Consider the following 288,358-nt stretch of genomic DNA (forward strand, 5'->3'; position numbering starts at 1 on the left):
CAACATGTAAATCACAAATCTTGATCTCCCTACTATTTGGCTCCCTCATATGTGAAAGAGAATGCATTTAATTGGAATGGGGAGAGTTGATTAAAGGTACATAATATCAGTTAAGGAAAACAGTAAGTTCACAAAATCTATTCTTCAATCTGATAACTGTAATTAATAAAGCCATTTGATGTCCTTGATATTGCTCACCCATGTTCATGACTGCTGTCTTTGCAGTAGATAAGAAAAGGAAATAGCCCAGATATCAATCATCTGTTGGCTGAATAATGAAAATGTGGTACATGCACAGAGTGGAGTTTTATCCAGTTGTAAAGAAAAACATAATTATGAAATTTTCAAGCAAGTACACACCAACACATATAAATTTGAGAGAGAATGTGTTTACTTCAATGGTGTTAAGCTATATATGGAACTGGGGTAGATAATGCCTCTCTCTGAAATGCCATAAGTTACAAAAACAAGAATCTTGTGCCAGGTATGGATTACGGATTATCCCTTTGAGTTGTTAGTCAGGGGCTTACTGCAGACCCCCCAATATGCAGGCTATTACTATTCTCTTGACTACACAATTAACCAGAAGGCAAAAACCTATTACTGAAGCCCCCACATACTTGAGTCACAGGATACAGAGCAATCAACCTGGTTCTAACCAGAAAGATTCATCCCTATTGACTAGCTTTCATTGAACTGGAAGACACTATGCAGGTTTCAAGGAGAAAAAAAATTGTCAATAGTATTTTCCATCTGTCGAACTTGCAAGCTAAAATAATGACAGGCCTATACAAGTGCATCTATTGGTGAAAAGTGGCATAAATGCTATATTAGTATAACAAACTGCTTTCTGATAGAATTTATGATATTTTTCACACAAAAATTTATACGTAGTACTTCTAATTGCATAAAAATAGCAAGGCAAGGTAGGTCATGGACCCTAATGGAGAACCTACTATTAATTGCTTTGTAAATGGACATAGTATCAAGCTGCCCTCTGAATACTTTCCTTTCTATCCACAGAGAAATATAGCTCTCAACAGAGAAAATTCTTCTTGCCATAGATGGTGATTGACACAGAAACTCACATCTGGTCAGAGCGTGGAGAATATGAGACTTTGAAGTGCTCAGTCCTAAATGAAACCTCTGTATCACACTCCCTCCTATCAAGGCTCAAGGCCCATCATAGAAGAGGGTTGAAAATTGCAAAAGCCAAAGATTGATGAGTACCGACACAAGATGGTGGTTGCCAGAAATAACAGAACCATTTCACATAGAAACTCTTAGTGTCTGTGGCATAATGCACAATACCTGCACAAAAACAAACCGCCCAGAATCCCAACATGAATAGAGGAGAAGCCAATGAAGTCCCACTCAAAGATGAGGAGTTATTGTCCTAATGGCTACTAGAGGGTGGTAGTTCCTTCCTTCCTTCCTTCCTTCCTTCCTTCCTTCCTTCCTTCCTTCCTCCCTCCCTCCCTCCCTCCCTCCCTCCTTTCTTTCTTTCTTTCTTTCTTTCTTTCTTTCTTTCTTTCTTTCTATCTTTCTTTCTTTCTTCGTTACTTGCTTCTTGTTTTCTTTCTTTCTTGCCTGCTTGCTTTTTTCAGGGATGTAGATCATGAAAGGTTGCCCATGCTTCAGTAGATGACCCAACATCCACACATACTGAAGTAGGCCTTCTACATATATGTGACAGTTGTGCAGCTTGGCCTACCTGTGGCACCCCTAGAGTAGGAGCAGCAGCTGTCTCTATTGTTTTGGATGGCTTTTAGAAGCCAAGTCCTCATTCTGGGTTGCCTTGTCCAGCCTTAATACAAGGGGAGGAGTTTTGATTTACTGTGACTTGATATGCCATGCTTTACTGATACTGACAAGAGGCCTGCCTATTTCTGAATAGAAAAGTGGGAGGAATGGGGGATGGAGGGTAGGTTCCTAGAGGAAATGAGAAGAGAGGAGAAGGATGAAACTGTAGTTGGTATGTAAAATAAATAAATTTCATTTAAAAAAGAGTCCAGCCCTGGAGTGTATGATAGTGACAATATAGTAAATATTTAAGGAATGAATGGATGGGCATAAGCAATCTTGTATGGTGGCAATACTGAGGATTTAAATATTTTAATATGCTCTATACATATTTTATGATATATTTGGTATTTGAATATGTGCATTTTAGAATTATAACATTAATTACAATTAAGATAAATGCAACAATAGTAGCCTTTTGTTTTTTGGAATCAATGCTCCTCCAAAAGATGGGCTTCATGAGGTCACAGGATCTTTTCTTCAGAGAAATATATTTCTGGAACAAATGGCACGTCTTTGTTGAAATATGAATCTTTGCACATTTTAAAGATGAGAAAAATGTTGATAACTTCCTAGCTTGCCTAGGTCAGAATGGTCCAGACAGATTACAGGCTACACTTAGAGAAGCATTGATTTACAAGGTGTGTTTCATCCGAAACACAATTTTAAGAAGCAGAGATGGTTCCAACAGAGATGCAGACATCCTAGAGTCCTGAGAAGGATTTTCTAGGAAACTCAGGTATCTGAAAAAGTAGCTAAAATACAGTCCTGGGTTGCATTTCAGATCGATGTTAAATGTCTTTCTATCTTATAGCAGATACAAAAGGTAGTCCACTTTCTAAAGAGAAGTTTGATACTGCATCATGGTTTAAGACACCCCAGTCCATATTGATGGACCTGTTGCTGTGGAGTCTTTGTTGTTAATGCATTATGGCACAAAATAAAAGCTGTTAACCTAGTGAAGAAACACAAAAGTAAGCAGAGGCCACTGTTATAACTTTCCTCTAACAGATCCTATCTTTTGAAATTTCGTCCCCATCCCAAGAGTGTTATTCTAAAAGAATAACCTCCAATATATAGATTTAAGGTAAATTCCAGTCTGTATTTATAGTTCCAGTTGAGTGCGAATTCTTGGGACAAGATTTCCTATTTAAAACGTTTCCTAGATAATTCTCAAGTCCATGATCTTCCCTGTTTTTCCAATCTGTGGGCATACAGTCATGAATATTGTTGCAGGCTGTTCTCAGGGTTCCTGCATTGAAGGTGGGGAAAGAAAGAGGAAATAGCCATTAATCAGTGTGTGTAAAGATCATAGGTGATTTAATTAGATAAGAGATAAGTTCATTAGGGCTTCAAGATTTAGCTCATTAATTATAAGAAAATAATCACTATCATGTGAGCTTCTAAATTCTGGGGCTTAGATTTCCTTTTCTTTGTTCTCTCAGCATGTGGTAGAGTGTCTGACACAGCAAACAACAACTACTGGGTGTCCAGCAGATATAAAACAATATTTGAGTTTGTCATTTCTTATAAATGCAGACTAAATGTGCTTGCATTCCATGGTAGAAAAGCAATTATCAATAAGGCAGTCCTTAATAGCCCCAGAAAACACGAAATTCCATGGAGTTTCAAGATGATGTTGAAGTCAATTCAACATGTAACAAAAATCTAATGGAGCACTCACTGGAAGCTAATAGGTAATTTCAAAGTTACTACTAATCTACACATTAATAATAACCATGTACTGAATACCTACTATGTACCCTGATAGTTTTCTGTGCACTTAGAATAAATTGTTGCAGAAAACAAATGTGCCCACATGCATCTAATTTTCTTTGTAGGGGTAGAACTACAGCATAAACATAAAGGGAAAAAGCTTTAGAAGGTGTGCCAGAATGAGATAATTTTTTAGTAGAAAGAGAAAGTTAAATACAGTGAACAGAATGAAGTGTAGAGCAGAGTGCCTTAATTTCCACTCCCAAAATGCTTTGGTGTTATCAGTTTTGTTCTGCATTTTCAGATGGATGGACTGGACTTAATAGTTGTACAAGATCAGCTAGTAAGAAAAGAAGATGCATCAGACCCTGGGAACCTGAAGAGGTTCAGAGCCTTGCATTTCTGGAATTCCTAGTAATGTATTATGCGTCATTGGCAAATGATACTATAGCATTTAAGAAAATAGAGAGCCCACAGTGCTAGGTCAGATGCTGTGGCTTTTCAAGAGATCCAGGGCAGGAGTAAGCAATTCCATCGACCATAATCCTAGGCTTAATTACCCAAAGGGCAGCTGGAGACTTCAGTCACCCGCAGAGTCTGTCATTGGAACAAGACTCATGATTCTAATAAAGAATCAATAACATGGGGGCCACTGAATAGCATTTTATTTGATGAAGTGAGGGAGGGGCTCATTGGGGATACAGCATCAGGGCAAAAGGGAAAGTGAACACAAAGAGGGTTATACATTTATTTTTAGTTTCAATTAATATATTTTGCTGAGCTATCAGGTTTGGGGAGACTTTTCAAAAACTTGCAACATAATTACTTTCTAATTGCTAGAAATGAGTAGACATCTGAGTACAATATTCCTATATTTTCTTAATTGTAAAATTACTGAATATCACTTTGCATCCTCTAACACCTTTATTATTACTTGAGAGGAATAAAATGGTGTTAGGATCGTAACTAGTCCACATGGAAGGAGGCCTTGGAGATAGCTTTGCCTGAATTCTGCACTTTGGAGATGATGAAGTTTACAAGTTGAGAGAAGGCAGGCACCACACTTGAGAGCCCTGCCTGTGTCACAAAAGAGACAGAGGTGGTGTTTGGAAAACCAGAGGCTGTTAGCATCTTTGCTCCCATTCTCTAAATAGGAACATAATCCTAACACAAGCTAATTGGTTTCTTACTACAATCTTGCTTCCTCCATCGCACACTTACCATTGATTTTCTTAATGAAAATACTTGCCTGGTCACTGAAAACACTTCAAAGATTCTCTGCTGTTACTGTGGTTGAGATAACTGTCCTCCTAAGGTCTGTGTGAGATTCCTGAGAGGTGGTGAAATGTTTATCTGTGGGGCTTACTGAAAGTAAACTAGGATGTAGCTTTTTTTTTAATCTTTGGCAACCCACCACCCAGCTCCCCAAAAATACACTGAGTCTTACTCTTACTTAGGAATGTTCAGCCTTGGCTTACTTGTTTCTACCCAGCTTCTCTAGCTTAGCTTATCCCATTTCTCTTTGAATACATTTTGCCTCCTTGCTTTTTACCTGTCTTTTTCTTTTAATTTTTTATTTAAATTAGAAACAAGCTTGCTTTATATGCCAATCCCAGCTCCTTCTCCCTCCCCTCCTCCCCTGCCCCCCCAACACACCTCCTCAACCTCTCACCCAGTCACAAGTCAGGTCCCCAGGGAGAGTGAGGACCTCCATGGGGGATCTCCAGTGTCTGTCATTTCCTTCAGGGCAGAGCCTAGGTCCTCCCCCAAGAGTCCAGGCTGAGAGAGCCTCCCTCATTGTGGGATGGCCACCCAAAGTCCATTTGTACACCAGGGATATATACTGATCTACTTCCCAAGGCCCCATAGATTGCCTAGGCCTCCTCACCCACATTCAGGTAGTCTGTATCAGTCCCATGCTGGTCTCCCAGTCATCAGTCTGGGGTCCATGAGCTCCCCTATCAGCTGTCTCTGTGGGTTTCACCAGCCCAGTCTTGATCCCTTTGCTCATCACTCCTCCCTCTCTGTCACTGGGTTTCAGGAGTTCAGTTCAGTGTTTAGCTTTATTACATATATCTTTCTTTCCTTCTTACTCTATGGCTGGTTGTGTTGCTCGGGTGGTTGGCCCCTGACATACTCCTCTCCTTCCCCATTTCTCCATCCTTGCTCTTCTTCCTCAAGCCTTTTTTTTTCTCCTCCTATTTATTCTCTCTTCCTGGAAACCCTACCTAGCCCTCTCCTGCCTAGATACTGACCATTTATCTCTTTATTAGACCAATCAGGTGTTTTAGGCAGGCAAAGTAATAGAGTTTTACAGAGTTAAACAAGTGTAACATGAAAGAATGCTACACATCTTTACATAATTCAGAAAATTTCCAAAATGTAAACAAATGTAACACATCTTTAACTAATATTCCACAACATTGGGATATGGGGGCTGCCCTTGCTATGATATGCTGCCTTGACACAGGAACAAAGCAACGAATCTAATAGACTCAACTCCTGCAGTGTGAAGCCAAATGAAACTTTTGTCTCCATAAGTGGACCTGTCTCAGATGATTGCTACATGACTGAAATTAACCAACACAAACATCTTTATAGTAAAGTGAATTTTGTTACTGTGAAGAGAACATTTTCCACTCTTGTATTCTGTAGGTTTTCAAGGATATGGCTTTTGTTCCCCCATTGCATTTATTCGTGTCTGGCACTTTCAGCTCTTTTCTACGCCTACCCTACCTAGATCTTGTTTTTATTCTCCCGGAGGTTTCTCTCTCCATTTTTCTAAGTCATTGATGTATTTCAAGTATGATGATGCTTCATATTTTCTCTATATTTGTCTTTTCTATAACATGGAGCCCACGTATAAAATGAACTATGATTTTTCTCAGTTCTCTTTGTATCTCTATCCTTTAGCAGAAGAAAATTAATTGAAAGTAAAAAAAAACAAAAGTTTACTCTTTCATTCACGTCTCTTAAATAAAATGCATTCCCATAGATTTGCATAGATGTGAAATTATGAATGTGATTGTAAATGTATGATTAGAATTCCTTTGTATCGCTCATCCCCCTATCTTCGTCCCTCGCTTCCTCTATCTTGGCTTCCAGAATTCCTTATAGCACAATATGATCTTTAGCTCACAACATAGTTAGGTTGACCTTGATTTTCTAATCCTCTAGTTTTCACCACCTGGGGACTGGGATTGTAAGCACATCCAATGCACTTGGTTTATGAGTTACTGGGGATTGACTGCCCTTTATAAACAAAGCTATATCTTAAACTGTGATACTCTCAAAGTCTAAATTTCTCATTTGTTAGTATTATTAACACCCTATCATATTATCTAATTGCAAAAAATTACAAAATTGTGCAAAATGTAATCTCAATTCTCTATTTATTGAACATAGTAAAAACCTTGTGCTAAATTTGACAATATGCCCCCAAAGAGGCTGAAGGTATACATAAAGTTAAAGGATTTTATACTCTAAGTTGATTAATAAGAAGCACAAAATATTATGTCTAAATGTCTAAGCAGATATGCAAAGAGATGAGGAAATTTAGAAAAAAAGTAATGGATGGTTTCTGTTTTAAAGGACTTGTAAACCTCTATAAAAAGGACCAACCATTTGAGTAAAAACAGATAAAGGACACATGAAAAGAAATCATAAATAATACTAATATTAGGAAATCTCAAAGATTCCCTGGGTGTGAGATCTCTTGAAACTACTCTTATTAGTATTGAAATATCTGTATTTCATGCTCTCAGGAATACAAAGATAAATTTGTTTGTCCCCCAACAAATTAGTTTAGAGTAATGCTGGTCACCCTATTCCAATATGGTATACCTAGAATTGAAAAAATCTAAAGGTAACATATTGTTAATTAAAGCCTGGAATAATGCCTTTCACCTAATAAGTACTTACAAGAGACTTGTTCTGGCTCCTGCTTATACAATTTCCTGAAGCTAGAGATATGACAGTTTTTAAACCTTTTCTCATAAATTCTTGGTATTGGGTCACCCACAGAAATGAAAACAGTAGTAAGGTCAGAGCATAGCTTTTGAAAGTGTGCATGGGTGAATTTTACGGGATAATCTTCAGAGAAGGTGTTAATTAAGGTGGTCTTTGAAGGTAAGTAGGCATTTGCCAGATACCCCGGAGTGGAAAAAGTTGAGGAAATTACATACTATTAGAAGAAATGAGAAGAACATAATGTTGTTGGGTTGTGTGTCTATTTACTGAGTAAATTACCTCTTTTGTTTCCTTATTGGCAATATCATTTTGCACTTTTTTATTTTTATTTTTATGTTTATATGTTTTTATTTAAATTAGAAACATGCATGCTTCAAATGTCTATCGCGGTTCCCCCCTTCTCCCTCCTCGAGCTCCCCCACCCCCCCAACCCCAGCCCAATCCCCATCTAGGATGTCACATAAGGTAGTCACCAACCTTATCATCAGGTAGGGGCCATTAATATAGTCTCTCCACTATTATTTAGTGTTCCAGTTAGGGTTATCCTTGTACATCTCTAGGAATCTCACACGTTTCAGCTCTCTCCTCAAAGCTATAATGACTCCAACTATTATGTTATCTCTTATCCTGGTTTCCTCTATTCTTACCCCAACTCAGCCTTCCTGCTCCCCCATGTCTTCTTCTACCCTCCCCTTATCCCCCTCTCTTTTTCCTGGTTCCCTCTCTTCTCCCCCCATGTTCCCAATCTGCTCAGGAGATTTTGCCTCTTTCCACTTCTCTGGGATATAATGCATGTCTCTTGGGAACCTCCCTGTTTTCCAGACTCACTGGCTCTTAGTGGCTGAATTTGTATTTATAATAGTTACCATTTTTAAATGAATTCTTGGAAAATTTTACACATATATACTGTATTTATATAATTTTCATCCTTCCTTTCCCCTTTCTAATTCTTCTTGTGTTTATTTCATTCACTCACGAATTCATAACCTCTTCTAAAATTACTTACACACACACACACACATTTATCCACACCTGAGTCCATTGTTCTCAGGTATGTGTGTTTGGGATTGACCCCTTCGAATTGGATAATCTATCAAGAAGCTAGTCTTTGTAGAAAACTGATTCTCCCTCTCCTATGGATTGTCTTTAGCTCTTCATCTAGGGATGGAGTCTTATAAAATATCTCCAATACATGTTGGCTTTGCAGGCTACTTACTATTGTTATTATCCAGTTCTTATTTCGGCAACTATCCTGTTCAGATTTCATGGGTACAGCATCCTTGTCATGTATAACAGGCACTATATAACAGCAGGCATCCTTGTCGTCTGACACTTAGAGTCTTTTGGCTCACTTCTTCTTTGATGTTTTCTGTGCCTTGGGTGGGACAGAGAATTCAGAGGTCCTAGGTGATAATCTGCCATTGCCATTTTCCTAAACCAGTATAATTCCTAAATGTACTCTAAATGTTTATCCTTATAAAACAGGTAAGTGCAACTCTCACCCTTCATCAAAGAAGCCTCCATTTGCTGCACAGGGAGACTACTTCAGAGATATACAGCTGGTCAGATTGAAGACATTAGGTGATCACAGGCACGCAAGGCCCCAGTTTGTATAGTAGTCACCATTTCCCTTACAAAGTATTTTTCCACCTTTCCTACTGCATTTGTGTCTTTTTCATATATTTCAGTTTTTCACCTTTATAAGCCACACATAGTTTTTACTTTCAAAATAAAGTGCCAGTTTCTTGGACTCTTTAATCCTTTAATTTATTCCAATTCCTGCTTGCTACCATGCTCTTTTTGTTTCAAAACTATTTCTTTCAAATGCTGTGTTGTGCAGACTTACTCTGGATGAATTATTTAAGATATATTTCAAATTTGAGATTAACTTTATTTTTGTAATTTAAATTAGAAACAAGGTTGTTTCTCATGTCAATCCCAGCTCCCTCACTCTCCCCTTCTCACCTCTCCCCACCAAATCCCCCAACTCCTCACCCAATCCCCACTCCATTTCCCAGGGAGGGTAAGGCCCTCCATGGGGGATATCCAAAGTCTGCCATATCACCTGGGCAGGGCCTAGTCCCTCCCTCATGTGTTCAGGCTGAGACAGGATCCCTGCATGTGGAATGGGCTCCCAAAGTCCATTCAGATGTCAGGGATAAATACTGGTCTACTACCTGAGGACCAATATATTTCAGAGGCCTCCTCACCGATGCCCAAATTTACGGGGTCTGGATCAGTCCCATGCTGGCCTCTCAGCAATTAGTCTGGGGTTCATGAGCTCCCTCTTGTTCAGGTCAGCTGTTTCAGTGGGCTTCACCAGCCCAGTCTTGACTCCTTTGCTCATCACTCCTCCCTCTTTACCACTGGGTTCCAGGAATTCAGTTCATTGTTTAGCTGTGGATGTCATATATATTTTCCTCTCTAAATTTTTCCCTTCAGTTTCAAAAGACGCATTCATTGCCTATAATCTTATGGTTGCTACCACTGCTCAAACAGACAGTGAGCACTGTGTCCTCAAAGTCTTGCAACCATTTGAGCTCTGGTTAGCAGCTCTAATGCTAACCCTTGTTTTTTTTCTCTCATATGCTTCCCCTTTTAAATACCTTTTGCCCAATGTCTGAAGACTAATGTTTCATATATTTCCTGTCTTAAGGATAGTTGGAAGTAGATCTCATCTTTGATGTGCTGTTGGAATTTGTGTAGTGTAGGATATTTTGGGTTTTTTGTTTTGTTTTGTTTTGCTTTGGGATTTTTTAAAATTAAAATAAAATGGGTAAAAGAGAAAGAAGCAAAATATAGATATCTGAGTGGTATGCATGAAGCAAATAATTTTAATAATGGTGATAATTAAAACACTTTGATGAATTATGAGCAGTCTGATCATGAAAGAAATGGAATCATGTCATAGTGGAGTTTACATTGAGCATTCGAGAATAGATCAGAACTCTGAAAAGTGAGTTTTGAAACTGTCTGGATGAGACAGCAATATATTAGTCTGGGCCATGATAGTGACTACAGAGTTGAAGGAAGAATCTAAGAGAAGTAGTATTATCTCAGACTGCATTTATCTGTGAAGGCATCATTGTGGGGGAAAAGGAAATATTTTAAGAAAAAATTATCCTTAAGCTCTAGATTTACCTTCAGAAGAATACCAGAGACCCAAGGGAAAAGCAAAAACAGAAGTGAAGACAAGTATTGAGGAGATGATCATGCAACATGGGGCTTCTTTGGTTCAAGTACCCATCATGCTACAAGATGGATGATCAGTACAGAGAGTTGCTAGGAACAGAGAGATCAAATGACAAGCCTTGGCTGCTGTTGAAATTAAAGTGATGCTAAGGATGCACATATCCAATCAAGTTGGGGTCCCAGCACTGAGAGTGTAACTGGACATGAGGTCCCATCCCTAACTCGGGAGCTATCCTTGGTTTACAGGGTCTTGAAAAGGAAAAAAAAATCAGGATCAGATTTATCCCATGAAGTTTCACTGGGTATACAAACAAATAAAGGCAGGCCCCATGCCCAGCAGAGGAAAGCAAACACAGAATGTTCTCAGTGGTGTTTTGTAGATCTCATAATGCTTTGTCTGGGCATGTTTTGCCTTATAGGTCTTTGGCTTCTATATTATGGTTTTTGATGTATGGGTTTTTTGTGTGTAGATATATGTGTCTACATGTATATGCATTTCTCGTGCTTTCTTCTCTGTTTATTTTGTTTTCCTCTGCATTGATTGCTATTTATTTGTCTGGTTGAGTTGGAGGAAGAATAGAGGAGAGCAGGATGAGAGATGCCATAAGAGAGGGAGTCATTCTAGGTTTGAGGGGAGATCTGGCACTAGTGAGATCTCCAGAGATCTACAAGAATTATACCAACTGGCAAACTAAGCAGTAGTGGAGAGACTACTTTAAATGCCTCTCCCTAATAATGATTTTGATGACTATCTTACATACTATCCTAGAACCTCAATCCAGTGACAGATGGAAGCAGAGACAGACACCCACAGCTAAACACTGAACTGAACTCCTGGAACCCAGTGACATAGAGGGAGGAATGATGAGCAAAGGGGTCAAGACTGGGCTGGTGAAACCCAGAGAAACAGCTGACCTGAACAAGGAGGAGATCTTGGATCCCAGACTGATGGCTGAGAGGCCAGCATGGGACTGATCCATACCCTCTGAATGTGGGTGTCAGTGAGGAGACTCAGGCAATCTATGGGGTTTTTGGGTAGTAGATCAGTATTTATTCCTGGCACACAAATGGACTTTGGGGACCCATCCCACAATGAGGGATGCTTTCCCGATCTGTGCACTTTGGGGAGGGCCCAGGCCCTCCCCACAATGAAGTGACAGACTCTAGAGAACCTCCCCAAGGGCCTTACCCTCCCTGGGGAGTGGAGTGGGGATTGGGTGGGGGGATGAGAGGGCTAGCTGGGGGGGAGAGGGCATGGAGGAGAAGGAGAAGGAGCTGGGACTGACATGGGAAGCAAGCCTGTTTCTAATTTAAATATATAATAAAAAATTCCAGACTAAAAAAAAAAAGAGAGCAAGAAAGAGAAAAAGAAGGCATGGAGTTTTACTGTTACAGAGCTTGGGGGGATCTGTGAGGAGATAAGAGAGGGGAAATGGTGATCAGAATATATTGAATGGAAAAAAATGTATTCTCAAAAAAAGTAATGATAAGCTATACCCTATCTTCTCATCCTTTCACACCCACACTTTATTTTATTACTCATTTTTGGTGGCATATTGACTTTATCCAATAACCATTCCTCTACCTCTGACCTTCTTCACTGGAAGAATTCCATTTGTTTGGGAGGGCAAATTCTTTAAGCATGTGCTCTGAGGGGTAGAAAATACCTCTAAACTTGTCATCTCATGTAGAATGTAGAAACATTTTATGGAGATCTGTCAGTGATGGGTTTAATCAGAGTCAATGAACTAAAGCAGAATAGGATGCAAATCCAGCTCTCATCTTCAAGATCATGTGACATCTGAACAAATTAATTAACTGCACTAATTAAGAGGTGATAAATTTACGCAAAGGAGTAATTGTTGTTCTTTTGTAAAAGTTGAAAAATTAGAAAAATTAGGAAGTCCAAGGGATGGAAACCAGGGCTGGCGTGACAGAACACAATCCATGGAGAGCACGAGTCAAAAGAGTACAAGGGAGCGCACCTATGCACAGAGAGAGAGAGAGAGAGAGAGAGAGAGAGAGAGAGAGAGAGAGAGAGAGAGAGAGAGAGAGAGAGAGAGAACTGGCTCTCTGGTTCATGTTCCCTGCCTGTTGTCAGTGGACAGGGTCAACATATTGCCAGTGTTCCAATAATCTCACCTCTAATTATTATTAAAAAGTTGGGGTATTACACATGGCAAGTTAGGGAATAAGGGTGTCAGTTTCTCAAGACTGCCTCCTGCTGACCTGGGAGCACTGGCCATCTTGGGGGATCTGAGGAATCTGGGGTGTTGCCACTTCCTGGGGTACCTAGTTGCTCCATCGCAGTCCTGGCTGTATGGAACTCTCTGGTACCTCTTAGAACTGGCAAGATGTTAGCATGGTGCAGAACAATGTTAAGTTCAGAAAAATTTTTTTCTTAGGTCCTGGTATTTGAGGGGAAGATTCTAAGTTAAGGGAGGAGTTCCTGAGGGGTCCCAAAAAGAGGGAAGGGAGTCTGGGGACCAGGGAGAGGCTGAATAAAAACTAGAGTGAATCTGACCTGTTTGGATGGGTCTAATTCGGCTCCCTGATGCCATCGTGCCATCGTTCTTCTCTCTCTCTCTCACTCTCTCTCTCTCTCTCTCTCTCTCTCTCTCTCTCTCTCTCTCTCTCTCTCTCTCTCTTTGACTCCACTCTCTTACACTCTCCCCCGTTTCTTCTTCCTCTTATTACCCCCTCTCATGTCTGTTTTCCCTCTCTTGCTTTACCACCACTGAAATAAACTATGACTTGTACTCTCTATGGCTTGTCCTCCATTGCTCTGGTCCCGGCTCCATCTTGCTTCTTTTTCTAATTTCTAATTTTTACAAGAGAACAATGTTAATAACAAAATTATAATTCATATACAACCTGGAATGATGATCTAGAATGATGATATACACACAGTCATCAACTTTAGTAAATATTTTACCTTCCATTTAGGTCAATGACTCTAAAGCAAGGCATGTATTTAAGTATCTGAGCACAAGTATCTACTAGAATTAGAGTTTGTTTCAAAGAATCAAAAATCTACCCAGATAAAATGTGGATACTCACTGCAAAGAAATTGTTCGATAAATTAAAAAAATTTGCACTTGGAGAAAGTAGTAAATGTGTAGAAGTGTAATTGAAGAGGTAAAGTTTATTAGTAAAATTACAAATGTCAAATTTTATAGCAACAGAAAGTAAGATGTTTAGGAAGGACAGCAATTAACAAATGTGATTAGAGCATAATGGTCTGTGTATGTATTAGGAAGTAGTTTTGCAAACTTACAATAGAATTTAGCATTTGACCATGGAGATCTTCAAAAAACAAAGAATGCTTCAACAAAAGAATCATATAAATACATGTATACACTCACATATATACATACACAGACATATTAATGTGTGTATATCAATACACACACATGTAAAATATGGTATATAGAAAATTTGTATTTGTAGACACACTTTTTCCTTGCTTGATAACTTTCACGGAGACACTTTGATCAATCTCTAACCAGAAGTGTCACTGGTGAAAAATGCCACGAGAGTTGTATTAAACATATCCTGCAACAGTATATCCGGAGAAAAGATAAAGTGCTGACAGGATGATTGAGCTTAGCCTGCAAAATTGATTATTTTACTTCCCAACTTGCTAGCCTTTAATTGAAATGGATAGATTTGACGGAGCACCCTTGGCCTTGGCCACAGTGTCTGGCAGAGCCTGAAAACTGACACCCTGACTTTTTAGGGCTCAGAGCCAGAAATTTCCATAGGTCAATTCTCTCTCTCCATCTGGTACTGTTGAAGATGAGGGATCAATGGGAAAATTCCCAAATTTCCACTTTGCTACAGTCCCTTATCCTCACAGCAGAGAAATGGAGCTTAGGTTACCCCAACAATCATGAATAAAACTAGACTTCAGTACTCACCAAATGGTGACCTCAAATGCAAAAAGTACCCTTCCTAAAAACAAACACCTGAGGTTGTCCTTCCATGATGATTAGCTGATGCTCCAGCTAAATTGGAAAGGCAATGTTGGAGAAGTAATTCTGAACCAGTTTGCCTGTCTCTTGCCACATTTCCCACAATGGCTTTGAACAGTTCCCTATTGATGATGCCCCATAGCCCAAGCAACTGTGTAATGAACTTTTTTTTAATACAGAGGATGAAAGGACATTGCCTCCATGATAAGACAGACTATTCTCACAACAAAGGAGCCAACTGGGCGAGCTGCACATGTCTGAAAAATGAACTTGATCATCTACTTCAGTGAAGGTTTACCAAAGGCAACTTTCTAATGTGCTTCCTTGGCTTGCTGCTTCAGGACTGTCAACTTACTATGGTTCGATCCTCGAGACAAGCTTATATCATGGTTGAGGTTAACACAATTAATAAGATTATAAAGTGAACAAAGGAAATTCTGTTCTGTCATTATGAAAGCCCTACTAGAGGTTTGTTGAGGAAAAATAAAATTTAGAAGTGGACAGACCCCCACCTCTCAGAAAAGCAGGTAGGCTTCCCACAGACTTTCGCCTCTCCCTCCCTTCCTCAGACCCAGTCCCCAAGTCTTATTCCTAGTTCTGTGGCACAAGACCCATGCCAGCCTTTCCTGCCCTCTGCTACCATCTTTGGCGGATTTGACAGATCTTCCTCTTCTAATCTTCCTCCATTTTACTTTTTTCTTTGTCAAAGACCTCAACTCCAGCAAGCACTTCCTACTAACCCAAGAGCTGCTCCTCCAGAGCAACAAGTAGACTGAAGGCAGACCTACTCCTCTCCTACCAATACTGGAATCTAATAACCCCAATCTCAACCCCAGCTCTTTAGCTAGAAGCATGCTATTGATTCCTTTTCTCTCTAACCCCATCCTCAATAGATCACAAAGTTCTCTCCCAACTTTTTCCCCCCATCTCATCCTAGTATTCTGACTTCCATCATCATTATTCCTTATGAACACACCAGTTGAACAGAAAAGAAAAACAGATAGATATCACACTCCCTTAAAACACAGAGAGGAAACAGAAACCAAGGAGCAAAGCATCCACCCAACAAGGACAAATCCTGAAATCAACACCTAGACATATACTCATCCAAAACCAAGATGTCAAGGCACCAGTGTAAAAACATAACAGCCAGAACAGTATGTCTCCACTGGAGTCCAGCTATCCTACCATAGCAAGCCCTTATAATTGTCCAACATGTCTGAAGTACAAGAAAAGGACCTTAAAAGAAAATTCATGAGTATCATAGAAGGTCTTAAAGAAGAAATGACTAAATCTCTGAAAGAAAACAAAAACAGTGTAAGGAAATAAATAAAACTGTTCAAGACCTGAAATTTGAAATAGATTCAATAAAGAAAACCCAAATTTAGGAAATTTTGTGAATGAAAAATTTACAAATTTGAACAGGAACTACAGAGACAAGTGTCACCAACAGAATACAAGATATGGAAGAGAGAAAGTCAGGCATTGAAGAAACCATAGAAGAAATAGATACATTAAGCAAAGAAAATGTTTAAAATTTCCTGACACAAAACATCTAGTATATATTGGACACTATCAAAAGACCAAACCTGCAAAAAATAGGTATAAAGGAATCCAAAGAAAGCCAGCACAAGGGACAAGAAAATGCCTATTATCAAAATCATAGTAGAAAAATTTCCTAAACCAAAGAAGGTGATGCCTGCCTATAAGGAATCAAGAAGCATACAAAACACCAAATAAAGTCAACCAGACAAAAAAGTCCCTTCACCACATAATAATCAAAGCATTAAATATGCAGAACAAAGAAATATTAAAAGCTGCCAGGGCAAAAGACCAATCAACATAAAGACAGACCTATTATAATTACACTTGACTTCTTAACAGAGACCCTAAAAGCCAGAAGGCCCTGGACATATGTGCAAAAGGACACCCAAATTTGTAAAAGAAACACTATTACATCTTAAATCACATATTAATCATCACACACTGATAGTGGCAGACTTCAATACCCAATTCTCAGAATGGGCAAAAACTAAACAAATACTGGAGCTAGAAGACATTATAAACCAAAAGTCCTTAATAAACCTTTACAGAACATTTCCCTCATACAAATAAAAATGTACCTTGTTCTAAGCATCTCATGTAGCTTTCTTCAAAATTGACTACATACTTGGGCACAAAGCAATTATCAAAAGATACAAAAGACCACAAGGATTAAAACTGGGTATCAACAACAACTGAAAGTTTGCAAAACCACAGAAAATAACCAACTCTCTACCTTATGAAGTTAAAGACTGAAAGAAGACTTTCTAGAATTCAATTAAAATGAATACACAGTATACCCAATTTATGGGATACAATGAAAGCAGTACTAAGAGGAAGGTTTATAATGCTAATGCCTATAGAAAAATATTGGAAAAATCTCATACTGGAAACTTTATAGCATATTTGAAAGCTCTAGAACAAAAAGAGGTAAACACACTCAACAGGAAGAAATGGCAAGAAATATCTAATCCAAAGGCTGAAATAAATAAAATAGAAAAAAGAACAATAAAGAATCAGTAAGAAAAAAATAATTGGTACTTTGAGAAAATCAGCAAGATAGACAAACTCCTATCCAAACTAGCTACACAATTGAGAGAAAATATCCAAAATAACAAAATCAGAAACAAAAAGGGTACATAACAACAGACACCAAGGAAATCCAGATAAGCATAAGGACATTCCTTAAAAACCTATATTCCACCAAAATGGAAAATTTGAAGGAAATAGGTACATCTTACCAGAAATATATCAAACCACATAAACTGTTTAAATAGACCTATAACCTCTGAAGAAATAGAACTGGTCATCAATGTCCAGAATAATAATAAGTCCAGAGCCAGACGGTTTCTGTGAAAAATTCTATGAGATTTGCCAAAGAGAGTTAGAGCCAATCCCCCTCATTTTTTTCACAAAATAGAAAAAGAAGGAACATTGCCTAACTCATTTTATGAGGTCACCGTCATCTGAATACCAAAATTACACAATGACTCAACAAAGAGAATTATAGACCAATTTTCCTTAAGGGCATAGATATAAAATACTCAATAAATTGCTTGCAAAGTGAATTAAAAAACATCATAAATATTATATACCATGATCAAGTAGACTTCATCTCAGAAATGGGGAAATGGTTCAATATACTAAAAAATCAGCTAATATAAGCCAATGTTAAATCAGATACACTGAACCCAGCAGAAGATATAGTGGGGAACAGCACTGGCACTAAGCGAACAATTGATAAATGGGTCCTCATCAGATGGAAAAGTTTCTGTAAGGCAAAGGACACTGTCATTTGGACAAAGTAACACCCTACAGAATAGGAAAATAATTATACCAACTCTACATGAGATAGAGGACTAACATCCAAAATATATAAAGAACTCAATATATATATATATATTCTTGTCATATTGTTATATATTGACATATAAACAATACATTTGCAAATCTGGTACATATCTAATCACAGAATTCTCAATAATGGAATCACAAATGGCTGAAAAGCACTTAAAGAATTGTTCAACATCCTTACCCATCAGGGAAATGCAAATCTAAAACCACTTGGAGATTCTATCTCACACCTGTCAAAATGGCTAAATCAGTAAGAAGTGACAGCTCATGCTGGCAAGGACATGGTGCAACTGGAACACTCCTCCATTGCTGGTGGACATGCAGATGTTCAGAGCCACTATGGAAACCAATATGGTGATTCCTCAAAAAGTTGGAAATTGACATAACTCAAGATCCACCTGTATCATTCTTCTTTTTTTCTTCCTCTTTTAAAATTTAAGTTAGAAACAAACATGCCTCACATGTCAATCCCAGCTCCCTCTCCCTCCCCTCCTCACCTGTCCAGTCCCCCACACAATCTCCACTCTGATCCCCAGGAAGGGTAAGGCCCTCTATGGAAGATCTCCAGAGTCTGTCATTTCAGTCAGGACAGGGCCTAGGCCCTCCCCCAAGAGTCCAGGCTGAGAGAGTATCCCTCATTGAGGGATGAGCAGCCAAAGTCCATTTGCATGCCAGGGATAAATACTACCCAAGGCCCCATTGATTACCTAGGCCTCCTCACTGACACCCACTTTCAGGGGGTCTGGATCAGTCCCATAATTTCCATACCCAGCTGTATCATTCTTGGGTATATATTTAAAGGACAATCCATCCTACCATGTGGATACTTGCTGAACCACATTTATTGTGACTTTATTCATAATAGCCAGAAACTGGAAACAGCCTAGCTGTCACTCAGCAAGAGAACAGATATGTGTTACATTGACATAATGGAATATTACTCAGCATTTAAAAACATGACACCATGAAATTTGCAGCCAAATGGATGGAACCAGAAAAAAATCATCCTGAGTGAGTTAACCCAGTCCTAGAAAGACATATGTGGTATATATCCACTTATAAGTAGCTATTACTCATTAAGTAAATGATAACTTAGCTACAATCTGTAGAGCCAGAGAGGATAGTTAAAGAGGAAGTTCTAGAGGGACAAATGTATCTCCTTTGGAGGGGGAAGTAGAATAAATTTTACAGGCATTCAAGAATGGGAAAGAGAACTGAGAGTTCACATGTAAAGGGAAATGGGACAGAGGGACAAATTATGTCTGGAATTGGGGGACATCTGATTGACAATACTAAAATATAATGCAGTGGAAACTTCCTGGAATGTATGGACTCTTAGCAATAAGGAACACAGATACTCAACTGACCAGCTCTTGGAGCCAGATGAGGCTTCCAGTGCCTGTACTAAGTTGTATTCAATTGAGTTGTTGGCTAAGGTGGTCCCATGGAGACTCCCCAAACAACACAGACTGTTGCTATGAAAAAGGATTTCTCTATGCAAACTTGCAGCAAGGCCCCATTGCTGAGGACAACACACACACAACTCATTGAACATGGAGAAGTTGAGCTAGTGTCTTCATGGAGCCTTCACCACTCCATTCTAATCTCTCCAGTATGGGAACATACTCTGAAGCCCACTGTAAGAGAAACATGGACACCAACCAACACAAAGACTTTCATCTATAATTTGTCCTGCAGGCAAAATATGCTAGGTTAATGGTGGTACAGAATTTGTGGGAGTATCCAACCAATGTCTAGTTTGACTTAAGGCCCAATGTATGAGAAGGAACCCATATTGCTTGGGTATGCAAGAACCAAACACTAATTAATTATTAATTTGTTGATAATTACTTATTACTTAGTATAATAAGTATTAATTTATTAGACATTAATAAAATTACTCATCATGGTATTCTCCTATACTCATAGATCAGGGCCTTCTCGCATCACTCTCAGAGAAGCTTCCTCAGCCAGTAGATGGGAACAGATGTAGAGACCCAGAGTCACACTTGATGGATAAATAAATATCTTGTTAATTACTGAATAAACATATAGAAATGTGTGTTTATAAACCCAATGTACAGAATTAACCCCTCTGTATTTTTACATAAACAACCACATGGAAAACAATCACATAAGGTGAACTCTGTACTGACAAGTTACCAGCTGTCATTTACTAGTGGTTGCATTGTTTTAATCATATTTTAGAATACTTTAAATTGGTATGCATTGTAATTCAAACGAAATAAAAACTAAAATCACTAAGGAGGAAAAACTCGTCTGAAGGAAAAAATGTTATGAGGTGCCTTAGTTGTCAAAAATCACTAACCTTTTCCACTGAAACCTCAGGAGTTTGTCACAATTATCCCATTACCCAGGGAGAGGGATCCTAGAGCTCCTGGAGGGTGAGATAAGTCACCAGAGTGAGAGGATGCCTTGATAATGAGGTCAGTTCTGGACTTTACCCATGAACACTGACAACTGCTGTGAATAGTTTGGGGTCTTCTGCTTCTGGCTCTCAGCCAGCTGTTTTAGAATTTGTGACCTGTGCTTCCTCTGCAATTGTAAATATCTGCTTCTCTCTCCAGGAGAGGCTTTTATTGGGAGCATTAAGCTCCCTACTGGTACAGCTTACTTCATGACATTTTCCAAAGTCACAAGGAATACGACATGACATTTTACAGGGTTGTGATTTTGCAAACATTTCTATAAAACAGGCCAGTTTCTCATTAAAGTATACTAATTTGACCAGGACAACTTGTGGTTTGGAAGATTTCTTTCTGCATCTCAAACCAGGTCCTCCCCCATTTGATTCTGTGTTAATCCTTAGTGTAGCCTATGCTAACTCTGAGGTGAGAGGGCCGCTCTCCCTTAGCAACTCATTTCTTTCAAGTTTCCATATATTCTAAGAAATATACTTACTTGTCCAAAATCTAGATTTACTAATGCTGAGTATAAACTATGCATTAATGAAATTATGAGTCTATAGAGGTGTGAATGAATGCTCTTTTCACTGTTAATGGTGTTACACATACAAAAAAATTTCATCAGATACATGAGAAAGTGCGAGAGTAAGTAAGGTCACACATCTGTCTACCACAGAATCCCACTAGGTTCTTACCATAAAATGCTTGGTACCCCATGAGTGCCACATGGTAGAATTTTATGGTATCTGCCCAGTTTTTCCACTTTGACAGTGATGGCAAAGAACCTGATTCTACTGCATGCCAGGCAAGTACTTTACCACTAAGCTCTCCCAGCCCTCTTTGCAAATTCATTTTCGCAAAACCTGTCTTGCCTCTTGATAACAAAAGAAATCATGTGACCATACCTCACCCATCACAGAGTCCATACTAAGTCTTCAACAGAAGTTGGTCAAAATAAGAGACACACAGGCAAATAAGAGCCTTCACTGAGATATAGAAATGATGACAATACCTTCATCTTTTCCCATCATCTGTAACATTTTTCTTTCCCTGTTTCTCTCCTTAGCATGTATCATGGCCCTGCATCTTATGTACTTATTTATTTTGTTTATTGTCTGTCTCACCTTAGTAACATATGTCCTATATGAACATAATTATGTCTATCCTGTCCTGTGTCATCTGGCATATCACTTTAAGTGCCTCAAATACACGTGTGGTTGAATCTTGACCATATTAAGAAGTTCAGGGTGTATCACAATTCTTAATATATTTTTAAAATGTATCACATTGTCTTCTAGCATTTGGTGACATTCGTGCTATTTGAAAAATACTTTGAAAAGTGTTGCACTTATAAGATTATGACTTAAAACTGGTTCTTTAAAAACTGAAGGCAAGACCCAGAGAGATGAAATATCTGATCAAAATGGCAGTAACCCAGCTGCAGTTTGCTGATGGAGAGCTTTCAGATCCTCCACATGTGTCCATATCTCTGAATGGAGAATACCCACCATGTGGCAAGACAATGCTAAGTGTATGTACTACAGCACATGGCATGCCAGGTCTTGTTCTGAGTGTTTCGCTATGAGATATCAGTCCATTGTGACATCAGTCTGATGAGAGGCACCTGAATGGGATCTTAACAAACATGAAAATGTAACCTGTCCAAGGCTGCACAGTCATATGCTTCAGTGGGAGACAGAGTTTTCACAGTTTGCCCTTTAATGGAAAAGGCATGTTCACCTTGAAAACTGCAAATTTTCTCTCTAAATTATAGATTATATATGTGTGGTAAAGTCTTGCTTCAGTTGTACCAAAATTTTTCCCTTTATTGGTTGCACTCTCATCATCCAGGGAACCAATATTTATTGAGTGACTGCTAGTTTCCATGTGCTACGTTAGGCCGAAAGAATGCAGAGTAGATCTGATATCTACCATGAGAAATTCAAATTATAAGAAGAGGCAGAGAACAATACATCACATAAAATAAATACAAAGTAGGCTTTCATGGTTGCAACAAATGTTATAAAGATAAAAACAAAGGAGGTTTCTTCACAGACACAATTTCTCATTGGCCTTTGAGGAACTGTGCTCTTCAAAGACTGGTTGCTCAGAGTATCATGTTCTCAAGTGAAAGAGAAATTCCAGGCTACTCCTGCTCCTTTGGCCTTTTAGAAACAAATACTGAAATTGATCACAGGGTTGAAGCATCTCCTTTTATCCATTGAATAATAAGGAGGTATCGAAGAGCTTTTCAGAAAGACTTGGCCTTACCACCAAACAGATTTTATGCTGAACTGGACCTCAGATTAGATGTAAAGTGCTGCCTTGGAGGTGAATGCCAAGTGCTTTATGTATGTAATGGCAGTGTTCTTCATTATCCATTATTTATCAGCTTAGGGAGATAGGAGGGAGCAAGATCCTTTAGTTTAATGCAATATTTTTCCTTTCAGCTCTTTGAGCACAAGCATGTCAAAGGAAGCTAGTTCCTGGTGTCAGTGAGCACATGCATCATGGTTCTACCAGTTCACAGCCTGAAATGTGCAGGAATTCAGAAGTGAAACCACGTGAAAATTCCATCAGCCTCTTTGGGAAATTGCAATGGGCAGAGAATTAAATTACAAATCCACAAGGAAGGAGAGTTTCATCGGTTATAATATGTGTGTATTTTCCCTCTATAATATAGCTTTTTCTTAATAAAATAATTTCTAAAGCAGGAGGTAAATAAAATAAGGTGATCCCTGAGAGCTCAATTCACAGATCTGAAGAAAGGCTTAGGACATTTCAAAGTCACCAGACGCCTCCTGATGGCATCTACCATGGATGTGGATATAATAGTGATGACCAATTTATGTATGAGGATATAGGCAAACTGTTTTAGGACAGTTTCAATCTTGCCTATCTTGCTAGTATTTATGAGAAAAACAATGAATTCAGCCTGTCAAATAGGCAGACTCTACTTAAACTGGTTGTATTTGCCATCTTATCATAGTATATGCAACAGTCATTTGACAGTAGTTAAATCACAGAAATGCTAATGTTTCAAGTCATTCACATCATAGGTACTTATTCACTGTTCTGAGAGGCAACATGACTAACCTACTTCACAATGCAGATAATGTGGCTAATGTCTAACATGGGCAGTATGGGAAGAAGAGATGGGTATCCTGGGGAAAATGAAAGAAGCAAAAGAATATTAATGGGGGTTGGAGAAATGACTCAGCAGTTAAGAGTACTAGCTATTCTTCCTGAGGACCTGCCTTCAATTACCAGCACCCAAGTGGTAGCTCACATCTGCCGTAACTCCAAGATGTGACAAACTCACTGAGATGTATACATGTATGTAAAATACCAATGCAAATGAAATAAAATAAGTTATTTTTAAAAGTATGTTAATGCTTTAAAAAGACAAAAAAAGACAAATACAGTAGCTCATAGTTTCTGACCAGAATCTTTTTCAACTACCTTCCCTATACATGTGATGTTAGGAAACTTCTTTTGAAACAAAAGCACAACTGAAAGGTGAAAAGAAGCCAGTCATAAGACCTCTCATCTGCTAAGTACAGTTCATCTTAATAGGATGAAATCACTAATTTTATCCCAATTTCAAATAGAGAACCTCAGCTTGGAATATATCATCAGCAGTTGTTAATGTAAGTATATAACTGAAGACATGCTTTTTGAAAATTAGAAAGTTAATGTCAGACTCAAGAATTTGTCCCAACTTCCCAGAGGATCTAGGCCCTAAGGAAGAGAGAAGAGAGTCAGCAAATATTAATCAGCTGTAATGGACCAGACACTTTGCTGAAAGATAGATATCACCGTCTTTATTTGTAGATCAGGAAAGTTGGGCTCTGAGACATCAAATGATTGGCTCATAGTTCCCCAGTCAGAAAAAGGAGCTGGGATTCAAATTGAGTCCTCCATCTTCCTAGGCTGTTTCTGTTATCCTTGCTAAGCCCTGTGGGAACTTCTGAATTTAGACTTTCATCAGGGAGAGACTACTTCTTAGCCCCAAAGGGATCCACTTTTATTGGGTCTCTGAGATTTCCTCCATCTGTCTTCTAGAATGATAGACTCAGCTAATGGCCCCAATTAGAAAGCTCCTATGGCTCCCACCCGGGATGCATTAGAGTATGTTGATCAGGGGAGGAGCATTGGCTGAAAATATTGTAGAACTTAATATTGTTCCATCTCTTGCCAGTAGTTCAACCTGAAGGATCTCTCTAATCTTTCTAAGCTATGGATAGTTCCACTTTCTATAAAGGGTGATAATGACTGTACTTATTACATAAGACTTTTGTGAGTATTAGGAGTTAGTTATTTGTACACGTAACATAGAACATAGTAGTACTCAATATATGTTTTTATTATTATTGCAGTCTCTGCCAACTATGGACTCTGTCCACATTTCCCCTTCTCCTAGGATACCTAGAAGCAAGGCATTGGCTTCTCTAATCTTCCTTTGATTCTAGGACTCAGCAATTCAGTCTCAACAGAATGCTTCAGCAATCATTGCTTCAGCTCCTTCCTCCCTTCTGATTTCATGTTGATTTCATCTCCTTATATCCATAGTCACCATTTGTATGGAACTAAAGCAACTGTTTATTTCTTAAGTTGAAATAAAGACACTGACTCCTCCTCTTTAAAAACAGGTAAAAGTTCCCTAACTCTATATAGTGGTGATCAGGCCTGAAAGAAATGAAGGAAACCAGTAGCCAGGCTGGAAATCAGCTATAAAAAAACTCTTAGAAGATTCATAGAGAGCTTCATGAAATGCCTTTTTGGCTTTATCCATTCCTGTGCTGGAGATAGTAAAGTAGCGTTAGTGACCCTTGCTCTGACACCAATTGTCTCTGACTGATAATTCAAATAGACAGGTGGCTCATAGACCAGGTAATAGAAGTCCGTATCATGTCCATCAAAATGGCTTCCCTAGAGTCTACACCTACATACATCCATGGGTTCATGGCTTGAATATCCTGAGATTACAAATAACAGACACCATGATGAAAAATTCTGGTTAAGATACTGAATAGTCAACTTAAGGTCATAAACATCTACTCTTTGAGTTGAAGTTTTTATGTAACAAAAATGTATACCTTCTCAATTTGTAAAGCACATCCATATAAGTTATTTCATAACAGAAACAGCAGTACTAAAAGGCAGAATTCCTTCCTTTCATAACTGTCATCTAGTTAGTCTCATTTAATTTGATTTCTAAAATTGAGTCCTTTGTAAGGACTGAATGGAGACACTCCTAAAATATAGTCATTGTTCAATAATAAGCTCAATGGAATCCAAGATTTATGAAAGTTTCACATTCTTATAGAAACAAAACTCAGATTTGAACTGAAGTCATTACAGTTCTACTTACGTTGATCAGAGAATAAAGCTCTTATTGGGATTTTTCAGAACCAGTTTGTGTCTTCTTCTAAAAATACATCAGGGACAAGAGGGGAAAAATGCTGCCTTACAGAATGCCAAGCAAAAGAAGTAGTCTCACTAGTCAACAAATCTGGGCCATGTGACTATATTTGGTTCTGGTTGTGTGACCTTGAATGATTTGATATTATCTAAGCCTCAATTTTCAAATATACATGCCATAGAAATATGTATATTTCAGGATTTTTGTACAAGGATTAAACATAAAGGTATACTCAGTACTTGGAATAAGAAGCACAATGTTGTATCCAACCAAACAGTTGGGAGAACTCATGGAAATTGTAAAGTATAGTGGAAATGGAAAAATACATGTGTTGCCTGCCTTTGAACAGAGAAAACCGCTGGCCTAATGTCACACAGCTTAGTAAAGCTGAGTCTAGGTCTCATCTGCTGCACATATTAATCCCCATTCTCAACTAGTTATCAAGAGAATGAATCTGTAGTTGATTTAGTCGTGCAGCTGAAAGGCAAATCAGGCAGTATTCTGACCTCTGTGACAAACACTGCTTTAGAGGTTAGGATTGTGTTCTGAATTTCAGTCTCATAGTGTCCAAGGTAAAGGCAGTTTTCTCACTTGCTGTAAAAATTGGAGGCTATATTGTGGATGTAGGATACACCCGCTGTCTGCAGTACTATCACAGCATGTTATCAATCTGTATATATTATGCTTTGGGTAGGAACATGCTGAAGCCTCCTTTCCTGGGGTGTAGATTCAATGTTGGAAGGTTATTAGGCCAATAAAGGTGCATATAATTAGACAGAATTATTAGGATGCAGTGGGAGAAAAGGCCTGATTAGAGGATATAGAACAATAGAAGAATGACTTTATACAGTAACTTGTCCTCTGCTCCACCTCCACCACACTACTTGGGTACCACAAGGTGAAGAACTTTGCTCTCATACTCGCACAATTCTCTTGTGTTCATGATGTCCTGGCTCATAACATTCTTGCAAACATAGAGCAAACTCCTTCCCTTAAGTTGTTAACTCAAGTATTCTGTCAGAGTAACAGAAAATCTAACTCAGCATATTTTTGTATAAACATGGTAGGGTTTGTTCTTGCTGGCCACATTTCTCTGGTAGGCTTGGCCTGGTGTAAACACATCTTAAGTCATTGCTTTTTCTTTCCTTTTTGCAGATGTTAAAGTCTTGTAAAGGTCATGCATGTCCCCTAAAGTCTTAGATTTCTCAATTTTACAGTAGGATTAATAATAACACAGATATTGTGGAGACTACTGAGAGTCTTAGGAGATACACCAAATCATTTGCCAATTAAGAAATAGCAGCATTTGTAATACTAACTGTGCCTAAACACTGCCTCATCCCCAATATTTCAAATATGAGCGTACTTACTATGCTATAATTAAGAGCAAAGCTTCAGGAACGCAGTGGTTGATGACTTTCTTTCTTGGTAAAGATTGAGTAAAGCTTTAAAGTGCCCATCGTTCACCAGAGTGGGTTAGGCTGCATAGAAGACACAAAAGGCTACAGTAAGAGGAACAGAGGCAGAGGGGGTCCTTGAGGCATTTGAGAAGAGGATGAGGCAGATATCAAAGAGAACTGTTAGGGCCCCCAAGATTTGTGATGCTTAAACTTTCATTATCAAGAAATTATAACCATCTCAAGGATGAGAGTCAAAATAATCTTTTCAGCAATCATATCTACATATAGATATTTAACGGAAATGAGAGTGTAACAGTTACTTTCTGAGAATTACAAGATCCCTTTTAGCTGGAGTATATGGAATGAAGCATACACTGGAACCCAGAAAATTCAAAGTTAAGGTCCCTCTAAACTCACTTGGGAAGTCTAGAAAGGTCTTTCCACTCATGATCTCTGAGGTTAAACTTATTTAGTTGGCTCCATTCATATCCACAGAGATAAGAATTAGCCATCTTGATTTAGTTGTGGCTGAATGCCAGTGAACGTTTAGTCTATTACACTGTGCAGATCCACTGCATATACAATATATCATCTATTCCTGTTATGAAACCAGAATGGCAAATATCAGTCAGAGAGAAGTGAGACTTGGATACTGGTACTGATGGAGACATCTCCCGTCTATGCCTCAGTTTCCACATCAGTACCATACACACCTGGTGTCAGAGGAGATTTAAAGGATATGACTTCCTCTTACAAAAATCTCAAAGTCTACTGAGGGCAGAGGAGTCATAAATAAGTAAGCAAATGCATAAATATATAATTATAAATTGGCAAAGTGCTAAAGCGATAATAAACGGAATGCTGTGATGGAGATTAAAGAGGGAAGCAATCTATTCTGTTAGGCTCTCTCGGCATGAGAGGGAATATTAAAACTGAGATTTGATGGAGGGCACAGCACCTGTCAGGAAAGATGCTCTACAATGTAAGATGGGGTAGGGCAGGCCTACAGAGTTCCATCAGAGCATCTCTCCTCATGCCCAGATGCTGCTCAGTAAAAGAACTGGATTCTGTAACTTATTTTAAAACTAACCAAACTGGATACTTAGGATTCATGCAGAGATTTAGTTGCTTAGACTTAATGACTTAGAAAGGGAGTCAAAGGAAGGCTCTTTTACAAACTCTTGAGGATCCAGTCCTAACCTCTTTGGCCGCCAATACCAGCTGCCTGGTAGAGTGTATCAGAAGGACTGATTAAGATAGAGCTGAACCTGGTCCCACACAGGGTATCCCGGCTTCAGTGGCATTTCTCTAGCTGCCAGGGATGGTCTCTTACTGGCAGCTCAACTTCTTGGAGCAGATCTTTGTGCCACATTGTACTGAATGTAAGACTTGATACTTTTCTTTAACTCCTTCATCCTGGCTTTACTCAGCCCTACCTTTTCTGAAACCCTCTGAGCTGAGTTTCAATGAGAACCCATGGAGCAGCATCTGGGACAGTAAATAGATCCAGTGCACAGAGGGTTCCTTCAGTGTGTTGAGCCTGGGAGCCTTGGAAATGGGTGTGGCACTGACAGGGCACAACTATGTGGAAGGCACGAGAGTATAAAGTGTTACAGCAGATAAACCAGAGGATTCCTGCTAGAATAAGTTATGTGTCTGTGATTTCACCAAGTACCATAAACCAAACAAACACATTTAACTTTATAGCCTATTCTGTGGAGAAGTGTTAGAGGTCAGGACACAGTGAAGGAAAGTGCGCATGCATGGATACAAGTGCCTGTGCATGTGCTCTCTCTCTCTCTCTCTCTCTCTCTCTCTCTCTCTCTCTCTCTCTCTCTCTCTCTCTCTCTCTGTGTGTGTGTGTGTGTGATCAAAAAAAGAATCTACAGGGAGATGTGGAAAAGCTTCTAGAAATATAAATAACCAGAGATATTTCAAATGCAACAGGGAGATAAACTAGTGAGCAAGGGAAAGGACATAGATAAAGGTTGGAAAGACAGAGGAGTCTACCTCAAAGACAAAAACAAATTCAAGACAGAAGGAGGGAGTTGGGATGAAGGAACAAGACAGTGAATGGAGACAGAATGGGGAAGGTAAGATATTGAAATAGAGGAAAAGGTCTAGTGGCCTAGAGAAAAACACAGAGAGGTGAAAAACAAGGGAAGAACATAGTTGGAGGAAAGGAAAACACGACTCAAGGAGAATGTAAAAACTATCTCACAGAGAGATAGTGGAACCTTTAATAACAGAGAAGAAAAGCCACAGTCAGAAATGCAGACCGTGTTAGAGACAAAATAAAATAAAGCCAGGGAAGAAGAAAAGAGAAGCTCCAGATACCTATGTGTAAGAAAAAAGCAAGTGGATAAAAGTAGAGAGAGAAAAACACAAGGGACACAGACAAGGAGGGGAGAGACACAGATGGGTGCAGACAAGTATATGCAGCAAGAGATGAACAAAGGTAGTCACCCACACCATCCCAGCAGCCAGAGTAACAGGTGATGCTCAACAGGTCTTCTGGGCCAGCAACCCTGAGACATGATCTGGGTCTGATTGAGCTTGCAATGGCTTCTGTGGGTTTGCAGTAACAGGATATCCTTAATGAAAAATCTGCAGCTCATAAATGACAGTAGTTAACAGGGCCTCTTTTGCTTTCTTGGAAATGGAAGTGTGAGTTACTTGATATTGCTTTTTTTTTAGAAACAGGTATATATGTCAAAAATGACTCTTTCTGTTCTCTAACAGAAAACTACATTTTCTCTCTCATATGGTGTTTTTTTATTATTATTATAACTCACTGCTTGCTGAGTGGACATGTTCTGAATGTCTGTAGCAATTCTTTTCCTATTAGATTTCTGGATAACACTTTACCACAAGGGAAATACAATTTGTTTGGATCTGGATCTGTGAATTGTTCATGTGCTCATCAAATATATATCTTTAATGATACCCTAGGAGTAGATTTTTCACAGAACTTTCTGTTGTGTAGACTTTTAAAATATTCCCTCTTAAACTTTGTGATATCTGTAGAGGAGGGTGTGAGCATTGACTCTGGAGATTTATTCCAAGGCATTTTGTACTTTATTTAATACTTACAAAAAGATTTACTCTTTATTGAACTCTACTCTGTACAGCCCAGAGAATGATCTATGTTAGCCATACTTCCAGTTTTGAATGAATTTATTAAGTATATATCAAACCAAAGTGAAAGAACATGCAACAAACTATAGATAGGTAAATGATAGATGATGGATGGATGGATGGACGGATGGACAGACAGACAGATATACATGAGTAGATAGATGATACAGAGACAGAGAGACAGACAGACAGACAGACAGATAGAGGCAGACAGGCAGGCAGGCAGACAATCATTGTCAACAACTAGAAACCTAACTGGAGGAACAACATGAAGGAGACATCTGGAATTCCTGATGGAGAGCACCCTGGAGAGAGCACAGTGCCCCCCCTTAGAGGGCCAGGCTTTCAAGTAGGAGATCAAATGGAAACAGGGCATACAGTTGGGTACTCACAATATCCAAAATGACTGGCTGGACACAGTGAGGCAATCAACTGAAGGTCTTGATTAAGCTTTCTTTCCATGGATGAGTTTTGCTGGGGTGAAGTTCCAGTTTCTCTTTCCCATCATAAGAATTTTTATATCATGGGATAAACTATGGTGACCTCTGTTGGGAATGGTTCACCCAACCACTCTCAAGGACACCATGTATTTACTCTTGGGCTATTTTGCAGTTCTTTTCTCTCCCTATTACAGAGTTATAAAGCTATCATATCCTCAGACACAGGGTCTTAGAGAACACTTAACAACCATTATTGAGTCTGAAGGAGGAGTCAACCTCACTTCTACAAGAAGCTTCTTTGTGAGCTCAAACAGGACATGGTGGTATACCAATAAAATGTACACAGAAAGCTCTTGTGTTTGGTTATTATTATATATTCAGTCCTTACAACCATTCTGATGAACAGTGCACAATGGAGTACTGCTCAGTGGGGAGAAAAATGGAATCTTTAAAATTTCAGGGAAATAGTTGGAACTAGAAGAAACCATTCTGAGTTATGTAATCCAGTCACAAAAAGACAACCATGGTGTGTACTCACTCATATATGGATATTAGACATAGACCAAAGGATTATCAGCCTACTATCCACACCACCAGAGAAACTAGGAGGACCCTAAGAGAGAAATATATGGTTACCTGGAGAAGGGGAAAGGGACAAGAACTTCTGAAAAAATTGGGAGTATTGGGGAAAGGGAGATGGAGTTAGGAGAAGGAGAAGGGGAGAAGAGAAGAGGAGAAGAAGAGGGGAGAGAAGAACATGAGATTAAGAAGATTAAGGCAGATGAAGAATAGAAGAGAGCAAGAAAAGAGGAAGCCATTATAGGTTTAAAGAGAAATCTGGCACTAGAGAAATGTCCAAAAATCTACAAGGATGACCCCAACTGACAACCTAAGCAATAGCTGAGAGGCTACCTTGAATGCCCTCCCCTGATACTGAGATGATGACTACCTTATATGCCATCCTATAGCCTTCATCCAGTAGCTGATGGAAGCAGAAGCAGAGATTCACAACCAAGCACTGGGCCAAACTCCTGGAATCCACTTGTAAAGAGGGAGGAGTGATGTGCAAAGGTATCAAGAAGATGCTGGGGAAACTTACAGAAACAGCTGACCTGAGCAAGGGGGAGCTCATGGACTTCAGACTGTTAGTTGGGAAACCAGCATAGGACCGACCCAGAACCCCTGAACGTGGGTGTCAGTTAGGAGGCCTGGGCTTCCTATGGGTCCTATGGCAGTGGATCACTATGTATCCTTAATACATAAATGGACTTTGGGAGCCAATTCCATATAGAGGGATACTCTCTCAGTCTAGACACACAGGGGAGGGCCTAGGCTCAGCTCCAAACGATGTGGCAGACTTTGAAAATCCCCCATTGAAGGCCTCACCCTCCCCGAGGAAGCATAAAAGGAATGGGATAGGGAGTTGGGGAGGGGCAGGGGAGGGAAGGGTGGAAGAGGGAACTGGGATTGACAAGTAAAATAAGATTGTTTCTAATTTAAATTTTAAAAAAGTAGTAGTAGTAGTAGTAGTAGTAGTAGTAGTAGTGAGACACAGAGAGAGAGAGAGAGAGAGAGAGAGAGAGAGAGAGAGAGAGAGAGAGAGAGAGCAGGAGCCTGTGCCCCAGGGCAAGTAACAATACTAACTGACTTTTTGAAAGGTTTAATAAATACTGCTGATAAAATGAACCTCTGTGCCAGGCACCTGTGTCTGATTGGCACGTGGTTGGGTAATATCTATTTAGCCTCCTGTTTTTCAGGAGATCCCACTACTTTGCAGCTCCTTGGACCACACTCTGCTGATTTTTGAAGGATTCTATACTGATCAAGGACATTACACAACGGAGCACATTGACTCTGAAGATGGAAATCAAACATTTCCCATGAATAACTGCTAAACAGATGTTCTTATTAAAACCCTGAATGGAGAAATTTGAGATTTGGAAACAATCAAACAAGCACTGAGTTCTTCCTTGTGTATTCCTTTAGCCTGCTTGAACTTCAAGATCATTATTACATTTCTAATTGAAAATGAGGATTTGGATCCCTTATGGGGTTAGCAAGACCCCTGGCGCTAGGGAAATTTCCAGTAATCCACATGGATGACTGCAACTAAGAATCTAAGCAATAGTGGAAATACTTTCAGATTGATGACTACCTTACTTGTCATCATAGACGCTTCATCCAGTAACAGGTGGAAGCAGATACAGACATCCACAGCTAAGCACCAGGCTGAGATCCCAGAGTCCAGTCATAGAGAGAGAGGAGCAATTTTATGAGCAATTGGGTCAAGATCACAAGGGTCAAATTCCACTGAAACAGCTAACCTAAGCAAGTGGGAGCTCACTGACTCTAGACTGACAACCAAACTAGGCCTTCTGATTGTGGATGACAGTTGTGGGGCTTAGGCAGTTTGTAGGACCACTATCAATAGAACCAATATTTATCCCTAATACCTGATCTGGTTTTATGGGCCCATTACCTATGAAGGGATAACTTTCTCACTCTAGATACGGGGTGAGGGGCCCAGTCCTGTCCTAAATGATGTGACAGATTCTGATGATCCCCCTGGGAGGTCTCACTCTCTCTGAGGAATGGATGGGCGTGGGATGGGGAGATCGTTGGGAGAGTGAGAGGGCAAGAGGGAGAGGAAACTGGGATTGGTATGTAAGATAAGATTGTTTTAAAAAATGAAGATGGGGATTTGAATTCAGAAGTCAGAGATATAATTGCTGTTTCTATTATGGAGTTACTCTGATCAGACTTTGATCTATCTCCACTTACATGCTGGCCTTGTTCTGCCTTAAATTTGCAGGGCAAAAGAAAAATTAATTTAATACTATGGGGGACTTTGTAGCCTGGTACCTGAAAATTTCTTGGTGAATTTCATTTCCTGCCAAATAAGAACCAAGAGTCCATAGGCTGCATGAACAAAGAAAATGCAATGAAGTAAGTTCTATGACTCATGGGTATTTTCTCCCTAGTGATTAATTCTGAGAGCAGTTTCTTCTGTGGATGGATGCCAGATTCTAATTGTTCTCTATTTATAACAAAATTTAAGTTCATTTAGGGATAGGATTATTGATTAACATTTCTGCAAAATGATAGTCCTTGGATATATGCCCTTATAGACAAGTCTCTACGGACAGGGTGCTATTGTTCTCCCTCCAAACATTTTAGTGTTTTGGTTAATGGAAACACCAGCCAGCAACTTGATCCAACCAATAACTCATCAGTTGTCCTAAAATCTACTTCCAATACATAACCCGATGCAGACCATGGAACTTTTCTGCTTTCTGTCTAAGATTCCTTGAGTGTCATCCTTATCCTTTTCTTTCATTTCTTATTACTTTGCTCTCCTGTGTCTCTCAAGGAAATATTACATAGTCTCCTCATGAACCACCTCCTGCATCCCACCTTCCAACATGAGACCCAGAGAACATCTTCTCTTCGTGGATATTCCAGATATCTTGGCAATGTAGTTGAATTCATAAAATCTGCCAGCTATGAGGTATTTTCCTTGTGTGAAGTCCCTGTTTTAGAGTACTGTATATATTGCCATATTTAATAATCAGAAAATTCTGCAGGGTAGATGCTTTCATTATCTCTATTTTATAGAAGAGAGAACTAAGCAATGGGAAAGATGAAATAAATTGCTCAACATTAATGAACTGGTATGTGGTAGCAACAAGAAGCCACTGGGTTGGTCATTTAATGTCCTTGTTCATACCTCTCTCTTCTGCCCTACCAAGGACATGAGTTAAATAAGATCTGTTCAGAAGCCCAGATCTGTCTGAAACTTGGTTTTCTTCTTTCTACAGTGGATATTATAATATTTGCTTTGAAGATTCTCCCTTAGAATTGAATACACTAATTGTTAAAAAAATTCTCAGAGCTGGGTAGTGCATGTCAATTAGTTGACTGAAAACCCCACAACACTCCTCCTGATGCTTTTCCTCTTCCCTGTGAGTGGCATCTGTTACTCGCTTCCCAGACACAAGAATGATCATTTCTTTAGTGTGAGTATGGCATTAAAATTATAATTAAAAATAATATTTTTAAACATTCTTTCTTCCACAATATAGGATCTTTATACCTTAAAAAGTAAAATTGAAACAAAAAGTCTGTGAAAAATCACTCCTTCTCTCATCTCTCCAACCATGTCATTTGCACTAATGCCTTTACACAGATTTCCCTGCCCACAACCTGGATTGCAAAGCAACCAGCCTCTTTGTTATAACAGCACATCTAGAGGTTGGGTTTTCTTAGGAGCAATTTGAAGATGGAAAATGATGATGGAATGTTCACTCACAACTGAACTGCCCTCCTGAAGGGAAATGCACGGTACAACATGTAACTGTTTCCCTTCTGATGCTCGCTGGGAAAGTGTGACCTTGGGTACACAGCAGACAACAGAAGGTAAGCTGAAAAGGATAGTGTTTCCTTCTTGCCCCCTGGAGTAATGAGATCAGTTTACCTTTTAATGGTTTGTTTTGTGCATCAATTATCAGGGTCACTGTAAACCCCTTCAACACATAGTAATCAGTCAGCTGTTGCAGTGGAAAGGAAGGTAAAACAATGCCAGCTTCCAGCTCATCTGGACATAATCCAGTGGTGCCTTCGGCAAACTGGAAATGAGTGCTGAAGGAAAAGAAGAGGGTGGCTCACACTTGTGCCCTTTTATTTTGCAGAAGCTGTGTGCCAGAGGAATAGAGTTGCAGCTTCCCCAGATACCACCAGTAGCCAAGAGGTTTTAACCCTCTTACTTCTGATCTTGTTTGGCCTTTCATCTTTTATTCCCAAATGTCCCACCTGCTCTCTCATGAAACCTTCAATATGTTATTCCTCCCCAAAGTATGACCTTCAGGTGTGCCCCTGAGACATCACTGAAACTATGAGAGATATTGTAACATATTCAGTACTCATTCAACCACTTGTGACTCATTTATTTTTTCATTATTTCAGCTTAATAGCTAAATTCTAATTTTGCAATATGTTACTCTTGCTATGGAAGGAATGGGGGAAATGTTCTCGATAGAGATCCTAATCCCATTGTAGACCGCCAAGGAGTAGTTAAGTAATAAAAAAGGAACAAATATTTATTTAACCTTCTTAAGACTTAAAAATTAACTTATCAGGTCAGCTGGTGTGATAGTCATTCGTCCCCTAAGAGATTAGTGGGACCAGGAAACAATAGGGATCCTTATGCATATTGGGCACTGTCTTAGTACTGGGGACACAAATTCAAATACATAAATGACTCTGTCCTCAAGCAAGTTCAATTCCGGTATAAGTCACTCTACTCTATTAACAATGTGCACACAGAGATGACAACACGGGTAAAGAAAAGACTAGATTCTCTAAGACACCCAACACAATCAATATAATCATTTGAAAGGAAAATGCCTAGAAAGATAGAACCTTCAAGGTACTCTGATGAAAATGTCACCCTAGGGAAGTGCTTCCACACTTACAGTTATGAAGAGCTACATGTTGAAGCTTTGGTCCAAATCAGACAGGCTACATCTCAACTTGAGTTGGAAGTAGAATTTGTTATGTTTTGTTTTGTCAGTCATGCAAAGTGCAAGGGTTACAGATAAAGGAAACCTATGCCAAGATTCACATAGGGCAGGCCAGGGAATGTACAGTGGGATCAGATTCTCCAGATGGACCTACTGAGTGGGGATGGGGTGATGCACATTAAACACTGAAATGAACAACACCCTGCAGTAGAGAATCCTGGTTCTTGAATCAAAGATGAATGGTGGTACTGATAACAATAGTGATGAATTTACCACTTGGAACTGTATTAGTTTCTTTTATAAAGAATCAGGCACCTTTCTCATTGCCTGAGTAAAACATATGGGTTTTCCCATTAACGAAATAAATTTCCTTAGTCATTGTGGCTACTTTATTCCCACTTATGCTTTCCTTAGCTTTATCGAGGCTCAAGTCCCTTCCCTTACCAAACTGCACCTTTCTGTCTACAAACTTTAACCAGCTACACCCATAAAACAACATATTTTTCATATCTTACCTGTGCTGTTTTGTTATAAATCTGGACAAATTTAGTGAGTGATAACCATGGCAAATCCTGAACATTATACCGATGTCTTGAAATTTCCTCTGCCAGATAATTAAACTGTTACTTATGAATTTAGTTCCTCTCCTACTTTCAGGATATGAATGGAACACAGGCAAAATCGGCATAATGCAGCATCAATGACCTGATATTCCTGATAAAGTCTCGGTGCTCCTCTGAAGCATCCTGCCCAGGCTCTCACGGCATTTGTATAAGCATCCTGGCCTATTGAGCTCCCACCAGAATGGACTGTTGAGCTCTGCTTATATTATTCTAGTCTCCTGCCTGACCCTCCCAGGTTTTCTACATTCTTTTCACAAACACATTCCACGAACCTGAGACCCACATGGTTGAGGATCTTAGGGAAATGGCAAAGACCCCATTCCATTTTCTACCAAAAATTTTATAGTTGTTACTTTGTCATTCTAACTGAATGCTAGTGGGAAGAAGTGTTCATTTTGGCTCATGGACTGAGATTTAAGTCCATTACAGTATAAGAAACATGATGACACCTGGATTCTGGTGATAGGAGCTGTTGACAGTTGATCCTGGTAGCAAGAGCTGTTGGTATCTGTTTGTTTATATCTGTGTGGATCAGGAGGCAGAAGCAGGGCAAGATACCCAGGCAGGCTATAGATGACCCCACCCCTCCAAGGTCCTCTTCTTCCAACTAGGCATTCCTCTTAAAAGGTTCAATTACCACCCATAACAGCACCACCACCTGACCCAATTGTTCAAACACAGGAGTCTGAGGCTGGCATTTGAAAATCACCTCAGAAGAACTTGTATATGGATAAGAAAAGTGAATGAAATTCCCAGAAAGAAGTCTGAAAGACTGTTCACTGACTAGACTTTAGTGATTGTGAGGGGGGGGATGGAATTTTGCAGGTCTGAAGTCTTATAAAAGTGTCTCTTGGTATATCTTCAGCATTCTTAATAGCTTTTCTTTGAGGCTGGTGATGTTGCTTTGCTGTTTAGGCCACACGCTGTTCTTGTAGAAGATGGAGGTTCTGTTCCCAGCACCCACATTCAGCAGTTCGCAACCATCTCTAACTTCAGCTGCAGAGCATTCAACACGCCCTTCTGGCTTCCATGAGCACCTGCAAACATGTGTACATACAAACACACAAACACACACGCACAAACACACACACACACAAACTCACACAGAGGGGGATGGGAGAAAGAGAGAGATATAGGGAGGGAGAGAGAAATAAAACTTTAAAAACCAGGCATTTCTTTCCTATTGCTGTGTGTGATCTAGATCTTTGTGGCTAACTGATGAAACCCTTTGACATGTACTAACTCAGCAGACTAAGTGTCGCCAACCAAATGGACGACATGTACTTTACTTTAACCTACCCGACTAATGTTTCTACCAGTAAATACAAAAAGTGCTTTTTTTTGTTTTTTTTACGAGACAAGGTTTCTCTGTATTGTTTTGGAGGCCTGCCTCTGCCTCCCAAGTGCTGGGATTAAAGGCGTGCGCCACCACAACCCGGCACAAAAGTGCTTTAATATATGTTAATAATTTTTCTTGTTCTTTTACCATATAAAACTTTATCAAACTGCTGTCAAATTGGACTATGGTATTTAGGATAACCTGAATCTATGGTATTGGCCATGGGCATTCACAATTTGCTCCAGATAAACTTTCTCTTATCTCTTTTGAGGTGAGAATTATATTTTGAAGTTGACAGTAAAATAATAATCAAGAAATGTTCTGATTATAGTAAGAAATTATATAATTCAGGGTATGTTTCTAAGACTAAGGCTTAGAGTCTTCTCTCTATTGCTCTCTCTCTCTCTCTCTCTCTCTCTCTCTCTCTCTCTCCCTCTCTCTCTCTCTGGACATGAGCATGTTCCTGCTCATTCATATATGTGAATTTATGTGCATGCATGCTAAGACACATTTCATATATCTAGGTACAAACTCAAGGCAACTTCCCTTGGGCCTTCTACCTTATTCAAAGTCTTGTCGCTAAGGCTGTTTGCTGGTTGAAAGAATGTACACCAGGCTAACTGCTCTGAGAACTTCTAGGGATACTTCTGTCCATTTCCCAGCCCTTGGTAGAAGAAGCATTGCCATTGCAAATGCTTTTGCTGAACATTTCAATGTGATGTTTGTGTATTCCAACTCAGGTTTTCCCACTAGCATGGCCAGAGTTGTTGAGCAGAAAGCCATCTTCCTAGGCTCTGCCTTGCTACGTGACAGCTCTTTCCCAGTCCTTCAGTTTGACACTCTGCCTTCCTTCAGAAATCCAACAAACACCATTATCACAACCGTAACAACACAAAACCATCGCTACCAGTTGTAATTAGTCTATGTTAGTCATTCTAACATTTTAGAAGAGCTCATTAAATTTTCAAAATCAATCCTATCAGATAAAATGGTACTGCTATTTCTGTTTTACAGGCTTAAGCATAGAAAGTATAGAGAAACACAGTGATTTGTCCGAAGCCGCAGATCCAGACAATGTCAATTCCCAAGACTTGCTTTGAGAATGGTGTTGTCTGGCCCATCCTGTGTTTACCCATGCCGTCTTCAGATATGTGGCCCAGTGATCTGTGGCGCCCAGCGTGAGGGCTCTGCCTTCGGGAAGGAAGGAGGAACACTGGTAAGTTATGAGACATAAATCTCAGCCTTATAACCCAGGAGCCTCCACTCTAAAACCATAACTCCACATCCATCAGTCTGAGGCCTGGGAGTGTTATTAGGGAAAGCACTGGGGATAATTCCTTCCAGGAAGGAGCTCTTTGCTCTGTGATTCATTAAAGACGCCCCCCTCTCAGGCTGCCTCTTGCTGAGGTGCCAGAGGCTCATTTTCACAGCAGTGAGGGAACATTGCTTTGTCCTACAACAACAGGGGTTCCAATGAAGACTTTTGATTTCCATTTTCCTCTCTAAGAGGAAGGCCCAGAAGCAAAATTCTCATTAAATATTTATTGCCTTCTCCCACCCTTCTCCCAGTGTGTTAGGCCCCAACAAACCTCCTTAATCACAGGGCAATCAAAGCCTTAAGAGCTGGAAGTGCTGACTGAGAAGGGAGGGGATACCAGACTTGCAGGGGAGAAGGGTGGAAGGCAAAGGGATTTTGTCTGGACTGGAGAAGAATCACACAATGGCCAAGTGGCCTGGAACATAATCTCAAAACCAACTAAACTGAGAATGGAAAAATGCATCCTGCAGTAGCTGACACTTGCCAGCCAGCATTGATGAGCATGCTATCTTCCCATCCCTCACAAATCAGGCTCTTCAAGCCAGCTAAAACAGATTTTTTTCCCTCTACCTCTGATTGACACTTATTTCAAGGAGCTTTTTCGAGGGGTTGGTCTAACAGTCCTATCGTATGCTGAGTAGTTAAGAGTATTTCTTCCTCTTAGGCTTTGGAAACTCAATGACCTACCAGCACCTGCCACATTATGATGATGACAGAAAAATGTCTGTTACCCATGTGGAGTGTGCCCATCAGAACTGAGTCCTAGTTTCTTCTTCTCTGGCAGGTACACAGAACTTCCTCTACCCCTATATGATTCAGAATCACTCATCATGTTTGTATCTGGAGAGATATGGCGAATAAATCACAGTGTGAGGCTTAATGTTTCTTTTCAGCCGCCCTGGATTTAGAATCACATAGAAGATGTAAGAGGTACATACAACTCTACATGCATCGGAAAAGACATTTCTAGGGAAAATTAACTATGAAGAAAGATCCTCTGTATACGGGAAGTATCACAGCCTAGATTCGAGTTCATGAAACATCTAAAAGGGGGCACAGATATAGGTCTTGTCCTCCTGGGCCAGTCAGGAATAAGCTTATTCTTCCTTTTTTGACACAGGTTTTTTTTGTGTGTGTGCTCCCCTAGCTGTCCTGAAACTTTCTGTGTAGAGTAGGGTAGACTCAAACTTACAGAAATCCACCTGTCTCTGCATCCTGAGTGTTGGAATTAAGGGCATGTGCTACCAATGCCTGGCTGTGATTCTCATTTTATTTGGACAATTTCATTTGATGTTACTTAAGACCACACTTTCTTGCAGTTTTGGTAAGTGAAATATGAGATTAACACCTTGATGTGGTTTAGTTTGGTATAGTGGGATTCAATTTCCTTTTCAGCTGTAAAATCAGCAAAAACATCAACTACTCATTGTAGGTGCTAGAGAAACACCACAGTGGTTAAGAGCAATGGTAGCTCTTCCAGAGTACTGAAATTTGATTGCATGAACCCACATAGGAGCTTCCAACAGTCTGTAACTCTAGTTCCAGATCATCTGACATCATCTCATGGCTTCCATAGGCACTAGAACACAGACATACATGTGAGCAAAACACCCATACCCATACTTAGCCTTTGAAGCTGCCAGTAAACACCTGCTTGTGAGTGTATTCAAACCTTTAAGGTGCCTGCAAAAACTTTAAAGTTCATTCTATTTGAGGTTAACATCCACAACCATGCACTGGCATCTTAACAACACTCCTGAAAAAAATAGCTGGAAGTAGCTGCTGACATTTGTGAGCAACCCTTATCACTGATTACACAGGAATAGAAGGAGTCCACAAAAATGAAGGAGTTCAGGCATTATTTATTCTCCTAAAACCTAGGCTTACTACCAAACTGGAGTATGGAGAATCAGTTTCCCCAGAAGGAAATGCCTAAGCAAAGCTACTTTAGTGTTAAATAAATAAAATTTGCATGTTCAAATTATCACCTGCAACTGCTGTCATTGTGTGCATAGGATTTAAGCAATCTCAAACATAAGTAGGCAAATAATGGAAGACCTGTAGTCATAGCACTTATGGTACAAGGCTCAAATTTGCAACCCCGCAGTTTAACAGTAGAAGAGAAAGGAGGACTTTAGTTAGGGAAGCAGGGAGCATCCTAAAAGAGCCTTTATAGCGTGAGTAAACAAAGCAGAACGACCATATTTGGTTAGCTCACAACATATCAAGTACACCTGTGGAGATTGGGTGGTAAGAATCCTGATGATGACTGTGATTGCCCTATTCCAACAGGTTTCCTATTGTCTCAGTAACATGGGGTTGAAAAGCTTGTTTTTTGTTTTAACAGATGAATCTTGGTCCAAGACCTTGTGATGAACAGAATAGTAAAGCAATACCTCGAGATTCTGTGGCAGCTAAATGCACAGGAACATTTTCAGAAACAGAAGACAATCCTTTCTATGTCAAACTCATACAGTCACAGACGGCATCCAGACCCACAGAATACCATTAGATTTGGGTAGCAACACCCCAAGGAGTGTCTCTCTATCCATTCTTATGAGTCTCGATGTGCTATTTTAGAATACACATTTCTTCTTCTGAAAAAAATGAGTTGCTTATATTCTATGAGTTCTCCCAGGTCTTGTAATTCTAAACAGCTGCCAGTTTGTAAAGACGTAGACTACTCTGTGTTGAAAACTGCAGTCAGTCTGTAATTCGAGCAGGGAGAAGAGAAGAAGGTAGAGGAAGGAGAGAGTTGAAATACATTATGTGCTTGTATAACAATGTCCTCTAAAATTCAACCTTATGTATAATAAGTGCACACCAACAAAAAGAAAGATAACTGCTGTCAAGTTTCAGATCCTTGAATGTTCTTACATCAATTCATCCTGAATTATAGAACTGATTAGGTTTTCCGTTCACAGTAGAATTGAAGTCCTCATACCAAGCACGAAGTCATGGCATCCCAAACTAAGAAATGTTTCTGGCTTATGGCCTTGGTTTAAGGTTGTTCCAAAGAGCCATATTGAGACTCTGAGGAACCCAGGGGCTAAGATTCATCTCAGAGTCAATCTGGTTCCCTAAAAATGCCTCTTTAGAAGACACAGAAAACTATGAATTTCCCTTAAACATTTTTGACTCTAAATTAAAGACATGTGTATGCTTGACACCCATAAAGGGTAAAAGAGGGCGTCAGGTCCCAAGGAGATGGAGTTGGAGATGGTTGTGAGACATCACGTAGATGCTGGGAACCTATCCAGTCCTCTGTTAGAGAAACGAGAGACCTTAACCACTGAGTCATCACTTCATTCCCTAATTCTTTTCAGTGTGCATTGTGTGTATGTGTGTGCACAAATATGCATGTGGGTGTGTCTGTGTATGTATATACACATGTATATGAAATCATATATTAACATCAAGTGCCATTCTCAACAACCTATCAGTCTTATTTTTTTGAGACAGAGTCTCTTATTTGGCGTAGAACTGTACTGGTTTGGCAGGCCAACCAGCAAGCTCCTGGGATCCTTCAGTATGGCCTGCCTACCTCTAGAATTGTATCCATTTGATGCTGAGCCCAGCTTTCACATGCATTCTGGAGGACTGAAGTTGGGTCTTCATGCTTGCGCAGCAAATACATTGTCTTTCTCAGCGGTGCATCCTTTCCAGCACCCACCCACGCACTCTCTTGAGAAAAAGTTAATATATGTCATGTATATGTGTATAATATCATTTCTAGATTCAGAGACTCTTCGACAATGACCACATTGCATTGTATATAATAGAAAATTTTATTTTTCCAGAGAACTATCAATCTTCCTAGGGAATGAAGGAGACATTCTGTCCTGCTTCCTTCACTCTCTGGGCCGAAGTATCACCAGATATTAAATGATGAATTTTAAATTAGGAACCTCTTAACTTTATCTTTATGCATCTTAGATAAATTGCATTCCAATATTAGTGATTGAAAGGATTTCCTACTCAAGTTTATGTGAAGCACACAATAATCAGTTCAATGAACTCAGAAGTCCAGATAAAGAATTACCCAGTAGTTTCAGACATGGCTGATCCAGAGACCAAAGTTGATGCTACTAGATATCAGTGTCTCATAATTACCTATCATGTCATTTTAAAGTTGACAATACCCTATGTTAAGTCCTGTATATTGGCCAAATGAACACCAGAGGCACAAATATTTCATGGAAGATATTTTAAAAGCCTTTTCTCCATCTATAATTTATACATGAATTTCACTGGTTTGAATTGGGTCATCTGGCCATCTTGTCTAGTCAGTAAGTCTCAGAAAATGGAAAGGACCAATTGCCTTAAACCAACCACTGTCTCCTTTCCAGGAGATTTTTAGCTTCATTGGTACCAATGGAATAAGTGTGTAGAATGACTTTAACAAAGAAAATTCTTAACATTTAATTATCAGGAAAACCAGACTTAACAAAAACAGTACAGAATATTCTACAGATACTCTTAAGAATCTGATGATAGACAGACTCTGGAGATCCCCCATGGAGGGCCTCACCTTCCCTAGGGATCATTTGGGGATTGGGTGGGGGGTTGTCAGGGCTGGTGGAGGGGCAAGGAAGGAGGGGTGGGAGTGGAAGCTGGAGTTGACATATGAAACAAGAATGTTTCTAATTAAAATAAAAAACACATTGGGAAAAAAGAATCTGATGATAGTCTGTATACTTTGAAAGAAAACATATAAATACCAAAAAAACTTTAAATGATACACAAGGAATCAAAAGATTCAAATGAGTCATGTTGATAATCCCAATTACCGCCAGAACTATCTCTTCAGGAATTATTCTCAAATAATGCTTACATGGCAAGAGCTGATGCTCTGAACCAACTCAAGGGAGGAGTCCCTCCAATAATCCCATTTAATCCTGATACCCTCTAGTCTAGATTTTCACGCAATGCAAATGTACTCCTTCACATTCTCCACAGAATGAGCTACAGCTCTTTGGAAGTAAATTTAATAATATAAAATTCAGGAGTGTTAAAATGTCATTAACCTTTGACCTAGATAAACCCACTTCTGAAAACCCAGCCTAAGGAATTCAACAAAACCACAAAATAACTCTATGAACAAATATATTAATTGTCTCACTTGTAAAATAAATACAAAAGTGTGAATGATCATCAATGGCCAATAGTTGTATAAATTGTGTAACACATTTTCTGCGTTGTCAAATAATGATTAAAAGCTCTATTAGAAAAAAATTGGCACAATACAGGAAATACTAGTGCTGTAATGTTGAAAGAGACAAACCCAGATATTAGACTGAATAAAAATATACCAATATTGCTTGTGCATAAGGCTGTGGTGTATACTGATTTATGCAAATGTATGAAAATTTTTATTAAAAAGAATGGAACTAATCTACCCTTAAGTTTAAGGAGGGAGCTCATGCTTTCTCATCTCTGACTTTCTCATTATTTTGTGACTACAATCCACTTCATAATTAAAACAGTTTCTGAAATTAACAAATCAATGATATTAACACACTAGTGAAGTTCCTTGAATCCTGGAAGTGATAGGGGAAAAGAGTGGTCATGTAAATAAAGTTGTTGAAAATAATAATAGAATTTGAGCATAGACTAAATTAAAAGATGGCGTTACATTAGTGGTGAATGTCACTGTTTTGCTTTAGGGAGAAGGAAGACTGAGATCTTGCCCTTAAAAATCTCAGAACAATATATCTACATCTGAAATAGATGAAACAAATGTCTCTCATAATACTAGTTAGTAATTGGGTTGATATAGATAATGGTGAAGTTGATAAAATTAAGTATGGTTCATACACGGATGGAGGACCTGTGAGTGTTGAGGATCCTAGCTTGAAGATGCAGACATTGGTACATGTTCTAGAGAAGGAGAAGGAAAAGAAGGAGAAGGAGAATGAAAAGAAGGAGGAGGAGGAGAAAAAGAACAACAATAACAACAACAACAACAGCAACAACTGCATCACAAGAAGATGAGTTGAAACATTTAGTACAACATTTTGTCCAACATTGTGGCTACTACCCAAACTGTGAGCTAATCATACATGCTTTTTTAGTGTGACAAGTAGCTTAGCAAATGATGGAGCTATGTAATGATACATATGTATGCAGAAACTTCTAACTCATCATGATGACTCCTCCACAGTTAACTAGTAGTAAATTTTCTACAACTGAGAAGTTCCCGTAGGATCTGGTAATTCATTGTTGATGGTCACCCTACCTGTCAAACACATCTACTGTCTCATCCACTAGTTTACATCTTTCTTCTTATGGCTTAATGACAGTGTTTATTTTGAAGAGCGTATCAGACCATGCTACCCTATGAAAGACTTCACATTACTTGTAGAATAAAGGTATACATGACATGACTCTAGAGACCCTTGTGGTCACATATTTGCCTATGATACATCTCTCCCCTCACTCTCTTCTGAGTCATCCCCACAGCCATCTTGTGGCCTTTATGTGTTCTGTTATGATCAAGTCTGTATATCAATCTGGCTAATTCATAACATCCAGGTATTTGCTCAAACACCAGTCCCAATGTTGTTTTAAAAATATCTTTTAGGTGAGATTGACATTTAAATCAATAGATCCATGATGTACTGGGCCTCATATAGTCAGTCAGAAACAACTTAAGAGAAAAAAACTGAAAAACAAAAATGTAGGTACTCTAAAGAAAAAGGAATTCTACTCTAGACTGCATTTGAACTTGACTTGCTTTTCTCTGTCCAGACTGCCAATTTACCTGCTGATTTTAGTCTTGCCTTCTCCTATAACTGCATGATTAATTCCATGAAATAATTTCCTCCTTTATACACACCATTGGTTCTGTGTCTCTAGAGAATCCTATTTAATTTAAGCCCGTAGTTGAAGAAGTTTTTCCACTTTACAAGATACTTCTGACTCCACCTCTGACCTTCTCAAATTTACATACTATACTCTGTCAAGGTACCACAACTCACCAGGCACAGAAATCCTTTACACATTTCCTTGGTCACTGAAAATATCCACCTATTTTCTAAAAGGGAGTTTTAACTCCTCTTGTAAATATTCTTCAAATTTTTAGCATCAGTAAATAGTCCTGGATGAGGTCTGATGTGTTCTCAGGGGAACACATCCTGAGGAAGTCTAATCTATTCTACCGCCTTTATTTGATGGATGGAGAAACTGGGGTTCATAAACAGAAAAAAATGTGTTGTGACCATATCAACTGGTTTTGCAATTATATCCACTTATTTCTTTTGTGTTGTGAATTATTTTTAAAGACACACAGTGCCTCAGATAATTAGTAGTTGTCAATCCTAACTGCTAAGCAATGTGGAAAATATAATTATCCAAGCATATCCAGAGCACTCTCTTATCTTCATTTTCTCTCATGGTGAGAAGAGGATATTGGAGTGTGGTATTTAAATTAAAAAATAAAAGAACATTGATCAGTATTTATTTTTCATGCACTAAATCCTTGGAATACATATGAGCTGAGAAATCTGTGTGACTGTCCTTTTGTGTTTGATAAATGAACACAGAAGTCTTTTGCCCACTCATCTGTGATTTGTACTCATTTATTAACATAAGGATCCAAATATTAATTACAAGTTACCCGTTTACCCGAAGGCTCTGTGCTAGGCACAGTGAGGGAACAGATAGATACAAATTAGGCTGGTCCCAACCTCAACTTTCTCCCATCTACTCTCTTGAAATCAAAAGTGAATTGCAATTAAAATTCAAGGAATAAAAGAGGTGTTATGTTTAGTAAAATTCAGGAATAAGGCTTTGAAAGGTAAAAGAGCTTGAAACATGCCAGTCTACAGGAAAGGCCATCCAGTGTTCACACACAGAATACAATAGGAGAATCAAAATCTGGATGCTAGAAAAAGAACAGCAAATAAGTTTGGATTTGGCTTTGTTTGGTGAATTCTTGTGTCTATTCATCTATTCACTTATCAGTACATTCATTCATCTGCTATATAATTCAATATTTGCATGTTGAATGGTTCCTAAGTGCCATTCACTGAGTTATGGATTAAGGTAAAAACAAATCACAAATTTCTTGGTCCTTGCTCCTGGCAATTCCCAGTGTAGTAGGTGAGAAGAATTTTAGCTACGTACAAATATTCCTGCTTGTAAAATTATAGACTGAGACAAAAGCTGCACAGAAAGGAAGCACGTTCTGTGAAGGAAGCACGTCCTGTGGGTACAGATGGCAAAAGGAGACTGACTTGGTGCCCTCTCTAGGGAGAAGGGAATGTAAGATAAGAAGGAGCAATTAATTAAAGGATGGACATTGAGGAAGATGATCCACGGTATCCATAAAAGAGAAGCAGGCAAGTAATAGCCACTGCCTTAGGTGTCTCTATTGCTTCGTTGCTGATATTGAATGCCAACCCACATCACAGCGATTATCTATTCTGACTGCCAAGAAAGAAATGTATACAGTTTCTAGAGCCACTAACATTGACTCCTTCACTCATGGCTCAAAGTGGCTTGATCCAAACTGGGCTTGGACAGTAGCATTTTTACCCCCCCCCCCAGAAGTTCCCACTGTCACCTGGGTTTGAGACCACCTGCCCCCCCCCAACAAAGTCAAATCAAAATTTCTGTGCCCTTCTTTTTCTGACCTCCAGATTTTGATTCTCCTATTGTATTCTGTGTATGAACACTGGACGACCTTTTCTGTAGACCTCTATATACGTTTCAAGCCCTTCTACCTTCCAAAGCCTTATTCCTGGATTTTACTAAACATCACACCTCTTTTATTCCTTAAATCCTAGTTTCAATTCACTTTCAATTTCAAGAGAGTAGATGGAAGAAACTTGATGTTAGAACCAGTCTAATTTGTGTCTGTCTATTTCCTCACTGTGTTTGGTACAAGACTTCCTAGGTACAAAGTGGCAAATTCGCCCAACTCTATGAAATTGTCCATGTAGAGGGCAGAAAGCTTTGAAAATATAGAGGTGGAAATGTCTTAGTCTTTTAAAACTCACCCTGCATCCAAGTTGTACTATGCTCACTCAGGGGAATTAACCCTTAATCTGTATTAAATATCTAAAACTTAGCTATTGATAAATGAATATCATGATAGAATTCACTTTCCTGACCTCAATAGGAAAAATGAGTTACTTCCTGCTGTTTCCCACAATGCTTTGGAGCATATCTCATGACATTCCTACTTTAATTTCTTGATATTTCTGACCAGCCTCTCCCTTTCCCTCTCTTCTTCTCTCCATTTCTGTAATTTGAGATCTTCTATTTGCCCTCCCCAATTTTTTTTTTAGTTTTTCTAGACAGGTTTCACTGTGTAGCTTTGGAGCCTGTCTAGGAACTAGCTCTTGTAGACCTAGCTAATTTCATACTCGTAGAGATCAACCTGCCTCTGCCTCCCTAGTACTGTGATTAAAGGTGTACACCACTACCACCAGGCTTGCTGAACCAAACTCTTTGAAGTTCATTATCAATGTCTCCACATGTACCTTCTGTAACTTCTGGAAAAACAGAGATTTCATAACGATCATGGGGATAGTGTATTTCATCACCTCTACCTCTGAGACAGATTAAAAACAGGTTGTGGAAGCTTATACTGGGAAAAGTTAAAGAATACAGGACTTAATCCCTTTCAAATTTGGTTCCTTTATTGTTACTGTTATTATTATTTATTAGTCTTTGGTTAGGGCCTCAGTCTTCTCATGTGTCAGGTGGGAATGTTGAAAATTATGCAAATTATATTTAACACTACAACAAGTCTATTATGAGCAGATCAGAAAAAAATGGGTAAACAAATTTAACAACAAAAGAGGCAACCATTGCTAAATCTAGTCAGGATCATATTAATCAAAAGTAAGTCTCCTCTGAAGTCTAGCCTGAACTACTGGAAGAGTGGCCCTTTGGCATTCACTCTGCACTCTGCTAACTCATCCCTCTTGCCTCCCACCCAGACTGTAAATACTAGGGAGCAAAGCTGTCTTGTATTACACAGACCAAGCACAGATCCTGATCATGCTGGATAGATTTCTCTCAACTTGACACAAACTAAAGTCGTTTGAGATGAGGGAGCCTCAATTAAGAAAATGTCTCTATAAGATCCAGCTGCAGGCAAGCCTGCAGAGCGTTTTCTAGATTAGTGAAAAATGGGGTTGGACCCAGACCATTGTGCAAGGTTCCATCCCTGGGCTGGTGGCCCTAGGTTCTATAAGAAAGCAGGCTGAGCAAGTCATGATGAGTAAGCCATTAAGCAGTACTTTTCTATGGCCTCTGCATCAACTCCTGCCTACAGGTCCCTGCCTTGTTTGAGTTCTTGTCCTGAATTCCTTCAATGATGAACAGCAATGTATAATTATAAATCAAACAACCCTTCCTTGTGTCATGGTGTTTCATCATAGCAATGGTAACACTATCAAAGACACTGACCCATCAAAAATGTTCAGCAAATATCTAGAGAACAAATTGTTGCTTTATTTAAAAAATAATGGAAACATATTTCCTTGAAAAACAGAAATGGGCTGAATCTGAAGCCTACCTGAAGGTCTTGTAGGTCTGAAATTAAGGGTGACTAGATAGTCACCTCATTTCTCAAAACCTCAGAGTTTCAGTGTATAAAATAAAGGGGAGCTGTTAAACCTTCATGTGCCTCCCTGTAGAAACTCCCTCTTTTATAAATTCGTCTATGCCTAACCCATGGAAGCAGTTAAGATGAATTCTTTATGAACCTCTCTGTTGAGTGAGGACTCCTTTCAGAAGTTAATTGGGGTCCATTAGTTTGTTTACTTTAAACTTATATAAGCATTCATCCACTAGTATTGAAAATCTGCAGTATCATGTTTATGCCACTACACCTTGTAAAGACAAAGAACACTGCAGCAGAATCCCTTGCTTTCCAAAAGATAGCAATCCTCTGAGGGAAACAAAAACAATTTTAATATAATATGGAGAGTATGTGAATAGATGTATTCCCAAGGTGAAATGATTGCCCCAGGAAATGAACTAAAGATTTTCAGCTGAATGCCTGGGGAGGTAAGAATTATGAATTATGGAAATCTTCTAAGTAAAATGCCATATTTAGTCAGTCTTAGGAGTGATAGACAATTTTGAGAAGAAAAGGAAGAAGGAGAAAGAGAAGGAGGAGGAGGAGAAGAAGAAGAAGAAGAAGAAGAAGAAGAAGAAGAAGAAGAAGAAGAAGGAAAAGGAGAAGAAGAAGGAGAAGAAGAGAAAGTATTTAGAAAGTGAAAGGAAATATCTGCATTTGCCTAGCATTAAGAAATAAGACTGAGCTCTCTAAGATCTGTAAGTGTAGTTGTCCTAGTCTATAAAATATCAAGAAGATTTCAGAGAGGCAGAATTCAAGGGTGTCATTTTGTGGGTGGCATATCCAGGAGAACCCTAGCCTCTTTTACATCCAAGTAGCTAACTTCCCAAGCTTTATACAGATTTCAGTGACCCTTTGCACCCTGGAATCTATTCCTGCCTTTCTGAAATGTTAGATTTCCAGGGCAGATGCTGGTCTATGTCTACTTTCTGAATTGGGTGTATCCTTCAAAAGAGATTTTCCCAGCTACTTATCATAGCTTTCATTCTTTGTTATGGCAACACTTAGAGTCCCCAGTGGGATAGGTATTGCCCTTAGATTAGATATCTCTGCTTTTTTTCTCTGGTTTGTTTCAGTTGGAAGTAGGACATTCCTGTCACTAGAGGAAGAGGGAGGGAAGGCAGAGCACCAGCTTCCTTCTCCCCTCACCAGGTATCCATGGACAGACATTGGCCTCCAGTGAGGTAAGATATCAGAATTCTGATCTTGATGTTGAGAACCAATCAGTAATTAATCAGAGTAGACTAGCTGGATATGAGGTTCAAGCCTTCATTTTGGCTTTTCTACAAGCTCCGGTTCATATACCCCTTCTGGCTTAGTGTGTTTATAAAGTAGTTAATTTCTTTGTCATTGGTTTTGTAAATAAAGACAGTAGTGAGCTTTGAAGCTTATTTTGGGATTCATTGGGATGAGCTGCTAAATTAATAACAGCATGAAACTAAAGTAACCTGTATTAAAATAATTATATGTGTTATCATGTAAGTCAGATAGGACAAGCTCATGAATCCATATATATATATATATATATATATATATATGTGTAAAGAGAGAGAGAGAGAGAGAGAGAGAGAGAGAGAGAGAGAGAGAGAGAGAGAGAGAGAGAGAGAACAAGAAGGAGAACCCAGAGCCTGACAACTTTGGATCAGGTACTGAACCTTTTCTTATCTTAACTGCCCTCTCTGATGCATGAAAAAAGATTACATAACTTGTCTATGCTATACATAAGATGAGTAAGCAAAAGTAGGAAATGAACAAGAACTGAAGTTTCCTGGAAAAAGACTGATTCCAACATGCACTAATCTTGATCTGAATAACAGCCATGTTATGGGGTAGTTGATCACACTTGAACCCTGAGTTTGCATTAATTAAATAAAACCCTGGGAAGTAGTCGTAGAGAGTTGAAGGGAGTCTGTTAAATGGATAGAAAAACCCATAGGGAGTAGTAGGGAGGAACTTTGGTTGTGGACATCCTTTTTGTTTTGGGGCAGTGGAAGGGACTCCTTCTTAATGGGTGGCTGAATAAGGAAGGTTAGCTGGCTGCTTCTTGGTGTCTCTAAGCTAGCAGGTTTCACCCCCGTATATGACTCCAGTGTCTTTAATTGGTAAAACAGAATGATATAGATTTAGTTAAAAACTACATTTGGCTGTAGCAGCAGAAGCGGTTCCAGTAGGACACCGAAGTCCTGCCTCACCAGACCTTAGCCCAAGCAATGGGATGGTGATTGAGTAGCCTCAGTAGTGAATTCAGCTGTAGCTACAGTGCTAACAATAAGACAACAATTACCTTTTCAATGTTTTGGACAAAAAACAAAGTTCTAGTGAGTTTCCTTACATAACTTGACAAACTTATATTACATATACCTTCCTATTCTTATACATTAAAAAACTTTATATTAGCAACTCCCCCCTTAATCTAGTAGAGTGTATGAATGTGGTTTTTCACACATTTGAGTGCTAATTAAATATCACCATCAAGTATTCCCATGAATCAATACAGGAAGGAGACCATGTAAATGTTTCCACAGTAAGTTTTATGCTCCCTATTCATTGAATAAATAAAAGGATGACTGAATAAGTAAATGAACAAAAGCATACCTCTAATCTTCTCTAATTGTTACCAGATTTACCTAGTTTCAAATAGTATAAAGGGAGGATAGAGAAAGGGAGGGAGGGAGAGAGGGAGAAGAGGAGGGAGGGAGGGATAGATAAAGACAGAGACAGAGACACGATAAGATTTCAGAGACAGAAGGATTTTAAAATCCATTCCTTAGGATGCATGGAATCATTGTATAATATTGTAACAATGGATGCCTATAGAGATCCCAAAAACCTCCCATGTAGCACATTTCATCTCTAGGTAATGTCTACAATAAGGAGGCTTTCTTTCTGCTATTAAACTTGAATTACATACAGATCTATAATATAAGACAACTTCATGGAGGTGGAGGACTTCTTGTTCAGAAGTGATGGATTAAACCAGTGTGTGTGTGTGTGTGTGTGTGTGTGTGTGTGTGTGTGTGTGTGTATGAGAGAGAGAGTATACACATTTATGCATATGAGAAAATGACCATCTGATGAAGCATCAAGGTTCAAAGATCCAATATTGACTTTGAGATGAATCTAGGTTGATCAACCATGTTTATTTAATACTATGATATAAAACCTAAAATAATTCAATCATTTCAGTAGTAGAGCCTCATGTTACTTGAGAAGCATGCATTATCTGGTTTCCCTGACATGTGGGATCTTACTTGAACTTTAGCTGGTGTCAGGGTAAGACAGAGACTCTCAGACAATCCTTGGTCACACCAGAAGATACTGTTCAGAGACTGGACTAGGTGAGTCGTGCAGGTCTGTTCCATGTCCATAGAAAAGATTCACTGTATACACTACCTGCATATCCCCTTTCTGTATGGGTGTAAATTACTTCTTGCCTGTTCCAGGAGATGAGAATCTATTATATTCAGTCCAACATGGAAAAAACAAATGTCAATTTTTCCCGACCTTTCTTAATGTTACTGACTGACTTAGGAATCCATTTCTAGTGATGGATCATCTGTAACATTCATTCCTCTTTGGGATGTGCCAACACAATTATGTCAATGTTGGATATACCCAGGTCATTCTGAAAACATATAGCTTCCCACCATCCCTTTGTCTTCTGACTCTTGGTTTTCCTTTCTCTCCAAGTTGTTTATGCATGGGTGGTGTCTCTCACTACTGCAGGATCTTATCAAGGCATCTGCTAATGAGAAGAGCAGGAGATAAAGGTTGTTTCTTTCAAAACTACCTCAAAATTTCCTATCCATTATTGACTTCATATATATCATGGACTTACTCACCTTCTTCCCTTTGAACTAGGTGGAGATGGCCATATAACATAATTACGTACATGTACATTAAATGTACATTCCTTCTCCTCGAGCATATTGGAATGACATAGTCATCATTTAAATTAGGCCTACAATAGTTAGATCCATGTTGGGGCATTTCAGGATCTCTCTTCCTGGCTTCTTCCTTCCCTGTCTTAGTGGAGATAATTCAGCCAGCCTCTTGAAGGCCTGACCTTAGTTCTCTTTAGCAGCTGTAGTTGTCAGCCTATGTGACCTGACTTCACCACTAAGGACTAGCTTGTTCAGAGCTTTTGTTGCATAGTTACAAATGGGAGATGCAGATATGAAAGAAAATCATAAATCATAAAACATGATGACCTGGAAATTTAGCAAAAGCAACATTAACAGTTAATGCAATACCCACAAAAATAGTATGCAACTGGTTTATTTATCTGTAGGATATCAACTCATATGTACAATGGGTTACTCCCTTGTAATTGTACATAACAACTGTGATTGAGATGGTTATCTGTGGTAAGCTTGGTGGATATGAGTGTGACAGGCTGGTATTTCTTTCTTATACATCTGGAAGGGCGCTGTGTCAACCTGGCACAGCGTTTGGGTAATGAGACTGGGTAATGAGGCCGAGGGCAGATTCTCGCATATACTTCCAGTGCCTATACCCAGAGCAGCCTTTTTGATTCATTGTGATGCTCCTACACTGATCATAGACGGAAGACGGATGCTGGAAAGGTCCTTAAGGATCACATTATCACATTGTTTCAGATGGGTGAACTAACACCCCAAGAGAAGACATAAGGAACATATAATGTATATATGACCACTCAAATGATTATTTTCAAATAGATTTTCTGTTACTTACTTAGTGCTTCACTAGTGATGCCACTAATGTCCATCATCAAATAAAAACACCTCTTGTCTAAAGTGGAGAATGATTCATTTTGAACCTTAATCTTTTGGGTGGGAAACACATAATGATAGAAGAACTTGGTTGCCTGTGTAAAAGATGATATTTGTGTTTTCCCCCATGTGAATCCTTTTTACTGAGGGAAAGTAGCCTGCCATAAGGAGAAAAACCCATGAAAGCCACAAGTGCGACTTATCTATACTCTAAAGTTAGAGATGTCAACCAGACTTTTAAATATTGCCCGATATTAGACAGAAATATCAGAGTAATGATGCAGTCATTGAAAAAAGATAGGCCAGGAATTAATTATTTCTTCCTAGCTATGTGACCTTAATAGTATTATCTAATGTTCCTGAGTTTTATGAAAACAAATGAGTATTTTAGATGAATTTAAATTTAAATTTATAGTTTTAGAATTTGATAGTAATTTTCAGAAAGGGCTTTTTGAACCATCACCATTTTGAAAGATTTCAAAGAAAGGTCTTGCTTACAGAAAGGGAAGGGATCTGGCTCCCTCTGTTTAAACATCCTGGCCACAGGCTAATGGGTGGGAAGAGGCGTGTCTGAAGTCTGGTTTCTGTCCTTGTATCCTGTTGTTCCTGGAGAAAATTCAACTCTTATTTTTGTCCACCTTTGAGGAAGCATGGAGAAAACCCAGAGGGTGGGAAAAACCCCAAGTGTATGTAATCACTGGTTTCTAAGACAATGCACGTACACATTCCATCTTCAGCCTCAGTGTTTATCCCACATTGTCCATGACATGACTAAGTTCTCTTCTTAAGACATGGAATTTTGTTTCTTCCCAACATGTCTAAGCAATTTTAAATTTTCCTTATGACACATGAGAACTTCACAAGAGATCTTTCCCCCTAGCTGTGAAAATTTACAAGTGAGGGACCCATGATAGAAAGACCTGGCTTGTCTTCAAATCAGTGGTTAAGGGACTGTGAGATAGTGCAATGGGTCAAAGTGCTTGTGGCCAAGCTGGATGGCCTGAGTTTGATCTTTGCATTGCCCATAGTGAAAGGAAAAGTTATATACCTATAGGTTGTATATACAGATTAACACACACACACACACACACACACACACACACATACACACACACACACAGTGAGAGAGAGAGAGAGAGAGAGAGAGAGAGAGAGATACCAATAGAACCATAATAATGTTAAAAAAATATCTATTGTTGATGCAGCACAGCCTCTGGGAGGTCTTCTTAGACCACACAGCTGAAGGACATGAATTCTTGGTATCACATCCTATCACACAATAATAGTGAGACAGATAAACAAAACACAAACAAATAAACAAACAAACAAAAAACATGTAGATTTGCACCTGAAGTTATGACTGAGGTGGCAGCTTAGGAAATTAGCAAAGTTCTTTGCCCATCACCTGCATGGGCATGAACCATAGCTAAAGTGGGGAGCCAATAAGATCCCGGAGGTCTATTGCTTGACCTCCATATCCTGGAGTCTAGAGACAGTCCACAAAGAGTTTTCAAGGGAATTAAGCTGAGTATTTGATACAGATCAATGGTTCTCTACCTTCCTAATGCTGTGGCCCTGTAGCACAGTTCCTCCTGTTGTAGTAATCTTCAATCATAATATTATTTTGTTGCTATTCCATAACTGTAGTTTTTATACTGTTAAAAATCATAATATTCTTTGGTGATAGAAGTTTGTCAAGTAGGTCAAAACTCACAGGTTGAGAACCTCTGGTCTAGAGTGATAAGCTCTTTAAAGCAGTTATGGAGAGCCAAAAGAGACATGATACTAACCCAGGTAAAACTGAAGATCTGACCAGCAACCCTGAAGGACACAGAGGAGCCTAGTTAGGAATAGAGGAAGAAAGATGGCAACTGAAGACTTCCTCTAATGATGATCTCATTAGATTTTTCTCAGACTCACTTTTAAGGAATGAATTAAAATCTTAGAGTAATCTTTGATTCTCCTCATAATTACCTTGAAAGTTTTCTAGTCTATGGATTCTATCTCTCCAAATTAATAATTTACCATGGGTGTCTGTTCATTTGTGAAGATGAAGTCAAATCATCAATATCCTACAGCAATTTCAAAGTAAGGGATAGACAGTTATCTTTTAAAATATGAGAGGAGATCTTATGTGAAGGGTCCTCAAACAGTGAGGATTCTTAAGCGGGGAAAAGGGGGTGTTGGATGACAAACACGGCATGGTGAATGGACCTTAAGTTGGATATATCATTATCAGCTTTTTCAAGGGAGATTTCAAACAAGCACTGAGAGAACCTAATGTGAAATAGAGATAGTGAACACCTTTAAACCCAGCACTCAGGAGGCAGAAAAGGTGATTTTCTAAGTTAGAGGCCAGCCTGGTCTACAGAACATGTTCCAGGATAGCAAAGGCTACACAGAGAAACACTGACTCAAAAAATTGAAACAAATTAAAATATAAAAACACAATAATAATAATAATAATAGAACATACTTTGGATACTTACTGAGCTAGAATGAGTTGCTTAATCTTTTTCAAATCCAGCATATATATATATATATATATATATATATATATATATATATGCTTTTGCTAATCTTAGGTCTGCATTGTATTAAAATGGTTTTATAGCAGTGTTTCTAGCATGACTAGAACCTGTAAGAGATAAGTAATTGGTAGCTACTATGTTAGACTGATCCTTCTGCTTTTGAAGATTTGGGGCCTTAACTCAAAATGTTTTCGCATTTCTGAAGGTCAGGAATGTAAGACTAAAGTTTTGGAAGATCTGATTTCTTCTGAGGCTTCTTTACTTCATTTGCACTTAGACAACTTCGTCCTGTGTCCTTAAATATTCATTTCTTGTTTGTGTATATACTTATTGTGTATATATTAACACTTGTTGGGTAGTGATGTCTAGTCTAATGAGAGTCCATACACAGTGATTTTATTTTAGTATAATTATCTCTTAAAAGACCCTACCTCCAAAGGCAGTCATAACTAAGGTAGTGATGAGTAGGACTTTCAATCTATTAATTTGGAAGTATATATAGTTTACTCCATAGAAGCTACTATTTCATTATTTAAATTTTACTAAGTTACAATTAGATGGATATATGTTTATTTTGTCAGCTTCCTCTACATAATCAGTAAGGAAGTTTTTAAAATGTCATAATATGTGGTCAGAATAATAAGGCATTGAATTCAGAATCAAGGAGATAGCAGTGAGGAAATTTTGCATCTTACATGTTTATTTTCCTTGTGTTCTACTGTGTCTCATTTAGCATAAGGTGAAATGAATTCATCAATTGAACTTGATGTACCAGAATAAAATTAATCTCCTCCTAGTACAAGAAGATAGCAAATTCATTCTCAAAACCCACAATTCACACCATCCTTTGTTGTTTGCTGTAGATGATTGCTTGAGTTCTCTGAGATGATTCTAATTCCTTCATGTAATGAAAATTAAATGCCTACTTGATGTAGCTTGTTTTCAAAGGAAAAAGTTAGAATATGATTGTCTGTCTTTTCTCATTGTGATGCTAGTGGGCAACAGAGTTCAGGGTGCCAATGTTGAGTTAATATTCACAGGGTCTGGAGAAGAACAAAGCTTTGTGTGCTCTAATACTTGCATTGAGAAATTGCATTCACCCATTCCTCTGGCCTTTTCCTGTCCCTCTACTTTAGGTTATGAAGACATTTCAATTCACAGAAAAACAATCCCAACCACAGATTCTCTAATCTGGGCTCATCACTACTTTCATAAGCAGCCAAGTTTCACATTGCAATGACAAGGAGCAACTTCTAAAATGATTCCTATCAGATCTGGCAAACTCCTGAGCATGTAGACCCATTCTAAACAATAGTGACCCCACATTTTGAGATTATAATCATTTATTTATTCATATGCACATAAAAATGCATTGGCAAAAAAATCTGCTGATGGGGAGTAAAGTCTCCAGGTTGTAGAGAATTAGAAAGAGCTAGAAAGAAGAAAACAAAGCATGTATGTTTTCATTTAAAATTTCCCAGAAATCCTCCAGGATCTGCCTTTCCTTATATGTATGACAAGTAAGAAAAATTAAGGTCTCCTCTGTATGACTGACCTTGAAGTTGGAGGTGGCTGCTTGAATGCATAGCCTCTGCCTGTTTTCAAAGCTTGCATGGCTGTCTCACCTAAACCTTACATTAGCCTTTGGAAGTCACCTGTTTTCAGAGCCTGCCGTTTTCTAATTTTCCTGCTCTGTTCTCTTCAGGAGAAGGTATGCCTCTTTTATTTCATTTTTAGTTCATCGGATTTGTGTGGTGCCCACACTATTACAGTGACTTTTAGGAGCACAGGTGTGGGTCAAGCATGACTCAAAACAGAAAGCATCTTTCCAGAGTCAATGTTGTACTTAAGCTTTCACCTATAATTCAGTGTTTCGCTGAAACCATTAGAGAACAGGTGCTAGCCTCTTAGAGGATAGTTAAATATAGATATTCTATGCTAGTTATTGTACACAGTCCAGCTAGAGTCAGCATTGACAAAGGAGCTTTCAGAACCAAAATATGAGTAAGAGATGATGTTAAATGGTTGAATCTATCTATGTATCATACTGTATGATGCTCTTTCATTTCCAGGGAATGGGAGTAAATAATTTTAGGGTCCAAAGTTGGTGATTCTTGGTGACAGTCACTTACAGTTAAAACATAAAAGACCTTAGAAATAAATGTAACTTGTAGTCATTGATTTGTGTAAGATTATTGAGATACAGATCTTAGCATGAGATAGTAAAAGGGCGAGCTGTGCTCTAATCTAAATTTGTTTGGCACAAAGAGATAAGCCCTTTAATATAATTTTAAAGTGAAGAACAGTTGTTAGTGGCTCTGCATGTGAATTATTAAAGTTATAGTTCTCCAATGGAAAGCTCTTATTATGGTTGCACAAAGACAATGTTTTGTTCATGTTTGTGGCCATGTAACCCCACCTCTCAAAGATCTTAGGAATCCATAACATACAGGGCACATTGGTTAACACTATCACAGACTCATCTAAGATACCTTTGCACTCCAGGTCTGACTTAGGCTGCGGGCTTCTCCACAGCTACAAGAAGTTGTCTTTGTAGATTCCACCTGCTAAAGTTTTTGGTGGTCTGGAATTCTCCATCGATCCTTCTGCGAGTTGCTTGGAAAGTCTGCCCTTGGTTTCCTTGCTTAGTGGTTACTAGCTTCTGAGCACTCTTATAGCATTGGTAGCAGTCTGATTTTATACTCTGCATCAAGAGTGAAAGTACTCAACTTTTTAAAAACTATATGCATTTATGTATTTATCCACTTGGCTACTTATTGTGTGTTTGATGTGCATAAATGCATGTGTTTGTGTGGAAAGTATAAATGCCACAGCATATTATGTAGAAGTCAGAGGATAGTATGTAGGTGCCTATTCTCTTTTTCTATTTTGTGGGTTCCAGGGATTTAACTTGGGTGTCAGAACTGGTTTCAAGCACATTTACCTACTGAACTACCTCATGAGCCCTGATGTAGTCAATGTGGTAGGTGACTCAGGAAGTATAAGTGGCCAAGAATGTATATCAATCAGAGAACAAAGAAATATAATAAAGAACAAATTGTCCTCCAGAGTTTATTATTGAAGGAAATGAGGGATCATTCATTTAAGATAGTTCTAGATGTGGAGGATGGTCTTCTATGCTATCAACCTAAGTAGAAAGTATGCTTTCTTATAAACCATGCTCTGAAGAATGTTTACTTGAGATTCCTTCAGCAATTCTGACTTGCTTAATAAAACATAGAGGCTGGAACATAAAACAACACTGGAGCCAAGGTTTGTAAGCACTTACAGTTGGAGCCCATTTATTTTGGAGGTGTGAACATCATCAGTGTTGAACAGTGACAGTGGGCTCAAGGTGGGCAGACTTGAAGAGTTATGATTAGAATAGAGGGTGATGTATAGATAGTAAAAATGTGACTGGTTTTACTCTATGTGGACTTGATTGGTGGCAGCAGTTTTACTTATCTTGTAACAGTCCCAAGTTAGGACACTGACTAAAACTCAAAACACAATTGTGTTTAGATCCAAACACTTCCACATCAAAATCAGGATTATTATCTACATCATGTCAGGAAAACTTTTATTTTGCCAGTAGTCCAAAGAAAAACTCAAGCTGGACCTGCAACTCCAGTACAAACCATGCCATGTTGTACTATAACCTTATTGTATAGATTGGATGCTCTCTGAAGATAATGATAAAAAAGCGTGCCAGTAACCACAGAATCTACCTCAATATCCATTACATAGTTTTACAAGAGTACTTAAAGATTAAATAATTAAAACTATATCAAATCATCAAGTCATTCCAAGATGCAAATTTAAATCTTGTGAAATTACTACTTCATTTGCATTTACTATAATTATATAAGGGCAGAATATTTTTGTCATAGTTTCTGTTTTGTACTCAGGTTCTCCATTTGTGTCTGCCAGGGAATAATCAATTCTTTATTATTATTTAAATCTTATTACACAGTTTGGGCACAGTGTATCATTAACTCTGTTTTGCTTTAAATTTCTTCCTGTCTCAACTTCCCAAGGGATGGGATTCTAAGTGTGTGCCACCATATCTGGCTTCACACTTTTTATTGCCCTTAATTGCCCTATTGATTTTAAAATGTTCATTTGTTTCTCTGTGGTTGCTTTAAAAACAATGGACATCTTTTATTCTCTCGTGCTCATGAATAATTAATATTTTATTACTTTATATGAGTTAAAAGAAATCCCTGATTGTGAAATTTATTTCTCACCTCACAGTTTGTCCCACTGTTGTTCAACATTCGTGAATACCTGTTACACATCCTTCAAATTGCTGTTGCCATTTGTGTATGGAATCATTGTCCTTTAAAAATTAAAGGAAGCACTACAAGATAATGCTGTATTTATCCACATGTTTGCCATTTGTAGTGTGGTAAAACAATCTCTTAAGCTCCATTGCTAGAATTTTTGCTCATCCTTAAGTACTTTCTTGATCAGCGTGAAGCAGGTCAACCTAGGACGAAAGTGCTCACCATTTGTCTGTCTGAATCCTCATTTCTGAAGCACACCTTTGTGGACATAGTAACATACACTGACAGTTTTGTTAATCACATTTTAATGATATGGATCCATTGTTTCCTCGTTTCTTTTTTTTCTGATGAACAGTCACTAGTGCACAGATCTCTGTAATGTACTCTGTTTTTCTTCTCTGGCCATTTTAAGACATCCCTCTTCATCTTTAGCATTCCATCATACAATGCTCCTAAGTGTTGCTCTCTTTGTATAAAAGCTGCTGAGATTCACTGAACTTTTAAATGTATAAGTTAATTTTTATGAAATTTGAGAAATATTTACCATTTTCTTTAATTTTTATACATATATATATGTTAAAACATTTGGCAGTCATAGTTCATTAAAGCTCTCCTGCTTTTGTTTATGTGAACTATTTACTCCATTATGGTTTACATAATACAGTGTATTTTGTTGAAGCACATGTTTCAATACTTTGTAGTTTTTTTCACATACTTGAAACTAAAAGCACTAATTTTAGTAAATGCTTTCTTCAACAAAATCATTCCCTTTCCTTCAGTTTCTACATCCCTAGAACTAAATTACTTTTAATCTGCCTTCCTATTTTTTATATAATATGTTTCTCAAGATTTAAATTACATGATGGTTTCTTATCTCTTCTGGACAGTTCTTATGAAAAGCTCTTCCATGATGCTTCACCAAGTAAGTGCACTATTTTGTGTTCCCAAAAACACTACGCAAAGTTTCAGATTTCACTGCATCTCATGGCTGTATTAGAGGATGTGAGGGTGCTATCATTGGAATTTTGACTTGTTCTTCCTGGTGAAAAAGAGGTCTATCATTTTTCAAATGTTTATAAATCATTTGGACATTTTCTTCAGAGAAGCATATTTCAAGTAGATATTCATTTTAAAAACTTGTGATTTTTGCTGTTGCTGTTGAGTTATAGAAACTGTAGAACTTTCAAATAGTCATTTTTTAAAATTCCAGTTCCAATAATAACACAATAAGTTTTAAGATGTTGGATGTATACAGTTTTCAGAGCCCATGCATAACTTTGAGTTCAAGATCTCTGTTATGTCACATGGAAATACTGAATGATTGCACCTGTTCGATATGCAGCACCAGTTTTCTGGGGTCACACAACTCATAATTGTTAGACCTGATGTTTGAGCCCTGGTCTCTGAGATTCCCTATCCTCTTGTGTACACATTCTGCCTTATGTGTCTGCCATGTGCACTTGTGGGGATTGCATAAAGCCACACTGAAGACTGTGCCTTTCCTTATGTGAATCAATCCAGGGATTTCCCTTCCTTTGTTCATGCCTTTCACTTAGAGTTTAAGATAAAAATAAACCCCAAACTGAAGCTATATGCATGAGTCTCACTAATGAATCCAACGTTCAGATGATAGCTTTTGGATCTCGATTGCTTTCTCTAATAATGTCTAATTTATACATTTCTCACAGGTCCTGTAGGTTAATTTACCAGGAGGGTAAAAGTGAATAAAAACCTATTAGTCTTTTTTTTCTTGGATGTTTCTATGAGGCGACATTAATAATGCATTTATCATTTCCAGCCTTTAACCTCTTATGTTCTTCAAACAGAATTAAAAGAATCCTGAACTACTAAATAATTGCATTAGGTAGCTGGATGGAGAAAGTGAGAACCTATAAATTGGCACTAATCCATTTATTCTCCTCAAAATCTTAATTTTCAGAATGGGGTGGACACTGTCATTAGAATTTGCCTTGTAACTTCTTTGGAAACTTCACTGGTGATTCTTCCAAGGACCTTCTCTAGATTACTGTCTAGTTCCCACCACTGCCTGGGGCTGCACAGATAAAGTAAACACACAGCTGACTGCATGGCTGTTCTTTACAAATACATTGTTCCAGGTTGTGCTTGTTTTTCCTGTTTTATTTTTCTCTTATCTGGTAGTTTTCCTGGGCATCCATAGAGTCATAATTCAAGGTATGCTTAATTTTGCCAATGACCTTATGGCCCTACAACCATGGCTTGGTTTCAGCATAGAAGACTTTTATTTCAGGCTATTTTCTATTCTCCTTTTTTTTGACTAAAACTAAATAATTGTTAGATTATTCTTTGATATTTGTGGCCATCTTCAAATGGAGTTTGTGATTAGTATTTCTACCCTAAGATATCTACCCAGGGAAAGGTCAGCACTTTTTAAATAAGTACCAGGACTATCATACCCCCTGCTGTCCCCATGAAGGAGTCCATACAATTTTCTCATCTCACCTTCCTTCTGATCAGCTACAGTATATAGTACAACAATTGAGAAGGGCATGTGTCTTCTTATTTGACTTTATAGAGCTAGAGTCTCTCTACAGCTAAACCATTCATCTAGAGTGCCAAAAGATTTGTGTCATTTCAGTACACTGAAATGTATAAGGGTCTTTGGTGTGTATGGTTGATTTATTTTCTTAGGAAAACTCTGCTTCAAGTGTACAACCCGATATTATTTTTCTAAGTACTTTCTAAGTACTTTCCCTTTACAGGCATAGATGTGTACACAATAAACAACAAAATAACACACACACACATTCTTTACTATTTCTGAATGTAAGCATGTTTTATGGTTCTCTGATTAGAGTGAAGTTTGACCTACTGGTGCTAATGCTGGACTTATTTTGTTTTTTTTCTGTTTTGATTTTCAAGACAGGATTTCTTCATGTAGCCCAGGTTGTCCTGGAAGTATCTCTGTAGATCAGGCTTGCCTCGAACACATAGAGATCTGCCAGGATCTGCCTTTCAAGTTCTGGGATTAAAGTTGTGTGCCACCCTGCCCTGTGCTAATGCTAATTCTTAAATAATAGCCTAGCCTGTTAAAAGGCAAATGTTCAGATCCCAAAGATGTTATGTTAAAGTTATTTCCACTTTAATTAAAACTTAACTTGTCCTGTGTTTCTCCAGTTCAGCTGTAGAATACTGAAGGCAGTTTTTATTCCTCAGGAATTTGCTAGCAGTTATTCATGTTTACAGTGCTACTCGTTCAAATTTTCAATTGTTCCCTATGAAAACACTGAGAATCTTCATTTGACACAGGAGTTCACAAAGGTTTGAATAAGTTTATTAAGGAGTTCAAAGATGTGTGGCTAATAACAAGTCAGGAACATAGAATCCCTGGCTGTCAAACAAATAAGCTTGAGTCAACTTTCTTAGGAATTAGGGTTTTAGTTTTCTCATAATACTGTTTTCATGATCTACCTCAATTTGATTTCTTATTTTGCTCAATAAAGAAAATAGAGAAATGGGGAAATAGAGATACAGACACTGAAATGCATGCTGAATAAAAGGAGCAGGGGAGATTGATTCTCATTGTCTCCATTTTCAAAGCAAAACACATTATTGGTGCTAGGATAAATTATAGCTGCCTGGTCAGGGCTAAGTGAGAGCACTTCCATTAGAAACCCAAGAACAGTGATTACAGGTGTCTGGAGAAAATGTTCATTGGCTGCTATGTTTGCATTGCTCTTCTGTCTTAATCATAAAAGATCTGACCATGGAGTGGTGAAATTCTACTCCTAACATGGGCCAAGTGCCTTTCAAATCAGTGTATCTTGTGAACCAAATTAGGCATCGAATAGCTCACAGGATGACATGGAAAGAATCAAATGTAGTGTAGATTTCCTGGGAGGCTTCAGAGTAGATCAAGTAAAAGGAACATAACATTGTCATAGAGAATGACTCTCCTCAGAATATTTTTCACTCCTATAAATAAATATCTCAGTTTAAGAACTATTACAGGCCATGGGAGGCATAGTACAATATGGTTTCTCAAATTGTTAGTGTTTTCTCCAGTTGCCCACAGCATCAAACCCATTATTTGAAGACAGGAAATCTGCTGAAGCATGAGAGATCTCTTCAATTCATAGTTAATGTTCTTTCCCTTTAAGAAAGACAAAAAAATAGTAATAATAAAACTGCCCCTGCATCCTTACAATCCTGGAACTTGGAAAATGTTTAAGTGACTCGTCTTGAAACTTGCCATTCATTGCCTGTGTGGTCAGGGATTCTGTCATAAAGACACAGAAAAGCAGGTATTTTTGTAATTATTAACAAAAGCTACTCTGTTCTCACTGAAGTAATTTTTGTAAAGTATTCAGAGCCATATGAAGTTAGACTGTGTGTCATCAGGCAAGCCATTTTATGGGGGAAGCTAGTGTATGTAAATTTTACTTTTATTTTTAAAATCACTGATATGATTTAAAGGCAGCCAATGTTATGTGCTCACCCTTTTTTAGGCACAATGCTATGTACTTAACACACACCATCTCATTTTATCTTCACACACAAAAAAAATTCTTAAAGCATCTTTATCCATTTTGTTTTTTAGAGAGGAAAAAAACTCCTGAAAATTACCGATATTAAAGCTTTTACTGAAGGAAGTGCCACTGTAACTGGGAGGAGACAGGATTCACATTTTCAGATTCTTTTTCTACAACTCTTATTTTAAACCATGAAGAGGCTGGGGTGTGGGGTGTGGCTCACACAGTGGGAAAGCACTTAGCCTAGTATGCACGAGGGCCCTGAATTCAGTCCACACTGCAAAACCAACCAACCACGACCAAGAGATAGAATTGAATACTTTTAGGGATTAGGGATGGAACTCACTTCGTGCAGTGACTACACAGCCTACAAAAAGCCTAGGCTTTATTCCAGCATTATATCAACTGAGAGTAATGGTCAATCTTGCAGTCCTAGCACTCAGGAACTGGAGACAGAATCGGGAGTTCAATATCGCCTTAGGCTCCAGAGAATGACAAATCTTGGTGGTGCACACCTTAATTCTAGCACTGAATGGCAGAGGCAAGTGGATCTATGTGAGGTTGAGGCCAACATGGTCTACATATTGAGTTCCAGTACAGCCAGGGATAAGTAATTGACCCTGTATACAAACAATCAAACAAACAAAACGAAGATTATCATTGGCTACTAGAAAGTTATTTAAGATTAGTTTGGGGTACAGGAAATGCTCTCAAAAAATAAGCAACAAAGCCCCCAATATACAGTAAAGTTAATTCAACATCATTGCATTACAAACAAAGAAAATTGCAGGCTGCATAAATGCTAATGTAGCTTGTGTGTGACAATCTTGACTTCTGTGAAGGCTGAGCACAGCTAGGGTGTCTGACCTTTGAAGACCCTCAAGATTAACTTGCTTCTCTTTTTAGTGTCTTAAATAATTGCATACTCTAATGACAGACAGGAGTAGGGTGGCATTAATTGGGATGCTGAGCTTTCCAGTTTGTAGGAGAGGATCTGCAACACTGAGTTTCCTATGGCAGTCCGACCATCTGGTCTAAATGCATGTTGACATCACAAGGCATAAAACCTGAAACACAACAGAAATTATTCCCTTTGCAAAAACAAATACTAGAGGGAGAAATCACAGAGCAATTTTGCCAGATTTCTCAGCATTTCTCACAAGATTGTGCATGTTAATTGTGCTTGTAGCTGGAGGTTAGCACAGCCAGTACCACATGGCAGCTAGGTACTGAATATCAGCCCCTTCAACCTTGCCATGTCTGCCAGGATATGCTGCCTATTCTCTGACTGCATAAGCTGCCCAAGGCTTCTCCTCAAGTCTTTTTGGCTAGTTGAGTCTAAAGTGACTTAGTAAATCCCTTTTCAACCAGCATCTTAGCCACATTGTACATTTCACTGTAGGATAATGTTTCATTTGGTTCAAACTATTGTGTTATTTGCACAGTTCTACTCACTAATTACATTTCCTGATCTCTAATCACATGTGTCAAGTCTGTGGTTTGCATCCAAGTCCACTATGGATTCTAGGAGTGGCCAGAGGAAGCTGTTTGTCCTCTTCTTCAGGTTCCCTGTCAGCAAAATGCACTGATTGAAAGGAATGACACCTAAAAAGCCATGTTTTTGCTGTTATTGTTTCCTGTCTTTACTTGTGCTCTGTAATCATCCTTTCTCCATTCTTGGCTTCCTCCGTAACTGTCTCCACACGGTCCATCCCTAGTATTATGATACCTTGTTCTATGGAGGCTGTCCCCAACTAGATTGGAAGAACCAGTAGTGAACATTTCTTTTTGGTTCAGTGTTCAGTTTTCTAGGTAGCTTGAAATCAGCTTTCAAGGGAGGATTTAAACTATAGAATCTGGCACATGTGACAACTTGGAGCTATTATCTCTCATCTCACCCTGCAGGGCCAACTTATAAGCATTTACAAGCTCACTGTCAACATGTTCGGGATAGATTATTTGCCTGACTACCAAGTTTGTATAACCACAGGCAAACTAAACTAACACACACACACACACATAACACATCAATCAGCTTTGAAAGAGTTCATCTAAGCTAGTACTTGGGGAAAACACTCAAGAAAAGAATGTAGGTAAATTAGGGAATATGCTACATGCAGGAATACATTTTACTTTCCAATCACCATTTTGTATATAAGAAAATGGAGACTCAGCAAAACTAAGCAATTTGAGTAATTTTGCAGAAAAAATAAGTGGCAGAAGCTCATTACTTAATATTACTCTATAAACTCAGCATCATTTATGTTTTTGACCCTTTCAACAGATGAGGGAAGTATAGAACAAGTCCTCAAGAGTTCACAGAACTTACTTGAAAACACTTAGTTCTCAAGTCAAAACAGGTCAAAACAGCATAGACACAGAGGACTGGATTCTTGAAGGACTTGAAATGGGTTCCATAGAATTTGGAAAAAGTCACTGCATGGGTGAAATGGAATATGAGAAGGAAGGATGGTATATTTTCTTTCCATAAATAAATGGTAACTGTTTGTAGGCATTGAGACAATTCACAAATTCACAGTATATACTTGAATTTAAATGTCTTATGATGTCCCTTTCTGCCAACTTTTGTTTTTACTTGTCCATTAAAATAAATTTGTATTTCTTTATTTTTAGTTTAAATTAGAAACAAGGTTGCTTCACATGTAAATCCCAGCTCCCTTTCCCTCCACTCCTCCCCTGGCCCCAACCAACTCTCCAGGCCCCCACCGCATCCTCCTCTGCTCCCCATGAAGGGTGAGGTTCTCCATGGGAGAACTTCAAAGTCTGTCATATGATCTTGGACAGGGCCTAGCCCCCCCCCATTTGTCCAGGCTGAGAGAGCATCCTCCACGTGGAATGGGCTCCCAACGTCCATTCATACGTCAGGGATAAATACTAGTCTACTAACTGATGCCTCATAGGTTTCCTGAGGCCTCCTCACTGACACCCATATTCAGGGGGTCTGTATCAGTCCCATGCTGGCGTCTCAGTCACCAGTCTAGGGTCCATGAGCACCCCCTTGTTCAAATCAGCTGTTTCTGTGGCTTTCACCAGCCTCGTCTTGACCCCTTTGCTCATCACTCCTCCCTCTCTGCAACTGGGTTCCAGGAGTTCAGATCAGTGTTCAGGTGTGGGTGTCTGCCTCTACTTCTATCAGGCACTGGATGAAGGCTCTTGGATGGCATATAAGGTAGTCATCAATCTCATTATCAGGGAAGGGCATGGTAGCGTCTCCACTATTGCTTAGATTTCCAGTTGGTGTCATCCATGTAGATCTCTGGAAATCTCACTAGTGCCAAATCTCTCCTCAAACCTATAATGACCCCCTCTATTATTCTATTATGGCATCTCTCATCTTGCTCTCCTCTATTCTTCCCCCAACTCAAACTTCCTGCTTCCCCATGCCCTCTTCTCCCCTCATCTTCTCCCCCTCTCTTTCTCCCAGCTCCCTATACCCTTTCTTCATGTTCCCAATCTGCTCATGAGATCCTGTCCTATTCACCTTCCCCAGGGTTTCATAGTAAAACCTACAAAAGGAAATAACTGTGTATACTTCGTTGTTTAATGTTGAAGCATATAGGTCTATAAGGGTCTGTTGGTTTTTAAATATTAATACAAACTGGTTAAGATTAACCTTGACCTTTTGTTCTTAAAAAAGTAAATTTAGAGTTGTGGTATTACTCAAACTTCTCTGTAGACTCTACCCTGAAGTTCAATGTTACTAAGGGTTATCAACCGAGAACTTAAATTTAAGCCCTGTGTTGACTCTAAAACAATTGCTTTAACATCTGCCACCTACCAAACTTTGCAGTTTTGGGAGGAAAATGTACATCGCATTGGATGTGAACACAGTATTAACTGTGCCCAAGACGCTCTACTACATCCTTGACACTGGTGTGTTTCAGCACATCCTAGGAAGGTTGTTAATACACTTCCTCCTTTTAGCGTTTCAGTACTCTCCCCAAATGCTAATATGTAACAGAGGGGCTGGCCACAATGGGAGACCTCCAGGCAGAACATGGATGGCCTCTTCAAAGGCGCAGAGAAAGGGGGCCTCCGGAACCCAGCTGCCTCACAGATGGGGCTCGTTATCCACACCACCCTCCTACATTGAATGAAGGCCAAGAAAGAGCCACAGAAAATTAGAGGCTTGTGCTGGAGTGGCCAGATGTCGAGACAACAGGGACATCCTGTCTCCACCGGCCTTGCCAGTGGTTTGAGTCTTTTTCCCTGTGGTGGACAATGTGGAGGCTTCCTGCACAGAGGAGCTGCTGCAAAAGTTCTGCTGAGTAAAACATCAGAGAACACAGATGTAAAACAAAATCATAACATTTTTGCTCCTTGATCCCCATGTAGATTTATAGAGAGGTTGAAGCTGTCATATGCATACAATTATTCTTTGACATTCTCTATTTTATCTGCTTTCAGGTATAACATTTGATCAAGACTATTTCAATATTTTACATGAATTCTCAGCAATAGCAATAGTCTGTAACTCCAAATAGAGAAGTTCTTTGCCTCAGGCTCCATGAATATCATGAACAAAGGTAAGACAAACTCTATTAACTTTGACCCTGAACTATATTCCTCCTTTACAATGGTAAGTCTTGCTATGATCCACATGTCAGGTGTCTCAGTGTCTCCCCTAGAACTTTTTATTTCTGCAAATCCTCAGGCTTCCCTACAGGATCTCTAAAGACTTGGTACTTCATACTTACCCAAACCCACCATGTGATGGGATGCATGCTAACGTCTGGAAGTCCAACACTCCTCTCACTTCAGCTAGCTCCTGACATGACTCTCCTGGACTTTTCTAGTCTCCTCTACTTCCCTTTCACTAAAGCTATAGGTTTTAAGAAAAGAGAAACAAAATCTCCTGCACAAAGCATTGCAAGATTTGACTCTTCCCAGTGAAAACAAATCCCAGTGAAATGATTTTGCACACGCCTCAACTTGGTCTTAACTGGTTCAGTGGCTACAGGTGTTGAGATGCAAAAAAGCAAAACTGCAGAACATTGCAAAACGTATTATGGCAACCAAATTTCTGCCTTGACTTCCTGGGTTCATGAACCTTGAGCAGAATTCATGTTCTACCATCCATGCAGTCACCTGGTGAGTGATGATATGCCTTGAACTTCCAGATTTTATACTAGGTGAAAAACTATTTCTACCATCTTCATCAAACTTAATAAACAAACATTGATGAAATGATGTCAATAAATACATTAGCCAACTATATATATTCATGGACCAGTGTATAACACTGTACCCCATAAATTGCATAATTAATAGTTTTTAAACAAAGAAATTTCAAATAAAGAAACAAGGAGGATAGAGAGATGGCTCAGAGGTTAAGGGCACTTATAGTATAATCATGATGATGGCATGTTAGCTCCCAGAAATAATAGCCTAAGGGAACAGACAAGATGGAGAAAGGAAATTGCTGAGGCCTGTCAATTTCAATCTTAAACAAGAGATATGATCCTAAGTCTAGGGAGAGACCTTACCTCAAAGGAATACGTTGAAGGAAGATATTTTACTCCCTTTTCTACATGTGTACACAAGTGTGCACACTTAAACACATAAATGTATGTACACTAAACAGTTAAATGCACATGCATAACTCAATAGATAGACAGACAGATAAGATGTTTTTAAGAAAAGGACAAATTTTTCATGCATCTTTCCCAATGGAAACGCATGTTCCCTTTTGGACCATGATAAGTGAAAAATGCAGACTCATCAATAATGTGGTTCTTCCGTGTTACTGTGATTTAACACATCTTCTGATCCGGAACTGTTTCCTATACTTGTTTGAGGCCTTCATTAAAATGCCAAGTGTACAACCTGGAGGAGATCAGTTTTAATAATCATAGCAAAATCATTGTTTCAAATGCTAAAATTCATTCTAAAATATTGGTGGAAATAAGCATCATTAAGGAGCTTGAAATGTGAGTTAAAATAATTTCAGATATTTTTTTATTCTAGCTTGTGTCTGAGCAATGGAAAATACCCAATTCTGTGGTAGAATGAAAGCCACAGGACTATTGAAGAATCTGAGATGCAGAAAGATCATTGAAGAAAAATGACCAGGAGGCCCAGTGGGCATCATATCAAGAGGTCTGTTTATAGTAGTGCAGCAGGCACAGGTTTCCTGGTGTGGTTGTTAAGATAAAGGCTTTCTTTGTTGACATGTTTTTGTTTAGATACAGATAGAAGCTGGTGGAAGCACAGAATGAAGGATTTTCTTGAGAGAACTTCACCCTCCGATGGTCCTCTGGGCATGTGAAAGTACAGTAGGCAAATAAATGAAGGTGACAATCATGATGAAATCACTGTTAACAACCGTATTTATGCTGAGTATTTATGCTGAAGGAAAAAATTCTGTCTCATGAGAAGGAATGCAAGGATTTGGAGATGTTTCCAGTGGTAGCTGAGTAGAATAAAGGAAAGTGGACTTCCCTAGTTCCAAATATATCCATCTTAAAGCATCTATATCTTTAAGAATTAGAAGGGAAGGTTGGGCCAAATGTATGAACACCAAAAGTAGATAGCAATGTTTTTATGACTTTCATCATTGGCGTATAAGGCCAATTTACATAATTTGTATATTTGCTTTTAGTATTTCTAATATGTAACTTTTTAAACCTTCAGAGCTTAATTCATTGACCCATAGTGAATCTTGCAGGTAAATCATATGTATAACATTAGAGGAAAAAAGAAAAAAATCAAAATTTAAAAATCCATGTAAATCACACTGTAACTAAGAGGCTCCTACACAATGAAGGTGAGGTAATGTGTCAGACACCATGCTGGGGATGTGCCTTTTTCAACCGGTTATCCATCAGGAACATCAAAGGTATCCATCAGTAAGGTTGATGGAGGACTCTGGTACTTACCTATGTTAGCTGTCACATACTCTTTGCTCATAGGTTTGGATAATTCTGTCATTCTAACATGACTGGCATGCCTCCTTTCCTGAAAACAGGGTCTGAATCATTATTTCAAAAATAATACCTATTTTTATGGTAACTGTGTGTTTACTATGTCTGTCCTTTTACCTTACTTTCCTACTTATGACAAACTGGGGTTAATTACTTTTTGCATTACAGGTGAACTAACTTAGGACATATTTGGTCCCAAAAGATTGAATTACATGAGTCTAAATGACAAGAAATTCCAAGATTTCCTACAGAAACCCTTACTCCTGTCTTCTGTCCATAAGACTCATCTAACAATACTGAATATAGAGCCTCAGTTACATTTGTCAGAGACAGATCTGATCGGTTGAGTTTCTCCTGGGCCACAGGAAGTTTTTGATAAGGTCCAAAGGGCTTAGTTGAAGAATGTGAAAATTGCTTGATATGGGGTTTCTAGGCCTGCAGCATGGTCAGGCTATGTGGGGAAGGGGACAAGGTTTAACATGGTTTAAGCAGACATGAAGAAAATGAAATCTTGATGAAATGTCACAGTACCTAGGATTCTAAAGTTATCAATTTCAATTTCAAAGTCAGAATAAGATGTGTCTGAACATTCACTGATCGCGTTCACATACGTAGCAACAACAGGGTAGCATTGACTTAAAGGAGGACTCAAGGCCACTAGTACATGCTCAATAGCATTGAGAATTCTGTGCCCAGAAATGGAACACAGGGTTCAAGAACTTACCAGATATTCAATTCAATTAGTTGTATTAACAGAACAAGCTGGCAAAAAATCAGTTTCATGGTTGTATTTACAAATTTCACTCCAGAATCTAACTGGTGCCAATAATGAGGTTTAAGGAAGTTTATGAATGAAAGGAAAGGGTACTGGCACTGTGATGTTAAACCTCAAATTCTGAGAGCCTCAATAAATCCATAAATGAAAATATCAATGTCTACTCTCAATCATGGCCCCTCTACAGATCAGATTTTGATGATGACATTGAACAGGAATTGGAAAGCCAAATCCTATCAGTAAAGTCCCCCTATTTTGGTAGAGACTTGGTAGAAGACAGCCACACTTTCTCATGCACATGTTGTCCGCATTTACCTTTGTGCTTCAATTCCAAGGTTGAATGGATTATGAAACAGAGTACATGCAAATCAGAGCATTAACTCTTTACTACATGGCACTTGACAGCAAGAGTCAACTCTGACCCACAGGAGATTAACTGTTCTTTCTACCTCTAGTCTCTAGGTTCTCTCTGCCATTCTTATTGTCCCTTCATTTCTTTCCCTTTTGACTCCTTTTATGAGGACTTAGAGACCAATCTGCAAACATTGCTGTCTGGAGTCTCATCCTGCTCTATTACTTCCTTAGGGTGTAAGCTCAGGCAATTTCCATGTATTATCCAAGATTTAGTTCTCACTGGAAAAGGAGACCAAATAAGCCTACTTGACAGTGTTCTCCTGGTGTGGCACGGGACTTCATGGAAACTGGTAGAAAGTTCCCATTGGAAGTTACTGTTACAATGGCTGATCTTTTCTCCATTCATCCTTCTGGAAAAATGTCCACCTCCATGCTCATTAGTTTTAATGGCCTTTATTAGATCATAGGGCAATAAATGGCAAACCCCTACTGAAAAGTTATTGGACAGGAAGTTGTCTGGAGAGTGAGAAATTTGGCTAAATAGAATCTAGCCCACCCTATTTTCCCAGTGCAAAAACCAGTGATGTGCTACACCATTTGGGGGCAGGTTCTACTGGCTAGAAGCCCCAGGGTAAACTTGGGGTGCTTCCCATGGTTCCTTCATCAGGAAAATGAATCCCAGATAGCACACACATTCTTGATCCAGCCAGACCAGGCAAGCTCTCAGTCACTGGCTGTCCTCTTTGTGTTAATCAGAAGCAGGCATGCTCCACTGAACAGGCTGCTCAGGAGCAAACACAAATGTCATAGCCTAAGGGATAGGTTATAGCTCCCCACCCACACCACAGATCACTCTCCTCTTCCATTCTCCAACCCAGTAAGTTTCAGGCTTCGGGCCCATAAGTCTGCAATGCATCCATTCCCCAGGCTTGCTCTCCTCCCTAGTTGTGGGGGTGTAAATTTCATTACACTTCCCAGGAGGCATTTTAATTTTTTTCAGTGGACATCTGGCCCAAGAGACCACTTAATTAAAACAACAGCATAGTTATTGTCACCTAAGTTTTCCAATCATTGTTTATGATTGCTATGAGCAGTATACTCCCCAATATACACACTTAGTCTCCCATATCTGTGATTTCCTTTCAGAATGGCTAGTTTGTCTGAGTTTTCCTTCCTCTTTGATGAATCTTATGTCCCAAGTATGTTTCTCAGTGGAGTTGGAGGTCTGGAACCCTGATTACTACTAGGGTTTCCAATTGCTTATTCTCCCCCTGGCCTTTCTGAAAGGATCCATTGAGAAAGAGGTCATGATTAAAGCCTCAGAACAAGCAAAGTGTAATTGAAGCAGTGCCTGGCGCCTCTCAGCTTAACCTCCCTCCTCATAAACCTCAGTCAGACACAGCAGGCTGCAGACCCCTTTCTACACCTCTGCAAGGGAAATGAGAAGTGTGAGGTGGGGGAGGAGGCTCTTGGAGTCCAGACAAGGCAAGACTACAGACTGCTAAGAGGACATATGCCTGGCATGTGATGGAAAACCTTGAGAAAAGCAGAATCACATCAAACTCCTCATAGAAGGTAGAGATATATATTACATAGCACGTCACGTCCTCCAGTGTATTGAAGTTGTAAACATGCAATTTCAAATAGTACACTTTTGTTGGGAATGGGTTTCTCAGTGGAATGGTAAGAGGAAAGAGGGCTGCTGAATTCAAGCCTCGAATCCCTATGTCTATCTCTTCATTCTCTGGCTGCATAATCTTGGAGAAGTCCCTATGGGGACTCCATTTATTTTCAAAAGGATTCCTTTGCAAGTCCTGGAGAGGGGTCAAGAAGCTGATGTATCCAGGATGCATTCCAGATTCTGTGAGAAAACGAGGCTCCTTTACTGTAAATGGCTGTCTTTCCTGTTCAAATCCCAGGTAAAGAAGAATGAAGAGCTGGGTGGTCCCTGTTGTATTACTTGTGTCACATAATTATTACAGCAGATGTAGTTGTATATACAGCTGTGTTTTGTGACAGCACACACAGATGCAAATAAATTAACATATGTAAACATTAATATATGTTTATATGCACGTACACATGTGCATTGGTAGCCCAAAATAATCAAATGTATAAGTCAAATATTTCACCACTTAGCAAGGAAGAACTTGCTAAGATGTCTATCTTACTAAGAAGTAAAGAAAACCTTCCTTTTTTTGAAAGTCACTTCCCACTGTTACTATTGTAAATTGCACAGTGTTGTTGTGATGGTTTAAATGTAAACTGTCCCTGCTATGACTGTTTCCCAGGTGGTGATGTTGTCTGGGGTGTGATGGAACACTTTGGGGGCAGAGCCTCCTTACTGGAGAAAGTGGGTCACCAGGGGTAATGGCCTTATGAATTAACAATGAAGTCCAATTTCTCCCAGAGTCTCTTTCTGCTTCCTGATTCACAGAGAGCTGAGGAAGCCATAACCCATGTTCCTGCTGCATCTGACAGGAACCAAGCTGGTCTCAGCTAACATGCCTTCCCTGCTATGACAGGTTATATAGGTGGCTACAAGAATTCTTCCTTCCTTAAGCAGTTTATGTCATGCATTTTGTCACAGCAATAAGAAATGTAACACACAACTGAATATCAAAAGACAGTCATGGAAGCATCATTCACTGTCCAACATAACACAGAACAATCACTATACAATCACATAACCCAAATTCATAGGTGTGAGCTATGACATATATATGCATGTCAAAAACAATGCTATTCAGACAAGTAAATCATTTATAGTTGTAATACCAACAGTTCATGATGCCAGTGTATTAAACTAGTACATTATAAAGCAAAATGTGAAGTTATATGCCAATGTATAAATGAACAGATATCAACTACACAAAACAGACTAAAAATAATTACATCATTATATTGTTTAATCTCCAGATAATATTTTTAAATATTTCATTATAAACTGGTATTTCCACTCAGCCTTAAACATGGCCTGAGCCTTGAGAGTGAATCACGGCTCTGTTACATACCAGGCTGGGATGTTAAGAATATGGATTGAAGTTCCAGAAGAAAAGACATTGCTATGTTGAAGATTCTATAAGGCTGATAGACCAACAGGGCTTCCTTGTAGTAAAAGTTGGAGCACGACAGGTCTAGTGCCAAGCCATTCCAGCTATCTTTAGCTATCTTAATAGCCTTTCATTTCTGACCTCAGTATATGACCAAATGTCCTTAGACTATCAGAAGAGCCTTTTGAAATGCATTAACAGAACACTAGCTTCAACCAACCCCCAAATTCAGAATATTATCAGATAGTCGGAAAACCAACCGCATGAATTTCTCCACTTTATTGTAATTTGCCTGCCTGATGTTCCCACAAATATATTTGAAATGCTAGTCAATGCATGATTTTGTTTTGTTCTATAACTATCAAAATGCCATGAAATTGTTACCACATTGGAACCTGGTATTTGGGAAACCTGGTACATGGTCACTCATATTTAGTTATAGAATACAATACTTTCTCTTTCTAAGGCAAGAATGATTTGTGTTTGTAGTTTCCCAACTCTGAAATTCCTCCCATGTAAAATAGGCATACTGATAATGTCTCCAATCTAGGAATGCAGCAAAGGTTGAAACAAACAATGTTTAGGGAGAATATATAATGGTATAATTTATTGTATCTTTCTGGGGAAAAAGAAAGTGGGAATGGGGATGTGGGGAGCAGAAGCTGGGCAGAGACATCAGAAGTTGGTTGACTGAGAGACTGGGACCCAGCCTTGTCATCTGCTGCTGGACTCCTGGAAGCCCTGAGCCTTCCCTTATCTTTGTTCACAAACAAACAATGGGCCCCACAGTGAAGCTCCCCAGGGACCATCTGTCATCATTCACCACCCATGTCTGCTGTTTTTCTGGCTCGGGTTCCATTGTCAGCCCTGTCTCTCTGGTATAGGTGGAAATCAGGCTAAGGTAGCCACAGGCTTTTCTGTGGTGAGATTTAGAATCCAGAATCCCATATGCATTGGAAAATCATCTGCCAGACTGGGGCGGGGGAGGGGAGCAGAGTGAGTGCAGCAACACCTGGAATAGGTATGTAGACATTCTGGCCTGTGTTGAGCAAATGGCTCAGTAGCCTGGGCCATGGCCAGGAATTTTGCATTGGAAATAATGGGTTGTGTTCTGGCTTCAGAGAAATGGACATCCAAAGGGAGGGCTACAGGTTCCCTCTTCTCTCGGCTCATTCTCACTCTCCCTAGTTGTTTGCCTATATGCTCAGAGACATTTTCAGGAATTCTCCACTCCCAGGACCTCCTGTTGCCACCATGCTCTTCTGTAGTACAGAGGTGAAAATTATTTTAAAAAGACTCCTACAAACACTGACTTTCTCAACTTGCCAGGGACTTTATCTAACTGATGTGGCACTGTATTCCCAGCATGATATGTAGGATCACAGCATTTGATATTCCCCACAAATGTAATTAGTGAGTGGCCTGCTCCAGAAGAGTCATCTGCAGCTAAAGACCTGAGTTGGAGGAATCAGTTGTATTTGGTGGTGAAGGTGATAACATTAGAAGGGACAGGCGCTGTTGGGAAGTTCCAAGGGCTCTAGCTCCACCTAGTCTTTCCAGCTTTCTAAGAAGTGTGCAAATCCAAGTCTCCAACTGTAGAAAACAATGTCAAAGGCTCCTTGCTAAATTACGAAGCACAGAAATTGCCCATTTGAACTATTCAGTTGCTTCCGGGGAAACACATTCACAGGATTGTGAAGCCATCTACACTTTCAAATTTAGAACATTTCCTAATCTGAGACAAGGTATTGTGATCACATACACCCACATTGCTCTCTTATCTGCCCCCCCCACTCCTGCTGTTCACTTTTTCCAACTAGCTCTCCTTCTACTATCCCACTTGTGTATGTCCCTGTTTGTGTGTCTCTGTGTTTGAGTGCATATGTGTTTGTCTGTGAATGCATGTGTGTATTGTGGTTGTGTGTCTGTGTTTTGGGACATGTGCATGTATGTGTCTGTGTGTGCATGAGTGTGTGTGTGTGTGTGTGTGTGTGTGTGTGCTTGCCAATGTATGTTTGTGAAGATCTTATGCAGGTAGACACAGCTGCTGTGTGTTCATAGTCACAGTAGATACCGCATATCCAGAAATCAGACTTTTACAGCACTCCTTCCAAACCTCCTGCTTTGCAAATTTTCCTCCACCCCTCCCCTTCCTCTGTGTTCCCTGGGCTTGGAAAACATGACACAGAAGTTCTATTTAGGCAGGGACACTCAATAGTCACTTATTTGCAGCACTTTGATCAATCCAAAGTTTTTGCATTAACCCTCATCCACTGCAAAGAAGAGTTTCTCTAACTCAGGCTGGGTGCAGCAGAATCTACATCTATGGCTATACACATAAATATTTAAAGGCCCCTGGATAACATTTCCATTTAGCAAAACAACTGTAGTAGTTCCCCTAGGGCCTGTGACCTCCTAGCCATGGGCTTCTCTCTTTCTCTTCTCTCTCCGTACTCTCCCCAACCAGTGTATGTGCATGTGTGTGTATATACATGCAGACAGAGACCTATGAACTTAATAACTATGACCAGAGCTATAATGATGCTCCTGCTGAAGTCACCTTTCTAACTAACCTGTGGTGTGCACTTTTGAATCTGCAGTGTTCTGCACAATATGCATCATCTAATACGGACTCAGTTAATGTGAGCAACATCTTACAATATTAGAGTTTATAACGATGATTTGGAGGCTACCGTCCATAAGAATGACAAATTAGTTCAACCTTAAAAAGAAAACTAAACTCTTTGTCCTCATATAATTCATACCCAGAGAAGTTGTACAGTTTGCACATTAGGAACCAGATGGAGAGACGGTGTTCTAAAAGGATTCCATTCACCTGTGTTGGACTCCTTAGGTATATCTCTGGCTTTCATTATAGAGATCAGCCTTCCCTGTATCCCAAGACTTAGCCATTGCTATGAAACCAGTCACCATGCCCAGATGTCATCTCATGTCCTTTATACAGAGCTCGGCACTCCAGATACAGACGCAAATGAATCTTTTCTGCAACTCTTTGCGCTCTTCTTTCATGCTTAGTTAATGAATGTTTTTGGTGGTGCTAACTCTTGGTTTTACGATGACGTCTGCAGTGATTCCTTGGGGACCCTTTGGTCACATTTCTAATGAAAGCTACACAATTAGGACAAAGCATCAAAAAGGCTGTGGTTGTTTTGCACAAAGAGCAATGGGAGATACTATCTATGTTTGTGAAATGACATTGAACTCTCAGAGAGGGTAGAGGTTCCTCTGCAGGCTCATCTTCCTTTGCTGTGTTCCTCCCAAGCTTCCCACAGAGTCAATCACTATTATTTGCAACTCCCCTTAGAATTTCTGTCCCCACTATCAGACATCCAGCTTGCATTCTGCGCCCCACCCCCACCCCAGGTCACCTTGAAGACAGTGTTCATGACGGATTTGTACAATTTCACTTCTGACTGCTAAATACGTTTTAACTACGTGACTCCATGGGAGTAGTGAGCCAGCAATGATTTGAATCCATCTAACTCACGCCTGTCTTCTTTAAGCAGCTCCTTGCTGGTTTCACAGGTGAACTTTATGTACAGGAGAGAAGAATAAGTTCAGAAATGCCTGTGGTTCTACCACCCTGTATCTCCCTTTCTTTATTTTTCTTCCTAGTTCTGATTCCCCTTCTCTGTTATTTTATATTGTTGTAGGGTACTTAAAATTCTTCTGAAATTCCATAGAGAATAAAAGATATATGTAGAAAAACTAAGTGGTTAAGAATACTTGACAAATTAACATGGATGGTTAAAAGAAAATTCAAGGGAAAGAATCATACAAATGGAAAAATTTAATGAGAATAACTGAGCATTCAGACCATTAATTAGAGGTGTTTAATAATCAGTTAGACAGACAGACAGACAGACAGACACACACACACACACACACACACACATATGCAGGATGGACAAAGGTCTGATAAGAAAATTTTTTTGAGACAGGGTTTCTCTGCAGCGTTGGAGGCTGTTCTGGAACTCTGTAGTTCAGGCTGGCCTCAAACTCACAGGGATCCACTAACCTCCGCCTCCCAAGTTCTGGGATTAAAGTCATGTACCACCACCACCTGGCAAGGAAATATTTTAATGCTCAGAAGGAAAATAAATTCTTGTAAAATATAATTGGGCAACAAGTATCAAAATCTATAAAATGTCTATATATTTTGTTTAATTAATTTTTGGGGGATTCACCTAAGGAATGAATTGCACACAGAGCCCCATCTACAAGAGAGTTGTTTCAAAATGTGTCTACTTGCCGCAGAAAATTTTTTGATAATAACCTAGATCTTTGTTAACAACGGTGATTCCAATAAATATTTCAATAAAGAACACTACCATTAGTTAACAATATTATATTCTAAGACTATTTCATGTCAGGAGAAAATGCCCTCAATATACTGTCAAATGGGAATAAACAAGGTGATAAACTATAAAAAAAACTATAGACATGTATAAACTATAAATATGTGCTTCCTGGTTATTCCAAGCCAAGTTTATCCATAATGCCTATATCAAAGTTTATACATAAAGAAGTAAAATTTTATTGACTCATAATAAAAAACAAGCATATTTTCACATTTAATATATGTGGGTATAGTTATACATGTAATTTATTTTCTAACAGTGCTTTTTGGTGTTGTCATATTGTTCTTAATAATAATACATTAACTTTGAAACAGTGTATAATTATATTTTAAACTTAAACTCTATTTTCCAATGTTCATATTATGTTTCTATGTATACTAGATGTATTATTAAGAAACCTGAAAAGGTAAGTGCAGACCTTTTTTTTATTGACAAAATCAACTCTCAACTGATGGATGGCCTAAAATTGTTAGCGCAGGGAGATCAGAAAGTAGTCCATGGAGGCAGGCTAACCTTCAAATTCTCCTAATCACATTCTCCACTCATCTCCATGCCCACAATTTTAAGACTATTCATTCCTTAGTGTTCATTAGTAATACTAATAATTTTTATTCTCTCCATCCCAGCCTCTCCCCTCTTTTCTCCCTACATCCCTTCTTCTTTCTAGTTGAAGGAGGTAGAATTAGGGAGTCCTAAGATTATTTGGAAGTGTCCTACCAGTCCTAACTTCTGATCTCCCTTCTATGTTCTCCTTTGACTGCATCCTCTCCTAGAACTATCACTGGAGACCATCTTTCATACTCCTAGAGCTGGAGTCATAAAATTTGATCCCCATCCCCACTGCCACTGTCTGTCATCTCAGGCTAATTCCAAGGCACTAACTGAGACATTTCCTTCTATCCTCTGAAAACCTATTTTACAGGATTTAGCTCAGTGTCAATTTTACTTTTACATATATATTTAATTAGTATCTGTCTCTTTCACTAGATCAAGGATATTTATTTTTTATCCCTGTATGTTAGAATTGTGTGTGGTACATAAAAGATGCTCATCCACTATTTGAAGGGCTGAGTCATCCACTCTGATGTGAGTGTCTATGCTGGTGTCTTTTCTTTTCCCCTTGGGTGTGTTGACCAGCTCAGGATCTCACCAATATTTTCTAGTCTCTCAGTATTTCCAAGATCAACTCAATGGATGAGACTTACTTGAGTCTTCACCTGCACTTGGGGTCAGTCTCCTCACTCTTACTTTTGTTCAGTAGCTGCAGATCAATGGCCAATCTCAAAAACAAATCCAGGTGAAATGAAAAGAAATACTGCACAAGCCTAAGTACCTATCAAGACATAAACAGGAAGAATCTGAAGAATAAGAAGAGGAGTAGGAAGAGAAGGAAGAAGAAAGGGAAAAGAAAGAAGAGAGGGAGGAGGAGGAGAGAGAAAAGGCAAGGAGACCTAACATAAGGTGGAAGTATTCAGGGTCTTTAATTACTATAGCTTGAATATTTGTGTCCCTTCCACAGTCATACCCACAGTTAGACCCTAAATCCACAAATGGCAATGTGATGTTATTTGAATGTGAGTCTATTGAGTGTGCTTAAGTTTGGATCTAGCAATAAGAATGGGGAGTCCTGAAGATATCAGTGTCTTCAAAGGGGATGGAGAAAACCTGAGCTCTTTTTCTATAATTAGAAGACATTTTAAGAAGCCAGCTGCCACAAGGTAGAGTCATGTATGCCTTTAACCCTAACACTATGGAGACAGAGGGAGTTAGATTTTTGTCTGTTCAAGGTCAGCCTGGTCCAGTCACAGGTACATAGTAAAATCCATGTGTAAACAAAAGAGTTAAATTCAGGTAACTGTTTAACAATAAAGAAGAAAAACCTCAACAATAACCTATGTACTCACTCATATAATGATTTTAGACATAAAATTACCAGTTTACAATCCACACTGCCAGAGATGCTAGGAAACAAGGAGGACCCTAAGAGAGATATACGTGGTCCCCTCAGAAGGAGAAAGGCATAAGATCTCCTGAGCTAATTGGGAGCATGGGGGGAGGAAAGAAGGAGTTAGGAGAAAAAGAAGGGAGAAGGAAGAGAGAGGAGGACATGAGAGATCAGGAAGATTGAGTCAGGGAAAGAATAGAGGAGAGAAAGAAAAGAGATACCATAATAGAAGGAGCCATTATAGGTTTAAAGAGAAATCTGGCACTAGGGAAATGTCCAGAGATCTACAAGAATGACACCAACTGGAATCTAAGCAGTAGTGGAGAGGTTACCTTAAATGCCCTTCCCTGATAATGAGATGATGACTATCTTATATGCCATTCTAGAGCCTGCATCCAGTAGCTGATGAAAGCAGATGCAGACATCCACAGCTAAACACTGAGCTGAACTCCTGGAATCCAGTTGCAAAGATGGGGGGAGTGATGAGCAAAGGTGTCAAGACCAGGCTAGGGAGACCCACAGAAACAGCTGACCTGAACAAGGGGTTCCTCATGAACCCCAGACTGATAGCTGGGAGACCAGCATAGAACTGTTCCAGACCCCCTGAACAAGGATGTATGTCAGTTTGAAGTTCTGGGCAATCTATGGGGCTCCTGTTAGTTGATCAATATTCATCCCTAGTACACAAAAGAACTTTGGGAGCCCACTCCACATAGAGGGATACTCTCTCAGCCTAGATACAAGGGGGAGGGTCTAGGCCCTGCTCCAAATTATATGACAGACTTTGAAGATCCCCTATGAATAGCCCCACCCTCATTGGGGAGCAGGAAAGGGGTGGGATAGGGGATCAGTGGGGGGACATGGGAGGAGGGGAGGGAGAGTGAACTGGGATTGACATGTATAACCAGCTTGTTTCTAATTTAAATAAACAAAGAACCTAACTGTGCTGCCCTCCAGATGTCAACTTCCAAATTTCAGAAGTAGGAAACTTCTGTGTCCTCTCACATTCTGTTACAGTAATATGAACTGATGTCATAGGTATGAATCACTGTGCCCAGTACAGAGATCCTTTCACTTGTATTCCTTTATCCACTTTCCCAGCAATGTCAATGCATAATAGTTTACAAGTGCTGTGAATTCAAAGACAGAAGTGCTCAACTAAGAGCCAACGGAGAATGCTACAAATAAATCTCATGTTCCTGAAATTTCCATTGTTCATTCCAGTAGGTTAATTATGGGTGTTTCATGTGTGAGGCCTCACATTTAAGGTAGAAAACTAAATAGAAAAGGTAGGATCTGCATTATTTTTCCCTCTTTAAGAATTAAGTGGGCATTTATTTTCCTCTTACACAGCTACTAAAATGCTTTTAAATTGATGTTGTTTTGCTCTTGATGACACGCATAGGAAGAAGTTTAAAGAGAGTATGTGGTCCACCAGACAAGTGTCTGTTTCACTTTGATTATAGGGAACATGGTTGATTATTACAGGCTTGGACATTTAGGGTCTCAGAGCTGCAAGGTAATTAGTACACTTGTAAATGTATATTTAACAAATTTTTCTGATGCTATTTCTCAAATTCCTTCACAGAGTTTTTTGTTGTTGTTTTTGTTTTTGTTTTTTTTTTTGGTTGCTTGTTTCAAACCCTAGTCCCTGAGCTTTCTCTCTTTTTTACTTTTTTCCCTCCTATGAAGAAGTAAAATTCTATGCATTAGCTAGTTTGCTAAATGAGGAAATTGTTTACTAAGGGCAAACTCAGATACCACAAACCTTCATAATGGGGTCCCCACTGTTGTAGAGTAATTGTAAGCCAATCATTAATCATGTTAAAAGGGAATATTAAAATGAAAACTTCCCTGAAGAGTCAAGATATTGCAGAGTTAGGAAATTGTGGTTAAATGACCCCATCATACATAAAGTCATGGGAATTAAAGGAGGCCAGTTTGGGATAAAAGTTAATAGTGTATTGTGAGTCTACTGAACTGTCTAAGAAGGGAATATAGAGAATTTTTTTCATGCAAGTGTGGGAACTTTGGTAGAATTTTTTCGGAAATTTATTATAAACCTTTTAAAATCTTGGTTACATAGTATTAAGGATTATAACAACCCTCTCCAAAGATACAATAAAATCTACAAGAGAAAGGCAGTCTGAAAGGGACTACTTACTAGTAGAACAAGAGGGGAACTGTAAGTTGCTTGGCTCAAGCTCTTAGAACTGTCTCTGAAGATGCTTCATATACTTAGGCTCATGATCTCAGCTACTTGGGAAGGGGAGGCATGAAGATTATAAGTTCAATGCCTGCCCAAACTACTAATCTAACTCTTTCTCAAAATATAAAGAAGGATACTGAGGTGCTACCTCTGTATTAGAGGGTTTTCCTAGTGTATGTGAGTCTGAAAATAATACTGAAGAAAGAAGGAATTAAGACAGAAAGAAAGAGTTGTTTTTGAACACTTATAATACTGAAGAAAGACCTAGAATAAATCAGAGTTGGTTTCTGCCTGGAGTTGCTGGGAATGCTGAGCAGAAAGTCAGCAATTTGGGGCTAGAGAAAAAATCTGTTTCTAACTAAAACAGAGACACAGTCCATCTGGCCAAGGATCAGTAGGGCGAGTGAGTTTCCGGTAAGATATTCCATTACATACCTAGAAGATACCAGTCAGTAACAACTTTGTAATGTGCTTTTTCTTACCCTATCCCAGTTAACAAATTAAGGAGGCCCTACGAAAGAAGACATTTTGTTACATGATTTTCTGAAACTTAAAAATATTTTAACTAGCCCAAGAAAAAAGATATTTCAAACTTAGTAGATAATTGAAACTGGTCTGTTACATTTATCCTCTAAAGGAAGACTGAGATTTTTGACATGACCTCAAAATTAGTCACATTTATCTCATGGCAAGGCAAGTGTTTGAATTGTGGGCACAAATGAAAGACCATAGACAGATGTGATCATAATCTGTGTTTTTATTCAGTGTAATAATTTCTTGTGGGATTATAAGTGAATAGATGGGGAAAGAACTACCCTCACACAACCTAAGGGGAGAAAGAAAGTATTTTACAGATGTTGTGATGAGTCTAGAGCTCTGCATCAGAGCTAAAAGATTGTGAGTGCAATCTGTGAAGTGTCAAAGAAATCTACCCTGATCTCTATGCTTGGAAAGAAGAAAGTTCATGCTTCCAAGTTGGGTCATAAGCAGGTAAATTAGATATTAATTTTATGCTGCACAATTATATCAATTGTCCTTCAAAGACACCTAATGTGGAGAAAAAGGTGGGTTTGTATTTTCACAGCCATGTATGTTTCCAATGAAAGCTGATTAAATATTGGGGGCAGGGTGGTGGAGGCTGGGCTTTAGTGTCTAATGAGACATTAATCAATGTCATACCTAAAAAAACTAATCAATAACTACCTTTTGTGCTTTTCCATATTTCTTTCTCAATTAACATATTAAGGAAAAACTGCCCATTCCCAGAGCAAGAAGGACTTTGCCAAGTGGAAGCAATATTTTCCACCTTCTCTGTGTCACAGATAGAGGGTAGACATTTCTTCAACTACAGCCTCCCCTTGTTTGGTCTGGCTTGCTCATATTCAGAACTAAGAAATGTAGCTTACCAACTTTTCCTTCTCTTCCTTATTCTTTTCCCTCCAGCTCTTTCTTCTTCCCTTCCTCCATCTTAATCCCTCTGTTCATTTCTTTAGTATTCCTTTCTTCTCTTTCTGGGCTATAGAACTGGACTACAGGGTTGGTATGTGCATGGACTTTGGCCTGTAACCTTAGAATTGAAGTGTACATATAGGAAGTGGAGACTTGACTGAATTATTTCATATTCAGGAGCATTGATTCTGTTTACAAAAATAACAACAAATTAATGGGGCTCTGTCAGTCTGATTAACTCCCATTCCTCCTCTTCCTCTTCATTTCCTTTCCTTTTATAGTCTGTAAAAGTAAATGAGCAAAACCCACTCCAGACACCATTACTCTGGCCCACAACTGGTCACATTAAATCCCCATGACGTGTCTCTAGAGCACCCTGGAGCTTACCTAGTGTAAAGCCTTACACCTTGTAACTGGAAAACTTGATAAAGAAACAAGTTCTTTCCTTCATCAAAACGTTGGTGCTAAGCACCCGTTAATGTACTAAGCCTTAAACTAAGAGAGGCTATCAGAGGTAAAAACCAGTAAAGAACTCTATGTTGGGAGTCACTTTCTGCCTGGTAAATGAGTGGGTTAAACATAGTCTTGAGGGGCTCTAATATTGCATGAGTCTAATAGTTCAAAGGGAGGTAGGCCAGAGTGTCCATTTTCTGGGGTCAAGGTCCCTTTATAAAGGCTAAATCAAAAGATTTCTTTAATAGAATGTGCAGTTGCTGCAGAAGCACCTAACTTTGTCAGTGTTAGAGTTAGACATATTTCTTTCTCTCTAATTTATGTAACTGCAGAATTTGAGTTTTTCTCAATTATAACCTTATTAGATAGGTAAATGTACATTGTACTGCTTTAATGTGGGTCCAGTAAAAAAGATGCACAATTCTGTAATGCTTCTTACAATGTTCTTCTTTTGTATTAATATGTAGAGTATATTGTGCTGAGAAATGATAATCTCCACTACTCTCCAATTTTTGGTAAAATTCAATGTCCAATTAATTCATACTAGTGGACACAAAACAACTTGGAATATGGCAACACAAAGAAATATGCTGATGTTGGGATTTAGGAGTCTTTGCAAGGGCACACATTTTTATCAGATTAGCATAAATGGGCAGGATGCATATTGATGTATATGTTGCTGTATATTGAAGACTGCCCTGTTCACTATGATCCTGGGCATATGAATTCACACATCTGAGCCTGAGTTTCCTAAACAACAAAGGAGAGAAAATTTGTACTATCTTTGTGCTTCATGAGGTCATAACTAATCAAAATATTTAATAAAGTTAGGCTACAGTACATACTGACAATTGTCATAGTGGTGGTGTTAGTGACAATAGTGATGTTATGTTAGCAAGAGTGATGATTGTAATAGTGATGATGATGATAATGATGATGACATGGCAATGTGATGCTTCAAATAAAAATGGCCCCTAGAGGTTCACACATTTGAATGCTTAGTCATCAGGGAGTGATACTACTTAAAGGGATAGGAGTGAGGCCTCCTTAAAGGAAATGTGTCACTGGGGGTTGGCCAAACTAGGCCCGGTGTCTCTCTTTTCATACTTCTTACAGATCCCGATGTAGAACTGCCAGCTACTTCCCCAGCACCATGTCTGCTTGTATGCCACCATGCTTCTTGCCATGATAAGGGACTACCCCTTTGAAACAGTAAGCAAATCCCAATTACGTGTTCTCTTCTATAAGAGTTGCATGGTGTCTTTTCACAGCAATAGTATACTACGACAGGTAGTAATGATGACAATGAGGTAGTAACTATGGCAATAATAATTTTGGCAGTGGTGATGATAATGATGATGAAAACAAAGATGTTGACTGTGAGGATAATGATAATAAAGGTGATAGTGTTGGTATTATGAAGATGATGATTGTGATTATAATAAGTAGCATAAGAAAATGGTTTTGGCAGTAGTGGTGATAAAGATAATCTTTAATGAGCATTGCATAGTAACCTTTGACATTTCATCAATAACCTTTATAATCTTAATATGTTTATACATAGCCAACTCTTATAGAAATTAAGTACACTGATTATAATGGCAAATTGTCCAAGAAATTATCCAGAGCTCAAAGGATGGATTAGAATCACCAAAATTGCAAGAATATTATATACCAGTCCTGCTGGAGAAAGAGCCACCTAAATACCCACAGGGGGTAAAAAATTTTACAAAATGGGCTGGATATCCAACACAAGATTCTTACCTGTTTTTCAACAGAAAGTTTGTTTTCAATGTGAAAGAATTGATGGATGTTTCTTATTTCTTTGTTTTCTGTAGAAGGCAGTAAACAACACATTCCATTTCATTCTTTTCTATGTCTTATCAATAACAAGATTGCCTCTCTCTGCTTTCTTGTAAGTACCTGAGATCAGGACCTGTTTACAGCTACTACAGTCAGGGGATTCCTTTCTGTCTCAAGAAAAATAGCAAAAGGTTTGAAAGAGAGATTTCTGAAGTTTAAGTGTTGGCTTCCCTACAAATTTGCAGTGAGGCCTTTGGCAATTTTCTTTAATCATCTATGTTCAACAACACCCATTTTGGGACATATACCCCTATCCTCTGCCTCCACTTCTTTCTTTTTTGGTCCAGCATTTCTTGTGCATTAAAATATACATATATACATACATGCATGCATACATACGTACACACACATACAAATAAATAAATGATTATTCCTTTTGAAAGCTAGTAGATTATAAAATAAAAACTTTTCAGATCCATCAAAAAATTTGAGGTCACATGGAAAAGCATGACCTCTAAACTTAAAGAGACAGGTAGAAATACACATCAGAGCAAAAATTTAATAGCAGAATTCTCTGGAAAACCAATGTCAGTAGACAACATCCTAAACTGCAACTGGTGAGTTACTGGAGGCTTAGAGTCAATCTTGCTAGTGTAATGAAGTTATAGGAAGGCCCCATTCTTTTGTGAGTTTTATTTCCTGGATCTCTACTAAGTCCTTATGGTGAACACAGAAAAATGATTCTTTCATGCTATCAGCATCAACAAGAGAAAGCAACTAATTTGAAACATGTCAGATCTTTTGCTCTTTTTAACAAAGTCTGTGCTTAGGAGAAACCGTTAAAGCAGTTTAAGCATCCCTGATGCTGTCTTATCAGAGATGAGTGATCTAGGTGAGGGGGTACCAACTTCAGTCCTCTCTAACCATACTGAAGCACTCAAGGAAGAGAGAAGTAAAAGTGGAGATGCACTGGTGAAGTCCATAGTCCAAAGACACAGGGAAGGACAAAGAAGGATTATCAGATGACAGAGTCCTCCTCTCCCACGTCAACTCTCCTACTTACACCACCTACTTAAGCATTTCCTCTGACAGAGTTTGTCATGTACAATGGAAATGAAAATATTTAAGATAAATTACAAGGCAAAGATCACAGTTTGAAGAGACTGAATCAGCATCAGAAGTAAATTCAAATGTGATGAGGATTTGGATTATCTTAACTAGAATTTTAAATAACTGATTAATATGCTAAGGACTCTAATGGAAGAAGTAAACCTCATGCAAAAACATATGAGCAGTGCAAGTGGGAGTGATAACCGTTCTAAGAAAATTCACAGAAATATACAAAAGAGTAAAAAACAACTTTGAAAGGGTAATATTGTTAGAAGTAACTGAGCAAAGAATCAGAGAAGTTGAGATTATAACAACAGAAACTTCCTAACTTAACAGCAAAGAGGAAAGAAGTTGAATAATACCACTGTGTAGCAATTTCGAAAGAGCAATATATATATATATAACAGGAACCCAGGAAAGAGAGAAAAGTTTTAAAGGTATTGGTGAAACACTTATGACCAAATTGTCAGAAAACTAGGACACCACCAAGCAGAAAAAAAATGCCAAAACAAATCCACTTAGGCACATCATATTAAAATTATAAAAATCAAAGATAAATAAGAATATTGAAAAAAGGAAAAGAATACACTGCACATATAAGAAATTAACAAAAAGACACCCATTTCCTTTAAGACACAAGATTCCTTCCTGTATATGTGCATAACTATGTAGTGTCAAAATAAATCAGGCAGATCCTAATAGCACTTTAAGATCAAGTAGATGGATTTAGTGTTAAAATCAGATACTTTAATTCTCCTCTATCAAAAATAGAACAGATCTAGTGGGTATAAAACCATAAGGACATAGTCAAACTCAGCAGCATCAATCATGCATAATTGATGTCTATAGACCACCCCATTCAAAAGGCAAAGTTCCTCATTCTTTGAAGCTCATTTGGAACATTCAATACAAACCATATTTTGTGCTGTAAAAACTCTTTAATGAATCCAAAAGAATAATAACTGTGTAATACCCACACTCATATCACAAAGGAATTTAATTAGAAATAGAAAAAAGACAGTTGAAAAATTCCAAAACATTTAAAAATTAAACAATGCATTTCTGTTAACACACGTATCAACAAAGAAGTCTCAAGAGAAATAAAAATATTTAAATGAAAGTAAAATGAAATATAATATCAGAACTTATCTCTACAACAATGATTGTTCAAAGTGAAATGTGCACATTAATTACTTTCAGAAAATAAGAAAGATTGAAAAATCAATCATATAAAATTCTATCTTTAAAGACTATAAAAATAAAAATAAAAAGACTAGAAAAATAAAAGCAAATTAAAATCCAAAGAAAAGATGTATTAAGGAATATAGGAGGAACCAATGAATGTAAGATGCAAAAATTAATAGAACTAAAAACTTAAATGAACAGCAAAATTGAAAAGTCCGTATCTAAGTTAAGCTAAAAGAAACAAAACAAATGGCAAGAAGATACAACACCAACAGTGAAATCTAGTTTAAGTTATGGACTTCAGTGATGTTGTCAATATGGGTTTGTCAGCTGTTACAAATTCATAACCTTGTAGAACACAAGTAGTTGTGGTCAGGGCGGGGGGTTTATTGTGCATGTGTTGGGTCAAAAGCTATGTAAGAACTGTGTACTTAATAGCAAGTTATTTTATGAGCCTAGCACTGCTCTAAAAATAATAATTTTTAATTAACAATATTTACAGAGGAACAAGGTGGAATGTGATAGAAGAAAACACCCAATACTTCCCTCTGGCCTCAGTAAGCACGCACAGTGCATTCACCAGTGTATACCCACTCACACATAAGCATAGAACATACATATGCAAGAATAATAATCATGTGATGGGGGAATATTTGCTTTGCATCTCAGGCCCCACAAACATTTACAGAAGGACGGTCTGAGTCTCTGAAGGAGAAGCTGCTCTGCAAAGATGCAGGAATTATACATTCAGCATTCAGCTTCTCTACCTGGTGCCTTATCCCCAAATGCTATGTCATGTTTGTCTGTTTCCCGGACCTTGGCTTGAATGCTGTTCCACAGAAGTGTCTGGGACTGCAGCATGCAGAACAACACTCAAATTCTTCAGTGGAAAATGGGGTGTTCTGCACTGCTGGCACTGTAAGCCAGATGATTTTGTGCTGAGGAGAGATTTCTGCACACACTGGGAGGCTTTACAGAATACCAGTCATACTTCCTATATGTCAACAGCACTCTCACCTCTGCAAAGTGATGCTCAAAATCTCCCCAGACCTTGCTAACTGTCCCCCTGGAGACAAAAATCACCTTATCAAGGCACCATGACTTGTATGCACTCTGTCACGGCAGACCCTGATTTCAATTGTGTGGCTAAAGTTAACCTTCAGTTAGCTACTTCACTTTTCTGTCACTGCATACTTTTCAATCTGACCTTTGCTAGATGTCAGTGATCACTCTATGTCACAGCTAGATCAACAACAAAACAAAGGTGATGCTTCACAGAGCTAATGTGATGTTTTAAAACATGATTGACTCATACACAACAGCCCCAAGTAAGATGGACTAAGAGACCCAGAACATGTTGACATTCAAGAAATTCCAGTCTGTCTCTCTTTGTCCATCACTAGACTAAGATGATCCAAACTGAATTATTTCTTGATTTTGCCTAGAGGAATAAGGTTATCCTGGTCCTCTGTACATATTTCTCACACATACTGATTAAAAACATAAAGGAATCTGTAGCATTAAGTAGACATTTGGGACAACCGAACCAAGAATTGTGCTCCTTTATTTTTGTCCATATGGTTTCTGCACCTCTGAAACAACCTAAACATGATTTTGTTGACTGTGACAGTTTGAATAGGCTCTGTGTGGACTGACTCCATCAATTCTTTTGTTATAAACAAGATGGTGATGTCACAGATTTGCATAATAATGCCTCAGAATTTGATGTGGACTAGAATTCATTTTACATTCCTGAAATAGATTTTCCATTTTTATTTTTTAAAATGAATATGTGGGCACATATATTTGCAAGTGTATGTTTCTACTTGGAAGTATGCATACATATCTAGTATCAGTATTTACATGTGTACATACATATGTACATATATCTGTGCACATAATTATATGGATCATCGAGAAATGTATGACTGACCTGCAGCCATATACAGCAGAGGAAGAAGCAAAATAGCCAGTTTAACATTTTTGTACAATCTGCAGAGAGCATACATACACAATTGCAGCCCATCTTGGAAGGAAAAAAATGTACTTTCTTGCCTCTAATGGCTCGATAATAGCCATTATCAGCACAATGTAAATGAAAAGAAAATAAAAGGAGACATTTTTATGTATTGCCCATTAAAAGCAGTATGCATATAAACTCATGAACTTGGAAAATAAATAAACAGATTGGTTGCTAGACAAAGCTTGATTTTGTTTCTGGTCCTATGGATGGATAGTTTGTCATAAAAAAGATAGAACTGTTTAAGCTGTCCCAAGGGAAATACTTAGAGTAGGATAAAAAAGAGTCCACTGGAGTATGCAAACCTGAGCCGATTTTAAATAATTGCTATTCTATCCCGAACACAAAGAGATTGTGTTGAGTCATGGACCATCAGTCACAAGAAGCAGGGTGGTGCTACAGAATGGCCATGTTCCTCAGAGGCCCGTGGGATGGAAGAGAGAGGCTGAAAGAGTTCTTGCTTTCACTGTGTGATCACATGGCTTTTAATGCCCTGTATATTTTCTTTGCTGGTTTGCCTTTTGCCCTTGTTTATCTTTAGAATTGTTTCTGTGAGTGCAATGAAATTCCAAGGTCATTTAGTCCAGTTTGCCTCTGAAAGTAGGCAAAGTTCCATAAGACCCTTTCATATGAATCTGTAGAAAAGACACTGAGGTTAAATCTTCACACAAGAACCTGGAAGGAGTTTTGCCTCCACAGTGCCCACTACAGTGGAAGCACTTAGTAGATGCTCACTATATAGTTTCTGTCACTCCTTTATAAAACAAAGATAGGGATAGTACTTGATTTTCATGACTGGTGGGGATTATATGAGAAAATCCACAAGCAAGGAAGGAGCATAGTAAGGTTTCAGTGACACTAGCTATTACTCTCAGCACTGCTGCTATTACCATTTGGATCTCAACAGATGGCAATTGTTTCTGTTATTGAAGCTGCCAGCATCACTGGGGTGGAAAAGAAGCAATACCCTTTCCATGGTGTACGCCTTGGGGTGATGTCATGTACTGAGGAATGTTAACTGGGAGCTGACAGCAGAGTTTGGAGAGAAGTAGACAGGAAAGATGATGAAGAGGAAGAAGGTGGAGATAAATATTCAGATCCGGACTTTGTGTGAGAAAGCAACTTTGAATAGCATTCATTCTCATGGAAAAGATGACCCAGGAGGGCTAGGACTTCACCTTCTTGTAATCATTGGTCTATGCTGTAGATAAAGTGAAACTATAAGCAAACTTTAGCTGGTAACTGCATAGGGACATCAAGGACTAAACAAGGAGAAAAGCATGAAACGGACCCTTTCAATTCATGGAACCAGGACTAGTTAGATAGGGCAGAAGCTCAGACATAGTGGAATTTAGCCCTACCATGAGACAACAGGAGTGTTTCATGGTACTAAACTTGTCTTTTGGGTTCTCAAAGAGCATGAGAGACTTAGAAATAGACAGCAGTGGCTAGCGATCATGAACTGTGGTTTATATTGTTTAAATGTTCTGAGCTTTGGTTGTTCTTTCTGGAACATGGAGAAAATGGAGCATGTGATGTGCTGATATGTAGGATTTATAGTACATGGGTGGAACTCCCTATTTGTAGACTGTATGTGCATGAATTTAGGCAACTGCAAATTGAAAACATTCAAAATATTTGCTTTCTGAATCAGTGCGGTGGCTCAGCAAACCTGGCAACCTAAGTTCGATTCTCAGAATCCACATACAGGTGACTTGGTAGAGCTGGCTCTGCAAGGTTGTCCTCTGACCTCCACACATGCACTGTGGTATGTTCCCCCTTCTCCCAACACAAATGAACATACGAAAACCAGTAATAAATTAAAAACGCATCTATATTGAACTTGCCAGAAGTTTTTCTTTTCATCACTCCCCAAAATAACACAGTCCAAGAGTTATTATGATAGCATCATCCTGTCCAGTGTTATAAGCAATCTAGAAATGATTTAAAGAACTTTACAGGAGGACCACATATGATATATGCAACTACTGTTACTTTCTGTGAGTGACTTGAGTATTTCTGGGTTTTGATATCTAAGGATGATCCTGGAATGAGTGCCCTCGGGATACCAAGGGACAACTGTGCTTATGAAATATAAAGATGCTTCATCAAAGTTTATCGCTCATTACCTTTTTCAGCCGATGCCAGGTTTTATTGCCAAGCAGTTATTGCCAGTTCCTCATCAGCTCTGGTCTTTGCATTGCAATCTGTTACTCTCTAAAATCACATTCTCTTGCCCTACAACTTGATGAGCAGGGCAAGGCTTCTCTGGCACTGTTCTCTCGCTTTCCTGCTTCCCTATCACCCCTGTCTTGCTGTCTATGTCTGTGGCTTGAAAAGGCCAGAAGTCCTGCTGAGGATAAGAAGCCATGTTTAATGCTGGGCGCACACCCATCAGGGACCACTTCCCAGGCCTCAGCTTCTCCCTTCATAATTGAAGTGGAGTCTTTGAAATATTCGCGGGGCTCCCTCTGAAGTTGAAGCAAGCCAGTTTCTCCTGCTGCCTCCCAAACCATTAATTTGTCAGTAAAATGGTTCAGTTTACTTATGACTACTCGGGTTTTTCATTCTCCCGCGGCTGTTGAAACGGAGCCTGGTGAGCGATGCCTATTTTTATGAAACTCCCTTGTACAAAATTCAGGCTATCTCTGGGAGCTGCTTCAAGGGGAAATGGATGAGTGATTTTCTTCAAGGACACCTCTGCGTACCTGGGGATTTGAGTTTTAGCTTTTATTTCATTTAGGGATGAGGAGATATATATGCTACTTTATCTTAAACATCTACAGCTAAGTCCCACTGTTACTTTTTCTCATGACCAATTGTCAAATGCTCTCAGTTGTATAACTTGGGACGTTACCTGCTTATTATATAATGGGGCTAAATTATAAGCATAAGGATAATCTCAAAATAATAATAATAATAATAATAGTAATAATAATAATAACCCAAACTATCATGCTAAAGGCATATGTGATAGCAGACATAATTTTCAACATCAGAGAAAATTTCAGTTTTATACATATATACATATTGTAAACATTATACATAATGGAAAAGATAGCCATCTGTGAATCTGAGCATTCTCACTGCCTTTAAGGGGGTAGAAGCCTGTGATCATAGCTAAAGACAGAAGTAAATTTTTGTATGCACAAATCCACCTCCCAATACCTTGCATTCTGGAATTCTAAACCTATGAAATTGTAGCAATAATAGTAGAGACGTTGTAATATCATTTATAGTATTGGCTCAGGGTCCCTTATGTAACCGCTAGTCAAGAATTTCTTAGGCAGAGACACCAGATTTCTTTTGGCTCTTTCATCATTACCCATAGCGTCCCTGAGAGTTGAATCTGTGATATGGATACTGGGTGCTTCCTCAGGTCCAGGACACGGATAATTTGTCACATCACCCCCAATTCTAAACAGTGGACTAATATTCTTTATTTTTAGCATGGTGTCGTCCACTGACATGCTAGCAACTCCTCTGTTTGCACTCAAAGTTGTAGATACCATGATAAGAAAGGAGGAAGGGACCTCTGAGGGTTAAAAATATTGATTTCCTTTTTCTTCCCATCACTTATTTTCAAGGCTAAAACGCACCCTTGCCAGACCAGGTAGAAGAGACATACAGATCAATACAGACAAGTGTGAGAGCACCTTGCTCAGTTGTGTAATCAAGGGTGAGAAAGGGCACTTTTTAAACCACTCAATCACAGATGCTCTATGTGATCTGAGAAACAGGAAGAAAAACAATGAAGCAGCCTTAGAAATAAACCAGCTGTCAGTGAGATTGCATGCACTCAGGAGACTTATATCCCTGCTCCTGTGCAGGAATCTGTTCACATGGCAGCCCTGTAGGTATTTTCCCAAGATCATGTCTCAAATATTCCCCTGGGATGTGTGCCCTGATATCTCCAGTATCCAGCACTATGCTAAGTGTAACTGGAAATAAATGGAGGAATCCATACACCCCAGCTGACACATGTTACATAAGGTAGGGAAATGTCTTTGCAGAAAGACTGCTAGAAGGTGGGTTAATTTGTCCCTGCCCCTTAAAAACTGAGCATCTCTTGAAAAGCCATTTCTGCCTTAGTTTCTCAGTTTACAAAATGGTAACAAAATGGTCCTTCTCTTAGGGCTGTTGACTTCCTATAATCAACTGACACAAAGAATCTGCTCAGTAAATACTAGTACCCTCCTACACCACTCACAGGAGACCTCAGGCACTGGGTATCCCTCTAAGAGAAAAGGAAAATGGGAAATGGGGGGATAATAAATTCCAACATCTGCTTCCTGGACCTTCTATCTGTACTTAGAGACAAGGTGTTTATTGAGACAAGGTAGATCTGCAGTGATGCATTATTAATAGTTTGTGATACATTCTCAGTGATGGATATCTAGCCCCCAGTTATTTAGCAACAGCTGCACTCTCTCTCAGGGAAAACAACCACATCAAGCCAATTGTGAAAAAGTCCACAGGATTAAAGAACCAAAAAAAATACTAGATACCAGTTTTCTAGTCCACAGTGTTTTGTTTGGGATTATTAAAAGGATTTCTCCTGCTCTTCCACCCCACCAGCATCATGGATCTCTTGCTTTGTTTTTAAGCATTCTCTTGTTAATTTTTGCTAGCATTGAGGCCACTGTGGCTATTTTCTGAAGATCTCTGTCTTCTTGGCTACTTTATGATGGTTTAGATACTAGCAGCACACCAGTAATGCCCAAGCATTCTGTGTAATGTGGTAAAATCTTGTTCTGAGTAAAGACTGGTTGTTTCTGAAGCAGTTCAGGCAGAGATGATCACAGAAGATGGAAATGTGGAGTTGGACTGGGGAGTCACAGCACTGGAGTAACTAAGAGATTAAAGAGATCTTTGATTCCCACTAGTCCTATTTTACAGAAATGAAAAGGTGAAGGGGCATACTATAGGTGACTCCATCAATTAAAAATAGGAAAAAATAAGAGCTTTGGGGTTTGCTGCCATGTGTTCATATTTATTAGGGCTAGACCAAGACTTCAGTTGATGAATATGCAATGTGAGATATTGAAAGAATGATCTAAGCCACAGCTCCCAATCCACAATAACTCTTCTGTACTTGATATCCTGGTTTACATCAATCACAGGCTGACACATTCCTTTGCCTATAACTGAACCAGCTGATGTGGTAGAAATAACACTGCACTTGCAACCTAGCTAGTTGCTCCTTCGCTGTCATCAAGGAGAATGCAGCTATGCGTTCTATGCCTTCACAGGATAAAGATGTCATAACAGTAGATTTTCCAGAATCAGAGTTAATTTTGCTACTATGATTAATTTAACTATAGGGAACCAAATAAAAACATAGATGTATTTTTGCTGTAACCTATATAAAGTGGGATAAAAACTTGTATTCTAAGGAATCAGATTCTAATGGATCTGATCTGATCATTTTCTAGGACCCTAGATTTTTTTTGTTATTTTCAATGACCTGAGATTACATAAGTGTGGTAAAGAAGACATCATCAGCTTCAGAGATGGTCTTAGTAAGGCTAGAAAGCAATATGATACACTCTTACATCATGATACAACCTATATCAAGATAACCTTATACCATGATATACTCCTACATTATGATATACTTCTATTCTATCATACACGCTCATACAATGCTACATACTACACCATGGCACACTTCCATACCATGGTGCCATGATGCACCTCTACACTATGACACACCTCCATACTATGATACATCATGATACACCTCCACTAGTTATAGGATACCATAACACATCCCTACATCATGATACAACTCTATACTTTATAGCATTTGATGATCACTACAGCCATGAGATAATTCTGTAGGAGATCCTAACAGAAGTGAGTTAATTAGATAGAACAATTTGGGTATAATTTTTCAGCTATTAGCATTAAAAAATACCTCTAACTATTCTCTTTCCTATTCTACCATCTTTGCTTCCTGTCTACTCCTAAACAATAAGTAGATTGCTTCAGTCCCAACATTTCAATAGCTTCCGATATGAATCAGTCTTTAAGTTAATTATCTATAAGGAGAAAAACAGGTTCTACCCCAACATGCTGAGAAAGGAAGTGACATGCAAAGACTTATCTGAAACGTTGACAACTTCAGTAGCATATTAGGAGGACATGACCTTTGTGATTCAACTCTCTGAGATAGGAACTTGTAGCTAACCAGGTTTTAATGGCTCAGTATGTTTGTTATCAATTGGTAATTTTATGAGTGAAATTCTCTTGCTCAAATCCTTTAGGAAAAAAGAACAGACAAGATCTAGATTCTCCTAAGAATCACTTTCTGCACATGTGTGTGTACACTGACATGGAGAAGTACTCGTTTGTGTAGTGGAGATGCAGATTTATGCACCATTAGGATTCTTTCTGGGACACACTTCTAAGAACTCCACCTATTGTGGTACCCTGCCAACCACAGTTTGCATTCTCTTGTAAGGTAACACATTAAGTATTTTTTTCTGGGCTTTGAATACTTGTCTCATCCAAGAATACTATTATGAAAGTTAATCATTACCTCAATAACATTAAGAGATGTGCTTTTAAGAAATTATTGGGTTTTGAGAACTCTACCCTTACAGAAAAAATAGCCACCAAATTTTTCCAGCCCCTTTTATGTGTCTGAACATTGATATAAGACTATCTGTTGTCTACAATGATAAGCCAATAAAATTCTGTTCAGCTAGTCTCAGGTAGAGTGTCCTGTTACAGAAATACAAAACAAATTAACATTATTATTTGTGGCAAGTAATTGCTGAATAAACTGACAGTGGATTTCATGCAGTTTGGCTAATGTCCTAGCAATCTTAAGAGATACCCAGTATCTCTGAGGAATTTCTACCATGGCAGAGGAACAGAAGGGTCTATTTCATGCGCCCGCGCCCAACTTCCTTAGTGTTAAGAATCTCTCCTCTGGCTCAGGAGGTTTTCACATCTTCTTTCTGAACACAGGTTGTATAGATCCATAAAACCAGCCTTCAGTCTCCTGTGCTCATGCATATTCACTCTCCATTTTCCCAGATGTTCAAGGCCAAATTTGCTGCCATCTGCTTCTGGCCTCCATTCTCCTGATCAAGGCAACGAGGTAAACCAAGCTTTCTTTTGTTCTATTTCAAACTTGTAAACCTAGGGGAAAGGAACATTAACTATTACTAATTTGTCTTAATCTTTTTTCAAAACATGACTTCAAAACACTCACTGCTAAGTTTTTTTATAAACTGTTTGACAAAATGTTACTAAGCACTATACAAGTAAACAATATTTTATTCCAATTATAGATACAGTTGTGAAGATATAGAACAATTAAATGGTTTACATTTTAGGCAGCTAACAAGAAGTTTAGCTCTTATAGACTTCATTGTTGAGTGTGGAAAATGAAGGGAAAAGGATTTTAAAAATATGGGGGGAACCCTAGTTATTATAAAAGTCATAGACTTTTAGAGTTTGGACTTAATAGCACTGGAAATTATGCTAAGCAATATAAGTCAGAGCCACACTCAAAATACTACATATTTTCTTCTATATGTATATTATAGACTGTGAATTATATGTGTGAATGCATAAGGACATATGCCTCTGTGTGTGGTGTCTGCACATGTGTTCATGTGTGTGATGAAATTAGAAAGGAGACCATAACAGGGTAACAAAGAAATATTAAGCATGGCAGAAAGAGTGAAAGAAACCTAGAAGATAAAAGAATAGATGTAACAGGAAGTGTTCAAAGGCACTGCTGCGGGGCGGGAGACCTGTGGGAAGAGAGAACGGAGCATGGGAGGACTGAAGTAGGACAAATAAAAACATAGAATGCATGATAAAAATGTCTTAATGCAACATGAAGATTTATATAATAATTTCATGAAATAAATAAAATGTAAAAGAATTTGCACTTAAAAGAAATGGAGCCTTTTGTTTGCTACTTTGGTATAAAGTTTTCATTCCTTTCCTTCTTCACAGTTATCTTTCCAACTCCATCTTTTATTCAAGGTCAAGTTACATCATTCTTTGAGGGGAAAAAAAGCTATGTTACTATAGTTTGATTTCAAATGCCTGATATAGCTAACGTCTCAAAATAGTTCAAAGTTTTGATAATGAATCATGTTTCACACAGGCATCAACAGCAAGCCAATTTTTCCTGGCATTAAATGGTTTCCTAGATATCGAATTCATCAGATGATTTCACTTTGTTCCATCAGTTATCCCTGACAGCATTTTAGAATCAGAAAGGCACTAAGCATTTTTTGAGAAATTAATAATACTAACCACCATGGTTGTTATTTATCAAGCTGTTCTATGTGCTGGGTACCTTGTTAAGCAATCCATACAGTCTCCTTTGACCATTGCTGCAGCTCTATCAGATGGAGATCACTACCTCAGGATCTCCTAATGAGGATAATCATACCTCAGCAAGGTTAAATAATGTTCCTAAGACTACAAAGCCAATAATGATCAGAGCTGGGGAAGGTGTGTCCACGCTTATACAGCCACACCCAGGCAGTATTCCATTTCATGATTTGATCTTTCTGGATAGAGCAGGAAAATATTACAAGATCCAAAGAGAAAGAGCGCCTCTGATGATCCCAAGTATAGTGTAGACATATGCCCTCAAATATAAATGTCCTAAAGGAAGACTTTGCTTTTAAAGTTCTAGTACAGAGTCAACTATGCCAAATGGATAAATTTCCCATCACTCTGCAATAAAATGATGAAATTCAATCAACACAATTACTTCTCTGTCCACATCACTCTGACATCCTGAATGATACCCATGGGTCAGGTTCAAAGGACATTAACAGGAGTATCTTACACTTCACATTGTGGGAGGCAGACTAGAAAACCACCTCATTTTGCCAGAAGAATATCTGCATTTTTGAAAATATTCACAATTTTTGTCTCTGACGTAGGCAAAATGCTCTCCTTTATCTTGTCACTTCCCTGTCTTTTCTATAAAAAAGCCATGTGATCTGAGGCCCTGGGTGTGTGGATAGTTGCAGAGGATCATTTTGTATTTTTAATATAATGCAAAAGTTGTTTGCTCTCTACAATATTTAAATGTAAAATTCATCTTTTAAAAATTATGTATATGGCGTTAAATTAAGAATAATGAAAGTAATGTCAGCTGTCACATTTCCAAAGTTGAAATATTTATAGTCAGAGTATTTATAATCTTTTATGGAAGGTTTGCTATATGCTACGTATATTGTATTTCTTATTTCTAAAATAATATATGATAGAATAAGTTGCCCACTTTCTAGATAGGCAAACTGAGGATTGTGGATCTGAACAACTTTCTAAAGTCAGACTTTTGTTTAAGTCCAATTAATCTAATGCCAAATCGTGTTTCATAGGTTGAGCAGAACTGTCTCACCTCTCCACACCCTGCCCCCTGCTCCACGCATATCTAGTGCCAGCCCGCATTAAAGTTCATCAAGAGGAGGCAATGCATTCTAGCATCAGTTATGTAATCTATAATACTCTCAAGGAGACAGACAGAACCTGAATTGCAGGATCAATTGCAGTTCTAGAAAATAGGAAACTGATTAGAGGAAAGATGCTTGCTAGTCCAGATCTTTTGGTTTGTTTGTTTTGGTTTTTGGAGTTTTTTGTAAAGACCTGGAGACCCTGAGTGTAAGAATTCAGGCACTATGCTGGTCTTCCCCTGCCACCTGCCAGAATGCACTCAGGCAGTACTCTGGTCAGTCCAGGGTTCCATGACTACTAGTCTTCGCACAGGTTCAAAGGACCCCTTTAAAAGAAAGACTCCTGCCTACTTACACTCCCTTTCCTGCTGTTCCCCTAGAGCAGAGAGGACATTTCCTGTCTCCCTCATCTCTCCTGTCCTCTCTGTCTCTGTGTCTCTTTATCTCTTTTCTCTTTCCTTCCCCCATCCCCTTCCCTTCCTAATTAAACTTCTCACTTATGCACCATCTGCTTAGCATGTTTGTCCCTCCACCTGGGTCACCCTTGCCTGCCATGGTATCAGCCAAAGTTCCCCTTGCACTTTGTCACAACACTGAGCCTACTTCAGAAGATGAACCAATAAGTCTACCCTAGCCTATAATCTGAAATCTGAACCCATGGTTGGTGTAGCAGTGTAGATCCACGCATCCACACACTCATGTGGAAGCTGTAGGTCATCTTCAAGTGTCCTTCCTTAAGCGTTGTTCACCCTGTCTTTTGAAACAGTGCTCCTCACTGGAAACTGGGCCTTAGCAATTTGTCTATTCTTGCTGGCCAAGGAACCTCATTGATTATAAACACATACACTATGTCCAAATTTACCCATAGGTTCTGGAATCAAATTCAAGTTCTTGTGCCTGAATAACAAGCCCTTAACCAACTAATCCATTCCCTATCCACAATTTTTTAAAATATACATTTCCTACCATTCTTTGAATGGCCCTTTACTTACCTTTATTGTTCTTGATTTGTTTGCTTGTTTTTCGAGAGAGGGTTTCTCTGTGGCTTTGGAAGCTGTCCTGGGACTAGTTCTTGTAGACCAGGTTGGTCTCGAACTCACAGAGTTCTGCCTGCCTCTGCCTCCCAAATGTTGGGATTAAAGGAATGTGCTACCACCACCCAGCTACTTACATTTTTGTGCTGATGACTCTGATCAAACAGCAGCTTCCCTGGGTATTTAAATATTTTGGCTCTGGGTATCCTCTGTGTTCCTCTTAGTGGTCAGCATTTGCATTGAGTGAAGGACAGCTTCACTTCTGTACTCAAACCAGTGCAGGGGGAGGGATATTTCTGGAAATTACTAGCTCTACATGTGTAAGATAAGATAAGATACAACTCAGAGTAACCTAATGAAGCAAATGGCTTCCTGGCTTTACAGATGAGCAAAGTGAGAATTAGAGGAAGGAATACTCAATCCCAAGTGTTCCAAGTTAAATCTACTCCCTCTGGCTCTGAGTAAATTCACATGTCTCCAAAGCTTTATCATTACAGCGTTGGTCATTCTTCACTATGACTTTGAAGAACTTGCGGACCTGTTAGGTAGCTGCAAAATGACCATCACTTGAAAGATGAGCTAAAGCCTGAAGAGCTCTCTAGTCCTCAGGGAGAAATGCTATCTGTGCTTTGCATTCCTTTGCAAAGCTAGATCTGAATGCATAGGCAATGGCACTGCCTGGGAGTAGCGGGAAGTTTACTGGTGAGATGCCAGCTGGCACATGGGACTATCTCTCCTCCCATTTCTGGAGCAAGCCATGTTACTTCTGGCCGTGTTCCACTGCTTTGGTGCCCAGTTTCAGACCATTTCCAGTCTTTTCTCCCAACAGCATGAGCATTTACAATCCCAGGGATCACCCCCTCTATATTTCTAAGCATGGCTCTCACTCAGCAATTGCACCCAGAGCAGCATTTTGCTATTTTCAGTTATAGTCCCCAATTTGCTGTCAAATTTGTCAATGTCTAAGGAACATATCTTTGTGCAGAGGACTCACTGGACACCCCAATGAAACTGAATAAGGAAAAAGAATTCTATTGAACAATTTGCAAATATTGTTGCTCTTTGCCAAGCCTTTTCAACAAAATCAGCTACAGTGACTGGAAAGCTTTCCAGACAGAAATTTGTGCTACCTTATGCGTTTCATGCTACATTTTTCTGACACAACAACTTCTGTTAATCTCATGTAAATTCCAAACAATGGAAGTGTCACTCAGGAAAATATTTGCATTAGTTTATCAGAAAACATTATTCAGCATTTTTCCTTCACAGAGACTAAATGAGCCTTATTTTAGAGACCAAAGAATCATTTGTCATAGAGAGTTCTGTACTGAATATCCTTTGTGTTTGTAGGTAGTGTGTGTGTTTGTGTGTGTGTGTGTGTCTGTCTGTCTTGTCTGTCTGTGTTGTGCAAAAAAGGTAATATTGGTGTCATATGTCTTGAAGAAAATAATGAGAGACATTCTTTTATTCTTTTCCATAGAGATTGAGAATATAGAAAAGATCTGCCATGGAGACAGTGTCCTGGTTTCTAGTCTAAATGTAACAAAGAGCTGTTAGAATACGCTAAAGTATATATCTCCACACACATAATAAGAAATATTAAGCTAAAATTTATTAACATTGGAAAATTGTAAAGCAAATGAAATAGACAGAATCAGCTTGTATGGACCTTTCCTTCTGTGTTACTTTTCTCACTGCTATGAACAAATTCCTGTCAAAAGCATCTTGAAGGAAAGGGGGTTTATTTTGCTATGTTTGAGGAGACACTGTTATTCCTGGTGAGGAAGACATAATATCTGAAGCATAAAGAAGCTCGTCACATTGCATCTATCATTGGGGAGCAGAGGTAAGTGAATTCTGCTGCTCAGTTATCATCCTAGTTTTTATTCAGCTAGTACCCCAGGGTGGAGTCTTCCCGTATCAGTAAACACAATCTAGAGAAATCTGCCACAGACAGGTCTGGATGTTTGTGTCTGGGTGATTCTAGATCCTGTCAAGTCTAAAATGAATATTAATCATAACATATTCTTCCTCTAGAAATATACCACATAACTTTTATAAACCTTGAACTTTTCTTCTATAAAACTGACTTAAAGGAAACAGAATTACCCAGTGATTCATTTATAATATGCTATCAACTTGAGAGTTTTCACAGGACAAAAATCATAGCTCCTTCATTTTGTTGGGTTTTGAGACCTATTTTAGTTGTTCTTTCTGAAGGAAGGTGCCATAGAAATAGAAGTATCCTTTTCTTATCCTCTGTTGGTGCTAACACTCCATGACTGAGCACACAGTTCTAGTGGGCTGTCCAAGGGAATCCAGATCCGCAGTACCAAGCCTTGTCCAGGAAAGTTCCAGCTGATTGACAGTCTGTTAGTCGATGGTATCTATTAAAGAAAAATATGTTAATGTGCATGGCCAATCATGTTATTATGCTACCTATGATTCACAGGCAGACTGATAGAACTTAAAACCAGGTCATTTTCAACATTTCTATGTAGAACCAGAGTTTTATCAACAATTTAAGCCCATTGGCACCTTAAAATGTTAGTATTATAACCATTTTCTGGCCCATAAATTTGGTACAGGACATATGGTTCAGAACATCCCAAAGGCTCATATGAGAGAATGCAGTCAGAAAAACCAGTTAACACAGGTGTCCTGAAAGAGGAGTTAGCACAAGAAATGACACCTAGCTCAAGAGGAATAAACAGGTAATCAGAAAACTTTCTGGGACCCTGTACTCATTACCCTCTATCTTCCTAAATCCATGAGAATGATTGATCCTAAAGGGGTGTGAATATGTATAAAGGAAGGAATGGGAAGCTGGCATCACAAAGCATGCTAGACTCCAACATGGTGGAGCCAGTGTTTCAAAGGTGTAAGTTAAGAGAGAAAGGAGTAAACTCGAGTCCAATGAATCCACAAGTTGCCTATTGTTAAATTTTCATTGTTTAAACTTACTTCTAAATTCTTATCCTTTTTACACTTTATAAAAACACAGGGGAAGGCTTTGATAGTACAATGTGTGGAAAGATGTAACTATATAAATATATCACACATTTGAAAGCCCTAATTCTACGGTGATCAGAAAAGCCTAATTAAACTCCCTGAGATATGCCCTTTGAGATGATATTTATGTCAGAGTGTGATTTCCTTGCTACTGGAAAAAGATCAAACAACTCTTAAGATCAGTTATTCTGATTTACTCCTCATTTGTTTAAATCCACTTGATCATGTTTGTAGATTAGTTAAACATGATGGCAACCATCTTGAGTCATAAATGCCATGATTTCCTTGTTAGGCCCTCCAGTTGGCTTTTCCAACAGTCTCCTAGCAAATCATACTTAGATAAAAACACAATGTTACATGTGTTTTTACAACCTAATCCTAGCTACCCAGACTTGCCTGATTTCTTTGATACTGTCTTAGGATAAACCAGGAACATTTCAAAGAAGATGGAATAGCTTTTTCTTTATAATTATGTTCTGCTTCCTCAAGCAAACTAGGGTGTGGGGAGTGTCTAACTTGTATTGAGCCATCCAGAACCATGCTTCAGCTTGTAAGATCCTCTTAGTTGAATTCTTCTTTCAGGATGTCTCCTTTTTAGCATTCCCACTGAGTCTTGGGGCTTGTCTTCATAACCTAGAACTGACTATCTTGGAAGAGACCTGCTTCTCAGTTTAATAGTAAGATTCCTTGTGAATTCTTCACAGGTGACAGAGGGCAGAGGGGAAAGATTCCTTCTCATCAACATCTCTCAACTATCTCTACACATTTTTTTTACTGATGTCATAAATTATACCATTGAGTCAGTCTGTGTTGATGGGTGGGTGGGTAGGTCAACAAATAAATGGGCCAGAGGCCTAAGAAAGGCTCTTATGAGGACCTAGTCACAACCTGACCTTCAACAGTCAGAGGTGTGATACTAGAGAAAAGTCTCACACCCCTTCTGTTTCCCTGGAAGGAAGTAGTACAGAAAGACGAGAAACTCCCTGGGCAAGGTCAGCTGAAGAGAATGAACAAGTCTTGGGAACACATGCTTGGAACCCCAGAAGAGGAAAACCCAACTGGTTATAGAGGAGACATAGCTAGAGTATATATGCAGAGATCTCCCTAATTGAGTTCCTAATGTCAGGGAAAGACTGGGCAGATATACCATGATGGAAGTTGAAAGAGAAGACTTACCTGTTCCTCCCATATTACACATCACAAGGTCTCAAAAATTTTACTAATGAGCTGAGAGGCCCTGTGGTTCCAGATCAACCAGTTCTAGTGTGAGAGGATAAGCCATGAGCTTTATGAGTCTGACGGAAGAGGGACAGATTGCAGAATACTCCATTTAGGCTTCCATTCTCAGCTATACAAAGATAGATAGATAGATAGATAGATAGATAGATAGATAGATAGATAGATATACAGATACATAGATACATACACAGATATACAGATTAACTAATTAATTAACACAAAGAAATTTCACTCTGCCAAAAATATGTACCTGTAGAATGAAATTATCCTTAATGTTAAAATTGTTATGATACTAGTATTGCTATTCATTCATTCATTCATTCACGCATTCATTCATTTCTTGAATTGTCTATAACTTTGAGCACCTGGTGAGGGTCAGGTACTCCTGGCAGGCTGGCTATGATGCTCAGCACCACAGACATTGTATTGCTGCTGTGGAGCTGACAGCCCGGCAGTGGAAAGGGACTTTTAAACACAGAGATAATTGCATAATTAAAACTTGTTACAAGTGCTAAGCATAAAGGAGGAAAATAACAGTGTTCTCTGAGAGTGCATAACAGCACAGGAAGTAAATTAGACTGCAGGTCAGCCCCACTCCTTGACACACTGATATTTAAGGGAAATCTGCAGAATGAGTAGATATAGCAGTCTAAGAGACAAGGAAAAGCCTTTTAGTGGGGTGGCAATATGAATAAATCTCAGACCCAGGAAACAGAGGGCTCATAGGCTAGCAGGAAGCCTGTTCTTGGCTGTTAGGCACAGTATAGCAATTGGAAGGGTTTTCAAGGGTAAAAAGCCCTGCAGGATCCCTGTTTGAGATGCTGGACTTTCAATGAAGTTCTCTGTTTAAAATGTGACATTTCCACATTTTCTCTTGTGTTCATTTTCTAGGTGGCTCTGAGGAGAATATTTGTTCAACATTCCTTTGTACTTTTTCCTTGCTGTTGTTTTATTAGCAAGGTAAGAAAATAGATGCTCATTTACAAAACGGGGGAGGGGACAGAATTTGGGTGTGATCTTTTTGAGGATGATTTGGACTCCACTGAATCTTTCTGATATTCTGGAAAGACAGTCCACACTCAGCAAGGCCAAAGCTGTGCTCTTCCCTGAGTGTCTGAATAACAAACAGCTCATGATTTTGAGCTCATACTTGTTAGGAATTTTATTAAAAATTCCTGTCCATGTTTTGTCCCACTATGAAAATAAAATCCGTATATCAGTGAGTTCCAGGCAACTCTGGCAACCTAACAAGACTCTGAAAATAAAAAGGGAAAGAAAAACAGGTAAATGGCTGTTTCTATTTGACAGGAGTCAGAACAGATTTATTTAATCCCTCCAAAAATACTGAAATTGGATCCTTTGTGGGCAAAAGTGATGACTCAGCCCTTAAAATACTCTTTCAGAGGATGCTGGTTTGATTCTCAGCACCCATGTGGAGAACAACAGCTGTCTATAACTCCAGTTCCAGGGGATCTCTTCTGGACTCTGAGGGCACCAGTCAAGCATATAGTGAAGTCATACAGGCAGGCCAAACACTCATACACGTAATATTTTTTAAATGGATAAATGGTTTTAAAATCTTTTGATCATTTTCCTGGCTGCTCTGTTTTATAAATGGCCTCAGACCTCTGTTCCAAAGGACCCACTGGCCCCAACTCATCCCCATCTATCCAAATGGTTTAAATATGGTCTCTACTCATCATGACTATAACAGACTGTGTGCTTTAAAAGAGCTTGTGTTTCTGGTTAGTAAAGTATTTCATCATGTGAGCAGAAGCCCTGGGTGTCAAGAAAACCTCATTAGAAATGGAGGAAGCTTTATCAGCTTCTACTGTCTGCTGTTGCCTTGGTTCTTCTGGTGAGGACCAATGTCTTAAAGAAGGATAACAGTCCTTGGTTGGTGAGTCTCACTGACAGCATCAAGATTGGCAGTCAGTTGCAGCCATTCTGTGGGAAGGCCCTGTCTTCACAGAGCATTGAGTCCAGCCCTTTGCTTTCAGACTGGGCAAGATCTGATCAATCAAACCACTCATCATGGTAAGGGCCCTTGCTAAGATATTCAGGATCTATTTGTGAGGTCATATTTAGTTTCAAGAAACATCTGCATGTGCTACAGCATCTAGCAGATGACAAGCCAGTTGAATAGTATTTTCAAAGGAAATAAGTCAGTGGATAATGTTAATTTTCATAAGGAGTGTTTAGATGGTTTAAATTATACTGTTCTTACTACGCTCTAAATAATGAGATTGTTATAGGTACATGGAAATACATATTGATTAAAGTCCTCCCAGTGAGATGGAGCAGGTTTTTACTGTTATGTGGTATTGAAATTTCTTCTTAACTTTTTAAACGTTAAATGGGGGGAAGTGGGTTGTTGTTCAAACAAAAATGAAAGAAAACAACCAGAAGTTGTTCCTGTTCAAACTACATGATTGGTTTGTGTATTGAGGTCTGGAAAGAAGATTAACAACGAAAGTGCCAACTATATAAAGATGCAAATAAGGCTGTATACATCATCATCATCAACCTGATTTAATGGGAGGAAAGGGCCTTTGCTTTGAAGCTGACAGACCTAGGCTTGAAAATCGCTATTATAGATTATTGCACTAATGACCTTCAATAAATCATGTTTCCTAAAACTCATGTTTTACCAAGATTGTTCTCCATACATCTATGCCTTACAGATTGACACTCAGCTGACAATGTGGTTTCTTTTGGTCAATGACACAGAAAGACTTGAAGATAAACTTGAACTCTTAGAATTCTGTTACTTAATGCTAGGAAACAAAGAACCTCACGCTACCACCCCAGCCTAATAGACATGAAAAAGCAAGTTCCTTTGCGGTAACCTTCCTTGGACCCTCTGGTAACTGAAAATATGGAGATACCCAGGTGGGTCTAAAATAAGTTAGCTAAACTTAGTTCAAAACTCAACACAATGATTAAATTAATTATAATCCAGTATAAGTTTAGGTAGTTCATCATGTCACGAAAGATATAATAAATAAAAGTCTTGTCCTACAACTGGATAGCAAAAACTAGATTTTGAAATTTCAGTTTATTATTTTAACTCATTGAACTTCAGTTATCTCTGCTGTAAGAGAATGATAATCCTATTCTTGAATCAAGTTGGACAGTAAACCAAATGAACTCTCATTTATTAACTATTCCACTTAATTCTATGTTGCAGAGGCACCTCCCCTTCTAAAATTTTTCTTTGCCTGAGTCATTATAAAAACAAACCCATGAGAAAATTCCTTTCCATTTTAAGCATGCTAGTAGATTAACCAGCATTCCTTTGCAAGGAAGAATTGTGTTAGTTAGGATTGTTCAACACATCAAAACTAATTATCAATCAGTCTCAACCATAAAGATGAAATCTCCAGGATTACTGCTGGAGTGTTAGTGGCATAGGTCTGACATGACCTTTTAATGCCCTTACTAGATCTACTTAGAACAAAGTATTTCATTTCTTGGGACATGATTTAGACCTGATTTTCCTCCCCACAGCAGGTAGGAAGACTTCTAAATGCTAGTCTGTACTCTGTAAGTTTAACATGGGAATGTAAGAATACAAACATCTTTACAAGATATCTATGAATATATCACGGAAGTTCAGATATTGCAAAAAAAGAACATTAGAGTAAACATCTGGATGGAGTCATCCACAGCCCTCTACTGTTTATGGAGATGCTGAGTTCATTAGATTTAGGAAAAAGCTTGTAAACCCGAAGACATTATTGTATTAAATGTATTACAATTGGTTATGTGTTAAAATACATTGTCAGAAATGGTATTCAATTTTTTACATACTAACAACTGTTTAAATTACCCCAAATCTTAGTGTTTTCTCAATAACCAAGTAAGTTTTAAACATTTCAATTTCTTAAATACTACTTAGAGTTTTACATAAATACAGTACTCATAGAAAGAAACACCAACACACTTGTATAACAACAACACACACTCAGGTATTCATATAAATACATACTTACAAATAAGCAAGTATCATGATCTGTACCAATATTGTCACCACTATCTTGTGTGTAACTTAGTGCCTTGTTTACAGCAGAACTTGAACCCTAGATAAGATGAGCTGTTGTAGCTCTTCCTAAGATACAGTGAATACCTGGTTATATGCATGCACTGGTTACTTAGAGGAAGATTTAGTATTCTTTGAGATCCATAAATCCTTCTGTCTTCTCAAAAGAGACCAGATAGTCTATATTCTGCTCCTGTGGTGTTTCTTGGTTTTTGTTAACTTCACTCACACCTAGGCATGTCTGGGATAAAGAAATTTAATTGAGAAAATGGCTATGTAAGATGGACCCATATGCAAGTTCACAGTGCTTTTACTCGATTGGTGATTGATGTGGATTGTCCCACTACATGGGGACAAGCCACACTTGGAAAAGTTGGTCCTGAGCTGTATGAAAAAACAGTTGGGAAAGCTGTGAGAAGCATTCCTCCATGGCCTCTACATCAATTCCTGCCCTGCTTTGAGCTCCTGCTCTGACTTCCTTGGATGATGGACAAATCTAAATTTGTTTTTGCCTATGGTGTTTTACCAAAGCTAGAGAATTCTTGAGATATGTGTCTGCTGCTATGTTACATTCTGGTCTTGTATAAATGTCTGCTCTATCTGAAATATCATCATCTATATTTGATGGGGGAAGTCCTGTGTATTTGTCAATAAAGCACTGTTGGCCAATAGGGAAGTAAGATAGGTGCGACTAGGAGTCGATGAGGACTCTGGGTAGGAGAAACACAGAGAGTTAAGATGTAACGCCATGGGGTAGGAAGCCCGGAAACCTCTCCGGTAAGAGAAATACATAAATTAGCAATTATGGGATAAATACTTAAGTCAGAGCTAGCCAGTAAGAAACAAGCAAGGCCAACAGCTTCATAATTAATACAGTGTCTTGTGTGTTATTGGGGACTACAGCGCGGCAGAGCCCAGGCAACTGGTGGGGGATAAACCAAAGCGGCTAGCAAGGAAAGGCTTCTCTTTACATATGTTAATCAGTTTTTCATTGTGGTGTCCAAATAACATAAACAATGTAAAGGAGGTTAAATTTGGCACACAGTTTAAGGTTTCATTCCATGGTTATCCTGGTTGCTTTGAAAATGAGGGTAAGTAAGGACATTGCTGGGACAAGAGCATGTGGTCCAGGATGCTGCTGGCACAATAGCAGCCGAAAAGCCAAGACAGAGATTCATAAACAAGCCATACCCACTACAACTATTAAGCTCTGGACATATATGAATGAGTTATTTACAGATAAGGTTTGAGCCTTTATGAGTTGATGACTCTGCAAAGACTTTTACTTGTAAATACTGTTGCATTGAGGACTAATCCTTCAACATTGAGCTTCTGGGAAACACTTAAGGCTCAGAATATAATAGGTTCTCATTAATTTATAGGAGAAGTCAAAGTCTATTCACTCCAACCAGAATGCAGTCACTTCCCTATACCATCTCTCCTAATGACTATAAGGAAAATCTATGGACAGAATGCAAAAAGGAATTCCGAGACCCATTAACAGTTAAACTTCAAAGGTTGATTTGTAAGAGGAGTCAGAAGTTAAGGGATGACCAATATCATAGGGGTTTATTTTTCTCCTGTAACTCCCAGTTTTGTGCCAAGAACAAAGTTACAAAAAAGAAAAAGATAGCAGAAATTTCTATACAAGTTCTCTCACCAGGGAGACTCATGAACCAGAAAGCCAGTTTTTGTTCTCTCTCTCTCTCTCTCTCTCTCTCTCTCTCTCTCTCTCTCTCTCTCTCTCTCTCTCTCTCTCTCTGTCTCTCCTCTCTGTCTTTCAATTTGTGACTCTAGCCAAGGCAATATTATAATACTTCTATGATGGCAGCAGGTAGTAATGTGAGCAACAAAAGACTGGAAGGAAAACTGCTCTCTGTGTTCAAATCCTATGTGTTGAAGAGGGTGAGAGGAAAGTCACATTGTTCGTCTCTCCATTTTTAACTTTTCTTTCACCACTTTGGCCCAAGGTCATCCCCAGGTGTATAGAAATAGCCAAAAGTTTATCTCATAATTTTAAAATTGTGTGTCCATCAGTGTACACCAGTGCATGCTCTAGGAGTTCAGAGACATCAGATGCCCTGGAACTAGAGTTATATGCAGTCCTGGGCTGCCCATGATAGGAATTGAACTTTTGTTCTTGGCAGGAAGCACAGGAGTTATTAACTACTGAGCCATTTCTCCAGCCCGTTGAAAACATTTTTATTAGCCACACTAGCATGGGTAGCTATGTAAATCTGGTCCATGGGCCATAATGTGTCAGTATGGAGTTCATCTTTGTAAATTGCTCATGATCTCCCATTAGGTCAATTTAGGAATTTTGCTATGCACTAACCAATGCTCTGTTGTAAGTCTCCAGCACCTGCTTAATACACAGCACAATCCAGAAATAAGAATGTCAAAAATAATGATATAAAGTTTCAAAGTAATTCTTTAATTTTATAAATGGTTGGAAAACTAAGAGGAGTACTCGGGAAATGTGAAAGCTTCATGTCACTCAAGTTACAGTGTCAATGAATAAAGTGTTACTGGGCCATCACCCCGTTCCCTGTGTAGTCTCTGCAGCAAGAACAGAGGTGAGGAGCTACAACAAGGACCGAGTGATCTGCAAAATCTGTAAAAAAATACATTGACAGAAAACCTATGCTGACTTCAGATAATGGAAAACAGATACAATAAATACCAATCTTGAAGACCTAATGAGGGAGTTAGAAAAGACTTGATGGAGATACTGCAACCATCTTCAGTGAGATGGGGATTACTACTCTTGCTCAGCTTATGAGTTATTTGATACATGTTTCTGTTTCATATGTAATGGCACAACAGATTCAAGAGCTTCACTCATGTGAGGTCAGTTCTCTACAATTGAGCTACATTGTCAAAACCAGTATTAACGATTGAAATAAATGGAAAGGGAAGCTAAAAATATACAATGGAAAAAAGCAAGCATCTTATACAATTGGTGCTGGCATAACTAGATGCTGGCATGTAGAAGAATGTGACTAGATCTATGTCTATTGCCATGCACAAAACTTAAGTCCAAATGGATCAAAGACCTAAACATAAATTCAGCTACATTGAACCTGTTAGAAGAGAAAGTGGGTGGCACCCTTGAACAAACTGGTACAGGACACAGCTTCTTGAACATAACACCAGTAGGACAGACAGTGAGGACAACAATTAATAAACGGGACCTCCTGAAACTGAGAAGCTTCTGTAAGGCAAAGGACACAATCAGCAAGTCAAAAAGGCAACCCACAGATTGGGAAAAGATACTCACTAACCCCACATCTGACAGAGGTCTGATCTCCAAAATTTACGGAGAATTCAAGAAGCAAATCTCCAAATCACCTAAGGATCCAATCAAAGAATGGGGTACAGAACTAAATAGAGAATTCTCAATAGAGGAGACTAAAATGTCTGAGAGACACTTGAGAAAGACCTCAACATCCCTAGCCATCCAGGAAATGCAAATCAAAACAACTCTGAGATACTATCTCACTCCTCTCAGAATGGCTAAAATCAAAAACTCCAACAACAGTTTATGCTGGAGAGGATGTGGAGAAAGGGGAATACTCCTACACTGCTGATAGGAGGGCCAACTTGTACAGCCACTTTGGAAATCAGTACGGAGATTCCTCAGGAAAATGGGAATCAGTCTACCACAAGACCCAGCAATTCCACTCTTAGGCATATATCCAAAAGATGTGCATTCAACATCAAGGATGTGTGTTCTACTACGTTCATAGCAGAATTATTTGTAATAGCCAGAACCTGGAAGCAACCTAGATGCCCCTCATATGAAGAGAGGATAGAGAAAATGTGGTACATTTACACAATGGAGTACTATTCAGTAGAAAAAACCGATAGAATCTTGAAATTTGCAGGCAAATGGATAGCATTAGAAAAAACCATCCTGAGTGAGGTAACCCAGTCACAAAAAGAGAAACATGGTATGTACTCACTCATTTATGGATTTTAGACAAGAATCGGGGGAGTGCCAGCATACAATCCCACTGCCGGAGAGTCTAGGAAACAGAACCTTCATCCAGTGACTGATGAATGCAGAGGCAGACACCCACAGATAATCACTGAACTGCACTCCTGGAATCCAGTGTCAGAAAGAGAGAACTGATGGGCAAAGGAGTTAAGAGTGGGCTGCTTTAACCCACAGAAACTGTTGACCTGAACAAGTGGGAGATATTGGACTCCAGATTGATGTCTGTGTGCAAAGCATAGACTGACCCAGACCCCCTGAATGTGGGTGTCAGTGAGGAGGCCTAGGTAATCTATGGGGCCTTGGGTAGTATTTATCCCTGATGTACAAATACACTTTGAGTGCCCATGCCACAATATGGGAGGCTCTCTCAGCCAGGAATATTGGAGGAGGGCCTAGGCCCTGCCCTGGATGAAATGACAGTTACTGGAGATCCACCATGGAGTGCCTCACTCTCCTTGGGGATTGGAGTGGAGATTGTGTGGGGGACTGGGGGACCTGGTGGGGAGGACAGGGGAGGAGGGAAGGGAGAGAGTGCTGGGATTAACTTGTGAAACAAGATTGTTTCTAACCTAAATTTAATAAAATAACTAACATAAAAGAGAGAGAGAGAAACCAGCAGATCCTCAGAGCTTGAAAAAAAAGCGGAAAGGGAAAATGCCTCAAATGAAACAAATAATTGTTAGAATAATTTTACATTTTATACATTAATTTAAATATACTTACATCGCTTACCATCTCCCCTTTCCTCCCTGCAGCACCCTCCTAAGTTTTCTCCCTTCAACTCCTTCCATGCTCCTCCACTCTCCAATTGATGGCCTCTTTTTCCTTGTTATTGTTATTTATCCAACACAAATTGGTTAGTGCCAACCATAAGCACACAATCAACAAACATGGATTCAGCAGGTTATAGTTATATGTTTGTTTATAGCTATACAAACAATATTTTTATTTATAACAAAATACAACATGTCAAATTAAAATGTCATTGAATGGACTGAATAGCTGAGGCCAGAAAAAAGGTCAGTTAACATAAAGATAAATCAGTAACATTATTTAAACTAAACAATGGTCTGGCAAAGGTAATATGGGGATGAGAATAGAAGTTTAGAAACCTAAGAGAAAGAATTAGAGGGAAAGAGAAAGAATTTAGAGCAGACTAAGAGTGGGAAATGATGATTACCCTTTCAGGTTTGGTTAAAATCACAGGTGTAAAGAACAATTTTCACCAGGATAGACTCAACTAGAATTATGCACAGATACACCAAAATGACACTCATGAGAACCAAAGGAGACGGAAATGGTGAGAAGTGAAACTAGATAGCAAGGAAAACCCCCACATTATATACTAAAATGATGCAGAGATTCATTGCAGGTATGGAAATCAGAAATAAACACAAGAGTGTATTTTTTTGAAGAAAAAATATTTTGGTTCTCTGAATCGTCGTCGTCACTCATGATGTTCTTATCTGAGAAAAATGAAACTTTCCAAGGTTAAATGACTTACCTAAAACAACTCTCAGATAGTAAGGAAGGAGGGAAGAAGGAAGGAGGAGGGAGTGGAGATCGGAAAGGTGGGAAGGAGAGTAGTAGGAATGAAAAAAAAGGGAGAGGGACCAAGAGAGACGGAGAAGAAGCAGTAATCTCTTGGGGGGGGGTAGAAAGGAGTTAGCAGAGATCTTAATACTGTTCTTATCACTATGTTTCTTGTTCAGCATGAGAAGATACTGATGTTTTCCACAACAGGAAATAGTTTAAGGGAAGGTAATTCTCCCTGGGAACCCCAGGTTCTCTCTGAGTAGCAGTTAGAAACTGAGACATGGGGAATGCTAGAAATGGAAAACAGCCGACGAAATATTTTCGCTGTTAGAAGAGTTATGCTGAAGCCATGTTTAAAGGGGCAGAGGTTGTGAACAGCATCCGTTTTTCACAGGGAGAAAACAATTGGGAAATCTAGTAATAAAATATAGCACTAATTTCAGCGCCAAGAAAAATTATATGAATTACTTATTGACTTTATGTAGCCAAAAAAGGAGAAGTGCGAAACTAGATTATTGGCTTAACTCACATATTCTTTGGCAAAGTGCAGCTTGTCCTTTGTTTATACACTTTCTACTTTCTTCTCACCCTTCGTTAACTTTTCCTGTTTCTAACCCTTCCTCCTCCTTCTTTTCTTCATCCTTCTCTTCCAACTCGTTCTTTCTCTCTCTTAATTTTTCTCTGTGTCTCTGAGTCTTCCAAGAACACAAACAAGACAGAGAGAGAGAAAGAGACAGAGACAGAGACAGAGACAGAGAGAAAGAACAGTAATGATGATTTCATCTGTGAGCTTCAGTCTTTATACTGATGTAGACAACTTTGTTGAAGGGTAAACCAAAAGAACACTAGGCATCAATTAGATATAGAAGATGTTTTAAAGATAATGCTCATAAAGTTCTAAAAATTAGTATTTGAAACCTAAAACTTAAGGATTAATTAATAAATTAAAAAGAAGGAGAAGAGAGATTTTGTTTTGAAGCACTATTCTGCGATTCCTTCTATGTCAGTAACTAGCAATTGCTTCAAGGTCCCTAGCTACCTGCCTTATAAAGGCACTAAACTAACTTCCAGTAGAGATCCATATGAATTTGTCTATATTTTGTTGGAGAGATCAACAAATAATCGGGATAAGAACTACAATTTGTTCAGGTGTCTAAATTCAAAGGCACTGAGGAAAATCAGTCTTCAAACACAGCCAAGGATGGTACTAAGCATTTTGGTGGTATCATGATGACCTTAGTACCCATCTGTGTTACTACTTGAGTGAGCAGATACCCATTACTACTCACAGTGTGAACAACAATGGAGTAGGAAAATTATATGGGAACAGTTGAAAAGCAGTCAAATAAAATGCTTCGTGGTGTCAGACTTCTTCCAGGATAAGAGACAAGTCCCGAGGTCTCTGAACTTGCGATAGCTTGCCTTTGAGAAAAGGTACAGATAACCATCTGTAGTCTTGCTCTTCAAAGTATACCTTTAATGCTATGGTGTATAGGAAGAAAAAGTATGGTATCAGTGCCATTGCTGCCTGTGTCCAGTAATGAATTCAGGCTACCTAAAGGATGTAAAGATCTTGGACAAGATCACTACTTCAGAAAGAACCACTGTTGTCGTTTCTCTGCTTCCCCATGCTTAGCTTGATCTGACCTAATCTTTCTGCATCTGACATTTTCCTTTGTTCTGTCTTTTTTTTTGCCCTAGACTCAATATAAAATTAACATTGATTTATAAAAGGACATTGAAGGGATAGACCCCAGGTTTTTTTTTTTTGGCAAAGGAAGACAGAGGTCCAATGATTGTTTTGAAAACTCTGTGGCTCTGACCTTTCTGGATGAAAATTAGGAGAATATGAAGTAAGGAGGTGATTTAAAACTGATTAGATTTTGGCAGGAGGGGAAAATTCTTGGAAAATCACCAAGTACACTCTATTTGTTGCTATTTGTGTAGACCTGGCTGGAAAGTGACTTTTCCCACTTTTTTCAGTTAATGTAATATTATCGTTTTATTACTGTGTTTATTATTATTATTATTACTTTGTTACAGAAACTTGAACTGGAAGGAACTGAGTGATGTTTACAAGAATATTCGAGGACTTTCCTTTAGGTCCAGTCTAGTTTGAGAAGCCCTATTAGGGTTCTATTGATAGTGCTTTTCAAGAGATATACGACTCTAAAGAACAAATCTAAGAGTTATGAGGTGTAATTGTTTGGCCATTAGATGTTAAGTCATTCTATATGGATGAAGAACTTCAAAGGCAGCTTGCTGGTTCCCTTTGACATTTCCTTGGTTTTAGTGCTTCCTGTTGATTAAGGAGGATTGGCTCAACAGTCTCTGGGGAAAGAGAGATTCAGAGTCTCAGCAATAGCCGTTGAGAATGCAGAGACCCCAGCTCATCTTAAGAAATAGAAAAGGAGGTTCTAGAAAAACAAAACAAATAAAAAAATTATTGAGTATGAATTAAGAAAATGTCCACAAGGTGTAAGAATGGTGTCAGACAGAGTAGAAAGGAAAATATATTTTCAGTTGTAACTCATCAGACAACGTGCATCAGCACTCTTTAATATGTGACAACTGAGGTGTCAGGACTCATATATGACAATGAATTACAGCATCCTTCCTCTTTCTTCCTCTGCTAACTTTCTTCTCCTATCTTCTTTATTTCTGAGGACGAGTGTATATGATGTTTATGCCAGAGGCATCCACAGAGATGGGGTGCTCCTTTCTTTCAGGCTACATAAACCAGTGAGCACTGCTTGAAAGGTGCTAGTGAGCTGCATGTGTATGCACAATGCCAGTGACTTTCTAAGGCACCGGCAGTAGAAAGCGTCATCTGTTGTCTTTTTAAAATGAGTACAGAGTCACAAACTCCTTGTTTCTTTCTTTTGTATTTAAATCAGTTTACAACATATTAATTAGCTGTTACTTCATGTCAAGTAGTGGAAACTGCCATAATAGAAGGAAATAAACCTATGAGAGTGTTCCATCAAAAAGTAGAGTATGGGAATAGAAGAAAGAAAGATAGCAAAGATACAATCATGCAGAGCATTAAATCGAATTCTAAAGAAGTGTGTGGGGGCAGAAGCAAGAAAACCCAACTGTGAATGTTAGAAAGATTGTTCAGGGAAGGCTCTTTTAGATATTTGAAATCTGAGTCACTTTGGATGAAAGGAATAGAATGAATTTGAACTTTGGAAAGGGAGATGATATTGAATCCCAGGAAGCAGGAAACACACTTGCATGCTGTGCAAATAGAAAATGTTTGACATACTATAAAACTCCTAGCAGTTTTGGAGTTAGTAAAAACTATGGCTTGAGTGTGTTCCCCAAAGGAAATGCAATCTTCCTGCTTAAATGTGGTTGGTGTTCAGACAACTCCATGAAGGGATACAGCTGAGGTTCCCATGATATCAATAACTACAATAAGGTCTAGGGAGCTGCTATGATTGCCAGTGATGGTGATGTGCTCTGCCATGTTGTTGTACAGCAAGACAGCTCTCAATAGGCACGAAGCAGATGAAAGAATAATGCTTTTTTACACACGTCTGCTTCAGAATTTAAATTTCTATTGTGTACAAATTGCCTAGTACTAGCAATGAAAACAGATTAAGACAGGAAACACAAACCTGTGTGCAAGGAAGTAATGAAGCCCGTGTTTGTATGAGATTAGAAACTAGCAGGATCATCCAAAAGGAGAAAGGAGCCACTGGGGTTCAGGGAACCTTGTCTTCAGCTATTGGAGAAGAAAGGAGATCAGTGCAGTTTCCAGTGGCATATCTGAGGTAATCTAAGCATGGGAGGAAGTTATTAAAATCTAAAGCATCCCATGTTGCTCTCTCATGCAGATTAATCCTCTCTTGTTTTGACAAAATGGCCACCACTGGTGATCTGTTTAAAGGATAAGACTTTGGAATTTATCTCTTCAAGAGAAGTAAGAAATAGAATAACTGTATGATCCCTCCAAGTGTGAGATTAAATACTTGCTTAGGTGCAGATAAAAGAAGAAGTAGAGATAATTATCTGAGTAGTGATTGGTAGTAAAATTCTATTAGAGGGAGAGAATGGGATATATGTGTGAAATATGCTTCAGTGAAGGAAGGGCCCAGGGTTTTGTGGTCTGATAGTTTTCAGGTAAGGAGTTGTTTTTTCTCTTCCACTTATAGCTCTTTACAAACTGTTCCTTTTTCATTGTGAAGAAGCATCCTTCCCCCCAGCTTATGTGAGTTAGAAACCCATGCTGAGTCCCAAGGCCTAGAATCATTGGTAGGCATGTGATTTTTCTGTGTTTGTTGACAATGACTTAAGAATGATGTCTAATAATGGTGTATTCTATTCATCTTGATAGCCAGGAGAGTAAGTCATTTTGAAAGGAGACAAAAATATGTAAGTCAATGTTTAGATGCAAAATAGAAAAATCTCTCAGAATATAAAGTAAAGAAGGAGACAAAAAGCAAAAATATACTCAGAGTAAATGAATCCCAGAGAAAAATGCAATATAGAGATAGGACTCTAAACATTACTCAAGAAACAGAATATTCTCCACATCTCCTTTTTGAGTATGGTGGCTGCGTATACAGTATGGATTTTTTCCTACAAATAGAATGGCAGTGCTGGTCATCACATCTGCTTCCTGAAAGTGTTAAAACTTAAGTTTCTTAGGTCTAGCAAGCTCTGTGTCAACATCCTTTAAGAAGCAGCTGAAAAAGCACAGTGCTCATGTGCTTCGTTTGAGCATTGAGGAGAACAAATGTATGGAATTACTCCTTACTTATTTAAACTCATTGTTAGAATTAATCATTTGATTTTGGCAAGATGTTCTGGAGTTATGGGGTTATTACATATGTGTTAAATAAAAAACACAGACTAGAGTTAATGCAAGTAATTCATTTTGGGGATTATACAATATATTCATTTCATCCTTGATGAGATGTATGGTGACCATTAGGATCAGAGTTATGAAACAGAGATTGAATGACTTGTATAAGTTCCACCACTACTAAAGTAGGAGGAAAAGCCAATAACAGAATTTTCTCATGGGTAGCAAGAGATCTTGAGAAAACTGGTTATCTAACAAAGAATTAGTTCTTTATAATCTTATGACATTGACTTACACAAGAACTTGTTAGGCATGACATTAAAAGCACAAGTTGAAAATGAATAAAAATGACATCAAAACTAAAAATTTCTGTGCTACAAAAGATATTGTCAACAGTCATGAAAATGGTAAGGGACAGTTTAGTCGGGTGTAGTAGACAACTTCTGGGAGGAGTATTTATCATATAGACAGTGCAGTTGCACAATTAAACTGACTGCCAGTGTGACTGCTTACACAATTTCTCATGCACAAGATCAAGCCAGCCAAACTCCAAGCATGAATGAGGGAGGAGCTTAAGAGGTCTCACCTTTAGCTGAGGAGCTTTGGTAACTGATGGCTGCTAGGGGAGCAAGAGTCAGTTTCTTCAGTGATGTATTCCCCAGGAGACAACCCATAGTTCAGTAGACCAACAGTAGAGTAGACCAGTACCTTTACATGTACACACAGGCAGTACTAAGTAGACTTAGTGTGTCTAAAAACAGAACACATAATGTTGGTGAAGGGACTGAACCCTCACCCAGTCCCCTGCTTTAGCAACCATGACAGGCTACAGAAAAGACCCAGTATGATAAAGGACCCTGGCTCAGCAACATGTGCTTGCCCGACTATGCCAACCTTCTAGTCACTAGGAAGCCAGATACCCTCTATGTGGCAAGGAACCAATCAGAAGTCAGCTGACAGTCTCTGCATGTACTTAAGGTAACAATGGGATGCAGAACATAGCAACTGCCCTGGGAGGGCCCATAGGCCACAGCAACTAATTGAACAATCAACACAGGACAGGTCACCCAAGCCCAAAAATGCACCAATCCTGAGACTGTTTCAGACTCCAGACACTCCCCTTGCTCTACCCCAATAAATTCTCTACCCTGCCCTCCCGCCGGATACTTCTAGCTCCACTCTCTGTGTCAGATGGACAGAGGACATGAGTTAATATAGTTAACTCATTAATTATTACAGACTCTTGGCTTTTGCATCAGATTGGGTCACTTGGCGATTTGGGGGTTCAGAATTTGGGCACAACAGTTGGGAGGGCAGGTGAGGAATTGGAGGGAAGGAATTGGGAGATATATTTGATCAAAATACATTATATGTATGTATGAAATTCTCATAATAAAATAAAACTAATTTTAAAATGCAGAATAATAGCAGTTAATAATGGCAAAGCAATAAAAATAAGTAAAATTTGGATAATTTTCTTTTGAAATGTACAAATGGCTAGTTAACACATGAAAACAAAAGTAATATCTTTGGTTATTATAGAAATGCAATTCACAATTGCACTGAGACACTACTTTGTGCTCCCTAGAACTGCACTTAAACAGTATAATACACTTCTGAAGTGGGCTATAGACCCTGTACTCTAGTTCTGGTCACAGATTTGTCTCTCACTACCTGGGGCTTTTAGCAGCTTATGTCTCTGAGCCATTGCTGTTCTAATTTGTAAATGAACATAGACTGCCTATATTATAGGTTTGCATTGTGGAAGGAATAACATATGCAAAATGATTCACAGACTGCCTGCTATATTTAAGTATTTTGTTACTTGTGTTATTTCCATTTTTCCTCAATTTTGCAAATGGGATCCAGGCTTAGCCTCCACTTCCTTTGCTAACATCTGTAAGGGATGTTCCTCCCCACTGCATAGTTGTCACAGGGCTTTATGATTTTGTTTGCTATTGATGCTGTCTTCATTGGCACATGTGTGACATTCAACAAAGCAGAAGAACACAGCTGGAGATCACAGGCTTGTTAAAGAGAGGAGGTTCGATATCTGTTTCGTCCATCATGGTGTATTGGTAAATCCTCTCAAATTGCTGTTGGACTAACCAAAATGAGTCAGAAGTGTCTGTCTGGTCAGGTTGCTATGAGGATGAAATTCCCCAAATTGTATTCAGATGGTAAGTAACAGACAAGTCCTTTTGTGCACAGGATAGACACTGAACCAATGTAGCCTATACTCTCTTCTTCCTCTGTAGATCCTACTTTTCTTCTTTTCTTCCCTGCCTCCCTCCCTCCCTTCCTTTTTCCTGTATTTCTGTCTTTTCCTCCGCCTCCCATACTTCCTTGCTTTTTCCCTCCCTCTCTCCTCCCCACCCTTCCTTCCTGCTTTTATTCTTCTATAAAATATAACAATCTACTAAAATTACAAGAGCAATACCTCAGATAAGAAAGAGCAAAAACCTTGGCTGATGGCTTTCATGCCCCCCAAATCCTATGCACAGCTTCCAAAATGTCTGCAATTAAAAAGTAGTCTTTAAGGACACATAGAGACACTGTTATGGTTTTTTCCTTCCCCCTTTACAGTGATCAGGTGAGACAGAAAGAAACAGACACTTACGTTTCACATAGAAATGATAGAAAATTTAGAACTATAAACACCCCTGCTCCCCAAACCAGCATTTATTTTCACTAGGGGGAGAGTTTGTGAGCAAGAACTCCATAGAAAGTGTGCACAGGGCTCTTGGAGAGTTACTTTCTACAAGTGGTGAAATCTCAGTGTCAGTCTTTGAAAAGGTAATGTGAACCGAAACTCGGGATTCCTCAGTGTGTCCATTCGAGTTACAAAGGGTTTTTATGCTCCATTTCAGACATTATTTAAACATTGTTATTCCTGCAAACATGCCACATAGAGATAAGCCTTTGCTCTGTACCATGTGAAAATGCAGATTGGTCGGAAAGGCAGCTTCAACATGCCTCCTAGGAGGTAACTGTTTATTAAGCTGGGGAGGAATTTCAGTGGCAAACCCTTCGTGGGAGGGGATGGGGTGGGGTTTGTAATATTCTCCTTAATGGTGTGATTTGCACAACAGTGGTGCAGTGATAATCTAAATAAAGTTCCTCAAGCCATCGGGGCATTATACTATAGCTGCTTCATTTAATCTAATGGTTCACATGAAGGTAATTTCCATGCATTTTAATCTGTTTAATGATCACCTTTCTCGGGTAATTTACAGCAGCTGGATGTCTGGGGCTCTGTTACCCAGGAGCTCCTTACTACCTACACAATACGCCGGGAGGGGGTGCAGAAGAGTGGAAAACTCACATTTTGTGTAGAACTGACTTCTTTTGCACCACACAAAGACACACCTGTGACTAACAAGGCTTAGTAATTGGAATGACAGGCTACCAAAGAAGAGATTTCACCTTATATTAGCTTACTGAATTATGAATGTATGAATTTTACTAAATTTCAATTATTATTTTGAAATAGTAGGTCCTTTGGTAGAATAGATTTGATGCTCACTGAGAGGTCCTTTCCATAGGCAAGGGTTTCTTGGCATATTCTTCAGGAAAAACATACAATTCAGTAGCTTCTAGCTTCCTATGACCAAAGAGAGATAGACTGGACTAAATTCACCCATTCTAGGTTCTGACAATGCTTGCAAAGGTCAGAGCATTATATTTTATTGGTCTGTGTAATCTACTTCTTCCCCCACTAACATCATCATTAAAAAATAGTTGCAATTTGTAATTCCTTTTGCCATTCTTCAGAAATACTTCATGAATGGTAACCTTGCTCTATCCCTAATATCAGATTTCTTTGGAAATACAAAGCATAAATTTGGAAACAGACGCGTCTGAGCTTCTGTCTGACACTTGCAAGCATTGAAATCTCACATCATAAGCTATTTTAGTTCTCAGACAGTTGCTTTTACTTTTTTCAAAAATAAAGGGGGGGGGAGAAAGAAAGATAACAAGAACTGCTGTATAGGAGCCCTGTGAAAGTCAAGTAAAATATATGCAAATGATTGGGAAAGAGTCTGGTATTTAGTGGGTTTCAATTCTTTCCTCACTGTATTCCACAAAGACCATAAAATGCTAGAAGTATAGCCATAAATAGCATCCTTGAAGACCAACAAATTTTCACATGAAATGTTTACTCTGACTGGAAATGACCTTCCTTTCAACAGGCATTTTAAAATATGGATAATCAAGTTCTTAATGTAAATAGGTGTATCATGTGACAGATATACTGAATTCTGTAGTTAGTCGTGACTCAGTCCCAGAAAGCTGGCATTTCAGGGCACTGTCACTCTTCATTCTTACATATCTGACATGCCAAAGATGACCCAACCAGGACCGGACAAGTGAAGAATAAATCCAGAATCTCTTAGCTAGAGCCTGAGCTTGATAACTGTAAATTGCCAGAAGCAACTTGCTCAGAGCCTTCCAGTCTGGAATGTGTGGCCAGCCATGAGGATCTTCAAGGAAACAAGGGAGAGGACTAAAAACAGGGAAAGGAAATTGAAGGAGAGAGAAAGTCTCAGAACCACAATATAAATGAACTTTGGAATAGCATTTTTCGATATAGAAGGGGAAAGCCAACTTGAATGATGGTATTGCATCACTGTTTGGCAGAAGCTATGAATTTGTCGGAGCCTGGCAAATGACATACTACATTAGGCAATGTAAAGTTCAAAATGACTAATATGGATCAATATAGTATCTCATTTTCTGTAATCTTGTCCATCCAACATATGGGGTAGAAGGAAACTTACATATACCTAGCAGGACCAAAAATAGATGAGTCATTAGGAGAAATAGTATAGGGTTCCCTCATAAAACAAAGCAAAGCAAAAAGCAAAACCAAACAGAACAACAACAACAACAAATAATTTATGTTCTATGACCCACTTCTATGTATATAAACAAGGAAATAAGACACATCAAATCATGACACCAACCCCATGTTTCATGAGAAACTGTTCACAACAGCTAAGATATGAATTAACCAAGCTGACTAGCAATAGATGAAGGGATAAAGAAAAATTAGTATATATACAAAACAGCTCAGTGACAGAGTGTTTGCCCAGCATACACAGGGCTCCAGGTTCCACCCTCAGCACTACAAGATAAAGGTAGAATCTAATTTAATCAGAAAGACGAATGAAATATATACAGCAAAATTGAAGAAATCAAAAAACATCCTGCTGAATAAAACATGTCAGAAACAGAAAGACAAGTACTTTCCTTTTTTTCTTATCCATAGAAGTAAAAAATACTAACTAATGTAGGATAGTGACTACAGAGACTGGAAATAGGGTAGGTGGGAAGCAATGTGGATCTAAGAAGGTTTAGCTTGATCATGGCTAACTGTATGAACGTGTGTCCACATAATTCTGGATTGCACCAATGAGCAGTTGATTCATGAGAGTCAAAATTGAAATCAAAAGAAATTAAATAAAAAACCCTATGTATGAAAAATTAGAGGATTCCCTTATACTTCAAGATGGTTGACTTACTTCCTCGAGAAGCCTTCAAACCTCAGTGAGACACAATCCACAAAGGAGAAAGGGATGCAAGAGCTTAATTAATTAACCTGAAGGTAGAGTAGAGTGGATGAAGTAATAATTCTTTGGTGACAAGAATTTTAAAACAAGGATTTAAGGGAAATTTATTTAATATCCGCAACCTTAGGAATTTAAAAAATATAATAAACTGGGTATCTTTGGACATCTGAGTCTCTTCACACAAGCAAAAATTTATTTGTAAATTTTGGTTTTTATAAATACATTATCTCTTAACTCATTTATTCAACAGATTTGCGTATTTCTTCAATTTTTAACTAGCATATATTTATTGTGTACGGAATTGGGACGAACAAGGAGATAGAAAAAAACTAGGATACAATCTAGCTATCTTATTGCTGGTACCTATCAAAAAGATACAGCATCAGTCTGTCAAAGGGACCATGGGCTTCCTTGTTAATCACGAATTATTCACAATAGCCAACATATAGATTCAACTGATGCATCCAACAAATGGGTGAATGGACAAGAAAAATAATATACATATATGTTTAAGTACATCTAATATCTAGTCATTGAAAAAAAACCTGCTGCCATTTATGGCATTGCGAATGGAACTAGATGATACTATGTTAAGAGAAATGAGACATACGCAGAAATGTATGTTGGATGCTAGTTGTTCTCACTCACAGACAGAATCTGAAAAAGGTAATTTCCTGTAAGAAAATAGAAAAATCATTACAAAGGCTAGGGATGGGGAGGAGGAAAAGGTAGAGGAAAGTAAGATAATAGTGCACAGTCAGGACTTGTATCACACAGCACAGTAAGTCAATTATAGTTTAATTGCAAAAATTTTTATTGGTTTTACAAAATGCAGGAGGACAGGAGTCCGGAAGTTCCCAACACAAAGAAATTTTTGAGCGAATGGAAATGCCTAGTGCCCTGACTGAATATGTTGTATAGATATATCAAATTATCACACTGTTCCTCCTAAGCACATATAGTAAAATTAAAATTGAGAGGCCTAAGATTTGGCAGCTTGCCTGTCATCCCAGCATACAGGAGATGAAGACAGGGGAATTTCAAAGAAACCTGCTTAGACAGACAAGCAGAAACAGTTGAAGTGTGGATTCTGCAGAAGACCTGCCCCAGTGTGTAAGTTGAAGAGTGATCAACTCTCTCTCTCTTTCTCTCTCTGTCTCTGTCTGTCTGTCTGTTTGTCTGTCTCTCTCTCTCTCTCTCTCTCTCTCTCTCTCTCTCTCTCTCTCTCTCTCTCTCTCACACACACACACACACATGGATAAAATAACTCTGTATGAAAACAAAATAATCTAGAACTGGACTTCTAGTCTGTGTTCCTTCAGGGAAATGACACAAAAGTATTAGTGATTACTGATGTGAACTCCAGAAAGACTATTAATGATCTAGTGGATGAAGCGACTTACATTTACACACACACACACACACACACACACACACACACACACACACACACACACAAGCACACATGCATGCAGGCACACACAGAAAAAAACAGTTTGATTTTAAAGTGGTATCTGGAAGGAGATGATGTTCAAGTTAAATATTGAACCAGGGTAGGATAACTACTGGGAGATATTAGGAAAAGAAAATCTAACACGAGGCATCTTAGTGCAAGACCAAGGAAGTAGGGGATAGTCTGGCATGGTCATAAGAATAGTCAATCTGAGATGTTGAAATCCATGCTAAATGTGAGCATTGTGTGAGCTGAGCTGAGTCATTGGGGAATAAAGGATCCTGTCCTAACTATTGCTGAAGGTGTGAATGGCACTTTAGATAACTCACAGGGAGGAGAAAGTCACAAAAATACATTTGCAAAACATAGTGAACACAAGGCTCTTCAGGAACACAGAACCTCAACAGATTCTGCAAGCAGGTAAGCACCTTTGAAAACAAACAGAAAGAGCTGTTTGACACCCAGAAATGCAGCCATCCTCTCCTGAAACATGCACTCTGAGCAATGTGACTTAGTTTCTTCATTCAATATTAGACATAAGCTGCCATTATAAACTTCATATTAAATCTCAGGTTCACTAGTTGAATTTATAAGTAGCATACATGGCAGAAATGGAATTTTGGGGTTGGAAGTGACATCTGAGATCCTTTACTTTATACTTTTGGTTGGTACTTTAATACTTTTGCATATTCCTTTTGCAAGTTTCCTGAAAGTTTGTTTGTTTATGTGTATGTAGCAACAAGAATATGCTGTTTGCTCAAATATTAGTACTATGCAGATCAGTGAATATCAGGGACAAGAATAGCCTAGGATAGGATAATAGAAAAGGACTTTTCAGCTCCAAGGAGTGGCTACAATCCAGAATCAGACTAAGATGTTGTTCATTGGAATATGAAATGACCCCCCATCCACAGGTTCATGTTGTGAATGCTCATTCCACAGATAGTAACATGATTTGGGGAGTGTCATCATCATTGTCCCACTGCTGTGAAGAGACACCCCGACCTCGGCAACTCTTACAAAGGAAAGTGTTTAATTGGGCTTGCTCACATTCAGGGGTTTAGTCCGTTGACATCTTGGTGGGAACACACAGACTGACATGGTGCTAGAGAAGTACCTGAGAATACTACATCTGGATCCACAGGCAGCAGAAAGAGAGACTGTTACTGGGCCTGGCTTAGGCTTCTGAAACCCCAGAGCCCATCCCCAGGAACACACTTCCTTCAATAACACAACAACTCATAATCCCTTCAAACAGTGCAGTTTCCTGCTGACACAGCACTGGAATCTATGAGTCTATGGGGGCCATTCTTATTCAAACCACCACATTAAGGTTCTGGAAACTGAAATGAAGTTAAATGACTAGGGAAGGATCTGATCTGCAATGTCTTACCTGCCACGAAGGATTGAAACCCTGTGCAAACATGAACCCAAACCAGCCTTTCCTTCCTTAAATTGTATCTGCCAAGTATTATCATCACTATGATGCAAACTTGACTAACACAACTGGAAGGTCAGACACTGAGGTAAAGCATCCATGTATCATGGTAGCCAAGTGATCTTAGGAGAGTTACAGGAAACTCAGTCCACAGAGAAAGGTTCCATCTATATAAGGAATCACATTCTAAGGCACTGTTAGAGTTTGCATTTGCAGATTCAGATGCAAACACTGCAAAGTAAGGAAGCAGGCCTGTGATTCAGCAGAGACTGGCTGAATCAAAACATCTGAAGCTGAGAAACGAGGTTAGGAACTGTGGTAATTGCCTGATCTCAGAACTTCTTAAGGATGTGGCCCAAGAAAGAATGTGAGTATGAGAATCCTGGGAGCCTGGGTTTATAAATGATGTCCACAGAGATAATTCATGGGATGCTGGAGAAATTGGTGCACCTTCATAAAGCCTAGACAAATCACACAGTGAAAGGAGAATGTAAGCCTATTCACAATTCAATGTTTTGTGAGTAGCCATTTAATATGGAGTCTTGAGGTAGGTTCTCCTGCACAGGACAACTCATCCTTCACCTGAGGGTGCTTATAGCCATCTTGCTTCTGCGTAGCAATAGTGTACGCATATGACTACATACACCCTTGGTTTGACTTAAAACCCCATTGTGAATTCTTTCTACATGAAATCTCACAATTTCCTCATTGCTTCTTTAATTTTGAACACGTGAAAATGCTGTACAAAAATAACCGGTCTGATATATGAAGGAAGCATATTGCAGCAGTGGAGTGTTTCGTGTTCTTCTGGGAGTCTGAGGAGGGGGCAAAGAACATCCCTGAACTGATCTTTTTAGGAAATTGCAGAATGAAAAACAAAAGACAGATTTTCAAACTAGATTTCCTCTCCAAGAGAACATCCTGAGACATCGCTATTAGTCATAGATACATAATTTAAGGGTTCAAAAGAAGTGTCAGAAAACAATTTTCATGCCAATTTTTCAAACTCAAAATGGAAGGATGAAAAATATAGGAGGCACTGAGGTCTTGAACATGCACATTTTTCAGGCTTAATGTCCCTATGTAGCAATTATAAAAATCAGGTAATTGGGCAGTTACTTTATCAAGATACCTGAAGTTAAACAAGCTCAGCAAGTGAGGGTCTTCAGAACAATTTGCAGCACAAAATCATTAAAGTAGAATTTTTAAAGGTACAGCAAATACAGGAAAAACAGATTTTTGCATAAACCTGATAAGACAACTTCTCAATAAAAATATGCAATGGAATGGAAGCAAAGCAATTTGTATCCACTCTACACACACACACACACACACACACACACACACACACAAACACACACACACACACGAGCACGTGCTATCAAGAGTACTAACCTAACTGGGTTGTGAATGCTGTCATCCCTGTATTTGGAGTTAAGTTTGTCTTCTGCCACGATATGCAAGTTCAAGGGGAGTCTGGGTTGTATAAGAGTCATACACACACACACACACACACACACACACACACACAATGAATTATCATCACTTAGATAACATAACTAGTTCTTGAGCCTTAAGATATATAAGGAGATTGAAAGTGATAGCATGTTTACTGATTGAAGGAAATTTTAAGTGCAGCGAAGATCCAATTCAACTCTGACAGGCTTGAGCACTTCAGATTCAACACCTGTCTACTCTCTCTGTGCTTCCCCATCACAAGCAGCCCTGCCCATGTGCCCTATCACAAGCAGATACTCCCCACTTTACAACCTTGAAAAGAGAGAAGTGTTTTGTTTTGTAATTTTAAAGGTTTGATTCCATGGTCATGGAGCCTTTTCTTCATCTTTGGACTTTGTATGAGGCAGTCTGTCATGACAAAGAGCACAAGAGGAGAAACCTAGTCCAGGGAATGACCCAGTGACCTTGCTTCCTTCCAGTAGTTCTCACCACCTAGAGATTCTCCCAGCTCCCAAAAGTACTGCAGGCTGTATTAATGCCTTTAGCTTGCATGTGGCCTATATGAGACATTCAAAATCCAAACCATAGCAGGTAATGCTAAGTTTGGATAAGCATTCCCAAAGGCCACATGCATGGGACATAACCTTGAGAAGTGCTGGAATCCTTATGAAGTGTGGTCTGCTGACAGTTCCTTAGGTCACTGGGGGTCCTTATGAGGTATGGTCTACTGGTAGGTCCTTAGAAAGCTCTTGAAAGAATATAGACCCAACCTCTTTCTTTCTTAAGCTACTTCCTAGCATAAAAGGTGACCACATGTCCTTAGTATAATGTGTTGCCCTTGCCAGAGGCCCAAAACAATGGAGCCTTCATATCTTGGACGGAAACCTTCAGTACAATTAATTAGAATGCCAGTTTTTTTTTCTTTACAAGTTAAAGGATTCAGTTATTTTGTAAGTGATGAGAAGGTAACTAACACAAGTAATGTGCCTTATACATGGCTCCTTTCTCTCTCTTGTATTCTACTTCTATACTTTATATGATGTAGCTCCAGGAGAGTACTCATAAATTCCATTGCTTCTATTTCTATCCAAGTCATTGTTATTGTACTAGATTCTCAAATAACCATCATTTGAAATATTCCCTTACATTTCCTTCTTGTTTCTCCCTTAATCCATCTCTCCCTACTGCAGATGCTAAGTTATTCCACTAAAATGTGAATCTCATCACCTTTGCCATACTGAACCATTATATTAAAATCTTAAATAGTCTCTTACTGCTTTTAGAAATCCAACCCAGGAGGCTGGTATGATAGTATTGTACTTGTAAAATGAGCATGAGGACCTGAGTTAGATCTTCAAAATCCAGGGTGGTGCCACATGCTTTTAATCCTAGCCCTAACAAGGTTCAGACAGTTGGATTCCTGAGGTTCACTGGCCATTCAACTTAGACTATTAGGTGGGTTCCAAGAAATGACGACACCATTTTCTCAAAAATCAAGGTGGCCAGTACCTGAGGTTGCCCTCTGGTCTACAAATATGTATGCACATACTTTTTTACATTTTACAATATGCAAGTGCACACACATACAAAAGTAATCTAATGTGCCTACATATTCTCTCATGATAGGAACCTAACATTTGAGCCTCTCTTTGCTAGACTACCTTAGTATTTGTTCCTGTAGACTCTTAGATTATCCATCCCTCTTCTGTCTTCAAGGATTTCCCACATACCTTTCCATTGCATAGAACACTTCTGTTTATTTTCTTAAACTCAGTTATTTCAATATCACGTAGAGATAAGTAACTGTACATATAAAGACGCTTTTGTAACTGGTCCCTTAGCCTGAGGCAGGTTTCTGTTCTAAGTCCTCTTGATACCACTTTTAGTGCAGTTGTCTAATTATTATCTACATTTCTAAATTCTAAGCTATATTAATGCATGCTAAGGTGTTTCCTGTTAACTATCTTATAATGGCAGCATGAAGCAGTGTCTGAAATTGAGTTCCCTAAAAGCTTTCGTGAAATGGGGAGATGAGCTCCACAAGAGATCATTTATCACTTGGACCCATAATGCAGTGCTTGGATGAAAGAGTTGGACATTAAGTAAGTGCTAGAGAGTAGATTCCTAACCCCAGCTTCCTGAGTGTAGATGGATGTGGGGAAAGGTGGGCTTTTTCTGGCAGACTAGCAACTCAAACGGAATTACTACTGGGTGTGACTAAGGACCTGACTTAGATCTTGGACTTTGAAGAGTGAGATAGATTACAAAGAACAAGGAATGCGGTAGTACTTGTGTTTTTCCCTGCATGAAATAGGCTCTTCCTGAAATATTTTATTCATGTCTGAGCCCTGGGATCTGATATAGTTAAATAAAGAATAGGCGGGAGATGCACATGTTTTAAGCAACTAGAAACCATAGAAACCATGTGGTACTGTTGACGGAGCTGAGGAAGTACTTGGGAATTCAATTTAAAAAGCTGAAGGATCTGCATGCACATGGCGAAAGTGGCAACAGTGAGTAGAAGACAAGAAAGACAAGAGTCAGTGGGTGAAATTTGGATGGAGTCAAGTGTCAGCTTTCTATACAGTGAAGAATTCTGAATAAACATCCCTAACTATGAGATGACCTTGCCCCTACCTGAAAGAAGTTCTAGACTCAGCATCATCTGTGGAAAAGGTAGAGCTGCGAGGTTATCTGTATTGATCAAATATAGATTGGCTCACCCTACAGTTCAGATATTCAAAGCTTACTGAGAACCAGTTATATGCTGTTAATAGCTTAAAACTGAAGTGGATCTTTGAGGGAGGGGGTAAGAGCGAGCTAGCGAGTGAGAGAGAGAGAAAGAGACAGAGACAGACAGAGAGACAGAGACAGACAGAGATTTGCGTGGAGGTGACAGGACAACCTCTGGTATGCCATTCATCATATGCCTTACAGCTTTTGATTTTTCTCTTTTTTATTTAAATTAGAAACAAGTTTGTTTTACATGTCAATCCCAGTTCCTTCTCCCTCCCCTCCTCTTCTGCTCCCCACTGACCCCCTATCCCATCCATTTATGCTCCCCAGGGAGGGTGAGGCCTTCCATGGGGGATCTTCAAAATCTGTCATACAATTTGGAGCAGGGCCTGGCCCCCCCATGTGTGTCTAGGCTGAGAGAGTATCCCTGTATGTGGAGTGGGCCCCCAAAGTTCATTTGTGTACTAGGGATGAATACTGATCAACCAACAGGAGCCCCATAGATTGCCGAGACCTTCAAACTGACATCCTTGTTCAGGGGGTCTGGAACAGTGCTATGCTGGTTTGCCAGCTATCAGTCTGGGGTTCATGAGCAACCCCTTGTTCAGGTCAGCTGTTTCTGTGGGTCTCTCCAGCCTGGTCATGACCCCTTTGCTCATCACTCCTCCTTCTCTGCAACTGGATTCCAGGAGTTCAGCTCAGTGTTTAACTGTAGATGTCTGCTTCTGCTTCCATCAGCTACCAGATGAAGGCTCTAGGATGGCATATAATAGAGTCATCAATCTTATTATCAGAGAAGGGCATTTAAGGTAGCCTCTCCACTATTGCTTAGATTGTTAGTTGGGGTCATCCTTTTAGATCTCCAGACAGTTCCCTAATGCCAGATTTCTCTTTAAGCCTATAACTTCTTCCTCTATTATGGTATCTCTTTTCTTGCTCTCCTATAGTCTTCCCCTGACTCAGTCTTCCTTTTCCCTCATGTCCTCCTCTCCCTTCCTCTTCTCCCCTTTCTCCTAACTCCCTCTCCTCCCCCCATGCTCCCAATTAGCTCAGGAGATCTTGTCCCTTTCCCCTTCTCCAGGGGACCATGTATGTCTCTCTTAGGTTCCTCCTTATTTCCTAGCTCCTCTGGCAGTGTGGATTGTAGATTGGTAACCTTTGCTCTATGTATAATATTCACTTATTATTGAGTACATACCATGTTTTTCTTTCTGTGTCTGTGTTACCTCACTCAGGATGGTTACAAATTTCAAGATTCCATTGTTTTTTTTCAGCTGAATAGTACTTCATTGTGTAAATGTGCCACATTTTATTCATTCTTCAGTTGAGGGGCATCTAGTTTGCTTTCAGGTTCTGGCTATTACAAATAATGCTGCTATGAACCTGGTTGAACATATGTTCTTGTATGAATTTACATCCTTTGGCTATATGCCTAAGAGTGGAATTGCTAGATCTTGTGGTAGACTGATTCCCATTTTCCTGAGGAAGCCCCATACTGATTTCCAAAGTATCTGTATGAGTTTGCACTCCCACCAGCAGTGGAGGAGTATTCTCCTTTCTCCACATCCTCTCCAGCACAAACAGCTTTTGGTTTTTTATTTTATTTTGTTTGAGACAGACTCACTGACCTGGAATGTTATTAGCTGTCTAGACTGTTTGACTTGCAAGCCAGGGATTCACAAGTCTCCTCTTCCAGTTCAGTTATAAGTACACACCACCATGCTCCCTTCTGCTTTTCTTTTTCTTTTATTTCTCTTTATGTTCTGGCTATTTCACTCTTGCAGGTAAGCATCTCAGCAACTGAGCTTTGCCCATAGCTCGATTTAGTTTTAGTTGTTGGCATATTTTGGTTTTGGTTCTGTTTTTGTTTTACGGAGACAGGGTCTCATATGCATTCCAGACTATCCTTGAAATCACCTTTTTCTTTTTACTGACTTCAGAGTGATGTTGGAATTACAGATGTGCACTACCACACATTGTTCCATTGCCTTTTATTTGCTAAGATGTCTTGTGCCTGGAAATGTACTAGGCATGTTCATACATGTTGATACATCTGTGCTATAGGTGAACACCAACTACAACACCTAAAGATCCCTCCAGGATTCATGTCCTTTAATTATTCAATACAGGACTTACTTAATGTTCAACATGGCCAGCACAACCAGAGACCTTGCCACAATGTAAGTCCTTATCCTCACAGAACAATGAGACAAAAGTCTTCAAACTGGGTCATTTGTAATTATCAAGAAATGCTCCAAATGTGGGAAATAAAGAAAGGAATGAGCTGTGCATTTCATGATGCAGGGAAGCATGGCTTCATGCCTTAATATTTTGCTCATATATAGAAGGAGTAAAAGTGGAGAATTGGCTAAGAGAGAGGTTATGTGTCAAGTCACTGCAAGGGAAATGTGGAAAGTTTCCACCAAAACTTTATTATATTCATAATTAGGCTAAAAATAAGAGCATACTGCAGCTAAGGGAAAATATGAGCCACAGATATTGGATTTCAAGTAGACAATGTTTGAGGGCAATGAATATTTGAAGTAATATTAGTGTAGGTGAAGACAGGAAAGAAATGGATGGAGTTAATAACTTAATGCGTCTGGAAACATAGGAGAGCCATGTGCTGATAAATAGGAGTAGAAGGAGAAGAAAATAAATGACTAAATAAAGCAAAGAATAAGTGGCCAATAATGTAAGATACTAAAATCCAAAGCTGTCATAGAAGATTTGGGGATGTAAGAAAGTACAAAGAGGATATAATATTTTTTAAGGGAAAAACAGAATACAGACATTAAAAATGAGGGAAAACAATGAGTGGAAACATTGTAAACAAACTGCAATTGGTGGAAAGCATGGAGCTTTTGAACCTTATGGAAGTATCATGGTAATAGCATATCCGCAAAGCTTACAGACACCAGGAATAACCTGAGATAGCTCTGAAACAGCATTTGACAAAGAAGGTGGGAGATATTCTAACCTAAAGGGGTTTTCCTTGTCCTGTAAGGGAACAGTCAAGTAATTTGAAGAACAATGGGGAGGCATATTTGAAAGAGTTGATGGTATGGGGCGTTATACTATTGGTATTAGAACACTGGCAATATGACAAAGAGATGTGCTCTTTGCAACGTGCCCTAACCATCATAACTAACCTTAGTATTTACTCTCTTGAATGACAATGCTAATTTTTCCACTGGGGAGCACTTTTGTGAGCATCAACTTTGAAGAGTGAGTGTAAATGGCCTGTCATGTGGCCTCCCTCTGTGACAACTCTTCTAATGGCAAAGCAAGGTGGTACACTGGAAAGAAACATTCCACACAGGAAATGAGGAGGGAGGGAATTAATCAGTGTTCTGGACACAAATGCTCATTTTTCTAACCCTCAAAATAACCCACGGAAAGATTTTTGATAAGGGTCGTTGGCAAAGTATCCAATACCCAAGTATAAGGATCTGAGTTCAGATTCCTTGGAAAACTCAGATATGGTCCCACACCTGCAGCACTGGTGCTGCGGGGCAGGGAACCAGCAAATCTCAGGAGCTAGAGACAAGCAGATCTCAGGAGATAGATGGCTATAAACAATCAGGTGAGTTATGATTTCAGTATGAAACCCTTTTTCAAAAGACAAGATGGAGGAGTTCCATAGAGGAAGAAACTCTATGAAAATCTCTGCTCTCTCTCTCTCTCTCTCTCTCTCTCTCTCTCTCTCTCTCCCACACACACACACACACACACACACACACACACAGAGAGAGAGAGAGAGAGAGAAGTTGTGGTGGCATAACCTTTTGTACCAATGCACCCACTTGTAAGACACATGGACTCACATACACTGTACACACACACAAACACACAGAGACAATAACATTATGAAAGTAATCATTTCCGCAGGAAAGCAAAGGTAGGTACAGAGCATTGACATGCAATAAATCAGTTTTTATCAACAGTGATTGTAACACTGGAATCCAAACTCTTTCTGAACACAAAACTTATTCTTTGCATCACTTTAGTTACATTACATTGTATTCCAACACACACATTCAAAGCCCTAATTTGGCAGACCATGGCCTGACTTGACTATTTATAGTCCTGAGTATCAGTACTATACATCTAAGTAGTCCTCCAAATAGAGTGATTATCTATGCACCCGATGCTCCATTCTTCCATCTCCACAAACCTGTCTCAGAAAAGAAAAGAAACATGGAAATTACACAGACTCCTCAATCCACTAGCAGCAAGAGGGAAGTAAACGAAGGGTAGAGAGGCCAGGGGTTCTTATCCTCTTTGTGTTCAGCCTGAGGGCCCTTTAATCTAGTTAGAAAGCTTCAGCATCACAGATGTGGGCAAGCTTAAGAAACGTATTTTCAGCAAGGGAGGTGTCAAGATGGATTCATGAGAGGTACCGAATGCGTCGCAAATCTTCTTGAATATTTCATGTACATTAAATAATTAGTAGACAAAACTGGAGTGGTGGTGGATAATTTACCTAAACCCGCTGGACGTTTTTGATACATAGCAGCTAGAAGATTTATCTGTGGGCACAGTAAACTACACTTGGAACAAAACACATTTTCTCTGTTAGCGTCCATCAGAGAGGACAGCAGAAAAGTTGGTTGTGGTGAAGTAGTAAATATCGGTATGACAAAGAAGTGTTAGCTTCACTTCTCTTGATTTTCTGCAGAGTGGTTGCTGAGTTTCTGCTCTCCAAAGGACAAGGTAGCATTGTCCATGTGGAGTTTAAAAAGTTTAAAAAAGGGAGTCTGCCAGCCTAAATTGGAGATCCAGTGGGAATCTGCCTCCTTGCAGATAATGAGAACATATTTGGAGTACATATATCATGAAGCTAGCAAATTATTTTAATAGTAATACCACCACTATTTACAGCTAAAAACTGGCCAAAACATGCTTAAAAGACAATGAACTCATTGAGTGGGACCTTTTTCATGTTTGGAAAAGCATTTAATATATGACCTTCATATAGAAATTCAGACCTCTGAATTATATTTAGATGGGGTGTACAGAGTTTGAAAATTCAGCCTTGAGTAACATTTACTGACTGAAAAAAGTTTCTTCCAATTATTTTCCACTTGACAGGGTTCTCAAGTTCTCTGAACTTGGCTCTAGTTTCCTCTTTGCTTTTCAACTGAGGATATGCACCAAGTTGATGTAACAAAGACACTAATTTGCCAGAAAGTCTCAATAATGGATGTCTTGATAAGTAGACTAAGAAGATAGTGGAAGGGTGTGGAGGAGAAGAAGTAGAAGGATGAGGATAATAAGGAGGAGAAAGAGAAGGAGTAGAAGATGAAGAGGAAATAGAAAACATTTTTGCTGCTAATGGACTAATTGAAAACCACACAACAGTGTAGAAAGTTAATGTTTTCTTAATTTGGTACTCAGGGTTTTCTACATATGCATGTATGTTTGTTTCAGAGATCTTATGCTGGTAAAGGATTCAAAGTTTATCATTTGTATACACCTGCAGAATTTATTGGCTAATCCATATAAGTAATCACTAGTGTGTTTAAAATGTATTCTTGGACTGGAAGGTGGACTCCTTGTAATCAACTTATTTTGGAAAAATTGGGACTAAAACACAGAAAAGATAGCTCTTTCTTATAATTGTAGAAACTTAGGAAAATTAGAATTGAAGTGCTAGAAAGAAGAGGAAGATAAGTAATAAGAGGGATGTAGGCTATGATACCATTTGTCTGTTCAGGTAACTGTCATGATCCCTTTTAATTACTTACCTTCCATGGACACATTTACAGAATTGTTTCAATTAAGTTATGTAGTGGATCTAAAATATTTACCGCAATTATGTCAAAATGCAGACTGATCACTTTAATAGCAGCTCAAGGTCATGTGGTCTTTATGTAAAATAATTTAATCTGCTTGTAGGATGGGAAATAATGTATTTAGAATGCTGAGATTCAGAGGCCTCATGCTCAAGACAGAGATCTAGACAAGCCACACACAATTAGCAAGACTTCTTCCCAAGTTCATAGTATCTTGTATCTCCCCTGGTGAGAACCCCAAACTCCTTTTATGCCTTTTATGGATATGGGAAATAAAATGAGATGAATGAACTTGAGACTTAAATTGTTATGAAACTATTAAAGAGAAGTGTGTCTTACGATATCACCTAAGGGATGGTAAAAATTGGTTGTTATAGAGGAGAAGTTTTAAATAAAGATAGAACAAAATTACACTCAGTTCCCTGGGGATGCTTCTAAATAATCTTTTCAAATGGGGTTACACAGTAAAGTGACCTTCTTGCCTCACTCCCTGTAAGTATTATACCAGATATTCCGTGTGTCCATCAAGGCTCAAAAATTCCTTATTCCCTTTGGGTCTGTCTGGATCTCCTGGTTCTTCTAATACTTTGTCAAGTGAAACACACTAACAAATTTCTCAAAACTCAGAGCTCATATAAAAATTGAAAACTCACTATCATTGGAAAATTATTTATTTGTGTATTTATTTATTTATTTTATCAAATACCTACTTATCCTCAACTTCCAGCCCATACTGAATGCCCTGATTTTCACAGCACATTGTTCTGCCTTCACTTTCATTTCCTTTCTGTCTTTCTGTGTCTATCTACTGGCCCCTGTTTACATCAAAACATGCACATAAAGAGCTTCCCATATATCAAGAACTACCCTCAGAAAATAAATCTATGTTTTGCTGTTGGAAGCGTTTGCTCACCCTGCCCACAATTCATCATCAGACTGATAACTGACTATGACTAGGGTCTGTCATCCAAGGATCATTTTATAGGAAGAGACCCTCTCTGAGGCATTGCTTTCCCTGGGTTTAACAGAGTGTTTGACCTAATGTAGGAAGATAGTAAGTGTCTATTGAATGAAGGAATGCGAAGTAAATGAATGTGTAAGTAATTAGCTTGCTCCATTTACAAAGGCAGCAGAAGCTCTTTCTATTTCCAAGGTGTGTTTGGTCAGTCACACATCACTTGCCTCTCTCCTCTGGTAGCTGAGAACTACCAAGCATACCAAATTCCATTCTACAGTATGTATTTTAAAGGCTGTATTCTCTGTATCAATGGTATCTTCTAGCTTATAAGTCAATGAGTCAGCAATGCTGCCCTGTCTGGTGCATACAGGATTGGATGAAAGAGAGAATGGATTTCAGGAACATTTCCATCAAGGTGAAACATATTAAGTACAAACACTGAGGGGTCTAGCATTCTGACAATCTAAGCAAGCTGAATGACAGAAGACCATGTAATTTTGGTGCCCTGAACTATTGATTGGTGAACTACATCTCCCAAATATGAAAAATAGGACTCTACTAGGTGAATTCCAGCCAGGAGGATATAACTGGAAATAAGCCCATTTCAGAATACTATCTCTTTGCAGGTATGCCATTCTCAAAGTTAAATCTTGCCATAAAAGTGAAATTTAGACACCTGCAGACATCTAAAGATAATTGCTGACCTAAGAAAATCATCTTTCATTGTCCTTCAGGGACATAGTTCAGACCCTAGAGGCTCCTATCCTGCCAACAGCTTTTCTACCAGGGAGCCAGGGCATTTCTACTAAAGGTGGATAAGACACACTGCATCATTCATTCCACACCTGCATTAGTGGGACACTGCTTCCTGGCTTCAAATAATTGATCACAGTCCTCACATGGCAGTATATCTGTATGAGACTTTGGTCCAACATTTTTTTTTGGAAGCGGTGAGGGTAGAGTTTATTTCAACACATTTATTGATGGAACTCAAGGCAGGAATGTGAAGGCAAGCCTACTTGCTGTTTGACATAGAATTACCTCCATACAAGGAAATCACTTCATAGTGAAGTATGGCAGAAATCATGGAGGATACTGTTTGCTAGCTGACTCACAGGTTGATCCAACACTCCTTATGAGTATAGTTTCCTTAACCATATTTTAATGCTGTAAGAGCAGAGTGGTTTGCTTTCTTCACAGGCGGGCAAAGCGGGACTTAAGAAACTGGATTGCTTTCACAGAGGAAGGGGGGTAAGAGAGAACTGAAAGTGTGCCCTGATTCCTTGCTCACCTGAGATCCCAAGCTAAGCTTCTCTCTGTGTCATTTAAAAGTCTCCACTATCAGCTAAAAGATTTATACTTTCTTATTGCCTTAGCAGCTTCTTTTAAATATATCTTTCTCTACTAGCACAGGAATGATTTTAAAGGAATATTTTAAATAAACAAAAATGAGCTTGCAAAGCAAGATTCTATTTTGACCTTAATCTCTCTCTCTCTCAGTTTTCTTCCTTCACATTCATCCCTTATCAAACATGATTCAACTTTTCTGGAAACAGGTTGAGATTGGTGTCATGTCCAAAGGTAGGAACAGAGAAGTGAATCTGTGTATTATTACACCATATAACCAACAGGTCAGCAGTGACCATAAGGAACAACAAATAATGCTAATTGCTGATAGTTTTTCAGCACAAAAGTTGTGGCAGAAAATATATTTTAAAGCAATTACATTTAGAAACACATTTTGAAGAATGAGTTCTTAAAATCAGGTCACTGATATTTTAGTACTTTGCTTACATGCGAAATACAATCAAACATAGTCATATCATTTGGGGTCCACAAGTTATCACTTGTAGGTTCAGTTTCTTCAAGAAGTCCAGAAATCAGTTTCATTGGTGGTTTTAAACTTAAATACCCAAATAGCTGTAAACACATAACTCTAAAAGGCACAGATTGCGTCTCTCAAACTGTGGAGGACATTTCTTATCTGAACAGGATGATATAGAAGAGCTAAAATGGTAAGCTCTCTGTGATGTGCAAATTTCATTTAATTCAACTCGCATGAATCACAAGAGCTTTCAAACAGTGTGGAATTTCTCTTGCTCCTCATGAGGATACACAATATCTTAGAGGAAACTAAGTTAAGAAAGCAAATGTCATGAAGAGTCTCACCTTCCTCAAGCAGCTTCCTCTGTTTTCATGTGTGTGTGTGTGTGTGTGTGTGTGTGTGTGTGTGTGTGTGTGTGTGTACTTGCACATGCTAGGTAAGTGTTCCACCATTAATCTTCTCCCAAGTATCTGGTTAAACAATTTGAATAGATGTTCAATATGTTACCATACAGTTACATTTGACCCCATTGTTCGCTTAAGTTATTATGAATTTGAGCTCCTTAAATACATTTCTTAATGAAAGAAATATGTAAATAAAATGACATTGGACATAATTTGGAGGACATCTGTATGACATCATAGATGTTTAATATTTAGTTTGTTTAGGCATTCAAGTTTCCAATAGCTGTGTTTCTTTAAAATAATTAAGAATCTCACCTTAGAAAAAAATGATTCCCTCCACTAGAATCATAAAGTTAATGAATTATGGAGGAACTGTGACTGTAGTAGTCTTCTTTGTTCTTTACTATAGATTGTCTTTTCCTTCCAGAAAAATGACAGCCCAATCCAGTCTTTAAAAGGATTACATATGAAGCAGCACCTGTGTCCCTACAGGAAGTAAAGATGAGACTAGCTGGTGAGTGAACATAGGAAAGGAGACCTGTTGTTATTGAAGGTTTAAACAAGGTCTTTCGCCAAAGTAAGCAGGATTAACGCTCTAAAAACACCTGGAGAATGGCCTTCAAAGAGTTTCAGGTGCCAACATCAGAAAGTATGCCAAAGCTCCCATATTCTGTGACTCTCCTTCCCACTATTTCACTAAATTCATATCCAAATGTCCTCACTATAATGTGAAAGCAATGTTTACTTAACATTTGGACTAGTCCATTTCTACACGTGTAACTTCAAGATATACCAGAAAATTAAAATAGTGTGTGGGTGGGTGGGGGGGTGTGCACGCACGCACGCATGCGCGTATTTGGAAAATCCAAAATCAGGCAGCCTCTTTGGTTCACCCCATTGAAGGTCTGCTCCCTCATGTCACATCAAGACAGAGAGATAAGATGAAAGGCAGAAAGCCAAAGAATGCAGAAACCAGCCTTACACTATTCAAAAATTAATCTACACCTATGCAAATAGACCCGCTACATACCATCGTTAAAATTTCTGAGAATGATGTTTCCAATATCTTCTCCTCTTCTCAGCAGGACCCATGTTTTAAGATTCAACCACCTTTCAGCATTGCCTCATTAACAATCAAACTCCTAACTCCCGAATCCTTGGCAGACTTATTCAGGTCTTGTCTAAATCATATTAAAACGTCATTATTTTTAGTTAACAGTCAATGCATACTTAAAATCATTTAATCTCTATTGTATTTAACTGTGTAGACTTTCAAAGTTGGATAAGTGGCTGGGATCGGGGAGATTCCATCCTAGAGATGCTGTGGAACCAAAGAAGATAAGCAGAAAGTAGAAGTTACAAAAACTCATGTTACACTCACCTGTCAGGCAGATAAACACCAGGAATGGTGCTTTTCATTTCTGATTTAGTAATGTAGAAGAAAAAGCAGGCCTATAATTTTTTACTCTCTATAATTTTATGCTGATGATGTGATAAAGTAATCCAGTTATATGTATATAAAAATCCTGCTATGTCTCTTCAAGTCTTAAAAAGTGATGTGAATTGCAAAGGCTTACTCTGGTCATGAAGCCTCCTCTTCTTTTCATCCTAGAGGAAGAAGACCAAGTACAGATATTAGAAGAGTCATTATTCTCAGAGAGATGTATTTCCATCTTCTTTTTTAACATAAATGGAAGAAATATCACTTAAGGTAATGAGTAATACCTAAAGAAGCAACCATATCTACTGGGAAGCAGAGACAAATGTCTCCATTTGAGGCCTTAATTGACACCTTAACCTGCCTTGCAATTAACAGAACAGGTAACTAGACAAAAGGGCAGGTGGTACTGTGCTACTTCTAGGTGGATAGGCATGTATAGAATGTATTGTATATTTTTACATTCTATTCTTGCTCCCTTCTCCAATGGTACTAACTCTATTGGCATACAGGTCTTTGGGCCCAAAGTGGGGAACACATCATCTAGGAGACAGGGCAATGGTCCCATTAGGCAGGAAGTGAAGACTGTATATAGTTGCCTTGGATCACTTACGTCTGAAATACCTGACAGAGAAAACAGCTATAGGACTAAATGTGATAAATGTTACAGAGCATCAGAAGAAAGAAGACCATTAATGTACACTGGTGGGAAAATACATATCTGCATGAATCTTTAGGTCCATTAATACTATCATGCCCTGTGAGTAGGACTGATGGAAAACTGAAGCCCAATCCAGGAAGGACAAATAATGGTCTAGACTCATTGTAAAGAAAGGTTCAGATCATTCTACCAGTTGAAACTCCATGACTAACAAGAACTTACTGGAGGAAAAAAGGGCAATGTAATAGATAGTATATTGTTATAAATCCTTATAAAGAAGATCATTATAAATCTCATTATACTTTGGTTGATGGGCATTTAGGTTGTTTCCAGGTTCTGAATATTTTAAATAATGCTGCTATGAACATAGTTGAACACATATCCCTATGATATGATTGGGCATCCTTTAGGTATATGCTCAAGAGTAATGTTGCTGGGTCTTGAGGTAGATTGATTCCTAATTTTCTGAGAAACCACCATACTGATTTCCTAAGTGACTCTACAAGTTTGCACTCCCACCACCAATAGAGGAGTGTTCCCCTTACATCACATCCTCCCCAGCATAAACTATCATCAGGGCTTTTGATCTTAGCCATTCTGATTGGTGTAAGATGATACCTCAGAGTTGTTTTGATTTGCAGTTACCTGATGGCTAAGGGTATTGAACAATTCCTTAATTTTTTTTCAGTCATTTGAATTTCTTCTGTTGAGAATTCTCTGTTTGGATCTATACCCTATTTTTAATAGGATTATTTTGTATTTTGATATCTAGCGTGTTATGTTTTCATATACTGTGGAGATCAGCCCTTTGTCAGATGTGGGGCTGATGAAGATCTTTTCCTATTCTTTCACTTTATTTACCATGTGCTTTGCCTTACAGAGGCCCTGCAGTTCTGGAATGTTCTATTTATTAATTATTGCTCCCAGTGTCTGCTGGTGTTATATGTAGGAAGTGGTCTTCTGTGCCATTGTGTTCAAAACTGCTTTCCACTTTCTCTTCTATCAAGTTCAGTATAACTGGTCTTTGATCCACTTGAACTTGAGTTTTGTATATGGGTCTATCTGCATTCTTCTACATATAACATCCAATTATGCCAGCACCATTTGCTGAAGATGCTTAATGTGGTATATTTACACAATTGAGTATTACTGAGCAGTAAAATACAATGACATCTTGAAATTTGTTAGCAAATGGATAGAACTAGAAAAAAACTATCCTGGATGAGGTAACGCAGATTCAGAAAGACAAACATGGTATGTACTCACTCATAAGAGAATATTAGATATAAAGCAAAGGATAACCAGGCTACAGTCTACAACCCTAGAGAATCTAGGTAAAAGGGTGATCCCAACAAGGACACACACAAATTTAGGTCACCTGGAATTGAAAATACTCTGTGGCAAATTAAAAGGGAGTTAGAAAGAACATGAGTGATCAAGAAGACTGAGGTTTGGGAGGGACAGACGAGGAGAGAAATGAAAGAGTTATCTTGATAGATGGAGTTGTTACATGGTTAGGGAGAAACCTGGTGCTAGAGAAATTCTTAGGAATCCATAAGAATGATCGAAGCTAAGACTCCTAGCAATAGTGGAGATGATGTCTGCACTGGCCTTCCCTATGTAATCAGAATAGTAACTACCCTAATTATCATCATAGAACCAACATCCAGTAACTGATGGAAGCAGAGACAGTGATCCACAGCCAAGCACTAGGCTGAGCTCCTGGAATCAGTTGAAGAGAGGGAGGAGGGATCATATGAACAAAGGGGGTCAAGAGCATGATGGGAAAACCGCAGAGACAGCTGACCCAAGCTAGTGGGAGCTGACAGACTTTGGACTGACAGCTGAGGAAACTGCATGTTACTGAACTAGAAGACCCTCTGAATATGGGTGACAGTTATGTGGCTGGATTTGTTGGGGGCAGGGGCTTCCTGGCCATGACACCAAGACCTATTCCAAGATCATGATCTGAGTTTTTGGAGCCCATTCCCTTGGAGCTCAACCTTTATATGAGGGTGGGCACTTTTTTCTACTCAACTTGGTATGCCAGACTTTGTTGACTACTCAAAAAAGTCTTATCCCCTCTGAGGATGTCAGCACACTATTTGGCTTCATAAGTCACATTCCCATCAGAATTCACTAAGAAATAGACTGATTATATAATATCCCTATATGAAAAAATAATCAGTATGAAGAATTGTTTGATGATACTTTTCCTAGTCTACTTTTTGTTGCTTTGATAAAACTCTGACCAAAACCAACCTGTAGAGGAAGATTTTATTTCTTCTTATGGATTACAGTCCATCATTAAAGGAGACCAAGGAATAACTCAAAGAATTGGAAGCAGAATCCACCAGAGGAACACTGTTTTCTGTATTAATCCCAGAATCACAGTCAACTGCTTTTCTTACCCAGGGAAAATCTCTCCCACATCCATGACCAGTCAGGAAAATGCTACACACAGGTGCCCATAGGCCAACCTGATGGAAGAAAACATGTTCCTCTTCCTGGGTGTACCAAGTTGACAACCACTTCTAGTCATCACAGCTTGAATAAAAATGTTTTATAACAAGGAAGGGAAAAGAATAGGGTCAAGTCCATGTCCAAGGCCAACAGTCATAAGCTGATAGGGTAGTCCTTCCCTGAAGGCTGACAGGCCCCAAACTGAAGATCAGTTGTTTCTGCTTTAATATGAATACTGAATTCAAACAAAGGAAACCCATGCTGCAGGATATCTACTAGACAGGATTCTTTCTTGCTCAGGTGATGGATAATCACTTTTGCTTATTTAGACTGACAATAGATATTATATAAGTCAATCTGCTTTATACACTCACCAATTTATACATTAATCTTTTCTTAACTGTTATCACAGAAATACCTAGAATATTTAGGCAAATTTTCACCATTTCATGGCCTAGTCTATATGATGCATACAAGTCCTAAGGTAGGAGTTCAAAAAATGTTTAATATCAGTTTCTTTAGGATATGGAACATTTTAGAACACTTTCTCTCATAAGCTCTATGCTTCTTTTCATAAAAAATTAAGCCTTAGCCTTCAATAAATAAAACCTAGAGGATGGCAGTATACGTATCTCTTAATAATGTGTTAATTGCTACAAAGATCCTGGATAGGTTGATTTCTGTAGGTTGCAACTTAGAAAGTTAAAGCAAGGTGTTTACCAAAATTATCATTCATGAAGAATTCCTGAGAACTTTTACGCTAAGATTTATCTATGAGTCACCTATATAACACTTTAAAGGTGTTGGTTAACAAGTTCTATACATCTCTATTTGTAGACATATGTCTGAGCATCTGGGTCTTCAGAGATACTCATACCAACATAATCCTAAAGGCTTTTGCTAAGTATGGAATAATTTAACAAACTTTGTGAATTTAATTAAGCTTTTATCCACATGGTGTGTTGGAAGACAAGGTGGTTTATACAAATACCATAGTCTAGAAAAAAGAAAATATCTATTCTTTTACAAAATGAAGACAAGGTCCACAGGGCAAATAGGACATTTTGCTTGTCAGCAAAGTAAATGTATTCTGAATTTATGAATTGGTAATAAGCTGCTGTCTCACAATAATTAATGGCAATTAACCTTTTAAAGCTCCATTGCTTATGAGGCCATCGCTGGCAGACAGCCCTTAAACATAGAATGGAATGGGGACAGTGGATAAAACATTCCTCAGGACTTATAGGTCCTGAAAGATAGGAAGTCAAGTTTCTCTATGGTGATGTTGCAGATCTGAACAACCCCAGAAAATTCCAGGCAGGGAGAAAATACACACTTTTGCTGTGATGATGGAAGTTTTCATCCTAAGAGGACCACAGTACGAGAGGTCAGAGCCAGCCACTTTCACTACTGACAACTATTTTCCTTCAGCAGTTTTTCTCTTGGGCAGCAGTACCCATTCCCCTCATTTGCAAAAGAGATTTGTAATGCCATTTTAAATGAAGAGCCCTATAAGCCAGTGTAGTGGTTTGAAGGAAAATTGCCCCCAAAAGGATTGGCACTATTAGGTGTGGCTTTGTTGGATTAGGTATGGCCTTGTTGGAGGAAGTGGGCCACTGTGGAGGCAGGCTTTAAGGTCTTATATATGCTCAAGATACCACTCATTATCTCAGACCACTATTTCCTGTTGCCTGCTTATCAAGATGTAGAATTTTGAACTCCAGTATCATTTCTGCCTGCACACCACCATGTTGCACCATGTTGATGATAATGGACTAATTTTCTGAAAATATTAACCACCCCCCTTAAATGTTTTACCTTTATAAGAGTTATCATGATTATGGTGTCTCTTCACAGCAATAGAAAAGAAACCCTAAGACAGCCAGCATACGACAAATACAAGACTTCTTATCGAAAAGCAAACATCCTAAAAAACTGCTTTCCAGCACACTGGCACTGTTCATGCATTTTAAGATGCTCAACTGGATCTATAGCACATTGCATATCTTTTCCTGATGCTGGATTTTCTAGCTTTGGCATTCATAATATAACTATTAGAGAGAAGAGAGCAAAGTGTCTACCAATGATGTTCTTAGAAATAACATGCGTGTAAAGGGAGAAAGCAGAGCAAGGTCTGGCAAAGAAAAATTCCTGAACTGTAACATGAGCACACCAGAGTTGGCTTATTTTTTTTATAATTTTTTATTTTAATTTTAAATAGCTTGTTTTACATGTCAATCCCAGTTCCCTCTCCCTCCCCTCCTCCCGCACTCCCCTTCCCCCCCACCCTCCCACCCTATTGCCAAATCCTTCCACATAGGGGACATCTAGAGTCTGTCATTTCACTCTGGGTAGGGTCTAGGCACTCCCCTAAGAGTCCAGGCTGAGAGAGCATCCCTCTTTGTGCTATAGGCACAGGATGACTGCTTGTATTCCAGGGATAGACACTGATCCACAGCTCAGGGCCCCATAGGTTGCCCAGGCCTTCTCGCTGACACTCACATTTGGGGGGTCCAGATCAGTCCCATGCTGGCCTCCCCACTGTCGCTCTGGGGTCCAAGAGCTCTCCCCTGTTCAGATCAGCTGTCTCTGCTGGTTTTGCCAGCCCATTCTTTGCCAATTTGCTCATCACTCCTCTCTCTCTGTCACTGGGTTCCTTGGGTTCAGTTCAGTGATTAATTGTGTGTTTGCCTCTGCTTCCAGAGTTGGCTTATACAGGAAGTAAGCACCTGAGCTAGAATCAGTTTTTCTGAATCCAGACCCACTGGCAAAGTTCTTTCACATCGACAGTCATAATTCATTGTATCTGAATTGTGCCAGAATATGATTGCCTTGAACCTGCTGGTTCTGTGGACCTATGAGAACGTTATAAGGGGCAGTAAATTACACATTTGTAAATGAAACTTTTTTGTTTGTTTTTGCTATAGCAATGACACATCCAGCAAACAAGCTATAGGAAATTTCAACACAGTATCACTAATATTATTACTTATTAAGCAGCTATGCCACATGAAGTTTCTGTTGAGGCTGGTCTCTCCTCTATCATATTTATAATTAACTTTACCCCATTAAATAAGTATTCATAAAGATATTTGTTATATAATAAAAATGAGATATGGTTAAATTGTATAAAGCAAATCCAAAGAGCAGTCAAAGTATGGAATGAACCTAAATGTTTATCACTTGATGAATAGATTAAGACAAAACATGACACACATATACTATAGAATTCCAATCATAAAAGTAATGCAGCTTTGTCATTTGTGACAACATGAATGGAACTGGAAAGCAGTGCAGTAAGTGAAATAAAGCTGATTTAGGAACACAAACATTAGATGACCTCACTCACATGTAACATCTAAAGGTTTTAGTCACAGAAGTTGAGAATAGAATGCTAGAATGGCAAGCCTAAGAAGAGACCCAGGATGAAGACAGATAATGAAGAGTTACTAAGTTCCATCTGCAATGAATGTGTTCTGATGCTCTGTTATACAGTATGATGAGTACAGGCAAGCTGCTGTATTATACATTTTTTTAAATGGCATGGGAAATATTGCAAATAAATTCTAAACATTTATGGAAATAAATATGCTAACGCTTATTTGAACATTATATAATGACATGTGCAAAAATTTAAGTAAATTTAAAAAATCTTAATTTAAAATTAAAATACACAAATATTTAAATCAGCTCTTCAGCACTGTTCAGAGTTAACTCCAATGCGTCTAAGAATTTGTTGCAAGTGGGAGACAGCTCACACTAACTCCCCATTGTTTTTAAATGCTTATTTTTCTGATAATTACTAGAATAGTTGCTCTCCTCTCCTTCATTTCAGATTCCATTTCTCTATGTGATTCATTCCAAACCAGGACTTCATAAGTCGCTAGCCAAATGGATGTCCTTGTGTGTGTGTGTGTGTGTGTGTGTGTGTGTTTTCTTAGAGCATGTGGCTAAGCCTATGATCTTGCAGAAGTAGCTGATCTTGCCTTAGCTTCCAATCTTCTTCCCTCAGGACTAACAAAAGAATGATAATGGATCTATTACATATACATTTTGTTATCAAAAAGTTTAAGCTGAGTGTCAGGACTTGTACCTATATTTGGTGCAACATTTACCTAAGGCAAGAAGACTGCTTTTAGTATGGGGCTGACCTGGGTTACATACTGAGTTCCAGACCAGCATAGACTACCTGCTGAGATTCTGCATGCTAGCTGGTTTTGTGTGTCAACTTGATACAATCTAGAGTCATGTGAGCAACACCGAAGTGTAAGCCTAATGAACCATTTTCTCCCCAAATTGCTGTTTGATCATGGTGGTTTTTCATAGCAGTAGAAACCCCAACACAAACTGGTACCAGGAGTGGGGAATTGCTGTGACAGACCTGACCATGTTCTGGGGAGAATTGTGGAAGAACTTTCAGCTAGAAAAGCCATGAGCGTTGAAACCTCAATTAGATGTTCTGTGGGAACTCTGAAGACAAGAAAGTTGAAAGAAGTGCAGAGGATGGCGGCCTGGCTTATAAAATTTCAGAGGGAAATTTAAAGAATCTATTGGGGTCATTTTTTATTTTGAATTAAGATCCTGTGATTCTGGTTAGCTGAAGAATCAGTGGTGATTAACAAGATACCAAAACTACTAAATCAAAAATTTGCTTTGCTATACTTAATGCTGGTCAGCTAGAGATAAAAAATTAACAGTGATTAAAGAGAGACTAGCATCAATGAGATGAAAGCTTCTGGGAAGTCTTTCCTGAGAGAATAGAGACACTGTGTTCCATAGGCAGCCAAGGTTGTTCTTTACCCTGCAGCCAGACTTGGTGATCTGTGTCACCCAGGTGGTACTGGTCTTGAATGCATGAAGAGGTCATGAAGAGCAACTGAGGCTTGGCACTGTAAAGTACCAAAAAGGCCATTGGAGAAGGGGTAGACTCCCTGGAAGCTGAAGGCCCAGGAATGAAGAGATCATGCAAAGAAATTGAGACTTGGCCCAAGAAAAGAGTCTATGAAAGGCTATAGGTGAAAGTGCAGCGCAGTTGCAGGAAGGGACGCCAGCATTTTGGGAATGCCAGTACCATGGGAAAATCACCAAGAGCAGTAGCAATGGTGGAGTGGAGCCAGCCGGAGCCTAGAAGACAAGCTGTGTTTGCTGCAGAGGTCAGAGTTGGAGAACTAACCTAAGCCCTTTGAGTCCTTTGGCAGACTGCAGAAGATCATGAGTGAATCCCAGAATATTGGACATTGAGTTATTTATACTGTTGGAGTTGTTTTTTGCTTGGTTCATATTATGATGGTACACTGGTTCTTCTCTCTTGCAGAGGTATTTAATTTTGATTTTTAAAGAAAAATACAAACTTTTAAAAGAGATTGGATATTTTAAAAGAGATTTAATTTTAATGTTTGAATTGGTAAAGACTGTGGGACATTTAAAATTATTTGTGATTTTACTTTGGGGCCTCTAGAAGCGGATCAGTATTTATCGTAGGACATGAATGGACTTTGGGAGCCCACTCCATATAGAGGGATACTCTCTTAGCCTAGACACGCTGGGGAGGGTCCAGACACTGCTCCAAATGATATAACGGACTTCTAAAATCCCCCATGGAAGGCCTCACCCTCCCTGGGGAGCAGAAAGGGGATGGGAAAGGGGGTCAGTGGGGAGGCAGGAGAGGAGGGGAGGGAGAGGGAACTGGGATTGACAAGGAAAACAATCTTGATTCTAATTCAAATGAAAAATAAAACATTTACGATTTTAATGTGAGATCTTGAGGATGAATAAGAAAGACACGGTTTTGGCTTAATAATAATGTGTGTGTGTGTCAAGTTGACAAAGGTTCAGTTGTACTGGGTAGTTTTGTGTATCAGCTTGGCACACGCTAGAGTCATAAGAGGTAGGAGCCCCAGTTGAAGAAATGCCTCAATGAGATCCAGCTGATCTCTGGGATTAGTGATCAATGGGAGAGGTCCCAGCCCATGGTATGTGTTGTTACCCCTTTGCTGCTTGTCCTGGGATCTGTAAGAAGGTAGGCTGAGCAAGCCATTAGAAGCAAGATAGTAAGCAGAATGCCTCTATGATCCTACTCTGCTTGAGTTCCCTTCCTGAATTCCTTCAGTGATGAACAACAATGCTGAAGTGTAAGCCAAATAAAGGTGTTCCTCTCCAACTTGCTTCTTGGTCATGGTGTTTCATTGTAGTAATAGAAACCCTAACTAAGACACCTGTATCCAACAACCTCCAGAGATATTAGTATATATATGTGTGTTAATATATGGTGATCATATAGAAAAGTATGTCAGCCATATGGAGAGAGCTGTGTGCTTGATATTATCATTATCTGTATATATCATTAATGATTGTATGTATGTACATACATGTATGTATGAATGCATCATGACTTTGGTCATGTGTTCACTAGTTTTCCAATTTACCAGTTTCATAAAGACATAGGTTCTATGATATATGAATATAAAATGGCAATACAGTGCATTTTGCCTGTATTAAATTGAATGTCATTTCAACATCAAGTAATGATGTTCTCTCATCCACAGTCAGGCATGCCTGCCTTCCAACATGTTCCTCTTCATACATCTCCCCAGCTTGCCGCCATCACTTCTTACTTCAGATTTGAATACAGACAGATTTAAAATCAAGTCAAATCAATGTCCAATTGTCTTTTTTATTTAAATAGTTCTTGGTTCTATTTCTTGATTTGCGAAATGAGGACAAGCGGAATGGCGACACCATAGGGGTATAAATAAAATTAAATGTGATGTGCAAATAATTAGTGTATAGCTTGTTTTATGAAAAAGCTATCTTTGATAATAATACTGGCAGCATGTCAACCATCTTCTCATTGTTGTTACTAATCGTTGCTGTTTGGATAAAAAGCACTGTCTTCTAAGTAGATTGTTATTTACATGTGTTCTATTGCTATGATATAGCACCTGACATGACCAACTTAAAAGGAGGAAGCAGTTTTTTCCATTTGGAGCTCCAGAGGTTTTAGTGTATAGTTGCTTGAACTGGTCATTTCAGGACTGTGGGAAGGGTGAACATAGTATTAGACACATGCAATGGATCAAAGCAGCTTACCTCATGACAGACAAGTTGCAAAGAGAGCAATTGAGCTCTTCTAATAATGCCCAGTGCCCTTGTGAACCCATTAGCGGTTCAATTGATGAAGGATGTTATAGCCCTAGCAATTCAAGGAATTCTCAAATGCTTCACCTCTGGACACTGTTGCATTGCCTGCTACACATAAGCAATGAGGGAGGGGGCACTTTGGATTCAAGTGACAGATAGTATTATAGTAGAAAGAGCACAAGCATTAAGTGTGGCTTTCCCACATACTATTTCTTAAGTATTACTTTATGTGTGTTGGCCTTCTGATTTCCCATCTGCAAAACATGAATAGCAATGCTGCATGGATTTTAGGGCAAATGTGTTCAACTATCTGAAGCCCTTCATTTAGCAGTAAAAATCCATCATGGATATACTCTGTGAGCTTTGATTCATCCTGTCTATATGCATGCAACATGACACTCCTGACCATTGCAGAATCAAGGAAGACGTGTTTCACCAGCACACAGTGGGCTATCATCACATCCAGGCTTCCCATTACCACCCATGAGCAGACAGCTGACTCTCAACATAAATCCACATTATGCTCAAGAGAATGTTAAGTAGCAGGGAAAGACTATGACAAAATCTTCCTTAATGAGACATCCTGTTAGCTCTGCTTGCTCCCAGGTCAGGCTGCTTGTGTCGGAACAAGAGCACTAATGGACTAGGTAGTTGCGTATTTCCAGCTAGCTAGGCACTGGGGTTTTAATGAAGCGAGCTGTCCACAGATTTGGGCAGAGAGAGGGGTGGAAGGAAGGAGAGAGAGAAGGAGACAAAGGAAAAAGAGAGAGGGGGAGGGAGAGAGAGAGAGAGAAAGAGAGAGAGACAGAGAGAGAGACAGAGAGAGAGAGAGACAGAGGTATCCCCAATGGCAAACAGTTTAGTCCTAAAATAGAGTGGAGAAATATGGTGGCACAGGAAGGCTTGACATCCTGTGATTCGCATCAATTGGAGAGAAGTTGACAGAGACCTTCCCACCCCTGCAGTGGACCCTTGCACAGGGCAGAAAGAAGAACAAAATGTTCTGCTTTTCCAAGGGCCTCTAATACCCTCTAATACCCTCCACAGTTTGAACAAAGACTGGTGTCAGCTGCCTGACTTCTTAATGATGAATAATTCATACACATCAAAGCAGCCCTCACAAAGTATTTTTCCTGCAGCCTCAAAGACAATGAAACAACAGCAAAAAGGCCAGAAGGGGATTTTTTTTCAAATCACATCATCTCTCTTATCTCTCCTCCCTCTTCCCTCCTTTGCAATATCTATAGTTTGGACTGGATTGAAATTGGATGCAATATCATTTGAGAAAACCATTAAATTGAAATTCTTTCTTTTCCCACATAATGGATGAACTCCTATTCATACTTCAATTCCCAGCTCTGATACTGCCCCTTGTTGAATTAAACCCTGCCACCACATGCTTCCCTTACTAGGATCAGTCAGCACTAACATCTTCTTTAGATCTATGGTTTCAACTTAAAACCTTAAAATCATCAGCTTTCAATGTTCATGCAATTGTAACGCCTTGCAATTTTCATTAGAAGCAGAAAACATTCACTCTCAGCAGTCAAGAGCACTTGCTGTTCTTTTAGATTATCTAGGTTGGTTCCCAGCATCCACATGATGACCTACAATAGCCAGTAACTCTAGCTCCAATGTATGAGGTGCCCTCTTCTGACCTCCTACTCACCAGGCACACATGCCTGTACATTTACATACCTGTTGGCAAAACACTCACACACATAAAATAATAAATAATACTAAAAATCAAACAAAAACACTAGCATGGAGGTCAGAAACTCTCTTGCATATTAAGTATACAAAAATGAAAACAAGATGAAAAGAATATTTTACAAACCTCACAATTATCATGGACCATTATGCTTAAAGCCTAGCATTTTCTAGGAATCAGAATCAAAGGTTTAGAAATGCACAGACCTGTGAGTTCTGTTTGGAGAGCTTATCAGCTCTCTTTAGGAGGGCAAGTCTTTTGGAGAGAAGTATTTGTGGAAGCAGAGATAAAAATTAAAACGACAGCATGACGATCTAGATAAGTTTTAAAGTCTGTCTTAAAAATACAAACTCCTCCTCCCTTTCTTTTTGATCATCATAAATGACAATTTACTACAGATGTACACACATGGGAATGCAGATGTGACTCACTTTTTACATTTCTCAACTGTCTGCTGCTTCAGTAAAATATCATTTCAGTGTCAAGGGGAGAACACATTTCCTTTGTACAGTGAATGCTTGTAATCAAGGGAAAAAGGCATTTTAAGGTAGCCTCTGTTTATTCACTGAGTGAATTACAATGCATGGGACACACTAGATACTGTGCTCAGCAGCACAAGGGAAACTCGTAGGCCATGAGATTTAAGTCTCACTCCTACAGAACTCATTATCTACAGAGAGAGAGAGAGAGAGAGAAGCAATGATTATTTCTAAATGCTTTCAGTTTTGTGGGTGAAAAACATTAATTTGGTAAGAGGCATCATGTCCGGATTCTCACTGGAAATTTCGACTTGGCTTCAGAGGAGATGAGTTTGATTCTAATTCTTGAGGAGCAAATGAAGGGGCACTTTCCAATGTAAGAAACACAGGGAGACTCATTAATGGTGCTTCCAAACATCTGGGGATGGACAACATATAGAGTGAAAGCACCAGATGGCTAGGGTATCAGATCTATAGTGAGAGATGAAGCTGCTGAAGGAAAAGCAACCACAGGATGCTATTGCTGAGAGCCTTGCATTGTCAATGAGCAAGTATAGCACTTTGTAAGTCTAAGATGATTACAGGGTGAATTAGGCACTTCTTTGCCTTGGATAAAATGATAAGACCAATACTATAAATTGGGATGAAGGTAGATGAGCTTACTGAGAGTCATTAAAGGAAAGTATAACAAGACTAGACAGAATTGTGGGCGGGGGAGAGATAACAGACTTGCACAGAGGAGTTTTGCAGTATTAATTAAATGTTAGATTAGTTCAAGTGAAGTAGTACTGCACCCCAGGTCATTTAAAATAGATTTTTCAAAAATCATAGCACCATTGAACAATATGAATAAGTATTTAGGATGAGAATATGGAGGGCAGGCTAGACCACAGGCTCAATAACCAAATAACTAAGATGGTTTTGGAGAAGGATGAAGTCTTAGTATGATTGTGCTGCTACAATAAAACACTGTTAACCAAATAGCTTATCAACAAAAGAAGTGTTTATATCTCAGGTTTCTGAAGACTAGAGGGCTAAGTAACCTGGAGATTGAGCATCTATCAAAAGTCCAGTCTTCACTTCAAAATCAGTGTTTTCTGAATACTCTATTACATTGTAGGAGTGGAGGTTTGCCCTCTTGGATATAGTTCACAATGCCAGAAATCTCACTAATATAGGGCATTCCCCTATGGCCCAACTAACTGTCTAACACTCTACCTACCTATATATCAGCTTCAGGGATAGTATTTTATCATATGACTCTCAAAGGACAGATATCCACAACTAGACAGATGATGAACCAGAACCTTGAATAAGAGCACAATATTCTTTGTAACTTATTCTAGGATCATATACCTGATTTGGGGAGACTGCTATGGAAAGACCAACATATCAAGCATGTGGTAACTACTGAAGGAAAATGGATGAAGCAGGTAGGAGGGTCTGCTAAGATCTGGAAGCACAACATACCCAATGGACCCTCCTACCTTCCTAATTCAAAACATTGTGTCTCTCACTAAATCAGCAATGAGTTTTCCTTTATGCTATTATTGTCTCTCTGTTATCCATTACGCAGTCAACCAGAAGGGCAGAGATGGCCAATGGAACATGTACATGTAAAAAGTGGAGAGGATATAGGAGGAAGCACATCAGAGTGATTCAGAGTAGAGGAACCAGGGCTGTTAACTAGAAGAGACACTGCTGAATTATTATGCTTGGGATGAATATGCATCAGATGAAACAGGAAATGTATAGCAAAAAGCTTGAAAAATGATGATAAAGTTCAAGGTCTAGTGGGTAGCCAAGAACCAGTCTTCTGCTGGCCTGACTCCTCATTAGGGTAACAGTCGATAATTTCTGAACATTTTATGCTTAAGTCCTGGCCATTGCTTGAAAGGAAATTAGAATATAACTTCCCTATAAAGCCTGGCATGGAGAGGCAGATGATTAAAATCATGTGTAAAGTCTGCCCCTGGCTACTACCAACTCAAAAAAAATTTCCCTGTTAAACACTTAAATTGTTTCACATCTACTTCTAAAATGAAGATGGTTGGCTCCTCACTCCTTAAGTTACTGACAAAGACAAACTGAGAATGTATACTGTGTGCTAGGGACTGGCTGTGAGACTAAGAATGAAAGTAGGCAGGATTCCTTTTCCCAAGAAATTTACAATCTACCAAGGTAATGATAGACATTAGTGTAATAATCATAAATTTAAATAATTAACTCAAGCTGAGATTAAACCTTAAATGAGGAAACAAATTATTCTGAGTTCAGGCAACAAGCAGATATCACCTTGACTGAGAAAAGAGATTAAAATTTTCCTTCAAAGTAAGGCTTGGGTTGTGATCAGAAAGGTGGAGGTGGTAGATAAGAACTCTACGTCAAAGGAACAGCATGTGCAAAGTAATTGTGACAAGAGGTGCAGAAAAATTTATGCTACGGAAAAGAGTACTGAAAACAAGTGGAAACAGAGACTAGAGGCACTTTTTATGGTTGTAGTTATGTAAAATGCATCTTGAGTGTTTGCTGGTGTATATGGATATATACCTTATGCACTCTTGGGGCCTGTGGAGGCCAGAAGAGGCCATCAGATCCCTGGAGCTGGAGTTAGAGGCACTTGTGAAAAGCCACTACTCCTTCTTCGAGTCTCATGTGGGTACCAGGAATGTAACCTGAGTCTTCTGAAAGAATCCCCAGGTCTCTTAACTGCCAAGGTATCTCTCCAGCCTTTTCTAAAAAGGCTAAACATCAATGGAGGATTCAAACAGGTGCCATACTATGTTTCTTACTATGTTTCTTAGTGTTTCATAAATATTAATATTCTAATAGCAATGGGTTTCCAAAGGTAGCATGCATTGTTTTGCTGGCTTAAAATATGCTCATTGCTCTTCCTCATAGGGCCTTTACTTTACTATCTCTCCACACAATTCTTCTTGAACAGAAATGTACAGCTGATTCTAGAAGGAAGCCAAACATGGGTACATCAGATGAGTGTGCAAACCTTGGGAAACCCTTGTTTAGAGAAAGGGGAAAGGAGCAGATGCTGATGAACTAGGAAAACAGATAAGAGGAAGGAAAAACCTCGTGGACTAAAAGATCAGAGTGTTTCACCAACACACAGGAGATAGGAGGACACAGGCAGTTACCAAGTTATTCACATCTGATTTCAAATAACAGACAGGTTACTTGCATCTGCTGTATGCTTTCTGTGTGCCGGGTATTTTCATCCATACTGTTAACAGAAGCCTTCAAAAGTGTCATGTTATTATCCTCCTTCTAAACAAGTAGAAACTGAGAATCAAGTGCTCTGGGCAATTTCATGACAATTCAATAGTGAAGGTACGGTAGGGATCAGTTCTAAATAGAATCCATTGGTGTAAAATAAGCAGTGAAAGGGAGAGAGATTAAATAGTTGGTTTCAAATCAAAATATTAAAACAGCAGATGTGTTGACTTAGAATAATTACAGCTACTTGTAGAAATATTTGAGGGCCTACAAGCATAGCATCTTCATCCAAATTTAGGGATAAGAGCTTGAGCCAAAATAATGCTACCTCTAACCTTAAATTAGTAGACACTCTTGTGCTCTAGGCAGAAGCAGAGATGAATAATGCATATGCATCAGAACACATTAACACCTACACTATCCAAAGGACCTGTTTTTATATCATTTGACTTTTCTTCTCTCCCCCTGTAATTACTTCATTTCAGCAAAATCACACTGTATTATGATTTAACAACTGAAACAGTCACTTAAGCACTGATATTTTGCAAGCACCTTTCCAACATTTCTACCAACAATCTAGGCTCTGAAGGGAAGAGAACGAGCAATTGCTTCAGGGCTCAACTCTACCACACAGCAGTGCCCAGCCATCCATTACAGAACTTCCAGTGCTTAAAATCTGCCCTGGCTATCTGCCCCCGCACACTGTTAAGAGACCTCAAGGTATGATTATTACAGGGCTAAGAGGGGAAGAGATTGCCTTTCTTTTTTTCAAATTGTAGGGAAACTGGCATGATGTGGGGATATTTGAACTATACGCTGTAATCATACTCCCTCTTTGGAAACTCAGCCTCCTCTTCTGAAAGCTGTTTCCTTTCCCCATCCCTTCCATCCAGATGAGGAGAGAAAATGCATCCTGAAGCTTCAAGATAAAATGCAAAATGCTAATTGTTCCCATGTTTGCTGTATATTGGAAATTCCAACCTGTGTTTCCTTCCCATGAAAGTCTCTTTAACTCAACACATGTAAATAATCAAATGTACCCTGTGGCCAGTGAGAGTTTTCTTTGTCAAATGCCTATCTGCTAACCCTGAACACAGAGCACAAACACTGGTTTGTAGTTACAGAATTACAGACTGTTATTCCTGGAAGGCATCTTTTAGACTGCTTCTGGCTTTCAGGGTTTGATAACTCAGGGGCATATTGCCTAGATGGGGAAGATGACCTGCACAAGCTTCCAAGACAAAACTTCAGCTTTGTGAATGTGAGCTGCTGTTGTTTCAACTGTGCTGCATAGACTTAAATTAGCTTTGCATTTTATACTAAAGCAGTGTGTTCCCTCGCTTCCTAATCAAAGGCATAATCAATCATCATTTGCAAGGCCCACATTTTGAGAAGTAGGAAAAAAATTCCCAGTGCAGTTGCATTTGAATTTGCAGGGAGCCACTGATTAGGGAAAAGGAAATTCTTAAAGAGAATGTCATCAACATGCATGCTGGCTTAAACCTAGTCAAGTGAAAGGAATCGACTGTAGCAGCCCCGTTTTTTTTTTTCCATAAAAGACAAAATAATAATTATTTTATGTTTGTCATATTTTAGCAACTACTCTTGTCTGCCCTGGTAGCAGAAAAGCAGTCATTGACAAACACAGGGACAGGTATGTTTGAATTCCAATAAAATTTTATGTGCTTTCACCTGCTATAAAATCTTTTATTTTTTTTAAACTTTAAAAACAACTCTTAGACCGTCTCAACTCATGGTGATGCATAAACAGGATAGACTATGTTTGTCCTTTTTGCTATACTTCTCTGAATTGTGACATGAACAGGTAATTTCAAAACTGTTTCTCACTATAGTTAATTCTATTAAAAAATCTTTTGGCACTAAAACACAATTCATCTTTTGGGTAAATGCTATTAATTATATTCTAGAGAAAATATCTAGATATTTCCCTATGGTGAAGTCTCTAAATTATTTTAAAGTGCTTAAACCTGAATATTCAAAAGCCTAGGTTTTACTTATCTTCATGTCAAAGGTACCTAGTACATCAGGATACCAACATCATCAAATCCTGATAAAGGGTTCTTTAGCTAAACAAAATTTTACTATACCTATGCCCTTTTTGGGTTTTTCCCTGTAGACTTCAAGAGTTTCAGCTTGTTTCAGTGAATCTTCACCTTCAAAGTTGTTTGAATGGTCATTCATTCATTCACTGGAAAAATATCTTCCAAGGACCTACAAGGCTGTATCACCATGATCTGAAAGAAGTCTTATCCTTAGTGTCTCAACATGCACACATATGCATTCACTAATTTATTCAACACATAAATCATAATCACTGAGCATTTTCTATTGAATGCAAATTGGAGGTAAGCCAGCTCAAAGTCCTGGCTTTCTAAAACATTCACCACATGGAGGGTATTGGTGAAAACAACCATATGAATGACTTACACCATTCTCTATTTTTTATTATTTATTTTTAAATTCAAATGTAAATTAGAAACCAGGTTGCTTCACAAGTCAGTTCCAGGTCCCTCTCCGTTTCCCTCCCCTCCTCACGTGCCCTCCCCCCAACCCCCCAAATATCACTTCATTTCCCCAGAGAGGGTGAGGCCCTTCATGGGGGTGTCCATAGTCTGTCATTTCATCCAGGGCAGGGCCTAGACCCTCCCCTAAGAGTTCAGGGTAAGAGTGCATCTCACATTGTTGGATGGGAGTCCCAAGTCCATTTGTGTACCCGGGATAAATACTGATCTACTGCCCAAGGCCCAATAGATTACCTAGGCCTCCTCACTAGGCCATTCAGGGGGTCTTGATCAGTCCTGGGATTCAAGAACTAACCCTTGTCAGGTCAGCTGTTTCTGGGGGTAAAACCAGCCCAGTCTTAATCCTTTTGGTCATCAGTCCTCCCTCTCTGTCACTGGATTTCTTGAGTTCAGCTCAGTGCTTAGCCATGGGAGTCTGCCTCTTCCGTCAGCCACTGAATGAAGATTCTGTTTCCCAGACTCTCTAGCCATGGGACTGTAGGCTGGCACTCCCCAGATCTATGTCTAAAATCTACATATGAGGGAGTACATGCCATGTTTCTCTTTTTGTGACTGGGTTACCTCACTCAGGATTGTTTCTTCTAGTGACATCCATTTGCCTGCAAATCTCAGGATTCCATAGGTTTTTTTTTCTGCTGAGTAGTACTCCATTGTGTAGATGTACCACATTTTCTCTATCCACTCTTCGGTTGAGGGGCATCTCGGTTGCTTCCAAGTTCTGGCTATTACAAATAATGCTGCTATGAACATAGTGGAACAGACATCCTTTTTGTATGAATGGGCATCTTTTGGATATATGCCTAAGAGTGGAGTTGCTGGGTCTTGTGGTAGGTTTTTCCCATTTTTCTGAGGAATCTTCATACTGATTCTCTATTTTTAAGAAGAAAAGGTCCTGCTGCTTAGCCTATTCCTGATCAGCTCCTTCCTCTCCAACTCTTCGTCCTCTTTTCTCATCCTGTGAGTGATGGAATTATTGGCATTCGAGGATCATGTATTGCTAGGAAAAGATATGGCAGTATACGATAAAGAATGCTATTCACTATAATCACAGTGAATCCCAATTTCCAACACAAGCTGAACTCGTCCATGCTTACCCCTTAAATACAATGGTTCTACTCCTCAAATCTTAGATACTCTAGTCATTTTGTTTAAGGTTTCTTGAATGAGTCACTGCTCTTTAATGCAGAATGTAGTTTCATCTGCCCAAGCTAAGCTAGTTGTATGTGTTACAGAGCTTCAATACACATGGATGGCTATGACTTGTTCAGCATTGTCAGCCACTGTGCAGGCTGCCAAGAACAGAGTCAGGCTCAGTAGATGCAGTGTTGGACTTGAGCATGAATACATGAATAAAAGTATATATGCATCATGAAAGCAGGCCAAATTCATGATGCATGGAGAATGACTCCAAGAGATGTTTATATTAGGCATGAAACATGTATCAAAATTTAGCAGACCCTTGTCAGTGATTCCTCTGTTTGCCACCTGCTAACACATTCACCTTAAATCTAAACTAAATTTTCCTTTATTCCTAACAGTGCACCTTCAGTAAGGGAAGGGAGGTCGAATTGATCTGCTCTTATTTCTTTTGTAATTTCAGAGATTGTCACCGACCACCCCCTGGTACCAGTCTGACTCCACTCTTAGCCTTTGCAGAGAGGAAGGCCCTTCTTTGGATGGGAGTTAGGAAGACAGCAATCATTTGTTGTGTCTTGCAGAACCAGGTCCCAGCATTCCTCTCTGCCAAAAGATGACACCATTTAACCCCAATTAACTGACATCTTAAGTTCAAGACTGCTGTTTTACTAACGTGAATCAATACACCACTTTATCAATTATGTAAATCCAAACCATTGACATTTTTTTGGAATTAGTGTTAAAATCCTGCCAAATGGAACATTACTGGGAGCCAGATAATGATCCAGTAGGAAGGAGTTTGCTTCTGTGTTTACTCTCAAACAAAGAAATGAAACTATTGGAGCAAGAAAAACAGGCAAAGGAAGATGGCAAAAGGAAGATGTGAGCAAGTCCAATGACATGCATGTATAAAAATGTCACAATGAAACCCATTATTTCATATAGTAATTTATAAAGAAAATAAAAAATTCAGACCTATAAAACACACAAGAAACAAAAGAAAGTTATTTCCTTTACAGTTGTATAAAATTTGCAAGATAGTTTCCCAAGGGAGGAAAAAAGAAGAATCAAGGTCCAGAAAGACACTCCAAGATCTACTGAGGGGTTTTAATTCTGAAAATTAATGAAAAACACAAAATAGAATATGAATGAGCAACTAATGAAATATTTGGAAATCTATTCCCATATCCTCTCCTCCCTTCCATCAGAGGGTCCCACCATCCAGGGAAGAGACTATATGCTTAGAGTTTTGAGAAAAGTGGTTAGCTCTAATTATCAACTTGGCCTAACATAAGATCACCTGGGAAGAGTAACTTTCAAGGGAAGATTGTCTACATTGGATTGGCCTGTGGGTGTGTGGGGGGGGAAGGGGAGTGTCTTGATTGTCTTAATTGTTGTGATAAGACCCACCCTAAATTTAAGTAGCATCCTGGATTAAAAAGCACATAGGAAAAGGAAGATTTTTGTTTTTTGCTTTTTTACCTACTGGACCTTAGTGTTCACTGGCAAGTTCATTTAACATGTTACTACCCCAAATGATTCCTTCACTGATTTTATAACTAGATTCTTTAGATTATGACACAGACTCCAGCAACTGTCTAGGAATCTTCCAGATTTTCTGCCCCAACTTGGAACTGTTGAAGTACCAACGAGGCACCCATCTTCATGAATGGAACAACTACCATGTTCTTGGTGTCTCCATTGAAAGACAGTCAATGTTGACCTACTCCAACCAAACAAATCACCTTTAACACGTATTCCTTGTATTGGTCCTGATGCCTTGGGGAACCCTGATTAATACAGGCTGGCAACAATGTTAAGTAGAACATTGCTTCCAGATGTTGCAACTACCGAAGTTTACTTGTTTCTGTACCACCACAGGACATTCACCTAGTACCCATTTTTTACTCCACATGACATGTAATTCATTATAGCAAAGGCGTCTATGAATATTGCACAAAAAACATTATACATGGAGAGATTAGTGCCAAGAACACAGCAAGTGCCAGATGAACATTAGCTGACATAACTTTTGCACACACAAATGGGCATTTCAATAGTCCCAAAGTTCCCAATTCATTGTAGTGATTTTTAAAGTTTTCTTTCATTCATTGATTCAGTCTTGTGTTCAATACATATCACTTAAGAATCTCTTAGATAGTGAGAGCTAATTTAATCCTTTGGAGGAGACAGTGAGTAAGCAAAGCACAGCTGTCCTTCTTGGGAAGTTGAAAGTGCTCCCTAATCTTAACAAGTAAATATGTCATTTTTCTGTGCAGACATTAAAACAACCTCAAGCTTTTCTCTGATGTGAGCAGTTCATCTGCCAAGATTTTTCTTTCTGTGTTTGGCACATTGTAGTTGCTCACTCAATGCCAATTGAACAAATAAAATGTCAGTTTAGTGAGTAGATGGATAATGGTAATGGATGTGTCCTCTCCTAGAACCCTGAGATGTGAGTCAGGAGAAGCAAGACTCCCTTGCCTTCTCTCTCTCTCTCTCTCTCTCTCTCTCTCTCTCTCTCTCTCTCTCTCTCTCTCTCTCTCTCTCTCTCTCTCTCTCCTTTTCTGTCTCTGTGTGTGTGTGTGTCCTCACATGTGTGTGTACACATTTGTATATCTTCTTTGCTTAATCTACTAGTGAAAGAAAATATCCCATGGAGATTTTAGCTTGTTTAGTTCTAGTTTGGTGGTGAAACTTTGTAAACCCAATTGTCATGACAACCATGTAACTGAGACAATTAACTACTAACTTGAGTGGTTGGAGGGATCCATGGCTTTTAAAGAAAGTTTTTTTCTCCATATATTTTTTATTTAACTTTTTACACATGTCACTTTCAGTTCCCGCTCCCTCCCCTCATCGCCCACCCCCAATTCTCCCAATCCATCACCCCCACTCTACTCCCCCCTCAGCTCCACAGGGAGGGCAAGGGCCTCCATGAGGGATTTTCAGTGTCTGTCACATCATCCCAGGAAGGGCCCAGGTTCTTCCTCATGTGTCCAGGCTGAGAGAGCATCCCTTCAGGTGATATGGGTTCCCAGAGTCCTTCTGTATGCCAGGAATAAATACTGCTCCACTCTCGCAGGTCCCATAGATTGCCAAGGAGTCCTGTCTGTCATTCAGGTTCGATGGGAGGGTCTATGGATCAGTCCCATGCTGGCCCCACAGTCATCAGTCTGGGGTCCATGTGTTCCCCCTTGTTTAGGTCAGCTGCCTCTGTGGGTTAGCCAAACTGATCTTGATTCCTTTGGTCATCACTCTTCTTTGAAACTTGGTTCCAGGAGTTCAATTCGGTTCACAGCTGTGGGTGTCTGCCTCTGCCTACATCAGCCATTGGATATGAGTTCTGGGATGGCATATAAAGTAGTCATCATTCTCATTATCATGGGAGGGCATTTAAGGTAGCCTTAATGCCAGTTGGTGTCATTCTTGTAGATCCGTGAAGATCTCACTAGTGCCAGATCTCTCCTCCAACTTATACTGGCTCCCTCTTTTCTGATATCACCCATCCCTTTCTCCTCTATTCTTACCCTGGCTCAACCTTCCTGCTCTCCCATGTCCTCCTCTCCTCTCCTCTTAAAGAAAGTTTTGATGGAGGAGAGTTATGTTCAACTCTGATTCCTGCAGTCACAGTCACCCATCTCAAAAGGAGGTTTAAAATGCATTGCCCTTTCTTCTGCAGTAGTTGCCTTACTCTATTATATTCAAATGCTGCAAACTTGGAAGAAACAACCACTCTGGAAAGCAGAAAGCCTGATGTTTGACTATCCTGGAAGCCTCCAAAACTGTCATTTTTTTTACCTTCTGAAAATGAAATGTTAATTTCTTCTCAAGACCCTCTGCAGATTTAGTTTACAGGCTAATAACGTTTCACTTAAGAACAAGAGAAATGCCATCCCTGCTTTGATGTATGATCACTAAAAAGAACTATCTTTAAATTCCCTTCAAAGGGGGAAATGTTTATGAATCCACTTTCAGTATGAGATATAAAGGGATTTGTCAAACCCTGGTGCAATTCTAGTGATGCAGAAAAACAGGAGCTGTCTCGCTGAGCCTTCAGAATGTGAGCTTTTGAGTGAACCTCCTCCTGAGTAGCCTTGGTCTCAGAGCTGCCCCACCCCCTGAATTCTTAGGGCTTCTAGGGCAGCCTTACCTTTTCTTTCTGCCTATTAATTAACTTATTTGTTTGTCCCTTGTGGCCTTGCTTTGGAAAGTGATGAATACAATGAGAGACTTTTTGCCCACATCATCAATCACAGTCCTGGCTGGGTCTTGACACCCAGAAATGCCAAATATATTGAGCAGCCTGGGTTTGTCATTGGTACTTTACTTTCAAAGTCCATGTAAAAGAGACAACTGGATTTGACTTCCTGGTAAAGGCTCCTTCATAACGACTGACTTTCTTCAGAGGAAAAGGTCGTCAGCCACACACAGTCTCAAAGTAACAGAATGGTGAAAACCTGCTTAAGTTCTAGGAGGCCGTTTTGATAGTAGAAAGCAGGTGGTCTCTACAAACATACACATGAACTGTAAGTGTAATAGAAAACACTTAATAATTGTGAGGACTACCCTAGAAATCAGTATTCATATTTGAGATGCTATATATTTTAAAAATTAAAATTATGCTTATTTTGGCTGGTGAGATGGATTAACGGTTGAGAGCACTTGCTACTCTGGTTAGGGCAGTGTTCATTTCATAGTAGTACCTGCATGGTAGCTCATCATTTAAGGGTATTTGATGATATCTTCTAGCCTACATGGGCACCAGGCTTGTACATGGTATACAGACACATAAGCTGGCAAAAGATTCACACATGTACGTAAAATAAAAATAATTCAAATTTAAAGGTACACATATTTAACAGATTAATTGATTGACTCTCACACTGAGGAGACATTTTCATAGTCACAAGACAGTAAAGTTATAAGTAAAACCCAAATTCTGCTTTAAACCCACATCTTTCCTATAAAATCTCCCAGCTTTGGTCATATGAACAACACAAAATGGGTTATACAGACTCAGCTTTGAACATGCCACTGAATCTAAAGGAAACAGACAATGGACTAGTCTCCCAACAGGGCTTCTGATTAGACAACTATGGTTTTCTCAAAAACACTGAGGGAAGCCCATTGTCACACGGCAATCAAATGAACAAACATCTCAATCTACAGAAAGTCCTTGAGACTGGAGAAATCCAAGGAGGGAAGGCAAGCAGTCATTAGACTTACGTGTAGAATCTATTACATTTCCGGGTGTAAAACAAGCCATTTCACCACAAACCAATTTACCTGCCTTGAGAATTTGGCTCATTAGTCATACACCCTGGCATGCAAATTTCCAGTTCCAATTTGACTGGACTTCCAGTTTTCTAGCCACAATTTCCTATGAAGGAAAATGTATTACTCACCTAAACAAACATTATGGTCACACACTATGTTAGCTACATTGCTGGGTAGTGTATACCTTTGAAGCCCTGTGGTCTTTTTTAGCATCAACATTGGTTAATATTTTCTGTTTCTGCTCCAATTTAGGCACATATGGTGGTGTACAAACAAAACTCTTAGACTCTTTCTGTAAGGAAGAAGGCTCCAACTGGTTAGAAATGATAAACTGTAGTCAAAGATGCAAAGTTGGTGGAGCACACCTGTCATTCCAGTACTTGGAATGTGGAGACAAGACGATTATGAGTTAGAGGCCAGTTCAGGTTACATACTGAGACCTTGTCAAAACAAAAAAGTAACACAGGAACTCAGAAGATAGATAGGTATCACCTCCAGATCAGAATGGTTACCAAAAGTCTCTGCAACAGCTCCATGTCACCAAACATACAACTGATTCTCCACGTGCTCCCTTGCTGTAGGCTTTGCCAGATGACCAGATTCTACTCATTTCAGTCTCTAATTAGGTGCACATTCATTAGCCACAGGTCTAGTACCTATCAAAAGATGAAAAAGAGAACTGAGAGAATGGGAAGAGTCATGAAAAGTGGGCTAATACAACACTAGGCAGAGAATGGTACTCACCTCCCTGATAGGATGGCTGTGGCTATTCAGCCTTGCAAATCTTCTGATTCACTATTTCCTATAGGATTTAGAGTTAACCACAGAGTTCCACTGATTGTTCAAGGCCTCTTTATAGATAGCTATCCCCCCACACACTTCCATACTTAAACCTGGTACTCAAAACTGTCCCATTTCAACAATGTTTATAACCTTCACTTTTCCTGTCCCTCTTCCCTCATATCTTTTATCTGTGTAATTCCTAAGCTTCATTTGAGCGCCCAGTCTGCAATTCACTCTTTCTAGATCTTCACCAACATGACCATAAACTCTTAGCCCTGCTCCATTGACTAAGTCACCTATGGTCAGCTTCCTCTCAGTTTTTCTCCAAGATTAGTACTGCCCTCACTCAATGTTCTGTGACAAACTCTGCTCCTAGATGAACCATTCTTGACTCTGAGAATTTCTTTTTTTATGGGCCCAAATTAATGGTTCTAGAACAATCTTCACTTTGGCTCTATTTTGCCCTCTGAAAGGAAAAGATTGAGCTATCATCTTCTGTAGGTGCCCCTCTCCCCATAATTGAGGGCTGTCACTTTCCTGTCATCAGAGTGTTGATGAGATTTTCTCTCTACTTTGAATATTCTAGTAAAATCGATGAATCCCCTGGGGAGAAGGATGTGATTCCTTCACATGCCATTCAAATGCAGTCTTCTACTGAAGAGAAGGACCACAGCTGTAGTCTTTGTAAAAGAGATGGTTCACCTATCTCTCTCCTCCCCTCCCTCTCCCCTCCTACTCCCCTCCCCACCCCTCTCCTATCCTATCCATTGCTTTCCTCTCCTCTCCCCCTCCACTCCTCTCTTTTGTTGGTTCTGTTAGTCAAATTATATCACTTTTTTCCAGATATTTCATGATGTTGGTCAGTATAATCATGAGAGCAAACAAAGAGCATGTTGCTTTGCAGGGTTTGCCATTTAGACACACTTCCATCTACTGTTTGGAACAGTACAATTAATAACTTGATACCTATAAGCCCATGCATTTCTCAGACTTCTGTAAAGTAGATTCCATCTATGATTTCAAATGCTGGAAATATCAGAAGCCTGGCAAAAATCACAGGTATTGAGAGCTGGTCTGAAATATTTAAACACCATATAATTCCAAGAGACTAAGCTGTCACTAATAATAGTTATACTTAACACATCAATGTAATAATAGTTAATATTGATGCTTTGTATTTATCCACTGACTTTCTTTTGGAGTCATTGGCAGAGTGAAGTAAATCTCACATCAATATTAAAAAATAAACCCTTAAATTAACTACCAATGACACACCCCCAAAACATGAAAGTGCACTAAAGGTTTCTGACAGCATGGAAATGAATGGTTTTGCAAAGCATGAACATTTGAACATTTGGCCTGTAGAATGACATAAAAGTCATATGTCACCAGTGACTATTCCAAATTCTTACCCTTAGGATCAGTGTTAATTTCATTTCAACTCTATGAAAAGTAGAGTTGGTGAAGGGCAGTAAAAATACAAGAAAGTTCAGGCAAGGTTATTACTTGGGAGTGAGAGATTGAGTGCTGTAATTCAGCCTTGTGGATGGAGGAGATGGAATCCAACCAAAGCAGGGTTTGGAAAGCTGCTCTCAGAGGTATACCAAACCATGCTATGTGCCTTATGTGTAAAGGAAAGTATGCAAAAATGCAGAGGAGTTTAAGTCTTGCCTGCTAAAAATTTATTTATTTGGGGTTCAATAAGTTTTTTGTGTCCCACATCTATCATCATTTCAGGTGGCAGTGAGTATGGTAGGTATGAATGACCCAGGAGACTGTTTGAGAGGACAGCTCATGTATTGAATTGGTGGGGCTATCTTATATAGCTGGAGTCGGGGGGGAGAAAGCAGTCAAGGGAGGAAGTGATGTAGCAGGAGCAGGGGTTCTCCAAGCATATCGGTCAGATTAGCAGACGGCTGGGCACAGGATTTCTGAGACACTTACTCCCTGAGGGGGAGGGGTCAGAAGCTTGACTGACTTTATCATGATGTAGCCTATGTCTCAATGGTGTTGAGTGGACCCAAGTGTGATGTGGGTAGGGTGTGCCTCCACTCCTGTTAGTCTCTATGAGAGCAGTCCCAGGTAAGACAATGCTCTATTGTTTGTTCCTGATCTGGATTGGGAACCCACAGGGTTCCAGGTCAAGTCTAAGAGTCAATAGCATGTAGAGAGCAGGCTGACATCCCAGTGAGATACTAAGTATATATTCGTGTATAATACAAGTAATGTGAAACTTTTCACTTAGTGTTAAAAAAAAACAATTTGCAGATGAGCTGTCTAATGAAAAAAGGAACTAAATTCCAGTGATGAATTGCTAAACATCATAGCAGTCCCAACAGAAATAAAATAGTTTGTAAACCAATAAGGATTCCTAGCTCTTTAAGAAAACTATTAAGTTCTTAATTCAAGAATAATGCAATATATTAACAGAGTGACTATTATTCCTTAAATTGGGATGGAAAACATGGGTTTAGTTTTTCATATCATTCTCTATTACGCATCCCACTTCCTTAATAACAGTATTAATTGTATATTTGTCATATATAGAAAGGAATAAAGTATGATTTTTAAATAGTTCTTGCTTTCAAGATGTGTACAGTATATCGCCAGAAAGAAAACCAAACAACAGTAAGTATTTAATCCTGTCACTGAATGGCACAATGAGAGACACAACACTACAAAGCATCGTTGGGAGGATGATATGGACTGAGTAGAACAAGATATTATAAAATACTGTTCAGCCTACAGAGACAGGGAAGCTGATGTAGTCACTGTTTCCTACAGAAGTGGGATAAGTAAGCTATATAGATATACTGACACATCGCTCACAAAGAAATGGCTCATCCAATCAGGGAGCAAAGTTGTATAACGTTATACATGTAAGGTGCCATCCAGGTAAGCTGGAAGTGAAGAAGGGGTGTACCAGAAAGCCTGAGAATCATGGCACCCAATGGTTCAAGCCAAAATCTGAGTGTGAAGGCCAGGAAATAAGGAATGGCAGCACCCAGTGACAATCAGAGATAGATGTCCTAGCTCAAGCTGAGGGATCAGATCCATTCTTCCTCTACATTTTTGTTCTCTTTGAGCTTACAAGACACAAACAGCTCCTATCCACAATGGAGGACAGATGTTCTCTCACTTTATCAATACAAATGTCCATTTCAATCAAAATGCTTCTATACCTGAAGCTATTTGGTATAGCTAATTTTAAGGAGCTGACACCAACCACCCAATGTCTCCATGTGTATAAAAATGTGTGGAAATTTATCTGATGAAACAATAGACATGATGTGTTGATCTAGAGAGCAGGGGGGACATCTTTGCTACCATTCAACATAGGCATATTTCAAAATATGTATTGTTACTTATAGTATATTAGCTATCGTGATGGATAGCTCCCTTTAAGAAGTTACTTTATGATCATCGTTATGCTGACAGTTTGGTAGATTTGTTATACCATTTGTTATAGTCACTGACCTTAATGGACCCATGTTCATCTCAAGTGCTCTGTGATAGAGATATATGTATTCATATTTTACCCAAGCCTTAATAATAGTCTCACTCTCTTTCTCACTCACACTCTGAGAATCCTTTGCCCAACAAACAGGAGAATGAGGTCAGGTAGCTCACTGAAGATGTGAAGATACATCATGAAGAACAGAACCCTGTTGTTCTAGTCAAGAATATTCTTGACTAATCTTGAGCCAGTCAATGGCCGGTTATATGAAAGAATGTAAACAAAGATGCATACTCATTTGGTGGCTGTCTGCGTGCATGCTTGCGTGTGTGCGTGCACGTGGGCATGCGTGTGTGCGTGCGTGCATGTGTGTGTGTGTGTGTGTGTGTGTGTGAACCCTGATGAAACAGGCTGCCCCAGACAAGCCATGCAACATAAGTATTAATAAATAACCACTATTTTAAGTACTGAAGTTTTGCCTGTTTGTTATGCAGAATCAGCTAGCTGATACACATATCTTTCCCACAGCGACTGTGAAATAGGCCCAATTATTCATCTTAATATTAAAGGGCAGAGCAACTACAGTTTTAGAAAAGCTTACTCATTTGTGCCAAATCACAGGGAGCCAGCACTTTAGTTCAAACAGTGCTGGTTGTGGGGAGCCAGAACTCTTAAGCACATTGTTAGTCTTATACTGTCTGTCCTTTATGATCCAAATCTTGCAGCTGAAATATTTCAGTCAGACAAATAATAAATAGCTGAAATGAGATGTAAATCTAGTTTACCTTGTCCCACCCTCTCACATGGTTTCTACATCAAAACAACACTAGGAAATAAATATCACCACCTTGAAGGAGGGCTGAGGACATGCATTCAAGTTGGTGGGCCAGTGTTTAGTGGTCATAAAGAAGCTCTACATTTATCTATTCATGGTTGGTATATGTATGTTCCTACTCTAAAAAACTTAAGGCGCAGCAAGGGGACTTTAAGCTGAAATCCAAACATGAGTTTGGTATTTGTGTGTGCAACCAACTGACACTGCTCTGCAGAAATAGCCCTCTCTTTTGCTCAAAAATGCATTCCAACTGAATAAACTTCAAAAACTTCAGGGACTGGGTCAGGAAGGTCTCTTCATGAAGAGTATAAACACCAACTTTGTGGAATCCTGACGTGTTTATGTTTTTCTAAACCATAAAATATGTTGGCTAACTTCACTTCCACAAGGACCCCTACCATGAGGATAATCTTAATCCAGTACAAAAGGAAAATATTTACAGGAACCAAGGCCGGCAAGTTGCTCTCCCTTGCATTATGTGATATACTGACTACCCTGATTATGAGACAGTTTGATGGGCACAGTAGAAAAAAATGCTTAGGAATATAAATATTAATGCTTAGGTAGTGATTTGCGTAAACTGAATAGCAAAAACAAAAGTGGAGATAGAAGTTTTCACATATTTCCTTCCTTGTCCACAGCATATATTATTCACCCCACACACTTCCCATCATGATGCTTGGCGATGGGATCTGAAGTCATATTTCTAAGACACTGAATTCTCATGAAATCTCATAAAATAATTTGTTTTCTTTTCTTCCTTCCTGTTCTCCCTTTTTAAAAATTAGAAACAAAATGAGGTTGCTGAATCAACTGACACGGTAACATTAAAATCAGGTTGCAGAGGGGTTCTTTTGTGAGTATTATGGGATGTCAAGATGAATTTAGAGTTGTGTTTATGTATTATTAAAAATCTTTTTTGCATCTGGGGAAGAGTATTTCTCCGGCCTTCATGATTGCTTAGCTGCCTGTAGTTCTTGGTGTAGGGTTGAGGGTTAGTGAACTTTCCCTATCCATGTTAGCATGTCTATTGCTGTCTTGTTCAGCCCTTGTCTAGTCAGCCATGTTAGTAAGGCTTCATAAGTGTAGCTTCTGACCCTTGACCTTTCTTTTTTTAACAGTCCATTTATTATGTTGTTTATTCATTTGACATTTTACTTACTTTTGTGATTTTCACGTCACATCACTCATCTTGATCCCACTCATCTACCCAGCGCTTCACACATGCCCTCTGTCTTGGCAACCTCCCCTCCAAAGTAAAATTAAATAAAAATTTAAGAAAAGAGAATAAAAAGAAAAATCTCATCATGGAAGCTGTACTGTGACACAGTGAGTCCCACTGTATACCTTTTAGTCCACGTATCTTTATTTGTAATGCACGAACTCATTACAAAGAGTCGTTGGACTGGTTTGAGGCCTCTGGGTTATGTTACACTATACATACTGGGCACTCACTGGGATGCCTCGTGGATACACTGCTATTCCTCTGTGCTGTGGAGATCATGAAGCTTTGGATAAGCAGGACCAGCTTCCTCATGTGCTCTGGCAGATCAGAAAGGGGGTGGATTTTGGGGAGAGCCAACTCATAGCCCTGGTTCTGGACCTGAGTGGTGGCCAAGCTGGTCAGGTTGCCAGCTGTCCCAAACCCTCACCACCAGGTCGAGTGCTCCAGCATTGGGCTAGTTAGTTCACACAGCAAGGAGCAAGGGGTGGGGCTCATTCTCCTGCTTTCCTGCTCTCACCCACACCTACAGCACCAGCGCCAGCTGTACTACTGTATTTCTTAGGAGAGGTGTAGGGGCCACTCCCCTGAGAGCTGCAGCTGCTGAAAGTCAGGGACAGTCCTTCCACTCTCATGCCTTCAGGGCCAGCTTGCCCATGTCCTTACACACAGGGTCAGCTCTCCCAAGTAATGCAGCTGGTAGAGGTGTGTGTTGGGGGTAGAGCCAGTTCTCCCTAGTATTGCTGCCCCAGTGAGGAGGGATGCTCCTTGCTGCTCTATCCTCTTGACCTTTGGTGATAATAGTAGCTACAGATATCAGCACAGACCTTGGATATGACAGGGCCATGAACCTAGACATGGGCCTAGGCAGCAACTGACACTCAGATAACACCATGGACCCAGATGGCAAGCAAACTTACCTTCTCAGCCCACTCCTCACTGCCTTCATTTCTTCAGATCTGCCTTTCTCCACAGTGTATGAACCATTCTGTCTCTTGCTTTCTGCCATTCCCCATCATATATTTGATCAACATAATAGTGCTAGACCACCCAGGGCCTGGCCTGTGTTTCCTCCTTGCTGCAGGAGGCAGGCTATCCCAGGGCAGCTGTTGGGGTTTCCTTCTCTAGATCCTTGGTAATGGGGCTGGACAGGTCTTTCTGGACTTTCTAGGAGACACAGTCTCACTTCAAAACCCATGGTTGTCTAAAAAAATAAAAACAAACAAATAAATAAATAATACTTAAAATTGAAAATCCACAAATAAATTTCATAATATTTTTAAAAGAATGTGGCGCCCTCCCCCATTCTGATCTAGATCGTTATATCACCTTAGAGGAAAGAAAAAAAGATCTCCAATTTTGTTCTAGAGTCAGTAGTCTACTTCCACTCCCCAAACTCTACAAAGTAAAGATTTCTGTAATGACATGAGAAATACGATTTCTCTCTTCTTAGCTAGAGGTGGAAGTGTGAGTGAACTCCTTCTTCTGTATCCTTGATGTCACACCACTCCTGTCTTGGAGAACTCTAATATGGTTCAGTCCTCTGCTTCTTTACCCCACCAGTGTGCATCCCTACCTTACAACCTTCAAACTGAGAATGCATAACCAAAGGCCCTGTGAGTCAGGGGTTGCTGACAAAGTTAGAGCATTGATTTTGCAGGGTCAATAGAGCATCACGTCTTCAGCACTGTGTGCAGCTCAGAGTCTCCATCTGCCTCATTAATAAATGCTTTTGAGTCACCTTTCTACTGCCAAACCTTGTGTTTGTTGCTGAAGGATATAGTATTATGCAATGTACTATATGATGGCTTTTGGAAACTGACAGACAACACTAAAACACACGTGCACTGTGATGCATGTTCTGTAGGAAGGAAACATGCCACAGTAAATGTTAACTGTAGTGGAGAACTTTTTTTTTAAAGAATGCTACGTTGGAGGTAAAACCTGACTGGTAAGGCAAACATATTCACATGGAAATGGGCAGAACATTTTTCAATGAGAAGAAAAGGCCTAAGATGAGAATAGCATGTTTGAGGATATCATGTAAGTGGTGGATGGGTAGGGGAATTGGGCAGGATCCAAATTGTTTCGGGTAGCCAGAAGTTAGTATTGATATCGTGCAGTAGAAGTATGAGAAAGAACATAAGCAGAGGATAACTATGGCCTATCTATAGTGTCACTCAATAACAAGACTTGGGCCCCCCTCCAAATTCTTCCAAACTCTACTTCAGAAGAGTTCCACATGGAGAGGAGAGGTGTTTGTTTGTTTGTTTGCTTAGGTTTTGTTTATTATGTTACATGACTTTGGTTTTGCTTTTGTTTGTTTGTTTTTGCTTCTTTGTTAGTTACAGCTTTCCTAACCACAAGTGTTTTCTTTGCAGTGTCTGAGTCTCTACTCACCTACCTCAGTTTGCCACTGATCCCAGAAAAGTTTTTACATAGATGTCTCTTCTTTACTCCTCCACAAAACATCTGGAAATTTAACACAGTTGCTTCAGGTAAAAAAGTCTATCTGTACATTGGGGAGTGACCTTAACTGTGTAATTAGCTTTTGAATCTAGATGTGTTTCCTTTCTCTCCCTCCCTCCCTCCCACCCTCCCTCTCTCTCTGTTTATTTCTCTCTGTTTTCTTTCTTCACTAGCCACTCAGACTCTGGCACAGCACCTAAGATAAGAGCCCTTCTGATGCTCAGTGGGTCCAAACATGAATGGTCCAAAGCACAGGCCACTAAAGGGATGCATTGCTTTGCCCTGTACTCATTTTCTGAATACATACTTCCCCCTTTCTTTCCTTCATCTCTTTCTTCCTTCCCTTTCTTTTCCTTCCCTTCCTCCCATCCTGTTTGCTTCCCTTTCCCTGCCTCCTCTTCCTTTCCTCACCTCATCTTCCCCATTCTATCCTTACTCCTTTTCGTTTACCTCCTCTTCCATGTTTACTTCTTTCAGCTTTTGTAACAAAGTTACTAGAAGGATGGAGTCTTTAAGGAAAATAAGAATATGGTAATCTTGTTAATGATACTAATGATGATTATGGTGATAATAAAATATCACAGCTAACATTTATTGAATACTTAAATGCACCTGGCATTGAACCAAGCCCCTTAATTCATATAATTCATAAATTCACACAACTTTAATTGATACTGTTAATATCTATTTTAAATGCAAATGACTTGAAATCTGTAAAGGTTAAGTTATCTGTCAAGGTCTCATAGCAAAGGACTGCCCAGAGTAGTACAAATGAAGAGGCCACATTCTGCACAATGACTTGATAGTTTGCATGTTGAGTATTACACAACCTATGACCTTCATTGAAGTAAGTCTTCATAAAACCTACCTGAGTAGATACAAAGCATTCTGAACTTTCACCTGGAATAAGATAGGTTGAAGGAAATAAAAGACTATTAAAACCAGTTCTGATATTAGCATAATTTCTCCTTTTAGACATGCACATGATTCCTGTATCTGTTACCACTGTATCTGTTGTAAATTGTGTGTGGGGGGGCAGGGATTCTCTCTCAAGAATACTGAATAAATCATGTTTCCCTAGGTTATAGTTTAGAGTATTTCTACATCAGTGGAATGCATCTCCATTCATTTCTGCTTTTCCAAATTACCCTGCCTATGACTATCTCTATTTATTTGAATGTTAAAAGAGAGGTGTCTGCTTTGCCAACAGTATCCTTCAATTTTACATCAGCACCCTCAATGGTGATGGTGCTGATGCTGTATGCATTGAGGAGGGGCATGTATGCCATTCCAGACACTATGGCTAAAGCATGGATGTTTTAGATTTTCTAGGGAAAAACCAGTATATCCACTAGACAATCTTGGTCATCATAAGCCTTCTTTCTTTTTCAGTCCCATTAAATATTCTCTGTCACCACACTCAGCAGTCTCTTGGATTGTGACAAGAAAAATCATAGTGTGCTTATTAGTAGGCTAGATGCAACATGTACCTTTGGAGTAAGCATACATTTATGATATTTTTATAAATAAATATAAAATATCTAGAATATTTTTTGAGTTTAAAGCTGTTGATTACAACAGAAACATGTCGTTTTATCACTTACTTGGCACTATCAAGTTAGACATTATTGCCTGGAGGTATTTATTTGACTAGGCAAAGCTCACAGAGGCATGCACACAAAACCATCATACACAATGATTTCTAGGCAACTGGGGCCTCAGATAAAATACTATTATCCTTTAGAAATTCTCTGTAGCCTGTAGAATCATTTCTAAAGAAAACGTCAACATGAAAATAACGGCGATTAAGTCACTTAGGGTTTTCTTGTGAATTACCATCATTTTGTGTGCATACATTTTAAAACATGATATTGTATGTGTCTGCCTAAAGTAGAGAGTGTACTTTTCCACACAAGAAGGTTTTTCCAAATAACCAAGTTATTTCCACATTTGTCCTAATTTCTAAACTAGAATCCATGATTTAATGCATCGTATACCTCCTTGTTTTTTTTTAAATTGAAAAACCAATTTAACCTCTTCTTGATATCACAAGTTACCACTATCAACTGTATCAGATGGGAAAAAGTATATTGGGAGTTATTTGATGTTATAAACACGGTTACTCTTCACTAGTCTTTACAAAGAATTTGAGGTAGTTTATGAAATTATATGTAACACAAAAGAAAAAGAACAAATAATAAAATGAATTAAGGAGAGTACAAAATACAGCCCAACAAATGTGAAAGACAAAGAAGATACTGGGGAGGGGAGCAAGAATTCTGTTTAGTACCAAACCATATAAGAACACAGAAATTGAGTTGCACATCACTGAGCACTAAACAGGAAACTTATTGCTGCATGTAGAATGCATGAAGGATGCCAGAGTCAGCCTTGAGGTTGGCCTCAAAACCATTAGGATCCTTCATAGGTTTCTCATATTTTTCTCTAAGTACTGGGTCTTTACTCATCTTCTCCTTACAAAGGACAGGGAGATTTAACTTACAAGAAAGGTTGCGTTGCTCTACACTTTGGGAATTAGGATCTCCCTGTTTGGCAATTTTATGTCCCAAAGACACACCTGAACAGATCTGTACTCCTCTAGAGCGATGCATACTGTGATCCAGAGAGCATCCTTCTGGTATCTCTATCTGCAGTTGGGTAGATGAAACTTACTAGGATTTAGAACACAATATCTGCCATAATCTAAGGATTTAAATGCTGGTTCATAGATGATGGTACTATTTGGAGAATTTCAGGAAACTTAGGATGTGAGGACATATGCTGTAAGGAGTGTGCAGCCTTATATACAGACTTACAGCACAGTGGAGAAACCCTATGTGTAAGAGCTTGTGTTTTTCTTGTGTTAGATATTGATATCAGATGGGCAAGGCTGGGGCTGTAAGCCAGGACTAGAGAGCAGAATGTACCTGTGGTTATCAGCTGAGAAGCAATGCACAGAAATCTGTGGGGGCTGGGGTCCAACAAGGACTAGCAGGAAAACTTAGGTAACTGGAGACTGGTCCCTGAGGACACAGTGTCCCTTGCTACTTCCTGCCTAACCCACTGCCTTCTTTCCTCCTTGAAGTGAACTGCTTTGCTTTGCTTTGCCAAGCCCTCTCCACCATGGTGAATTAATTAAAGGTCCTGAAACCCAATCAAAAATAAATTCAGGTAAAATAAGATTGTTTTTAATTTACATAGAAATAATAAAAAATAAAAATTAAATCCTTCTTCTTTTATGTCATCTACAGTAAATATTTTTGTCACAGTGACACAAAGCAACTAAGACAAATCTATTACCTGGCCAAAGGAAAGGATAATCCTCAGGCAAAATTCATAGTCATCATAAAAAAATTCTACATGTCCTTTTGAAATACTAACAGCTGATCTGAATTTCCATGTAATATTTCCAGTGAATGTAGCAAAGCCAGTAACTGGGTTGCTTACATTATTATTGCTTTCTAAAACAAAATAGGAAATGTGGGGAAGGGAGACAGTGAGTTAATCCAGGGAAGCCCAGATTTCCTTTGCATTGATCCCAGAGATCTCTTTCACCTGGAGTTTATCCAAAGTCACAATTCAATATTTCAGCAAGTCAGTCCCACAACCAGGAAGAAATCTATTTCCTGTACTGAGGAGTGGCCTGTATGTTTCTTCTTACCCATCAATCCTATGTTCCATCCCAGTGTTGTCTGTCCGTCTGTCTTTCCCATTATTCTAAACTGTCTCTGCTGGAAACAACAGCAAAAATAAGCTAGAGAAAGTTCTTGATCATTTACCAACAACAAGTAATATAGGTGTACATTCCAGACACACACACACACACACACACACACACACACACACACACACGTATATATATGCCAAGCAGTAAATGGCCCTTGCTAATTGTCTTCTCTAGGTTAAAACCAAGACACGGAGGTTATTATGAAACTATAGTTCGAGTCTATGTATTCTGAGAGAAAGTCTAATGGCTTCTTATAGAATGTGTGTTTTTGTGTACATGTTATGTGTATATTTTGTACACATCGGTAACTGTGTGTGTGTGTGTGTGTGTGTGTGTGTGTGCTCCTGTCCATAGTTTTAAGCCAGTTTTGTCTGTCTCCAACTCAGGCTGTTGCTTAAGCTCCAGCCATAAGGCCAAGTTATGTGTCTGAAGACTCACCTGCATTAAGAGAAAATGATACAACATACATGAGCAGAACAAACAGTAGAAATGCTTTACCATTAAGGTCAAACAGGGAAGAAAGAAAATGGGCCTCTGCTTTGCTCCTAGCAGTGTTACAAGTCCAAAAGTTGCACCAGAAGGATGGAACCCTGAAAATGGAGTTCTTTTTTCTCCTGGTGAGTCTTTCTTCTAGGTCATTGGATTCTCCAGATGACCTCTCCTCACCTCCAGGAGGACCTAGATCCCCAGTCCATTTTCTCTTTTTGTAAATTTGAAGATCAATTTGGATGCAGTTGCTAGCAGACTGACATGGAGAAGAGTAGAGAATAGCTTGACAGGGACATCCAGTGCCCTTGAAATCATGTGGTCTTCACCTCCATGGTGACCTTCTGGTTGTGTTTTGTGACTAAGGGGGATCCATTTAACTTTTTACGACATCTATTGTAAAGAATATCATTACCCTGCTCCGACAGAAATTGTTATTTACAGAGGAGCAAACTTCATCAAGAGCTTCTGAGCCAGAGGACAAGTAGGTTCACAGAGACTATGAAGCAATCACAAACCCCCTTCCCCATCACCACGCTGTGATCCTGGTAGGGCAATCCCAAGTGCTGAAGCAGGAGCAGGGGTTCCCTGAGTGGTTGAGGAAAGAGATTTCTCCTGAGCTGAGTGGAGCTGAAGTGGGAGTCAGAAAAAGAATGCTGAACTGGACTCCAGTAGTCTTCATCAAGATACTCAAGAAGGTTTCCAACTTTGACCAGATGTTCTGAGTTCTTTTTTTCCTACATAGACCTAGCATTTTGGTCTTCCTTGGGGAATGTGTTTTAAAATGAGGACACTGGGAATTTGAAGCTGCAGAGCTCAGCTTGCCAATACTCAGCTAGAGGAAATTGTGAGGTGGAAGGATAGGATCACTCCCTGAGGCTTAAGTACAAGAACATAACTTCCTGCCCACCTGCCTCCCACCCTAGCCCCAGTGTTGTGCAATCGCTTGGGGATACTTAAGGCAACTTGCTTCATCTCTTCAGACTTGCTTGTTTCTCTGTAGAATGAAAATGCCAACACTCAGCCTGCAGCCACCCAAACCTTATGAGATTTAAGTGCAAGATGCCATGCACAGTTTTTGGCAGTCAGCACAAAATCTGATCTATCCATCCTAAAATATAAGACTTTACAAGCCAGCTAAGATTAACCTCTCTCCGTGAAAATCTCATAATTTATCCAGATCAAAAATGTGTTCACACGACCAGGTTTCCTTGATGCTCTGTGGGCTCCTGGATAATCATGGTCCCATTTTATTTTATATTTGTGCTGGTTTTCTTGTAAGTCTGTAAGCACAAATGTGTTTGTCTTGGGGCCTGATGCATCCCTTCTTTTTTTGTCTCCAATCTTTCCAGTTTCTAAATACTTGTCCCAGAGAGGAAATCATCCTCCTTTTCTTTCTTTTTTGTTACTCTGTCTTTTTGAATCTCTCTCTCTCTCTCTCTCTCTCTCTCTCTCTCTCTCTCTCTCTCTCTCTCTCTCTCTCTCTGTGTGTGTGTGTGTGTCTGTCTGTCTCTCTCTGTCCGTCTGTCTGTCTGTCTCTCTTTCTCTCCCTCTACAATCCTCTTACCTCTTTACTATCCCCCCCACCCTTCCTACCCATGCTTTTTTAGGTATCAAGAACTTAATTATTTAGTGACAACTTTATTTACACTTTATTCACCACTGTGTTTGAGCTGTGATTGGTTACTGGCTACTTACTAGTTACTTTGTGGGTGGCCTTATTTTTAATATCCACTACATCTTGTCTTAGTCCATTTTGTGTTGACATAACAGGACACTGTTTACTGGGTAATATATAAAGAAATTTATCTTCCATAGTTCTGAAGACTGGAAAGCATCAAATCATAATGCTTGCTTCTGAGAGGGGAGAGAGGAAGAGAGATGTGGGGGAGAGAGAAAGACCCATAATAGCAACATTAATCCTTTCACTAGAACTCTGTTCAATGCATTTCTAAGGTGCCATCTCTCAACATTATTGCACAGGGTTTTTAATTTTTCAGCATTAGAAGTTTGGAAAACATTGAGACCATATCACAGCACCAGAAGATGGATCTTAACTGCATCCTTTATGATTATTAGCTTAGCCAAGAAGACTATAATAACCTAAATATACCTCTACTGTGGAATGCAAAGGTCAGAGGGAAGAGTCACTCAGTATCTCATATCTGCCTAGTGGTGGCTCTGGGGCCAACATCTTTTCTATGTCCCTACCTCAAAATTTTGAAGTCTAATTAATCACTAATTCTTAGAGTGACTCTTCTCTCATCAGTATTATGATCACCAGAGTCTTATAAATGCCAGTGGGTCTCTCCATCTCTTCCCACAAAACCATCTGAAAGCCAAAGCACTGATTCTGATAATCTTTGGGTTAACCAGACCTCCAAATGCCTGACATTCCTACTCTGGACTGAGAGGCAACTATTGCCCTAGACCATGAAGATAGTCCAGCAGTTCTAGGGGTACATGTATTCTATTCTGTACAGTTCAGAGCCCAGCCTTTTGCCTTCCTAAATGTGCATCCCTATGCAAGTCCTTTGTCTTTTTATGCTGCTCATCACTTACATGAAAAAAAGAATGAAATCAAGACAGACTAACTGACCTGAGCATGGAAAATACATATAACATAATACTAATGGTACATTTTGCATAAAGGAAAGGGAATTTTTAAAAAATGATGCTTGTCATCATAAATTGAGTGCCCCTTATCTAAAATTTTGGACACTGAAGATTATAATTTTTGTATATACATAATGAGATATTATATAGATAGAATCTAATTTTAATTATGAAAGAAATTCATATTCATACATAAAATATCTTCATCTTGGAGGTGATTGCATACCATATTTGTAGTACACACACACTTTAACTGTGGCATCTAACAGGAGGGCATCAGTACTTAGACAGTTTTGAAATTTAGAAGAATGTTTGGATTAGGGATACTCAATTTGAATCATGATTTAATATTTAAGATTGATATTTGCTCCCTGCTACCTCTCTCTTTCTCTCCCGTGTGTGTGTGTGTGTGTGTGTGTGTCTGTGTCTGTGTCTGTGTGTGCACGCAAGTGCATGCAACCTCACTTGTATCTTGACCATCCCACCACAAATCCAATCAAATTTGTTTATTGGTTTCTTTTTTGTAATAGGACACCAAATTATTTGGACTGCCTCTGCTTGAGATCCACAATTTTCTTGCTGTAACACTGCAGTTAACTGAAGAATGACAGTTACTTTCTTTTTTTTTTTTTTTGCTTTTCTCATCTTTTTTTGTTTTTTCTATAGATATTTTATTTAAATTAGAAACAATCTTTTTTTTACATATGAATCCCAGTTCACTCTCTATCCCATCCTCCTATGCCTGCCACTCCTCCTATGCCCCATCTCCATTCTGCTCCCTAGAGAGGGTGAGGCTTTCCATGGGGGAATCATCAAAATCTGTCACATCATTTGGTGCAGGGCCTAGGCCCTTCACAGAGTGTCTATTGGTAATGGGCTCTCAAAGTCCATTCTTACACTAGGGACAGTTACTTTCTTATTTACACAGAAGGCCTGCTTGCTCTGCACTTGAGAGAGCAACTTGCATTGGTGGCAAGGCTCTGCTGAGAATCAGAGGAAAGACATCAGTTCAGAAATAAGCCTTGGATATGACTTCCAATATGTGTCATATGATTGTGGGCATGATCTCTAATATCTAACATCTTCCTTTTCCCTATATTGAACAAAGATAAAATTAACCTGTTAATGTGGAGGAAGTAACATTAGTTGAACGCTCACTATGACTTAGACATCGCTCTCACTGGAAGCTTTCCAACTATCTGTAAGGCACATAGTAATGTCACCATAACTTTAGAGACAAATTGCTCTGGAGAAGTCACTTTTGAAAGTCACAGAAATACAATTGGAATCCATGAGATCTGGCTCCCTGGACAGCATTCTTTACCATAACTGCCTCAATGAGTTGTTGAGTGAAATAACTAAAACTGTGATCGTTAAACACAAAACAGTGCTAGCATATGGAAAGACTCATCAAAAATTAACAGAAACAATGAGTGGGAATAACCATCCATAGCAATACTAACACTATGGATGCAAGAATGCCTTTTGTATTTGTTGCTAGTGGGAGGTAATTTCCTCAGAACCAGAAAAAAATGATCTCTGTTTTGCCCATGAGCTACATCAGTACTTGAAGAAGGATCCCTTCTTCCTTGCCTCTCCTCCCCCGGTGAGCCATTGGTGTCATTAAGGAACAGTTAACACACATCATCTTTCTTAGCTATTTTTGCTGCCTGCCATCTGGAGTGCCTCGACTCTGTTGGATATGTTCACACTAAATCAACAGATGAGAGCATTAACTAATTTCTCCATCTCAGATATGCTCATTTGGGTAACGGTGACCTTTAAAACTAGTGCCATCCACCCCATAACCATGTGCCATATGTTGGATGTCAGATAATAAAGCATATTTAAACTTAGCAGGCTCTGTAACACCTTATGGCTGGCTGGTGATTAATTAATAACTTCCTTACCAGCATAATGGGTAAGGATGACAGGACATTTTGTTTGCCACTTAGTGTCCTTTGGCACGGGAACCTTTTCAAACCTACTTCTGGATAATTTCTTTACTTATTGCATTCTCTCATTTACTCTTGGCATATGAGGCCCATGCATTTTCTCTTTAGAACATTGCATTTCCTCCAAAAGAATAATACTTAATATTGATCCCTTAGTGACACCAGCTTCATGTAGGTTCCTTTACTATTCACTATATGGTGTTTATGTCCATTTGTGTGTAGATGAGAGTGAAGATCAAAGAAATTCAGCAATGCATATATGTTTATGCAAGGGGTTAGATCATTAACCTAAGTCTTTGACTGCAATGCCACAGCCACTCTTATCTACTTCAGTTTTCATTGGAATGCAAGGTACAATGTTGACTGCATTGTTCTCCTTAATTCCAGGTCTAGAGTTATACCCTCCTTGCATTGGAATCAGTATGTGAGGTTTCAAAAGTTAACACTCAATAGCTCTTCCAAGTTTCAGAAAGTTCCAGTCTTTCATCAACATGTTGATGCCATCCTAAGAATCGTGCAGGGTTGTTGGTTTTTTTTTTTTTTTTTTGGTTTTTACGAGACAGGGTTTCTCTGTATTGTTTTGGAGGCTTTCGGTCCAGCCTGGCCTTGAACTCACAGAGATCCGCCTGCCTCTGCCTCCCGAGTGCTGGGATTAAAGGCGTGCGCCACCACCGCCCGGCTGGTGCAGGGTTCTTAACAGTCGCTTTGTTTAGAATTTTGTATCTCTTCCTTTGGTTGGCATATTCACAGTTTCAGCCATGAAGTCATACTGGGATCTTCTACACCTCATGAAATTTATCATTAATCAGAAACCCTCCTATTTCATTTATCACAGATGGAAACAAGTATGAATCAATTCACTATTTCTAAATCTCAGATCCCTATGGTTCTAAGAAAAGCTATTCCCAGTCTTTGCAAGTGCCATTCTAAAATCATCACACAAGAATGATCTGAGCATTATGTAAAATTCTTTATTCAAGGGTTAATAAAGTAGAATCGATGATTCCATGTCATTGGCAGAGAGATGGTTCTACATTTTGTCTGAATTCCTACAAATATTTGAATACTACATCCCTTGTGATGTTGGAAGCATCTTACCTTTGGAGTCCTGGATATCTTAGTACAAATAGTGATGTTATTTTCCCCCACTATTCAAATAGAGACCACACCATTAATTTTGCATTAATCAGTATATCTCATCTAGTATCATCACTATAACCACCAGTGCCAAGGTTGGTATCTTACCATCATTCCCTCCATGTTCTTAAAAGGTGTCTATAGATTAAGGCGACAATGGAATTTTCCCTAGCTGTATTTATTTATGATACCAGATGTTGCATACATATTGTAAACTTCACTACATTTATTCATTACATTCCATATTATGAAGAGGCTGCAATTTACACACCTTTTTGTGATCAGCAGGGCTCCATGGCCCACCCTCATTCCCATGGTGAACATTGTGTATGGATGCTTTGCTATTGTGACTGTAGATTCTCTGGAGGGAGATTGCCATGCAAAGAGTACAGCGTTTTAAAGTTTAATTACTGCTGGCAGATTGCTTTCCAACTGGGTGGTAGCTCTTTACATTTCTTTTACATAAAGTAAACTTTGTCTACATCAAACAGCTCTTAAATTGGATGATTTAGTCTGATGGATATAAAGTGATATTTCATTGTTACCAAATCTGCATTTTACTCACTACTAAATTTGAGCATTTAAAATGTAATTGCCATCCATGTTGACTTACTCTGTAAATTATAGTTTTGTACTCTTTAGCAGTATATTAGGGAATTTATGTTTTTTTCATTAATATGGTCATTGGTTATACCACCCTAAATGTGCCCAATGTCATCTCCTTAACACTATAGGTATTAGTAAATCATAGAAATGAACTGTCTGTTTATTGTAATACAGATTCCCCCCTTAAATATCAAGTATCTTTCGGCTGTTTTTATATTGATTTGTTTATATAACCTTCAGTTTCACATTTCTTTTTTATTTTTATGTTGATTAATATTTTTTCCTGAAACACAAGCATTGCCAGACTTGAGAGACCAAATGTAGGAGCATCTTGGGTCTAAGGCAGCCAAGGCCACAGTGTCTCTGACTAACAAACTTGCTGAATAAAGAAAGAATGAAGTAATGGGTTTTCTTCTTAAAGACAATAGACAATTTCCTATACATTCTGGCATGGTTTTTACTGCCTTGAATGCATCAATTAGAAATTGTCCTCCTGAATAAACTTTGTTTTTGTTTAAACTTCAAAATTGCAAAAAAAGGAGGGGGCATAATAATGGGTTAGAGAGATGCCCCATGAGCTAAGAGAGCAGCACACATAACACTCACAGAAAACCTGAGTTTGGTTCCCAGAATCCACATGAGCTAACTCAGGATGATCAGTAACTCCAGAGCCAGGGGATCTAACATTGCGTAGGCACCTGAGTCACCTTCACACACACACACACACACACACACACACACACACAATAAGATAAATCTTTAAAAGTAATAATACAACTCTTGTTAAATCTGTTCTTCTTCTTTGAAGCACACTTTGATATGTTTTAAATGTTTATTCATCTGGGTAAAATGTAAGATTTAGCAATTAGAAAATTTTAATTCTTGTTCTTAATGCACATAACAAAAAAGATTGTTTCTTCTCTTTCAGTTTCAGATGAGTAAATCTGTCTTTATTTACATTTTCACAAAAAATTAATCAACAATTCTATTGGTTTTATTAAATCATTTTAAATTAAATTACCTTTTTTCTTTCTGCTGAGTGCGCGTGCGCGTATGTGTGTGTGTTTGTGTATGTGAGGCTTGAGACAGAGTTGCATGAAGAATGTGTTGGTCTCAAACTCTCTATGTAGCATGCACAAATTTGCAGGAATTTCTGGTCTTCTGAAGTGCTGGGTTACCAACACAGGCATTCACCAGTATGCTTAGCTTACACAACAATGGGGATTGAACTAAGGGCCTCGTTCATGCTAGACAACTATTCCACCAATTGAGATACAACCCCAGCTCTTAAATTACTTTTCAGCAGCAAATCTTATGCTTCTTATTCTTAAGTATTGATAATAGTTATTTTCTTGTCATATTTTATATGCTAAATTATGTGGGATAGTGACAGGTGTTACAATCAAGTTCTTGATTTAATATTGAAATTATTTACATATTTTCCAGGATACATTAGTACCATTTCAAGCAAGAATTCTTTATTAAATATATTTTTCCATTCTAATAATTTGCGAATATATTTTCAGAATTCAGGGATGTGACATAGTAGTACCCTTTTAATTTAACTATAGCATAGTATTTTAGAAAGGCTACTTTTGCAGGTATAGACATGAGCATTGTGCAGGAACCGACTAACTGGCATTCATAGAATGACCAAGAAGAATGAGGCAACCAAGGTCACAATATTCACAGCAGGAGTACAACCTGGAGTTGATTCCATTATTGTAAGTATCCAAAAAGGTGTTCTTTATGGTAGATGGAGTAGCAATACTAGTCCCAGACTGCTTCTCAGACTAAAGTCGATTATATAACCAGAAAATGGAAAACCACACAGAGAATAGCAAATTGTTTTTTTTTTCTCAATCACTTGCAATATAAAAACTCCATGTATAAATAAACATGGATAGAGAATGAGACAGGAAGAAATTTTTCTAGGAATATTGTTTTAAAACAATAGGTGTCAAACAAGCTGACCATAACTGTTTACTCATTAGGTCTATGCCAGAAGTTTTCCAGGCTTTGGCGTTTCATTAGTTCTGTGATATGGATGAAGAAGTTCCAGGGAACCTGATGTTGCCTCTCTCCCCTCACAAATTCACCTGAAGTGTATGCAGAAGTCCCCGAGGGAGAACACATCTGGAGCACTAAGGTCTTTAATCAAGCATTTGTTTGTCACACCTGTGTGTGCTCAGGTTCAGGATCTTACATGACTTGTCTATGGAAACCAAAAGAGGCATTTTAACCACAACAGACACCCACTCAGCCATCCTGCATATAAGATGCATCTGACACAGAATCTTTACACATATAGATGTGGCACAGCCACTGTTGGCATCAAAAATCATTGAATGACAAAGCATAGGGACATCATCTAGAAATGAGGAATAAAGAATGAAGACACCAAATCAAACATGACAGGAACAGGACTTCTGTACAAGGATGTACCAGTTCTCTTTCTCATGTCTCTCAGTAGACATTTATTAAAAAAGAATTAAAAATGAAGTGTGGGCAAGGTTCCCTTTGGGGGAAGTCCTTAAACCTTTGGGGGGAAACCTGCACAGAGTATCTGGGAACAGAAATAGAGGCACGCCAAGTATTAGCTGAAATCCCTACTGGGGATTGATAGTGTTCTGAGAAAGGGAACTTCAATGGTCAACGGGACTGCCTGTTCCATCCTGGACAGGCTCACAAAAGGATTGCCCACTTCATTTCCTGTGAGAACTAGCCTCTTCTTTCCAGGCTCCTGCCAACCATTTAATTAGATCCAACTACACTGAAGTGCTACATTTGATATTCTGTGTATCAAGTCTTTATTCACTTGCTGGTATAAAGACACCCTGGGTTTTATTTAGTCAGATGTCTAACTAGAAATTGCACTTTTCAGAGAAGATAAAAAATAATGATCATCTAATTCCCTATTTTCCACAGAGCCACTTAACTTCAAGTGCTCAGTACTAATCAATAAAAAGCTTTCATCATGAAACCCAATAAGCAAGATCAAATTTGAGGGAAATGCTCAAAAGAGACCAATGGTTGGCACCCAAACCATTTTGTAAGGTCAGAATCACTTTTTTTCACATGAAGTTAATTCCCACTTGTGGCCCAAAGCCATTATCCTTCCAGCTCTCTGATCTCCCACCTTCAAAAGCTGAGTTCATGGATCCTGCTGAGAATACAGGGGCTACTATGATCAGTATCCAATGCAAACACCAAATTTGAACTATCTCAGATATGCTGAGTTAACCAGCCTGGCACTCCAACGAAGGGCTCCATAAAATCTGGTAGAACCAGTAGGCATTGACTCCAAGAGAAAAATCAGAAATCAAATGTGATGTTAGGATTCAGGGGCTATGATAGTGTTGAGATTAAATTGGACTTAAAATTTATGGCCCTCACTTATTCCTGCTTTGTCTAAGAAACAATAATATAGAGTGGGTGGGAGCGCAGGAATGGTGGTGATATTAGAGTTAGGCTTGAGCCTCCATTCTCAGTTCAGAAACTTGGTGAACTTGGAGTTTAATACTAGAGATAGGTAGACCTTCCCCACCAAGACCAAACCTAGCCTGTAACTTCACTTATAAATATAAATGAATTGGACATACATTTTCACAAACCAAAATGTTAACAATTTCTAGAAGCACATGCAAAGCAAATATTGTTAGAGATTTTTTTTCGTTTTTATTGGCATCTACTCAAGAGATATTTTCAAAAGTTTTATGGAATCAGCCTTTAAATGAGAGACTTTAGTTACACCAGTAAAAAAAATTATGCTCAGGGCGAGAGCTGTAACAGTCTATGTATTGGCACCTTTTGAGCCCACAAATAATCTATGACTGGTTAAAGGCTGCCATTTTATTAGGAGCAGTAAAATAGGAAGTATGTTTTAAAAGCATTTGTTCCCCCAGTATTAAAACACAGGTTATTAGGAATTACAATATAAAATTATTGCAAATTAAATTTGTTTTTAACCTGTTTAGAATGGTATTGTTTCTCAAGTAAGGCCTAGAAACTGAAGTAAGATTAATTAACTCTTTGGGCTTGATGGAATAGTTCTGTAATCTTAGCTGCTCTGTAAGTTAAGGCCTGCTTGGGCTATCGTGTGAGTTCCCGTGCTAATCTGGGCAGCTTAGTAAGTCCCTCTCTCAAAACCAAAAGCTATATAAGAGGTTCCTCAATAAAAGCATTTGCCTAGCATCATTAGACTCCAAGTTTAATCCTTGGTAGTATAGACAGAGGAAAAGGGAGGTGTTGTGGAATATTACTTTAGCTATGTGAAGTTGTTTATGTTGCTATGTTGCTGAATATTACTTTCACTTTGTAAAGGTGTGTTACATTTGTTTATCTTTCTGAATATTACTTTAACTATGTAAAAGTGGGTACATTTCTGTAATTGTGGAATATTACTTTAACTATGTAAAGGTGTGTTACATTTGTTTATGATTCATTTGCTTAAATATATAAAGATATGTTGTATTTGTTTTACCTTGCCTGTGTAAGGCACGTGATTGGTCTAATAAAAGGCAAATGGCCAATATCTAGACAGAGGAGGGACAGGCAGAGCTTGAAGGCAGAAGGAATAAGTAAGAGGAAGAATCAAAACTCAGGAGAGAATGAAGGAAAAAAGGAGGGCGAACCCTGGGGCCAGACAGCCACTAGCCAGCCAAGCACGGAGTAGGACATACAGAATGAAAGAAAGGGAAAGCACAGACAAGGAGAAACAGGTTAATATAAGTTATCAAAGCTAGTAAGACAAGCCTAAACTAAGGTAGAGCATTCATAACTAATACGAAGTCTCCGTGTCATGATTTGGGGACTGGTGGTCAAAGAAAGCTTGCTACAGGGAGGGGGAGGGGAAAGGAGAAATTGAGTCTAGAATCCTTCCACCACAGTTTTAGCTCACAGAGGTGAAGGATGAAGCCCAAGGCTGTGTCACACCTTTTCCTTGCTCTCCTCTATAGAATGCTCAGGCCATGCCAGTATTGTGGTGGGCTGTACCTCTGTGCTCCTCAGATGACCACAATAGCCTGATTCAAATTCAGCTGAAAAGTTGTAGTTAATTTATAATGTTTCAATTATTTCTCTAAATATGCATCTATGAAAGAGATAAACATTTTAACCAAACTGATATTATATGAGGAGAAACCCTGAGAAATCATCTATAAAGATCAGATCTCTCATCCTAAGCATATAGTTACAAGAGCAAAGCCATAAGGTTTTATTTAGTTCTCTTGTTTTCAGTTTCCCGGAGTTGGTTTTTGTTTGTTATTTGTTATGTTTTGTGTAGTTTATTGGTTTGTTTTGCTATTTTTAAATCAGCACGCTCAGTATTAGATGTCCCCGTGGCATTCTTTAACATTTTGTTGCTGTTGCTTCTCCTCCATCCTCCTCCTCCTCCTCCTCATCCGTCTCCTCATCCATGGAACTCTTCCATCACACCCACGGAGCCTCCTTCCTGGCTGTCCTGTCACTCGGGCGCTCTTGCCCAACCTTACCCAATACTTCTTTTTCCCTCCGATGGTCTCGTTCCTTGTTTTGCAACTTAAAAGCCGCAGGAACCAACAAGAGACATTAAAAAATATTTAAAAATTTCTTCACACCAAAGCAGAGTGAAGAGACCGCACACGGAGTGGTGGTGGGGCGGGGATTTGGCCAGCTCTACATCAGACAGTGGGTTAATGTTTAGAACACGGAAAGTGCTGGACGATTGATGCAGCAAATAAATGAAACATCCAGTCAGCAGATGGCTAATGAAATGGACAGGCCTCTCAAAGGAAGTTTTCATAATAATCCTACGTTTTTACCTCACCTGCCAGAGATGAGCCGGCCGCTGGGGTCTCTAGTCTGGTAAGTGGATGCTAGACCGGTTCACCTGTCTGAAGAACAGGGCTAGTCCCTGGGTCTTGGGACCTTGAACATTCTCCAGCTCTTTCCATGGCCCACAAGCTTGTTAAATTAAAAAGAAATGAACTTATTTTAATGTGGTTGAAAGGGTAAAGATGATATAAGCAAAACCAGGGGGAAACACCCGTTTCTTTGAAAGTGTTGAACACTTTGAAGAAACTGGATCTGTGTGCTGTGAGCTAACTGAGCTATGCAGGTCTCACTCTCGGTTAGGGACTCCATGTTCACAAGATCTCATTTTGACTCGAAATGTTTCATGACAGGTTTATAGCATTCATTTCCTCCTCTTCCGTGCACAGCCTTTGTATTTGTATTCTCCAAAAGATAAATCAACCCACTATGGTGAAATGCATAGAGCATCCTATGTGACTAGAAGAGACTGTCTACAGCAAACAAACAAGAACGGATCATGGCCCTCTGTGGACCTTCTATTCTGTCGGGTTTTAATCCTTAGACCTGCCAGAATGGAGAAGTAATCAGCTTTTAAAAATAAAGGACTTTTAATGAAATGATTTCTCAGAGCCTTATTGCTGACACCGTCAATTCTCTTTCTAATGGATTTTGAGACTTGTTGTTCAGAAGTTAATCCTGTTAATAAGATTCGATTTTCTTTTTGCCTTAATAGTGTACTTTGAAATACTTATGATGAAGGCAGGGTGTATTTGGTGTGCAGTATTGCTATGGTCCTGGGTGTAATCTTGGCAAATGAGGCTAAGAGGAAAAGGACTAGAGAGAGGAGGGAGATGAAAAGTAGAGCCACTGACTCCTCTACAATTTAGAAAGGAAAATAGGTCTTGCGTTCCTCCTGTAAGTCAAATTCAATCCCGTTCAGTCTGTGATGTGTGGATTGTACTCAGGAGCCTTTAACCCAGAGGAGAGTGGACAATACCCTCTAAACAACCTGGCTGCTTAGGAAGTGCACAGATGGCCATATGCCTAATTAAAAGGTGGAACAGTTTGGAATAAAACAATCTAACCTGTTATCTGGATTTTCTTTTGTTCAAATTTATCTAATGAGTTTTTAGGGTCTTTTAGTTTTTGAGCCCACGCCCCCCCCACAGCTTACATATATCATATCTGTGGCTATCTTATCCAAACATTAATAAACTTGTTTTATGAAGCATTTGGTTAGAAATAGACAATTAACAATCCATTATACAAATCAGAACTTAAACCCCCACTAAAATTTAATTGACTATTTATTAAAAAATCATTTTAGGCTAAGCAAGAGCCATTTTAGGGAAAAGGAGATAACTCTCATTCAGCAGATATTAAAGGAGAGTTTATTCTGCATCAGTTTACATGCTCCTCTGTGATATATGGAAAATCGTGTTTTAATCACAATGGGGTATGGCTATGAACAGTCAAGGCTCCATGGAAAGATAACTTGACATGGAAATTGAGACAGGCTTTGAAGATGAGCTTGAATTAGAAGATACACTGAATGGGAAAGGGGCCTTGGGAAAAGTGTTAGTCAAATTAATTCAGAACCAGAGAACAAGACTCTTCCTATGACGTGCTTGGACACTATGGCCTTTATTCTGTAGACAATTCTCTGTATTTTCTTTTAGTCAAATGATAGGTTTCAATTGGGTAGGGAGTATGACAAATTTTTGTCTATGTTAATTTTGGCAAATTCTAATTAAACTTTCCATTGTGAAGTGCTAAGAGGGTGGCTAAGTGTGCTTAGCAGAAGACCTGAGATCAAACCCTAGCATACAGTAAAGCCAGGCAATGTGATACAAGCCTGTAATCCCAGCAGGGGGTGGGGGGTGGAGACAGAAGTGTCCCTGGGACTTACTGGTTATTCAGTGTATCTGATATTTGATGTGATATCGATTCATCGAAAAATCCTTTTTCAAAACGACAGGGTAGAAATTAATGAAGATAGTACCCAACAGTGACTTCTGACCTCAAGCTGTACTCACACAGAGGGACACAAGGAAGCATGCATGTGTGCGTGCACACACACACACACACACACACACATGCAAACACACACACATACACATGCACGTACACACACACCTTTTAATTAGGGAGTATTTCTCACACTTAAATATATTGCTTTCCAACTTATTCAGAATTAAAATATGTGGTTATTGTTGATGCTCTATTGAACTGAAAACTTGTATTAATATGTATGGTTTCATTTTATAAAATTACCATAACTGACGGATTTACAGTTCTGAGACAGTAACCAGATTTTAATAATGAAGCCATTAATACATACCTTGGCTTGAGGGTGTGATGTTTGTGACAATGTAATATTTGCTTTGAAAGCAGCAATCCCCAAACTAATATATTTATATCTCTCTGTAAGTTGTGCAAATGTCTCCCCAGCTAGCGACACATTGTGCTGTCTTGACAATCAGTGCTCTTTCTGCAATCTTGTTTGTTTCTTCCATTTTGCAAGAAACAAGAGATATGTTTAAATTATAAAAGAAATTAATCACCAAGAAGATGATGAGAGACTTGAAAAATAATTTAAGGAAAAATATTCATTAGAAAATTTCACTATGCATAGTGCTTCTCTAGAAAGGATAAGGAGTGGGCACACCTGTTTCCTAACATTCAGAGACACATTTACATTTAAATGAAAACACAGACATTGATGAAGACCATATATCCATGAACCTAAAATCATCTTTTTGTAAAGAAAAGGAAAATACCCTGCAATGCCAGTATCCCAATATAAAAGCAATTTGTTCTTTATAAAAAGAATAGCATATGCTGCATTTGCTTGAGACTTCTACCTTATTTTTTTACTATATTCACATATTTGCTGAGAGCCAGCCTCCTGAAGAAATAGGTGGGTGAAAGCTGTGTTACCTTAATGATAGAAAATAAAATCTCACAAAACTATGAGAATTCTCCTATTCCATCTCTCACCCCCATTCTTAATCCTTTCATATTTATTTCCATGAAACTAAATCCAATGTGCTCAGATTATTTATCTTAAATTGTGCACAAAGGGACAGGGTTGTGCATTAAAGTGAAATGTGTTGATTGCTCACCGTGTGCTTGGTTCTGACAAGGTTCCTACAAGCTATCCTGACAGCCTCATTGAGAGAATTTTAACAGCCTCTGGAAGGGCATTAGAAAAGATATCCCTGTCACATATGCACCTTCCTGTTCTAACCAGCAACATTCTGGGTTTGTGGATACAGGAACCTGAGTATGCACACAATTAGTACTGACATCAGAGGTAGTTATGGAGATACTGGGATGTTTAATATTTTTCCCAGCATGTGTCACTTCCTTCCAATCATGTAACACATACAAGCTCAGACATATGATTTACATTTTTCTTCATGTCAGACATGGAGACATGAAGATGATTGCCAATGTCACACAGCTGGTCAGGGTTAACACTCATTAAATATTAGGGGATGAGGAAGAACTGAATGCAGGTAACGAACATGAGTTATGAAAGGAAGTACAATATTAGTTGTCTTTCTATTTCTGTTTTGAATTTTTTTTGGGTTTTGGTAATATAAAAGTGCATAAAATATATTTAATAGTGAATTGCTACTCTAACTTTATAAAAGTTCAATGAGTTCTATGGTCTTTGGGTCTGGCTAATTTTGATGTGAGGTTTCTTTTTATTTCAACTCTTTAATAATAAAAGTCAAGATAAAATCTAAAAATGGCTCAATATAGAGACTGAGGCCAGATTATGAAGAAATTCTATATAGCTAGTTTATTCAAGATAATTTTCCAGTCCCAAGAACAGCTCTCAACTCTATCCCCAAAATCCACTAGCTGCCTATCCATCTGACTAGTCCCACTGGATCTACATATTGATCAACTACAACTACCAACTGGAGTTAAGGCCGGAGATGATACAGAAATTCTGATTTCCATGTGGAGCTATCAAGGGCTTCCATGACAAACTTCAGTAGAAGATTTTATGACACTACACAAAGTTCTTTCTGAAAAAAAGGCTGCAACATTGATCTAAACTGTTATCAGAAACTCTCAACGCTAAATTAATCTATACACTGAGAACCCAAACTTCTCTTCTAGAGATGCTAAACTTTAATTGAGCATATACTTATTTCCAAACTTTGGAGCCAGGCGTCCAATAATGATCCTTACATTTTTTTCTTTGTTTTCCACAGTTTTTATTTAACTTTTTACACATGTCACTTTTAGTTACCTCTCCCTCCCCTCCTCCCCCACCTCCAATACTCCCAACCCCTCATGCCCACTCCATTCCCCCTCCACTCCCCAGGGAGGGCAAGAGGCTCCATGAGGGATTTCCACAGTCCTTCACATTATCCCGGGAATGGCCCCATTCTTCCCCATGTGTCCAGGCTGAGAGAGCATCCCTCCACTTGGCATGGGCTCCCAGAGTCCCTCTGTATGCCAGGAATAAATACTGCTCTGCTCTCCAAGGTCCCACAGATTGCCAAGGCCCCCTCTCTGTCACCCAGGTTCAGTGGGAGGATGTCTGGATCAGTCCCATCCTTGCCCCCCAATCATCAGACTGGGATCTATGTCATGCCCTTTGTTTAGGTTAGCTGCCCCTGTGGGCCTCGCCAGCCTGATCCGATTCCCTTGGTCATCATTCCTGCAAGTGGGTTGGAGAGATGGCTCAGCCGTTAAAGACTAGGCTCACAACCAAAAATTTAAGAAATCTTTATATTTTTAATTTACTCATTAATTACAAGGTAAGTACAAGTATCCATAAAATTAGTAGGGTGGACATGTGATGAGAAAATTCCATACTGTCTGTAGAGTATCTGAACCTGGATAAATGGAGAAGACACAAAGGCATGGATAGGATACTAGCCCCTGAAAGAGACTCAGAGCTCAGCTGGTCAGTGACTGAAGTCATCAGGAGCAGAGGTCAGTCGTCACAGCCAGTATATGGTTAGAAGTCCAAAAGTATCAGAGATTAACTGTAGACCTTGAGTTTTTGATTGGCTGAAGCAAATATGAAAAGTAGGGAAGCCCCATTACTCTCTTCTCAGAGTGTTTACAAATTAGCTCACTGCTACTGTTCTCATTTGCCTCGGGACTTAAAGGTGTCGGTGTAAGTGCTTCAAATTTACTGACAAATATTTCCCAGTCTTGCTCTCCTTGAGTGCTCAACTTCAGCAAGACAGGGTATGGTTCTGTCCCATGCCGTGCTCCCAAACTTGATTTATGTGCTAAAGACAATGCAGCAGTTGTTTACTTCCCGTATTCAGTGTGTTCAGACCTTTTCAGTTTTGATCCACCCGTGACACCTGCTTGAATTTCCATTCAACAGAGCTCAAAGTTGCCTGAGCAGTTTTCATCTTTCCATTCTTACTTCCTACCTGAACCTGATTTGCCTCTATTCTGCACCTCATCTTCTCTCACCTGAACCACTTAGATCCCTGCACATATCATCTCAAGTGTCAAGTCTTGTTTTCCTCCATTTTTAAATACAAATCACTTGAAGGCATAGAATGATTGCATAAGAAAGTGGATGACCACATCCTGTACAAAACCAAGATGACTACTTGCCATCTTACCACAAATCTACAGCTGCTTGGGTAGCCCATTACATATAGACAGTAGCTACAAACTTCATGAGTAAAGATACTTGGGTAGCACAACAGCTACAGATGACCTTCTTTCAGTCCTGAGAAATGTGGACACGAAACTTGAACATCTGACTCTTGAACATCTGGCCTTGGGAAATTTCTCTGCATGGCTTTTGAAGGAGATTTACAGAACTACGAGCCTTTTTTTTTGCAGAAACAGAGAAAAGCAGGAGTCACTAACCAAAGTCCAAACTGGACTTTGTTTACAACTAAACAAAAGTTCATGAGAATTAAAAACAGGAAAATGTGAAAAATGGTACAGACAAAACTAAAGTGCATTTCATTCAGAAAAAAAATAAAATAAAGAAAAAAGATGACTGGACAGATGGGGGCAGGCAGGCAGATGTGAAGTCTCTTATTCCCAGTGACCATGATAGTGCATGATTCATAAGGTCAGATTTTACAGTCAGAGATTCTGCATAGGTCATTTCTGGAGGATAGGAGATAATTCTTTCCAAGACATGCTCTGTCTCCTACCCAGCTCTCAGTGGCCTGTCACACTCCTTGGGTGCAACATTACAATTCAGCAGTGTAAGAGATTCTAAATTTGACCCAAGCTTCAGCAAAATTAAATGTGCCCTAGCTAACTCGAAATCAAAGATGGCTTTCCATTCTTTCCATTGGTTCCTTTTAGAAATTCACCATTTTATAGTGAAATGAACACATGAATAACTAAACCCATTTTTGAATTGCAAAATGAGCTAACCTCACCTAAGTAACTATCCAACAGAATAATAGATAACTTTAAGAATACCCAACAAAATATGATATAAATAGCAATGTGTGGAATCAAATTAGATGTGATATGCATACATCAAAATTCTATCCACACTTGAATGGCTGAGGGTGCTATCTATAAAGTACAATTTAGTCACACAGCACAAATTTTTGTTTTCAAAAGTTTCAACTACTATATTAATGATCAGGGGGAGCCCTGATCAGAAGAGTAAAAGGAAAGTAAGAGATAAATACAAATAAGAAGAGAAGATATTAGTAATAGATAGTCAAATAAAGGATTCAAGTACAATAGTTCATCAATAAATTGTTAGAGAAAGCCTGAGTAACCTCCCTAAATATCATTTGCATCCATTAAGGCATCTACTAAGGAGATGTTAATCCTGTACTATGGCACTGTGGATCCTTCCCTACCTGTCAGTCTTTGCCTTACCAGCTCTGTGCATTATACATTCTTCTAATTTGAAAACCACTACTGACAATCATTACTGAAGGAGATATGCTTGAAGAATTGTTTGTGGGGGAGCCTATCCAGCTCTCTCTTGCTACTTTTGCTTCTATATTAGCTCCATGTCCTCTCAATAACCCCCTTCTCTTGGGTTCAAAACGAATGCTCTAGAGTCTGTATTTCTCTGGCTCCAACCCATATCAGCAGCAGTACTTCTGCAGAGTGGTTGTGAATCCCTCTCTCTCTCTCTCTCTCTCTCTCTCTCTCTCTCTCTCTCTCTCTCTCTCTCTCTCTCTGTGTGTGTGTGTGTGTGTGTGTATGTGTGAAATTAGATGCTCAGATACGTCTCACAGGGTACAAGGGCAATACTGCTCATTGAAGAGTTAGGTGGTAGTATTTATTCTGTATAAGGTGAACCTAGCAACCCTATAGCAGCAGTCACTGCCTGTTAAGAAATCTATTTATTCAAGAAAACATTAAAAACTGAGGAAGCAAGATTTTGTTCAGTGTTACAGAATGGACAACCTTGTTCTGTCTGATCCCATCATCTAAGCACACCACTCTAGGATACTGTCTTAATGTGGCTCAGATTTTATCTCGTTGTTTTGTTTTCTTGGAACAACCTAAATTTATTTAGGAAGACACAATTCCTGAAAGGCCAAGCTGTGATGCCATCCATATTTTGGTGACTAGTCAATTAGTAGGTGCTATCTGTGGGTGCCAATTTATCCTAGTTAACCTTAGCATATTCTGAATATGGGATAATATTAATGCATCATTTCATGACTTTAAAAATTAAAAGATAGTACAAATAAAGATTCTCAAAAAATGTTGAATAAGAGGTATCATAACCCCTTTGTACACTGGTTCTTAATTGATGCTTTCTGGACTCAGTTCATGAATCTATCCATTCATAAATAAATGTTAAATTACTGGGCCCACAGGTCATTCCTTGAACACTTTCTTTTTTTTAAGAAAGAATTATGTATATCCCAAGATAGCTTCTAAACATCAGATCTTCCTTCCTCCACCACCCAAATGCTGGGATTAGAGACAAGCACTACAATTCCTGATTTATTTGGTACTGAGTATTGGTCCAGGACTCTGCATATGAGGAAAACACTAATAACTGGGCTGCATCTCTAACATAATTTTAATGAGGATCTTCTTCACTATACAATATGAAAAAACCTGGGAATTGTCAAAAAATGCAAAGTTTCAAATCTCCCTGATTTCTTTTTTGTCCGTTGACTAGAGAAATCCAGTAAATATTGCATTTTTAACAAGCACTGAATCTGACTCCAATGCAACAGTAAGGAACAAACATTAGTTGGCAGAAATTCATTCTCATATTGAAATATTATTATCTATCATGGTTAAGATACCTTGTTGGAGACTTTCATTTTCACATTGATTCATTAGAGGTGTGTGTCATTGTATTAAGATGCAATTTCACATTGGAAAACAATTAGAAATAAATTTTTACACACACACACACACATATATACATACATATATTCTTATAAATATGTGTGTAACCACTAGGCCTAAAGTATTTTCATAACTCATCGAGTTTCTCTATTTCTGTGCCAAGGCAACATACAACTCACCATTGACTATCTCCATATTTATCATCATATTCCAGTTGTGTGTGTGCATCTGTGTATGTCGATGCACACACATGTGTTCAGTGTATTCAGTGTATTCCTCTATTGCACTCTACCTTATGTTTTTTAAACAGGGCCTCCCTTTGATTGCTTAGCTTAATATTTCTCTTACCATGACTTGCTAGCAAGCTTCAAGCATCTTGCAGTCTCTACCTTACTTTCCCAAGGATTGGATTGCAGACAAACACCAGCACACCTAGCTTTTAAGTGGGGCTGGGGATCCATGTTTGTGTCTTCATGCCTCCACAGCAAACATTATATCTGCTGAGCTCTCTCCCAGTCACCAAATCCCACTTTCACCTGTTACTGAAATGGAATAAGAATGAATGTGTTCTCAGTGCTCATGCACACTCAGTATTGCATTTCTGCAATTTGTCCATGACGCGATACAGTGCTCATTAAGTCTCTCCAACATCATTTCTTTCCCCACACCCATGCAAGTCTCATTCCTCAGCAATATCTAGAGTAGCCTAGAGGGGCTGACCTTTCTGCTTTTTTAAAACCATTGCACACAGCCCGCAAGTTCCAGGCTGACTCACTGAACAAGTTTCAAATGTGACCTTTGGGAAATGATGCCTCTTCTGACACAAGCACATGTTTTCCTCTCCCAGCCAATATTTTACATTCCGTGCTGTGAGGAGGCACACAGGGGGATACACGTTCTAGCCACCATCTATAATTAAAGATGACATTTTTTTCCGAACTTGAAAAATAAACAACAACCTGCAGACTGAATCAAGTCAGATGACACCATTGATGAAATAAGCCAGGAGAAGGGAGCTTGCCATTTAAAATCATATACTCCTTAAATTACATTAGTAATTCAGCATGTCATCTGTTATTCAGCCAATTTTATAGAAATTACAGAGAGATTCATTCCTAATTAAGAATTATCTGATCGTTGGGCTTGACCTACTTAAATTCTTATCTTTATGACATCAATCTTTTATAATGCTTCCAGAAGCCTTGGCGAAAGCTCCAGTTTTATAAGTAAAAATTAATTAATTGGGACATTAAATTTGAAAGATGCTTTTATCTTTTCCCTGGTTCATGTCTTCACAACAGAAAGCAATAATTAACAGTTTTATTCAAATATATAAAATATTTCCTTGAAGATTTCCACCTACTTTAAATACTCTGAGAATCAAATGATGAAGTATCTACATCTCTGCAAATGAAATAGTATCTTAAGCAAATATTATACTGAACGCGTACCCCTTGGTTATCACTGCTACTAGGATACGGCATAGTTGTCAGTTGTGAATGTGTTTAACCACTAGTAATACCAAGGCCTAAAGCATTTTCATTGCTCACTGGGTTACCTTATTTCTGTGCCCATCCAACATACAACTCATGATTATCCACTATTTCCATATTTACCTCACATCCCAGCTGTGTGTGTATGTGTGCACATCTGTCCATGCCAGTGCCCACACTTGCGTTGTGTGTTTTCCTCCATTGCTCTCTATCTCATGTTTTGAGACAAGGTTTCCCATTGATTATGATGACAAATATACTACCAAAAATAAGTAAGAGTATTTTATTTGAGCATAAATTGGCAGGAGGGTATGTCTAAACATAAAATTTTCCTAGTTAAACTCACTTAATTTGACTTCCTAGAAAATAAACATTTATCCTGTATTGAAATTATGATTTAACTTACTGTCATAAATTACTATTGGATTTGTGTACCCATACATGTCCCCTTGTATTGTTAGCTTGATCATCATTGCTTTCTTGAGTGTGGTATATTTAGAAGAGAAAATTTTCAGAGAACTACATGAACTGCAGGTAGTGACAAGATTCATAGTGGTCTGAGTGATTTAAGCTGGCCAAAATCAATGGTCAGTCTAGGGAGGCGCCTTAAAAATATGGTCAGAGCTTTACAATATTTGAAAATGTTAATAAAAAAGTTTATAGGGAAGAGGCTAATCCTTTCAGATGACTTAGTATAGTCAAGTACCTTTAACTGAATAAATCAAGACTGCACTTAGAGGGGAGAAAGTCAGTTGCATGAGAAGGGATGGTGCAATACACTTGTTCTACTGTCTCTCTAAGAGCCAGTCTTTGCAATCACTGAAAGTGGGGAGGTAGGTTAGGCTTGCAAAGTCATTGCAGCAGATCACACAAAAGTGAATAGTTGGCATGGATGCTTTCCCAAGTAGCTTTGTGGGACATTTTAAAAATAGGAATATGAGTTCTTTGATATGCCTTGCACAGACAGGCACAGTCTGTCTCTATGCAGTGGATGTTGTTCAAGTTTATTGGCAGATTAATCAGGAGAAAATGTTGGAAGTGACATTACTACTTCTCAGGCTAGCTTGGGAGATTCCATTGAGGTCTGTTTTGGGGACCCAGACATAGTGCTACGACATAGACACCAATGGAAAGACATATACTGATAGATACCAGATGTATTGCGTTCCCATCTGAAGTCAGCTCACAGAACCAACACATCAACATGTGAGTGACTGATCTTGAAAGTATATCCTTCAGTTCTTAGTTATCTGTCATTTATGGGCAAGGAGTGGAGATGGACTGTTGCTCCTGTTTTCTGTGCAAATGGTAGGGCCAGTAACCAAATAAAAGACTATTGACCTAAATCAAAAATACAAAATCTAATTGGTTTACCACTACTGTTATTTCTGTATGTTCTATTGCCTGGAAAGGAAACATGTGAAGAGGTGGCAAGAGTTTTGAAAGAAGAACAAAGAGAAATAAACCCCCAACTGATAACAGAACATGTAGAGACCTGTGTGTTTACATTGCATGAGATGAAGCTCTAGGAAATCAGGCTAGGGCATTTAATTTGGGTTTTCCAACTGAGTCCACAATTGCTATGGATTAGTGTAAGTGACCCAGCTGTTCCACAGCACTTGTGACTTAAGAACAAGATCAACAGATGGAACATTTGGTTTTTAAAGGCAAGGAGTGAAAATCCCAATTCCTAATAACTACAATTCTGAGTATCACGGGTAGGAAAATCACTGTAAAGCTTGACCTGTGTCTTAGGAAAGTCAATTGAATGATTAATGGTCTGAATATGGTCTTCTGTATGAAAGGGATGGTGGTGCCTTTAACATTCTGACAGCTAGAAGTAGTGTGATATGGACCAAAAGACAAGAATGTTAGTCCATAACCAGGATACAAGAAAAGAACACCCTTTCTGAAGCCAGATGACTTGGCTCATTATGGTTTTATCCATGCCATTTCTGGAGAATCTTGTACTCTTAGACTATTCAGTTGTTAAAAAAAGGAATATTTTACTTTATAGGTACAATATTAAAATTGTTAAAGATAATTTACACAAAATAAGAGTTCATAAAAATATAAATCACCAATTTATTTTCATTAAACTTAGAAAACTGAGAGTCGGATTTTGGTTTATCTTAAAAATAGAATGAGAGAGAGAGCAATAGCCCAGGGGTTAAGAACACTTAGTGCTCTTTCAGAGGATCCAGGTTTGATTCCCAGTACCTCCACCATTTTTAACTCCAGTTACACCATCTTTAAATCCAGTTTCTGTGCTCTCTTCTGACCACTGATGGCACCAGGACTATATACTATGTGTGATATACAGACATTCATGTGGGCAAAACAATCACACACACACACACACACACACACACACACACACACATATTTACAAATTTTAGTTAGAAAAAAAAAGTCCAGCCATGGGATTCTGGGCCTTGGAAAAGAGCAGAGCCATTCCTTAAAGTCTTCCTCCAATGTCGGGATGCCTGTTCATGAGGGAAGCAAGGGCCATTCTGCCACAAGGAAGATGCTGAGTTTCCACTGGTGCTTAAAGGGTTGAATTGACAGCTGCCCTTAACCACTCCTGTGCCATCTTCATGTGATGATGTACATTGACTGTCAACTTGGTAAGATCTAAAATCACCTTAGAAAAATATTTAGACATCTTTTTGAGGATTATATAGATAATGTTAGTATTGAAAGACACACAAATATGGTTGCCAACATTCTACAAGCTGGATTGCTAGACCAAAGAAAAAATGAGAAAGCAAACTGAACACACTCATTCACCCTTCTGCACTATTTCCTTACTAAAGATGCAATGTAACAAAACACCTCAGATTCCTGATGCCATGATTCCCCCACAATGGTGGATTACAACTTCAAACTGTGAGCCAAAATAAACCCTGAAGTTGCTTTTGTCACACCAAGAGGTAACTAACACCCTCCATTAAGGGCTGTGTTTAAGAAGCCTCTAAGGCCTCTACTCTCTGACCAGGAAGTATTAGCATTGCCCTAGCATAGGAAAAATGGAAAAACCCTCACAAGTCACAGGGCAGCAGGGCCACTCTCAAGTCAGACTTTGAAGTTTCGCAATCAGCTCTCCCCTTTTCTCCTCTCTCACCAATATAAAGCTCTTGATCGAGCTTCAAAATAGCCTCAAAATTCATGTATGCAGAAAATGTGGTCTGTCAGACAAATTCCTGGACATTAAAAGAGCTGTGAGCATTTAATATTCTACACCAAATGCTTAGACAGAAACTCGAGGGTATTTTGTCCTTTGAATAGGAGACTCCATCATGTGTCTTTTTTCTTCCCTCTCAAGCATTTTTGTCTAGAGTTAATGTGTAGGAGCAGGAGGTGGTTTACATTAGGATGTAGCTTATTCCAGCCCATCCATTGATAGCTCCGTAACATAGTATAGTTAGCCTCTCCCCACTGCAGTCTCTATATACAAAGTGGGAGTCATAACAGTTACCTCCTAGGGATGTTGCCAGAACTGAATAAGATAAAATGCGTGTCTGTGCCTTGGGCAAATAGGAAATTAGCGCATATTTGTTTCTTTCTTACTGGTAGGTTTCTTTGAGCTATTTCAGTTAAACTAAGAAACAACACCCTCCCTTTCTCTGTCTCTTCCTGAGATAGACGTCTGAAATATAGTTGCCAGGAGAAATGGCATTTAGGGAGTTGAGTCTTCACAGAAGAGGGAAATGTAACTCCTTGCACTTTCTCTTTCTATTTTCTTTCTCATTTCTTCATGAAGCAGTGGATGCTGTTTCACCCAGTGGACCTGGAAGAAAACCAAATACTACTGTTCTGATAAAGGAACATAGAAATTAAATGACTACTAATGACATTCTGTTATACTCATAAACTAATATCTTACTGAACTATCATAACAGAAATCACTTTCTCCTGCAGTGGTTGGGAAAAATAAGTCACATAACTGGTCAATCTATAGAGTGGGAGAGACCTTGGAGAACTCAGTCTTATATGAGACGTCTCCACTAAATCCCTCCCTCCGGGTTCAGGTTACTCTGTGGAAGAGGAGTTATAAAGATTGTGAGAGCCAGTGGGGAAGAAATACGCCAAAGAAACAAGGCCTTCTAGATACAACAGTGCTGATAAACAGATGAACTCACAGAGACTGTGGCAGCATTCACAGGTTTAATCACTGAGAGGGAGAGTGGAGACAAGGCCCCATCCTAACTAGAAGCTATGTCTAGATGATACTTGCTTGCAGAAGAAAAGCTTGTTTTCACCAATGGATTCTCACTGGCTACACAAAGGTATACAAACCAAACTTCAGAGAAGGCTCCATGCTTGGCCATAGATTGCCAACACAAAACAGGCTACATTTTATTTTTGGAGATTCTTTGTCTTCTAATGCTTTGTCTGGGCTTTCTTTTTTATTTTATTTTTTGTACCTTAAAGTTCTTTTGCTCATATATTATAGTTTCCAATTTTGTGCTTTTATGGAATTTCTGGAAATGTGAATACATGTTTCTCTGTCTGTTCTGTGTTTCTTGTGCTTTTTCCTTGGTTCTATTTTATCAAATTATTATTATTATTATTATTATTATTTTACTGTTTGCTTGTTTTTTCTTATTCTGGTCTGTTTTTGTTTTTGTTTTTGAGTGGTTTGGTTTTTTGATGAGAGAGAATGAAATGGTGTGGACTTGAATGCATGGAAAGGTAGGAAGGATATTGGAAAAGATGGTTGAGGGAAAACTGTAATCAGAATATATTGTATGAAAACCTTTTTTTCAATAAAAGAGGAGGAGTTCAGAAATTGGAAAAGAAGCCTTCATTTCTCTAGCTCTATTTTAGGTGAGTGTGGTCTTTCATCTTGAACACAGGCCACTCGGGTGTGTGTGGATAGAACTCAGTCTGATTCCTCCTTAGAGAGCATCAGCTATAATCTGGGAAGGAAACTTCCATTTTGTTCCAAGGCCTATCTTCCTTCTCTCAGGTTGAAATCTGACCTTGCCAGCTGCAATGCCAATAACAGCTGTGTGCTGTAAAGACGTGTTACAATTAAAGGATAGGCTGCTGGGTATTTGAAGACCCTAAAGAAAGAGACAATAGGACAACCTTGTACTTTGTACATAGCAAAATCTAATTCCAATTAAAATACATGGGAAACCCCAGGGGGTAAAATCTCTAGAAGTCAAGTTTTCTGCTACCACACCCATCTGGTCTCCACTTATCTCTCTCAGAAACAAATAAACAAAACATTGTGACATTTCCTCCTTAATGGTTGAGAACACCAGTGTATGTTAGGCATGGATACAGGTGAAGGTCATGGTCAAGTTCCATGTTGTATAGCAGAAAAATAAAATTTCTCTTAAGAGAAAATATAATGACTTGAACAAAAGTCTCATCCTTTGTTCTTTATTTCTCCTTCTTTTCAAATATCATTGAAAACCTGTTATGTGACATACTAGGTTAGGCACCAAAAGCAATCCCAGTTTATCTCAATTAATTCTGAACTAGTGGAGTCAAAATCAAACCTATCTAAAGATCTGTCAGAGGGTATGGAAAGATCTGTGAATGCCATTAGTTTATAAGTCTACAGCAATATGTTTACTTTGAGCTAGGGGAAAGGAGTCAAGCAAGGCTCAGTCAGAGAGATAGTTGTTCTGGGTATGAAAAGGTAATGGGATTTATACAGACAGTGAAGAAAATTATTTTTATTGCAAAGATTCCAAAGTCTGAAGCTCCGACTGACATTTCTTACAGCCCACAGTGGTTGTTTGTCCTATTGTATTGAGTAGCTTCTCTTCAGTCTTGATGTTTATCCATGTAAACTATAATTGAACCTGGCCTTAAAGCTACCAAAACCCCAAGCCATGCAGCCAATACTGAATGGAGACAGATGAATACTTCGTAATCTATGTAAAGGTAATTACAGACTTAATCTTAACAGCTTTGTGATTTGTGAAGCAATCTTCCATGTAACTGGCAAATTAGGAGGATTATTGCTCCCATCTGTTCTGTGCTAGGTGGGAACAAGTATCTAGGACACAAGAACTATGAGGAGTTCTCAAGTGCCCTCCCAAGATGGCAGTCCAGCTTTCAGTTTGATCCTCAGTGCTGTGAGGTCTAGGGCTACAAGAGGTGTTAAAATTTGTTAAGTAGGTAATTAGGTAACATAGCATTCCCTCCTAGATACACTTGCCTGTAGGAAATGGAAAAATACATCATAGGATGAAAGAATAGTTATTTGTAGTCACATAAATCTGACTGAATTACACATTAAATAGGCATCATTTTGTTGAATTTTTGTAATGATACTCTGAGGAATATATTAGAAACCAGTTAATGTATGAGAATATGAAAGAATATTGGAGATTTTCAAAGTTTTCTCAGTGTCACCTGGAAAGTAGAAGTTTCTGAATTATACTCCAGTCCACTTGTGTACCTCAGATTATTTCCTAGGCTGATTTCTTAGAATAGAACACTTTCTATAACAGGTTCAAGTTTGAACCAACTATGTGTGGCAGAATGAATGAAGACAAGACAAATGGAATAGGAACCTCTCTCATTACTTTTTGAATGAGGTCCCTGATATTTTCCCTAGAGAGCCGCTACTCAACAAGAAAAATTTGTGGGTGGTGTTTTAATCCCCTTCTGAATGCACAGCAAAAATTGATGATCTCTTAACTAGAAGAAATACTTGTTATGTGCTCCCCATTTGTCCTCTATCCAATAACACTTGCCAGACCATTTGCTAATTACCCTCTCAATGGGTTCTTCAAGGAAACCAACAAGTGATCTATTACATGGTTATTTTTTCACTTTTACCCATGCATTCTGAGTTAAAGCAGAAAAGAGAAACTGTCTATCTATCTTCAGTTAATGACTGACCAAACAGACAACTTTGCAGAGAACATGAGACGAAAAAAATCCTCTCTATGCCACAGGAAACATATAAAAAACAAACAAAACTCAATATCACACTTAGATGCTCCTAAGGGTCCCTGAAGGAGACAAAGTCACATTCTAGGCTTTGTGTTATAAACTTGAAAGCTTTCTTTTCTTCTGCCCTAAATTATCCAGAGCAATTTCATGTCTCTTCCTCAGAAGAAATTTTGACAACCCCTTTGGCACCTGGAAAATGGCTGAGTACAACAGGAAGGACACAAAATTTGACACCATTCAACAGAAGGTTATATTTGATTCAGCCCTCCCTACCTGTGTGACTTCAGGCAAGTTATCAGGTTATCAGACTCATGAATCCATGGAGAAGAGTAAAAATGTGTGAGGCATTTTGCAATCTCTTGAACAAACTATTATCTACAAAGACAACTAAGTATCACGTCATATTATAAACAACTGTTGATCAACAAAGTTACAATACAATGTTAATGACAAATAGAATCACATCCCCTAATCACTAAAGCACCTACTATGCTCCAGATGATGCTCACATGTCTATCTCACAGTTTCAATGAAATTCAGAAAATTACCGGAATGTTCATAGAACTGGAAAATGACAGAACTAAGATTTAGATCCTAGTTTGTTATCAAGGCCCACTTACCTTCTACTAGAACACATCAGCATTAATTTTTGTTTCTTTAAATTAGAATCAATCTTTTTTTACATGTCCATCCCACTTCCCTCTTCCTCCCTTCCTCCCCTGCCCCACACTGAACTCCTATCCCATCCCCTTTCTGCACTAGGGAGGGTGAGGCTTTCCATGGGGGATCGTCAAAGTCTATCATATCATTCTGGACAGGGCCTAGGTCCTCCCACATGTGTCTAGGCTGAGAAAGTATCCCTCTATATGGAATAAGCTCCCAACATCCATTAATATACTAGGGATAAATACTGATCTATTACCAGAGGCCCCAGAGATTGTCCAGGCCTCCTAACTGACAACCATGTTCAGGTGGTCTGGATCAGTCCTATGATGGTTTCCCAGCTATCAGTCTGAGGTTCATGAGCTTCCCCTTGTTCAGGTCAGCTGTTTCTGTGGGCTTCTCTAACCTGGTCTTGACCCCTTTGCTCATCACTCCTCCCCCTCTCAACTGAATTCCAACAGTTCAGCTCAGTGTTTAGCTGTTGGTGTCTGCGTCTGCTTCCATCAGCTACTGGATGAAGTCTCTAGTATGGCATATAAACTAACCTGAGCCAGATAACCTAGTCACAAAAAGACAAACATGGTATGTAATCACTCATATATGGACATATATGGGATTTAGACATAGAACAAAAGATTACCAGCCTACAATACACACTGCCATAGAAGCCAGGAAACAAGGAAGACCCTAAGAGAGACATACATGGTCCCTGGAGAAGGGGAAAGGGACAAGATCTCCAGAGCTAATTGAGAGCATGAGGGCAGAGTATTAGAAGAAAGAGAAGGGGAGAAGAGGAGATAAAAGGAGGATATGAGGTAGCAGGAAGATTGACACAGGGGATAGAATAGAGGAGAGCAAGAAAATAGATGCCGTAATAGAGGGAGCGATTATAGGTTTAAAGAGAAATCTGGCTGTAGGGAAATGTCCAGAGATCTACAAGGATGACCACAACAATCTAAGCAATAGTGGAGAGGCTAACTTAAATGCTCTTCCCTGATAATGAGATCGACACATCAGTATTTTCATGATAATTAACAGAAATCTCAAGACAGATGATGACAATGGAATTGTGGTGATGAATCTTGATCAATTTCATTAAGTTGAGAATCCTATAAAAGATTACCAAAGCATACCTTCACTACATATCTGTGAGTAGGTGTTGAAAGAGAAATAACTGTAGGGGAAAGAACACTCTGAGTATGGGTTGTACCATCCCATAGGCTGGGTGTTATGTAGAATAATAAAAGGGAAGGAGAAAACCAATGACTACAGATGCCATCTTTCTACTGTGTGAATTTCTTGGACTCATCAAGCCCTACCATGATGGACAGGAACTTCTAAAACAGTGAACGTAAACACAACGTAATTTCCCCCATGGGATTTTGTTTCTGCATTTTGTCTTTTGTTGTTTGATTTTGATACAGAGTCTCACTATGTAGCACAGACTAGGGCATGACTTGGAATATGAATGCTTTAGTCTCCAAAGTCTTTGAGTACAGTGGGTACCAACACTGCTGGCATTTAGTTTTTCCTCTATACTTTGTCACAGGAACATAAAATCTGTCTACTACAAAGACATACAATGAAACAAATAATGTTTGAATCAAATCTATCAACAATTCATTTGCAGACTGCAGTACACCATTCAGTTTGTAGAGAGATTAATGGTTGTCCTCTACATCTACAATGTAGATGCCACCTGCTAAAGTGAATTTACTTCTGCTGGAAATAAAGTCCACTGGTCAACCAGGGGTATCTTTACTTAAATCTCCACATGCTTACTAAATGATGGAACTAAAGTTTAAATGCATTTTTTAGACAAAGACAAATGCATACATGCAAAATCTGGTGAATTGAGAGTCAAATCTGTAGGTGAATATTTGTACAGGCATAGGATCAATTTCCTGGTTTTGCTCAAGCAAATGGTTATGTGCATTTCCATTCTCAGACCATTTGGAGGATACATCTGTGGAGTGTCTTTATGTTACTTTTGTAATGTCTCATGAATATACAATGTATTTGACAGAAAGCTAGCTCTTTTGGGGGAGTAATTTGAAGAATAATAACGGGGATATTTACAGAAGTATATAGGACACAAATAAGAGGCAGGACACTGTGCTAAGGCTGGCACCATGGGGGCTGAAGGTCTAAAGAGGAATGGTTTCCTGTCTAGAGAGATGGCTGACCTGTAATTAGTGCAGGGAGGCATCCATCTTACAGCCTGTAGCAGGAATGAGCAGAGGAAAAAGAAATTGCCCTTCACTGCTCCTTCTCACTGAGTGAATGCCAATGCCCCCAACTATGAGGGCAAAGGAGCTTTGAGAAGGCTATCTGTCAGTCTCTAGCTCATAGAAAGGCAGAAGGGATCATGCATCTTGGAAGAGAGAGGACATAAGTACAAGAAATTACACTATATGGTTTCTAACCAGGTTTCTCACATCTTGACTGTCCATTGTAGCTTCTGTGCAGACCTCAGGGGCTCTGGCAGTCCTGGGCTGGCTCTTTGCTTACAACTTGGTTTTATTTCTTTGCTCATAGAGCCTCCTATGTGTGCTATGCTTACCCTGTTCATGTTCATCAAAAAACTGTCAAAATGTCTGTAAATCACAACGAAGAAGCTACAGTTTGGATAATGAATGTCCCCACAAAGGCTCATTTATTCAATGAAAAGAGGTCCGTTTAGCTTAGATTTAGACATTCATGAACATGGCACCAAAATTTGCTGAGCCATGTGAGATCACATTTGCATGTGTCATGTAGTAAATAGTATAATAATGGGAATGTGTTCAACAGGAAAGAATCACATGCCATGTCAGGAAGTCAGAGAGCACTGAGAAGCCAGTCTGATACTTCTATAAAACTCCTGTATGATAACTCATCAGGTTCCTGTGAGAACTACTCTTATCTCAGTGAAGACAAGAACCCACAATGACCTTCCAAGAGTCTCACACATCTTCAAAGTCCCATAAGCTCTTAAAATGTCCATAATAAAGATGTCCACACATGAACCGTTGCAGACACACTCAAAACATACCTAGACCACAGCAGTGTTCTTGTTCCTTGTTTCATCATTTACAAAGTTTTCAAGTTCTATGACAGTTGACCCAGGAAACGTCTCTCTTGTAATTTTATTCAGCCTTGAAAATAATTCCATGGCAGAAGAATTCCTTGGGCCATCTCCCAGTGTACATATTGCAGACAGACATTACACAGTCAATAAATAAATCCCACTTCCTTAGAGAGACCTGCATGGTGTTTTGTGATCTCCAGTTTGCTGGAGTGAACATATAACTACCTACCATGTATATAAAATTAAATTACCAAGCCAAGAAAGCAAAATGAAGTTCTGTGGTTATGCTTCAACTTTGAGAAATGTGGAGCATAGCTAAGTGTGAGGAAGACAAACTATATCTTAGGGAGAACTCTTGGGATGTGTGTCAAGTTTTTCTATTACAGCCTTGATTCTACCACTAACCCTCTGTCTATTGCTAAACGTGGCATTGATTGTGGCCACTCATATGCCAAGTAAATAATTGTACCTTAATTATTTCTATGCTTCTCACCAGCACCTAAGACGGAAGGAGATATACTCAAGTAGCCTCCATGCTAATGAGTTGAAAAAGGCATGTAAGAGGGAGCCCACAGGAAGGAGTGAGTGAGTCCAGAGAAGACACTGGTGGACAGAGAAGTGGTTTAGGAGCATCTGGATGATGCTTTATGAAAGAAATGATTTCTACATGATAAGAAGAATGGAGGCCATATCTCAGGGCCAGGGTGCTCCTGCCAGTGACATACTACTATTCACTAATTTGGGGACTGAAAATTAGGTTGTTAGAGATTTTCCACATAAAATGTCTTGAGGTAGAACCTGTTTCACTCTGAATCCAACTAAAGTCCATTGATAATTTTTGCTTGCTTCAGATATTTCAAAATCAAGGCCACTATGACAGACACCTGTGTCTCTCTTTACTACAGTGGTGTGCACCTATCCTAACACTACAATCACTCTCCCAGAATCCCACAAGTTCAGATCCTCTACCTTAGCTACAGTGTTTAGCCCCAACTGTGTGCTGCCCAAGCATATCCCATTTACCAGACAACAGCAAATTCAAACTACAGCAATTATCATCCCTGTAGCCTACTTAGGATTGTTGGAAAATCAACATGAGAACAGACATTGTTTATTAGTTAAGGAGAAATATAATTTCCTACCTGTGTACAGAATCCCTGGCTTTAAAGATAGTTCAGAAATATTTTGCAGTCAGAATAAGCCAATGTTAATATTAAATTGGTATATAAAAAAGGTGGAAACAGAAATATGGAGGTTTAAGGGTGGTACCTTTAAAATTTTTAAATTGGTGGGCCAAACTTTTTTGAAGCAAATGAATCATTAATTTAATATTGAGCTTGCTAGTACTTATAATAAAACAAATTAAAGTAATAGCTTTATACATATTTAATAGTCATAATGAAAACCTCAGAAAACTTGTAAAAGATAATGGCTTTACTAGTAAAACAAAATTAAAACTGTGTAAATAAATTTTACTAGAATACGCCAAGCTTATATTTAACTAATAGAATTCTTTATTGTTATTGCTGTTGTTTTGACACTGAGTGTTATGTAGCCCAAATTGGATGCAAACATGCTGTGTAGCCAGTGATGCCTTTGAAATTATAATCTTCTTGACTCTACTTCCCAAGAGCTGGCATTACAAACAATATCACACTCAACTCTTTCTTTTAACTCATGTTTTTCTTCCCCTCTAAAATCAATGGATTCCCTTACCTTCCAGATTCCTATTTAAGCATCACAGCCTCAACTGCATTCAAAATATCCTTTATCATCTTCATTTGAACATTCAAACACTGTATAGACTAACTGAAAAAATACTATAGTTAAGTTTTTGATTTTTAGAAGATGACAATATTCCCAATATTTCATTGCAGCTAGGGTAATTATATAGAGACTGGCTTGTACATATGTGCTGAATACAGAGAAGAACACTTGAAGAAACTATAAACATATAAATGTCACCTTGTTAGAAAAAATACAGTGGAAACCTCCCAGGGAGATATAGGGCATTTTAATATAATTTTAGTGTCACAACAACACATGGAGATTATCCGCAGGGTACCTCCTTGCTTTTTCCTTAGCTGTGGGTGAGCAGAAAGACTTTGTAGCAAGCACAGTTCTATCTGTTTCGTAGAGTTATTCAAAGTGATATAGAAGGGAGAAATTGATGCAATCAAAAATTAAATCAGAGGGAAAAGATTTGTGGATTTTTTGGTTTTGTTTTTTATTTTTATTTTGTTTTGTTTATATATCACATGGATTCTTGCAGTTACTACTATTATCAAATGAATGTTCCCGTTTTTTGGAACAGTGGTATGACAATGGGCATAATTGATGTTGTTGAGTTTGGAGTCCATAATGGAATTATAAGAGGAACACTTAAATAGTCACCATGAGTTTTTACAGTCACAGGAAGTGAAATATTTTTCCTGGATTGAGAATTAGCTCTGGTCTCATCATTGTAAAATTATGTTAGTCTGTTGACTGAGCCTGGTTGCATTTAAAACTCATATTCTTATTATTTTACATAAATCCATGAATATTTCTGACATGTTTTATTCTTTCAAATTTTAGTTCTCTGAAATTAGACTGTTGTCGATCTGGAAGGCAGAGACCTTAACAAACCTTTCATTGACTATAACTATATCTTAAACATCACCCAAAGAGCCTGGGACGGGTGATGATGAATATTGGCTGTCAACTTAGCAGGATCGAAAATAAGCTAGGAGATGAGACGATGGGGAGACTGATGAGGAATTTTCTAGACTAGGTTAGGAATGTCTGTGAGAGATATTTCTTAATTATGCTTATTGAACAGAACACCCACCCTAAAGTTCGACGGGCACCATCCTGGGGCTTAGGCACCAGACTGTATGAAAAAGCAGATCACTGTCCCAGCACCAGGAGTCATTATTCTTTGCTTGGTGGCTGAGAATGCAATGTGACCAGTTTCCTCCAATTCCCGCTGCCACGACTTCTCACTAGAGCTGCTACCCATTAGCTGCTGTCTTTATCATAGCAACAAGAACAGTAAACAAAGATAGGAGGGAAATCCTTAATATGGCAGTGGTGTACATGTTTAAGAAATACTACCTGCAGAGTGCTTATATGAAAAAGACAAAATATTAGGTGTTCTTAGTGACAATCGACTCTGAAGCTTTTGACTCTGAAAGGAAGTTGAATTAATAGCACAGCCAACTTTTTTCATTTCTAAAATTAATTATACAAGAATTATATATGACGAATCCATTTTTAACTATGTCTAAACAAGGTCTTTCAATGAGTTTTTGAGTTACAGTTTAATTGACAGTAATTTTTACTTGTTAGTCTTGTATACAATTATAGTATACCATTAAACTGATAGTTTCTAGATACAATGAAATAAATGGTGGTGTAAATATCCAAATTAAAGTTAATAAAATAAATTCCCAAATCAATATACAAAATCAATTCAATAGGTGACCTAAACCTTTTCTCTGTTCAGCAATTGCTATCAATACCTGAAATTTAGAATGGAAATAGTTTTAAATGGTCACTTCCACTAAAATTAGAAATTCAAATAATACAACAAAAATAAATGTTTTATTTTTATATAAGCCCTATTTAAAATCTAGCTAAGGATGAGATACATGTACCTTTGCTGTCTTCATAGCACATGGATTTACTCCTCAGCTGGAAGAACCAACCTGTAGTTTCATTAACTGAGATATTTTTGACTAAGAATCTTTCAGTTGCATACCTAAAAGGGCATTATCTTAGAAAATTTTTCATTGATGATGGAAAATTGATGATACAAAATACCAGAGGAAATTAAAAAACAGAGGATTTATTTTGGTTTACAGGTTAACAGGTTTCAGTGCACAATCATCTGGCATTCAGGCCTATGAAATTTTGGCATGCTCACATGTTGGAACAAAGCTGATCACCTCAAGACAGGCTAAAAAGAAAGAGATATAGTGGCTGATGTAAAATGTATTCTTCAATACCATGCCCTTAATGACCCACTACCTCTAATTGTGTCTCACTTTCTAAAATGTTCCTATCACTTCCCATGAATGGAATAATCTATGTATGAGGTGGATACCCAGTGAACAATCACTATTTCACTGAGGACCAGGTCTTAAGCACATGAGCTATTTCAGATCCAAACCACAAAGGCCCTTCAAACAGAGATGTTCCTTTCAAAGACGGAACAATTGTGTTAAAGTTTATCCTGATACTTAAATAATTTACAAGTGTCTTTACAAGATTCTGCTTATCCCATTACACAGGTTAAAATATGCTGATAAGTATGAGTATTGGATATTGAAGGACCTCAGCTCATTTCAACATCCGCTGATTGGCTTCATTCCATGGGAAGCTTGCTAAAGTATCTTAAGTAACGCAGTGCTCATAAACCTTATTGCCTAACGGCAGGGATTAAACAACAGAAGTTCTAAAGGTTAAGTGATTTACCTAAGGTCAGATAGACAGGGGCGGAAGTGGGGGCCAGATAAAGCTCTAGGGGATCTACAAATCTCTCTCATTCTATCTTGACACATAATACTGGAGTGAAAAATCACTAGATGCGCACTTGTTAAATCATCATCCTTCCAGGATGATGTGCTTTGGGTGTTATCTGGATAGTATAATTCTCTAACTTCTTGTGATAGTTAACAGTGATTGCAAAGTTAACAAGATCTATAATCCTCTAGGAGGTAAGTTTCTGAGCATGTCTGTGATATGTTATTCAGATTAAGTTAGTTGAAGTGGGAAGACCCACCATAGTCATTGGCACTATTCCATGTGATACAATCCTAGATTGAATAAAAAGTGAGATGAGCATCTGAATTCATGTTTCTGTGTTTGAAGACTGCAGATAAACTTTTAGCAACTGCCTTTACTCTTTCCACCATAACTTCCATGCCAAGATGGACTGCACTCTCACTGTAAGCTCTTCCTCTCAAAAGTTGCATTTGTCAAGTATTTCATCCTAGCAATGTGGAAAGTAACTTATAAGCCTCCATATTATCTGGTAGGGCTAAAATGGTCCTATTCTCCAGTCTCTGTGTCAGTCTCAATCCACCCTCTCTATAGTGACACTTTGCTTATAAATTAAGCCTGAGCACAGTTAGTGGTTCTTCCATAAGAGTTTAATGCTGAACTAATAGGATTCTCTCCTCTGTCTCCTGAGGACCTCATATTTCTCTTTATCACTGCATCTATGCCAGTGCATCTCAGGTTACAAGATGGGGAATTAATCAAATCCCCCAAATACAGGGAACCTGGGTGAAACTCTCAAAAAGACTTAAAATATTTTTAAATAAAAGGCTTTTGTTTGTGGAGGAGACAAATGTCTTCAAAATCCATAGAAGGCACTTTATTAATAATACAATTAAATCTGTGCTAGCCTTGGAAACATTAATTGAAGGAACGCTCCTTGTCCCCAGGGAGCTTATCTAATGACCCATCATATAACCTAAGATGCAGTTATATTGGAGAAAACTGATTTTCCTATTGTCAGTGGGTATCAATTATATTTTCTTGAGTAGGACTAGACCCAGTGTCCACTTCCCTGTTTCAGTGCTGAAACTCCATCTGACTTGAACCTGTTCAGATCTTGTGCGTGATACCACAGTCTCAATGAATTCATGTATGTATTAGTCCTATTATATCTGGAAGACACAATTTACTTGGAATCATGTATTACCCCAGACTCTTAAAATTGTTCTGCCTCCTCTCCTGCATAGCTCCCTGAGCCTTGAGGCAAAGGTTAGGTGAGGAAATCCTATTGAAGACTGAGTACTCACAGCTATCCAATTCTGAGTCTTGGTGTTAATTTATCTATACCAAGAAGAAGTTTCTCTAGTGTGGGTTGAATGAGACACTGATCTATGGGTATAGCAGCAAGTCACTAGAAGTCATTTGATGACTATGCTTCTTTAGCAGAATGACAGTAGTTCACCTAGGCCCATGCCTATGTGAGTTCAGGTGCTTAGCCAAGTTAGCAGTTTCAAGTATGGGTTCCATCTTATGTATGGGCATTCAATCCAGTAAGAAAGTTCTTAGTTACTTTTCTTTCTCTAATGAGGCAACTGCCCTTGCTTCAAATAAGGCCTTATAGTATCGTATGTAAGAGTTCCTGTCGGACTACTTGGTCTTATGTAGAATCCATTAATGTTTTATTGTATTCTAGGATTTTTCTCTGGGATACTGTTGACCATTGAAATTAAATAACTGCATGTGTTAAAATTTCTTTGATGAATGCCTCCCTTTTAGTAACTGCCTAGGTAGGACAAGGAGATGCCTATATTTTACCCACTTCTCTATCCTCAGTACATGTTATGCTACCATTGATGCTCAAACTGTGTGTTAGGCTGAGAAAAGGAATCAGTGAATGAATGGATAATGATTCCTGGGCTTCTGCATTGTGGATTAAGTGGGTACTGCGTAGTACAAGATAACTCGTGTTCATCATTCTAAACTTTCCTATCCTGCTCCCTGTTTACTCACCCTGCAGCTGCTTTCCAAAAGAATCTCTGATTCTCTCCTTTTTTTGAATCATAGGAGCTGGCTGCTGGGAACACCCACAGATGCACTCTACAAGCACACAACTGATTCTGAGTAATCACATTGATTTGGAATTAACGGCATTCAGATACCTCATTGAAGATGCCATCTGGGATGGTATTGCTCTTCATAGGTATATCATATTCTGAGAAAAATCTGTCAGAATGTAGAAATAACTCATCAGAATGGCTATCGCTGCATCTAGATGTGCTTACTAGGCACAGAGTCTAAGGTTTCAGGTTGCATTTCCCCTTCATGAGATGCTGGAGGATTTAGTGTTGTACCTCTATTTTCAAGACTAAGAGAAATTTCAGCAACATTCACAAAGTGGTCCTGTATGCCATGAAGAATCCAAAAGCATCTCACTTGAAATTATCACTCCTCAAGTTTGCCTCTGGCCATACAAAGAACACACTTAGCTAACACCAAATATTTCCCCTTACTTAACTACTTAGGAGTCATGGAACCAACCACTCCAAGGCAAGTTTCTTGAGCTTTCTAGGTAACAAGTCTTCCTCCTGAAGGTCATTGTGGAGTTTTAAATCTGATGTTTACCTGAAACTTAGTGGACACTCAAAGTGTTTACCACATTAAACTGGTTTAAGTAATGCTGTAATCTTAGGTCTGCTGATGATAGAAAGTAATGGCATTGATTCTTTGACTATATTTTAATGATAGGAAGAATAGGCCATTGTAAACATCATTGAAGATGATATGCTAGCAAACTGTTTCTGAGGTGACTATGGAAACTATTTTCCTATTCCTGTGATGTAAATAGTCCCACTACAGCCAGCTTATGAGCCACCAAAAAGCTCAGCAGCTAGTTTCCCAAATGTCTGAATATGTCATAATGAGATCTTGTAAGCCAATATAAGCCAGCTTTAGCAACACACAATAAGAACACGTTCATATCCTGTCCCTTACCCTGCTGGGTTGATGCTATGCTTTAACTGTGCCCAAAGAAAGCCAAACCACAAGGCTCACAGTAGATATTTGCCCCCTCAGCCATTTAGGAGGGACACCTGGAGATATCCCAGGTGCTGCTTGCTTTCACAACTGTCTTTCAGCCCTGCAGCAGAGATACCCTCTGTGGGCAGAGTACCATTTTCATACCAGGGAAAGTCAGTATTATTCAGCAGGCCAGTTAGAACTGAGAATAGCATTTCAAAAGGATTATCTCATGCAAAGTGATCAGCTGCTGTGTACTCAATGAACTTAAAACAATGCAAGATTGATTATTTTTGTAGTTTATGCAAATTACAAATGGCATTGGTATTAAATCCTTGGTACTTGACTGTACTTCCAAGTGTTTCTCAAATATTCTATTCAAATAAAGAAAGCAGATTTCAAAAAATAAAGATATATGAGTATGTGGGAATGAATATATGTATGTATGTATGTATGCATGTATCTTCTCTTCGAAAAAGGGGGAGTCATGTCTAGAGCACACTCATAAATAGTTCTTTGTGTACATGATTTTTAAAAAGACTATGCACTTTATAAAATGACCTCAGTTGTGTTTATTTCTCCCCTTCCACATGGCACCTAAATAGAATGTCAGGGCCCTGCTGTAGTGTTTTCATTTCTAATTAAATGGGTTTATATTTTCCTTGAGCTGTACTGAAATGATTGCTTGCTCAGCCCCCAACCTAGTGACTATGTCACTTCTACACAAGCTTCAGAGAGTATCACAAGGGTTCTCGCTAACTTACCTAAATAGCCTTCCATACAAAGACATGCATTAAGGGTATTAAAGTGTATGACCCGAGATAAGCAAAAGAGACTTAAGAGGAATCATTTTTTTAAAGTCAGTCTGGGATTGAGTTGCTTGCAAATTTCATACTGAAATTCAAAGTATCATGATGGTGGAGCAATACATAAATTATTACATTTCAGGAGGATATTATTGTTTTTTATTTTGCGAATTACAAATTCCCAAGCATCTAGAAATGGATGAGACAGAATTTGAACACCCCCCCATGGCAAATATCCTTGCTTTGTCTACAGTATCACTCTGCCTTCTGAATATATACCTGAAGATCTGTCTACAATTTCCTGTTATTCCTTCTTAGCACTTACAGTCAAAGCAAAGTCACCTTCTGTCTCCACCTTGTCTCTAACTTGAACTTGAGATGATGTCATGGGATAGTCAAATTAAATCAGTACAGATTTGTCAGAGTCTTACTTCATTGGAGATGCTATGCGAGGTGTAGAGTAACTACAGTGTCCTTCCCTCAGGAAGCTAATTCTTTCACACACAGAGAGAAAGACAAATACAGGGAGAATTTAGAACCTGATTATAGGCAGCCCCTGGCCCTGAGCTCCTCTTTTTCCAGGGCTCTGGGATTCTGACTGATGTATGCCTGTCAAACACACACTGTCCATTTTGCTTCCCCAAAGTTCTTTCCACCCAGCATTCAAGACCCCCTGAGTCTACCACTGTTGTCCCTCTGAGAATCATTCAGACCTCCCATTGCAGCCACCATAACTATTGCTACTCTCCAAATACTGGGTTCATCATCTGTAGCCTAGAAGATTTAGCTGATTTTTAACATTTTTGAAACTTTATTTTTATTTTCAGTGTACAGGTGCTTTGCCCAATATATGTCTCTCCACCAAGTCTCTTCCTGGCATCTGCAGAAGTCAGAAGTGAGTGTTGTGTCCCTGAGACTAGAATCACAGACACTTGCAATACCCATGAGCCCTCCTGTGAGACTTGGGAACAGAAACCTGGTCTTATAGAATAACACTCTACCAGTGAAACATCTCTACAGTCCCAATTGAAGCAACTTAGAAACTGAATCTCCTCGTAGATAGCCCTGCACAAGCTCCAAGATTAATTTTGGTTTTATATTCTCAACTTTTATGATAACACTTTACTATTCCAAATGTTTCACAGATTTAAGAATCCAAGAAAACAAAATATTCTCCAAATTAAGCCTTGCTTACAAGCTTAACAACTAACCAGATGAGGAAAGACTGTCTTTGGTTGACAATTTACCGCAATTATAGTCTTAAGGGTCCTCTGTCCCCTGTATTCTGTCCTCATCTCACCCATCTGGGGCACTTTGTGGAACTATGGCTCACACAGAGCTTTTTAAAAACCGTGGCCTGAGGAATAAATCCAGCCCATTAAACCTAATATTCAAGGCTCTTCTGTTTGGTAGACATGGGAGCCACTCCCTAGGTTACTGCAACATTCAAGGTTCTTAGAGAATTCCTGACACATGAGAAATACCCAGTAAGTATAGTTTGGTTTAGTAGTTGTTGTTTCCAATCTTTCAACCATTTATAGACCTCAAGCTTCAATTATGTTATATGAGTGCTTATGCCCTATGTTTTCAGTCCCTAATCAGCTCTCTCTAGTCATTCCCTTAAACTATTTTCTCAGCCTGAAATTCTTTCATAGTTAATATCTCTATGCACAGCCCATCCCTCTGCTGAGGCCCGATATCTTCTGGATGATCATCCAGAAGAAGCCATCTTTTCCAGCTCTGAATGTTTACAGACTTGCATCAGGCCTCTTCCAGGGCTTGGTCACATCTTTGGACCTGTCACTCCTTTCCATCCCTCCAAACATAAAGTACGTGCTGAGCCTAGATCACATCTCTGCCATCTCTGTGTTCCTACCTGCCATGACAAGTCCTCTATACATACTGAATAAATGAAGGCAACCCATTCTATCTCTCCACATTGCCATCTGGTGCCACATCTTGGGCCTTGATTCTACTGAGATAAGGAAGGATATCTGTGACAATGATATGTCCCCCAAAATATTATTTAAAAACAAAAGCGCCATGGGAGAACATCAATGCAACTCAAACTTTTCAGGTTGAATCACTCTGCATGCCAGCCTTGATTTCTTCTACGGAGTCTCCTTTGCGATGGAGTTTCCTCCCCAGTCGGTAGTTATATTGGTGTTACCTCAGCCTCAGATGCTGTCTCACAGCTCCACTGAAGACTGAATCACAGAGAGTAGATGCCTATGGATCTGAGTCTGCTTCTGTGACCCTTCTGACACACGCAGCTCTGGTCACCTGGCACTGCATTCCATCAGCATCCTTCTGCATAGAGTTCTTCCTGCAAACCTCAGGAGAGGAATATGGGTTACTGTAAACCACAGATGTGATCCTGTTCTTTACTTTACCCTTTCTTTAACAGCTTCAGTGGTTCTGCATCATAAGTGCCACATTTCTCCCAGTGCGAGCCACGGGATATCATCAGAAGCATCTGGAACACATGCCAAAATGTATTCTCCTGAGCTCAGTCCTGAACCTAATGAGGCCCAATATGCATTGCTGCTTTTCTGTAGCTTCAGAGGTGATATCTGTGTTTGTACAAGTACCGGCATCCCATACTTAAGTACAGCAAGTTGTTACTTTCAGTTTTACAACGTGAGCCAGTTTGTCTCTCGGCATCATCTCATCAAAGCATGTTTTCTGCTTTCCCATAGTTTTGCTGTGTTTCCTTTTTTTTCCCATTAACATAGAATGGGTCACCAACACTAGTAGCAGTCGTGCCCCTATCAACCATGTGGTTACAAGGCTGTTTCGGTTGAACCTTTCTCTCTTTACCACCCATGTGATTGAAACACACACACACACACACACACACACACACACACACACACACAAAATACACATGGAGCCATTAAAATTCATTCCTGTCCTTTCTGCTCTCTCAGAAGTATTGCTACAGTTATGAAACCTTACGTCCATTTCCTGAAAGTGTTCAGCTGTCTTCATTCAGGCTCCCTTGTCCACCTCCCAAGTCTGTGTTCTGTGAGTATTGATCTCCCCGCGTATCCCCCATTAGTCACCTGTCACTGCAAGCTGGGACCCTGCACAGATGCAATTAGTATGACATGGTGCTTGTGAGCCGCAGACAGATGTAGTGTGGACTGTCCCCTTGGGGTTCCTTGCTGAACAATAGTGGGCTTATTGCTGCACTACACAGAGCCTCAATTCCTTTATCTAACAGTGGTTGCAGTATCTCTACCTGGTTCCAACGTTTAAGGTTAAATGGGATCAAACATGTGAAGGTCAAAGAACAACACCCAAAAAATCTACAAGAACCAGGTATACTTTTAACGTTAGTGATATCATCATTGTTTTATGATCTCATTATCTCAAGAGTGAAACAATAATGCAATGCTTGTTCTAAAAGATAGTAAATCACTGTAAGTATTGTCTGCTGGTAATGTTACAGATAAAGTCTGTATGTGTGTCAGAAAAAAATTAATAAGGTAGTATGAGGTTTCCAACCCTTCCTTTTTATAATATATTTTCCTGGGTTTGGTAGCTCATGATGCAGAACTGAATCCTGAAACAAAGTTTATATCATTTCTGATTGTGTCCCCATGGAGCAAGCCAGACTGTGCAACAGTGGAGACATGACCATGAAACAGGCTGCTGAGAGTCATCCTCACAAAAGAAGGAAACAGACAGGAATGTAAAAGATGCATGGCATGATGGATAATGCAAAGGAAAGACGATGAGGACAATAGTACTTACGTCAGGATGCTAACCTTCTCTTGCATCCTTCGAAGTACTTAGTTCAATTAAAAGACATTTATTAAGCACAGCATAGACAGACACTATACTAGGAATGAAACAAAACAGAAATCCTTCACTAGATGACTAATGATTAGACAAAGTTCTTCCCCTTACAGAATTTACCACTTTATAGGAAGAGAGAGTAGAAACATTAAGGATTTAAGGTCCACTTTATAAGATGGAACTAAGGACAGCTTCTGTAAGCATGGCCAGGGACCTGCAATTAAGGAAGCCATAAGAAGTAAGGGAGAACCCACTAATGTAAATTTTTTAAGTGTTCATTGATTCAAGGTGCCTTCTAAAGACTTATTCTTATACTCATACATGAGTGCATCTCTCAACACTCATTTGAAAAGATTCTTTTTGCAGGAGATAAAGGTTAATATGGGGAAGGACAACTGGTCAAAGTGCAGAGAATAAATGACTACACTGTTCTCATTACTAAATGGGACATCTGTATCACACTATCTCAAAGACTCAAAAACACGAGAAGTGGGGTGAGAAATATTTTAGGAGCCAGAGGACAACTGTAAAAAAACTCATCCTTTGTACATGATAGAGCTGAGACAACCCTGAACATACAATAGCTGTGGCTGCATGCATAAGACTTGCACAAGAGCAAAGCAGCTTGAATGGTGAAAGATCCCATGATACCCCACTTCTAGCTACTTATAACAACAGGATAACTCTTGTAAGAGGGAAAACCAGTTTTCTTCAGAAGTATGACTGCTAGTAAGTTTCCTATAATTCTTTGAACAGCTCTTCACACATACAAGATCAGTAGAAATATGACTCAGAGGGGTATAAACAAACAAATAACATGAAGAAGACATGAAGTTGGGCAGGGCACATAGAGGTGAAGAGGAGCAGAAGGAGAAATGAAGGTAAATATGATACTTTGTATACATAAATGACATTCTCAAGTAATACTTTAAAGCAAGAATAAAATTCAACAAAAATCAAACCACCTTTATTTGTTGTTAAATAAAATCATATTTTATGTGTCAAAATGTATAATTAATATTGAATCATACCAAATCTAATCCACTGGAGTATTGTATTCTGTGTATGTTAAATATTCCCTTACTGCAGTATCCTCTGTGTATAGCAATATAGTGTAAGTTCCTGTAACTTTCAAGTATATTGAAGTGCATAATGAAAAGACATCCCCTACACACACAAAAATACCCTATAGGATGGTCAGTAACACAAGTCCAAGTATGAACCGTGCTCTCTGCCTCAATCTTCCATATTCAGGTGGAACAAGATTTCAATTACCCCAGCAACTTCAGTGGGACTTGCTTGGAGTTATTATATCTAAAAGGCCCACGAAGTGTTTCACTGGAAAAGGAGAAAGTGCTACAATGATGAATGCAAATTTAAGCCTGAGAGACAGAAAACAATTTAAAAGGTTTGAAATGGCAATTTTCATGTTTCAAAAGTCTTAGAGGTGCTGTCATACCCAGAGCCTTCTCTGATGAGTGGTACAAGTAGGCAGTCACAAAACTGCTGAGATGGAGACATCTAAACGGAGCAACCCATCTATCAATCCCTGACAGAGCAGAGGATGATCTCCACCAGTGCCAAGGCTCCCTCTCAGGGGTGCTGTAAAGAGGCCCGATTATGGTACACATCTCTCCTTTGTCAACATTCTTGTCTCTCCTGATCCATTCCATATGATTTTTATTCTTTTCCACTTCTGAAGAGGTTATTCATGAGATCATAGTAACTAATTCTCACCCCTATTGTGTCTTTGTGCTGCATGGAAAACCATGTCCACATTTGACTTTGTAAGGCACTCAGAGTAGGAGTCCTTGGTGGTCTTCAATTTGTAGTGCATCATCTGCTAGTTCTTGTATACAAGAAATAGAAATAAAGATTCACTCTACTCATGTCTATCAAAATTCTGTAATGTTATAGAAGCTATCATTAGATACCTTACAATTAAAAACATAAAGATGAGCCTTTTTTAGGGGAGTGCCTGGACCCTTCCCTGAGTGAAATGACAGACTCTAGATATCCCCTATGTGGAAGGAAGTGGGGATAGAGTGGGAGACTGGGGGAGATGGTGAGGGGGGCGGGAGGAGGGGAGGGAGAGGGAATTGGGATTGATATGTGAAGCAAGCTATTTAAAATTAAAGTAATAAAAAAGATGAGCCTTTTAGAGCAAATATTTGGTCTCAATGAGTTTGAAATAATATCCAAAGCAGCCTTATATTGTCCACCTGCCTCACACATGTTCATTTGATTGACACATATTTACTAATGGTGTAGTCAGTTGATGCATCTTCTACAACAGCTTTGGAATTCAGAGCTCCTGCTATACCAGGCAGTGTTCTAGACCATGGAAATGCTAGAGAGCATCATGAACAGTTCACACCCTCATGAGACTTTGAACCAAATTATTTATGTGATGTTAAAAGTTAAATCATTCCTTTTTCAAAACAGTGAAGCCTAGCAGAGAACTGCTAAAATATACATACATACGTACGTACATACATACATACATACTACATATGTTGCCTGCAGTCACCATGTATTCACACTCACAGAAATATATTTGCTTCCAGTGTTTCATCTAATCCATAAAAATATGTGCATGACTCTGCAGATGAAGACAATGACATCCAGAAAGGACAGGGTGTGTATCTAAGCTCCTCAGGCAGAGCTAGTAGTGGATCAGGAGTACCATTTGGAGGTCAGAGTTCAGAAAACAGAATCAGTTTACAGTTATCTGGGAATCATTGTCTTCTTTGAAGGACAAAAATGGTGCCAGTAGCTTTTAAAAAACCATACATTATACTGATGGACTTGAGGTTCTGAGTAAGGCTTCAGTAGTGTGGGAAAAAATAAATGGATGATAATGTTGCTGATATTGTAAACAAGACCTTGAGTATAAAAAGATAGCATTATGTAAGACTAAAGAAGCTAAGTAAAAACCTCATAGTCCAGAATTAGATTTTAGATGTATCTTATCTCATCCAGAAGTTATATTTCATTTCTGTTCTTCAGAAGATGTAGAAATGTCTGGGAAGTGCTCAGATTTCCAGTTCAACATGCTGCTATCCATTTAATCAATGGCCAGTGACTTCTTTAAAAAGTTGGATAAGGTAATTTGTCAAAGAGATGACGACTGAATTCCTGTCAATTATTAAATAACTTAGTTAGTGTTCATAAAATACCTTGAGTAATGTGGAGGGGAACTGTGCAACATAATGGAGTATCCTCAAATTACATCTTCATCTCAGAATTCTATTAAAATTATACTGTAAGGTTCTTATTGAGTAACCCAAGTAGTTTATCTGATATATAGCAACAACAACAACGAAAGATCTTTTGGTTCTGCTACCAGGCTATCACTGTTCCAATAAATGATCCAAGAGTTCTCTAGGCTTTGTCTCAGACCCAGGAACAGAGCATCAATAGTAAGAAATCTTTGTGTTGTTACTTTAGCCAAAAGAAAGATCTAGTTATTACTTGTGGCTTGATTTGGTTTCTCCTTGAATTTCTTCTTCATTCCTGAGCAGAAGGGTCCATTGTACTTTATGTTAGCAGTATTTCTTGTTTATTCTCATAACTCCACTTAATGAAAAATAAAACTTAGCCAGGCTTCTCAGTATCTTGTGGCTTTTTGCTGAGAATGAATGGATTGGAGACACAAATCCATTGCTGTGGTGTGGGAAGCCATCAATATATTTTACAGCCAGGAGGTATAACAGAAAAGAAAACAGTGAGAGACACAGACTCAGTCTTGGGTTTGAACCTCCTGACTTCTTGCAAGAAAACTCTGGAAATTCTTTAACTGCATGGAGACTTTGCTTCCTCTGCTAGAAAACAAGTGATCCTAACAAAATTATTGAAGGACTCAAATAAGAGCAGGTATACAAAACATCACAGCACAGCATTTGGTAAATAATATGAATTCTTCCAGCTTCTGGGGTCTAATATTAAACCTTCTACTGGATTTTTAAGAAGGACCACACATCTATTCAATACATGATATATATATATATATATATTTGCCTTCATGCTTCCACCTGTGTGTCGATTGATTCTTCAGAAAGAATTCATAAAGTCTGTTTTCTTTCAAATTCATTGCTCTGTTCTTCTACTAATAATAATTGGGCATGCATAACATTCTGCTGTGAGTAACAGGATCAAACCTGTGGTGGTTTCCTAAACTGAGCAGGGTGTTTCACAGAATTAAACTACCATTTAAGTTCCTGATGGATGGAGGAAGCCAAGCTTTCTCAAGCAGACTTGACTGGACAAATCTCAAATGTAGCCTGAAATGTAATACCTCCCAGTACCCCCTGCACTTCTGCACAGATGGTAAATGCATGCCATTTTCTTTCCATGGCTTCTTCATAGATGCCTTAGAGAGGAAGCTCCTTTGATTATCTCCCCTTAGGAAAATAATTCAGAATTGGGGCATTATTCTTCACTGCATTTCAGATCACCATGTCATATTGTATGAGAACATGTGTCTGACTGTGTAGTCCCCATGCATTCTTACTTTTACGTTTTCTCCATTTCTCCCATAGATGCTGTGTTTTTAAACATATTTGAGCTGTTATGATGTGCCAAGACCTTTGAAGCATGTGGCTAAATAGGCCATTTATTTCTTAAAGGTTAATCATGCAAAGTCTGTTTCCAGGTGTTTAAATGTTAATGATGTTAAAAACATGAAAATAATGTATAGATTGTAAAAAAAAACTGTGTTTGATGGTATCTGTGCTAAACTACATTGGGTAGTGATAAAATTCTGACTTTCTGTATTAATGTCTCATAAATGTCCTGGAAGTGAGGGGAAGCTGAATTTCTTCCTTAAATAACTCACTGGGTTCCATGTGCCACACTTACTTCATGGTGGTATTCTTTCCTCAAAAATTTAAAATAGCTTTGTACTTCTTCTACTCCAGATCAGTATAGAATCTCTAATCTTGAGGTAGGGTCTATGACAATGGCAAAATACAATAATCAAAGGAAAGTGCTTAAAAACTGTCAATCAATAAAAACTATTGAATATATGAGTTGTCTTTTCTTATGCCATTGTAATCATATTACAGTTCCTATTAAATGATCAATTTCTTACCTAGTTGGATATCTTAAATGACTTTCATGTTGTTATGTACTTGTCATAATTGCAGTGTACAACAATTCATTTATATAATGACTGTGTCACCATTTATTTAAGCTGTCATGTATTGAACATTAAGGAGTCTTGGAAACCCACACCTTAAACATGTCTACAAATTAACATCTCTACTTAATACCTTATGAATTATCAAACCTAGAAAAAATAAAGCATTCACATATGTTGACACATTGTTTTCTAAAAGACAGCTATAAAAATACTGCCATCAATAATGTAAACATTGACCATTTCCAATGTGAATTTTATGATTTCATTTTTCATTGAGTAAAAAGGACAGCTTTCAATTGTTCCATTTAGCACTTCATGGTACCCCATTAAAGCTGGTAAATAATCAGTAGGTACACATAGTATGTCTGTAATGCTTAGTATTTGTATTTTCTTGCTGTAGCATTACTCTTTCTTAATTATTTCAAATACTCTTTATATGGGGTGGCATTAATCCTATTTCATTAATACTGCTCACAGTTTCAGTTCTAAAATCATGGATGAGAATTTCTTTACCTCTTATGTGTTAAAGATAGATGCAGCTTGTTGCATTTGTGCCTTTGACCATGTGGAAACTATCACAGCTGACTCTTGCTTCTAAGGAATCTGTAATATCATTTTTACTCTTCGTCCCAATCCAGTTTGTTCAGTTGGGTTGATTCTCTTCCATACTTCTGAAATGCACCAAGAACCATGTTAGATCACACTCTGCTGAGGTTGATTGCTTCTCTGGGCATCTGAAATGGTTCTAATGTTCATACCCTGAATGTCAATGGGAGCTGTGCTCCTCTTACCTTAAGTGTGGAGTTGTATGCCCACCCATCACTTTCTGTTCACTGGTACCAATTCCTAAAGCATGTCAATTTTCTTTCATTTTTGTTTTTCAACTCCCCTGGCAAAGTTTAGCACTATACAATATGTGATGTGACTCCAAGATGGTTCAGCAGCTTCTTTCTGAAACTTAGAGTAAGAGGCACATTGTTTTTCTTTTTAAGAAAGTAAGACATTGAGCAGCCAGCTGTCCTTCCAAAAAAGATGTGATGGCATAAGCCAGGCTGATACTCTGCAGTTGTTCCCTGGCAATAACAGAAACAAACTGTTTCACTTTCAACAACGAGTCTCAGCTGCCTGTGGCTTCTAGGAAGTTACCACAGATACCACACTGTCCCTAACAATGGTAAGTGATGAGTTGTGTTAACTTTGTAATGGATGAACTAAGATGAGATGCTATATTCAGCCACTGTCAAGGTCACTTTATTTATTGATTCTTTAAAAATTATACAGAATATAAATAGAAGGCATTGAGGTTACACACAGAGAGAGAGAGAGAGAGAGAGAGAGAGAGAGAGAGTAAGAGAGAGAGAGAGAGAGTATGTAATTTCTATGACATTAGAGTGAATTTTATTCTACTGGCAAATGCTGGTAAGAGCCACTCCAAAGAAATGCCACACAGGCATATCAAAGTATACACCCTTTTCTAGATTTTTTTCCTTCTTTACATACTCAGATTTCAGCCATTTTATCAAATGAGATCACCAATGTGGATGGAAGCATATACTGGAGATGGATCTGATACCTGCTTGAGGTACCATGGATAACAAAAAATGAATGGAACCATTTGTTTCCAAAGCACATGTCAGAGATAGCTAATTACATAGCAATGAGCACCACACAACAACCACATACTCAATACAGAGAAAGAAAATCCTACTTACTAACATGACTTATTGGCTTATAAACATCTCACCCAAAATATAATATATTCTCTCTCTCTCTTCCCTCCTGACATCTAGATGAAGTATCTAAACTAGAAATAAACATAATCTTTTATTGTGTTCCTTATTTCACTAAGAAGAAGCTCAGCTTTAACTTCTAGGAAGAGCAACCCAGGCCCATGCTGGGATGAGAGAGAAATGTTGCTCAGCAAATGAGGAAGCAATCTGAAAATCAACTTGCCTCTCAAGTACACACTCAACAGTGGTCCATATTCTGAAAAGCACCATGTTTACTTCCACTTGAAAGGCACCTAGTGTCTAATTTTGAGTCAGTAGTGTTGATTAAATTGAATTTTCCTACACTTTTATCCACTACCAGCTTAGTGTTCCTTCTCATTTTCTACAGAGTCACAGACATCACATAACTATTTCCAAAATTTTGTTGGTTATATCTTCTCTTTCACTCTGTTCTTTTTTACTGATACCTCTTAAAGAAACTCTATGTCGTCATTTAAATGTAGTATAAAAAGCAACAGAAAATATATTTACCCTTAATTTGCCATCTTTACCTGAAATTCATCCTTAGGGTTTTAATTCCAATTCATTAAAAAACCCTCACAGAATTCCACAAATATGTGCATTCATACTTGTTTGAGGAAGGGAAATGGAAAATTTGAAAGATAAAATATGCTGGGTCATATGATGGAACAAATATGAAATGTCTAAAAATCATATGGCATTTTAGTTTGGAACTGGTAACCCTAAATGCTTATTGATTTTCATGGTCTTGAACCAATAGAGAACACTAATAAAAATGAAGTATATTAAAGATTCATTGGTAATGTGCCGCCTAAATTCAAAGCATATCTGTTTATTTGTATTATGAAATGTACAATATCATAAGGTACAATATCAGACTAGTTTTAATAACTCTTAATTTGTAGTTATGGTGGGATGTTCTATTGGATAGAGATCCCATGATTCATCGATTCATTCTCAAAATATTTCTCTAACATTAATAAGGCCCGCACAGACCATTATGCTGCTTCAAAGGAACTGCCCAAGTTACACTGCAAGCTTGGCAGGATTTGACATCATCCTTTGAAGGCCATGTTTCTTTAATAGCATTGCTTTGTTTATTTGCTTATTTTTATTAGTGATTTAAAAATATTTCATTTCCAATGCTCACTATAAAACCATGCCATCCATTCATGGTTGTGTTTACGTTTTATTCATTAGAAAGAGACCAATAGAATCTCTGAAAATCTTATGGTTTGGTTATGGAATGTGGCTGAAAAGCCCATTAATTGGATGGTTGTTTCAAAGCTGTTAAATATCTTATCTTTAATAAAATTCTTTCCATAGGCTCATTTATTAAGTGTTTGGTCCCTAGTTGGTGTAACTGTTTGGGAAGCAGGTGGGACCTTGTTGGAAGGATTGAGTCACCTGGGTATGGGATTTGATGTCTCGAAAGTTCCTGTCATTTCAATTATTTCAATTGGCACTTTGCCTCTTACTTGTAAATGTGAACTCTCAACTACTGCTCCAGTGCCATGCTTGCCTGCATGCTGTCAAGTTTCCTACCATGATCGTCATAGCCCATCCTCTGAAATGTTTTTTTTTTTATTCTTCCTGTGTTTCCTTAGTTATAGTATCTTAATACAGGAATAGAATGGTAACCAAGACAGATCCTAAGGGTTTTTACCTAATCAATGAACTCTTTCTTTGATGGATTTTAATATAATGATATTTGGGGGGAGTGGTGAAATGTAGAATTTGGTGCATGGTTGGGGAAGAAACACCAGTGGCAGAGACTATAAGAAAGATAAATCTCATTAAATTCCCTTCCCTGTCTCTCTCTGCTTCCCGGCTACCATGATGAAAGCTGATTTTTATTCTACCACAAGTTCAGCCTCACCTCAGCCCTGAAACAATAGAGCTAGACATCATCAGCTGAAGCCTCCAGTCAAAATGACTATTTAAGATATTCATCTTGGGTTTTGTTACAGAGACACAAACTGTGATGAACACATGCAATGGAAAGGCAGATTTGACTTTTGATTTCTCTCAAGTTCCTGGGTATGGATTATGCCAAGCTCAGAAGGCATGTTTCTATCAACCTAAGGATACTGTCTCTGATAGTAGAATGGAGAGAGTACTCAGGGTGGAGAGGAGGGGATTCAAAAGCAAGAGGCTTGTATTTAGAAACTACAAGAGTGTGTTCTTGCTAATATTTTGGGCAAATAGCCTTCTTTGTTTTGAATTTCAAATATTATGTAATATTTTCTCAATAATAAGTCCGCAATATAACATACTTGCTAATCAGAAATTTTGGATTACTATTTCTTTGAAAATGATTCCATCAGGATACACATCACAGGATTCACTTGGACAGTGGTATAACAAAGCTTCAGCTGCTAGTACAGTTCTGCAAGCACATCAAAAAATTTTAACTGTAAGAAATCAATAGAGAACTGTTTGAGTAAAACAACACAGAAGTACAGCTGTATTCTTAAATGCCTTTCAGATACCTCACATTGTCATATATTGTAACGGCAACGAGCACCACCATTCTTTATCCCTACTTAAAATGAAGAGTCAATCAATAAATGGGACCTCCTGAAACTGAGAAACTTTTGTAAGGCAAAGGACACAGTCAACAAGACAGTGAAGGCCACAGAATGGGAAAATTTCTTTATCAACCCCATATCTGACAGAGGGCTGATTTCCAAAATATACAAAGAACTCAAGAAGTCAGTCACCAAAACATCAAATAATCCAATTAAAAAGGGATACAGAATTATTCAGAGAATTCTCAATACAGGAATCTAGAATGACTGAGAGACACATAAGAAAGTACTCAATATCCTTAGACATCAGGGAAATGCAAATCAAAATAACTCTGAGATACCATCCTACTCATGTCAGAATGGCTAAATCAAAAACACCATTGACAGTTTATGCTGAAGAGGATGTAGAGAAAGGGGAACACTCCTCCACTGCTGGTGGGAATACAAACTCATACAGCCACTTAGGAAATCTGTATGGCAGTTCCCCAGGAAAATAGGAATCAGTCTACCACAAGACCCAGCAATCCCACTATTGGGCATATACCCAAAAGATGCACATTCATAAAACAAGGACATCTATTCAACCATGTTCATAGCAACATTATTTGTGATAGCCAGAAACTGGAAGCAACCTAGGTACCCCTCATCTGAAGAATGGATGGAGAAAAATGTGGTACATTTACACAATGGAGAACTATTCAGCTGAAAAAAATGGAGTCTTGAAATTCACAGGCAAATGGACAGAACTAGAAGAAACCATTCTGTGCAAGGTAACCCAGTTATATAAAGACAAAAATGGTATGTTCTCACTGATATATGGATTTTAGACATAAAGCAATCCACACTACCAGAGAAGCTAGGAAACAAGGAGAACCCTAAGAGAGACAGACCTACATGGTCCCCTGGAGAAGGGGAAGGAGATAAGATCTCCTGAGCCAATTGGGAACATGGGGAAAGAGAGAGGGAGATAGAAGGCAGAGAAGGATAGAAGAGGAGGGGAGAGGAGGACAGGAGAGAGCAGGAAGATGAAGGCAGTGTAAGAATAAAGGAGAGCAAGAAAAGAGATACTATAATAGAGGGAGCTATTATAGGCTGAAAGAGAAATCTTTAGGGAAATGTCCAGAGATTTACAAGGTTGACCTCAACTAATAATCTAAGCAATAGTGGAGAGGCTATCTTCTCTGATAATGAGATTGATGACTACCTTATATGCCACCCTAGAGCCTTTATCCAGTAGCTGTTGGAAGCAGAAGCAGACACCCACAGCTAAATGCTGAGCTGAACTCTGGAATCCAGTTGCAGAGAGGGAGGAATGATGAACAAAGGGGTCAAGACCAGGCTGGAGAAACCCACAGAAACAGCTGAACTGAGCAAAAGGTTGCTAAAGACCCATGACTGATAGCTGGAAAATCAGCATAAGACTGTTCCAACCCCCCTGAACAAGAATGTCAGTTTAGAGATCTGGTTAATCTATGGGGCCTCTGGTCGTGGATCAGTATTTATCCCTAGTACAAGAAAGGACTTTGGGAGACCAGGCCACATATAGGGATACACTCCAAGCCTAGACACAAGGGGGAGGGTCTAATCCCTGATCCAAATGATATGACAGACTTTGAAGATCCCCCATGGAAGGCCTCACCCTCTCTGGGGAGGAGATGGGATATGGGGCCAGTGGGGGGGGTGCAGGGGAGGAATGGAGGCAGAGTGAACTGGGATAGACATATAAATGAAGCTTGTTTCTAATTCAAATTAAAAAGGAAAAAAACAAAATAAGAGGTATAGTCATTATCAAGGATCAGATAAGGCTTCATTCCTGGTGCACAGATACTTTTACTGTGTATGAATTTATAAACTGCCATGATCTTTGTTCTATCTTCTTATACCTAGATACCAAGAGTCACTTGTACTATAACCTCTAAGAGTTTATCATTTTCACAAGGTTCCCTCATGGAACCGGCAAGTGTCTGATATTGCTAATAACCCATAAAAGATCACTAGCCCCCATTTAAGTCCTTTTTATTTACCCATTTGGAGTCAGTCAACAGGGAAGATATTACATACCTCCAGACTCCTGTGTATCTTACTCTTAATAATTATTCACTTCTCTGTAACTATCCTTGTGTCTCTATAGGATTCATTCTAAAACTATCTGATAAGCTATGAGTGGAGTCCTGAACGATTATATAAGCTTTTAAGTTTTGCTTTATTTTCCAGATTTTATGTAGGCAATCTACAATGTTATAGTAACAAAAAGGAAACTTCATGTAGAGGAGCAAGATCATATTGGAGGAGGTCACTGTCCTATCCTAGGGTAACAGGTCAATGGCCTTACATGCATTGTGTAAGGAGTAAGGAATTAGAACTGATGAAATTTGTATAGTCTCCCAAGTAAGTTTTAAGTGAGTCAAGAGAGAAGGAATTTTTTTGCACTTAGCCTACCAACTCTTCTCAAGGTATGCTACTTGTATGAGAAAAGAAGCCTTTGCTGTCTGGTTCACCTTTACAGTACCCACCTTCTGGCACACAGTGAATGGTCAAGAAATAGATGCTGAATTAACAAATCAACTCAAAGTCTGAAGCCAGAAACCTAAGAGGGTCTTGAGGTTTCTCTAGTCCCAGTTCCATAGGAAAGCCATCATTTCTTCTTTTGGGAGCATATCTACAAATGTCCTCCCCTTTTCCTACCCATCTCTGCAGTCCTTCTTCTCTTTTGCTTGGAGAAATTCAACAGCCTCCTGTCAGCTCCCTCTTGTCTCATCCCCTTTGAATGCATTCTCCACCAATCAGCAAGATTGATGATGCTTGAGCCCAATCAGACCACTTCATTCTGCTGCTTAACTTCAAGTTTTCCAACTGTTTCAACTCCTTATTGTGGTCCTCAATCACCTGCTTTAACTGCCACTTTCCATTTCCTCCCAATTCTCCACTCATGCCACAAGCCTCCCTCCCATTCATCACGAAGCCATCACATTTCTCTGCTTCCTTTTGGCCCAGTTTCTTCAATATTCAAGATTTGTCCCACCTCTAGGACCATTTCAGTGCTTCTCTGGCTTCACAGAATCCATTTACTTTCTTCTGCTCATGTTTCAACCTAAACACACTGTCTTCAATGAGAACTCCTGCCAACTAATGGAAGATGCCCTTGCTATTGTCAAGATGGTTCAGTTTCTTTTGTCTTGTATAGGACTTCTAATAATTTTGAACTAGATATGTGCATATCTTTAAATATGTGTTACATTTATTTGTGTGTTTGTGGAGGGTGGAATTGTGTGCCCGTGGCATACATGTGAAAGTCAGAGGAACACTTGCCAAAATAGGTTCTCTCCATCCACCATGCAGATTCAGGGGGATCAAACTCAGGCCATCAGGCATACTAGGAAGCTTAAGCCATCTTTCTGTCCCTATGTATATTTTCCAGCTTGTTAATTCCACGTAAATGGCAATACTTGAGAACTAGGCCATTGTCGGTGTTTTCTAGGATTGTATCCGAATATCTTAGAGAAGGCAGTTCGCATCCATTTGCTAAATGAAAGAATGAGTTACTAACAGGAGAAGTGACTGAATGCATTGGTTGGTGGAATAATTCAAGGATAGGGTGGCCTAGAATAAAGTTAGAAGACGGTGACAAGGAAAAGTAATTATAAATATAACAACCAGTGGCACGAGCCCATCCTAACAAGACCCTCAGAAAAGCTTAGTGAAGGATTGGGTAGAGAAGGCATTATGAGAACCTTGGGTACTTCTAGGAATTAGTGCCCACAGACTTTATTTTGAAGCTGTTGAAATGATAATATAAAGAGCATAAGGTCAGACTGACATGATCCACTCAGAATGAATGCACCTGTGGAAACATCACAGAAAATACTGCTAATCCACACAATAAAAAGTTCCTTAAGGCTTGCTATCCACTGTCTTTTGGTAATTGCCACCAGATTTTATATGCCCATGGGCACAATGTACTGAGTTTTAAGAGACTACTGGGCTGTGGATGATGAGATGGACATGCTTTGGTATCCAGTGTGAAGAGCAACTGACACTTATCCCTGATTGGTCTGAACAGAGCCTATCCACATGGAGGGGCATGATCATCCCTTCAATGAACACAGATGGCAGAGGACATGCTCCCGGACTGTGTGCAGAACATGTGGGGAAAGCAATTATGAAGGGATTTAAGTTGATGCAGAGATGGAGAGGTTAAGTCTCACTCCCTTCTGTGGCATATTAAGTGGTAAAATGAAAAAGCATTGGAACAGCAAACTAAACTCATCTGGCAAATTGTTTTTGGAAAGAGATGGGTTTGTGCATTTGGACTCTCGTCAGCTGTGTAAACATCCCATTATCTAGCTAGTTACCTCCAAGGTTCTATAAACTCTGTGCAGGCTCACCATACTTACCGGTATATCCAGCACAGCCAGGAAAGTGATGCCCTTCTGGGTGGCCTTGCGTTGTGATACCTACACATTGGAGCACTACATATTAGATATTTACATCATGGTCCCAGTAACTCTTTTGATAACACTTCAGCCGGAAAAGCAGAGTCCTGAAGGAATGAAGTGTTGGTTGACATCCATGAATGAAATGGCAAAATTAAAAAAGATGGTCTGCTGGCTGAATAATCATTTTGTTTTCTTTTTAGGTCCCTCAATTATGTTAATTTGGAAACTGTATCTATTAATTGCCCAATTAGACATCTGGTAATCACTCTCTACAGAAATACCCCAAATCATAGTGGCAAGGGCTGGGCTCACTATTTTATTGTATCACAAATAAAATCTAATTTGGCCTTAATAAAAACTAATTCCAGCTAATTTAATACCAATTGATCATTAACGTGGTGCATTTTGTGGTTTATCAAGTATATAAGAAGGGTGTATAATTAACTAGAAATGGTGGCCACAAGGTTGTAATTAAATCCTTAGTAACTTTTAACTTTCAGCAAATGTTTTACCACTTAATTAACATCTCAGAAGATGATTTATAATATGATTTATTAAATGCCTATTGCACAGAGAGATGGGACAACTAATGAGCCTAGTGATGGAGCCTCCTTTTTACAGAGTGTCTCTGCTTTCAAGCTGAGTAAACATCTTGTTGCAGAGTAAATAAGGTTTACATGCATGTTTTTAGCAAAATCCAAAGGTCAAAATTATGGGCCTGGTGATTGGAATATTTTTTAACATTTTGGTTATAGTACCGTATCACATTTTTTCTCATTTTTATTCAGTAAAGATTTAATCAGTCAGAGTGTGATGGCTTAGTTTGTGTTCACTGCCTTTCCTAAACTCCAGATGTTATTGCCATTACAGGATGAGAGGAAGTGGGTGAGTGCCATGTCCATCTCTGGTTGGCTGATTTCTGAGGTCCTTGTGCACAACCAGCAACTAATAAATCATTAGGTGCCATAGCTGTAGGTATATTTATAGGTCACAGGGTCCATGGCATCTTGAATATCTAAACCATATCACTTTATATGCAAAAATCGCTTCTGAAATGTCTACAATTAATAAGACATTCTAATTGTTTGAAAGTTGGGATTCAATTTTTAGAAGCCACTGCATGTGGCAAAGCAGGAAGCAGTTCCTTGCAAATGCTGATAACACACTGTGTCCTCGTTTGCATTTGGCACAGTTGTGATTTCCCATTGATCTGTTACCTGTTCAGATTAGAAGCCCTAGGAAGGCAAGAAGGGATCTCCTTTTGTTGCATCTCTAGCATATTGTAGATAGCTGAACCCGGTATGGACCTTTAGTAAATGTTTCCTTAGATAGTGAATGGATGGTTGAAAGTCATTCACTGCTGTTATTTATTCAAAGTCACAGCATATTTGGCTTCCCAAATCTGTATTCTTGAAAATAAGAAACATTAGTGTATGCACTCAGCATGCATCAAACTCCTACCAAACCTCCACTGAAAAGAGGAGAAAAGAAAAACAAAACAACTTCTAGGATGGTTTGTTGCTTATTAAAGTATCCCATGATGTTTGGAAGATGTAGTCATCTGTTCCCTGTTTCTACTGCATTCAAGCCTGCCTTTTCTCTCCTTCAACCTTCTTCATCACTCCATTCACTTCAGGGAGCATCTGCCAGTGTTCCAGGCAGCCTTAGTGCACACCACATGGGCATCACAGCTCATTGAGGTAACACTTTGCCACAAATAATTCAATACACTCACAAATTAAGCCTAGTCCTGCACAGCCAACTCACCTGCATCTAAAACTATTGAGGTCTTGCTGAACAGGTCATTTCCACTCCAGACTTCTTTGGAGATCCGAGCTCAGCACCATTTCAACATGATGCTTATTGTTTTCTCTGAGGTTTGTTCCAGGAAGGTGAGCTATATTAAACTTGCTGCTGTAATGTTTGGGCTTATTGATTAAAAAAGGAAAACAACATGGCACTAAACATCTAAAATGCTGTTTAAAAAGTAAAAAAGGGGGAGAGAAATAAGAAGGGCAAAATATGTATTGCAGTGTTTATCCCTGCCCACCAGAGAAGACATTACTAAGCACTTGAGCTTCAGAATGTCTCAGATCAGGGGCTCTTTCCCTGATCATCTTCATAAATGGTAGTGGCAGCTTCAGGCTGCAAGCAATACCAAAAGGCAGCAATGCTAGCTTATTGTCTCATATCACAGGTTAAACCTTGGCTTACATGTTGAAAGTAGAAAAGCCACTTAGGTGAGACTGTGTTCAAGTGCACGCTCCCTGTATGACATTAGTTCTGGCAACCACTAGACTTTGACAGCCAGATTCATTACGTGAAACTTGAGGTCTGTAGTGTTACCACAAATTCAAAGGTGCTCTTCACACTGAAGGCTTTTAAAGGGTGGAGGATCAAGTTTGCTCATTGATTAGATTTAGCTCCTCTGGATACAGTGTGGGGGAGTCTTGGGATGGGATGGTAAATCCGGTAAAATATACACATAGTCATTTTCAACTATTTTAACTACTACACCAGGAAGCTTGAGCCACAGTATAGCCTATGCACACACACATTCTCCTTCTCCTATACATTCCTCACTATCCCCCTATTTACACATTAGTCACATATCTCTCCTACCCTAAATATATATATTTTAGACACCATGCTACGGCCCAGGAGTTCAGGAGAAGGGTCGAATATATGGTAATCTCAAGAGTTTATCTGTCTTCCCAAACTGTCTTTTTCTTGTATTTATGTGACTCTTCTCTAATTACTACTAACTTTGGGACATCCTTTTCTACTACCATAATTACACCTCAACATTCAAGTCACACTACAAAGGAACATCATCTGAGAAATGTGCCTCAAGCATCTGAGCTAAAATTAATGCTTCCTGTATACTTGCCTGTAACTTTATTGTGTGCATTCATGAGTTATTATCAGATCTTGTGTTAATCATTCATAGAAACAATAGGAATATGTAGAGTTTATTTAACAAATAATAAGACAAGGCACTATACCAAGCACTTCATATATATTACATACTCATTTCTTAGAGCAAAGCTGTAAAGAAGCTACTATTAGTATTCTTAAGTCGCATATCAGTCTTTCATGCCTCATTCAGCTTGACAGTACCCATTGGGATATACAAAGACATGTTTTGTAATACAAAGATTAGGACCTTCTACAGAGACACAGATTACTACCTTTGAAATGACCAGGTGAATAAGGGAATACAAGGATAGAGCCACATTAAAAAATGTTATGTTTTGTCTCACCTACTCAAGGGACTACACCCAATTTTGAAAACCCCCAAATCAGTACAATGTTACAATGTTCCATAATTGACCACCTGCATTTATCATTCAAACAAATTCATTGTTGATTTTGATGGATGAAATAGACTACTGATGAGTTACCTATATATATATCCCATTTATCTACATTTATGTGCATCTATATCTATATATATATACATATATATATATATATATATATAAGGACAGGGATAGTTTCTATTTCATACATGTGGAAATACAGAGGCTAGGAGAGGGGTAGAGTCTGGTTCAAGGTCACCTATTTACATGACAATGGATTTGGTACTGAGGTATGGTAGGTTTTCACCAGAGCCTCCATGCTTCAGAACATGCTCTGCCAAAGCAGAGTGACACAGCAACAAATGTGGAGCGAAAGTCAGAGACAGAGAAAGCAGGACACTCATTTCCTCAACAATATGAATGCTCAGACTACCCTACTCTCATATTCTTTAAAGTCCATTGTTTACAGTAATTCCTATTTGGGGTGCCTTGGAAGTACTTGAATCCTTGAGAAAGAGTTTCATTCTTTAAGAGTAAAATATATATGTATCTTATGATATGCATTTTATTAATTATATGTAAAGCTTTAGGGTTCAAAATAATATTCTGAACTGCATAGCCATGATGGTATGGCTAAATATGATGTCTTCTTCATCACTTTGGATGCTTTCTATTCAGCCTTATGCACAGATCAATTCACATCCTGATTCTGGCATGCAAAGTAGCCCTAGTGATGCCATTATTTCCTCTGCTAAATATCTTACCCAGAATTCAGCAAAGCTGTGATAGCAGATGGCATGTAGAACTGTTCTACGATCACTTGCAATTGTTTATTAGTTTCTACCTCAACCTTGAAATCCATGTTTCAAAGATTAAAAATGACCCTTTTCTCATGAAAACTAATGTCCGCATCTCAGCCATCATTTCTACTGGGACCTGCTGAACCATTCGCTGTCTCTCACTCATCATCACTCTCTCCAGTGAAGCTCGGTATTGCCTGAGATGCCGTGTATTTAGATCCTGGAAACTCTTTAATTTCACCATGTATTTACCTTTTACTACGCATCTTACAGAGACCACCACATTCTATGATCTAGATGATGAATTTTGCTATTGATATCCCAAGCAAAAATTGTGCCAAGCCTATGCTGGCATTCTATTGAGAAAAGAACAAATTTTGCCATTCTCCTACAGATTTTGATCATGCATTTGAGAATACCTATTTTAAGATCATCAGCTGCAGAGCCAGTGTCCACAGCTCATTTTGAAATAGATCCACATAGCAAAGCTACACAAACTCAGTTTCTCAAAGTGGATGCACAACTTTATTTCCAATCATCAGACTCTTGTCTTGTACCTGTGATTTATTTGCCTTCCACTTGTTGAGCCTGACAAACTATATTTCAACATGCCCAAGTATTGGAGAGTGAGAAATATGGCAGACAGTAAGTGAGAAACGGAAAGAAAAATGTGAGCCCTCTTAACCCAGAAAGAGATGCTATTTCTAAGCCCCTGTCAGGCAAATGTTGTTATGGTTAGAAGAGGACTTCCATAAAAACACCTCCTCTCCCCGGTCCCTGTCTTATAGTTGTACATGAGAATCATAAACTAAAATGACTGTTAGAAACACGTACCTGTCATGTTTTCCAGGAATAAAAATTTTCTACAAGAAGATTCTTAAAGGAAGAGTGGTGCAGTATTGGGGAGACGGGAGACCAGGAAAGGGAAGGTTAATCAAAACACAGGGGACATAAAAAGGCCACATGGAAGCCAACTATCTGTTAATACAGTTACAACCATGAAAGAGAGGTTAAAGAGGTAGAAGACAGTCAACAAACCTAGGTTACACAAGCAATGGGACACAAAACACACTTACCAGTAACTGGTCAGAGACACACCAGAAGCCCCCATTAATATAACTCTTTTTCCTCTTATTTGACCACCAGAATTAGTTAATAAGAAGATTCTAATGTTGAAGAAACCACTTGCATTATATGCAAGATATACAGAAATCAAACTGGACCTGAACTGGAAGCTTCTTCCCTGTGGGCTAACCTTCATAGTCCTGTATAGTGCCATGGGAAATAAGTTCATCATTGTTTTACTCACTTTCCTCATGCTTTGATTAAAAAACACCATGACCAAAATCAATTTATAAAAGAAAGAGATTAACTAACATAAGATTTCAGAGGAATAATAGTCCATCATGATGGGATGATGGAGAGGTGTGTAGGAGAAAGAGAGAGAGAGAGAAAAAGAGAGACAGAGACAGAGAGACAGAGACAGAGAGACAGAGAGGAGGGGAGGGAGGGAGGGAGGGAGAGAGAGAGAGAGAGAGAGAGAGAGAGAGAGAGAGAGAGAGAGAGAGAGAGAGAGAGAACTGGAAGAGGTATCAGGTTTTATATTCTCAAGGCCTAACCCCACTGACATAGTTTCTGAATCTATGCTATGCCTCCACATAAGCTCTGTCCACCGTACCCCCAACTGGAATCCAAGTGTCCAAATATCTGAGACTATAGGTGATATTTCTCACATTACTCATTTAGAACTACAAGCAAAAGCAACTTTACACAGTTTATGAACTAAAATCTCCACCAGCCAATTAAGATTTGCCTATTGGTGTAGTAATGTCATGATTGTTAAAGAGTAAACAACTACTCCCTGATTGGATTTAAGACCCACTGCATCAGAGGGTATCCATGCGTTGTACTGTAAAGCCAGTAAAAAACCCAAGGTGGGGGATGTCTTAAGCCCAAGTGGAAAACCAAGTACTGCTGCTTAGCTAAATTGGCACATTAAACAAATTTCTAAGTAACATTGTTTCTGCCCACAGAAAAAGAATGGCCTCAACCTTAAATATAAATCTCTATTTTCAAGGAACAAAGGTGAATCAGAGACCCACAGTTGAACAACATCCTAGAAATGAAGTATGGTTTAAGGTTTAGCTCAAATAAGACATAGATGCAACTACTTTTAGAGTCAAGAAACACTGTAGAAAGAGTGAAAAAATGTAATGACTGGAAGATAAGAATAAGGGCACAAAATCCCATTTTCTATGTATGGCACGGTCATGGCAATTATGAACTGAAAGGAGTTGTATCTACTTGAACTGGGCATATACAAGTCAGCCTACCCACAGGTTAGCAATGGATAGGGAAGGCACTGACAGGGCTCCCTCACCACTCACTGCTGAACAGTTGTCTACTAAGAGATTCTTAGAAAAGTGGAGGCACAGTATCCAGCGTGTACCCATTTGTGAACCTATCAGTCTCTAACAAATTGTTCCCAACCCATGGTCACACAGATGGTCCTAGTTAAATTCAGTGGAACACAAAACAATACAAAGGTATAAACACAACACAGGAAAGAGATCTCAAAGGGGTAAGGGACTGGCCTGGATAGGAAGAAGAATGGATAGAGAAAATGTGGTACATCTACACAATGGAGTACTATTCAGCAGAAAAAAATAATGGAATCATGAGATTCACAGGCAAATGGATGACACTAGAAGAAACCATCCTGAGTGAGGTAACCCAGTCACAAAAAGAGAAACATGGCATGTACTCTCTCATATATGGATTTTAGACATAGATCTGGGGAGTGCCAGCCTACAATCCTATTGCCAGAGAGTCTGGGAAACAAAAACTTCATTTACTGGCTGGTTAAGTACTGAGCTGAACTCAAGAAAGCCAGTATCAGAGAGGGAGGACTGATGATCAAAGGGATTAAGACTGGGCTGGTTGAACCCCCAGAAACAGCTGACCAGACAAAGGTTAACTCTTGAATCCCAGGCATCAGCCTGGGAATCCAGCATGGGACTGATCAAGACCCCCTGAATCTGGGTGTCAGTGAGGAGGCCTAGGTAATCTATTGAGCCTTGGAGAGCAGATCAGTACCCATCCCAAGTATACACACGGTCTCTGGACTCCCATAGAACAATGTGAGGTGCACTCTCACCCTGAACTCTTGGGGAAGGTTCTAGGCCCTGCCCTATATGAAATGACAGACTATGGACACCCCCATGGAGGGCCTCACCCTCCCTGGGGGAATGAGGGGATAACGGGGGGCGATGGGGGGAGGGCACGGGAGGAGGGGAGGGAAAGGGAGAGGGACCTCGTACTGACTTGTGAAGCAACCTTGTTTCTTATCTAAATTTAAAATGGAAAATAAAAAAATATTAATTAAAAAAAAAAAGAAAATGAGAGAGGTTTTAGGGAAATACATGTATCTCCCAGTAACCAGAATGCATGGTAAAAATATATGGGGTGGGAAAATTAGCAAAATTTTGTTAATTAAAAGAAAACCTAAAGAGAACACACATGCATACATTCATACATACACACACCCATACACACACTCTCTCTGTCACTTTCAAGCACACATATGCAGACACACATACAGTATTCAGAATGATTTGCCACAACCAAGACATCTACTCTGACTTTCACTAATACAAAATGCAAAATACTATTAGAAATGATTGTTCTGGTCCTTGAGCTTATTTTCCTATTTAAGTAATTCCTCAACTAATCTACTGGCTAGATCCTATTTAAGATCCTGGTGCTAAATAGGGTTCAAGTATAAATTTGACCTGGAAACATAATTTACAGAGTCTTATAAAGGTAGTGGTCAAGGGCAAACAACAGGATTAGTTTTGTAAGATAGGTATGCTCAAAATATCTAAAAACTGACAAATTATTCTGTCAACAGGAGCATAAAGTATAAGACCACAGACTAATGTAAAGTATCCCAAGGAGAAGCCAACAAGTGATAAGGAAAGAAAAAACATAAAGAAGAAAATGTCTCCAGGCTATAGAAGGGAGTAAATAAAATGCATTTCCCCTTACAAAGATGTATTGAAATTATCCAGAAAAATCAACCGCATGATTGCATTGACTGATTAATGAATGAGATACTGGTATATTGGTTTGTGCAGAGTGGTGTGGACAGGAAACAGTAAAGAAATATCACCTTCATAGTTCTCAAAAATATTATTTGAGATACTAAAAGAACATTGATCTTAGAACTATGTTTATGCTTTGTACAGAATGAATGTCAATTTAAATTATTTTCATTTTGTATGTTCATAAAGAAAGCATTATTATAAGCTTTTTAAGATAACATGATAAACTAAAATTTACTTCTTTCATCCTTACTTTGTGGATTTTTATACTATATACATGGACATGACATCATATGTTCCTTGTCAGTTGAGCTAGTTCACATGGCAAAATTTAACTTCTTGAGTAAATATCAATTAATATTCATGTAAAAATGTAAAGAATTATTCCTGGCATGGTATCCCAACATGAATCACCAAGTAGAACAACAACAGCAGGGTAATAATAACACCACCACCAAGAAGTGTAGTGGTTCAAGTAGGGAAAGCTGATACAGATTCAGCAGTAATGCATCCCAAGATTCAAGTCCAAGAGATCTTTTTCTGGCCCATAAACTTGGGTAATAATCCTGGTTAAGTGGTAATTTCATATTTGGGAAGGAAAGATGCATATACATTATTTATAAGGTTAAATGCAATACATAGGGTTGTACAATGAAACAAAAGTCAAAGAAAAATATATTACATATTTCCTGATACATAAGAACCTAATTATTAATGATCCACTTGCATAACCCACAAGCAGTTAAGTTTGAAGAAAGAGAGAAAATAATCCTCCAACCAGATTTAGAAGGCATGTCAAAGTTCTTTCTCCCTCTCAGAACAACATCATCCCCAGAATCATTTGAACTCTAATTCCCCCATCAATACTAGGGATGGCCTTGTCAACTTTATGGAGTCACACTTGAGAAGAATGGTCTAACTCTGGCCTCACACAAATTCCTCCCTGAACCATAAGTGAGATACATCAGTAAGTCAAATCTGAGAGAGAATAAGATTGTTTATCCAAAAAGATAATAGTCAAGAAGTTTTCAAAATAGAGAGTAGGTGTAAGCACATACACACAGAGTAGTTATGGATCAATTGTCTTGTGAAAAGCAGTATGTGAAGAATTTTATAAGCAAAACATTGTCTAAACAGTCACTGAGAGCAAGGTCCCTTTGATGGGCACTTTACGGATGAGGAAATAGGGTTTGGTGGCCACTGGGATAATTGCCCAGAGTCACACATCTACCAAAATTCAAATCCATAAATCCAAGCAATTCACATGAGTTTCTAGTGTCCACATGTTCAAGTTTGACCCTATTCTGTGTACAGGGAAAATCCCCTATTAATAAGGAGGAGTCACACATATAGAAAATGGAGTAAGAATAATGAGAGAGGAGAGAGGAAGAGAGATGTTGTAAACATTTTTTTAAGAAACACAAACAATAAAATCTCTTTCTAAAAACCACAAAAGACAAATCAACTTGACTTTTCTTTAGTAATTCTTTCTATCCTAAGATGTCTTTTAAAAATAGCCTAGAATAAAATAATTAGAAAAAGCCTAACCCATGTCGAGGTAGTGTATTTACCCACATGGAGAAAGAATTTGCTTTCATGTTCTTTAGAACTTGAGTCTCCAAAGAACAGTTCTTATTTCCACAGCCTATTATTCATGCTGGCTTAGTTGGGCCTTGGTTTTCTCTTCAAAATCCCAGAAGGAAAATGTTGCTTTCAGTGTGCATCTATGAACAGACCCATAGACATCACTGACCTTGGTGGATGGAGCCTCTGCCTCTGATGGATGGATTTCCATACCAGAATTACCCTCGGGATTTTAGCAGAATGTTGAGTGGTGATAACCTGTTACCTCTCAACAACCTTTTCAATCTGGGATGCCCTCTCTCACTAATCTCCAAATTTGTCACTTGAAGCGTTGCAGATGCTCTCGGTTTCTCTTAGATACACTGGATTCAGCCCTCTGTTATTTTCTGACTTAAGGTTAGTTTAGAATTTTATATCCTTACTTTTGAACATTTGACCCAGCTCACCCCCCAGAACTTGTCCAAGCTTCTGTATTTTATGTTGCATGTTTAGCAGCAAAACTATTTCAACTTCAAACTAGAATGCATTTCCAGTTTTAAAGAGCCAAGTTTACTTTGATACTATCAATGGATCTGGAGGAATGGTGATCTCTGACCACAGTAACTGATGGAAAAACAGCATTCAAAATAAATTACAAATGAGTGTACTTAACTTAAAGAAATGATAAAAACTCTATGGTGACAGATATGCTAATTGGTTTGAGTTGATCACCTCCAAATATATGCATGAATCAAAACACCACCTTGTACTTCATAAATATGTAAAAATATGTCAATCCCATACAACCTGTACAAAGCCTGGGAATGACATTTTATTCAATTCCAAGTGCTTTGGTCACAATTCTGCAGGCTAAACAGGTGTGGAGTCTGTGTCCTCTTCCTTTTGATGGGGGGCCGGGAAAGATGGGAGCCTCTGTGAGCTAGGAACCATCTTCTCAGCATGTATTATGTGATCATTTAAGAAACATTGACAGTGGCAGCTCTGAGCATGGAAGAGTGACAGACTCAGGTGGCTTCATGGGCATGCAGTTACTATATTCATACTTGCCTCTGCATTTGGAATTTTTCCACAGTCACTGCTCTGAAGTTATTAATAATTTTATCATCAATGCTGGGCCTCTATAGGTAAAATTCACAGAGATAATGTAACATGCACCGTGGGTTTTTAGTTGGGGCTTATGTGCAGTCAGACCTGCTGCCTCCTTATTTCCAGGAGATATGTTCTTCACAGCTTACTTCATGCTTTCTGAGCCTTGAGCTGCCACTCAGCCTCCTGGTGTCTCTATTATGTAGCTTCCATTAATAACTGCTTCTTTCTGTCAAGATCTGAGAGGGGGCAGCCTCTGAGATGTGGAGCAATGGGACGGCTGCAATCCAGCATCACCAGCAATCCCTAGAAGGGTTTTAAATATCTCAAATGGAGGTTAGGTGTGATATGTATCTAATAGAAACTTAGAACAAACCCAAGTGATATCTGTGTCTGCCCCATGATTGGAACTGCTCAGAAGGTGATTGACTCGGGTGGATTACGGTAGTTCTATGTGGAGGTTGCAAATCCTTTCACCATGGATTTGGACAGCAGGACAATGGGAGACAGGAACCAATTTTCCTTCCTCTAATGGACTAGATCTTTCCAGGTATGTTGTTGGCCTTGTTCATTAGCCATACTTTCCAAGTGTATGAGGTAATAATTTTCTTTCTTTCTCAAGAGATTTTGGTTGAATTTTCTCTTACAGGTATAGAGGACACATTGTTGCTCTTTGTTCAGGCATGAGTCAGCTGACATATTCTAGTATTTGGTCCTGCTCTTTGCCTCAGCACTGCTTAAAAAATAAGTTTTTCTATTCATAGATCACCCCTGTCCATTCCTCACAGATTCTTCATGCTGTTGCTTTGCCAGTTCTTCTTAGCCCAAGAGTTAGCCATCAGGGGCTCTCTTAATCCCTCCAAGCAAAATTGAGAAAAGGGCTTTGAAAGGTTCCCAACACCTAGGGCGTTATACTACACAATAAAGTAAAAACACACAAATTGTATAGCTAGACTATAGGCACTGTGTTCCTCAGAAGTGCCCCACACTTCTATGGAACCCCCCTGTTGTCTCCTTGCTCAGCCCCAGGATTGCTTCCCCATGTTGCAGGAGCCAGATAAGGCACTGTTTAGTAGATGAGCTGTTTCAGTGGCCCCCAGTCACCCCTCAGAATTGGCCCTGGGAAATAAAATTCCTCCATCAAGTCAATTTCAGAATTCCACCAATATTAAAAATAAAAAAACAATGGTGGTGGTTTTCTTTTAAATATAACTACATCAGCAATGTCCTAAATAACTTTAGTTGTTAGCTTGATAAAGACTGAAGTCATCTGATAGGAAGGGCTCAGTTGAAGAATTGTCTAGATCAGAATATCTTATGATCATGTCTGTAGGAGATTGTTAATCCATGTAGGAGGGCCCAGCCCACTGTTTGTGGCCCCATTCCTTGGCATGTTTTCCTAGGTCATATGATAAAGATAGGTAAGCATGAACCAGCAAGTAGGCCAGCAAGCAGTGTTCCACTGTGGTTTCTGCCAGAGTTCTTGCTATAAATTTTATAATAATGGACTTTGACTTAGAATTAAAAGCCAAATAAACCCATTCATCCTCCAAGTTGATTTGGTCAGAGTAATTTTATCACAGCAACAGAGATACGACTACAATGATAAGAATCAAAAGTTTAAGAATCCAGTTCAGACAGAGGACACCAAGTAACCTAGCATGCATTCAATTTCATGTTAGTAAGGGTAGTCAAGACTGAGGCATTTTTGATCTTGCCAATTTAAGTCAATAAGAGATTACAGACCAACCTTGCTTAAGAACACAGATATGACATCCTTGCATACATAATACAAAAATAAATTCTTTTATGGTCTTATATATGCATCAGCTAAAGTCTGAGTGTTAGGATGAATGGAGCATATGCTTCCTTATTTCATGGTGCATTCCACCCCTGCAACAACCCATATTTTCACAACTTTTCCTTGGTTTCTTTTTCTTAATAAATCTATTCTCCTCTACATAAAAAAGCCAGAGGAGTAAATGAATCCTCCTCCCTTCATGATCTACTTCCATGTATCTGAATGAAAACTATTACCCTTGAACCAAATTTAGTTTTAAAAGATGATTTTCATTTACTAATCTAATTTTGTTATTAGAATCTCTGTCTGGTTTTGTTCATCCTGTTTTGTTTTCCAGCCTTCTTTGTCTTTCCCCTGAAAGCATTAAAGGTTTTTTTTTTAGTTCCTAGTTCTGAGCTTTAGACCATAGTACAATGATATCTTATCTTCTGATAATCTTGTCCCACTGTATATGGTAAGTTTTACTTCCTATCTCCCTCTCAGGAGGCATCATTTCCTACCACTCCATAGTATCTTCACACTCCCCATTCACACAGACTCTTGATCTACTTTATGTGCACTCATGTTTGAGGTCTCTGTCCTAGTCTATGATCATCAAGTGACTCTTGCTAGAGAGTCACATGGTAGAAAGAAATAAATTTAACCCTTTATTATTAAGAAAGAGAGATTTCAATCAATGGAGCTATGGTGACTACTCTGGAATTCTTGGACAAACAAGATCAGAAAAACTGTCAATTTTATATAATTTTGGTGTATTTCTCCTTGCTTCTTGGCCTGAAATTCAGAGTTTCATCTAATGCATAACTAAGAGATAGAGAGGGAAGGGGAGAGAGGGCAAAAGTTTGTCTGTTTGTTTGCTGCTGGTTTTGCTGTCTCTACATTTCAGATCTGCACTGGGATCCTTATTTATATGTGGCACCTTATCATTCATAGCTACTATTGTTCTGATGCTACATGAAGCTGAGCAGTTGGCAAGGATGACATTCTTTGTTGACACATGGTCTTTCTGTCTTAGACCTTGGATGTCTACCCAGGTTTAAGACATGCAGAATCATGGGTCTTATTCCATCACTTTCTAGGACATATCCAGTGGAAATTCAAATGACCTCTTGAGACCAGTGCATGGCAACTGAGGCTGATCCTGGGATGTGCTGCTGTGGTTTGTATGTCCAGAAAACCCTGGTTCCTTGGGAACATGATCACCAGAGCAAGAGTTTTCCTGGGCAGTTTCATTTGGAATAGCATTACATAATTCCTTGTTCCGGGATTTGAGGAGACAGAGAGACAGAGAGAGAGACAAAGAGACAGAGAGACACAGTGAGAATAATGATGGTTCTCACAGTCCCACTGCTTACTTCAATGTAATATGCATTTTCATAAGCACCTACACTTTATAGCTGTGAGTTGCAAAGTTGGCAGAATAACAGCAGCAGTTAAATCCAACACAGGAACTTCCTAGAACTGCACATTCCCAGCCTCTGTCCTTCACCTACTGGAACAGAAACTCTTGGTAGTGAAGATCAACAATATGTTTATGTGTTATGAGAACTATGGTGGTTTAAGTACATGTGTGCATCTGAAAACCACTGATGAAAAGTGTGCAAAGTGCATTCAGATCATTCTTACTGTGTTCTTAGAAACCTTGCTTTACTTGTTCCCATGGTACACTGAGGATCCAACAGGACAGATTTCCTTACTGAAACTACAAGTAACTTGAGTTTAAGAATAGCCCAGAAATTGGGATACAATGAGGTATCCCAATGAGTGTGCACACACAATTAGAACCCAAACAGGATGTTGCTAGTTCTGCTCTGAAGAGTGATGTGTTCCATGACAAGTCAACTAGTAAATATTCTTAGCCAAAATCTGTGTAATCCAACCAAAGTGTGAGTTTGGAAGGGGGTGGCACGACATAGTCAATTGAATCCATTTGAATTTCAGCCAGGAAAGCAATTCGGAGGCACCCAAATGATTTAAGATCCGTTGGAGATGTGTTAGTCCATAAAAAAAAGCACTACACAAATACAAACTAGCAAGTACTTTTAAAACTTGAAAGTATAGCCAGACTTTGGTGGCGCATGCCTTTAATCCCAGCACTCAGGAGGCAGAGGCAGGTGGATCTCTGTGAGTTTGAGGCCAGCCTGGCCTATAGAGCGAGTTCGAGGACAACCTCCAAAACAATACAGAGAAACCCTGTCTCAAAAAACAAAAAAAAGTTGAAAGAATCCTAAAAATGTTTTCAAAGTCACCAACTTTTTGATGAGCATCTACAATGAAGCATCACAAGGAAGAAAATTAGGTAATATTTGTTTCTAATATGACTGGAATTGTGATCAGTGTTGTTTTAAAATTTAGTAGCTTGGCATTTATTGCAGTGCTTCTCAGTTTTGATTGCACACTGGAATAACATGGGAAGCATAAGAACCTGATGACCAAATTCCTCCGCTGGACCAATTACATTAGAATTCTTGGGAAGGAATCAGGAATTTTTATACAATGGTCTCTTGTTGTTCCTACACCACAGCTATGTTTGAGAAACACTGCTGTAGAAATGCCAGCTAGCTTTGTTTGTTAAACAGATGTCTAGCTACTCCAGTCCTGCTTATAAGTTCAAAACGTTCCAGAGGTCAGCATCCTGCCTTCCTCCTGCCCCTCTATTGCTCATCAACAGTGTCATCATTCCCAAACCTTTCTACCTGCTGTTTGTTCCCTCAAGGTGCTTGCTTCAGCAGCTTTCTTGTTTCTCTGTCATTATCATCCTTCAGAAGCCAGACTAAATGTCCCCTGTTTAATAACACTATGCTGACTATTTCACATGAGGTCATATTCATCGTCATTCTTGCATCCAGCTCTTTCATCTCTTTTGGTGGTTGTCTTACAAAGCTAATTATATATTTATTGATTTTTGTATTCTGTTGGTCTTGCCTCTATCTAATGGAAAACCCCCCAAAAATGGAGGCCTTGCTCTTCTTACTCAATTCCATATCTCCAGAGTCTGGAAGGATGCCTGGTTTGACAAATATTTCTTGAATAAATGAATGAAAGAGAAAGAATGAACTGAAGGGGTTTGGTGATAGTCCTCAGTCCTGGAAACATATTCAGTATTTGAACTCCAGCATTCTCAATCCAGGTTCCTTGACTTTTTTTACTCAATCTCACTGACCATTTCTGCTTTCATTCTCTTCACAAATGTTTAGAAGAACAAGGTTAGAAAAGACATACTGTTCCTAATAAGGGCCCTGGGATTTAGAGACGTGGAGTTCACCTTATGTGATGTGGCAAGGAGTGGGCGTGGGCAAGTAGGCACTACGCAGGACCAGCTGTGTAAACAGCATCACTTCCAGTCCAATTTAAATGAAGTCAGTAAATTATGCCTCCAGACCCTAAGCCATTTACTTCAGCTTTATGGAGGAAGAGAAAAGTGTTCAAGGAAGCAATTTTTCTGCCTAGGTACTCCATTAAGAAAAAAAGAATAGAAGGAGCCCCCGTGGGAGAATATGGCACCTGATATAACTGTGGGAGACACTTTTTTAAAAATGGAATAATCAAATGGTGGCTCACCCCAGTCAGTTCTTCCCATTAGCAATAATGGAGGGCCATGAGCTAGAATGAACTTGAGCCCACAGTATGCCCCGGAGGAGATTCAAAGGGGCAGGCGAGCCTACGGAAGCAATAAGACCAATGTTAATAACAAGTCACCTTTGTCAACTCTTTGGAGGATCGCTATTATCAGAGGCGTTCTAATGTTTTGTGTGTTTTTTTCCTCTCTCCCCACTGCTTCTGTCCATGAAAAACACCTTTCCTGTTCTGTTGGTTAGCATACACAAAGGGGGCATGTTCTGTTTTTTCCACCCACAGTAGCACAATCTCATCAGACACTGTCAGAGAAGGCTGGTTCTGATCTCAGCGCTGAATATCAGGGCCTCCCTAGCAAGTGCTCTTAGAGAAAGCTTGAAAGAGCAGAGGCTAATTAATAACTGCAATTTTCCTTGGATGTTGATATAATTCAAAAACAAAATAAGAATGTTTGTTTCCACTTGATAGGAACCTGGAAGAGTCACCATGTATCTTTCAGTTGCTGAATGACATGACTGGAATTCCCCCAAGCTGAACATGATTCATAATTATGATGAATACCTACTTGTATTGTTATTAATATTAGTAATAGTAAATGACAATTAAGGAAAGTTTATGGTAACACCATGATAACACAAAAATATATTACACATATAATCTTGTTTAAATCGTATAATAATTCATTTTTGCCATAATCCTATCTAGTAGGAATTACAACTTTCTCCTTGCAGATAAAAATAAAGTTAGAAAGTTAAGTGCAAGTCATTAAATATAGAGGCTGTTAGGTGAGCATGCATCTCTTATATTTTCTCTGTGCCTTGGTCCTCTATGAACTAGAATACAAAACATCAAGTTTTCCCACAACACCAAGTATACTGAATTCACAGTGATTCCTGCTTTGGTTACTAAGTCATTATGAAACCTTTGGACAGATCTTCTCTCATTTCTGGTGGAAAATTTGTCTGATTTTTCTCTGACTACTCTTTATTCATGGCTGAGGGCATTTTCCCAATGTACAAACCTGGGCAAACATGCAAAGCTGCCGTCTGATAGGCTATCCAGTTGGTCTTTTACAAATGGGAGATCATCCAGTTTTAAAAACTTGATGATGAGTGCAAAAAGTCTCCGAAGGACAAAGGACAAGACTAGCTCCTAAAAAAAATCTACACAGGTTTGTGTTCAGGTACTATTGTTCAGAGAGTGGGACAAGGGACACATTTCCCCTCTCCATGTGCTGTTAACCAGACATTTTGGGGAAAGTAAACCCACAGCTGAGTACATATCTACCTGAACTTGAAAATGAGATAAAGACCAAATTAAAGCAGAAAGCCTTAGGCATGAATACAAATGAATGATTGTCAGCAAATCAGCCTGTGACAGCAAGTATAAAACAGAGAAAGATCCTCTTATTGCTAAAATACAAGCTGGGGGAAAGGTGAGAAGCATAATCCAAGGGTTTGGGGCTCCTCCTAAGGTTCTGAATGCAATCACCCTAACAGCAATAGTAGCAAAAAGTTCCTACAGGCTAAGTAGGCAGAGGAGACTGAACTGTGTCACTGCTGTCGCTCCGTCATTGGACGATGATGCTAACATCCTGCCCAGACCGTTCACCTCATGAGAAGAGCAGATAGGATTCAGAGTCTGGCTCTAATCTTCCCAATCTTGCTCTCACCTGTAGTGATGGATTGCTCTGTTGGGGCAGAGTTTAAGAGGAGCCCTTGGGGATGGGTTGGATTCCAGGCGTGAACAGTCTTCTGTATGGAAGTAAGGGAGGAGGATTTGTGGTGCTTGTTTCTTCTACTTTCTTTCTTAGTCCATTCTAGGTGCTGTTGCATCTGGGTTTCTGAACTACCTCTTTTAATTGTTATCCCTGCCCATCATGTGTGACATCATTACTTTCCTTGCCCTTAACTCTCTCCATTTTATTTTCTCTTACTTATTGATGAGTTGGTGAATTCCCTGCTCTTTAAACATCTTACAAGTGCATTCTGCTATGTCAAGTCAAGTCTGAGGTGCTGAGTTCACAGTAGGATGTAAGGATAGAGAAGAGGCACTAGAAGTTCCTCCAGTGAAGAACGTTTCTAGACAAAACCTACTCCTACCTAGAGCGGGAGGCATATTGTAAGGAGACTACATTAAGAGGCCAAAGTGAATCCAGAGATCATCAGATCTCCTAGAAGTGACTGACGCTACAGATAGATTGTTCAACCTGTCCTAGGACATACATACAGAATGCCTAGGATGCTCCCCAAATTCTCTTATGCATGAAAAACTCCAAAGGACAGACAGAAAAACCAAAGTATGACCTCACTGATCAAGAATATTATACAGTGGTTTATGTTACATCAGTAATTTCATTTCAGTTGTTCTGAAATATAGTGTTCAGGAAATAACTAATAAACACAAATTCACATACAAAACATGCCATGGAGATAAGCAAATACACACTTGATGTAGGCAGTTGTCTCAGTGTAGTAACTGTACAAACAGCATTGAGGGGAAAGAGTTTACTTTCCTAGACGCACAGAAACAATTGAAATAAAGAGTTGATTTTGACTCAAAATTACAAGAGGCTTAACAGAGAAAAACTTGATTTTCACCAGCAGGGAATGCAATGTGAGCTGTCTGGATTCAACCTCTGAGATTTGATTTGACAAAACTGGGTCCTTTCTTCAGCTTCTGTGATATCTTTTGCCTTTCCGAGAGATCACTCATAGCCTATATCCATATACATGCTTATTCCCACTCCAGGTACATCCCTAAAATTCATTGCTTACAAAACAAGTGGTTAAAAGATTCTGGGTTTTTGAGTTTATCTTTGATTGAACGATCCTTGATCCTGTAACCTCTAAGTTGGTCCTCTATTCAAGGTAACTCACAAATCTGCTATCACAATTTTAACTTTGTACATATAGATATGTTATATAAAAACTAGAGCCTGTTAAGTCACCCACACACTAAAACTTATATAAAATACCCATTTATACTGTATTAGTGTTTATTAAGCAAGTAGTCAAACAGTGTATTCCTGTGATGGAAAGGCATACAACATCTCACACTCCCATCAAACATAAGGAGAGAAATATGAATAGAGAGAGGGGGGACCATGAGAGACATAAGGAGATTGTCAAGAGCTTGAAGTTAACCTAAGTTACATAGTGAGTTCCAATTAGTAATGGAGAAAGAGTTAAGCCCTTGCTTCAAACAGAATTAACAATATGTAGTACTTTGAAAAAGAATTAACAGGGGAAGGAAAATGAGGATAACAGAATCAATGGTTTAGCTTAGTCTCAGAAAACAGAAAGCTAGGCACATTGTGTCCCAAGAGTCCCTGAGTCAGAAATAGTTTGATATCTGTTAAAAAACATAAGTAAACAGATGAAAAATAGTGAGAGAATGAATGAATAATCTAATGATTAGTTGAATGGATATGCTAAACCACATGCCCAGTTCTATAGTTTGGAAGCCACCTCCTACTCCAAAAGAAACTAAAACCAAAAACAACAACAACAAAACAAAACAAAAAGCCTCCCATCTTGGAATTGGTCTTAGATGATGGCTGTTGGGATAGAAAAAAATCTGAGGTGGGAGATTTGCCAGCCAGAATCGTGGAGGATGCTGGACATAGAAAACAGAGGAGAGGTCCTGAGCCACGTGGCATAACATAGATTAATATAAATGGGTTAATTTAAGCTTTAAGAGCTAGTTAGGAACAAGCCTAAGCTAAGGCCAAGCTATCATAATTAATAAAAATTCTCCATGTCAATATTAGAGAGCTCGTGTTCTAAAGAAAGACCAGTTACAGATTGCACCATTGGGAAGTGACGAATCTGTAGATGATGGGCTTAGAGGAAGAAATGAAGTCACTCAGGTTGTAGAGCTGTGACTTTAAAAGCTATGCAGAAACCCAGCTGCTTCTCAAGTGCCATGAAGCAGTTCCACCACGTACTCCTGTCCACGATGTTCTGCCTCATCATAGGCTCAATGGGACGGCAAGTCAACACAGCCAGATAATGTACACCTATTAAGAGTGCATGCACACTAACATGAAATCCAATGGTAATCCACTGAAAGTTAGAACAGGAGTGGAAGTAATTTAAAAACTGTCCTATTTCATGGATACACTGCATGTCTTACTCAGTCATCACTTGGGAAGTGTTTAGGTTGCCTCTATATTTTGTCTATTGTAGATGTGCTGCCTTGAAGTTTGTGTGCAAGTTTTTGTTTGGCCACGTGCCATCATTCTGTCAGGAATATACTTAATGATGTAATTATTGGCTCTTGTGTTACTGCTTTTTTAGCTTATTAAGGAAATTCCAAACTTCAATGACTATGCCATTTTATAAGTCAGAATCAATCAATATATGATGTTTATAATTTCTTTTTATCATCTACATATCTTAATGTTGATACAAATTTGATCATATTTACACTAAGTGAAAATGCCAGATACAAGGCCACATATTACATGTGGTCCAGTTTATGTGCAATACCTAAAATAGTCAAATCCATAGAAAGAGAAAGCAGATTAGTTGTCGCTTAAAGGTACAGGAGAGCAACTAATGGTGGGGGGGTGACTGATTAATTATCCTTTTAGGGTAATAAATTAAAGAATGAAATCTAAGTAGTGGAATTAGTAACGATTGTTGCAAAATATTGTCAATGTATTCAATTGCTGAATTATGTCCTTTAAGATACTTGAGTCGGTAAATATATTGTATGTGCTTTATTATGGTAAGAGACAAAGATATCTGACAAATGTATGAGAAATTCATTAAGAAGGATGTAGGAAGTATGGATTGATGACCTCAGAAGTCTAAGAAAAAAGGATAAAAGTTGCAAAGAGAGCAAGAGGTAGCCAAGGCCTGCCTAGGGAAGTGAAATTCCACTAGGCCAGGCTGCTAATTCCCTGATATTTCATGTAACCCTGTCTTTTCTTTTACTCATAAATTTGGTCACCTTGCTGTCTCATCTGAAGGCAACTTCCTTTTCTGTTTCCCATGAATCCAGTCCTTATACCCACTGATTCACAGCTGGATTTCCCCTCCCACTGGGTAATCTGTCATCTCAATGCATCTATGTCTTATTACATTTGTTAAACACATAAAATAAATCAGTAGCATCAGATAGCTTAAGGCTGTGTATGCAAACCTGCTGGGCAGCTCTTCTCATTATACCCTTCCTCCTTTTTTCCCCATTCCAGTCAGCTTAGGGTCCTGGGCCACATGTAAGCAAGAAGGCTCCAAAATCAATATGATATTTAACGGAAAACACTGAAGTGTAGCCAGCCCAGCAGCAATCTGCTGACACGGTAGCATCGCAAGGGTTTCTCAGGCCCAGGTGCCACTGCTTGAGCCTGAGTGGAAGCCCCAGAAAGACAAATTGCTGTCATCAATTCCCAAGAAGAAAGACTTGTGGCCTACCTCCTGCAGCAATAGGAGGGAGAAAGAAGGCACCCAGATAGTGCTGTCCCAGCTATGGTAATGAGGATTGCTGCTGACACTGGATGACAGTGGACTTGAAAGCCAGTTGGAAATCACCCCTGTGTTTCTGTTAGCAGTCTGACTTTCTGTGTTGCAGGGTCAGCACAGGCCAGGCCTGTTGGTGTGACTTTGCAGCAAAGGTGCTCTGATCCCATTAATATGGACTCTGCCTCCTTCAACCCTGGCACAAACAAGCACGCTGTCATCCACTGTACAGCACAGAGCAGGTGCAAAAAGAAAGCCCGGAGCCATGAAAAATCAACATAACCAAGCAAGCATCACTCACTGCATTCTCTTCTCAGATGCAGTCTTGCATGCCAGTTACAGGGACCCTGGTGCTTGGCATCATTACAACTCATTATGAAAAGAATCATTTTTAATAGGCATCCCTCAACTGGGAACAATACAACAAGGAGAGTAGAATGATGATCACTGAGGCTCCACAAATCCACTATTAAATACTGGCTCCCCCCACCTCCTAGTGGATTGCCCTCAGGAAAGCTGTTGAGTTCCTAAAGCCTCAGGCTTTTTATCTGGTAAGTAGATGTTAGGCATAGTCTTCATGCAGCTACAAGGAGGAGTGGGATAGCTGTATGTCAGGGGTTAACAGTGCTTAAGACAGAAACGTTATTTAATAATTTTAACTGCGATTGCTACTGGCATCACTGTTCCATGGAAAATCAGAGAACTCTGTTGCTATACCAAACTCTCTCAGGATTAAGGTGTGAATATCAACAAGTATAAATGACTGGCTGACTTTATTTTCAATGTTTTCCTCCTCAAAAGCCACGTTTAATAGGGAGTAAGGGTCTCTATGGGTCCTGGCACGAAATTGCATAATAGTATCCTGCTTCAAGTTCCTCCTTGAACCCTGGAGGACAGCACCTGGCTTAATAAGGAAGGATAGGTGATTTGGAGGGAAGCTCAGAGCCTGTCCTCTACATTCCTCCCAGCCCGCCTTCTTTTGGTTGTGATCTGCTGCAGAAGGCTGGAGCCAGTAAGGAGGAGCTGTTCCCAGGAGACTATTTCAGAGGCCATGCTTAGCACGAAGTTCTAACTCCTCTGCTTATGGCTTACAGCCTGGAAAGCCAAGATGATTGCAGTTCAAATACCAATGTGTGGGCAGGTTTACACTGTGAAGTAGGGTAGAAGGATGATTGGGAGCTATTTTATTAGAGGTTGTCCAGGAAACTTTTACTGCAGGTGAAATAGTTAAGTGAATGAAGAGTTATGCCAACATGAATCATAATAAGCCCAAACTAGAAATATGGAAATGTCCATGATCAGTAGCATGGTTAGTATACTATTTAACTGCATTTACATGAAGTTCTAAACTAAGTTGTATTAGTTGCTTTGTTGTGAAAAAGATACCTAACAAAGCAACTTAAAGAAGTAAGGGTTTACTTTGATAGGTTTGAAGGACCAGAGTGTCATGCCTGGGATAGTATGGTGGCAAGAACATAAGGTAAATAGTCACATTGCTGTAGTCAGGCTGTCCTCTCCCAAGAGAAGGAAAGCACCATGAGTTCTTCATGAATGTGAAGTTCTTGAGCAACAGAGACCCAGACGGTGGTACACACTCCTGTAATTACAAGAGGCAGCCCCAAGTTCAAGTTGGGCACTGTGAAGGAACACACACACACACACACACACACACACACACACACACACTCACACAAACTTAGGCATTTTCTCCTGATACAGGTGTAGTGGGTGTTGATAATCATGACAGAATATGAACTTTTTACAAAATTGAGGCATAATTTTTTGCCATGTTGCCAATGTTGTATCAGGGAGGGGAAGAGAATGCCTTACTGTTACAGAAGCAGAACTATGGTTCCCAAAAAGTACTATACAGACCTGAAGGTCAGACTGACCTCAGTTTTAGCTTGAAGTCAGGTCAGGATTTAGCATTTTTGTCACTTCAGCATGGCATCTTCAGTCAAGAAGCAGAAAAAGATGAGTGTTTCTACTCAACATTGGGTTCATGCAATACCCATCTCAGTTAAACCTTCCTTGAAATGACATCAGAGATACACCCAAGGTGGTGTTTTCAAGGTGATACTAAATCCAATCTACTTACCAAAGAAGTTCAAGCATCACAGAAGCCAAAATAGCCCACAGAGATGAGAATCAGCTGACATGTTCTGTTGTTGGTATGAGTTGTGATTACACATGTGTTTAGTTATGTGTAGCTTATTTGGGCTTACAGTTCATTCCCAAGAATAAAGAGCTGAGCTGGAAATGTAATTAACTTAGAATTTACAAGTTTCCATCCTCACCAGTGGGATAAAAAGAAAATAGACTGAGGAAGAAGAGAAGGAAGGGAAGGCTAAGAAGAATGGGAGGAAGAGAAGTTGTTGGCTTCAAATCACTAAGAAACAGATTCAAGGCCCATGACTTCAGCAGACACAATGGGGGCTCTGAGTCAGCGATGAACTCCCTCAGTACCATTCTGCAGGGGTTTTATTGAAGCAAAGCACACAGCAATATCCTTCCAAGAGAATCTGGGCACCAGCTTTGTGAGCTGAGTTCCAGGGTAGCCCACCTGTATAGATACATGTCTTTAGAAGAATCCCAGGAAATATTTAGAAAGATTTTGAAGACACTGACCTTCCTACCTATAAAGTTCAAGCACACAGGAAGAAAATACAGCCCTTTACAGTGACTGGGGGTCTGCTTTTACCCCACGTATAGTGACAGTGCTTAATGGTGATTCAGAGTGTTTTGTGAAGACATCATCCTAAGGCACATGCAGCAGTCCTCATCATTGTCAAATTTAAGTCACAGGGCACAATAGAATAACTTCAAGTTTAATAATATTAATTGAATAGTAGAGGTTTCTAAGCTACAAATCCATCTATATCTATACTTTTGCTTCAGGGAGAAAAGTATTAAAAACAAAATGTCCTGCCCCTCATAAACAAAGGCAATAAACAATGTTGTGAAAGGTTATTCACCCTGACAACACTGTTTAATGAAAAGAATTGTTAGATATAAGTCAATTGGTGTAAGCCAAATTTGACAATTGTCCTAGTTTGATAACATGAAACTATGATATTGTAAATATCAATACAATGCAATATTCATTTTCTGCCCCTCCCCAATCTCTTTTTTGGACATTCTGGCAATTAGAATTTATTAGAATTAATTTCCATATAGAATTAAATACATATACCAGTTTTGGTCTACACTAGGACTATGAATTTTGCTTATTGAACTAGGTTTTTTAAGAAGCTATACATTTTGTTGCTGAAGTTTAATTCCAAGTTTCTCTTGCTTTGTTTTATGCCACTTATTATTTTCTTTGCATTGCTAAGTTATCTGGTTAAAGGTCAGAAAAACTGTTGGCCTTGGTGTTGATGTCTGCACTAAGTGGGGACTTTGGGTTCACAGTGATGCAGTTCTGCAGAAGACGAACATGACTGTCATGGGTTTAGCCAGGTTCAGGAAATGGCTGCAGCCCCATTCAACCTCCCTGGTGTTTCTAAACCAGCTGAAATCAGATTTCCTATGTGAATCACATCTGCCTGCATTACTTCCAATCTAAGGTGCCTTTGAAATTGTTCATATTAATGGATTTGAATATAAAAAGTAATAAGAGAAATCTATAGACTTATATGACTTTAAAGTTTTATGTGTATGAATCAGAAATATTAGAAACATAGTTCACAGAGAAGAATAATTGTCACGGTGTAGAAGGATCTATGATATGGCTGGGGTGCAGAGGCTGGATGGTCTACTAGTATAACCAATTAGTTATCTGAAGGACATGAGACTAGCCAAAGTTAGGGTATGCATCGCAGCTGACAAAACAAAGGAAAGAACTCAAGGCCATCAACTTTCTCCCCACTTACCTCCAGTAGGTTGCCTGAAAATCTGTACCACTCTTTCCATGACTGCCTTACTGAACTCTGAGAACCCTCAGGGTTTAATCCCCACTTCATATTCTCCAAGCAGCCTATTTAAGTTACCACGAGAATGTGAAGATTCTATCTATCTATGTACCCCTTGTGGGCCTGAAATTTGCTACGTAGACTAGGCTGGCCTTGAACTCACAAAGAACCACTTGGCTCTACCTTCTGAGACCTAGGATTAAAGACATGTACCATCTCCCTCTTTTTTGAGATTTACTTTAATATTCTGTGTTCCTGAGTGTTTGTCTACATATATGTATATGTACCATGTGCATGTTTGGTGCCCATGGAGGTCAGAACCAGGTGGGGGATCCCCTGGAAGTGGAGTAAAGAGATAGTAGCAGACAAGCGGGCATATTCTTGAAAACAAATCAAAGTCCTCTACAAGAATTGTAAGTACTCATAGCCATCTCACCAGCCCCTGGAAGGGGAATTTCAAAGGGAAAATAATAAAGGTCAAAAAAGTGTAAAAGCAATTTTACCATAGTTAAAATGTTTCTGGAGTTAAATACATAATAGAGTTCTGAGCCCCCTAACATCCAAGACTAAGAAGAAAACAAGACAAGAAGTCATATAATTATGTAGGCGCATCAAAGCAGAGGCACAGTCTCTACCTGAAACTTCTTTGGACATTGCGACAGGAGCACTTTTTTAGGAGGAAGGTCAGCAGAACCTGACTGATTTTGCTACATATGTAAAAGCTGTATTCATTATTTCAGGTTTTAGAACAAACTTCAATTATGAATAGAAGTATGGGCCACCATCCCGTTCAGTATTGGCAGCCATGTGAGGCCCAGAATGAACTGTTTCAGGATTGTGATAAGAGCTCCGGGTCTGCCTATATCTCCTGCTGCTTTCCAGAGAACGGACTTTCAGGCCACAGCCTGCCTGGATGACATTCCAGTGCCAACGGGCAAACAAAACAAGGAACAGAAAGCAGGGTTTCACTAGACAAATTGAATATCAGAATCCCGTGCGGCTTTTCTTTCTAGATACTGACTCAGAAGCACTAGGGACACAATCCACCAATGCCTTGTCTTTCTATTTATCTGATTTGGTTTCTGCGGTTTTAGAATCCACTCCTCCAGTAAATCAAAAGCAAAGAGTTTGGGTCCGCAATGGTAACCAGTGTTTGAGAAAGTGTCTTCTGAGCAAGTGAAAAATGGGAGAACACCGGGACCCTGGAAGGCCATTTACAGTGCGGGACACCTGGTGGGAAATACAATAGTGGAGGCAAAGAGCTGCCTGTGGGACTGGGAAATTGCAACTTGCTATTCAGAAGAAGAGAACGAGAGTCTAGGCTGTGAGCCCACTACCCTGGCATGCCCACCTTCTGCATGCCCGGTGCTCAGATATTCCCCACAAGGCACATGGACCCATTACAGACATTCTTCTCACACAGCAATGCTTGTCTGCTCTGGCAAATTTTGATAAATGCAATGCCAAGTTGAGCAGTGTGCAACCACCGCAAGCAATATTAATCAAAGAAGGGACTGGGAGCTCTCTCGGGTACTTTTGTAGCGAGGGAAAAATAATCACACGTCTGATTTCTTCAAATGACCACATTCATGGGTTCTTTTTTTCCCTCCTAACCTAACAATCATGCTGCCTACAGTCCAATAGTCAGACGGGTATCCATCAGGTCCTATGTAAAAAGCTGTCCCCTGGAGGCTTAATTCTGATTTGTACTCTCTCCAGGTCCAGAAACACTAAATAAGTTAAAGTGGATGGCTTTTAATGAAAGCCTTAGCCTCCCTGGCTTAGCTTTTAATTGTGCAACACACACACACACACACACAGAGGCACACATGCACAACCACCTCCTGAGCTGTTTATTGGAATTACAAACGCTCTGCCTAAATGTCAAGCTATGCCACAGAGAAATGTGAACAGCTCAGTTTATTAATGGCAAGTTGGAAGGTTGGCCCCATCACTCACAGCAATGAGGCCTCCAGCTTGATCTCAGGCCCTCAGCTTCCAACAGTGTTGTGGTCATAGCATTGGCTTAGAGCAAATTAGAAATTCAAGACACAGGGAGAGCCTGACAAAACCCCTGTGCAGGCTCAGAGTCATCGTCAAGCAGACAGAAACACAGACAAGAGTTTCCTATGCAAATGCAATCATATGCTTTCTAAGGCCATCTCCTTCGGGTCTGCTTGCTGGATACATGTGTTGGACAGTGTCTCTGCCTTCTTTGTTTCCTCAGCAAAGACCTTTCTGTCATCTGTCCCTGTTTGGTTGCTGTGAATCCGGTTGGAAATACTTTTATTCAGTGTCTACAGCAGCCCTGAATACAAAGAAGATTTTCAAAACTGTGACAAGTCGAGAAAAAAATTGAGGTGTGTGTGTGGTCTTATATTTAATTCCTTCAGTTGAGAATTTCAAGAAAAACACTTATCATAAAGACTGCATTCAAATGAAGGCTTCTGAGGTACATGAATTGACATAATTAATAATTGATAACCAACTCAGATAGGACATACTATAATGTCTACCCACATACGCAGAACTAGTACGCCCATATCAGTGAAAATCAAAGGTACAAATCACTTCTGCCGCCATGTTACCAATAAAACAAAATTTAAAAAAAAATGAAAAAGCTAGAGAGAAAAGATAAGGCTAGCTGCCAGCAGTGGGCTTAATGCTAGTGTGCTGGACATTATGTACTTGTGATACATTTCCTCTTCATAAAAGCAGCCAAAACTAAACCTATTAAAGTAAATAGCTCTGGATCAACAAACATCTATAGTCCCAGTGGGCAAGCCAGTGCATTTAAATCCCTTAATACGTTCATCAAGGGAAGGGAATGATAATTACTACAAAAAACAAGCAGACCAATAAAGATAGGTGATTCCTATTTCCTTAAGAAACTGTTCAAATAGAGATGAATCTTGTTGACTGACAGACCCAGAAGCTTTGTTGTGTGTGCATGCTTCCACCCCACATGCCTCTGTTCAAGTTCCAGAGGGTGGGAACTTACTTCCCAGAAAGAAGACCAGAACTTGGAGGCTATCAGCACATCATCCACAGAGGCTAATGATGAACTTTCATCTCTAACAAAGCTTATCTGTTTTGAAATGGAAGCAGCAAATGGATTTATGTATATCTGTGAGGGCCCTGATATCTGCTTTGTGACTTGGAGTTGACTTTCCTTTACTGATAAGAGGCAGAGACAGGAAAATGGGATGGACGCTTGAATACCAGCTAGCCTAGAGCACACAGCACAAGTATAGAAAGAAAAAGTGAGACTCTGCTTCTAAACAAGGCGGAAGAAGAGGACCAAACCCCAGAGAAGTTAGAAGATGCCGTCTGACTCTATACTATATGCATGCTGTCTTGCCACCCCTTCTCTTACTCTTTCTCTCTCTCTCCCTCGCTCATACACGGGAACGGACACACAAACCTACACATACACACAATAAAGGGTACATAGACAATGAATGGAAAAAATTAAGACTTGAGCCTGCTTCTGTTCATTCTATGTCTGGTTGACAAAATATTAATTTTGCTCAAACCTCCCATGCTGTGCTGTTAGAACATAAAATGTCATTCAGGGGATCAAGAGACTTTTCTGATCACTGCTGTACACGGAGCAGTCATTACAGACCTGAATTTAGTTTAGTGCCTGTGTTTAATTAATAGCTGGAAAGGGGCTAATGTCAAAGGCGCTGATGCTGAGAACTGGCATCCTCAATCTCCTCTTCCTCTTGTCTTCATACCTGATATTGGGTTAAATATTCTTTTTACTTTATGATTTTGGCTTTGCTTTCCCTCTGCCTTGACGATCTCCCATTTCTCAAAAGGAGACTCTAGAAATCCCCCATGGAGGGACCCTCCCTCAAGAATGGAGTGGGGATTGGGTAGGGAGCTGAGGGGCCTGGAGGGGGAGTGGGCGTGGAGGGGAGGAAGAAGGAGCTGGGACTGACATGGGAAGCAAGCGTGTCCCTAATTTAAACATATAATAAAAAAGTGTAAAAAAAAGGGGGGATTCTTCACCCTAGTTCCCTGCATCACTCACTGTATGACATCTTCCAGCCATCTCCACCTCTGTGACAGGAATCTTGATCTTGAATGATCCCTGACAAAAGTTTCAAAGTCCCATCCTACAAGAAGAAGAGGGAGATATGTAGATTAGATGAAGGATCTAAAGTCCTCAGAAAGCAGGGAAATAACCAGACTTTCGGGACAAGTTTCTGCTTGGCAAAAATCTCGTGTGTGTGTGTGTGTGTGTGTGTGTGTGTGTGTGTGTGTGTGTGTGTGTGTGTGTGTTTACAGCAGAGATACAATTAAGAAGTCCTCCAGACTGTTTTGTTTTAAAAAGTTAAAGAAGTATACTATTTACCATTTAATCGGGAGGGAGTGAATATTCTGCTCTCTAGTTTCCTTCTTTGGTGCCATCGGAGGGGAAAGATGGAGAAATAACCCAAAGAACACACAGCTATGCCTGAAGGAAGGCAAGACACAAATACTTCATTACTACCTAGTTATGACTGCAGAACTTTTATATATAACTATGTCTAGAAAAAATATGTCCTACCACAAAATATTGTAAAATTTGATTGAGAAAGAAGATAAGTATTACGGGTAAGCACTTCCAATCCTAAATATGTCTAAGCTCTTTAGTTGCTGAGAGATTCTTTTAGAATCTGAGGGAACACTGCAGAATACAATGTCTCATGTGTGGAGAACATTCTTTATTCTCCTGGCTTTAGGGTTCTCTACTATTCAACAGTCCCACATGCTGAGATCTGGTGTGGAATTCACATGAGGCAATGGCAGGAAACCTCTGATTCATGAAGGCAGGACCTCTCACTTAGTTTTCCAGCCACTCAACCTCCTGCAGCCTTCTTCTGATTACTGTCACTATAGATTGCTTTTCCTGGGACCTCAGTAATGATTACAGCAAAATGCGAGTGGGGAATGTTTCCTGTTCCATAATAATCAGGCTTGATGGTGACCAACCTTGAACTCACAGTGACCCAAGTCCAGAAAGTAAAGAAGCAGATGTATGGGAGTGAACATGTCTTTGTAGTGTATTTGTGCTGAGGTGTGGTATATGTGATGTGTATCTGTGTGTGTTGAGTGTGGGGGCGTGTGTGCATGTGTGTTCATGCATGTGCATGTGTGTGTGTGGTGTGTGGTTTTGGTGTGTGTAATGTGTGGGTTTGGTGTGTGTGTGTTTGTTATTTGTGGTGTGTATCGGTGTGTGTGTGTGTGTAGAGTTTGGTGTGTGCATGTTTGTGCATGTGTGTTTGTGTGGTGTGGTTTTGGCATGTGTGACGTGTGGGTTTGGTGTGTGGGATGTATGGGTTTGGAGTGCATGGTGTGTATCTATGTGTGTGTCTGTGTGGTATATTTAGTGTGTTATCTGTGTGTATGTCTGTGTGGTATGTGTGGTGTGTATTTGTGGGTGTGTAGAGTTTGGTGTGTGTGTGTGAGATGTATGAGAGACAGACAGAGCAAGCATCAGATACAGAATTAGAGACAGACAGAGAGGGACTGAAAGAAGGTGTTAGTGATGATGGCAGTGGTGAAGATATAATATAAGGTAGGGCATTAAAGTAAAATAATTCAGGCCTTCAGCTGCTCAGTGTTACTAAGGAAAAATAAAGTTGTTGGGGGGGTCACTTCACTGAAGCATTTTTCAATGAACTATCACCTACACTCAATCTTCCTCAGAAGCCTGAAACCTGAGGACCAGATCTCACATCCACGCATCAGCTTCAGTCCCCACCTTTGGCGTGTGAAGTCCAAATCCTTCTGTGCTTTATTGATGCGGCTCCTGAAATTCAGATGGACATTTTAATAATTCCAAAGAATGCCCCTCAAATTTCTAAAGGTTCCAACTAAATGTCCCTCTGCCTTTAGACCCACAGTTACTACAATCAAGCTGGGAGTGACTCTGCAGATGGCCCAGGTACAGAGATGCTTGTGAATTACTGTGGTACTCTTTTTCTTCCTGGACCTTCTATTTCAGCTGCAGTTCAGTCTGGAAGTTTCTGTCCACTTAACTCTGAGACTATTTTTATATCTCTGTCAAATCTCTCCCTGATCCCCCCTTTGAAAAGGATCCTTATAAATCCTAACATAATGGCAGGAATGTGAGAAACTGCCAGGGTAGAAAGGGATGGGACAGCACATGGTCCTACAGCTGTTACCACTTGGGATCAGTGAGCTGGCGACATTTCTATAAAGAAAGCCACACTGCCATTTGTCCAACATATATATCTTATGTATATTTTAACAGTCTGCTTTAACATAACATTTCATGCATTCACCTTAATGAATACTCCTCTCTCTCTCTCTCTCTCTCTCTCTCTCTCTCTCTCTCTCTCTCTCTCTCTCTCTCTCTGTGTGTGTGTGTGTGTGTGTGTGTATGTGTGTGTATGTGAGAGTGTGTGTGTGTGTGTATGTCTGTGTTAATGAGTATGTGGGGGTGTATGTGTTTCTGTGTTGTGAATGTGGGGTGGGTATTATGAGAGTGTGTATGTGTTTATTACTGGAGATCTAACCCAAGTCCTTGCACATTCAAGGCAAGTTCTGTGCCTCTGAATTAATCTCCAGTCCTAGAAATGGCTTTGTAAAAGTTAGCTCTTTTTTAACCAAACTCCTTGAATTCTGGAACATAGGTCAAATGAAAAGTTCTCCTTCCTTAATCACCAGGTCCCTGTCCTTCTGGGCTCAGAGACACTTTATATAATTAGATGAGGCTAGGAAGGGAGTAGGGGGACTACAGACAAGTATCCAAGCAGTAGCTTATAGTGTGATACATGGCCTTCCCTAAGTAGTACTAAGGGCTGAAGGAGTCCAGGAAAGGGGTCCTAACTTAGATGTGCTGAATAAAACCATTTGTAGAAGCATCCAAACTGAAAACAAGAAAGAAGAGCAGACTTAGAAAGAAGAAACAGTGCTTCAACCATACAATTCAGAACATGGAAGAGTCCCCCTGATAATGCACCAAGTGGAATTAGTGTGAGTTTGAAATTAAAAAGGCTGTGTTGGATAGTAGAGTTATTAAGATGATCAGGAATAAATCACTAAGGATACTGATATTAGGTTGTATTCCTATTCTTTGTGCATTTCATATTTGGAGCCAAAATGTAAATGGAGTTCTTCATTGGTCTAGATAATAAAAAGACAGATATAGAGGAAAATGCTGAGAGATCAGAAAGAAGGAGCAAGCCATGGAACACATTACCTCCTTAGCATCTCAAAAGAGAAGAGAGTGATTTTCTGCTTGTGCCCAGGTACCTTACTTCCTGCCCATCTGTACACAACTCCAGACCTCTATGGTTAGCTAATGGCAACTCCATTCTCTCATCCTCAGACAGGCTTTATTAATATCATCAAAAAAGGGGCCATGCCATTCCCCTTATTTCTGCAAAGTGAGATACTTGTTTAGATATGGACACTGCCTTTGCCTCCTGAGTCATGGGATTCAAGGTGTATGCCACCACTGTCTGGCTTCTATGGCTAACCAGTATGACTGTTTTGCTATTTTCACATTCCCATTTACCCAGAACAGAAATTTCACATTCCTGTGTATTTCATTAAATCGCTCAAACTCACCAACAAGTTCATCCCATCAAATGTCTTCACGTTTATTGACTTCAATAATTAAAATCATTGTACCAAGCTTCCCTTGGTGTCCTAACATATTGGTCTCCTTTCCTAACTATATGTAGTTGTCTGTGTCAGCATCCTGCTCAAAATTTCCACACGTCTGCCATCAGTCAGGATTCCACCGAATGCCCACTCCTTCAACAAGTGCCCTTAGTAGGAACCAACGTCTCTTCCTCCATGCTTCCACAGCACCCCTGGGTTTCTTGCCGCAGACTTTGTCTTTCAATGCTGCATGTCTCTTGTGTTGCACCATGCAGAGTCATCTCACATGTACTTTGGTAGATACCAAGGAATGTGGTAATATTAAAAAATCCTTGACTGCTAATTCCACATACTCTATATAAGAAGCCATCATAATGATTGTTTTCTATTCATGGTGATTTCATGATATGCATTCCCAAATAGACTCTAAGTTATTTTCAAAAGGAGAACCAACTTTTATTATTTGGTTTTGTATGCTCAGTGTTTGACTCCAGCACATGGACACATTAAGTAAATTCATAAATATTTCCTGAAAAATAAATGAAAACACAAATAGCATCCAGTCTTCAAACAAGGATACGTCAATCTCAACCCATAGGCACACATGTGTACACAAACACGGAGAGAGGGTGGGGAGACACCTTAATCCTTAATCCTCTTTAATTTCCTGTTAAGATTAAACAATACAAACAAATGGAGTTTTCCTCCACATTCACACACACAAACTAGCCTTCCTTAATCCTGTCTAATTTCCTGTTAAGAATTCCTGAGTCAGTAAGGACAGCAGTTGAATATCCAAAATGTCTTTTAGGGGTAGCCAAGGAAAACAAATCAATCTTTTTGTGGAGGATTTCTCGGGCTGATGGGATTCAATAAGACATAAAATTACTCTTGGTTTTTACCAGTGAACTCTGAAGTCACACAACATACCAATTAGAAACTACGTATTTGTGATATTCAGTAAGTGTTATTCCGGTTCTCAAAAATTCATTTCCTCCAATTCACCATTGCCTTTCTGTAACATGATAAATAAAAGACCCAGAGACTGATATTGGGGTTCAAGCATCAAGCTGAAGATCAGAAAAACAAAGCAGCCAAGCAATTAGCTCTTAAATTGACCTAAGGCTGAAAGGGCTGATCCTGTCTCCATGAGCTCTCACCAAGTCTCAGTCTGATGCTTCTTCTTGATGCGACTGAAGAATCAGTAGCTTCCTATCCTCAATGTGGCTGGAGAATGAATGCTCTCCTATCTTCAGTGTTGCTGGAGAATGAGTGAATGCCAACTCTGAGAGCTTGCTCTCGTCTTAAATACCTCTCTTGAGTACTGGGATTAAAGGTGAGCTCTGTTAGTCTTTTAGACTGATTCAATTTCTTGTAGCACTTGGTGGCCTTGAATTCGAAGAGATCCACTGCCTTTGTCTCCTGAGTCATGGGATTCAAGGTGTATGCCACCACTGTCTGTCTTCTATGGCTAACGAGTATGACTGCTTTGCTATTTTGATCTCCAGTGGCTTTAATAAATCATAAACAATATATGAATATAGTGATCCAGTCAGTAGCTGGTATCTGATTAGATCAGTGAGTATGCTGTCACTAGAAAAACAACATAACTTCTACCGGGCAGTAGTGGTGCACGCCTTTATTTCCAGCACTCGGGAGGCAGAGGCAGACAGATCTCTGTGAGTTCCAGACCAGCCTAGTCTATAAGAGTTAGTTCCAGGACAGCCTCCAAAGCCACAGAGAAACCGTGTCTCAAAAAAAAAAAAAAAAAAAACAAACAAAAAAACCAACATCTTTTTCAATCATAAGCCACCTTCTGCTTCTTTTCTAAATGGCTTCTGGATAAGTGAGAGGGCTAATGTTGAAGTTATGCCCACTTCTCTTTTTGCTGAGCTTGTTATGGGGGTGGGAGCATGAAATATTCAACAGCTCCCATATCTGTTTCTAGGTGGCCTTTTGTCTAGGGAGGTCTAGTCTGAAGTTATTCAAGGGTAATTTCTAAATATCTCACTGAAATACACTCCACAGGACAGAGATCATTCTAAAAGCAGCATCTGGATCATTCGGGGAGTCCTGTTTTTCCACACTGGAGAAGACCAGCATGGGTCCAATAAACTGTCTCCAAGTTGTGGGGAATGGAGAATCAACTCACAGATTTCAGCCAATTTAGTGTCTGTTTAGGTGCCTTATGAAAACTTACTGATACAAGGATATTAACATATTGTCTGGAAGCTTCCTCTTTCTATTTATAAACACAAAAGGTTAGGAGTTTATAGCAATGAAAACTAAAATTCATCCCAGTGTATTTTACAGTGTGTTGTTGTTGCAACTTAGCTTCTAATGTATTGTGCAAACAAGCCTCATGGTGAAAAGCCATACATCCTAATTTGTGCTGCTGTCCTGTCTGGTGACAGCTGACATTCTAACTTTTGGCAAGCAGCTGGATCACCCCAAACTACTGATTTTGAAGCTTAGGACACTTATTCCAGAAGAAAACAAGTGTTGCTTCTGAATGTTACTGGCAAAAAATCTTCAAATATATTCTAAAGCCATAGACTTTTTATAAGAGCCTACAAAATGGCTTCCTTTCACTATAAACTGTACTTGCTTTAAAACATATAATGGGATGTATTTGGATCAGGGGTAACCAATCATTAATCGTTCTCACAGATATCTGTTGGCTATCTCCTCTGTACCTAACCCTAGACAGGTGCCAGGTAAAAAAAATGATATCCAATATCTGCTGCAGGGGAGAGATTCAGTCAGTGGTGTAGCCTACACCTCCCCCCATACACAAGTGAAAGTAGTATGGATAATAATAAGATAGTCCTATTTGGGTCAGGGTTATAATCAAGAAGTTGTCACCTCTCATGAGAAGAGACTTGGATATTTCACGTTAAAAATCTTGAATCCCCATCCACATTTTCATGTTTATAGACTTTCAGCCAATTCTAAGAAATTGCAAAGCAACCATACTGTGAGTAGATGCATATTTGGATCCAAAAATAACACTTAAAACAGTGGACCACCCTTTCTTGGACTTATCCCAGAAATAGGAAAAGTAAGCTGTTGCAATTATCTGTACTTTAAAACAGCTGTTGGTTTTATTTTTATTGTGGCGTTGATGATAGAACCTGGGGATCTGCCTGGAAAACCGGCTGTCTACTACACAGTTACATCCATAACCAAGTCAGTTGCTCCTTTTCCCTCCAAGCCACCTCCTCAACACTAATCACCCACTTAAACTGTTGTTGTAGGATCTTGACACGCGTTTTCACCTCTTTACCCTGCTGTGTGCTTACCTAAGGATGTCAGTCAGTCAATGACCCACTTAAAATATTTGCATATAGTCCACTCAGGGGATGTAAGAAGTCATGTCAACAGACTGAACTCACAAACTGCTCTCCATTCAGAAACTTCGATCATCACCTGCAGTCAGGCTTCCGGAGTTCCTGTTTACAGCTGACAACCAGGCAGGATATAAATGACCTGTACTCACACAGATACTGCATAGCAAAATCACCACCCTGAAGACCCTGGGCTCTTTCCTCAAAGGCTATCTACTCTTTCCCCTGCTCACAAATCCTTTGTGGCTTGAGTGCTTACAAGCCAGCACTCCACCTGCATTATTTATGGAAAAGTGTTCTCTTGCTAACACCAGTCTAAAAGAGAGTATACAGAGCAAAGGTATGTTTGGAGAAGCAGCACTACATTATCCCTGAATGAAACCCGAAGCTTGAAAGACAAGGAACCTGACAAAAAGAAAAGAGTTATATAGAAGCCAGAGGGCTTTAGATGATATATGAAGGCATTAATAGAAAAGTAGCTATTCACAGGGTTATGATTGATCATGTATTTAAAATAAACACAGTTGCTTTTCTTTACTTTGGCTTTGACGGCAGCTGAACTTTAGCACCATAATGGCCCACTGTTGTCTACATGGCAGGTGGCTGGTGCATAAATCCCAGAGACTGGCAGACTGAAAGGCCAATATGTGGACTCGATCTATGACATTGCATGCCCTGAATTTCTGCAAAGAAATAAGCCGTTAGTGTCTGTGTTTCTGTGTTCTCAAGACTCCACTTTAACTTCATGGGAGGGAAAATGGAGAAGTCCAAGTAAAATTAGAATTTAATTGTTACAATTCCTCACGTGGCAGATCTGTTCACAGTGAGAAAGGAACCTTGTTTTCCTAAACTGTACAGTTGCAAAAGTGTGTCTTCCTGGATAATGGAGCCTAATCCTTCAGGAAATACTGCAAACAAATTTATAATAACTCAAGTTACCATAATACACAGCAGAATATTTGGAGGAAGTAAACATATATTCTTTAAGTTGCTTCACTCTTTTATATAGAACTACCCATTTCTTCAATGTGAAAACACAGTAGAACTTCAAATACTTTCATGGTCACCATTTCAACTAATGATTTCTACTTGATATGTACATAAATGTGGGAGGGACAACCAAAAGAAAAGCTTATCTTTTAAAAAAATTTATACATGCACTAAGAGTAGATTTGAGGAGAAATAATGAGACTTAAGATTTGTAATTGAGTCTGTATGCCATCTCATTTACCATCATGGTATTTAGATAGGCAAACCAAGATCCATGGCTTCAGAGACAGTTCAGTTGGTAACATGCTTGCCGTGTAGACAAGGATATATGAATTCAGATACTCACACTCACACTACAAGTAAAGTGGGATGTGATAAGGCATTCCTGTAATACTTGATATGGGAAGATTAATACAGAAAGATCTCTGGATCTTAGTGGCCAGCCTATCTAGCCAAATTAGTGAGCTCAAAGTCAGTGAAAGGTCCTATCTCAAAAAATAAGCTGAAGAGTAATTGAGGAAGACATCCAAAATCGATCTATGGCCTCTTTTTGCGCATACATCTGCATGAGTGTTCACACATGAACACACACACACACACACACACACACACACACACACACACACACACCAGCACCACTCCTACCACCATACTAGAAACAACAAAAAGAAAACCAAGGTCCAGATGGTTCATGATTTATCCATCATCAAGCACAAACCTGGATTTACAACTCTCTGTTTTACTGAATGAAGAACAGTCATAGGTATAATGTCATGACAAACCCACTGCCTTCATCATCAGACACATGCTGAAAAAATCATCAAATGGTCAAAATGTGGTGTGGCTTTTATTCTAATTCTGTATGTACATTGACCTTAATCAGAATAAAAACAATGTAAGTTTTAATTTAAATAAAATAAAAAATAAGTGATTTTAAAACTGAGACCAAAGTGCTTAATTTTGTATGAGAATATTTCTATATAGAGGAGAAACTTTAGAAATGTAAACTCATTGGTTCTGAGACTTTCAAGGCTTTATTCTTCTTTTGAATCATTCAATTCATTACTGTTTTATCATCAAAGTCACATAAAAATACATGCTAATAAAATGGCCTTATTCATATTGTCTTTTGACCATATCATGACTAACGTCTGAAAACTAGATATGAATAATGATGAAACTACCCACAAGTCCTGACCTTTGCCCAGCTTCCTTCACTTCTACAGTGTCCGGTACTTCTGCAGAACAGTATGAACTGGTCTGGCATTATTTGCATTTTAATTCCTGAATCTTGGTGAATATCTATGGTATATCAGATGTCTAAGCCAAGATTTTCTTTTCTTAGAAGATAGTCCACGGAAGTAGGAAGTCCCCACACAGAAGCCATCAGAGATGTAGAAAGATATCAACTAAGGTTCAGGAGGGGAAATATTATCTCAATTAGGAACTTCTAAGAAGTTAAATCTGAACGGAAGCTATGAGAATAAGGAAGAACTATACAAAAGAAGAGGAATAATTAATAACAGGAGAAAATACTTTAAAATATGAGTTTATAACACAAGTATAAGCCATGGAGTGAGGTTGACTGGGACTTGAGGGTGAGTGGGTTAAGAATGAAGACAGATGAGTGTGTTGGATTCATCTCTTGGAGAGATTATCTATCAGCTGTCTTGAGAAGTTGCAGAATTCCTGGATGAATTTTAAAATGATAAATACAAAGACCTTTATCCTAAATATAAAGAGCAATTAAATATAAATTGTTACTATGAAAGAAGCTGGCTGGCTGGATTCTCAGGTTTGGAATTATTTTCATACATGTTCTCCTGAGATGCAGAACAGTACCAATATCAGTAAACTACCTACAAGTAAGATTGATCAGCTCACAGAATATGTTAAAGTCTATTTTCCTTGGCAATTGCAAGTCCTTGGGTTTCAGTCTTGTGAGGCCAACAGCTGGAATAGCTTGAAACACACAAGTGTGCCTCCCTACCTAGCTACACATTTGCAGATTGTGTTTTACATTTGAAAGGAGAATGAGGAGAAAAGGTTGCTAACAAATAATCACTGGAATGACATTTTGGTGTCCTGCTATGTTCTACTTTCATGTTTTAATAAACTTAACTATGAACACAACTCAATGTTATTAAAAATGAAGGTGCATATGGCTGTTTCTTCACAGTCATCTAATAAAAGTGCTTCCCTCTGTTACTTCAAAAGTATTAAAAGCTAATTGTTTTACTATTCAATTAAGCCCTACATGTGCAAGAATGTTTGTGCTCATACTCATCCCCCAGAAGTTTGTGTTCATGGTGCTTTTACGCTCCCTTGGGTGGCAGTTTCCCATCTGATGGTGAGTGATGCTAATTCAAGTCCATCTCTAGTGAGCACTTGGCAGAAGCTGAGAAAAACTCACCCCAGGAACACACTGCTTGGGTTTTTCTCAGCAAAGCTACATGGATGGCTGAAAGCAAGAGGAAGAAAAAGATGCCGTTTCTGGAAGTCTGGCTAGATTGAAGGAAATAAAAGCACTTTGATTTAAGGAGAAAGAAGATGATACTATAATGAACTCTAGGATTTCATAGGTGGGTCTTGTCATTTTTATGAAAGGAACAAGCAAAACCAATGTAACCAGGGAGCTGATTATTTCCCTTCCTAGATTATTGAAAGGAGTGACTTCTGGAAGCAGGGAGACAAATTGGATGGGGGTTTAGGGGAAAATGATGAGGCCAATCTCATGTAGAGTCAGGTCTCCTTCTCCCTTACCCACTCCCACAAAAATACAAATGGAATCACCTATAAGTTCTTTCCAATCTATCTGCCCCTGGGGGAAGTAAATTTTCTCTGACCTCCTTTTTCTTTCACTCAACTCTGGTTATAGCAAGCCAGATTCTCTGTTCCGTGCCACTTCCACTAGTGACCCTTCTGGGAACTGGAATCTCACATGCACACCAAGAAAGGAGTGTGGGGTGCACAAATGCATTCCCACCAACCTCAGATCGAAATGTGTCTCCATGAAAAGGCAGCTTGTCAAGATACACACTATTTCACCAATCTGCATTTATCAGAAATAAGTCAATAAGGTATACTCTTTATCAAACTACTGCAGAAACTCCCTAGCACATAAAGAAAGATGAAGTGTCTTCCTTGGTAATATATTGGGTTATTCCTCCAGGCTAATTATCATTGTGCTTTATCATATTTACTCATTTATGTCAGTATACCTACAAAGTCTTAGCAGACCAATTCTAATTTACCCAACTTCGTTTTCCTCATTCCAGGCTAATGGCTGATGTAGAACTACACAGGTATTGTGTTTTCTATTTGTTCCTTTAACAAATCAAGTCAAGTAACTATCTACTATGTGACAAGCACTAAAATAAGCCCATGTTCAATAGTAATAAACAAACATGCAAAGCTATGACCTCACAGACTATACACCATAGGAAGATCTCAATTAGCACAAAGTTATGGAGATTGCAAAAAAGCAATTGAGGAGAGAGAGAGAGAGAGAGAGAGAGAGAGAGAGAGAGAGAGAGAGAGAGAGAGAGACTAGAAGAGAGGGCTACACTCAGTTCATGGTTAGGGAAATATTTCTGAAACGTTGACATTCCAGTGACACTAGAGGAGTAAGAAGGACCTGAACACACAGAGCATGAGAGACAACACTCGGTGAACCAAGAAATTCATACTCAGGAAGTATTTGGCATATCTGAGGAACATGAAATATGACTCTGATAAGACTGTCCTGAAATATACCAGAGACTAGATTTAGTTTCTCACATTTATAGATGGTAGAAATCGCAAATCAAGGTGTTGACAGGATTGTATTATCCTGAGGCCCTCTCTTGAGTTTGAAGGCATCAATCTCGGTGCATCCTTGGCTAGCCTTTTCTCTGTATCTAAATTTTGTCTTCTTATAAAGACATTGATCATATTGGATTGAAACCCACCCTAATATCATAACTTTAACTCAGATGCCTTTAAAACAACCCTGTTTTCAAGTACAGTAATATTTTGGGGGTATATTTGACTTGTGAACTCTAGAAGGACATGGTCTGACTGCAACTCTCTGTAAAGCCAACATGACTGGATCCTCTAGTCTGAGTGTTCAAGAGCCGTTCATGGATAATAATCCAGTCACCAGAGTTTTAACCTGTTTTTAAAACCAATGCTTTGAGAAAAGTATGGAGAATACATTAGGAAGGCAAATATATATATAGTTAGGCAAGTTAGAAATTGTTTCAGTGTCTAACCAAGAGAAGCAAATGATCTGGGCATGGTGATGGCTTTAAGTTCATCACTTGGGAAAGGGAGACAGGAGAATTCCAATTTAGAAACCATCCAGAATTACACAGTGAGACCATGTCTCAGTGAAAATCAGTCAGACAGACAGACAGAACTAATGGAAGAGAAGTAACAAAGGAGAGAACAACATAGACATAGGGTATTTACACACTAAAATAAAGAGTGAATGAATTGATAAAAGTGTGAATATGTAAGTAAAATATACAGAAGGAAAGAATCTGGCCTGATGATCATTTAAGAACCTTCATTTTTTTCTCAAGATGATGACGCTGACCATCCATTTTTCTGTCTGTCCCTTGTAGAAGATATTTCCTGACATAAAACATGGGCATGGTGGTCTTGAAGAGTCTTTTATTTGGTGTGAAAGGGAATGAACATGCAGTTTTGTTCCTCTAACCCATCAGATAAAGGGTATTACACATGCATTAAGTAAGAAGGTGACAAAGACAAGGGTCTGAGCTCACAATGTACTGTGCCTTACTAGGGATATAGCTTTGATGATATAAGTTGTCAGTTCTTCCTAAATAAACCTCCCTATCTTTGACCATCTCAGTATGGAAATTCACAGTTTATTCTTTTTTTTAACAAAATAGCTTTGCTTAACTGGACTTGTGACATTAACTATAATACATATACTGATATTGGCACTGCTCTGAATCTCAGGAGAACATGTATCCAAAATTATTCCAAACAGATTCTTGAGTCTCCAGTGAGTCAGTTTCTTTCACACTAACAATTTATATTTAATTTTCATCCACATTTATGAGACATATCTTTACACTCAGCATTTCAAAACCCATGCAGGACCTCTTCATCTCCTCCACACAGTTGATAGACAAATCTCTCCAAGAAATGGATCCAACACTCATCTCTCTTCATTCTTAGCTCTTAAGGAGCAATTGGTTGCTGCCAGTGTATGTGTGCCAGGACAGCACCCTTAGGGTTCCTGTGCGATGATGGTCACTGACATGGCTCACAGGCTTCCTAGATTAGTAGGACTGATGGCAGCCTCTCTCTTTTGGAAACATACATGGTGCCTTCTGGTATCATGAAGATTAGTCCTCAGAGAAAGAAACATCAGGTCAACTCCAGCTCAGGGCTCTCTGATCCCTGATTCTGAAGTGCATGTTATCTTAAGTAATAAAGACTTGATTTCCACCTGCTGTGGTGGTAACCAAGGACAACAGCAATTGGCTACATGTTTTGTGAGCCTGTTGGACAACCTAGGTCAATAATCCAGAGGAGGGCTTCTTATGTCTTGTATTGGAGTTTTTGTTGGATAGTCTTTGGTTCTTAGAGCAAGCACCATCAGTTCAGATGGGGAAAGTTCATTAAGACTACTTATGTGTATTTATACATGGAGTTACATATGTAATAAGTTTTTAAATAGTTAACAACATGATTCTTTGTGTCCCTTTTCAGACATCTGTATTGTTATTTTATCTACCTCTTCTGTGTTTACCTCTCTTCCTGTCCCTAAGGATTCCTCCTTATTTTTTTTATTTCTGGCAAAGATCAACCTATCTTCTCTGCCTTTTTCCTGAACTTTATGAATTTTATATAAACCTAAACTTAATCATGGTTTTCCACCTAGTGGCACTTAATTTCCCATGAAGTATAACCTCTCCAACTTTCTGATGGGTGCTTATCCCAGCAATGTTCACAGTCATATTCCTCAAAGGATTGGTTCTGAATGTCATACTGTACTTCTCTGATAGGAATCTCAAAAAGCCTGGACCCAGGCTTAAAGGACAACCTCACTACAATGTAGGATGTGGTAGTTCTCCACTATCGACAGGATACATCCTAGACTTCCCATGGCTGTCAGAAACCACAAGCAGCAGAATCACTTATATATAATAGCCATATGTTACATTTTCCTATACACCTATTATCTGAATTTATGACTTAGGCACATTAAAAGATTAACAATGAAATTTTACAATTATGATAGTCTATTATAATAAAAGTTATGTAAATATATACCCATTCTCTTCTTCCTTAAAATGCCTTATTACACTGTCCTCACTTTTCATGTGCTAGTATGGGATGATATAATGCCCAAACAATGACTTGAAGTGAACTGAACATTGCAGGCCTGGTGACCTAGTGTTATAACCAAAGGACTCCCTGAACATAGACACTAAATACTCCAGGAGCAGTTCTAGTTATCCAGCTAAGGCACTGACTGACTAATCAACCAAAAGATATATAGCATGGCTAGTTGGATAATAAGATGTCCTCTCCCTCTCCAGGGCAGGAATGAACAGACAGTATGGGACAACAAAAGAGTCTATCATAGCACTTAGAATTCTCCATAGTTTAAAACCAGTAACACTGATAATTTTCCATTTAACATTTTCAGGTCCTGCTTCAATAAGGGCCTGTGAAACTTCAAGAAAATTGCAGAGAAGAAGCAAATGCAACATCTCTCCACCCCCCTCTCTCTCTCCCTTTCTGTGTGTGTGGGGAGAGTGAGCAAATGTGTATTTATAGTGTACAGTATGTACATATATATATATATATAATTTCCTCTGCAGTATCACAAATCTATCCAGATTTGGAATATCTTCAGCCTCTGCTAGGGAGGGATCTCTATAAGATTCTCAGCACCAAGCACCAAGAATACTGGCAAGTTCCAATGAATATTGGTTGATCTTTCATTCCTCCATATCATAGGACCCAATAAATTAGTACTATACTGGTGTGTCTATCTAAACAGGCCATATTCTATCGCATATATTAATTTCCTGAGTGGCGTTGTTCATAAAAATGATGCAGTATCCTTTCCCCACAAAACCAACTGAAAATTCAAAATCAATCAGAGCTTGGTGGAAACTGTTTCTGAGCAGCTACAATTTGAACAGCAGCTGGAACATTAACAAAGCAATCCAGTAATGCAGGAGACCTGGATATATTCCATTGACCAAACCTAGTCATATGTAATCCCAACCACAGTCACAAGTAATCTTTTATCATATCATCCCAGCACTGAATATCTATTAAATTGGTTAGTTAAGTGTCCCACTGAAGTGTGAAGGGATAACAGAATTTACCCACATTCTAATTAGCAATTTTTAAAAGTAATTTTATACATAGTTTTATGATCAAACAATGCAATATAAAACAAATATTTAAAACTTATCTTAAAACATAGCTACCCTGATAAGCATAATTTAGAAATCTTTAATGAATTCACCTCAATTAGCCTTTAATTAAATAGCTCATTAAAAGCTGATTTGAATACTGCTCATGGAGAAATCCTTGTTCAACTGTTGTGACAGAACAGGAAGTTAATGAAGTTAAAATTAAGTGCAATTTTGAGGGAACAGTCTGAAAGTCATAAAACTACAAGAGCAAGTGAGATCTATGACACCTGAGTCATTTCCTCATAACCACAAGCCCAAGGCTGGAATCTTCTGCAGGGCCAAGGCAACTGGCTTTACCTCTTATCCCTTAGCTCTTTGGTCTTCAGATATTGGGGATACAAGACAATGGTTGGTAAATGAATAACAAATGAACAACCATAAGAGACCTGCACACAACCAAAATACTAAATAACACCAAGTAATTACACATTGATGCAGCACCTACTTGAATGTTTTGAATGAAGTGTTATTGTTATTTATTTTTCCTAATAGCCCTTCATGCTAGCAGATAAAATATTGCTGCTGTTTTTGTAGGTAAAGAAATGGGATGACAAGGCTGGGTGTGGGATTTGGTGCTTATCATCCCAGTAGCTAGGAGATTTGAGGCAGGATTATCTATTTGAGTCCAGCTTGAATTATAGAGCAAGACTCCATCTCAAAAGAAAGGAAGAGAGAGGGGAAAGGAAAGAAGGAAGAAAGGGAGGGAGGGAGGGAGGGAGGGAGGGTGGAAAGACAGAAGGAAGAGGAACCTAAAAACTGTTTTATCTGAGTCAATATGTGAGGTGAGATTTTAATCTGAATACATGAAATATAAATATATTCAAGTTGTTAAAATCTTTTACTAGAATAACCTGGAGAGGAGGTGGTATACAGTGGCAGTCTCTACTTGGATCCCAGTACCAAGTCCTTCCAAAGACATTG

The sequence above is a fragment of the Mesocricetus auratus genome, unplaced genomic scaffold (assembly GCF_017639785.1).
Source record: "Mesocricetus auratus isolate SY011 unplaced genomic scaffold, BCM_Maur_2.0 Super-Scaffold_100714, whole genome shotgun sequence".
NCBI lineage: Eukaryota > Metazoa > Chordata > Mammalia > Rodentia > Cricetidae > Mesocricetus > Mesocricetus auratus.